We start from the raw sequence: 288,358 nt of genomic DNA on the forward strand, positions 1-288,358 counted from the left end.
CTTTGGATTTCAGCTCTACAGCACCATCTGGTTTCACATTGTGTTAATGCATTTATAACATCATAACATTGTAAGTCGACAAGTGTAGATGAGTCCCCAGTCATCTGAGCAGGGTACAAATAATAGAAGAAAAAGAAGAAGAGGAGGAGGAGGAGGAGGAGAATATGAAATGTAAGTGAAGTGTAGGTAGGTTCCCACAAGGCAAGACACAATGATAATAATAATAATAATAATAAATTTTATTTATATCCCGCCCTCCCCAGCCGAAGCCGGGCTCAGGGCGGCTAACAATAATCAAATAATCAAACAATCAAATAATCACACATTCAAAATATTCATTATAAAAATTAATTAAAATCAAATTAATGGCAACCAATTAAGTAATATTCTGTGCAGATTGCCAGAGGAGGGAGTCAGGCTGCGCCCTGACCAAAGGCCTGGTGGAACAACTCTGTCTTGCAGGCCCTGCGGAAAGATGTCAGGTCCCGCAGGGCCCTAGTCTCTTGTGACAGAGCGTTCCACCAGATTGGAGCCGCAGCCGAGAAGGCCCTGGCTCTAGTTGAGGCCAGCCTAACCTCTCTGAGGCCTGGGACCTTGAGGATGTTATTATTTGCAGACCGTAGGTTTCTCTGTGGGGCATACCAGGAGAGGCGGTCCCGTAGGTACGAGGGTCCTAGGCCGTATAGGGCTTTAAAGGTTAAAACCAGCACCTTAAACCTGATCCTGTACTCCACCGGGAGCCAGTGCAGCTGGTATAGTACTGGGTGAATGTGATCTCACAGTGAAGACCCCATAAGGAGTCTCGCCGCGGCATTTTGCACCCGCTGGAGTTTCTGGGTCAGTCTCAAGGGCAGCCCCACGTAGAGCGAGTTACAATAATCCAGTCTGGAGGTGACCGTCGCATGGATCACAGTGGCTAGGTCAGGGCGAGAGAGATAAGGGGCCAACTGCTTAGCTTGGCGGAGATGAAAAAATGCCGCCTTTGTTATAGCTGTAATCTGCGCCTCCATAGAGAGGGAGGTATCGAAGATTACACCCAAACTCTTAACGGACGGTGCTGGCACCAATTGCACCCCCGCAAGAGATGGGAGTTGCCCCCTCAATCCCATATCGTCCCGGCCCAGCCAGAGGACCTCTGTCTTCGAAGGATTTAACTTCAACCGGCTCCCACGTAACCATCCAGCCACAGCTTCCAGACATCTCGCCAGTGTGTCTGGGGCTGAGTCAGGATGGCCATCCATCAACAGATAGAGTTGGGTGTCATCAGCATACTGATGGCAGCCCAGCCCAAAACTCCGGGCAAGCTGGGCGAGGGGGCGCATAAAGATGTTAAAAAGCATCGGGGAGAGAATCGCACCCTGAGGCACTCCACACACCAAGGGGTGGCGCGATGACAATTCCCCCCCAAGCGCCACCCTCTGTCCCCGACCAGAGAGAAACGAGCGCAGCCATTGAAGGACTGTGCCCTGGATCCCCACGTCGGCAAGGCGGTGGTCCAGGAGTTCGTGATCGACCATGTCGAAGGCTGCTGACAGATCTAGAAGAATCAGCAGCCCCGACCCGCCTCGATCCAGCTGCCTGCGGAGATCATCTGTTAGGGCGACCAGAGCCGTCTCGGTCCCATGGCCAGCGCGGAAGCCGGACTGGAATGGATCCAGAGCAGATGTTTCATCCAGAAACCTACCAAGCTGTTCAGCAACCGCTCTCTCAATCACCTTACCCAGGAATGGAAGATTCGAGACCGGGCGGTAATTGGATAGATCTAAGGGATCTAATGATGTTTTCTTTAAGAGCGGACGCACCACTGCCTCCTTCAGTTCCCCTGGGAATATCCCGGTGCCAAGGGACAAATTGATGATATCTCCCAGGGGGGGGGGCCGCACCTCGTCTGGACACGCTCTAATCAGCCATGACGGGCACGGGTCAAGAGGACAGGTGGTGGGCTTTCCAGCTCGGAGGAGTCTGTCCACATCGGCTGGAGATATCCGGTCAAAGTGGTCCAATACTGGACCCAAGGACAATCGAGGGGCCTCCAGTTCCTTTATTGTATCCAAATTGGCAGGGAGGTCATGGCGGAGCAACAGGACCTTCTCCGCAAAAAAGCTCGCAAATGCCTCACAGCTGTGTGTCAAATTATTATTTAAATTTGGCTGTCCTTCAAGGGACGTTAAAGACCGAATTATACTAAATAATTGCGCCGGGCGAGAGCTAGCGGATGCAATGGAGGCCGAGAAGTAGGACTTCTTAGCGGCCTTCACTGCCATCTCATAGGTTTTCATAAAAGCCCTATAAGATGTTCTTGAGGCTCCGTCACGGGCACCCCGCCATACTCGCTCTAGCCGTCTGAGGTCCCGCTTCATTTTCCGAAGCTCCTTGGTAAACCAGGGAGCCCGGTTTCTGCGGGGTCGCAGAGGGCGCTTAGGTGCGATCTCATCGATGGCTGCCAGGAGCTGGGTATTCCAGCCCTCAACAAGCTCAGTCAATGAGTCGCCAGGGGGAGCAAGGTCCCACAAGGCTTGACGGAATCTATCAGGGTCCATCAGCCTCTGCGGGCGAGCCCAAATCGGCTCACCACCTAAGCAGGGTGGGGGTGGAAAGTCAATCCTGGCTTTCAGGGCGTAGTGATCAGACCATGGCACCTTCATCGAAGGAGACATGATCACATCTATACCAGCGCCAAAGATCAAATCCAGCATGTGGCCTGCTTGATGTGTGGGGCCCGAAACAAACTGGGAGAGCCCTAGTGTCGCCATGGAAGACACCAGGTCCAGAGCCTGTGAGGAGGGAGTGGCATCAGCATGGAAGTTGAAGTCTCCCAATACCAATAGGTTAGGGAACTCCAAGGCCCAGCCGGCCACCGCCTCCAGCAGGCTTGACAGGGTGGCTGCTGGTGCGCTAGGTGGCCGGTACACCAGCCAGACAGCCAAGCTCTCCTCGGAGCCCCACACTAGGCCAACACATTCAATGCTGGGGATCGATGGCGATGGTAGAGCCCTGAAAGAACAATCTTCCCGGATTAATAATGCCACCCCTCCCCACAGTCCGTGACTGGTGGAGGACGGAGAAACCCGGGGGGCGCCATCTCTCGTAAGGTAACAGTTACCCCTTCGCGCACCCAGGTCTCCATCAGACAAGCCAGGTCGACCCCCTGCGAGGTAAAGAAATCTCGCAGGATGGCGGTTTTGTTGCCTATAGACCTGGCATTGCACAACACCAGTGAAGGAGGTGAGTAATCCTTGCTCACCCTACCCTCGTCTCTCGGGATGGGGCGCAGATTGGAAGGGGTACGAGCATATCCGTATCTCGATCCCCTTCGCTTATAACATCTGCCCCCACCGCCATACCTCCCTCGCCCCACCACGGTAGCAATCCCAAGCCTCATAATAACCTCCATTTACAAAATAGAAAAACAAAACAACCAAAAAACAATTGTGCCCAAACAAAAACCAATCCCCACCCCACTCAATATCCCACCCCAAAACAGAACAAAATAGAACAAAACAAGAATACATAGATAAAAACCACCATTCACGGTGGTACAACAAAATAAGCAATAAAAACACGTTTAAAACACATTAAAATATATAAAACATCTTTAGCATTTGCTGCAGCAGCACCGGTGTCCTTAAAACTATCACGGAGGTGAGCCTGGGCCCCGCCCCCTAGGCCAGATGGAATTAGCCTGAGGAGGGAGAGGCCTTACACTCCAAAGACTCACGATGCAGCAGCAGCGATGTCCCTGGCCTCAATGAGGCCTCTTAAAGCCGTGGCGAAGGTGAGCCTGGGCCCCGCCCCCTAGGCCAGATGGAATTCGCCTAAGGAGGGAGAGGCCTTACACTCCAAGCACCCACGATGCAGCAGCAGCGATGTCCCTGGCCTCAATGAGGCCTCTTAAAGCCGTGGCGAAGGTGAGCCTGGGCCCCGCCCCCTAGGCCAGATGGAATTAGCCTAAGGAGGAAGAGGCCTTACACTCCAAGCACCCACGATGCAGCAGCAGCGATGTCCCTGGCCTCAATGAGGCCTCTTAAAGCCGTGGCGAAGGTGAGCCTGGGCCCCGCCCCCTAGGCCAGATGGAATTAGCCTAAGGAGGGAGAGGCCTTACACTCCAAGCACCCACGATGCAGCAGCAGCAAGAACCCTTATTGAACTAACAGAACTGGACAACAGGGGCAAAGCAACTGCTTATATACATTTCTGAAGGCCTGGGCCACTCCCACTCCCAACGTGATTGGCTAGCTAAACTTCCAAGCTGCGAATCATAACTCAGAGTTTAAGGGCCAATGGCAGAGGCCCAAATTCTGAAATGTTCTGTGATTGGATATCTTGTATCGAATCAGAACACAGCGGCTCAGAATCCTTAGTCCAGGCTCAAGCTCAGGCAAACACAGACCACTGAATACATAACAGTAAGAGTGTCGCAAGTAAACCTTTTCAGCTCATATGTACTTGCCAAACAAACCCTGAACATTTTAAACCCACCCTTTAAAGTTTTACTGGAAGACCAGCTCCCCCACCATCACCAGCCCATCCAGCATCTCATTACAAGCCGAGAGATGGCAATTTTTATTCTAAAGCAAGCATATGGTGTGTTGAGTAGAGGCTAACTTGCCTGGAACTTCCATCTCCATCTGATAACATCTACCTAATTTGCAATAATTATGTAGCCGTGCATTGAGCAATGGAGAAGCGGATTTTGTGTTATTAAAGAAAGATCCATGAATCCCTCTCCAGGCTGCACTTATGCCACTGTGCACAGAATATATTTTTGGAGAGGGGGCGATAAGTTTGATAGAGGCAGCATCAGTTTTACATTGGCGCCGCTGGCGTAAGCGAGAGGAGAACGGCTGCATAAACCATAAAAATAACAGATGGAAGGCAGATATCATAAAAACGGAAGCACGAGCAAATTATAAACCCATTTAGGCTGTTCATGCAGATAAAACAAAGAAACAGAAATACATCTGAAATTACCAGGACAGAACGTCTGCAAGGGGGAGTGGGAGTCAGGTTTTATTTTTCTAGTGTGGCAGGGGTGGGAATCTGAATGCTGTTTGCTTCTTGAGGTGTTGGTGGATTCCCTCTTGAAATAGGACTGAATCAGGATTGCCCTTCCCTAAGAAGAGGAAGACTTTTAGGGGGTTTTAAAACAGAGTTGCAGGCCAGGAACAGCAGAGAAACAGGATCCAGTCCGCTTCCGAATGTAAATGTTCAATGTAACCTAATCCACACCTTCCAAAACAATAAGTGAACCGCAGTACAGCTAAGCCTTCAAAATTTGCACTTCTCCAGATGTTGCAATGCAGTTCTGCAACAAAATAATGTGTATGCAGATGTGTACGTTAGTGGGGGGAAACTGAAATTGACAGATTGGCCCACCTGACCATCATCAGACAGCCTGTGGACAAGATAGTAAAGTGAATGAAAGGAGGAGGTGTGAGGAACCCATTTTCAGACAACTGGGTGGGGGCAGGGGGGGAGAGTATAAGACCATGGGTAGAAGACAACATCTTTGGGGGTAAGATGGGAACTTTGGAACTCTCTGCACATTAACATCAGCTTAGGCTCTTCACTATATTGAAAGAGGTTCAAGGTGTTTAATTAGCACTCATGTATAAAGACTGTGTGTCAGACTTTGCAAATGTGGTCAATATTCATGTGTGTTGGAATATGTGTATGGACCTACTTCTGAGCATCAGCAATTAGCATGTGAAGAGTTAATTCAGCTAGGTAAATGTCTTAAGTGTAAGGTAAAGGTAAAGGGACCCCTGACCATTAGGTCCAGTCATGACCGACTCTGGGGTTGCGATGCTCATCTCACTTTATTGGCCGAGGGAGCCGGCATACAGCTTCCGGGTCATGTGGCCAGCATGACTAAGCCGCTTCTGGTGAGCCAGAGCAGCACACGGAAATGCCTTTTACCTTCCCGCCGGAGCTGTACCTATTTATCTACTTGCCCTTGATGTGCTTTCGAAGTGCTAGGTTGGCAGGAGTAGGGACTAAGCAACGGGAGCTCACCCCGTTGCAGGGATTCGAACCACCGACCTTCTGATCAGCAAGTCCTAGGCTCTGTGGTTTAACCCACAATGCCACCTTTAATAATGTCAACAAGTGTTGGGGAAGTCAGGCAAACTCCTTTGTTAGGTGAAGCCTTTGTGGAATTAACCATTAATACTTCAAAGCATCGAAAGAGCTGGGTATTAGAATGCAAATGAATGAGGGGGCTTAGTTTTTAGGAACAGCAGAATTGGGAGAGATGGTACCAGGAAGCAGAGCAGGAACCATGCTTGGAGGAGCCCTGGAGACCAATAGAGACTGCAGAGCAAAAAGGATGCTGTTTATGCTGCTGCAAGGATAAACTGGTGTTTTTTGGGGTACTGCCTCTCTGCACCCCTCCATTGAAGGCTAACAGTCGTATATGTGTGTAAAATAAACCATGTATCATAAAGACACTAACCTCCATTGTGCCAAATCTCCCCAAAGGAACACAGATCCTGGTGGAGGGCTTAGACCCCCATGAATCTCGTGCACCACTAGGCAAAGATTGAGGTGGCTTATGATAATACTTACTCTTGAGGCCTTGGGGTAATCAATAAGCAATCAGTAGGTAATCAAGCCTATTGTTCCCCTCCAGTCTACCTGATGTTAAGGGAAAGTTCCAGGGTGAGAGACTACTCAACAACCCAGCTCGTGAGAAGTTCAACGTGTGAGGAGGTCTCAGCTCAAACCGCATGGCTCTAATAAGCCACTCTTGAGTTCCTATACCAATAATTTAGGAACTTTCACCACTTTGAACCTCGGGCCCCGGCAACCCATGCTATGCCACTGGGAGGAACCTGGAATTAATTGGCTCCACCGATCATTGCTTGCTAAACTGCATTCAGAAATGTGGATATTAGGGGGGAAATCACTCTGAAACACTGACAATTTTTTTATGAAGGGAAGAAAGAAATTGCAAATTTCTGTGGGAGCATGGAGAACTGGATTTAAGACTGGGAAAATGAGAAACGGGGAGAAGTGAAATGGCTAGATTTGCTCATCCCTACCAGAGACATTTAAGTCAACGGTTGGAGAGCCAACCAATCAGAGATGCTGCAGTTGCATCCTACATGGCAGATCTTGCTTGGGGGACAGGAGTTGACTTCCAAGATCCACCCCAACTCTTTGATGCTATGACTCCGAAACAGCAGATGATATAATTTAAGACTACAAAGCTAACATGGGGACATGACTATTTAAACAGCTACATCCCTGAATCTGCTTGAACTCTGGCTCACCTTTCGATATCAAAATGACAGTGCTCCAACCAACCGCTGATCCTGGGCCAAAATGTTAATGCAGAACATGCCAGCCCATCATGCTCTCTCTGTTGCAATTTGTACTTTAACTGACTTAGCACTAACGGGATCTCGGTATTAGTTAATCCCAAGGCCATCTGCCGAAAGCAGCGCATTTATTGCTGCCGAGTCTGGCTAATTTTGTTTTACTAAGCAATACACACGGCCAATCTTAATCATTTTAACTACAACACTCTATTATACATACCATGAAATTTAACAAGGTATGTCCTATACGAGGCCGTAACACTTGCAGCTGTGGAGACTAATTAGGGAGGGTTCGTTATTGTCCATTCAATTTGCGTTCACAGATGCAGCAAGCCAAGAGCCAAGCGTTCGGGAAGCATTGATTGATTGATCACCACTGCATTCATTAGGAAGCTAGCCACAGGACATTTCCTTCTACACCCCCATTTTGTGTCATTTTTTAAAATATGGGTGCTTGTGGTAACTTAGCTGAGTGATCCAGTCATGAGATTTGAAGTGTGTAATTCTGGGGGGCCGGTTCTCACTTAAAAAAAAAAAAGTCCTCAAGTACATTGAAAATTTAGGAAATGCCCTTCTGGGTCAGACCACAGGCACACCAAACATGGTAGCTCACTTGGTAGAGCACAAGACTCTTAATCTCAAGGTCATGGGTTCAAGACCTACGTTGGGCAAAAGGTTCCTGCATTGCAGGGGGTTGAACTAGATGGCCTTTATGGTTCCTTCCAACTTTACAGTTCTGTGATTCTAATCCCTGGCATCCTGTGGACTCTCCTGCAAAACTTGAATATGAAATATTCCTGCCCTGTCAACTGTGAGTCATGGGTGTGCAGTATTTGCACGTCTCTGTTAACAACCCAGTTACATTGGCCCCTTCTCTTCCCAAGGAAGCTTCTTGCTTCCTTGAAGAGAACTTGTTCAATTGATGTGTGTATGCTGTGCATAGGCATGCATTCAGAATTTCCAGTACCTCTGATCATGTCCTGGGTGCATTTCCTTCAACAGTGGCAGCCAACTGAGACGATGTTATTGTGCTTATGAAAAGATATATGGGGTTCAGCCAGAACTCAGTGCAGGCCTTGGAACCAAGTGCTTATTTTGACTTTGTTCTCATTATGTGTTTCAGCCAATGTTAGCTCTACTCACAGTAGACCCATTTAAATTAATAGGAATGACTAACTTAGGCTTGTCATTTTCAGTGGGTCCACTATGAGTATAACTTGGGTCTCATCTGCACTATACAACCCAGAGAGTGGGCTACTGTTGCAAAGAAATTGGACATATCTGCAGTGTTCAAGCTAAGTGTCCCCCCACCAAATGCAGCCCCAATGGTTTCCGATTTAGTCTCCTTCTGGGCTGGACCAGGACAGTAAACCTGGTCAGTTCATTGAACCAGTTACATTGGAGCGTTTGGTGTTTCGTGCTTGGTCACTATTGGGCCATTGCTTATCTGTTTGCAGAAGTTATTACAGTCTCTTTTCTCGACTAAGTGGGACACGGTGGCATTGCCACCAGTGATGCTCTTCTTCCAGGTCCCCATGACAAGATACTTTTCTGGTCAATGTCCTGGGTGCTCCTGGTGAGTTTCCTCCCATGGTATGGCAGGAACTTGTAATAGTAAGTGTAGACATCTCAACAACAAATGACCTCTATGAAGCCATTCTGTTGGATCATGCACTGTCATTGCTGTTGCAAAATTCCAGCCGCTGTGTCTTTCTCCTCCAACCCATGTAAAATTCCATAGGTTACTTTCAGCCTCAGTAGAATCCTCTCTTCATTTGGATGATTCCATTTGTTTAAAGCAAAGAAGTGTCATTATTTCTGCAGCTGGCATTCTGGCTCTGGTGTCAGTTAAATGAGGGATTTGCAAAAGGTGGATGACCTCATCCAGAAGTCAAACTGCTTTGTCTATGAGACAAGAAAGCTTGCAGGTCTAGTTGCTCATTGGGCAGTTCTCTATGTTGCCAAGAGGCTTGGTAGACTGAGGTTTTGAATACACCTCTGCTGCCCCCGTGCCTGGGGTGAGAAAAATGTAATTGGTTGTACTAGAGCAAGGATGGGGGGGGGACTTGTGACCCTCCAGATGTTGCTGAACCCCAACCCATCAGCCCAAATCACCATAGTCAATGGTCAGAGATTATGAGAGTTGTGGTCCTTAAAACAACTGAAGGGCCCCAGAATGTCCCTCCTTGAACTAGAGCCACAATGTTATTTAGCTCTATAACTCACTCACAAACAAGACCAAAGGCCCATCTAGTACACAATCCTCATCTCACAATGGCCAACCTGATGCCACTGGGAAGCCCCAAAAGATGACCTGAGCACAAGCGCGCTCTTCCCTCCTGTGGTTTCCAGCGACGAATCTTCAGAGACATATTGCCTTGGAGAGTGGAGGTGGAGCAGTACCTCTGCCATCTTTGGTACTTCCTTTGGTCTGTCCTGAATCTCCCCACATTCAGCTTCATGAGATGTCCCCCTAGTTCAGAGCGTTCCATACTTTTCATGTTGGTGACACACTTTTGAGACATGCATCATTTTGCGACACAGTCATTCAGTTTTACTAGCAAACCAGAGGTGAAGTTAACCCCTTTCCAGCCCCAGGAGGTTTGTGGGGAGCATTCACATGATACACCTACAAAGTTATTGTACTACTAACCTTACTGCATGCTTGTGAAGCATGGGCCACTTATAAAGACCATCTCCAACTCCTCGAAAGATTCCATCAATGGTGTCTCCAAAAAATTGTACACATCACTTGGGAAGAAAGGTGAACTAATACCCATGTACTGGAAAAAAAGCAAAGATCACCAGCGTCAAAGCAATGATACTTCGACATCAACTTCCTTGCATTGGTCATGTTGTGCGGATGCTTGATTATCATCTTCCAAAGCAACTACGGTATTCCAAACTTAAAAATGGAAAGCGTAATGCTGGTGGTAGACAAAAGAGGCTTAAAGACTCTCTCAAGGCAAATCTAAAAAAAATGTAGTATAAACACCGACAACTGGGAAACTCTGGCCTCTGAGTGCTCCAGTTGGAGAACAGCCTTACCAAAGGTGTCATGGGCTTTGAAGACGCTCGAACTCAGGACACAAGGGAGAAACGTGCTAAGAGGAAGGCATGCTTGGCAAACCCTCACCATGATCAACTCCCACCCGGAAACCTTTGTCCCCACTGTGTGGATCCAGGACGTGTGGATCCAGAATTGGCCTCCATACAGTCACTTACAGACTCACTGTTAAAACCATGTTTATGGAAGACAATCTATGAGAGATCGTCAAAGAAGTGGGGAGAATTCACATGACACACCTACACACTGCAGGTGACACACTAATGTGTCGCGACACACAGTTTGAAAAGCTCTGCCCTAGTTAGGGTGCTGTGGGAGACGTAGGAAAACTTTTCTCAAGCCACTTTCCCCACACAATACAATAATTCTACACACCTCTACCATGCTGTCTCTTTCTCTCTTGGTCTTCCATGAACTTGCCAAACCTGTCAGGGATAGCATTCTACAGCCAGGAGACAACCATTCTCATTGACGCCCACCCCAGATTATCTTAACATGCACACGACATCCACGAGGAGAAAAAGTCAGTCGTCTTTTTTTCCCCCCCAGTCACCAGATGATCGTTTTTCCACATCCAACAGTGCTGTCTTTTATCTAGACAGCTTGAAGGAAACAGCAGTTCAGTGTATTCTGCTGGTGTCATTAGCTTCTCTGGAAAGAATATTAGAGCATGGTTACTGACAGGACATCAATAACAAGGACGGGGTAGATGGTGGGAGGGAGAAGGATGAATCTTTCCAAAGCACTAATTTTCTCGGCGCCTGGAAAGCCCGCATATGCATCATCGCTCCACATCGCCAAAACGATAATGTGAAAAGGCAACCATAAACATCACGTTGCAAATCAAACAATATATTTTTCAAGGGGAAGCTGTTTTTCCAGAGGAGATTTACATTCGGTAACAGAGATGAGTTTTCAACACTTCCCAATAATAATGTCACAGGCTGATCTAATCGGGTGGTAGGCCTGGATCAGATTTTTTCTTTTTCTTTTATTCTTTTAGGGCATGAGGGAAACTGGATGCGAAATGAAAATAATAATAATAATAAAACACAGATGAGAAGCTGGTGCCATGGTGACTGCAGGTTGTTTTAAACTGTTTTTAAGGTGTTTTAATTTTTGTAACGCACCCTGGGAAGGGTGGGCAAAGAGGAATAAGAATATTGTTGTAACAATTGTTTTCTCGAAAGCTATCTTCTGTACCATGAAAATAAATAAAAGCATTATAGAAAATAAGAATAAGAATACATGTCCCGTACTTTTCCATGTATAACACGCCCCCTTGGTTTTTTTTTTTGGGGGGGGGTAAATCACTAACCCACCGATTGCAACCGCTCGCTAAAAATCACTCGCTTCTGCTACAAGCGGCTGCCCAATCGCTGACAGCGGAAGTTAATAGCAAGCACAATTGCTGCAGTGGCAGCCAATCCTCAGCAGCCCTTGAGGCAGCAACCAATCACAGACCCATTTCCCACAGCCAACACAAAGAAACCCTTGCCACAGCCACCAATCACGCTACAAATCACCAGTGACAATCTGCAGCTCGCGGCTGCAACCAATCACCCGCCACCCCTACCCACTACCCATGTATAAGACGCCCCCAGTTTTTAAACCTTATTTTTGAATAAAATACCCTAGTCTTATACATGGAAAAGTACAGTATATTTGCTCTGAGGTGAGTGCTCAAAGCCCTAATAACTTCTTTCCATGGGAAAACTAGTGCCAACTTCAGGGGGCCCTGGGTGCCTGGGCACCCACAAAAATTTCACTGGAGGTACCCAGTCTCTGTATGCCAGCACTGCTGCTGCCTGCTGCCTTACCTCTGGTTCTCTGGTGCCATGGTGGTGACTGGACCGGGACCTCTGCCATGGGAGCCAGAGAGCAGGGGTTGTTCGTGCACATAACACGTAGCAAAACAACATGATGCCATGTCACACGCTGCAGGGCACCCACAGACCGGGTCCCAAGTCTGCGCCTCTGCATGGGAGACAGCCTAGCAGTAGCAACTGAACAGATGGTATTCAATAAAGAATGTAAAACAGATAAAAAATCAAGCTCAGCTTTCTTGTTTCTTCTTATTATTTACAAATTATTTACCAGCCTTCATCCCAGCTTTGGATGTAACGAATGTAACACAATTGCCTCCCTGCGACATGTGGGGTAGCGCAGCAGCCGCTTCCCTGCGTGTCAGCTGAGCAGCCTCAACAAAGCCCTGCTGCACCTCTGACTCACAAGGAGACCCATCCTGGAACCAGAAGAGTGCATCCTCTTCAGGCTCCCGAGAGGGTATCCTCACAAGCCACCGAGCACTTCTTAGTTCCCAGTGTTGCCCATGTGCACAGTTGTGCACAAGTAAATTGCACGCAAGTGGGAGCTGTCTGTACATACAGTTCTTTCCTGCCTTTTTCATGAGTGAATCATGGGGAAACAAAGCAGGCATGTGTGGAAAGAGTCTGGGAGCAGTAATGCTGTTTAATGGCATCCATCATTTTGCCACACTACATCCACAGAAGTATCGTGTCCAGATCAAGTGAAGTAATAAAGGTAAAGGGTAAAGGGATCCCTGACCATTAGGTCCAGTCATGGCTGACTCTGGGGTTGCAGTGCTCATCTCACTTTATTGGCCAAGGTAGCCGGCGTGCAGCTACCGGGTCATGTGGCCAGCATGACTAAGCCACTTCTGGTGAACCAGAGCAGCGCACGGAAACGCCGTTTACCTTCCCACCGGAGCGGTACCTATTTATCTACTTGCACTTTGACGTGCTTTTGAACTACTAGGTTGGCAGGAGCAGGGACAGAACAACGGGAGCTCACCCCGTTGTGGGGATTCGAACCACCGGCCTTCTGAGCGGCAAGTCCTAGGCTCTGTGGTTTAACCCATAGCACCACCCACGTCCCTTCAAAGGAAGTAATAGTACTACTCTTTTCTGCCTCGGTCAGGCAACTACTGGAATGCTGTGCCCATTTCTGGGCACCACAGTTTGGGAGGGATGTTGACAAGCTGGAAGGTGTGTAGAGGAGGGCAACCAAAATGATCAAGGGCCTGGAAAGAAAGCCTTATGAGGAGTGGTTGAAGGAGCCAGTTATGTTTAGCCTGGGGGGGGGGGAGACTGATATGATAGCCATCTTCAAATACCCAAAGGACTGTCACATGGGAAATGAATCCACTAGTGTGAATGAAATTTAGCATGACATGCCGATGTATTGGTCAAAAAGTCACAGTTGCACAACGCAACAGGGACTGCGGTGTGAAAGGAATGTTAGAAGACAGGACAGAAGCACTACCATTAGAATAAGCAAAGGTAACACAATATTCCCTACATCTAAATGCACCTCACGTCTGGTTTAAAAAGAAAGAGCTGTGAGGGGAGACAAGGAAGAGCAATGAAGTTGCCTATGAACAGTTAGAACAACCTGGCCTGTCAATGGAACAGGCATGCAGTTTAGCTGCTCAGCATCCTCCCCACTAGAATGAGACGTATCAGATTTTTATTTAAATCATAGCAATTATTCCTTTGGACCTTTCTCCACTTACCATCTATAATGGAATAGTTGCTGGGTTTTTATCAGGGGGTGGATTGGCCTGCTGCCACATGTCATCGTTATTCAGATAGTATTATAAAATAACATACTTCAACACACACAAAATCCCTTTCTTCTACAGAAGTTCAGCTCTCCACATTTCCACATCAATCCGTGATTATTATTTTTAACGCTTTGTGAAAATTCATCCGTACGATAAAAGTTTTTATATGAAATCTTTGCACATTTTCCCCCAAAGCAGTGTCCCAGAACATAACACCATGCTGTAGGCTCCTTTCCCTAATATACACATTTTCATGTATGCTCCAGTATATGCGACTGCTGTACACAATTGCAAAGTTCGCTGCATTGCACAGTTCAGACAAAGTGTGGCTTTCAAAGGATGGCACTGTTTTGGTTCAAGTATTCTTCTGGAAAGTGTGAGTCAGGTAAGATTGCCTTTTGATGTGAATTGAAATGTGAACTGAATCTCCCCTGCTCATAGTTTGTGCGCAGGCACACACACACACACCTGGGCCCCACGTTGGGCGCTGGTGCTGTCCATGCCAATTCTCCGTCAGCGCCTAGCATAGCTGAGGATGTCACCACACACCTCTCTTCTGTGGCGCTTCCCCTCTGCAGTTGACAAGTTTTGCTCGAGATAAGAGAAAAGCAAACAAAACTTTTAATGAGCTGCCACCATCCTGAGAATGGAGAAGCAAAAAAGCTATTATCCGACCTGATTATCCACCAAATTGGATCCGCTGGCGTCAAGGAACAAAGACTCTGTGAAACAGCTCACGTTGTGAGTTTTGTCACCAGGCCAAATTCAACACTGCGGCAGGCTTCGTTGGCTGAAGCAGCGTTACCTCGGGGATGGGCGCCAACCTTGCCATCTTATGCCTCAGAATTCCTCAGAATCGTTTATTTTATTTTATTTTCGCCTTAACTCTCCTCCCTCTGCTGCAGATTTCCATCTGTACTACAGCTCTGCAAGCTTGCAGATTAAGCTGAAAGGGATCCTCCGTCCAGTTCTGCTGATAAGAAGGGCTTTATCAGAGGTGAGGACTTTTCAGAACTGATGGAGAAATTACTAACAGTGTAAGCAGGGCTTGTTTTCAGCCGGAACTTGCCGGAACTCACTTCTGGCACCTCTCAGGTGGGCACCATTGCCATTATAAGAGAACAAGGGAGGTGTTCATAGTGAGTTCCGGCACCTCTTTTTTCTAGAAAAAAACAGCACAGAGTGTAACAAGATCTCAGCAGCCAACAAAGCACTGGTCTCTATCATTCTGGTATAAAGCAACATTTTCCTGAATCATTTCTCCCATCTCCTCGCAAAGGACTTTGCTATTTGCATAGGAGAGAGAGAGAGAGAGAGAACGTGCTTCTGTTGTTTGTTTCCTTAGTTAATAAATGCTTGAGGGTATGTGAGAAATTTTTCACTGCAGATTCACTTTGATTTATTTTGTTTAATAAAATAAAAATAGGATGAGATTCCTCTATCTCAGAAGCCCCTTTCAAAGCACAGTGCAAGGTAGACAAATATTGGATGATCAAGTCTGAGAAGTGGGAGAACGACCTTAGATTTCTGCTTCTGTTCCAGTCTTAAGTCCAGTTGCTCAGCCACAGAAGCTCTGGTTGACCCCACTTTTGCTGTGGGAGTTTCTCCCATTAAGAAGTGGTCAGAAAGAAAGGCCAGGGATCCATCTTCACCAATTCAAAGCCTATCAAATTAATTGTTTTCTTGAAGATGACACCAGCAGAATGGAAGTTCCAAGAATATGCAATTTTCTAAGTACATTCATTAACTGATGAGGCATTTTCCTGCAGATTCCTGTTTTAATGATGTTCCTGAAGCTGTAGAGGCAGCACAAAAAAAAAAAAAAAGAGGAGAGGGGAAAGGCAATGTCATTTCTAGGAATAAAGCCAAGCTCATTAAACTAATAAAAGAAATGTAATGGTACAAGGACCATTCTTTCTGCACGACTCTGAACATAGCAGCTCATCAGTGCTGATAAAATGCCCTAATGTAGCTTATCTAAAGAGAGATGATGTTAGAACAACCCGAAACACTAGGTCTGCTTTAGATCTTACAAGGTTCAATCCTGTGTCAGGATATTCATTAGAAATGCAAGTAGGACCTGCAACAATATGTTGCAGCATATTCACGCTTTCAGCCAGCCAGTTTTTCCCTTTATCAGGATGCATAATAATAATAATAATAAATCATTTATACCCCACCAATCTGGCTAGGTTTCCCCAGCCACTCTGGGCGGCTTCCAACAAAAGATCAAAAATACATTAAAACATCAGTCATTAAAAACTTCCCTAAACAGGGCTGCCTCAGATGTCTTCTAAACGTCTGATAGTTGTTTATTTCCTTGACATCTGGTGGGAGGGCATTCCACAGGGCAGGCACCACTACCGAGAAGGCCCTCCACCTGGTTCCCTGTAACGTCACTTCTCCCAGCGAAGGAACCACCAGAAGGCCCTCAGAGCTGGTCCTCAGTGTCCGGGCTGAACAATGTGGGTGCAGACGCTATTTCAAGTATACTGGGCCGAGGCCGTTTAGGGCTTGAAAGGTCAGCACCAACACTTCGAATTGTGCTCGGAAACGTACCGGGAGCCAATGTAGGTCTTTCAGGACTGGTGTTATGTGGTCTCGGTGGCTACTCCCAGTCATCAGTCTAGCTGCTGCATTCTGGATTAGTTGGAGTTTCTGGGTCACCAATTCTTTTCCCCATTCGGTTTTGCACCCACCTTCAAATCAATCAGCATTCCTTGATCTCTGAGCACACTCAGTTCTCTGTTTGAGCCATTTTCCATTCCTTTAGGTGTTTTCCCATCCTCTTTCCTGAGATGCTTTTTGAATGTTTGGAAAGTCACACCATTTAAAAAATGGTGACCTTTGCTGCTCACTGAGCAGTTGTTGCCTAGCTAGAGAGAACACACACACCTCTTTCGTTCCTTGAAAAACTCATTTTCTTTCGGAGGTAGGGATGGAGGGGGGAAACTGAATCAAGTACACATTGAACTCATACTTTATGAAACAATATGCAAACTGAAACACAGCTATCCTTTGATAATCACACATATCCAAATTTTGTGACACAGGTCTCCAATCAATGTTTCCAGAAATGCATTTATTCTGGGAAAGTGTGCATTAAAATGAAAACATGAATCATAGAATTGTAGAATCATGGAATTGTAAGGGACCCCAAGGGTCATCTAGTCCAACCCCCTGCACAATGCAGGAATCTCTGCTAAAGCATCCATGACACATGCCCATCCAGCCTCTGAAAATAAAACATGCCAGAAGGTGCTATATTAGGGGAAATTGCTTGTAAATATTAGTCCAAAATACATATGCAGTGGTACCTCGGGTTACATACGCTTCAGGTTACATACGCTCCATGTTACAGACTCCGCTAACCCAGAAATAGTGCTTCAGGTTAAGAACTTTGCTTCAGGATGAGAACAGAAATCGTGCTCCGGCAGCATGGCGGCAGCAGGAGGCCCCATTAGCTAAATTGGTGCTTCAGGTTAAGAACAGTTTCAGGTTAAGAACGGACCTCCAGAACGAATTAAGTACTTAACCCGAGGTACCACTCTACTAAATGTGTTTTTTAGGTGGAATTCTGATTGAAATGCAGGTGAATTTACATAAGGTTAAAATAAAAAGTTATATTGCTACAATTTTATTATTATTATTATTTTAAATGTGGTGAGCCGAATTCAGACTTGAGAAACTTATTGAACTGAAATTGACAGACCTTTCCATCCCTTTTCTGAGGTTCAGAATGACTTTCAGGGTCCCTTCCAACTCTGCAATTCTGTGATCTTTTATATACTGCTTCATTTTTCTTCCTTGCATTAATTTAGTCTTGTCTGATTTCCATTGTAAACTGTTAGGTGACCTTTTCCGGTGAAAAAAGGGGTGTATAAAGACTTGAAGTCAATACAATAAATATTAAATTGTGGGTTGCGGTAGTGCAATGATAATAACAGCAGCATAAACTGCATTTCACCTCCAGTACAGAACACCCGGAGAGTATAGAAGCTTCGAACAGAATACATTGCTTGGTACTTCTAAGAACTGAGAATGGAAGCCTACCTGTGATGGTGGTTGTGGTGGCAGCAATGTTTTTCCGCCACATTTTCAATTACTGGATTAAAATCAAATCAATGGAAGTGGGGAGATTGCTCAAAGTTTGTCTCCCAGAAAGGAGTTGTGTTGCCTCCATCAAAAGAGGCAAATGTGATGTCCAAAGACTTGAATGGCTGATTCTATCTCCTGCTCCTCTCAGACATCCTTCCCTGATCAACAATCAGCCACGGTTGAAGTGGTCAGCCGAGATAAACGGAAAGGCACTTCAGGGCAATTAGATCCACCCTCACTGATTTCACAGTCCTGTGTGATTGCATTTTACCGAATGAAAGCTGTTTGACGCTTTCCTGTGAAAAGGCCTTCGCCTCTTTGATGGGTTTAGCTGGCGCCCTTGGCAGTTTAGGGACACTTCCAAAATTCTGGAGGTACTCCGTGGACTTTGGAGTTTTGAATCACCTGCTGAATGGGGACCAAGCTAGTCATATTTATCCTCATCGAAAGCAATGTGAAATGTTAGTTTCATCAATTTCAAAAGGACCAAGGTGGTCAACCATTCACTCCTGGTTAATAATAATGATAATTTATTTATACCGCGCCCATCTGGCTGAGTTTCCCCAGTCGTTCTGGGCGGCTCCCAATCAAGTGTTAAAAACAATACAGCATTAAATATTTAAAACTTCCCTAAACAGGGCTGCCTTCAGATGTCTTTTAAAAATAGATAGCTGCTTCACATCTGATGGGAGGCCATTCCACAGGGTGGGTGCCACTACCGAGAAGGCCCTCTGCCTGGTTCCCTGTAACCTCATTTCTCGCAATGAGGGAACCACCAGAAGGCCCTTGGTGCTGGATCTCAATGTCCGGGCTGGAGGATGGGGGTGGAGACGCTCCTTCAGTCCATGGGACTGTGTAGGGGGTGACTAGGGGTCAAAATGGGGTCAAAAGGGCCTAGAGATAGAAAAGAGGTTTATGAGGTATAGTTTGATAAAATATGAACCATGCTCTTCAAATTAAAGAGCATGAGCATGTACAAAGTGCACCTAAACACCTGTATTTAATAAGACAATTCCATAATAATAATAATAATAATAATAATAATAATAATAATTTATTATTTATAGCCCGCCCATCTGGCTGAAACAAAAAAAAATCCTTCCAGTAGCACCTTAAAGACCAACTAAGTTAGTTCTTGGTATGAGCTTTCGTGTGCATGCACACTTCTTCAGATACACACACCATCTGGCTGAGTTTCCCCAGCCACTCTGGGTGGCTCCCAATCGAATATTAAAAACAATGCAGCATTAAATATTAAAAACAATACATTATTCCTTATCTTTTACATTTTATGAATACTAGTGATGGTGATTGACGATTAATATGTGCTGATTATATAGTGAATATTTCTTGATTTTTCATTTGCATTCCTAAGAATTTGGGTTGGGTTTGATGGCAACTTCATAATATCACTGAGGAGTCAATGAACAGAGAGACTTGGGAAACTCTGTTTTGCGGCATCACAGTCTGAAAGAAACTGAATAGTGAGAGCTTTCTAACTAGAGCAGCAGTTAACAAGTCTGCCTAGGGAGGTCTCAAAGAAAAGGCTGGGTAGATATTTGTTGTGAGTGCTTTTCGATGAGTGACCTCTGAAAAGCCTACGATTTCATTTCTAGTTTACCGGCGCCATCTGCTGCCCAGGCCACTTATCATCCCAACTCTTGAATCTCAAGAGAGCCTGGTGATACTCCACAATACTCCAGAAATTTAAGTACCAACAGATTTTCAGGGTCCCATCGATCTTTGGTGCTGAAAGCTGTGTGTTTAAAACACCCTCGCTGTATCAAAAAATTCTAATTTTGCAGAGAATGCTCGTCAAATTTGTTTAAGGTAAAGGTAAAGGTACCCCTGCCCGTACGGGCCAGTCTTGACAGACTCTGGGGTTGTGCGCCCATCTCACTCAAGAGGCCAGGGGCCAGCGCTGTCCGGAGACACTTCCAGGTCACGTGGCCAGCGTGACATTGCTGCTCTGGCGAGCCAGAGCTGCACACGGAAACGCCGTTTACCTTCCCGCTGGTAAGCGGTCCCTATTTATCTACTTGCACCCGGAGGTGCTTTCGAACTGCTAGGTTGGCAGGCGCTGGGACCGAGCAGCGGGAGCGCACCCCGCCGCAGGGATTCGAACCGCCAACCTTTCGATCGGCAAGTCCTAGGCGCTAAGGCTTTAACCCACAGCGCCACCTGCGTCCCTAAATTTGTTTAGTGCTCAATAAATTCATACAGCTCCCGGGGATGACATTTAAGGGATGAGCAGAGTAAACGTCTTATTATTATGAAGAAGGAAAGCAGTGGAAACATAAATCTCACCATAAACCTCACAACTGCCTGTTCAATGAAATCACAGGGCCATAATTAAAGTAATTGGGGAAAGAATGTTTATTTTTCTTATCTATGTCGTACCAGGGGTGTTGTCCATGCAGAAGTGGCTGCAGGACGATTGTAATAATAATAATAATAATTTTTTATTTATACCCCGCCCTCCCCAGCCAAGGCTGGGCTCAGAGCGGCTTACAAGCAATAATAAAAACAAGATGAATGATTACAACTTAAAAACAAAAATAAAATACAACATTAAAATAATGGAACATTAAAATATTAAAATGTAGCCTCATCGCAGGAGGAGAAGGAAAAGAAAAAAGAAAGGGAGGGAGGGAGGGAATCATATTGGCTCCAAGCCAAAGGCCAGGCGGAACAACTCTGTCTTACAGGCCCTGCGGAAAGAAATCAGATCCTGCAGGGCCCTGGTCTCATGAGGCAGAGCGTTCCACCAGGCTGGAGCCAGAGTTGAAAAGGCCCTGGCTCTGGTTGAAGCCAATCTAACTTCCTTAGGGTCTGGGACCACTAGGGTGTTGTTATTTATGGACCTTGAGGCTCTCCGTGGGGCATACCAGGAGAGGCGGTCCCGTAGGTACGAGGGTCCTAGGCCGTGAAGGGCTTTAAAGGTCAAAAGCAGCACCTTAAATCTGACCCTGTACTCCACTGGGAGCCAGCGCAGCTTGAAAAGCACTGGGTGAATATGCTCCCATGGCAGAGACCCCGTGAGGAGCCTCGCTGCAGCATTCTGTACCCGCTGGAGACAGCTGGGACAGCTTCAAGGGCAGCCCCGCGTAGAGCGAATTACAGTAGTCAAGCCTGGAGATGACCGTCGCATGGATCACTGTGGCCAGGTCGGGGCAGGAAAGGTAAGGGACCAACTGCTTGATGCGGTGAAGATGGAAAAATGTCGCCTTGGCTGTTGCTGTAACTTGCGCCTCCATGGAAAGGGAGGCGTCAAGGATTACACCCAAACTCTTAACGGAAGGCAATGGCACTAATTGGGCCCCCACAAGAGAAGGGAGTTGGTCCCTCATCCCCATGCCATCGCGAGCTAGCCATAGGACCTCTGTCTTCGAAGGATTTAGTTTCAATCGGCTCCCACGAAACCATCCAGCCACAGCTTCCAAGCATCTGGTCAGTGTGTTTGGGGCCGAGTCGGTGTGGCCATCCATTAGCAGATAGAGCTGAGTGTCATCAGCATATTGGTGACAGCCCAGCCCAAAGCTCCAGATAATCTGGGCAAGGGGGCGCATAAAGATGTTAAAAAGCATCGGGGAGAGAATTGCGCTCTGCGGCACTCCACACACCAAGGAGTGGCACAACGACATTTCCCTCCCTAGTGCCACCCTCTGTCCCCAACCAGAGATAAAAGAGCACAACCAGTTACGGACTATGCCCTGTATCCCCACGTCTGCGAGGCGGTGGTCCAGAAGATCATGATCGACCATGTCAAAGGCTGCTGACAAATCTAAAAGGATCAGCAGTCCTGACTCGCCTTGATCCAGTTGTCTACGGAGATAATCTGTTAGGGCAACCAGAGCCGTCTCCATCCCAAAACGAGGACGGAAACCGGACTGAAATGGATCTAATGCCGATCTTTCCTCCAGAAACCTACCAAGCTGTTCAGCAACCGCTCTCTCAATTACCTTACCCAGGTATGGAAGATTTGAAACTGGGCGGTAATTGGATAGGTCTAAGGGATCTAATGAAGTTTTCTTTAAGAGTGGACACACCACTGCTTCCTTCAGTTCCCCTGGGAATATCCCCGTGTCAAGGAACAAATTGATAATTTCAACCAGGGGGGTCTGCACAACATCTGGACACTCCCTAATCAGCCAAGACGGGCACGGATCAAGGAGGCAGGTGGTGGGCCTACCAACTTGGAGGAATCTATCCACATCAGTAGGGAGTATCCGATCGAAATGGTCCAACACTGGACCTGAAGTCAGTCGAGGGGCCTCCAGTTCAGTCACTGTATCTAAATTGGCAGGGAGGTCACGGCGGAGCAACAGGACTTTCTCCGCAAAAAAGCTCGCGAATGTAGAGCTCGAAACATTACCATTCCAACAAATATTTCCTCTCCAACAGGTTCCTGGGGACACCACCCAAAAAAAACAACTTTGGGTTCATTGCACAAAGAAAGTTATGACTCTCTGTGTCTCTTTATCTACAACACTGTCTCTTAGACACAGCCCTCCTGACTTGTTCTCCTTCTAAGGATGATGCGACGGGGTGAGCTCCCGTTGCTCGGTCCCAGCTCCTGCCAACCTAGCAGTTTGAAAGAACATCAAAGTGCAAGTAGATAAATAGGTACCGCTCCGGCGGGAAGGGAAACGGCGTTTCCGTGTGCTGCTCTGGTTCGCCAGAAGCAGCTTAGTCCTGCTGGCCACATGACCCGGAAGCTGTATGCCGGCTCCCTCGGCCAGTAAAGTGAGATGAGCGCCGCAACCCCAGAGTCGGCCACGACTGGACCTAATGGTCAGGGGTCCCTTTACCTTTACTTTATATATGCTGTAAGCCACCCAGAGTGACTGGGGAAACCCAGCCAGATGGGTGAGGTATAAACAATATTATTATTATTATTATTATTATTATTATTATTATTATTATTATTTATACAGCCTTTGTTTCATGGCTGGATGAGCATAGATGTTTGTTTTTATGATGCCGGTCTCTGTAGAAAAGGCCCAGGAAATTAATATGTGCAGATTTCCGTGCTGATAATCATCTGACAATAAGACAGCCACTTCACATTCCCCTCTCCCAATTTCTCCCTGTAATTAACGGAGAACCTGACAGTTTCCAGGTTTCGTTCTGCTAGATGCAAGTGCTGAACTTCTTCAAACATATTTGGCTGGGTTTTGAAGTTCACCCGGTTAGGGACACTCATTAAAGGCACAAAGGGCCTTATCAGCAACTCTGATAGTGCAGCGCAATTGCTCTGCCAACATGGATAAGCTTGAAAAATTAAAATAAAACGACAGCAGTATGGGGAGGGGGGTGGCTTCTGCTGTTATTAATTAAGCAATTAATTTGATGTGCATGCTGACAACGGCAGAATCAACGATATCAATACAATGTGCTGTGGGTTCCAGATGCCATCGAACCCATGGACATTGGATAAGAGGAAAGTTTCTAGATCTGTGCCACGAATTTCCAGGGTCTTAGCATCCTCCTCAAGATCTGCTGTGTGAATATCTGAGGCCCTACAGACACCCTCCGCTCAAGATTAATTGTGCTTCTGCCGTGTTCCAGACAAAAACTCAACAAGTCCTCAAGGGGCAGAAAACTACAAGTCCCGTGATTTATGGAGCGAAAACTGACGCACTGTAAATCATATACAGCTTGAGGGAGAGGCCTTGCGGCTCAGAGTAGGCATGCTGGAGAATTTGGACAGAAACAGAAAAAAAGGAGTGGAAATTGCTCAACGTTTGCTTAATCATCCCATGTCCAGAACGGAAATCAATCCAGCGAATTCAATCGGTATTCATGATTATTGCTGTTTTGAGTGCACAAATATTATGTAATTGATCATGGTTCCCCCAGCCCCATTTGGATTATAATAATGCATTGAAAATACATTGGAATAACGTATTTTCAAATGCATGGCTGGGGTGTTCCCTTGTTTTTAACTGTGAGGAACTCTTTTGGGTGCGGCCATTTTGTATTTTACCCCCACCAGGCTGGGGCAACGTACCTGCTGTATTTGCACAGCGAAAGATGCTTTGACACCTGCTCACTTGACAAACTCCGATTCTCTGGTACTTAATCAACCGTTGGGGAGTGTCTGTGTGTGTATGTGTGCGTGTGTGAGAGAGAAAGAGACTTCCCCAAATATGACAGCTCTAATTTGTCTCTGCCTTTCCTCCTGTGAAGTGGTTTAATAAATAACCATGGCGACAGGAAAACCATTTATACATCTTGGCGGGCTTCAACAGAGATAAATAGCTAATAATTCCTATTACGGGGATGATTACACTTCACATCTTTGTTCCCCGCTGGGAAGATTAATACCTAAGGGAAGTGAGCAGGGACAGCAGCGACATCTGCGGGAATATTTGTTTTCACTTTGAGTTCCGCTGGTACAAAAGCTTCGTGTGGGTTCCTCTCCCCGCTTTGCTGTTCATAATTGGCATGCTTTGTTCTTCCGTTCCCCTTAACACATGTCACACCGCAGTGTAGAGCAAGCACACTCCATCTTCTGTTACTTCAGGCTTGGGGGGCCGGATGCAGTGCTTGTATCTGGCTCTCGGTGCTCTCACCATGTCACACTCCTTCTCCCAAGGACATCCCAATTGCTGGCCCTGGTTTGCACCACCTTAATTGCTTTTGACTGGCTAGAATATGTAGCACTCTGAAATATACTCAGAGTCGAGAGTGGATTTCATGCTCTTTATTCAGCTCATAGTGGTGAGGAGGGATGGAAGTTCCCCCAGAATGTCTGCTTTATATACATTATTTACACAATGGGCCTGTGGCGATCACACAGGGTCCCCGGATGTTTGACGGTCTATTGATCCCTGTGCCACCACTGTGTTCGCTTCCCCGCTGCCACCAACCCATTTCTCTCGGGTACACACTGAGTCCAGACAGTTGTTAACATTAAACCAAATAAACAAGTTTATTTTATAAGCATTAACAAGCTTATGGTTTCAGATCATTTTTCTTGTCAGTTTCTTAACCTTAGTTTCCTTACCAGCCTATACCTTCCTAATACCTTCTAACTGATTATCCCAACTGTTTAACTGACTCCTCTTAACAGATTCTCTCACTCTCTCACATCAAACTAGCCCAACCCACATACTTATCCTCCCTCTCCCTTCTCTAACTCCAGACTCTTTTTAACAACTCTAACTCCTCCCCTTGGGTTCCTATTGGTTAATCATTTTACACTTAGTTAACCCTTTCTTTATGACACAGTATGATGTCACACACCTAGGAGGGCAAACGCCGCAGGGCCCCAGGTGATTGGCTAATTCCGGGATTCTCCTGTAGGCCAATCAGGTTGCGGATTCACTTCCACTGGAGCTGGATTGGGTGGCTCCTGTGGACCAATCAGACCGCTGCATTCTGGGTCCTATTGTTCTAGGACCAATCAGACTGCTGCCTTTTGGATCCTATTCAACTCAGTACATAACACACCTTAGTTTTAGGAATTGGAAAGTAAAAAAATCCAACACGCCTTACTAGATAGTCATAAAGGTAAAAAAGGTAAAGGACCCCTGGACGGTTAAGTCCAGTCAAAGGCAACTATGGGGTTGCGGCGCTCATCTCGCTTTTCAGGCCAAGGGAGCCGGCGTTGGTCCACAGACAGCTTTCCTGGTCATGTGGACAGCATGACTAAGCCGCTTCTGGTGAACCAGAGCAGCACACGGAAACGCCGCTTACCTTCCCGCCGGAGCGGTACCTATTTATCTACTTGCACTGGTGTGCTTTCGAACTGCTAGGTTGGCAGGAGCTGGGACAAAGCGACTGGAGCTCACCCCATTGCAAGGATTCGAACCACCAACTTTCTGATTGGCAAGCCCAAGAGGCTCAGTGGCTTAGTCCTCAGCACCACACTCTATAGACAGTCGTAACGCATACCCTCCAACATTTCTCCGATGAAAATAGGGACGTCCCATTCCATAATGATAGTTTTACTATTATACCCCACACATGTTACTGGGTTGCCCCAGCCACTCTGGGCAGCATCCAACATATATATAAAAACATAATGAAACATTAAACATTGGGGGGGGGGACCCTCCTCTATACAGGATTGCCTTCAGATGGTTCGGGGGTCGGATAAGTCCGTACCCTCCAACATTTCTCCAATGAAAATAGGGACATCCTAAGGAAAACCAGGACATTCTGGGATCAAATCAGAAACTGGGACAGTGCCTCTAAATCAGGGATGTCCCTGGAAAATAGGGACACTTGTAGGGTCTGATAACGTGGACCTCCCTTTGAGCTACGTATTGGGGAGGTGGGCGAGGAGACTAAACACTGGTATGGTTTGCATACCCTTCCACATTCCTTAGATGAAAATAGGGAAAATCTGGGCCTTGAGGTGAGACTGTTCTCCTTCTGAGTACAAATAGGCAAGCATGGCTTCTTTGTTTCTCTATCTAAATAGGTAGCTAGGACTGCAGAACTATTTCCTACCAAGAAGAGAGCCAGTGTGGTTTAGTGGTCTGAACGCCTTTCGACTAAAGGTTAAACACGGAATCGGACCCTGTCAAGCTGGTTGGCGATGCAGATGGTGAAGGAGCAAGTGACCTGCAGGGTGCAGGATCAGATCCTCTCGGTTATCAGCTGGTATGCAAGAGGTTCTGATCTTTTTAAAATACTGTATATATAAATATTTATTTTTTATTTTTTCCTTTATAACAACCAAATAAAATTTCTTCATCACATATATCTTTGCTCAAATTGAGCTTTGACTTCCTCCTGTCCCCCTCTCCTGACTTCCCTATGTAATCACTTTTATTTTAGTATTTCTAAATCACCCTATTTACCTTATCTCCATACTTAAAAAAACTTACTTCTAATATTTATAAACAGGTAATCAAATCATAACCTAACAAAAAGGAGGTTCTGATCCTGTGCAGTGCCAGGGCATGCAGCCCAACATTTTTTTAAATCCCTGTTTTTACTTTATGTTAAAGTGGGCTTAAAACACACACACACACACACACCCCTAGCCCCATCCTGGAATTCCTTCCGGGGTGGGTGTGGGGTGGCGTGGGAGGACCCCAGGGCAGCACAAGGCTAAACTGGCCCAAACTGGGGGTCAGAGGGCTTTTGGGGCGAGGGGTCCGTGCGTGCACAGCCCTAGTAGAAACTAAAGGTAAAGGTAAAGGTACCCCTGCCCGTACGGGCCAGTCTTGACAGACTCTGGGGTTGTGCGCCCATCTCACTTAAGAGGCCAGGGGCCAGCGCTGTCCGGAGACACTTCCGGGTCACGTGGCCAGCGTGACATCGCTGCTCTGGCGAGCCAGAGCTGCACACGGAAACGCCATTTACCTTCCCGCTGGTAAGCGGTCCCTATTTATCTACTTGCACCCGGAGGTGCTTTCGAACTGCTAGGTTGGCAGGCGCTGGGACCGAGCAGCGGGAGCGCACCCCGCCGCAGGGATTCGAACCGTCAACCTTTCGATCGGCAAGTCCTAGGCACTGAGGCTTTAACCCACAGGGCCACCTGCGTAGAAACTAGCCTACTGTAAAAGATAAAATACACTTTTTTTCCTCCACCAACTGGGCTTCCCGCTAATAACAGTAGAGAAATCCTCCATTTATTTTATAACCTTCTCTTAAAACTGCATCGATACTCTGGTTCCCTGAGAACCGGGAGTTCTCTTTTGCGGGGCTCAGAAACAGTTCGCATTGGAGGAAAGGACCATTCAAAAGAATATGCAGATCCTCCAAGCCAGCAAAGTGCGCCGCCTCCAAGAACGCAGAGATAAAGTGCTAGACTGACATTCCTTCGTTGAAAGGTGGGAATTCTTCTTGGTGACGTTTGATGGTATTATTTATTTATTTTTTCCCTGCCTTAAGCTGGGGGAAAAAACACACACTAGCTATGAAACCAAATCTTATGAGAAACAGTTGAAGGAGTTGGGTAGGTTTTCGTCTGGGGAAGAGAAGACTGAGAGGAGATAGGATTGTTGTTGTTTAGTCGTGTCTGACTCTTCGTGACCCCATGGACCAGAGCACGCCAGGCACTCCTGTCTTCCACTGCCTCCCGTAGTTTGGTCAAACTCATGCTGGTAGCTTCGACTACACTGTCCAATCATCTCGTCCTCTGTCGTGCCCTCAATCTTTCCTAGCATCAGGATCTTTTCCAGGGAGTCTTCTCTTCTCATGAGGTGGCCAAAGTATTGGAGCCTCAGCTTCAGGATCTGTCCTTCCAGTGAGCACTCAGGCTGATTTCCTTCAGAATGGAGAGGTTTGATCTTTTTGCAGTCCATGGGACTCTCAAGAGTCTCCTCCAGCGCCATAATTCAAAAGCATCAATTCCTTGGCGATCAGCCTTCTTTATGGTCCAGCTCTCACTTCCATACATCACACTACTGGGAAACCCATAGCTTTAACTATACGGACCTAAAGATCTGTCAGATGGGAAGAGGGAAAAAGATTGTTTTCTCCTGCAACTCTTAAAAATCTTCAGTCTCGCGAGATCTGTTCCCCAGCATCCCTTCAACTCCTGATAGATCAACACAGTGCTTTTTCCCCCCTTAATTTTTTTTTAAAAGGGTACTCTCATTTTTCTACTCATATTGAAATGCTGCCCCGCAATGAAGCCAAACTTAGATTCACAAAGTGTTTAGGAGGTACCCCTGCGTCCCCCCAGCAAAAAAAGCACTGGATCAACAGCAAAAAATACTCTTATTAAGAAATTGTAAAGGCAGTTTAGTCTCAGGAGTAAGGGGAGAGTGCACTACTCTACCTTTCCTTCCTAAATCTATGGCTAAGGGCAGCCGCTTCTTACTGAATGGGAAGGAGGGGATCCCTCGAGCTACGTCCCCGACTCCGACTCCCAGGTGCTTCCGCGGCAAAGAATGGCTGTTTTGCAATAGCGGCAGCGGCAAGCCCGGGAAAAAAGTCATGTCCGGGCGTGACTCCGGATTGGAGGAAGCTGAAACGGCGTCTGGCTTCTCCGATCTGAGCGACTCCGAATTCCTGCAAATCGAGGAGCCAGAGGCTGGGTAAGCAGGCGCCTCCCTCCCCCTGCATTTTGTGTCTGACAACCTCCGCATCCGCAGTTCCAAAACCAGCATCCGCTCCCGCTGGGTCTCCACGAGGTTTGCTTGCGGGGTTAGTGTCATAGACTCATAAAATTGTAGGGTCGGAAGGCTCCCTGAGGATCATCTAGTCCAACCCCCTGCAAGGCAGGAATATGCAGCTGTGCCATACGGGGATCGAACCTGCAACCTTGGCATCGTCAGCACCATTCTTTAACCATCTGAGCTATGTCTAATATTACACAAGAATCAGGTAGGTAGCTGTGTTGGTCTGACGCAGTAGAAATATATATATAAAAACACTTCTTCAGTTATCGAAAAGCTCACACGAAAGCTCATACCAAGAACAAACTTAGTTGGTCTCTAAGTTGGTGGCGCTGTGGGTTAAACCACAGAGCCTAGGGCTTGCCGATCGGAAGTCGGCAGTTCGAATCCCCGCGATGGGGTGAGCTCCCGCTGTTCGGTCCCAGCTCCTGCCAACCTAGCAGTTCGAAAGCATGTCAAAGTGCAAGTAGATCAATAGGTACCGCTCCGGCGGGAAGGTAAACGGCGTTTCCGTGCGCTGCTCTGGTTCACCAGAAGCGGCTTAGTCATGCTGGCCACATGACCCGGAAGCTGTACGCCGGATCCCTCGGCCAGTAAAGCAAGATGAGTGCCGAAACCCCAGAGTCAGCCATGACTGGACCTAATAGTCAGGGGTCCCTTTACCCTTTACCCTTTACCTTTATTACTTCCCTTGATCTGGACACGATACTTCTGTGGATGGAGTGTGGCAAAATGATGGACGCCATTAAACAGCATTACTGTTCCCAGACTCTCTCCACACATGCTGACTGGACCTAATGGGTCCAGTCTGAGGTGCTAATGGACATTTCTTAATTTTATATATATATTTCTGCTGCGTCAGACCAACACGGCTACCTACCTGAATCTAGAATCATGGAAGGCACCACATTGATCCCCATGAAATGGAAGTCCATCGTATCTGAAGAAGTGACCATTACACAAGAACAATTTGATTTTACCCACAGCTGAGGGTACTTTGTAACTCTTCAAAAGGTCTATGTTTGGTAAGGCAAGCTGATACTTTTGCTTGCTGCAGCAAGACTATCAGTTGAGTTTGGAAATAGACCTTTGGTATAAAAATGCATGGAGGTTGGGTGTCACTGAGAAGATAACCCACAACGTAATGGTGCTGAAAGGAAGCGGGGGACGAATGCCTTTTATGCCATAAGGGGTCTATTTATTTTATATACTAGTGAAAAGGATTCACAAAATATGATGTCAGACACATCACTAAAACTTGGATTTTGAGACCATGCATACTTACTTTAGCTGGAGAAGATGACCTTGTTGTTGATGGATGCTTCCGCACAATGATGGCAGAATAACATAGGAGGAGCTGAATATGAATATTATAAAGACCTGCCTTGTTGCTGGCAGCTGGGGAAAATCCAGGGTGGTATAGTGGTTAGAGTTCTGGACCAAGACCTTGGGAGACCAGGGTTCAAATCCTCACTCAGCCACAAAGCTCATGGAGTGACCTTGGGCCAGTCACTGCCTCTCAGCCAAACCTTCCTTACTGCGTTGTTGTGTGGGTAAAATAGGGAGAAGTACGTACACCGCCCTGAACTCCTCAGAGGAAATGAAATAAATAGATAACGCTTGCAGGGGTGGGGACAGATACAGTGGTACCTCAGGTTAAGAACTTAATTCGTTCTGGGGGTCCGTTCTTAACCTGAAACTGTTCTTAACCTGAGGTACCACTTTAGCTAACGGGGCTTCCTGCTGCTGCCGTGCCGCCAGAGCACGATTTCTGTTCTCATCCTGAAGCAAAGTTCTTAACCCGAGGTACTATTTCTGGGTTAGCATAGTCTGTAACCTGAAGTGTATGTAACCCAAGGTACCACTGTATTATTGGTTTCCTTAGATATGTAACAAAATATAACTTGGGAAGTAAACATAGTGCAGTGGTATCTCGGGTTACAGACACTTCAGAAATCGTGCTCCGGCAGCACGGCGGCAGGAGGAGGCCGCATTAACGAATTAAGTTTTTAACCCTAGATACCACTGTAATGACTTTTTAAATAACCTTGTCTTTCATTCAACCAGGGATTCCGAAAACCCAAGTTGTTCCCTTGGCCCTCCTACAGAATCTGAGGGTGGCGATGTGGCAAAAGGGAACATGCTTGAAACAGCGAAAAGAAAGAGATCGCATGTGCCACTTGAAATCTTCCACCTGCGTTACCTTTCGGTCACGGATATATCGGCGCAGGTGTGGTGTGAACAGCAAATGGTTTACAGGCGAGAGCGTCCAGACCTGACGCCTCCTGAAAATATTGTGCTGTTGAACACAGGAAAGAGCATCCACCTCGCCAGAGGTAAGGGTGCTTTGCAGTCCATTCCCTGCTTCTTCAAAACATGTTTTTCTACAGCACCAAGTTCTGATTGAGAACTTAAAGGGAGCCTAGTGGATCAGGCCGATGGCCCATTAGTCCAGCATCCTGTTCAAACAGTGGCCAACCAGATGCTTGTGGAAAGCCTGCAAGCAGGACCCAAGGAAAATATAATTCTCCCAGCGATTGGTGTTCAGGGACATAATACATCTCACAGTGGAGGTCTTGTTGGCATCCGTCTGTCTCGAGAGACAATGGAGTACACCTCCAGGGGTGAAGTCAAACCTCATCCAGGTGACCTCCCCAGGTTGCAAGCCTGGGTGGTGTGTTAACTGGGTGTTAACTTTGGAACTGTATGCTTGATTCTGAATGAAGACCACAATGCACATTAAGAGGCTTAATTTGGACAGAATCGAGTGCACATTTCAAGAGTTAACGCTAAATACACTACTTCTGGTGAATGAGCCACTAGAGCAGTGTTTCCCAACCTTGGGTCTCCAGCAGTTTTTGGACTACAACTCCTATCATCCCTTGCTAGCAAGACCAATGGTCAGGGATGATGGGAATTGTAGTCCAACAGCAGCTGGAGGACTGTAGAAATTTGTGTCCTGGGTTTTTTAGTCTCATCTCCCCACATCCTATCTGAAACCAGAGGGGGGGCATTGGTTGCCAGAGGTGAATTCTTTTTAGCTCTCCTACCCCACTAGTAAGGAGTCTGGTGTAGTGAAAAAAGATGGAGGTTGATGGGCCAGTACTCCACTTTCCCACATGGACCAGCATCTACTGGGCTCATCTTTCTCTTCCCCTGTCCTTGTTTTCAACACAGAGCTGGAAGACCATGACCTGGTGATGGTCAGCACCACAAGTCGAGAAGATTCCTGGGCGATAAAAGTGCTGAATCTTCTGGGGATGCTTTCGGTGCTGCAGGAAGGTATGGGGGCTTCCCTTGAGTCAATGAGCCTCCCACATTACTCTGGGGCTATACTGTATATAGATATGTTGATATTGATGTTGTATTTTTGGTTTTGGGTCTTGTGATTTATATGGAGATTGTTTCCTTTTTAAAATAATCTTTATTAATTTAAATTACATACAAAGAACTTACAAAGAATTTACAATCTCATACTCCAAAAAGAAAATTAAAGAAAAAACAATTTAAAAAGAAGAAAAGAAAAAATACAGAAAAAAGAAAGAAGAAAATTAAGATTTACATGCATAAAAAAACTTAATCTTCCTAATTAAAACTTAAATAAACACTTAAATAAAAAAGACTTCTGACAAAACGAGTCTTCCAATCATTCTCATTGTACTGTTTATACTGTCGTTGTTTTTCCCCACACAGTTTTATATTCTTTAATATTGTTCCCGTCTACTCCACAAACGGTATTTGTCATGTTTACGTATCACTCAAGTTCTGCAAATATGGTGTGGTTGGTACAATATGATCTTCTATAATCCTTAAATATTCTCCATTCTCCAAATATATGGAGATTGTTTCCATTTGGTTGTGTCCTTTTTGATGAGATTTATTTATTGTTTATGATGTTATGTTTATAATTGTGTAAATCTTGTCATGTTGTGAGCCGCCTCAGGCATAGTTTCGACTATGGAGAGACGGCATAGAAATAAAATGATGATGATCTAATATATTGCATCCTCTTTCTCTGCAGGTCACCGCGTGCGAGAATTTCCAGTGTTTGGAGTCCTGGAAGACATCTTTGTGGTCGGGGTCATTGATCAGCTGGGTTATACACCCAAAGGAGAGCTGGAGCTGAATGAGCTGAAGACCCGGAACAATGCCTCCATGCCCTCAGCGGCACAGAAAAAGCGGGATCGTTTTCAGGTGAGCCAGTGAGCCCTTGGCTGCTGGAGGCATCTGCCTAGCTTGCGAGTTGCCAAGCCAGGTGTAGCTGTGCCGCGTGACTGTCCGTGGCAGAGCTCCTGCTTTGCACACAGGACATCCCAGGTTCAATCCCTGAGGAAGAGTGCTGGCTGGCACTGATTAGGACTGGTTGGGTGGAAGGAAAGGAGCCCAACAGTAGGTGGTGCCAGAGCCAACTGATGCCAGTTTTGTTGAGTTCCGCAAGGGCACAGAGACAGAGGAAGAGGAGGAGGAGGAAGGTGATAGGCAGGGCCACCCGTGGACTGGTTATTAGTGAGAAGGCAGGCAGGTGGGGTCTGGCTGAGTGCAAGCTGGGGTTTGCAGGGCAGTGTCCCATTTGGCCAATGGGCTGGCCTCCAGTACAGTGGTACCTCGGATTAAGAATGTAATTCGTTCCGGAGGTCCGTTCTTAACCTGAAACTATTCTTAACCTGAAGTACCACTTTAGCTAATGGGGCCTCCCATTGCCACCGCACCGCCGCTACGCAATTTCTGTTCTCATCCTGAAGCAAAGTTCTTAACGCGAGATACTATTTCTGGGTTAGCGGAGTCTGTAACCTGAAGCGTATGTAACCTGAGGTACCACTGTACTGGGAAAGATCCTTTCTGAGACCCTGGGGAGCTGCCACCAGTCAGGATAGTTCAGGAACACATCTACACCATACATTTAAAAGCACTATCATACCCCTTTCAACAAACATGGCTTCTCCCAGAGAATTCTGGGAGCTGTAGTTTATTTAGAGTCCTGAGAGTTAGCCCATATATAGACCGTAGATTGTAGAGCTGGGGATCATCTAGTCCTATCCCCTGCAAAGCAGGGATATGCAGCTGTCCCATATGGGGATTGAACCTGCCACCTTGGTGTTATCGGCACCACGCTCTAACCAGCTAAGCTATCCACTCGCTAGGAAGCTCCTATCCCCCTTGCAAAACTTGCAGAGTGGTTTGACAACCAATCCCTTTTCACAGGGAACTCTGAAGCAATTTTCTATTGCTATACACTGCTTTGCTGTTTTGTGAGAGGCCGGTGCAGGCAAATGCTTTTGTAAATAACGCACCCGAATTAAGTGAGTAGGCTATCGGGTGTCTGTTGTCTTAACATATGCATCGTTGGTATTATTTCCAGGTCTTTCTGTATAAGTATCTCTTTGACGCCATGGTGCGAGGGTGCCTGGCGCCGGACAGTTTCCTCCAGCGACTCGACCTGAGGCCCGAGCAGCCACTTGGCCCTCACGTCCAGGATCAGGCCCGGAAGTCGGGTTTCACGGTGATCTGCTTCCGGGACCTCCTGGAGCTGCTCTCCCTCAACCTGACACACTGTGAGATCCCCGCCATCGACCGTTTGCAAATTGAGTACGTCCACCAGGATTCCGGTGCCGCACTTGGCACGGAGGTCTTGGCCTATGACCAGGATGAGGTTGGAACCGCAGTGCGGTATTTCTTGGCCTACTGGAAAGGGCAGCGGGACTCCCGAGGGGTGGATGTTGAGGACGCCTGGAAGTGCCGCTATTGTGCCTACGCCAGCATTTGCGAATGGAGGATGGGGAAAGCCGGCAGCCCAGCAGAGCGGTGGGAAAAGTCCAAGTGACGTTGGCATGACCAAACCTTTGGGGACAAAAGACTAGGCCGCAGTCTCCAGAGATCCACAGGACCATCCCTTTGTGTGAATCAGGGTTTCCCAAACTTGGGTCTCCAGCTGTTTTTGGACTACAACTCCCATCATCCCTAGCTATTGAGACCAGCAGTCAGGGTTGATGGGAATTGTAGCCCAAAAACAGCTGGAGGCCCAGGTTTGGGATACGCTGGTCTTGATGGTACAAAGTTTTCCACCTTCACAGTTTTGCTTCACCAGTTCAGTGGGAATGAAGCATCTTTTCCCCCACCCCCACGACTGCTACTGCCCCCAGCCAGATGTTTTAATAACCGGCACTGGTCTGGGTCAGGGCTGAGGGAAACCTGTGGCCTTCCAGATGTTTTTGGACATTGGTTTCCATCAGCCCCAGGCAGCATGGACACTGGTTAGGGGTGAACTGAGCTGTAGACCATCACCTCTGGATAATATTGTTATTGGACCAATCTCTGATCCAGCCCAACACTTTACATATCCCAAGTTTATAAATGATATTGGACCACAACTTCCACAATCCCTCACCCATTGGCTGGGGCCCAACATCAGCCTCCTGTACAGGGTCATTGGGAATTTTTGGGGTTCAGAACAGGTCCCCAGTTCTTCTACATCAGCATCCAAAAAGCTCTTCCTTCTATTCAGCAGCAGCCAGCTGTGGTGGTTGACGTGCCTTAATGCAGGAAGAAGAAGAAAGGGGAAAGACAGTGTCTCAGAAGCAATAAGGTTTTAATGGCCTGGCATGCTCTAAAAATGTGCAACATGACATCCTCTACCAGGAAAACAGAACAAGGCAGCCTGCACCACTCTGGTGCAATGGGACAGCTGTAGTCCAACACATCTGGAGGGCACCAGGTTGGCTAAGGTTGGACTGAGGTCTCAGGGTGCCCCATGTTTGGTGCCCCTGTGGCAGCCATGTTCAAAAGGCCATCTTTAGTCCCATGCTCCTCTAAGACACCCATCTCCCTCTTTCACCCCTTTTCTGGTTATTGGTGCATTCCATTTTCTTTCCACTGCTTGTCGGTGCATTCATGAGCCAGACCATCATGCCAAGAAAAGAGGGGAATCTGTACTTGTGGCTGTTCCAAAGCACATTGTGTGTGTGTGTGTGTGTGGCTTGGATGTGTTGATACAAATGCTCTGTTTTTAAAAATAACTTAAACCCCGCTTTTCCAGTGAAATGAAACAATTATACAATCAGTTCCCCTGGAGAGCAGCTGGCCTTGCAAGTGGTATGGAAAATTTCCCACCCTGTTTGGAACCAATGCTTGCAGCAAGGATTCTCGATGGGGCAGATTTCTGTCTCACATGCGCCTGTTCTCTGCAAATGTGATTCTGGGCTGCAGCCAATACTACTCCTGGTAGACCTATTGAAAAGCATAGACATGATGAACTTGGGCCCATTCGTTTTAAAGGGTCTGCTGTGAGTAAAATTTAGTTGGCTACAGTGCTTTGTGTTCGCTAGGCTTCTGCAGAAGCCTGGTTAGGATTTCCAGAAGGAGCCCTGAGCAACTACATTTCACGGTGCGAGAGCAAACTTTGTCTTGTATTTACACCGAAGGGAAAAGAGAAGCACTGCACCTCGATGCCTGAAAATGACCTGATCGCACTGAACTTGTAAATGGAATTTTCTCTGCAGAATTCAGATCCTCCCCATGTTTGAGCTGAACCTTGATTGTTTACATGCAAACTGGTGCTCTGTAACCTTTCTCATATTGATCCAGCACATATTTCTTGGATATTTATATATCTATTTACTTATATGTGCATATATATATTGTATTTGTGTAACTGATATGTAGCATTTTTCCTTTAGGTTCTCCCCCCTAAAAAAAATACTCTTATATGCTATCAAGAACACTTTTCTAATTTCTCTTTAAAAATGCTATACTGGGAATAAAATTTGATTATGATTTTTTCCAGCTGTTGAAGACTCCTCCCTCTCTCTCTCAACAAAGCTGATATCTTAACAGTATTCAGTGGCTCAGAGAGTTTTCTGAAGAGGTCCCTTTTGTTGAGTTTTCAGCTGTTCCTCCTCCTTTCCCACCCCCTAATTTTGTATATATAATCATAGTCAGTGTTATGATATATAAAGCATGGGTGTGAATATTTATCATTCTGAAGCCTTTTACATAGTTCAGCAGATGTTCATATTCTTAAGCCCTGTGCCACTCCTGCTGTGTGTACACACACAAACACAATTCTGCCATCTGCGTCTGATATGAAATAAGAAGTTTCAATCTCAGAAACGGCAAATGGAAAGAGGTGTGTTTTGGCTGAACTACTTCTGGCTACACTCCCATTACTGAATGTTATACCATGCCAAACATTAGTTCCCCCCTTCCCCTTTGATCTGGCACCTAATTAGCCCAGAGCTACAGAGTCTGCTATTGTTGGCATCCATTTGTCTTGAGAAACAATGGAGTATGCCTCTGGGGGTGAAGTTAAATCGCTGGAGAATCACAGCGCCTGCTGTGGCTGCAGAGACTGGTAACTCATAACTGCTGCCTCCTACGTTGCTTCTGCTGTGTCGACAGCACCAAAGTGACCCCTCTGGGGTGCAAGTCTCTTTAAAAAAAAAAAAATATTTATTAAAATTTTAAAGGTTACAGAAAGAAAAAGTAAAAATACCACATTAAACAAAAACAAAACAACACATCACAATATAAGAAAACAGAAAAATAAAATCCATTAAACAAAAACAAAAACACAAAGAAAAATATATCAAATCTCCTCATTACTTATCTTTCATTAGCTTATTTCCTTGACCTCACACCTCCCTTTTTTGTATTCTAGGTCAATTATCCATTTCAGCAAATCCTTTTCCTCTTTTAAAGTTTTTATCCTGTAAATTATCTTAATATAATGTAACTTTACTTTTCCTCCTTTCACCAATTAACAGTCAATTATTCCCAAATCCTTTATATCATTTCTGCTAAAATCATATAATATTATTCCAACATCCTTCTAACAGTTGTTAATTTTACAATGTTTCTGTAAATAGTCCTTAAATTTCTTCCAATCTTCCTCCACCGACTCTTCTCCCTGGTCTCGGATTCTGCCAGTCATTTCCGCCATGGGATGCAAGTCTCTGCAGTATGTATGGAGGTCCTGGGCTCCTTCCAAGTATAGGAATCGCATTCCATTTTATGCAAGCTCAGGATTTAAGTCTGAAAAACGCATCGGCTGCCAGTGAGAACAAGACCTTGAGGGGCCACCAGGTGGCAGTATGAGACACTGTTGATGGAATCAAAATTGGATCGACAAACACGATTCAAACGGGAGCTTTGCGAAGATGAAATGGGAAGTGGAGAATGGGGATGGGGGAGAGAAATCTAATTCAGACTCCCCCACAGATTCAGATGCAGGATGAAATGACGGCAGCAACTCTTACTGGCTGGCAATTTTCTGGGGCTGCTGGGAGTTGGGAGCCCAAGAACATCTACAATGTAAAGTCTTTCTCCCCAGCATAAGACATTCAATGTGTGCTTTAAGCTGCCATGCAAACATGTCCAACTGGGCTGCACTCTATCATCTGTGTGTCAAACTTCATCCTAAGGACTCAGGTGGTGTGTATTTTCTTTGATTGTACCACTCATAGGAGTGTACGAGACAATGTTTTCATTCCTCTACCCCATTTCCTTTTGCTGTTAAAGTCCACATCAATATTGGCCAATCATTCGGGGGGGGGGGATTGTGTTTGTTGAATTATCCTCTTAGAATCATAGAATTGACTAGGGTCATCTAGTCCAACCCTCTGCAATGGAAGAATCACAGCTAAAGGTATCCTGACACAAGGCCCCCCCCCAACCTGTGTTTAAAAACCGTCAGTGACGAAGAATCCACCACCTTCCAATGTCATATCATGGGACCTGTTCTTTGTTGCTCTGTTGTTCTGAACACAATTCAAAGTGTTGGTGCTGACCTTTAAAGCCCTAAATGGCCTTGGCCCAGTATACCTGAAGGAGCGTCTCCACCATCATTCAGCCCGGACACTGAGGTCCAGCACCAAGGGCCTTCTGGTGGTTCCCTCACTGCAAGAAGTGAGGTTACAGGGAACCAGGCAGAGGGCCTTCTTGGTGGTGGTGCCTGCCCTGTGGAACGCCCTCCCATCAGATGTCAAGAAAATAAACAACTATCTGACTTTTAGAAGACACCTGAAGGCAGTCCTGTTTAGGGAAGTTTTTAATGTTTGATCGTGTTTTTAATATTCTGTTGGGAGCCACCCAGAGAGGCTGGGGAGGCCCAGCCAGATGGGTGGGGTATAAGTAATAATAATAATAATTACTGTTATTATTATTACTACTACTACTACTACTCCAGAAGGCAATTATTAGAAATGGATGGAAACTAGAGGGAAGCAGATATCAGCTCAACTTTGGGAGAAAGTTTCCAACAGCGGGATATGATAAATAAATAATAATTTATACATACCCCGCCCTCCCTGGCCAGGACCGGACTCAGGGCGGCTAACATCAAAATATATAATACATTGAAAACATAAAATCAAGCAATTGATTAAAATACAGCTTAAAATTAAATTAAGATCACAATAAAATCAGATGGCAACCCGCAAATTATAACTATAGGGGTTGGGAACATTAAGTGCTCACCAGGCCCCAACTCTTCCCATTTGTGTTATTTGTGCGAGTCTTAGCTATTTGTGCTGGTCTTATATGAGCCGGTGGGAAGAGTTAGGGAGACCACTTACATGCAGGGTCTTATAAAGAGAGGAGGGTCAGACTGGGACCCGACCAAAGGCCTGGCAGAACAGTTCCATCTTGCAGGCACTGCAGAAAGGTGTCATATACAGCATATATTCCACACACACAAAACAGCGACAATTTGTTGTTGGCAAAGGACAGCTGGACATACAAAGGGCCCCATTACCTTCAGTAGCTTACGGCCTCATCAAACCAAAATCTGGCCCTGAAGGGGATTTTTGTGAGATATTCCCATGTTGGCCGGAAAGTGGGGGGCGGGGGCGGGGCTTGCAGCCCATGTTGGGGGCAGGGGGTGGGGCTAAGCACTGTGACACACACCTGTTTTCCTGTTCCTTCCTCCTCCCCTCTGTGACACCTGCATGAACAAACAGCCTAAGACACCGATAGACACAAAATATTTTATTTTAATTGTGAATTTTGCAAAGACACATTTAAGCAACAAAATATACATTTCTGACCTTTCTGTAGAATTTGTTTTATACAATAACAAATACAAGAGGCTACCGTAGCAATAAATTAAATATACATTATTTACAACATACATCAGCAACCGGCTACAAAGCGTCGCCTCCTCACAAACAAAAGAGTTATATTTCATTTTGTCAGAGGCCTTTCGAAAAAGAATTCTGCTTTTCTCTCACACACTCACACTCCCTGCAACTATCATTTTTTCTTTTCATTAGGAGCCTAATTAAGAGGAAAATTTTCTTGCTCTGTTGAAATGAATGAGACCTTTTGGATAACCACAAAATCCAGCATTTTCCTTCGAGGGGGGGGGGGATCATTTTAAATACCATGCTACAACCATGAAGAAGAAAAAGAAGAAAAGTGAAATGCATGCTTTGTATGTTTTGTTTTTTCACCCAACAAAAACAAAATTATTTTAGAATTCAAGGAGAAATGGAACTGTGGAGTTTCAAGGAAGGAAAATGTGCATTTTTCTCCCTTCTTCAAAACTCTAGAATGCAGAATTGGCAAATGATATTTACCAGCAGCAGGTTCTGCGCAGACAAAAAAGGAATTCTTTGCAGCAGCACATATTTTGCTGCCAAGAAGACATGATGACAGCCACCAGCTCAGTTGACTTTCATAGGGAATCGGGATAAATTCATAGAAGGTGGAGATATCAGGCACAGTAGGTCATTGGACCTGGGGGGACACACTGGTGTGCAGGGGGGTAGAGGTACAGAAAGAAGCAACCAAAATTAACAAAGAGCTGGAGCAACACCCTTTCCTAGGAAATTTCACTGCTACAGTTTCTTCATCCCTGCCCTACAGAATTCTGGAAGCATTTCAAGGTGATTCGTGAACCATTTTGGCCCAGAGTACCATATCTTTATTTCCTTAGCCCCTACTCCACAGGCCAACTCTGACAAGTGGGCAGAACCACCCGTCTGCCAATCACCTGATGTCATAAAATTCAAACTTGCTTTCTGCCTGCCCCACCCTCAATGCCACATATGACTGTGGTTTGGGGGCAACCATCTCAGTGGCCAAATGGGGAGACTTGGTGGGCCAAATCTGGCCAGTGGGCCAGTGAAGGTTCCCTACACCTGCTTTAAGGCAATCTTCCCCAAACAGTAGTCCTCTAGCTCTTTTGGACTACAACTCCCATTGGGCCCAGTTGGCATGGCTGCCATCTTGTTGCGTTAATATGGCCCACAGGAGAAGGCAGCCTTGATGCTTCACACACACAATCAAATACAGTGGTACCTCAGGTTACAGACACTTCAGGTTACAGACTCCGCTAACCCAGAAATAGTATCTCGGGTTAAGAACTTTGCTTCAGGATGAGAACAGAAATTGTGCGGTGGTGGCATGGCGGCAGCGGGAGGCCCCATTAGCTAAAGTGGTACTTCAGGTTAAGAACAGTTTCAGGTTAAGAACGGACCTCCAGAACAAATTAAGTTCTTAACCCGAGGTACCACTGTATTCAATAGCAGCCTAGTCTCATCGGTGCAAAATTTGTAGAAGTGATGATCATGGCTTGACCACATGGGGTCTGAGCCTCTTTTAAGTCAGTCCAGAAAAAAAAAATTAGGCTCATTTAGGAGCTCAGTTGCCCTTTATAGATGTATTAGTACAGCTGAAAGGTCAAGGGAGAGAAGCAAGACAAAGAATGCTCCAATAAGTCCTCAACAGCAAAACAGGTGGAAGATAACAAGCGGTAAGTTACAACGACTGTGAAGGCAGATGAAGGCTTCAGCAGATAAGAAACTACCAGTTGTTGTGTTACTCATGCCATCGGAATAGCGCCTTACTACGAAGACTGTGCGTTGATCAGCATGCACTGACCTCCACACATAAAGCAAGGCATCTGCCAAAAACCCACTCTATGGAACTCCTAGCCACAAGATGTTCTGATGGCCATTCGCTACAATAGCTTTAGGGGGAGATTAGACAATTTCATGGGGGAGGGGAAATTTGCTGCTGGCTTTCAGCTCCAGTAGCTGAATTAGGCTCTCAGGTTCCCAGACAGGGTGCTGCCGAAGGGTGAGGACTGGGCCAGACACACCTTTGGTCCAGCAAGTCTCTTCTTATATTCTAGAACTGGGCTTGGGAAGGAAAGAGAGATAAGGACTAGAGCAGGACTTAAGTAAGGAGAAAAGATGCCATATTCTGAATTGGCTGAGGTTGTCTTCAAGGGGAAGAAGTCCCACTTGCAGAACAAATTTATTTGCATAAGAAAAAGGACATTTGACTTTAGGCCCTGGGAAGGGAAGAAATTAGCCTATCATACCACTGTGAGTGATTATTTTTTAAAAACCAAAGTAACTTTCTCAAATCATCAGGAGAGCAGCGCTCATGACCTTCAGTCAAACAGCTACAATTAAGGACAAGGAGCACACTGGTTTTGCAGATTTCAGAATACCAAACGGAAACAGGGTAAGAAGCGGGTTCAAGTATAATGTCAGCAGCAAACCCATCTCCTCTCCCCAGATGTCCTTTGGATTACGAGGGACGGAGCAGAGACAGGGGTCGGCAAGGGAAGAGAGTCCCACAACCTGTCAGGTTCATCTCCCGGGGCATCTATCCCAGCCGAGACGTGGCAAGGTAGCAGGTTCCCTCAGGGTCAGACGGGAACATCTGCCTGGGTGAAGCACATTTCATACGTGGCAGTGGCGCATAGTGTGGCAGACGGACGTTGTCAGTCGAAAAGAGCGTTTTCACGTAAGAAAAACAGGAAGGAAGGAAGAAAAACCCAAACAGAAATGCCCTGGAAAAGAAGAGGGGAAAAAATTAGATGGGGGACCTGGCTAGGCAGGGGTACACTTAATATTCACACTGAATGTATGTTTGTTTTGCTGCAGCAGGCATCATACAGCATAGCAATGGGATTTACTCCCAATCAGATGCCCACAGGGTTGGAAGCCTTAGTCCAGAGATCATCAAGCTTTAGTGGGGCAGTGGGTGCATTTGAAATGTTGAGAAAGTGAGGCGTGCACATGGCATTAAATGGCTGCCACATGATGCGTGGTACAATGGCTTCCTTGCAGGATAGGCCTAGCCACTGCGCACAGGAACTGAGTCGAGCGTATCACTGCATGATGGGGTGGGGCCTTGTTGTGCAACTGATCCTTGAACTTAATGCTGTTCAGTAATTACCTGCCAGTTACTAATACCACTTTGAGGGGGGGAGGTGGCGGGGACATTATTATTATTATTATTATTATTATTATTATTATTATTATTAGATTTGTACCCTGCCCATCTGAATGCGTTGCCCCAGTCACTCTGGGCGGCTTCCAACACACATAAAAATATAATAAAACATTAAACATTTTTTTCAAAAAATCCCCATACAGAGCTGCCTTCAAGTTGTGTAGTTCTTTATCTCCTTTACATCAGGGCTGCCTTCAGATGTCTTCTAAAAGTCAGATGTTTATTTCCTTGACATCTGATTAGAGAGTGTTCCACAGGGCGGGCGCCACTACTGAGAAGGCCCTCCGCCTGGTTCCCTGTAACCTCACTTCTCGCAGTGAGGGAACCGCCAGAAAGCCCTCAGAGCTGGACCTCAGTGTCCAGGCTGAACGATGGAGGTGGAGATGCTCCTTCAGGTATACTGGACCAAGGCTGTTTAGGGCTTTAAAGGTCAGCACCAACACTTTGAATTCTGCTCGGAAATGTACTGGGAGCCTTTAGGGCCAGTGCTACATGGTCCTGGCGACCACTCCCAGTCAACAGCCTACCTGCCACATTCTGGATTAGTTGTAGCCCTACGCAGAGCGTGTTGCAGTAGTTTGTGGTGGAACAACTGCAAGCATTCCTGGATGGTAACTGGTTATCCTGATCAAGTTCAATCTGGGTTCAGGTCTGGGTTCTGAACTGAATCAGTCTTCCCTCACCCCACACATGCTGCCTTGCCCTTGCAATTGTGGGGTCCCGGGCCACATGACGTTAGCACGCTGGGCACGCATGCCCTGTGATGTGTGCACACGCCATCAGCATGCCCCACGGCATGCGTGCACAGCTGCCACAGAACTTTGAGGGGACCTGGCCCCTTCATTTAAATTTGGGGTGGGGAAGCCCCCGCCACCCCCCTCCTCAGCACCCCTGCCTCTTACCTCCTGCTGGATGCAAAAACAGAAGGTACAGGAGGACCATCTTTGTGAGACCATGGCCCAACCGACTCACCTTTTTGGGATGTCTGTAGTCTTATCCGTCAGCTAATGTGTCTGCAAGGAAAGGAAAAGGATCGGCTGACTTCACTTCATGCCTCATTTGCAGCGATGTGTTGCCCTCCAGGTCTGTGGACTCCACCTCCCATTGGCCCCAACCCACCCCATGCATGGCCAGAAGTATGGGGTCATGGAACTTGTATTCCGCTCTCTGGTTTCCCACAGCCATCTGGTTGGCAACTGTGAGGGCAGGCCTGATCCAGCAGGGCTAGTCTTATTACGTCCTTAGAAGCATTGCCATCATGGTTAGTAGCCATTGATAGCCTTCGCCTCCAGGAATTTTAAAGCTGTCCAAGTTAGTGGCCATCATTGCCTCATGTGGCACTGAGTTCCACAGTTTAACTTTGCGCGAAACTTTCCTTTATCTTCCACAGTCTTCTTTGGATGCCTTCCGGCGTTATGAGAGACCAAGGGGTGGGGGGTGGGGACTTTTCTCTATTCAGTTTCTCCTGCCCATGCATAATTTCCTAAACTTCAATCTTGTTGCCTTTTCTCTAAACTAAAAAAAAAGTCCCAAATGTTCCTTCCTAGGCGAGTTGTTCCATTCCCTTTGATCAGTTTGGTGGCCCTTTTCTGAACCTATCCCAACTTTTCTGTATCCTAGTTGCCGGGAACTGCAGATGGGGAGATTGCTGCTTCACTCATGTCATGCTTGCGAGCCTCCCCTTGGACATACACATATGGTTGGCCTCTGAGAACAGGGCCTGGATAGCTCAATTGGATAGAGCGTAGTGCTGGTAATACCAAGGTTGCAGGTTCGATCCCTGTATGGAACAGCTGTGTATTCCTGCATTGCAAAGCTTTGGACTAGATGGTCCTCAGGGTCCCTTCTAATTCTATGACTAGACTGGCCAATGTACAGGCTCTTCTTGTATACTTATGTTGCTGAACTACAACTCCCATCAGCCCAAGCAGGCATGGCTAATGGCAGGGGATGATGGGAGTTGTAGTTCCTGTAACATCCGGAGGGCCAAAGGTTCCCCAGCTGTAGATTGACCAATGTCTTAAGTCTACGGCAGGTTGATATGTTCAAACTTACCGGGCCAGAACTTGAATGGCTAAGTTTATCAAAACGAAATTTAAGATTTGACCTCGGAGAATTCCTGCTCTTCATATCTGTTTGAAATAATAATAATAACCCAGTGAAAAAAAAACCGGTGTTTGCTTCAAATGATTGAACTCAAGAGTCGCCAATGAGGTGCTCTCTAAATGTCGCTGGATCACAACCCCTGTCATTCCTGTCTGGGAATGATAGGAGTTGGAGTCATCTAGAGGGCACCATTTTGGCTACCCCAGATTTACAGTGGTGCCTCGCAAGACGAAATTAATTCGTTCCACGAGTTGCTTCGTCTTGCAATTTTTTCGTCTTGCGGAGCGCGGATTCCCCGGGTATTAACAGCTTTAAGAAAAAGGAAGCAAACCCGCAAGACGTTTTCGTCTTGCAAAGCAAGCCCATAGGGAAATTTGTCTTGCGAAGCACCTCAAAAAACGGAAAACTCTTTCGTCTAGCGAGTTTTTCGTCTTGCGAGGCATTCGTCTTGCGGGGCACCACTGTAGTGGAATGAATCTAAACCAGACTGGAACCAGTTTAGTTTAACAGAAGGACACTGTTAAAATGAAAACAACAATGTGTTAATTTTGTGGTGGCCTGGAAATGGGAGGAGGGCCCCCCTGCTCACGTGACTTTCCCCAAGCCATCCCGTGAACTGTAGTTTACCCCTTAAAGAACTACAATTCCTAGCACCTTTAACAAACTACAGTTTCCAGGATTTGGGGGCAGGGGGAGCCATGTGCTTTAATTTTATTGTGATGTACGCAGGGTTAGAGTCTTTCATTATTTCAGAGTAGTTAAGAATTGCCCAGAAAAAGTCCCAGCAAAGGAAGAACGGATACAAAAACTTATGGAATATGCAGAAATGGCAAAACTTACCGGAAGAAGAAGAAATCAAGATAACAATTTTTTAAATAAAAGAATGGAAATGGTTTATTGAATCTTTACAGATAGATTATAAGCAGATAAAAACACTGGCCAGATTACTGTAACAACCTGCAGTTTTATAAGAGCATATATTTAAAGAAGACGAATAAATGAGCAAATTAAGCTAATTTGGATATGCAGAAGATATTGAAAACAAATTTAAGGAACCACAGAACGAGGGGGAAGGAAGTCAAGTTTTGAAATGTCAAAATGGTTGTAAAACTACTGAAATGTATAACTTGAAAAGTATAAATAAATAAAATAAAAAATAGATGATGATGATGATAATAAAGAATTGCAATAATAATAATAATAATAATAATAATAATAATAATAATAATAATGAATTGCCCAGGAAAACAGGTAATATGGCTGCAGTCTCAACCCACTTCCTTGATAGCAAGTTCCGCTCAACCTCACTGGGGCTTACTTCTAAGTAGGACTCTCCAGTGATCATCTTTTACATGTGTCAGGAGGAGAGCAACCGGAAATGAAATGCTTAACCAATTATTGAAGTTTTTGATGAAAGGAGTGGGAGGGGGGTGCAAAGAAAATGAGGGTGGGAGAGAAGGAAAGGAGACCTGGAGATCTTCCTCTTTTTCCTAGGTTGATCTATGTGACAAAACAGACCCTTTTTTTTATATATGCTGATTTCTCCACAGCGCCCCAGCCATGCAGGTGTGCTTACTAATCACCAAGAGCAATCCAAGTTGGTTAATCGAGTGAAGCAAATTTCTATTTTTGTCACTGTAAGAGCCTCATGGGGAGCTAAGGGAAACTTGTCACAGATAAGTAGGATGGTTTCAAGGCAGCCCAGCACATTCTGATCTTACGTGTGCACTGATTCTGCTTGATTTTTAAAAAATTATTATTATTACTTATTATTACTGTACATTTCATGTCAGCTTGGATTGCTCAGTTGGTTAGAGCAGTGTTTCCCAACCTCGGGCCTCCAGCTGTTTTTGAACTACAATTCCCATCATCCCTGACCACTGGTCTTGCTAGCTAGGGATGATGGGAGTTGTAGGCCAAAAACATCTGGAGGCCCAAGGTTGGGAAACACTGGGTTAGAGCGTGGTGTCCATTTGGGACAGCTACATATTCCTGCGTTGCAGCGGGTTGGACTAGATGATCCTCAGGTGCCTTCAAACTCTACAATTCTATTAGTTATAGACCACCTTTTCTCTAAATAGCTCAAGGTGGCAAAGGCCCTACTCCTTTTGGTGCACTAATGTATCATTATCCCCAGGCCATCACAACCTTGAAGGAAATTAGCCGGAGTTAATTAACTTTTACACTTGTCTTACACTTGTTGATTCCATTAGATTCGCTATGGTCAGCATCCTGCTCAGCATCCAGGGTCTGACTTAGTCACATGTTACTTTCAGGGGCTTCGAAGTGGGGCTACACAACCTATCACACACACACACAAACGTCTGACATTCCCTTTTCACACTCAAGCTCTAATTAAATTCGAACATCTATTGAACCCAGCCATTTAGCACCCACAAACCGATAACTATATAAAAAAGTACAAGTTCGAAGGTGAAGGACAGAAGGAAAAAAATTGCCACCCAATGTGTCTTACTGAGGGTGGATCTACACACGCGGGGGGGGGGGGGGAGGATGCTATAAATAAGTCAGAAACTAAATCGTTTTAACAAAAAAAAAAAAAAACCTGCTATGGAAAACCACAAATAATTTTGTTTTGCTCCCCAGCGCCATCTGGTGTTGCATGTTTACAACGCATTCAAAATGCTGGTTGTTGTTTTTTTGTTTGGCTGGTTTTTTACTAATGTAGCCGAGTCATGATACATCCACTGCCATAACCAGGGGCGGACTTTGGTAATCTTTGTTAACGTGATGCCCCGAGTGGCCCCAAAACTTGGCACCTCCAAATGGATCTTCTCAATACTGGATCTTCTCAATTTTTGCACCCCCTCAGCTCAGCACCCACACTGCCCGAAATCCAGCGCAGGCCATAACCACCACCAGGCTCCTACTAATACCATCTTGGTAACTTTTGCCCAACTCACCTGTTGGGCTCCTGCTCATTATCACCGGTGTGGCGGCAGATGCCAGAGCCGGATTCTCGTTACTTTGGGAAGGGCTGTAGACAAAGACGTCTTGCTTGAATGGTGACGCTGTGGAAGGCTGGCTGCCCTGAGGGAGATTGAGGGAAAGGGAGAGAGTTGGAGGCTTGATGGCGAAGTGCAACACACATTTTGTTCCTGGAGTATATTTGAGGAGGGGGAGCTATGTGTTTGGGGCAGGGGTCACCTACATGGTGGCTGCAAGTGCCCGTGTGCCTGCCAGTTCCTCCTACGGTATCCGCAAAAGGTCTCAGGATCTATCCCCTCAAAAACCACAACACGCAAGGGAATGTTTGTTTCTCTTAATCAGTGCCTGGCTGGTCCTCTCCTATGCAAAACTCATTACGCCAAACAAACCACGGCAGCCATTTTGGAATGTTCCACAAGCGCCATGCTGGCCATTTTGGAATTTGCCCCATGGCAGCCATTTTGTGACACGCGGCACAATTACAAAAGCACCCCTGGGCTAGGAAGGCTGGCGACCCCTGGCTTATTGGCGTGTCGGAGAGATGGATGTGGTTGCGAGACTGAGAGGCTGAAATGATATTGTGCCCAAGGAGAAGGTGGGGGCAGCTGTGTGCCTCCTGGTTTATGCAAATGTCAACCGGCTCAGGAATATTGGCCCCCTGAGAGACCAGTCAATATCGGAAAGCGAAAACTGCATTATTACCAGGCTTTCGTATTCTTCCATGTTTTCACTCTCCCCTGCCGTGCTGCTGAAGCTGCTGGTACTTGAGGATGAACGTGAGATGTTTGACCTTCCGTTTTCTTTGAGTTTAATAAATGGCCTGGAAGTCAAAGGAGAAGAAGGCAGAAAATTAAAGTTCAATGGTGGTGATGGAGCTTAGAAAAATCTCCCTCTCTGAATTCCTCCCCCAGGATTCGGGGTTCTGTAATACCCCATCTTGTTTCCAGAGCTCATCTGCCGGCCTTTTTTGTCCCCGTCCCCCTGTTCAGATTTGGGTTGTATCCACAAATTCACACCATGCAATTAAAGCACAATGATACCACTTTTAAACAGACAGAGCTTCCCTCAAACACAGATCTGAGATCTGTGGTTTGTTCAGGAGTAGCTGAGGGTTGTTAGGAGACCCCAATTCCCCTCCCAGAGCTACAGTTTTTAGAGTGGTTTAACAATCAATCTCTCTTGAATCCTGGGAACTGCAGTTTACTCTTCACAGAGCTATAGTTCCCAACACCCTTTACAAACTACAACCCCCAGGATTCTTTGGGGGAATCCATGTAGTTTCAACACATGGTATGGACGCGACTTGTGTTTACTTGCCTCTCTTTGTTGGGACAGATCTCTGGAGAGCTTGGGTTTGAAGAGGCCTCAGACCTGATTTCTTGAGAGGTGTGTCCTCCTTCAGGGGTCTTCGGTGTTCCTGAGCCACTGTCACTATGAAAACAGCAAAACACTAGAGTAGCATAACTTTCAAACAGATCTATCTTGCCTTCTCATACTGTTAACATTCTGCTCCAGCAGGTCTCAGATGTGGCTGTAAGGCTGGGTAGGAACAGCATAAATAAGTGTGTGTGTACAGAGCTGTCAGCACAGTGACTGCTCCATCACTCTTTGAACCCAGAGGTCTGTCCCTGAAGTGAGGAAGAGCAGAAGTGATGAGGTAGGAATCTCTGCCTTCCTCAGAGGAATAAATTTGTGGCTGGCAGGAAGGTGAGGAATATCTCTACTAATAATATTTTGCTAATGATGTTGTCACGCTGCAGTTCACATGGCTGCCAACAGGTGTCACTGCAAACTAGAGCATGACAACAAAGTGATCTCTCAGAGCTGTAGAGCCATAGCAGCAGTATAGGAGGGTGAGGAGAAGGGAACCAGAGGTGGAGGCAATCCAGCAAGTAAGTCATATGAATAAGCAGCCTGGTGCCCCAGGCCAGTGAGTGGAGGTATTGCAAAGTCTAAGGGAAGGGTTTTTTTTTGCGAGGTGTCAAAAGAAGAGTGGTTTGACAAAGAGTATGGGGTGAGAGGAAGAGTGGCTTTCAGGAGATGAGGGGTGGTGGTCAGGTGGAGCTGGGTGCAGCTCCTAGTAAACACATATATAAATGTAAACACGCTAGCATCCAGCACAGCTAATTACAACTACTAAAATCGTTAAGATGTCTGCCTCAACCCTCAACAATTTTCATGTTGTTCCAGGGGCAGCAGAGTTTGAAAGCTATGGCTACAACGAAAATAAAACATACAGTGGTACCTCGGGTTACAAACACCTCGGGTTACAGACTCTGCTAACCCAGAAGTAGTACCTCAGGTTAGCCCCAGGATGAGAACAGAAATCACACAACGACGGCGCAGCGGTGGCAGGCCCCATTAGCTAAAGATTAAGATTAAACCATTCAGATTAAGAATGGTTTCAGGTTAAGAACGGATCTCCGGAACGAATTAAGTTCATAACCAGAGGTACCACTGTATTGCAATGGCTCCAGAAATGCACGGCACCAGAACTATCCATCTGTTCTGAGCAAGTTACCATCGAGTCCGAGGCTCTGCCTGGCTCTCTGATCCAGTGTGCAGACGAGGGAACAGCCCTGACCGCCTCTTTATGGGACTCCTGGACTGGTTCTTGGCTGTAGCTGCTGATACTGGAGGCTGAGGAGACAGGCAAACAAAATTATAACCCTTTTACCAGGCTCACAGTTGCCTGTGAACTGCATAGCAATCTTAATTTTTTTTATTTTACATACTGGCAATGCATATAAGACTATAAAATAATCCCAAACATACCCCAAATCTTGCATAACTGCATAAGATACTGTTGTACACACAAACACACTTGGTTTATGCAATCAAGAGTACATCTCCTTTTTGGACTGGGGAATGGAATGAATGTTTTGAAACACACAGAGAAGAAGAGGTTGTGATGGCATGGCTGCCAGCCAGTCAGTGCTGTGCAGAGCCAGGTTCCGCCACAAACAAGGGATGGACACACCCTAGTTGTACTGCACTTACAGAAAAGGTGGCCTTCGTTATTTCGCCACTGTTGTGCACAATCCCTCCGCTCAAGCTACCAGGGATTCCTCCGCTCTGATGCTTCTTCTGACTCCCAACCATGGTTTCCATGGAGTGACTGCGGACCCGGATGGCTCTCTGGCAAGGGGTGACAAGAAGAAGTGGAAAGTTAAGATCTTGATCAGAAATTAGCCACAATTTACCATTTGAAATAACGTCACGATTTTGTACTATAGTATCTCAGTGGAAGGACAGATCGTGAAGCTGAGGCTCCAATACTTTGGCCACCTCATGAGAAGAGAAGACTCCCTGGAAAAGACGCTGATGTTGGGAAAGATGGAGGGCACAAGGAGAAGGGGACGACAGAGGACGAGATGGGGGAACAGTCTTCTCGAAGCTACCAGCATGAGTTTGACCAAACTGCAGGAGACAGTGGAAGACAGGAGTGCCTGGCGTTCTCTGGTCCATGGGGTCACAAAGCGTCGGACATGACTAAATAACTAAACAACAACACAACAACAACAAATCTACACATTGCAAACTGTGGGTCTTAAGTCACCCAAAAAAACAGCAACCCAAAACCACTTTATCAGTACATAAGAGGGTGGTATCGGGAGGTTTGGGGGGGTGTGGTTAATACAGGTTTGTAGCAGTACAAAAATATTTATGGGGGAAATACTAAGGAGTGAAAAGAGCAGCTGCCAAATGTAGATCATGCATGCTCAGTGGGCATGAAATACTGAATAGGAATAGAGTAGTGTGGGAGAGGGTGTGGCTGACTGGCTGGATCCCCCAAAATACAGGAGTCCTCATATTTACTGACATTCTATCAACTCTTTAAGACACACCTGTTTAGATAAGCATCCCCTGACTTGAAGCTCTTCCTTTGGCTGTTGTTTTAATAGTTAAGATGCTCTGGTGTTCTTGCTTGAGTATCTGTATTAATGAAGGGTACCTGTATTCTTTTATCATTAGTTTGATTCTTGTTATTTTTCGTTTGTGAGCTGCCTTGGAATTTCTTCATGAAATGAAAGGCAGTGTACAAATTATGTTCATAATAGGTTAACAGGAGCCATAGGCGCCAACTCCATAGGGCTGAAGTGTCTTCAGCCTCCCTTCCCCCCTAAAGAAGTCTGTCGGGATTGGGCTGAGCCCTGCCCCCACCCCAAGCTTGAGGGGCTGGGTCTCATGGCAGTGGGGGCGAGCCTCGTGGCCTCAGTGACCCTCGCTGGGCCTTGCCTCCTCCCACTATCGACTTCCTCCTGATGCGCATCATGCATTGCGCAATGCTTGAGACATCACATGTGTGTGACGCCCCCCCGCCCCGCTCCCCAATGTTGGGTGCAACTTGACTCCTCTGACAGGAGCGCTCACTGCAATAGTTAAAGAGGTTGGTTGTTTACTGTAACTAGACAGTTGGTATGGTGTTACAGAGTGCTCAAGTCCCCAGTAAGCGTATCTTTGCACAGAGCATTGTGCATATCCATCCTTTTGGTGTGGTGGTTTGCAGGAGTGCATTCTCGATATACTCATAGTATGACTGCATTGAGATTATTTGTGTGTGGTGCTTTAGCAGCACACAGGAGCACATGCTTGCCCCTGTAGGAGCCTGTCCAACCTAAGATCTGCATCAAATACCCTGACGTCTGGGCTACCAGTGACAGCTCTAAAGTGATGTGTACGGTGTACCACAGGCAAAAAAAACCAACCCGTTTCGGGTGGTGCCCTTGCACTTTGGAACTCCTTTCCTAGGGAAATGGCTCCCTCATTGCTAGTCTTCGAGAGGTCCTTAATGGGATTTTTATTCCAGTCCACATCTGGCTAACGTTACAGTGTTGTGCTTCCAAAAAAATAAAATATATAAAAGCTGGTTCCTAAGCCATTCAGTTCAGAGAGACGGTCTTGAGGCATATGGGCAACTAGTGGAAACCTTTTAGGACCCAGTGTTATGTGTTCCAGGCAGCCAAACCGCTTGATGGTCCAGCACCTGCATTTTGCACCAGCTGCAATCAGCAGACCATCCTTGAGGGCAGCCCCACAGAGAGTATTCAACAGTAATCTAACTAGGAGGCTTCCACAGGATGGGTTGTTTTTGCAAGCTCAGGAACAGCCTCAGCTAGCAATCCAGGGGGAGATGGAAACAGGCAGTGAAGCCACTTGGGCCTCAATGGTCAAAGCAGGAGACAGGAGGACCCCCAGACTATATGCCTGGTCCTTCAGGGGGAGTGCAGTTCCTGGACCCCAGATCTACCAATCCACAGCACCTCCATCTTGTCAGGATTCAGTTTCAGCTTGTTGGTCCTCAAGCACCACTAGGGGTTGGACTAGATAACCCTTGGGGTCCCTTCCAACTCTCTAAGTCTGTGATTCTCCAGACAACAGTGCTGCACCTGATCGAGATGCAAGGGGGAAGCAGAGCTAATTGTTGGCCGTGAACCGGAGACACACCATGTTCCCTCCATGAGTTGCACAGTGGCTCCCAGAGGATATTGTTGCCAATACTTTTGCTGATAGCTCAAGAAGCATTAACAGATCATTTCCTCCATTCATCTCCTGGCATAAGTTGGCAAGCATTTCATAACTTCACAGGAAGCTGTCTTAGTATAAGGCAGTCAGACCCTTGATCTATCTAGCTCAGTATTATCTCAACATTGACTGGTAGCGGCTGGAGAGCTTTCTGTGAGTATGAGAATCTCTGGGTGGATGATGGTAACCCCACACTGGCATTGGGAAAGAGTGTGCACATGTGCAAAGATACCTCTGGCCCTACTCTGCAAGCAGCATACATTGAGAATCTTACCAGGATTCCCTATGCATGATGCAACTAGGTTGATGGAACAGTCCTTGGTCATCTCTGGATCTCAAAGGGAAGACCATTAAAGGACTGTTGGTGAGCGGTCATAGAATCACAGAGGGACCCCAAGTTTCATCTAGTCCAAACCTAGCAACACAAGGATCACAGCTAAAGAATCCATAACAAGTGCCCCCCAACCTCTGTTTAAAAACATCCAATGAAGGAGAGTCCACCATCTTCCAAGATCACAGCCTTTCAAGGTCACATCATGGTAACCCCTCCTCTGTCACTCCAAAAGGCAAGGTTAGAAATGGATGGAAATTGGAAGGATGCAGATTTCAGCTCGACCTTAGGAGAAAATTTCCAACAGTAGGATCTGATTGGCAATGCAACGTGTTGCCTCAGAAGGAGGTGGGCTGTCCTTCACTGGGGGGGATTTCAGCCAAGATTGACTGTCGCTTCCTCAGCCCTATACTTCTGTGACTTCTCCCAGGTCACACCAGGTTCTGCCTCTGCCTCGTAATCCAGGTTTGCCCCTTCGTGGTGACCTCATCAGCCTGCTGAACCCAAACTTTCCTGCTCTCTTGCATCAGCTCCCTTGTCTTCTGTGGGTTTTATGAGCCCTGTGAATGATGGGCTACTTATTTCAGAATGGCTCACATCAAAATAAGAGCTAGTTGCATACATTTCATAGACACCAATACACACGTCTGATTGTTCTCGAAACAAATCAACACTGAACACAGGATCAGTTTGCGGTTTATTAGTATTCTGTACATATAACAGATAGAGAAAGGGAAATCAGTGCTTGAACACAAATACATGAGTTGGGATTCTCTGCATTTCTGGCAAGCATATATGGCTGGCCACTGTGTGCCCAGAATGCTGGACTGGGTGGGCCCGATCCAGTAGGCTTTTCTTATGTTCTTAATAGTCCTCCCCCCCCCCACCTCCCAACATTCGATGCTTTATTGTTCCTGCTCTGCCCTGAATTCCACTCTTCCTGAATACCAACTTCTCTAGAATAAAGTTTCTGAATTTCAGAACAGAAGCGTTTGCAATTGGCCAGCAACTTTCCATGTCTACAGTTGGCCACTGATGCATGATGCAATTGCAAACTGGTCTTGAAGCTTGCATGTCACAGGTAGAATTGCTGCAAGCTTCTTTTGGGGTGTGTAGGCAATGGGTTGTAGTGGCCTATGTTGAAACACACCCTTTTCCTTCCAGCCATCCAAGCATGCCTCACTAGCAGAGGCACATGGGAAGAGGCTCTCCTTCAAATACTGTGGTCCTGAGCAGTGATGGACAAATTTCAGTGGTGCCCTGTGCAATGCTAGAATCCGGCTCACCTTGCCTCTCATGCTCCATTCTACAGGATTGTTTTGGCGCCTCCTGCAGCATGGCATCCAGTTTGGTTGAACTGGTCATGCTGCCCCCAAACCACCTCTAGCTCAACCCATTAAGGGCTTTCAAGATCAAAGCATTCAATAAATATCTTCACAAAACCGTATCTATTCAATCACGCGAAGACTGCATCTTTGTAGAGTTTTATTAAAGCACAAAAGGAATTAGTAAAATGTAGTGCCCACTGAGAATCTCTATGCAGCCATGAATATCATATCAATATTACTTTTTTTAAAACCATGTTTTATATGGGCAATAGAGCAGTGGGGAAGTGCGTGGAAGAGATGTAAATGAAGGAATTGGAAACTGTTCACATGCAGATTTATTTTGGGTGGAGTGGCGGGAATCAATAAAAGAATGGAGGGTTATTAAGTTGTCGGCTCTGCTTCAGAAAACAAAATCCAGGAATCCACAAGTGAAGGCACCCCTTGACGGCCATTCAAGGAAAGAAGGTTACAAAGACTGGGAAGCGTTCCTCAATTTCCAAATCTCAAGTTCATTTCTCCACAATTCCACATCAGTTTGTGATTTATTTTTAAAGACTTTGTGAAAACTGATTCGCATTTTGGTGTGGAATTCTGCTTGTGTCCCATTTCCCCCTATGTAATGCTCTTCTGTTATTTTCACCAATATCTGCATTTTCTTACATGCACATTTTCACACTGGTATATGCATTCTTGGACATTTTTTTCTGGCTGTCCTTGCAAAATTTCAAAAAAAACAGGGTCGTTTCGGTTTGCATATTGTTTCCAAAAGCATGAATGAGGTAGATGAGCCTTTAAGGGCGAACTGAATCAAATTCCTCCCCCATTTCTAGTCTGTGGACAATCCAGTACTTCCTTGCAGCCCCTGAACAACAGCCCCTGAAGCAGGCGGGACTTACTTCTGAGTAGATCCATACAGTTTTGTGCCATTACTTCAAGCTACTTACCGCTACCTGCCTGACTTCAGAGCTAACTGGAAAGAAAAATCTGATTCTGTCAGTGTGTGAAAGTGGCAACAAAGTGAAAATGAACTTCTGTGATTCCTTGCTGCGTCCTGGAGGAGGAGGGGAGAGAGATAGCCGTCTGTTTCCCCGTCTCTCGTCCCATTACATATCTACACGGGAAACACGCTGAGAAGTAAATAAGCTATCAAGCAGACCAGCAGAGCTGTCCAGAGGTAAAAAGGCAGCTGCAAAATTATTTCGACAGTTGTTTTCCTCGCAAGCCCTGGGACACCCTGAAATGCCAAAAGAGCAAGGAAATCCAATTTCATAACAACGCGGAGAAGGCATTAGAGAGGAGTGTTAGCATGTCTCAGGCGGGGAGGGGAGGGTATCTTGTAACGAAATGGTCCTTTCAGACAAAGGTTTTGGGAGATGTTCCAAGCAGCTGTAGCTGGGGAGATAGTGTGGTGCACAGGAAAAGGCCGGGGATCTAGGAATAAAAGGATCCCACCCAATGGCCTTATTCGGAAGCTGCCTTTGTGAGTCAGATTACTAGCCCATCTAGTTCAGTATCTGGTGTAGAGTTCCACAAATTTGGGTCAAATTTGGACCACAATTCCAAACATTCTATGGTTCTCTCCTTGCTGCCAGACACCCCTCCGCCCCCTTTTTATAGCACTGGACTGCTCCAAGTGGACCCGATCCAACTACAGGCAATATGAGGCTGCCTCAATCCAATTTGGCCAAATCCGATATCAGCCTGATTTGGTTCAGGGTGTTGGATTTGGCCAGATTTGGTGCACAGTCCTAGTTTTAGCCCTTTCCCCACACCGCAGTCTAGGCCCCAGACCTGATGAAAACCGGAAATTGAGAGCAAAGCTTCTCCGTTACCTTAAACGATTCCAAGAATCCTCCGTGGGCCCCATTCTCCAGCTTGTCCTCCTCTGAGCCCAAGCCCAACATCATTTGTGTGTGAATATGGAGATCATCATGGAGGTTGTCTAAGAGGGCGGCTCGCGTCCGGTCCTGAAAGCATGTTGGAAGGCAACAATGGCTTTTAAAGGTACAACTGATCATGGGCAAAGTAGCAATGCATTGATAGGTTGGGTTTGCCTGATAATAAATGTTGGAAATGTAAAGAAAATGAAGGTACATTCTTTCACCTTTGGTGGACGTGCCCAAGGATTAAGGCTTTCTGGGAAATGATATATAATGAAATGAAAAAGGTATTTAAATATACCTTCCTGAAGAAACCAGAGGCCATTCTCCTGGGCATGGTCGGCCAATTGGTGCCAAAGAAGGATGTATGTATGCTAAAACAGCAGCAAGAATGCTCATCGCAAAGTATTGGAAGACACAAGATCTACCCACCTTGGAAGAATGGCAGATGAAGGTGATAGATTATATGGGACTGGCAGAAATGACCGGCAGAATCCGAGACCAGGGAAGAGAGACGGCGGAAGAAGATTGGAAGAAATTTAACGACTATCTTGGGAAATATTGCAAAATTAATGAATGTTAGAATGATGTTGGTTTAGAAAATTAAGGGGTTTTTCAGCTGTAATGATTAAGTAAAAAGAAAAGAAAGGTTGAAAATTAAATGAAAATTAAGGGAGAGGATTTGCTGAATTAATAATTAGAAATTGGAATACAAAAAGGGGAGGTATGAGGAGGTCGGGGAAGTAAGTTATAAGAAAATAAGGGAATGAAACTTTATTTTGTTTTTAAATAGTTTTTAGTTTTGTATTTTGTTTTTTATATTTGTTATTTTTTGTGTTTGTGTTTTGTTTTTATTACCTTTTTGGTATAATCTTTGAAATTTCAATAAATATGCTTTTTTAAAAAAAAGATAGGTTGGGTTCTCATGATGCTGTAACAGCCTCGCCAAAGATGAATCCAGAGGCTGAGGGTGGCCTCATAGCCCCTAGAGGTGGTTCCATTAGAGTGAATGGGATGGTGGCTTACTGGGAAATGATATATAATGAAATGAAAAGGATGTTTAAAATAGTGTTTGTAAAAACAGAAAAGCAAACCAGAAGTTTTTCTTTGGGGAATTATAGGGACGGAACTACCTAAACTTTGCAGAAACCTATTTATGTATGCAACTTCAGCGGCAAGAATGTTACTTGCTCAGAAATGGAAAGAAGAAGAAGTCCCAGCAAAGGAAGAACAGAGACAAAAACTTATGGAATATGCAGAAATGGCAAAACTTACTGGAACAAGAAGAAATCAAGATAACAAACTTTTTTTATAAAAGAATGGAAATGCTTTATTGAATATTTACAGATAAATTGTAAACATAAAAAAACATTGGTAGGATTTCAGTAATAACCTGCAGTTTTATAAGAGTATATATTTAGGGAAGATGAATAAATGAGCAAATTAAGTTAATTAGGAGATGCAGAAGATATTAAAAATCAGTTTAAGGAACTGCAGAAAGAGGAAATGAAGTCAAGTTTTGAAATGTGAAAATGATTTCAAAATCAGTGAAACGTATATACCTGAAAAGTATAAATATTTTTTATTTTAAAAGATTGAATGGGTTGGTGTCCCACCAGCCTCATCCTGCCTGCCTGCCTGCCTTCATACTTACAAGCATTCCAGGAGATGGTATCTCAATACCTTCCTCCTTGGTCTCTGTTTCCCTTGTAGAGCTCAGCAAGGAGGAGGATGGGGACAAAACTAGAAGGAGAAGGCAGGGAGACCACCAGTAAGTGGCAGAGAAGCAGACGACCAGCAGAGTCTGCTCATTCTAGTTTCATCCCTGTCCTCTTCCTCCCACAAGAGAAACGCTGAGATTAAGAAGGAGGAAGAAGCTGACAGCCCGTGCCAACCCCCTGGGCTGGTGGCAAGTAAGAAGTTAGGCAGGTGGGGGCTGACAGACTGGCAGATGAGTAGGTTGAGTAGGCTTCATACCTGAGGGAGCGTCTCTACCCTCATCATTCAGCCCGGACACAGAGGTCCAGCTCTGAGGACCTTCTGGAGGTTCCCTCCCTGCGAGAAGTGAGGTTGCAGGGAATCACACAGAGGGTAGTGGCACCCACCCTGAGGAACGCCCTCCCATCAGATGTCAAGGAAGTAAACAACTATCTGACTTTCAGAAGACATCTGAAGGCAGCCCTGTTTAGGGAAGTTTTCAATGTTTGATCTTTTATCGTGTTTTTTAAGTATTCTCTTGGGAGCCACCCAGAGTGGCTGGGGAAAGCCAGCCAGATGAGAAGGGTATAAATATATTATTATTATTATTATTATTATTATTATTATTATTATTATTATTATTTATAATGACTGAGCGCCCCACTGGTGGAAATTTCACCTGGGACAACTAGAGAGCAGTGAAAAAGCAAGAGCTCAGGGGGTTTCAGACTCAAGAGAAACAATCAGATTTGTTTCAGGAAACTGAGCCCTCCTGTATGCAGCTCAGCCGTTAATTGGCGATAAGTATGTAATTAATAGAGCTGCAAGCTTTAATCTGCAGATGAAGCAAGATTAATCAACTAAAGCTTTTGTGGATTAATCAGTCGGAGGTAAATTTAATCAGGGAGGGCAAAGTTTAATTGGTGGGTATACGCGTGCGCGCACACACTGCAAACCTATACACACTTCCCTGAGAAGATTGCACTCTAAGGCTCATATAACCAATATGGTAGGAATTATCTGAGCAAGTGACAACCCTAATAATGATAGGCTACATGGGGAATTTATCAATATTTCCCGTGGTTGCTGATTGCCATGGGGACTGATAGGGTAAAAGGCAAGAAGCCCAACAATATTTGAAAAAAATATCTGAGGAACTTAAAGGTATTTACTTGAAGAACAGAAAAGATCCTGTCTATTTGACTAGTTGGAAAAGATGTTCCCACACCCAGGCTGTGGATGTAAGAATGCCTCCAGACTGGCAATGTTTTTCAGGTGGGATTCAAAAGCATACTAAAACTTTAGCTCAGCTCCTTTAAGGCAAATGAAAGGGTTTAATAATAATAATAAAATTATTATTATTATTATTATTATTATTATTATTATTATTATTATTAATACCCCACCCATCTGGCTGGGTTACCTGGGTGCAAGAAATCTACTTTTTAAATAGAACCAGACTTTGTTGTGGTTTGCAAAGTGAAAAGGAAATGTTTTGAAAAGTGTGGGAAGAAGGAATGGCTAATGGGAAGATGTTCTGCAAGGGAATCAGGATGAATGCAGAACTTGTGGTCATATAACCGCCTCATAAACAAATCAGAAATGACCTGAATTTCCAAAGCAAGAACTATTTGAGGTGAAGAGGTCCTCCACCTGCTAATCTTCTCCAGGTCAACCCGACTTACCTCGAGCTTTGCAAACTTGTCTGATTTGCAACAGGCGTTCTCTGCGTTGATCAGCTTGGTGAGGAGAAACTCCCGAAATTCTGAGTTCTAGAGGAGAGAAAATAAAGGAGTGGAGGAACGGCTCAGAAAGAAAGCTGGAAACTCCACGCCCATTTCGTATTCTTTGGAGGCGATCTCCAGTGATCATGGCTACAGTTTCCAAATCCTTCTTTATTTGTGTTTCTTATTGCATTTATACCCTGGCGTTTCTCCAGAGTGCTCAAAGTGGTGTACATGTTTGCCCTCTCCTTCCATATTAGCCTCACAGCAAATCCTGTGAGGTAAAGGTTAGGCAGAGAGACATTGAGTGAGGCCCAAGATCACCCAGTCAGCTTCATGGCCAAGTAAGGAATTTTTGAACAATGGTTTCGCAGGTCCAACACTCTAACCACTACACCACACTCCCGGAGTCCCAAAGCCAAAGATTCACCACTGCAGTAATATTATTACCCCTGAGGCCAGCCTATGGAATTTTGCTGCACGAGGCAAAGGACAAGACAGCACACACACCCCATCCCTCATGCAGCAACACACTAGATTGGCAGTGAATCTTAAAAACATGCATAGTGTCAGGGCTGGAGCCGGCATGAAAGACGCAGGGCTCCATTGTCATGAATCTGGCTCTTTATTCGAGGAAGCAACGTACAACTCAACAACCTTTCCCAGCAGGTGTTGCCCCTTTGAAGCAGTTTCCAGGACTGAAGGCCCCTGCGTTCCTCCCTCTCTAAGGCTCCTCTTCCCCTGGATGTTTCCTAAACAGTCTCAAACTGTGTCTGCCCACCTCTGACCTCTGTCCTGCCCTCCTCATTACTGCGTTCTTGGAGACCAGGAAAGAGAGCGGAGCTTGTCACAGCAGGAGAAGGAGACTCCTCAGATTCTTCAGCAGCCTCTAGCCCTGCCCTCCTCTGCTTCAGCCTCGGAGTCTGAACTGCTCCCTGTCACCGGCTCTCCCTGCTCACAAAACCCCGTTGCCTCTTCAGCATCCAGCCCTTCCTCCCAATCTTCTCAGTGTCAGAAGCTTAAAGGGGGTGGGGATGTTAAGTTTCTGCCATCTTACAATGACAAACCCCATCCTGAGGGGGGAGAGATAGATTTTGCCCAGTGTGCTCCACTTCCGCCAAGTCACTGAAAATGTCCCCCTACCACTTTCATGGGAAATAAGTAGCTAAGAGCAGTCATTCCATCAGACTGCCTCAGTGGGAGACGTAGAAAGCAGAGCTCCTCCCACCAGCTTTGCTGTAAGACCAGCTCCATCAGGCACCAGCTGGTCATTATGGGATGCACCAGGTTAAAAACTTGTACCTGAGTTTGATTTTCCCCTTTCTTCTCCCCCTGTCCCTTCCCCTTGTGTGTCATGGGTTGTTGTTTTTTTTGGGGGGGGGGGATTGCAAGCCTGCAAGCAGAGACTGACTTGCTTTAATTGATTTTAAGTAAGCCACTCTGGGAGCCTTTTTGGCTGAAGAGCAGGAAACAAATTCTCTAAATCATTGTCATCAATTGTCCCTGCAGGGAAAACAAGCAGGAGGTTTATTTAGCCCGCAAACTAGTAAACGTTCCTTACTTTTTGAAATACAGAAGGGTTTGGCAGTGGAGGACCGAACGCAGGGACATCTTCTCGTGCAGTTACAGCCACCTATCCGGGATGAAGCAAAAACACATTTGAAAACCTATATGGGGGTGGGGGGATAGGAAAGCACAGGGAATAAATGCACAAAGTCAGATATAGAAAAATCAAGCACCCAGAATGCACAATGCCTTCAGCAGGGGCTGGTCCATTGGAACAAATAGTGCACTGCCCCACCAGGTGGGGCCTTGAAGTGGAATAAGAGTGCTTTAAATATATATAGAATCACAGAGTTTGAAGGGACCACGAGGGTCATCTAGTCCAACCCCCTGCAATGGTGGGATCTTTCGCCCAATGTGGGGCTCGAACCCACAACCTTGGGATTAAGAGTCTCGTGCTCTACCGACTGAGCTATCCCATATGTTTGTGGCTTAAAGGAGTGCTACGAAAATGTAAAAATTAAAATAATTGAAAAACATGCAAAAACAATCAACGTCAGAATAACAAATCAGCAGCACAGGGCAATGGAGGAGGAGGTACAATCTCCCGAAACCTAAATAAAGAGGTAAGTGAAGCTGAATGGAAGGGAAGAAAAAATAAAGAATGTAAGAAAAGGCTACTGGATCAGGCTAATGTCCCATCTAGTCCAGCTTCCTGACCTCACAGTTATCAGCCAGATGCCCCTATGGGAATCCTGAAAACAGGACCTGGGTGCGAGAGAACACTCCCCTCCTGCCGTTTCCAGAAACTGGTTTTCAGAAGTATACAGTGGTACCTCAGGTTAAGAACTTAATTCATTCTGGAGGTCCGTTCTTAACCAGAAACTGCTCTTAACCCGAGGTACCACTTTAGCTAATGGGGCCTCCCACTGCCACCATGCGATTTCTGTTCTCATCCGGAAGCAAACCCAAGGTACTATTTCTGGGTTAGTGGAGTCTGTAACCTGAAGCGTCTGTAACCCGAGATACCACTGTAATGCCTCTGAGAGTGGAGGCACAGCACAGCCATTGTGGCTGGTAGCCATCAATAGCCCTCTCCTCTCTGAATTTCTCCCATCCTCTTTTAAGGCCATCGGCCGCCATCCCTGCCTCCCGTGGGAGTGAGCTCCATAGTTTAGTTAGGCGCTTCGCGAAAGTGCCCTTGGTGTTCCACAGAGAGCCATCTTAATCCACCGGGCAAACACAGGGGGCCATAAATAACCCACGGAAGACAGAATTGATCTCTTGCTGACTGCAAATATTAACACGGCCAAAGCTGGGAGCGCAAGAAAGCGAGCGTCCTGCCGGCCACCTGCTCGGCCACCTTTGCTCGGATTGAATCCGCCCGCGCTTCAAGGACAGACACGAGAGATGTGCGCGGGCTCGGCGCGCTTAATGAATTTTGCTGCAAACTCACAGATAGGCTAATAGCTTCGCCCTCTGGAGCGGCGGCAACATGGTGAGCGCCAGCTGCCTCTCAGAGAACAAATAACCGTTTTCGAAGAGGCTTAGCAGGAACTCTTTATCTCTGGCCAAGCAGGTACACTTTACACAAGTTCCCAAAGCAGTTATTTGTCAGATCTAAAAACAGATGCACAGAGAGAGAGAGAGAGAGAGAGAGAGAGAGAGAGAGAGAGAAGAGAAACCACCCGGTCCTCTTACTTTGTAAGATGCACTGTCTGCTTCAGGGTTTTCTGCCTGCACAACAATGTAGGCATGGAGGAAATTCGAGGCAATCATGTCTGGAACAAAGGGAGTGTTTTCTTCTTGAAATATAATGGCCACAATGTCGTTGCCAATGTGTCGCTTTCTCTGAAGCTGGAAAGATTTACAAAAAGAGGAAGGGTGTACATGAGGGTCCTTAGGTGAAAACATTTTCAAATGGTGTATCTAGGTCTAGCGCCCCTTTGCAACTCTGTGGAACACTTGTTTTCCTTTCTCGGATTTCTCCTGTAGAAAACAAGCTTGCTTTGGTCTTCCACAAGACTTGTGCGAAGTTGGCCCATCAGGTCATTGGTACCCTGGTGGAAAGCAATTCTCACCTTTTCTCGAACCCCTGGGGCACTTAATGAAGGCCAAGTCTCTTTCACAGACAGAGAGAGACACAAGTTCTGCCATGGGGCTTTTAGCGCCACTTGATGTTATACCCAAAGATACAAGGCCCTGTTACCTGCTGCGTGTCTCCCTCAGTGAAAGGGAGTTTGGTAGAGACGTGAAACATAATCTCTCTGTCCCTGAACACTGTGTACACGGACTCTGTGCCCGTCTGGCCGTGAGTGACATCGAGACCACCGCGAAAGCTGGAAAGAAGTAAGAATAAAACAAACCTTTGACACCAATAATACTGATTTCATCAATGAGGGGTGGCAGGGGTGTGTGTGTGTTAGTGCAATCTTGCATGCCCAAGTCATTGACAGCTAAAAATGAGCAAATGTCTGAGATCCATGTTTGGATCTCCTGCTGTTTGGGGGAAGCTGAGGCTGGATCCAAATTTGATCCAAGAAAAAGCAGAGTGGGGGCTGGCAACTCTGTCCCTCCCCAATGCCATATCCACAGTCCAATCCCCCCCCCGCCCCCCCAAAAACACAACTACTACTATTAGCCTTTCAATGGAAAAGCATAGAGTTAGAGGTCAGGATTCATGGATTTCCCTGTTTCTTATCTGTTTCCCCATTTATTTTTACCCATTTGAGTTTACTCAGAAATAAACCCCACTGTGTGTTAAGTTGGGCTGATTCCCAAGTAGGTGTGTTTAGGGCGGCAGTCAGAAACTGAAAGAAGTTAAGATGTGGTTAAGCCAAATCACCAATTAATTCAAGTGAAGCTTTCCCCTCTAAATCATCACATTGCCATTGGGTTGACAGTACAGTTACTGCCATCTTGAATCTGTCAGTGAATGAAAAGACGTGTGTGTGTGTGTGTGTGTGTGTGTGTGTGTGTGTGTGTAGATGAATCTAGAGCTGAAACATTTTTTTATTAAAATTCAGCAATGTGTTTCACATAAAATTTGAAAAATAAATAATAATCCCCCATATGGCTGCAAAATCTTGTGGAGCAGCAGAGCCCTTGGTTCATGAGTTAGCTTCTCCAAGGAAACAATATGCAGAATCTTTTTATACCACATGTATTGTGTAAAATCCAAGGCATTCTTGCAGCCCTGAGCTACAGTTACATAGGCTGTGGCCGGGAGGAATCTAACCAAAGGTCTGAACAACAGCAGAGCAGGCATAACATGAGGTCTTTAACTACCTGGTTACCAGTTACGAACGCAATTTCCCTCAGCGCTCAGTCACAGAAAACAGAAACACGCATATACATGCAAGCAACTGTTTCTTTCTCCTACCCCTTGAAGTCCTGGAGTGTTATGGTATCTCCCAGCAAGCTCAAGAAATTCTTGAAGGCAGGGCTCTCCTCGTTGTTGCCAAACAGCTCTTCTTCCTGCGTCTGTAGAGTCAATTGGACCCAGAAAGAAACATGGTGGGAAGGCTCCTTTGTTTTTCAAGTGGGGACTCTAAGTCTAGGCCAAATTCCTCCCTCCTACACAGTTTCCAAAAATATGTTCCCTCTATAAAAATAAGGGTGGATTCCCTTTGCTTTCTAAGGGATGGTGGTGAGAAATTTCTCCGACGTTTTCTTTTCTTTTTTGAGTTTTATTTATTTATTAACGTTCTTACGTTAAATCGGTAAACATTATCATAATTATAATCATAATTATAATATAATTTTTGGCATGTATACCAAGTTTATATACCTAAAGGAAAAAAACAAAGACAAAAAACTATTCCAAAATCATATATGTAAGAACACTTTGGACTTTCCTGTCTATCCCATTGTATATTTCTTTTTTACAAATGAATGTACTCTTATTATAGTATATTTCTTTACATTTTATCTAATACATTCCTATATCAATATGTACCCTTGGTCTTATTTCTCAACTCAGTCTCTCTCCAGCGCCAATCGAATGCTAGCATAGATAGCGAACCTTTACTGTATTTTTGAACATCTCCAACGTTTTCAGGAGGGACTGTCAACACTCTTTCTTCCCAGACACTGGAAATTATTGGATGCAATAAAGAATCATAGAATTGTAGAGCTGGGAGCAGAGGCGCCATCTTGCAAGTGTGATTGGGAGGGGTGACATCATGCATGGGACGTGTGTGATGTCACATGTGCACGACATCAGGACGTTGGGAAGAACCGGGGTGGAGTCAATGTGGCAGCAGCAAGGCTTTAATAGCCGATGGCTCCTCCTTCTACTCCTCCTGTTCAACTGCGTGAGGCTCTTTGACCCTCCTTCCCCTCTACGCCAGGAGGAGGAGGGAAAGGAGCTGGCCATTGAAGCTGCACCACGATTGGCTGCGTGCTCAGTCTCCTCTGCCCCTTATTTTTAGAGAAGCTTTTAATGTTTGATGCATTACTATATTTTAATATTTTGTTGGAAGCTGCTCAGAGTGGCTGGGGAAGACCAGCCAGATGAGTAGGGTATAAATTATTATTATTATTATTGTTATTATTATTATTATTATTATTATTATTATTATTATTATTTAGGACATGGGGTGGGCAGGTCCTTCCCAAAAAATATTGGGTCCCCCGAAAGGGTTTGGCCCACTGGTTAGAAGAAACTCCATGCAGGATTTTAAACAATGTTTAAAAACACACACTCCAGTGAAAGAGAGTCTTGCCACCTTCCATTCCACTGTTGAACAGCTCTTATCATCAGAAAGTTCTTCCTAATGTTTAGTTGGAATTTGAATCGTTCACATCCTACCCTCTGGAGCAGCAGAAAACAAGCTTATGCCATCTTCAGATATTTGAAGATGGCTATCCCATCACGTCTCAGTCTTCTCTTCTCCAGGCTAAACATACCCAGCTCCCTCGGTTAGTCCCCATAAGGCTTGGTTTCCTGGGCCCTTGATCATCTTGGTCACCCTCTCTCAGTACCTAGAAATGCAGCACGCTCCTGGAACCCAGAGCAGGTGTGGCACAGCAGATAAAGGAAAGTGCTATCTAATAGGAAGTTTTTTGGTTTGAATCTTATCACTGCTATAGACACGCCCGTTGGCAAGCATGCCTTTTTCTCAGCCTCCAGTCTGCAGTATGGGGATATTCGTAGCAAAATACCTTCCAGGGTTCTTATTTGTTCATTTATATTCCACCCGTCTCCCAGTGCAGGACCTGAAGGCAGCTTACAGCACAAACTAAAACAGATGCAACTATTACACAGCTTAGCTGTGTGGAACTCAGTTGGTTAGAGCATAGCGCTGACAACACCAAGGTTGCAGGTTTGATCCCCAATATGGGGCAGCTGCATATTCCTGCATTGCAACGGGTTGCACTAGATCAGCATTTCCCAGACTTGCATCTCTAGCTGTTTTTGGACTACAGTTCCTCAGTCCTATATACCTGAAAGAACATCTCCATCCCCATCATTCAGACCAGACACTGAGGTCCAGCACCGGGGGCCTTCTGGCGGTTCCCTCGCTGTGAGAAGTGAGGTTACAGGGAACCAGGCAGAGGGCACCTGCCCCGTGGAACGCCCTCCCAGCAAATGTCAAGGCAATAAACAACTATTTTACTTTTAAAAGACAACTGAAGGCGGCCCTGTTTAGGGAAGTTTTTAATGTCTGGTGCTGTATTGTTTGTAATATTCAGTTGGAAGCTGCTCAGAGTGGCTGGGGAAACCCAGCCAGATTGGAGGGGTATAAATAAATTATTATTATTATTATTATTATTATTATTATTATTATTATTATTATCCCTGACTAGCTAGGGATGATGGGAATTGTAGTCCAAAAACAGCTGGAGACCCAAGTTTGAAAAATACTGGTCCCTTCCAACTCTACAATTCCATAATTCTATGAAAACACACACAATAAACATGTATTTTTTAAAAACAAATAATCAAATAAATATCCCTATTAGAAACAGCTCTGAAGACACTTAAAACAACCCCCCCTATAAGCATAGGAAACATTTAATTCCCCCCACTACATGCCTTACTTTATTTTATTTTATTTTTTAATATATCTTTATTAATTTAAAATAAATACATTTATGAAAAACAGACATACATACAAGAAATTTCTGCCTTATTTTAAAGCTAGAAATTTATCAGCTGGGAATCTACAGCTCTGAACATTCTAAAATGGCATCTTATGAATGCAAATGTCACCATCATTCCTTGAACCGGAATAAAATGACTGCTGGCACAACAGCATTGTCACTCACCTGCCTAAGCTTCTGGTAAATCACCCCAAATTTGAACGTGTTGTTGACCTCGTGCTCATCATAGGAGACGATCATCTGAGATGCCTGAAATAGGAGACAGGTCGTTATTTAATTATGTATATATGAAAACCAATAAATATATGACATTCTGTTCCCAAACAGAACCATCAGAAGTACTTGAGGGAGAGTCGATTTCATAGCGGCTTATGAGATAGGTAGATATAAATGGAACAGCTCGGTGCATGCTTTGCCTGCACAATGTCCCGGGTTTGATTTCCGATATCTTCTATGAAAACAGGGCTTTGAAGCCTGCAGTGCTACAGAAGTTAAGAACATAAGATCTAACCAATGGTCCATCTAGTAGTCCAACATCCTGCTTTGACAGTAGCCTGTGGGAAACCAGCAAGCAGGACCCAAGTGCGAGAGCACGCTCCTCTCCTCTCCTATCGTTTCCAGCAACTGGTATTCAGAAGCATTGCTGCCTACAAATGTGGAGGCAGAGGATAGCTATCGTGGCTAATAGGCATCTACAGCCTGCCCCTCTATAAATTTGTTCAATTCTCTTTCCATCCTTGCCTCCTGTGGGAGTGAGTTCCACAGTTTAACTGGGCGCCGAGTAAAGAAGTACCGTATTTTTTGCTCTATAAGACTCACTTTTTCCCTCCTAAAAAGTAAAGGGAAATGTGTGTGCGTCTTATGGAGCGAATGCAGGCTGCACAGCTATCCCAGAAGCCAGAACAACAAGAGGGATTGCTGCTTTCACTGTGTAGCGATCCCTCTTGCTGTTCTGACTTCTGAGATTCAGAATATTTTTTTTCTTGTTTTCCTCCTCCAAAAACTAGGTGCGTCTTGTGGTCTGGTGCATCTTATAGAGCGAAAAATACGGTACCTTCTTTTGTCTCTCCTGAATCCTCCATCCTTCTCTTTCCCCTGTCTAAGCCATTCCTCATATGGTATGGCTTTCAGACACACTCCCATCCTGGCTGCTCTTCTGTGTCCAGGGCGGCTATCTACCAGCTCCATCTGGTATGCAGGCTGAGACCCTATCTGCCTGCGGACTGTCTCGCCAGAGTGGTGCATGCTCTAGTTATCTCTCACTTGGACTACTGAAATGCGCTGTACGTGGGGCTACCTTTGAAGGTGACCTGGAAACTGCAATTAATCCAGAATGTGGCAGCTAGACTGGTGACTGGGAGTGGCCGCCGGGACCATATAACACCAGTCCTGAGAGATCTGCATTGGCTACTAGTACGTTTCCGAGCACAATTCAAAGTGTCGGTGCTGACCTTTAAAGCCCTAAACGGCCTTGGTCCAGTATACAGTGCTACCTCAGGTTAGGTATTTAATTTGTTCTGGAGGTCCATTCTTAACCTGAAACTGTTCTTAACCTGAAGCACCACTTTAGCTAATGGGGCCTCCTGCTGCTGCTATGCTGCCGGAGTACGATTTCTGTTATCATCCTGAAGCAAAGTTCTTAACCCGAGGTACTATTTCTGGGTTAGCGGAGTCTGTAACCTGAAGTGTATGTAACCTGAAGCGTATGTAACCCAAGGTACCACTGTATCTGAAGGAACGTCTCCACCCCCATCATTCTACCTGGACAATGAGGTCCAGTGCCAAGGGTCTTCTGGTGGTTCCCTTGCTGCGAGAAGTGAGGTTACAGGGAACCAGGCAGAGGGCCTTCTCGGTAGTGGCACCCACCCTGTGGAACGCCCTCCCTTCAGATGTCAAGGAAATAAGCAGCTATCCTATTTTTAAAAACATCTGAAGGCAGCCCTGTTTAGGGAAGTTTTTAATATTTAATGCTGTATTGTTTTTAACACTTGATTGGGAGCTGCCCAGAGTGGCTGGGGAAACAGCCAGATGGGCGGGGTATAAATAAAGTATTATTATTATTATTATTATTATTATTATTATTATTCCTTGGGAGAGATCAGAAGCCATGGGAACAGCCAGAAACTATTTTTGATTTGTGTGAAGGGGCCAGCTTTACCTGCCCCATGCCAAAGGCTTGCTTTGACTCTTGTGTCCTTCTGAAAATATCCAACAGCCTCTTTGAAGCACCTGCACTGAGTCAAAATACACCTTTGCATTTCAGCTTTGTTCCCTCCCCCACCCGAAGGATCCCTTAGGCTCCCTTCTGAGCAACAATCTCCAACCTGCTGAGAGTTTATTTAGTTCAAATTCTCCCCCTCTTGTTTTGAAATTGAGGTCAGAAAACAAGCTGGAAAATGAAATGCAACCCTACTTGTGTATAATTGCAAAGCTTATTCGAGGGCCCAGGGGAAGCAAACTCAACTGCTGCCCCCCCCCCCAATGACAATTCTGAAGTGCACATTGCGAATTGTTGAAAAATAATAAAGAGGTGTTATATGAAAAACAGAATCCGGTGTTGTTTTTGAACAGGCAAGAACATGGTATCAGAATTAAGAAAACTACTCTGTCTTCCACTCTGTTTTGATAACCCCACTAACAACTCCACCGCTAAATTAAAAATTGTTGATGTGCAGTGTTGTGTGGGCGGAAGAATAACGTCATGGGATAGAATCGTACGGTGGTATTCAACCAATGTGTCCCACCAGAAGAAGGATTTCAGCTTGTGCAATAGGACCATGCCCTCCCCAGATCTGTTCCAGAGAGTTGGCAAAACCCCTAGACCAGGTTAATTTGGGTGGGGGTAGGCAGAGGGGGGAAATATTCTGTTCCACAAGCTGAAATCCTGATGGAACATTTGCTTCGCATGCAACCATTAGAGGTGGAAGGGACCTCAAAGGACACCTAGCTCAACACCTGCCAATGGAGGCAATCCCCTGTTATGGCACACACCCCAATAGCTGGTCACTCAGCCCCCAACTAACATTCCAATTAAGGAGAAGTCCACCACTTTCCATGAGAGGTTTTTAAGCAAAGACTGGAAAGGACACCAGACTGGGTGAGACAAAAGCTCTGCTCCAAAGTGTGCAAGAAAGGAATGGCAGCAAGAGACTGGCTGCATAGCTGTATGTCCTCCGCCGCTGGTACTTTGAGGTAGAGTGCCTCTGAACATGAAGGTTTTACTCCTAACAATCATGGTTAAGAGCAGGGGTGGGAAACCTCCCATCAGCTGGCCAAACATGGCACACCAAAGGGGCTTAATTTGGGCCACAAGAATATCTTCCCCAAACCACCCGCCCATTTTTGATCTCGGGGTGAAATTCTGGTTGTGCACATCTGTTCGCCAAAGGAAGGAAGGACACACAGCCAAAGCAGCAGGATTAAAGAGATGAGTGTGTGTGGAGGGAGTAAATTCTGGTCATTCTGGCTGCACACGCAGCAGAATTTGAACTCCACTCATCAGTTGATAAGTAGGGGTTAAATCCTGCTCAGTTTGTCAGGATTCCATGCAAGCCTCTTCATAGTTCAGGAAAGGGTGTGTGTAGAGACCTCTGCAAAAAAGAAAGTGGGGACTTCTTTTTAGCAACACCTTCTAAGTTGCTTTGAAGTCTCAACTTTGGGACTTCAAAGCACCTTGCACTTGACACCATTGTAATGGCAGGCAATTGACAGGATGGCAGCCTCTCTCACCTGTCACATTTGGTCTTCAAAGTCAAACTTGATCAGAATCTGTTCCATGGAGCCAGAAAGATCTCCACCCCCCCACCCCCACCCATGGTTAAAAACAACAGAGCCCTGGAGGATCACTCTAGTCCAGCAACCCGTTTCTCACAATTTGCTCCTTTCAAATGGCCAAAGTGCTCCCTTAGCATATAACTTCCCTGCCTATTAATGGGGAGCAAATGTGAACCCCACTGAGATGCATTGTTGGACTCCAACTCCCATCAGCCCCAGCCAGCAAGGATGCTGGGAGTTGTAGTCTAGCAACATTTAGATGACCGCAGGCTCCCTATCCCTAGCTACAGGGAATCTCCTCTTCCAATCTGAAGGATCGTGGAAACCTATGATCAGGAAGACTGCACATTTCTGAACTCCCATTTTCACATGCACACAAGTACTGAGCACACCAGTTCTGAAACAGGCCCTCTCGAGTCCTTGCTTGGCACGTCCTTCATCTCACCTTGGGGTAGAGCACAGGGTTAAACTTCAATCCGGTCACATCATCGCAGAAAGCCTGCCCAGATAGGGAAGAGAAGTGATTGTCAGCAAAGGCCACCAATGAGTAAATGTTTCTTTCAGATAGTTGAAGGCAACTTGAAAGAGGCATTGGGTTTTGCATTGTTTTGAAGGAGGGGAAGAGTGCATTGGCTAGGGGTCTCCAACATGGTGCCCTTCTGGCAAGAAGTTGAGGTTACAGGCAACTGGGCAGAAGGCCCTCTCGGTAGTTATGCCCTCCCTGTGAAATGTCCTCCCATCAGGGGTCAAAGCGAGAAACATTACAAAGAGGCAAATAATTATACGACTTCCCAGTTGAATCCTGACAAGACAGAAGTACTGTTTTGGGGGGACAGGGGACGGGCGGGTGTGGGGGAATCCCTGGTACTGAATGGGGTAACTGTGCCCCTGAAGGACCAGGTGTGCAGCCTGGGAGTCATTTTGGACTCACAGCTGTCCATGGAGGCACAAGTTAATTCTGTGTCCAGGGTGGCTGCCTACTAGCTCCATCTGGTACGCAGGCTGAGACTCTACCTGCCCGCAGACTGTCTCATCAGAGTGGTGTATGCTCCGGTTATCTCTCACTTGGACTAACTGCAATGCGCTCTTTGTGGGGCTGCCTTTGAAGGTGACCCAGAAACTGCAAATAATCCAAAATGCGGCAGCTAGACTGGTGACAGGGAGTGGCCACCGGGACCATGAAACACCGGTCCTGAGAGATCTGCATTGTCTCCCAGTATGTTTCCGAGCACAATTCAAAGTGTTGGTGCTGACCTTTAAAGCCCTAAATGGCCTCAGTCCTGTATACCTGAAGGAGTGACTCCACCTCCGTCCTTCAGCCCAGATACTGAGATCCACCGCTGAGGGCCTTCAGTCGGTTCCCTCATTGCGAGAAGTGAGGTTACAGGGAACCAGGCAGAGGGCCTTCTCAGTAGTGGCGCCCGCCCTGTGAAATGCCCTCCCAACAGATGTCAAGGAAATAAGCAGCTATCCTATTTTTAAAAGACATCTGAAGGCAGCCCTGTTTAGGGAAGTTTTAATATTTAATGCTTTATTGTTTTTAACACTTGATTGGGAGCCACCCAGAGTGGCTGGGGAAACTCAGCCAGATGGGTGGGGTATAAATAAATTGTTGTTGTTGTTGTTGTTGTTGTTAATGTCTGAAGATAGCACTGTATTGGGATGTTTGAGGTTTTGTTTTGCTTTTTTATTTTCTGTTGGAAGCTACCCAGAGTGTCTGGGGCAACCCTATCAGATGGGCAGGGTGCCAGTAATAATCACCACCACCCTCAATATCATTTCAAAGCAACCCACCTTTGCAATCTGTGGGATGCTTGGCAGTTTGCTAAGTCCAGCTAATGGGATTCTTTCATGCAGCGTTTTTGCCTTGGACCTATGGAAAGCAAAGAGAGAGGGAGAAAGGGCATAAGTCGGAAATAAGCTGTGATGGTGTACAGATGCCTCTGGGCTTAAAACAGTAACACACACACAATATCTGCAAAATTCACAATGCAAAGCTATACCAGATGTCTGGAAATGAAACTTCACTGAACATTTGGGCAGGGGGAGGGGACTGTTGGCAGTGAACGATACAGTTGTTTAGTTTCCTGATCTTTTTAAAAATTCATGGGTTTGCCTAGGAAATAAGAGGATAAGTCAAATAGGAGCTTGTTTTCCTTGGTTTCGAGAAGGAACGGTGCTAAATATGATTGATATTTTCCAATATCCTTGCAGGGATTTTTATTTTATTTTATTTACATCTGGTTTCCTAGGGACTGGCTGCAGATCAAGCAAAATGACGTTCGTTACCAAAGTAATCTTGAAAGAACAGACTCAAAATTCAAAGTGTGTGGCGGCGGTGGGGGAGGGAGGGAGATCTATAGCAGTATGGATTCTTAGCCTGGCTTTCCGGGTTATCACCATTTCCTTCCTCTCATACAGCAAAGGTTCCCGACTCAAGAGAAGATTGACCACGCAATCTTGGTGCTGGGGGAAACTGAGGATCTTTAGGAGCCAACTCCTAGGGGCCGTGGGGGCTTAGGCCCCCACACTAAAATATTTGAGGGAGCTAAAATGATCCTCTTCTTCCTCAGTCCATCAGTCCACAAATAGCAACTAGAGGTTATGCTCCTTTAGAGTGCTCAGATGAGTAAAGAGCCCTCTGCTATATTAGCAGTTGACGATTAGGATTGGAGGATTGGAGGAGCCTGCACCACCAGTGAGAAAGGCCAAGAAGCAACAGACCTTATCATTTGCACTTAATCAAGAATGCAAAAATCTGTAATTGTGCCCCTTTCTGTACCTTGATATTAGATTCCTGGGTTGCCTCTTCTAGTGTAGAAAAGGAAGTGGGAGTGGGGGACAGGCATGGCCAAAAAAAATGAATAAAAATGAAAAAAGAGGCACGTTGGATCAAGCTGGGACCCTACAGAGCCCAGCCTCCAGCCAGAATATTCACAGGCCAGGATGTAGGGGTGGGGGTGGGGATTTGATTCAGTTTCAGTTTAAAGGAAAATCTATCTCTTTTGTGCTTTCCGAAACAAGGTGTGAACCAAAATGCGAATTTTGCAGCGGAGCTCTCCAAACAAAACAGAGTGCACAAAAACACACACACAAACGTTAATGTTTGTGCAACAATGTACATATTAGTGAAGATAACATACTAAAAGGCATTATATTAGGGGAAATCGCTTTGTGTATATCTGGAGAAATTCTCACTGATGAATTTTCATGAGGATTTTTTTTATATATACATGAAATGCAAGCGGATGTGAAAATGTGGAGGACTGAATTTAAGACTGGAAGCATAAAAAATAAAACACCCGAGAGAGTGAAATGGGTAGATTTGCCCATTCTAAGATTAAAAGTTTCCATTCCGAGGTTGCACAACCAGAATTGTACCAATACATTCTGAGGTTGCACAACCAGAATTGTACCAATAGACAGTTCCACAACACACAAAGCTTTGCTCATTTTCCGCAGGGAAATCTGCCCTGGAACTAAGACTATAGAAGGTATGGAAAGAACAAGTAGGACCTGCAGCAAAAAGTGTTCCAGCCAGCCTCTTATACATCACATCCCCTCCTACCCAAAAAAATGTTGGCTCCCCGTCAGCAATCCTAAGCCACTGAGCATGCTCACTGCTCACTGGGCTGTTTGTGGAGGAAGGATATGCCCTTAGTTTATTCCCTAACATTAGTATTAGTATGCAGGATGGTGTAGAACAATGGGATCATTCAGACTTCCATTTGCCCCACTACTTTCTTTGGGGGGAAACGCACTCTTAGATTGGAGCAAACATTAGCTGGGTTTTCCATGGAATTCATGTTTTCTCCGATTCAGCACTAAAGGTAAAGGTAAAGGACCCCTGGACTGTTAAGTCCAGTCAAAGGCGACTATGGGGTTGTGGCACTCGTCTCACTTTCAGGCCGAGGGAGCCGCCGTTTGTGCAAAGACAACTTTCCGGGTCTTGTGGCCAGCATGACTAAACCACTTCTGGAGCAATGGAACACTGTGATGGAAGCAAGAGCACACAGAAACATCATTTACCCTCTCACCACAGCAGTACCTATTTATCTACTTGCATTTCGAACAGCTAGGTTGGCAGGAGGTGGGACAGGGGAACGAGAGCTCACCCCATTGCAGGGATTCGAACCGCCAACCTTCTGATCAGCAAGCCCAAGAGGCTCAGTGGACTAGACCACAGCGCCACCCGAGTCAGAACTACAGACACGGGACAAGTGGAAGTGTGTAAGAGCCCGATGCCACGTCCCACAATTAACGAAAGGAACAGGAATGTATGTTTGCTATTAGCATATGAGATGTAGCAGAAATGACTCAAGAAATTCATGAAACAAAATTTCCGCTTACTGTACCTGAGTATAATTCTTAGGTATTCAATTCCGTCTGCCTCTTCGCATTTAATAGAAAGGATCAAATTTCCCAGGCTGCTAGCTGTGCAGTAAAAATTTAAATGATCCTAAAAATAGAAGGGAAGTGTTAACAGTGTGAGGAAGAAGCCCAGGGGAAAGCGAGGGTTTTGATCTCACCCCAGCCCCGACTGTTCCCTCAGTGTTGGGTCTTGACGCCTAGAAGGAATCACGGCTGACTCACTGCTATCTTAAGAACATCTCACAAACTTGCCCTCCTCTGGGAAACCAAAAAGCAATTATTTACACTTCACTCGTAGGTCTCAATATTTGATCCATGCCACTTGCCACTATAAGCTACCGGAGCTAGATCAACAACTCTGAGGGCAGCGTAATAGATGACCAGCACTCATGCAAAATTGTGATGGGGGAAAATCAACACTCAGAACATACCTCCATTTCCCCTCTCCCTGTATTGCACTTCCAAAGAGGTCACAATGGGTGGGAAACCTCAGGCCTGCCAAGCCCTCTCTAACTGACCCTCTGGACATCTCTCACTGGTCCTGCTTCACACCCACAATGTGTTTGCCTGGCTGGAATGTGCCCTTGAGCTCCAAAATTGCCTTTTCCTCGCATGGATGGAGAACAGAGATGTGTCTGTGAGCGCGTGCAGTGCCTAGCCTACCGAACGCTACCCTACTATGCAACTGGACAATGAGTGGGAAATCTGCATTCTTTGCTCCACCCACTTTTCCCACTGGCCCCACCCACCTCTGGCAGCAGGGGAAAATTGCACTGAAGGGGATATAGTCCTTGGGCTGCAAAAGGTGCTACCCCCCTTCCATTCGAATACATGGACCCTCCTTCAAATGCCCTCGGCCTCCTCCATCACATGCATTTTGCTGGCTATGCATGGCCATCACAAGCCAAAGTGTGGTCATTGTTAATTAATTAACAGCTAACAATTAAACTTCAATCCATTTTTATTACCAAACTCATTCATGATCAATACTCATCAGTAGACTTAGTAGTGAATTCTCTCTTTCTTTAAAAACCTCTGGCGGCCCAAGGGGTCTTAAGGCCACGCTGACAATTCCCCACTGACCTTTCCCAAGAAGTGTTTCCTATATGCTCTGGCTTCTCCTTTGCACTCCAGCTTGTAGCCATAAGCGCTGGGGCTCAGCTGCTCCTCGTCCTCTTCGCAGATGCTGCTCTCCGATGAGGTGGGTGTGCTGACGTTCTCGGGGTCTTCGATCCAGTAGCCCCCAAACTGCGGCAGGATGATGACAGGATAGGGGCCGCCTTTTTCTACAATCTGGGGAAAAGATTAAGCAGACTTCAGAGGCAGAGCTGACCACATATCTATATCAAGCCATGATGATTGACAACTTTGGAGGATTAGACAAATTCATGGAGGATAATGCTCTCAACAGCTACTAGCCATGATGGCTATGTTCTGCCTCCACTGGAGAGGCATGTTGGCATTCATCTGTCTCGAGAGTCAATGGAGGGGAGGGCAAACCACAGGAGAATCACAGCACCTGCCTTTGCTGCAGAGACCAGTAACTTGTAGCGGCTGCCTCCCATGTTGCTTTTGCTGCATTAACAGCAACAACAGTGATCTCTCTGGGGCGCAAGCCTGGGCAGAGTGTATGGAGGTCCTGGGCTGCCCAGATGACAAGGACACCCGCCTCCTGCTGCCCATCTCAGCCTCGCTGATGTGATCCAAAGGAAAGCAGAGCAATACGTTTGGCACCAGCTTGGCAACCAGAGTTGCTGGAAGGAGGCGTGCAAGGTGCCATCCAACCAACTTAGAAAGTCCACTCTGGGTTTGTGTAGGGTTTGCTCCTTAGCCTTTTCTTCTCCCTGCAAATATCCTGCAAGGCAACAGAGGTTTAGGAGCAGTTGTCCTTCTCTTAGATTGGATACCCAGTATGTTTCCGAGCACAATTCAAAGTGTGGGTGCTGACCTTTAAAGCCCTAAATAGCCTTGGCCCTGTGTACCTGAAGGAGCATCTCCACCCCCATCATTCAGCCCGGACACTCCAGGGGCCTTCTGGTGGTTCCCTCGAAGTGAGGTTACAGGGAACCAGGCAGAGGGCCTTCTCGGTAGTGGCGCCCGCCCTGTAGAATGCCCTCCCATCAGATGTCAAGGAAATAAACAACTACCTGGCTTTTAGAAAACATCTGAAGGCAGCCCTGTTTAGGGAAGCTGTTAATGTTTGATGTTTTATCGTGTTTTTAATTTTATCATGTTTTTAATATTCTATTGAGAGCCGCCCAGAGTGGCTGGGGAAACCCAGCCAGATGGGCAGGGTATAAATAATAAATTATTATAATATTATTATTTTTATACCATCCCAGGTTGACAAGCCCCACCTGCCCCTGATGTCCCTCTGCAGCACATGCAGAAACCACCTTTGTGGTCACTGGACCTAACGTTGGTCTCATCCACTCAATCTGTCTGTCTCTGCATGTAGGGGAAGTCCCTAACTCAGTGAGTTGCAGGGGTGTGTGGATTGCTGACTCTCTGTAGAGCAATTGCACTAGCATTGGCCCACACTGAATTTCCCCGATGAAGCATGGTCAGCCAAGGCAGTGCTTGTGAACCCCCACCCCATAGAATCACAGAACTAGCCCAAACCCCTGCAATTCAGGAATCACAGCTGATTGGCCTTTTATAGTGAGTATGTGTGCAAGACGCACATTCACACAGAAACATGCATGGACTAGCAGGTCTGGTGATACTCACTTCATCAATGCTGGGATATGGGATGTAGTCCTCCTGAAAAACATTGAAAGGAAAGGCTGCCATTAATTCTAACACAATTTGCAATGGGAGAAAGATTTGGGCATGAGATATCGACAATGGTTCATGTGTGGCACAAAGAAATTGGACAGAGACAAGGTTTTCCTCTCCCTCTTTCAGAACACTAGACTTCATGATCATCCAATGAAGCTGAACGTTGGAGGACAGAGAATAGTAAGTCCTTATTTCTTGGGTTTCATGATCACTGCAGGTGGTGACAGCAGTCACGAAATTAAAAGACGCCTGCTTCTTGGGAGAAAAGCAATGACAAACCTAGACAGCATCTTAAAAAGCAGAGACATCACCTTGCCGACAAAGGTCCGTATAGTAAAAGCTATGGTTTTCCCAGTAGTGATGTATGGAAGTGAGAGCTGGACCATAAAGAAGGCTGATCGCCAAAGAATTGATGCTTTTGAATTATGGTGCTGGAGGAGACTCTTTTATAAGAGGATTACTCAAATGCATAGGACAATAAGGTGGTGATGGTTGAGTCCTATCTCCATGGTCAAAGGCTTCTGAATATCAGTTGCTGGGGATCACAAGCTGTAGAGAACTAACGCCAGCTTCCCATAATAGGCTTCTGGTTGGCTGCTGTGAGAAATAGATGCTGGACTAGATGGGCCACTGGCAAAATCCATCAGGCTCTTCTTACATTCTTAAAGGTGTTTGTGGGGTGTGTGTATTTTGAAGGACTGGTCATAAATTCATCCAGGGTCCTTTTCTTCGAAAATCTTCCTGGCGGCTGAATGCGAGCAAGAACTATTGAATCCATGTTGTTTATCAGCGTGAGCTCTCCAGCATCATATTTTTTACAGGCTCAGCACAGGAAGAGGGCGGGTGAAAAACAGGATTAAAGGCTCTCCCTCCCCATAGGGTTGATCCCTGCATTTTTAATCAGAGCCTCGGTTTTCAATAATACTCAAATCCTTCTGCCTGCGCCATCACTTTTGTTCTGACTTTGAGCATCTGGATTACTGAGGGAAAAACTAATGGATGGCTGAGTTCCTTACAAAAGATCACCGGGGCTCCTTGACGGCAATAAGTCTCTCTCTCACACACAGGTGACACACTTTGGCTACTGATATGAACATAGACATATGGGCAGAGACATATTTTGCTGTAAGCTTGCAGTTGGACTCTGTCAAATGCAGAAAGAACAAGATATTCAGGCGTTGCTCAGACTGAGAAACTAAGCCTGGAACAGTAGTTAGCCTGTCATTTCTTTACGTATATACTCCTGTGGTTTAAACCACAGAGCCTAGGACTTGCTGATCAGAATGTCAGTGGTTCTAATCCCCACAACGGGGTGAGCTCCCGTTGTTCAGTCCCAGCTCCTGCCCACCTAGCAGTTCGAAAGCATGTCAAAGTGCAAGTAGATAAATAGGTACTGCTCTGGTGGGAAGGTAAACGCCGTTTCTGTGTGCTGCTCTGGTTCGCCAGAAGTGGCTTAGTCATGCTGGCCACATGACCCGGAAGCTGTACACCGGCTCCCTCGGCCAATAAAGTGAGATGAGCGCCCCAACCCCAGAGTCAGCCACAACTGGACCTAATGGTCAGGTGTCCCTTTACCTTTACCTTTATACTCCTTACATGCCAGAATGGTTACAAGCCTGACACCACTTATAAAATCCATTCATTAATAAAATGCACCATAAAACAATTGAATCAAATCATTAAAACCACACATATTTAAATGTTCAATAAAACAATCCCATTTTTTTAAATAAACAAAATAAAACCAACTAACAAGGCAGTTAAAACAGCAATTAAAAGTTGGATCAAGATGCTCACCCTAAACAGGGGCATCTTCAAGAGTTGGCGGGAGGCCAATACTGATTGGGGATGCTCGTATTTAAGCCGGAAGGACTTTCTGCACTACTGGTACCACAAGGGAACAAAGCTGCGTCATCTCAAATCAATGCACATCAAGCCATGGCAAAACTAGCTTGGTTCCGCTTGCTGATCTTAATGTGCTTAGTGGACAGTGGAGGGGAAGTTAGCTTTTCAGGTGATTTGGCCCAGAGTGGTTTAGGGTTTTATATGTAAGTAGCAGGACCTTAAAACTGGCTCAGTGTGTAACAGGCAGCCAGTGAAGATCCCTTATATGCCCAGTAAGGAGCACCACTCACACCCTGTGCATGGTACGTGTGCCATAGAGCCAGCCAGCCCCTAATTGGTTCCTTGGGTCACCTGGTCTGGTTGGGGCAATGAGCCCAATACTCTCTCTCAGCAGTTACATGGTTGGTGCTGCTGCACATCGAAAAGATCAGGCCAATTAAGTCATTCAGCCTGAAAGCTGGGAGTAAAGGCAAGCAAGTCCCTGCTGCCACAACCCCCAGTTTCAGCCATGAACACTTGTTCTGATCCAACAGGCCTCTTGAGCTCTTAGGGAGCTGAGAGATTCTAGCTGGGATTACATGGACAAGTCAGACCTCTTGAATGCTGTGGGAGGTTTTGCTTTTGGAAAGCGAGTGTGCAGTTGGTTTTTCTGTTTCCTATTTGTAAATAAACTATATAGACGCAAAAAAAGCAAAATAAGAGCTATTGCTTATATTAAAGTTTATGTAACTGAATGTTATCAAATTTACATTTGAATCAATATAGATTTCTTTTTAAATGCAGTGCGATTGCTATTATAAATTATACAACGTTTAATCTCCAGTGTTTACTCGGCCCAAGGAAACTGTTTGTGTCTACTGCTCAGAAATAAGTCTCACCGAATAAACATGAGGCTTCTTCCTAGGTGTGAATAGCAGGGGTGAGGAACCTCTGGTCCATGGGTCTAATCAGACCCAGCACAGATACAATTTTGGGCCCTGGTGCTGTTTCCCCAGAAGCACGCCCACCTGCCACACTTTGGATGCCATATTTGGGCAGCTAGGGACATGACTGCCAGCAAGCCTTAAAGTGGGCTCCTGGTTGTTCCTTGACAAGGGAGGCTTGCTGCCACTGCTGATCAGCTGATTGACTGGGGAGATGGTTGGAATCGACTGTGCTATGAAATCCCCAATCAGGAACTCCATAGTACCATTGATCCTCACCAAAATGCAGCACCAGTCAGCTCACCAAGGAAGACAGTACGCCAAAGCGCCATGTGTTCGAATCCTGCTTGGATCAGCTTGGATCCACGTTTACAGCACAGCTTGACCCCAAGCCACACTACAAAGGAAAAATGGGACACCTGATGTCATGGTGATGTCAGGTGATCAATATGCAGGCAGCACCACCTACCCATTGAAGTGGCCCACAGTGGGGCTAGGGCATGGGGAGGCAAACTAAGGACTGGGGGCTGGATCCAGCCCAATCGCCTTCTAAATCCGGCCCACGAACAGTCCGGGAATCAGCATGTTTTTACATGAGTAGAACGTGTCCTTTTATTTAAAATGCATCTCTGGGTTATTTGTGGGGAATAGGAATTATTCATTTCCCCCAAAAAAATATAGTCCAGCCCCCCACTCCCAAGTTTGCTGACCCCTGGGCTAGGATCTGCCTGTTGGATTTCATCCTGTAGAGGAACTGAGGAGAAGTGAGAAGCGCTTTACATTATGAACCACCTTGTCCGAGCAAAGATATAATCTGTTCCTAGGCATTGAAAAGGAGACCCACGTTTGGACCTTGTCCTGAAACTGACCTTATTTTTCTGGCTTCCACTTCTCTGTTCCTCTAATTTTGGCCCCTGTTTGTAGAAAAACATGACATGAAGTTTGTTTAGTTACTTTGGGATACATGCCAGAGGTCTTGAGTGCATGTTTCTGGTTAAAATTTGCAACACAGAACTTCTTACTAGTCTAGTTTATTTGGTCAAATGGGACATTGGCCCACCAAGCTCAGTCTGCCCTCAGCCAGCCCCACTTGCCTGTCTTCTTACCTAAAATCAGCCCAGAAGGTGGTGGCCTTGCCTGTCAACTTCCTCCACCTTAGTCTCAGTTTTGCCCTGGGATAACTCAGAAGAGAGGAGGAGGATGGAGACAATGCTAGAATGAGTTGGTTCTGCCTGCCATTGGCTCTGGTCCCACCTGTCTTCTGCCCCACTAGTTGCCAGTGGGCACCAGCCACCACTGTCATAGGGCCCACAGACATTTCTCAGCTCCATTCCCCACTTTCAATATTGGGATGTGGGGCAGTGGCAGAGCTGTAACAAACAGCAGCAGCATCCTCATTGCAAATGGCCCCGTGGGAACAATGGGATGCTGTGAAGCAGCTTTCATTCAAAATTATGGCTGTCTCCACTGGTCACTGAGGACAGCCATATATCTACTTTAAGTTAGCAAGGATGACCATCATTTCACCAATCTTCCTCCCCAGGAACACTTTTGGAGACCATGTCTTAGAAAAGTGGAGTCTATGTACATGCACTTTCTCCCCCCCCCCCCTCTGCTGGGGTGTGTGTGCATATCTGGGGGCAGGAGAGAGAAAAGGCTGTATGGCAGCCTTTCTCAACCTGTGGGTCCCCAGATGTTGTTGGACTACAACTCCCATCACCCCTAGCTAGCATGGCCAGAGCTCAGGGATGATGGGAGTTGTAGTCCAACAACATCTGGGGACCCACAGGTTGACAACCACTTCTCTAGGGGGTAGAGTGCCCACAGCCCTCATTCAAAAATCAAAATATGCCCATAGACCTATAAAGGTTGAGAGCCCCTGGGGTAGCATAACTCCCATTTGGTGATTCTGCTGGGTTGCTGCTTGTATTTCTTGCAGCCTGATTTATTGGCAAGGCATTTATTTTCAAGCTGAAGAAAGACAGGATGCAATCCTCTGCCACTTCATCTCTATCAGATCAACCACTGTACACATATTTTCAGAAACATGAGACATTGTTCCCAGTCACCAAAGATCACAAACATCTTTTGCACCCACACCCTGCTCCAAAGTAGCCTGCCACAATTATGTTGAAAACACGCATGCACAGTTGCAAAGAGGAACAAGTTCTGGGCAGAACTGACATGCCACATACCTGCATTTTTTCCAGCATTTCAAAGAACTCTGCAGACTGGGGGAGACAAAGAAAAGAAAGAAAGAAGTGAAGCTAAAAGTCAACACCTTATGACAACTGCAATCAGATCATTTATTGCACTCACTGCTTCCAATTCGGAGAGATTTGAATAATGAAGCCCTAAATGGCTTGGGACCTTGATGCCAGAAGGAAGATCTCCTCCTCCTGGAATTACCTGAAACTTAAGGTCATCCACAGAGGCAGATCTCTGAGTTTCCTTAGTCTCAAGCTCAGAGTGCCATGAGGGACAGGGCTTCTTCTGTGGTGGCCCCCTAGCTATTGAATACTCTGCCAGGGAAGCTCGCCTGACACCAGCCTAAGACTTAAGCCTTCTTGCTTAAATCCCTCTGGCCAGTGGTTTTAGTTACTGTATTTGGTGGTAGTGTTTAGCTCCTGAGTTTTCTCTTGCATCTTACTGTGCATTTACTTTTTTGTATTTGGGCTTTACACCAGGTTCTAAGATTCATGCTGGATTTTTACAGACATTATTCTTAGGCTTTTAACTGCAATGCATGATGCCCAGAAAACGTGTTTGTGGGGGGGGGGGCCAACAAGTAAATAGACATGCACAGAAAAGTCCAGGTTTTTATATTGATTCTCCATCGTTCATTGATTGCAAACCGAAATCCTCTGGAGGGGGCAACGCTTCTGAACACCATCTGCTGAGAACTGCAGCTGGAGAGAATGCAGCTGAACTTGTGTCCTTCTTGCAGGGTTCCCATTGGTGCATCTGGTTAGCCACTGTGAGAACAGAGCACTGGATTCCTGCATTGCAAGGGGTGGACTAGATGACCCTTGGAGTACCGTCAAATCCTTTGATTCTATGACTAGGTGGCTGATGCCCTCATTCAGGAGAACTCTTCTCATGTTCTTATGATGTTCTAGTGTTAAATGTCAACCACTACTATATACCCAGAAGTCCCCACTTCATTCTGCTGGTTCAACCCAGCTTATATCTTGATGACTCTGTGAAAACTTGCCCCTGTTTGAAAACCCATTGTTGAGCTCAAAACACTGGATGGCGAGGGAACCCTTATTGATATAACATATTGACACCCGCTTTTCTTCATTAGAGGTCCAGGCAGTTTTCAAAACAGTAAAATGATTTTTTATATATATTAAAAAAAAGCTGTATATAGAAGGAAGTAGCCAGCAATACAAGCCAGCAATAAAACAATTTAAAAGGAATGGAAGTTAGAAAAACACACAACCCAATGAAATATAATAAAAGGCACCGTGAAAAAACAGAGTCAGAAGGGTTATATACAATTATAGTTATAGCTGAGCCAAATGTTCTTAGAAGACCTTTTTTCTCAGAAAATGTCAGCCCCTTTGTTTCTTTGCAGGATTATATCACTTTGAAGCATTATACCAAAATATTACCCGGCGTTTTGGGAAGCAGTTACCATGTCTCCCCCAACACACTCAGCTGTGGAATAACCCTAGGTCTGGGGCATTCATTTAATTTCAATGTAATGTCCAGGGTTGCAGTAGGGCTGGGGCAATGGAGGCAGGGCCCAGGCCTCAGAGGAGGAGCCAGGAGGGAACCTCCATTGCAATCAACATCCTCCCCAGTCTATGGTTAGAGCCTGTGCCTCACCCTTCTGGAAAATCTGAGGAAGCACCTGGTCATCCTCCTGTACAAAAAACATGAGACAGTGAAGAGGCAGGTCTTAGAATTTAGGTAGGCTCAGTTGCAGACAACTGCCATGCAGCCCCTCCATTCCTGGAAAGGCCTTGATCCATAGCTAACTCTATCCACCTGCTGCCAAGTGAGGAATGAGACTGCAACGCCCCCTCTGTCGGCCTCCCTGATTCCAGCCGCCATTGGCTCCTCCCCGCCCAGAACTCCCCTCCCCCTGTGATGAAACAATGCTCCTCTTCTTTCCGTTCCTCCCATTGCTCTGCTCTTCTGTGTAGGACAGAAGTGGGGAGGTGAATCCACCTGGTGGGCCAGGTCATTACCTTCCACCCACGCCCCCGCACAAGCCAGGTTTGACAGGTGGGCGGGGCTACCCAGCTGCCAGTTACCTGACGTCACCATGACAGCAGCTGACATGGCGCTTTGAATTGCCTGGGCTTTGCAAGCCCCGACAACCAGCTGTTTGTCGGGGCTTGCAACGGAGCCAGGCAGGTAGCTTTCACAGTGGATCTTTGCAGGTAGTGCTGATCAGTTGACTGGTGGTAACTGCCAAACCCCCTTTGACCCTGTTAGGTTGTTTTATCTGCACCACAGCTGAAATCACATAGGGCTAGTAGGTGTGCCTTGGCAAAACATGCTCTCACAAGTCAAATGAAGAGGACTTGTGGGTTGAATAAAGCCCACAGGCCAGAAGTCATGGACCAGTTTGATGCAGGTGAATGGTGGTAGGAACCAGCTGGGGAACCACCAAGGGAAGAAAGCTCAGAGCCCGGGGAGTGGTGGTGAGACGACGATGAATGGTAAGAGGGAGCAGATTGGGAAGATGAGGTGTTGGAAGCTGAAGGGGTAATGGGACTTAGTGAGCAGCTAACCGTAACCCTAGCTCCCCTCCTCCCTGGTCTCCCAGAAGCAGAAGAGGCAGGAAGTGGGAAGAACAAAGACAGGCATTCAGGTGCCTGATTCCTTGGGGGGGGGGACCCTAGAGAGGACACATGGACTGCGGGGAGGCAGGGACCATAATTCTTGGAAACTGATCCATTGGTCAAGACCTACCAGGGCTGAGTTCCTGTGCTCACTGGGCCTAACATTAGTCTGTTCTGGCTAATAAAGAGTTAACTCCAACATGCATGGTGTGATTTACTGCTGGCTTGCTCCAGAGCTTCACCACCAGCCTTCCCTAACCTGAAATCCTGGAGAGCCACTGTCAGAGTAGAGGATACTAGGCTAGATGACCTGATAGACGCCAGTTTCCCAAGGCTTCAGATTCAACACTGGCATCTTCAACTAGGTGATGGGATTGGAGTGCACCTCTGCTTGAGGCTTTGGAGAACTGCTGCCAGTGGTGGAAACTCTGTTGCTGAACCTCAACACTCATCATGCTTGACCACTGGCTCTGCTGAGTAGTGCTGAAGAGAGCTGGAGTCCAAATAGACAATGCTGGCCTGGTGGAAGGAAGACTCCTTTCTTGTTCAGCAGCAGCTTGGGCTCAATGTCCTGGGGTAGCTCAACCGGTAGAGCATGAGACTCTTAATCTCAGGGTTGTGGGGTCAAGCCCCATGTTGGTCAAAAAATTCCTGAATTGCAGGGGGTTGGATAAGGTGACCATGCCCCCAATGACCCCTTCCAACTCTACAATTCCATGAGGTTGCACAGAGATGGGGATGAAGCTCACCTTAGCACTAAGTATCCTGCACCGGCAAAGGAAAGGCAAGCTCAGGAAGCAAAAGAGGGGTGTGGTAGCCCCCCAAAATTGTGCCCGATAACATAAAGCAAAGTGACAATCAGGCTGGAAAATAAAAGCCAGAGCAAAGGCAGATGCAGACCATTAAGTTAATTAGTGGCAAGGTTCCAGCAGAGCTCGCCCAACCAAACTCGATTACTGTATCGCTTTTTGAATTTTCCAGTCATTTGCAAGGTCATCTCCTTCGTCTAGTAACAGCCCAGTAATTCAATTGCAGGTTTATTTTCTCAGGAAACTGCCCTCCTTTAAAAAAACAAAATAAAGAGCCTATCCAGCTGCTCTGGGAGTCCTTGTCAAATATTGGGACACTCCTAATAAACAAACACGGCTTTTCTTTCCAAAGATGGTACAGAGTACCAAAGAGAAGTCTGTCTTGTCTTTCCTCATCTCCGCCCTCCTGACATCTTTTGATCAAACCTTTGTTTGCTCTCAAGAGAGATCTAAGTTCCTTTACTCCTTTAAGCCAGATAATGGAAAGTACTTCTTCACGCAGCACATAATTCAACTATGGAACTCACCGCCACAGCAGGCAGTGATGGCCACCAACTTGGAAGGCTTTAAAAGACTAATTCATGGTCTGGTTTGTCAGGGTCCTTCCTAAAATGTCAGTGCCTTCTGCATGTTCTCCCGTCTTCAGTGCTGATGCTTGCATGGACCCTGATAAACCACACTGCAATAAAGTAATCGTGATGTTAAACACTGCAATAAAGCAACCTTGATATTAAACATTGTAATAAAGCAATCTTGATGTGGTCTCATGTGCGATTGCATCAAGATTTCTTGCTCTTTGTATTATATCACTACAGTGGTACCTCGGGTTAAGAACTTAATTCGTTCTGGAGGTCTGTTCTTAACCTGAAACTGTTCTTAACCTGAAGCACCACTTTAGCTAATGGGGCCTCCTGCTGCCGCTGCGCCGCCACTGCACGATTTCTGTTCTCATCCTGAAGCAAAGTTCTTAACCCGAGGTACTATTTCTGGGTTAGTGGAGTCTGTAACCTGAAGTGTCTGTAACCTGAAGCATATGTAACCTGAAGAGTATGTAACCTGAGGTACCACTGTATTCTGGTGACAAGAAACTACAGAAACAAATTACTGTTTTCATTGTTTCATTCTGACCCTTAAATCATTGTAACCCACCCCATGACCTCCTGGCGAAGGACAGGAAACAACAACAAACGTTAAAAATCACATATTATCGGATTTCAAAATCAAGTCAGCCATTTAAAAATATACATTATAAAATTGAATTGCATCTCAAAATACATGTCAGATTTGCATATATGGGTAGGCTGCTGGGGGGGGGCTGTTCTTAGAAGGCTTTGAAAATTGTACAGCAGAGGTGCCTGCATAATATCAATAGGCAAGGAGTTCCAGAGGTGCTGTCATGGTGGAGGACTGATTCCTCAGAAGTGTGGAATGAATGGGAAACAAAGAAGACTAAGTTGTGGGATAGCTTAGTCGGTAGAGCATGCGACTTAATCTCAGGGTTGTGGGTTCAAATCCTCACATTGGGCAAAAGTTTCCTGCACTATAGGGGGTTGGACTAAATGATGCTTGTGGTCCCTTTCCAACTCTACAGTGCTAAGACTCCAATATCCACTTCCACACATGAGCTTGGCAGGCTGTGCCAGCATCCCTGAAATTACCGTATTTTTCTCTCTATAGGACGCACCCAACCATAGGACGCACCTTGTTTTTGAGGATAAGAACAAGAGAAAAAAAATCTCCCCCTCTCTGCTCAGTGCCCCTTCAGCGAAGCGGCAGGAGAAATGGAACCCCTTCCATTTCTCCTGCCGCTTCGCTGAAGGGGAGCTGCGCAGAGAGGGGGAGATTTTTTTTTCTTGTTCTCCCCCTCTAAAACAAGGTGTGTTCAAGGTGCGTTCAGTCGCCTTCAGTGAAGGCAACCCGAAGCCTCCGGAGCGCAACGGAACTTCCTGCTGTGCTCCTAAGGCTTCGGGTTCCTTTTGCTGAAGCGGGGAGAGCAAGACTCTCCTGGCTTCAGCGAAAGGAACCTGAAGCCTCCGGGACACAGTGGGAACTCGCGCTGCGCTCTGAAGGCTTCAGGTGGCTATCCCTGAAGCCTGGAGAACAAGAGGGGTCGGTGCGCACCCCTCCAGGCTTCAGCGAAAGCAACGTGAAGCCTCCGGAGCGCAGAGGTAGTGCTCCCTCTGCGCTTCGGAGGCTCCGCGTTGCTATCGCTGAAGCCAAGGACCCTGCATTCGCTCCATAGGACACACACACACTTCCCCTTAATTTTTGGAGAGCAAAAAGTGCGTCCTATAGAGCGAAAAATACGGTACTCTGCTGCAAACCTAAGATGTGACCCTTTGAGATTCCTGCTTCTGAAGTTCAGCGGTAGGGCATCAGCATGCAGAAATCTCCAGGGAGGGCCAGGAGACATTCCCTGCCCGAAACCCTGGAGAGCTGCTGCCAGTCCGTGTAGAAAACACTGAGCTAAATGGACCAATGGGTCTGACTCATTATAAGGTGGTTTCCTATGTTCCTAAGGTTCAGCTGAGACAAAAGTGTGCCTGTTAGGACTTATCAGCATGGAGCAGCTGGTGGCGTTACCACCATTTCGCAGCCAGAAAGATGCGGCAGCTTGCCAGAGCACGTGTGGCACGGCCAGTGCCTTCCAAGTTACCGTACATCCCTTGAGCCCTGCTTGAAGCCAGAAATCCCGTCCCTGATAAGCAATCTCTGCCCCTAACAGGCCAGACTGGTCTCTCTGATTAATACAAACAACAAACTAGGCAGACAACGAAAGCTGGGGAAGCTGAATCTAGCATAAGTGCCACCCTCCATTTCCATACTTGCCAGTCTCAGGGAGCCAAGTGCAACAGTACTGTAGAAACCATAGAAGCGTAGAGTTGGAAGGGACCCTGAGGATCATCTAGTCCCACCCCCTGCAATGCAGGAATATGCAGCCGTCCCATACGGGGATCGAACCTGCAACCTTGGCATTATCACATTCTAGCAAGGTGGCTCCTCCATCCATGCAGCCCTATCTTCAGGTAGGGCTGGAAGAGAACGCTTTCTGAAATCCCAGAGAACCACTTCCATCCTGGGTGGACAATACTGAGCTAGGTGGAAGAGTGGTCTGACTTAATAATAATAATAATAATAATAATAATAATAATAATAATAATAATTTTATTTGTATCCCGCCCTCCCCGGCCAAAGCCGGGCTCAGAGCGGCTAACAATAAGTAAAAATAGCATAGTGTACATAAACTCACACAGTCAATTAATTAAAATACATTCTAAAATCAATTCAGAATCAAATTAATGGCAACCATTTGGGTTAGAGTTCTATGAGGATTACAGAAGGAGAGAGGGGGTCAAACTGTGCCTTGGCCAAAGGCCTGGTGGAACAGCTCTGTCTTGCAGGCCCTGCAGGAAAGATGTCAAGTCCCGCAGGGCCCTAGTCTCTTGTGACAGAGCGTTCCACTAGATCGAGGCCATGGCCAAAAAAGCCCTGGCTCTTGTCAAGGCCAGCCTAACCTCCTTGTGGCCCGGGATCTCCAAGATGTAGTTATTTGAAGACCGAATTGATGCTTTTGAGTAATGGTGCTGGAGGAGACTCAAGAGTCCCATGGACTGCAAGAAGATCAAACCTATCCATTCTTAAGGAAATCGGCCCTGAGTGCTCACTGGAGGGACAGATCCTGAAGCTCAGGCTCCAATACTTTGGCCACCTCATGAGAAGAGAAGACTCCCTGGAAAAGACCCTGGTGTTGGGAAAGATGGAGGGCACAAGGAGAAGGGGACGACAGAGGACGAGATGGTTGGGCAGTGTTCTCAAAGCTACCAACATGAGTTTGACCAAACTGCAGGAGGCAGTGGAAGACAGGAGTGCCTGGTGTGCTCTGGTCTATTGGGTCATGAAGAGTCAGACACGACTAAATGACTAAACAACAACAAGGTCTTCCGCGGGACATACCAAGAGAGGTGGTTTCCCATGTTCCTTCTCTCCCTCTCCCTCTCCCCCACTCACATATCTAGCCAACCATTCACTCACTTTTGTTTAGAGGAACACAATGGGGAACATTGGCTCAGCATTCCTTGCAAGCTGCTCCAACAAGCTCAGCCCTTGCACACCTTGTTGCCTCCAGAGTCAACCTTCTTGATCTAAGAAATCTCACTGAAGATGACATGGGTGAGAACAATGCCAGGAGGGTGGGAGGGAGAAGAGCAGTGTAATTAAGCTGCCATGCCTGCCACTCAGACTCAGAGGAGCTGTCAGCTCTGCCTTTCTAGTCTGACAAGAGTTCCGACTTTTCGTTGTACTGCAATAGCATCTCATTACATGCCTCTGCAGGGTTATGAATGGGGTCTGCCAGCTGTTTTGTGAATGCAGCAAACTGTGTGTTACATCAGGCCAGAGTTAGGGCCATCTTGTCTATTCTGATCGGCAGTGATTCTCCAACACCTTAAGGCAGAAGGCTTTCCACCTGCTGCCTGCTTCTTTTAACTGGAGATGTCAGAAATTGAACCTGGGACCTTCTCGTTTATTTTGAAGAGTTGTACCTTCCAATCGGGGACGCGGGTGGCGCTGTGGGTTAAACCACAGAGCCTAGAACTTGCTGATCAAAAGGTCGGCAGTTCGAATCCCCACAACAGGGTGAGCTCCCATTGCTCAGTCCCTGCTCCTGCCAACCTAGCAGTTCGAAAGCATGCCAAGTGCAAGTAGATAAATAGGTACCGCTCCAGCAAGAAGGTAAACGGCATTTCGTGCGCAGCTCTGGTTCGCCAGAAGCGGCTTAGTCATGCTGCCCACATGACCCAGAAGCTGTACGCCGGCTCCCTTGGCCAATAAAGCAAGATGAGCACCTCAAACCTAGAGTCGGCCACGACTGGACCTAATGGTCAGGGGGCCCTTTACCTCCCAATCAAAGGATTCTCAAGTCAACTTATAGGCAGCAGGCAATACTACAATAGAAACCTCAACATTCTCTCTCTCTCTCTGTCTCTGTCTCTGTCTCTGTCTCTGTCTCTGTCTCTGTCTCTGTCTCTGTCTCTGTCTCTGTCTTAGAGCTTTGTTGATAGACGCAGACCCTCCAAGTGTCCCTACTTTCCAGGGACAGTCCTGAATTTACAGAAGCCATCCTTGTTTCTGATGAGTTGTCCCACTTTTCCTTAGGGCAGCCCTATTTTCATCTGAGAAATGTTGGAGGGTATGAAGCTATCCTATCCCTGAGCCAAGGAGATAACTAACCACACAACCTTTAGAAGACATATGAAGGCAGCCCTGTAGAGGGAAGTTTTTTCAAATGGGTAATGTTTTATTATGTTTATATATATGTTGGGAGCCACCCAGAATGTCTGGGACAACCCAGTTAGATGGGTGGGGAATTATTATTATTATTATTTTTATTATTATTATTATTATATCAGACGTCCCTATTCTCACTGGAGAAATGTTGGAGGGTATGTAGACAGGGCCAGAGCAGTGATGTCTGGTGCCCACTGGGACTGGTAGAGCAGAAGTCAGGGAGGTCAACAGAAAGTGGAGCCCGAGGCTATGACAGGCAGAGCCAGCTGATTCTAGTTTCGTCCCTATCCCCTTCCTCCCTGCTGAGTTCTGCAAGGGCAAGATTGAGACTAAAGAGAAAGAAGGAAGTGACAGCCAAGGGTGGCCTTCTGGACTGGTTAAAAGGCAGCAGATGGGCTTGGAGGAAATAAGACTGCTGTTGGTGGGACAGCACCCCATCTGCCCCAACGTGCCAGCTTCTGCTGGCAGGCTATACAAGAAAACGCCCAACACTCACTCACCCATTTGCATGCATGGCCCAAATGCCCTTAGATCTCCAGCTGATGGAAGGGGACAGAGCTTGCTGCCTTTTGGTCCTGCAGTCCCAGCCCAGTCAGCAGCTGGAGATGAGTCTCTGACAATGGGACAGGGGAAACCCACCCCCTAAAGCTGCTCTTTCACTGGCCAATGGAAGTGGCTGTGCTGGTTTTCCCCTTGCCATGACATTCTTCCTGGGAAGCAGAGGGCGCAACTCTCCAGCTGATGGCAAGGGCAAGAGTGTGCATCTCTAGCAGGCAAAGTATCTTTGGGTTGTTCCACCACTGAGCTATGGTTCCTCCTCAACTAGCATGCCTTGCTAGAAATGTCGCTCTCTAATGCACCCTTAAGAAGATCAAACCTATCCATTCTTAAGGAAATCAGCCCTGAGTGCTCACTGGAAAGACAGATCCTGAAGCTGAGGCTCCAATTCTTTGGCCATCTCATGAGAAGAGAAGACTCCCTGGAAAAGACCCTGATGTTGGGAAAGATGGAGGGCACAAGGAGAAGGGGACGGCAGAGGACGAGATGGTTGGACAGTGTTCTCGAAGCTACCAGCATAAGTTTATCCAAACTGCGGGAGGCAGTGGAAGACAGGAGTGCCTGGCATGCTCTGGTCCATGGGGTCACGAAGAGTCAGACACGACTAAACAACAACAATGCACCCTTCCCATGACACCAGAGGTGGTTTTTCAAGCTGCAAAACATTACGCCGGCAATTCTCATGCAGAAACTCTCTAATTACTGGAATTTCAACCCAGAATAAATGTTAGATCTTGATGACATGCCGTATTCGTCGCATTGAAAGGTATCAGTTGGGTTCTTGCGAACTCTGAAGGCTCTCAGAAGACAGGGAGGGAAAGCTTTGGAGAGTAGGCAAGGCTTAGCATGTCTTCCTGAAAATGTCAATCGGTCCCTCTAACCTTCCATCCAAACCTATCTATGTTTTAGACTCAGCATACATGGTTCTCCTAACAGTTCTTGGGTACAAGGGTATTTTCCATGCATATTGCACTCCAGGAGATAAGAGCCAGACAGTTCACAGCTCAGAAGGGATAATATAAGTGGAGATTAACAATAGAGGGAGGGAGGCATGGCAAGACTTTGCAATCCACACTATAAACTCCACCTGCCTCTGGTAAAACATTCAGAATTTTCAAGAATCTCTCGATTCTGAATATTCCTTTTTCCTGCTATTAACTTCAGTTCTCCCAACTTCCACATCAGCTGGTTATTTAAAAAGAAGAAGTTGTCATAAAAATTCATCAGCATTTGGGAGAGAACTTCTATTATATTTTATTTACTTATTATACACCTCTTATTTGTAACGAAACATTAAAGCAATAAAGCGATAAAATCATTGGGGAAAACAACAGATTAAAACATTAAAAAGTGATTGAAATCAACAATAACCTAAAAACCAGATCCAAACACGTGTCAACATACTACGTGTCTAATCTCTCTTTCTCTCTTTAGCGATCACTTGTAGCTGAGTAAGATTGTCTTCCATAAACACGGTTTTAATTTTGTATGCAGTTTTGCCTAATGTACGCATTTTCACAATGCCCTTATAGAACGTATTTTGTATGCAATTTACACAATTTAATTTTAATGCACACCTTGCCATGGCAAATGCGTCTTCTGAACATGTTACTCAGCCAGCAGAGTGCATTGCAGAATGAGCAGCAGTACAAATTTTGTACAATATGTTTTGGGGCTTGTGTATTGCTTCCAAGAGTGCAGTTTTGTAGGTTCACCTGCAATGCAAACTGAACTGAATTCCCCCCCCACACACACACACACACACATCCCAAATCAAGAATTGGAGTCTGGGTTATATAGAATCCTAGAATTGTAGAGTTGGAAGTGACCTTGAGGACTGTCAAGTCCATCCGCCTGCAAGGCAGGAATAAGCAGCTGTCCCATATGGGAATTGAACCTGTGACCTTGGCAGGTTATCAGCCCCATACTCTAACCAACTATCCAGGCTTATACTCAGTCAGACCAGTGGTCCATCTAGCTCAGTATTGTCTACGCTGACTGGCAGCAGCTCTCCAGGATTTCTGGCAGGAGTTTCTCCAAACCCCACCAGGAGATGCCAGTGGGGATCAAACCTGGGAACTTCTGCTTGCAGGGCAGACACTCTATCATTGAGCTATGGCCATTCCCCTAAGGCAGCTAGTTTTGACCTGGTGCTTTTGCCAGGATCGAAGTTATTTAGCAGAGGGTCAAGCAAGCTCACTGTGCGAGCTGATTGCACGACACCTGCGGCACAACACTCACCAAAAAACTGCTAAGGAGGTCCATCATGTTTCCAATGCTCCACCAATCCACGTTAGCGTCGCATAGATCTGAAACCACCGTGCGTCCTTCTGGAGAGCTCTCCTGAAGCCATACACCAGCCTGAACATCCATATAGGCTGTGCTTTATCCCCCCCCCCCCAACATCCCTTTGTTAATATTTCTCTAAGTGAGACATTGTGCGCTGGCTGCTTGACAGGTTAAATGGGCGTGCCAAGTCACCAGGCGAAAGCACCCAAAACAGGTTGTGCAGGAAGCACATTTTAATATTTCAAAGCAGAGAGAGAGGGGGGGTTGTGTTTCTTTTCCTCCCTCCTGCCTCACAATTTGGAACAGGATCAAAGGCGCCCTGTGACGTAACAATCCTCTAAATGTGGAAGGCAAATGTGCTAGTGTATTTGATATCGGGTAGAACAATGTGTGTGGAGTGGGGAGAGGGAAAAGAGTCGCTATTAAATGCAAGCCACAAAAAGAGCAAAAGGTTACCTCTGCTTCAGCAATCGGACTTGTGCAGAGTCTTGCTGTGCTCAGACTAGCAAAGGCAGACCAGATAGAAAAGGGGTAGGCAACTAAGGCCTGGGGGCCGGATCCAGCCCAATCACCTTCTCAATCCGACCCGCTGATGGTCTGGGAATCAGTGTGTTTTTACACGAGTAGAATGTGTCCTTTTAATTAAAATGCATCTCTGGGTTATTTGTGGGGCCTGCCTGGTGTTTTTACATGAGTAGAATGTGTCCTTTTATTTAAAAGGCATCTCTGGGTTATTTGTGGGGCATAGGAATTCGTTCATTTTTATTTTTATTTTCAAAATATAGTCCGGCCCCTCACAAGGTCTGAGGGAGAGTGGACCGGCTCCCTGCTGAAAAAGTTTGCTGACCCCTGAGCTAGAATAAGGACCAGGGAGAAAATGTCCCCATCTTCTCTGCCCTCTCCACAGTTGGGGAGTGCATACACAAGGCATACACACCAATGAGGGGCGCTCTGGGATTGTGGTACCCTCCCCCCAGGACATTCTGGGGTGACGCTCCTAAAATGTTCAGCTAACATCATTTTATGTATTCAAAACTTGAGTTTCTAGTCCCTTTACTTCATAGAATCGTAGAGCTGGAAGGGACCCCAAGGTCATCTAGTCAAACCCTCTGCAATGCAGTAATCTCAGCTAATGCATCCATGGCAGATCCATGACCAATCATTCCACCCTGCTATTCAGAAGTTCAGATATGATCTTATTGACCACAGGGGGGGGCTGTGTAGAACCCCTACAAGTAAATCGGCAGGGGAACATGCCCCACCCCCACCCCAATACTAATTATTACTTCACTATAAACTAGCTGGCATCCTAGCAACATTTCCTTATTAATCATCCTTTTTATAGCACAGACTTGTAATGCTTTCAGACCACATATGATGAGTAAACAGGAAGCCGTTCTTGGATATCTCTTCCAACGCAATGATTCTTCGGATTAATGTGCTACCTAATGGCACTTCTCCCATATCAAATTGCAATGGTAAGGGTTGGTGATTTTAAACACTGGACCTCATGGTCTTATCACATGGCACTCAACAGTTCTGAATTAAACGGGATATCCCATAATTTCAGAAGCCAATCTCGGCTACTGTTTGGATCCTGGAACATCTCATTTTTTTCATTCTGGCACTCTGGAGTGCGTCAGGTGGCTCACACCAGAGTGCCGGACCAAATGATGCTCACTTTTCAGTCTTGTGAGACCCAAAAATGAGCATCTTTTGGTCTTGCGCTCTCACGCAGGTGTGAGCATTTGGGACCAAACAAAGGAGTGTCCCGATTTTGGTTCCCAAGATGTTGCAGGGCATGCTAACAGGGAGTGATGGTTCAGATGACAATGTCTTCATTTACATCAATGTAAATGGCTTCAGTTACATCAAAATGTGGAAAGACAGCCCTGCTCATCTTCTCATTCTGTAGAGTAACACCCTGGGCAATGCCCACCACCACCAACTCCTGCTCTGATGATGCCACCATCAAAATGACTTCTATCAACTCATCTACCAAGCCTGAACTTCTGGGTACTTCTCTTGGTCCCAGTTCAAAAGCTGAACCTGCTTTGGCGATGTTGACCCGCTTGTGTCTGAAACCTCTCATTTCTGGAAGGTTGATGCGGCCCTGACGAAACACAGGCATCCTTGCATCATGCCAGCCTACAGATCCGAATGCTCCTTTGGCGCAGAGGGCTATGATCACAGTTGTGTGGAGCAATCGTTGCATGCAGACAGGTTGGTAAATTGAACATGACAGTCTCCGGGGGGCTGTTGGGCTCCTGAGATACTCCAGCCCTCTGCTGCCTGGAAATATCCCTCAACTCCCACCCACTGCAAATTGTTGGTGACAACCTGGGTTGAGGCAGCAAGCAGGCCTTTTCCCTCGCTGCCTGCTGCTTTCTCAGCAATCCACTCTCTCAGAGAGGAGCTAGAGAAGGCCCTGGGGCATGGAATCTTTTCCCACCCTGTAAAACCTTCTGAGGACCACATGCCAGCGGTGGTGGTAAAAGGTAAAGGGACCCCTGACAATTAGGTCCAGTCGTGGCCGACTCTGGGGTTGCGGCGCTCATCTCGCTTTATTGGCCAAGGGAGCCGGCGTACAGCTTCCGGGTCATGTAGCCAGCATGACTAAGCCGCTTCTGGCGAACCAGAGGAGTGCATAGAAACACTGCTTACCTTCCCTCCAGAGCGGTACCTATTTATCTACTTGCACTTTGACGTGCTTTCGAACTGCTAGGTTGGCAGGATCAGGGACCGAGCAACGGGAACTCACCCCGTTGCGGGCATTCGAACCGCACACCTTCTGATCGGCAAGTCCTAGGCTCTGTGATTTAACCCACACAAATATGAAGTTTGCCTTTGTGTTGTAGCCTAATTTCTTCACACAGTGTATCCTCCAAGTGTCCCGATTTTCCAGGGACACCTAGTTAGAAAAGGCCTCTCAAAGTCAGACTCTAGGTGCCAGCTGGCACACTTTCAGTTCATTGTTGATTATTCTTTCACTCCTTCTCCCTCCCCCCCCCCAAAAAAAAAGAAACACACATTGTGCAATGAAGGTGCTTAAAAGATTTAACAGTTTGCTGCTGCATTGCAACAAGGGGGAAGAATTTGGGGGTCTTTTCTACAAGCTGAGCATGATACAGATGAATGTAATCCCTCTTCTCCTTGCCGGAGAGCACCAGAAAGTAGTAGAAAAGCAGAGGGAAAGCAAAATTCCCTTACTTATTAGGAATGGCCTGGAGCATTGTGAGGGGAAGGTTAACTGCAGATCCAGCTAAGCTTGTTCTGAGCATGGCTGCAAGGACACACAGGTGGGGGGCCTCTTTTGCCAATTTCCAGCTGGGCAGTTAGGTAGTTTTAGACTCTGTATGCACTGGTTTAAATGCCCACCCACTTTAGATGCAAAAGGCATTGTGTTAAGTTGTGGGTGAACATATCAGACGACACGGTGATTCTTCAAACAGCTCTTGTTTATTCACAGGCCAGAACAGAACTGAACTGAAGGGTTCAGCCAGTCTGCTTATATAGAGCTCCACTACAACGCAACAGTAACCACTTTCTGTAACTATCCAATCACTGAACGTCACTTTCAATCCCTTATTTGCATATGTGGACCTGAGTGACAACTATCTACAGTATCCCCCTGCTGGCCCAGGGTGAGAACTTCAGTACATAACACATTGCTTTGCTTTCTTCAAAGGCAGATGCCAGCCCTGTTGTATTTGAGGATTCTCCCGCTCATCCTGCTGAAATTTTAGACTTTGGACTAGGGGCTCTTTCATTGGAAAGATGTGTATTTTACCACTACTTCTTCAAAATCTGGTAAGCCACGTCTTTTGCATTTGTGGACCCTCCTGCTTATACGGCTAAGCGGGGCACATCAAGAGGTTTAAGTCCTGTAGAACCATAGAATCGTAGAGTTGGAAGGGACCACAAGGGTCATCTAGTCCAACCCCCTGCAATGCAGGAATCTTTCGCCCAGTGTGGGATTCGAACCCACGACCCTGGGATTAAGAGTCTCATGTTCTACCGACTCAGCGATTGTCTTCCCTTCCTGGGCTAAAGATGTCGTGTTCTTGAGCGTGATACTGAATAGTCCTCAGTTTAGCGTAGTTTGTTTCAATACCCCACTCTTTGTACTCTCCTAACTCCGTTTTCGGTAAATGTTATTTTACTTGTATAAGGCTCACCTCCCCCACCCCTTTTTGTTATTATTTTTTTAAAAAAAATGGGGGGGGAATCTGTTTAAAAAACCATATCTGTTTTAAAAAAGACTTGAGCATCTGCCTTGAGTCTTCAAAACAGGACAAGGTGCAAATTTAAATAAGTAAATATTTATGAAAACTGCTCTTAAGGCAGTGTTCCACCGCTGCACATGTTACGGTCTTGAAATTTACGGGGAATAATAAAAAGCAGAACAGCAGCTCAGATGCACTGAGGCTATTTCAGCTCCCCCTATGGAAGGTCATTAAAATTTCAGCTTTCTATCAGAAACATCGTTAAAGCAAACGGGGAGAGGGAGGAGCAATCCACCAAGAGCGGTACATTGGGATTAATTTGTTTGTTTTGCGCTTCTAAAGAGATCGTATAATAATATGCACAGACACTCTCAATTCACCCACTGTCGACTCATAGAATTAAGAACTCATCAGGGAGGTCCTCTGAAAAAAGGATGTAATTGGATTGCAGCAACAACATAGTCTTAGGAGACTAAGCGACTTGCCACCCCCTTGCTTGCAAGTGTACACAACATCCATTGAGTGGAGGTAAAAGTTTTTTTTTCCGTTTCATGCTTTTCTGTCTCCCAAAATAAGTTATGGCAACAATAATGCACCCCGAATGTAGACTGATGGAAACGGCTCCAGTCAAATTCTCCAGAGCAACCTAGTTATGTGCCTGGGTACAAATAAATACATGAAGTGCTGGCAGTCGTTTTGCCAGATCCTTGAGGTGTGGGGGATGGTGTTTCAGAGGATGGGAAATAACTGCAAAACTAGTACAGCCAACAACCAATTTACACACGTCCAATTGATGCACAACCATGTACATGCACATTGCACCAAACCAAGAACTTACTTTAAAAATTGGAAAAAATGATGCTAGAAGAGCCTAAAAAATTAAAGGAACCCTGACAGTTAAATGCAGTCGCTGCCGACTCTGGGATTGCGGTGCTCATCTTGCTTTACTGGCCAAGGGAGCCGGCGTTTGTCCACAGACAGTTTTTCCGGGTCATGTTGCCAGCATGACTAAGCCGCTTCTGGCGCAACGGAACACCGAAACCAGAGCAGTGCACAGAAACACCATTTACCTTCCCGCTGGAGCGGTACCTATTTATCTACTTGCACTTTTTGGCGTGCTTTCAAACTGCTAGGTTGGCAGCAGCTGGGACTGAGCAATGGGAGCTCACCCCGTCAGAGGGATTTGAACTGCCAACTCTCTGATCGGCAAGCCCAAGAGGCTCAGTGGTTTAGACCACAGCACCACCCTAGAAAGGGCAAAAAAACTGAGGTTCATTTATTTTCCCAAGTCCTCATGAAAAGTTGTCAGCAGATCTCTCCTAACACGCTCATTTGTGTGCAATTTTGCCCATTGTCTACATTTTTGCAAAGCATTTTTTCCTAAAGCAGCACATTTTTAATAGAATCTAAGCTGACCTCAAATGATCTACTTCATAGAATCATAAAGTTGGATGGGACCCCTTTGGACATTTAGTTTTTTATGTGTGTTGCGTTCACCAGGATATGCATTCCCCCCCCCCATAAATGATTTACCAGCATTTCACTGCAAATCTTCCCAGATAAGCACATTTTAGCATGCAGCTTTGGTGAGTTTTAAGGCCAGGGCTCATTCAGGTGGAAAGCCAGGAGATATATATTCAATAAATAATAATGTAATAATAATAAATAATGTGATGGTACACATTTTTGCAAGCAAACCCCAAGGTTTGCAGAAGGATAAACTACTGGAGGGGAAGCCTAAGGAGGGAAAACAAAACAATACAGCCCCATGTAGACCAAGCGTCCTTTGTGGCAAATGGATGCTGGTTGGTTGTCCAGGAGGGGGTGAAAACAATAAGGGAGGAGGAATAGAATGGAGTGTCCTGAAGGAGGGCATCACCGAGTGACTGGCAGCACAGTCTGACACATGCATATCTAATCTTGAGCCCAGTGTGGCTTACTCACAGACAGTGGAATCTGAGCAATTTGGGCAAAGGGGGGGGGGGGAACCCAGCCAGATGGGCAGGGTAGAAATAATAGATGATGATGATGATGATGATGATGATGATGATGATTAACCTCTGTCTTCCCTCAGGCATCCCCACTGCCACCTGCCTCCCTTCTTGCTTACAACCAATCAGGGGGGCAGCCCTGCCTGTCAGTGGCTCTGGCGCCATCTGCTGTTAGGCTCCTGCCCCACCAGTCTCAAAAGGTACCAGCCACCACCGCTCCCAGGTAAGTGGGTACAGGATTGCCCTTTCATACACTGAACAGGAGGACTCCACATTGGTTGCTGTTCACATTGGGAAGCCTCAGTCATATTGTGTTACATCTTCTAAAAATTATATTGTATTATGTGGTAAACCACCCTGTGATCCTTGGATGAAGGCAGGATAGATGATGATGAAGATGACAACAACAGCAGCAGCAACAACAACAACAACAACAACAACAACAACAACAACAACAACAGCAACAGCAACAGCAACAGCAACAGCAACAACACCTATTTAAGCATTTCTTCAGAAGAGGTTCCACAGGCAACACCTCAAAAGTTGTTGTTTTTTAAAGAAATGTGGGGAATCTTTTGACCCCCCCCCCCAGGGGCAGACTTTGGTAATATGGCATCCTGAGTGAGGGAAAAAAATTGACTCCCCACCCTTAAATATTTGTACCAGAGAGGAATGGCAAACCAAGCTATTTGGAGTATGCCAAAATGGCCAAATTGACTGGAAAGCTCAACAACCAAGAAGATAAAAGCTTCAATAAAGAATGGGGGAAATATAATTTATTTAGGAGACCACTTTAAGCAGATGAAAACATTATCAGGATTCTAATAACACTTGTAATGGAGCAAATACCATGGATAATTTGGAGAGATATAAAACATGGATTATGAAATAATAGGCAGTTGTAAAAAGTTGTCAATAGAACCCATTGAGGGGATGGTGAGAAGTCTGGAGATTCAGATAAATCTCTAAATATGGATCTGTATTTTGAATTGTTATAATTCTACACTTGGAAAATCAAAGAAAAATTATTTTTTGAAAAATGTTTCTTTTTTTCATAATAATTCATTTTGTACAGCTGCTTTTTAGGGATCTTTTCAGTAGGTACCCATATAAGTATTATTACAGTGGTACCTCGGGTTACAGATGCTTCAGGTTACAGAAGTTTCAGGTTACAGACTCCGCTAACCAAGAAATAGTACCTCGGGTTAAGAACTCTGCTTCAGGATGAGAACAGAAATTGTGCTCCGGCGGCGCAGAAGCAGCAGGAGGCCCCATTAGATAAAGTGGTGCTTCAGGTTAAGAACACAGCCAGTGTGGTGTAGTGGTTAAGAGCAGTGGACTTGTAATCTAGTGAACTGGGTTCGATTCCCCGCTCCGCCACATGCAGCTGCTGGGTGACCTTGGGCTAGTCACACTTCTCTGAAGTCTCTCAGCCCCACTCACCTCACAGAGTGTTTGTTGTGGGGGAGGAAGGGAAAGGAGAATGTAAGCTGCTTTGAGACTCCTTCGGGTAGTGATAAAGCGGGATATCAAATCCAAATCCAAACAGTTTTCAGGTTAATCCAGAACCAATTAAGTTCTTAACCCGAGGTACCACTGTATTATCATTATGATGGTGGTGCTGCTGTTGCACACCCTTGGTCCAGCACCCTATGCAGAGGATCTGTCCACAGCACCCTAAACCCGGAGCTGACTCCTGATGCTGCTGAACTACAACTTCCATCATCCCTGGCCAGTGGCCATGCTTCATGGGAGTTCTGGTTCAGCCACATTGGCTGAGCCTAAGGTTCCCCACAGCTATTTTGAACCTTCTGTTCTCTCTGTATATTTTACTGCTCTCCTGACTCTTTTGGCTGCTCAGTCGGGCATGAGTAAACTTGGCCTCTCGTAGATATTTATCTTCCAGTAGCTGCTTAAGCACATTGGGGCAGGGGGAGGTAGCACTGGGTTCCTTCCCAACTCCTTGTGAAACTAGTTTGGCCAGTCTCTCTCCCTTCAAGTACCACTTCCGCCAGCATTCTGCTCTAGGCATGTGCAAAAGGCACTTTGTCAGCTTCCTGGGCAACTTTCTGGGGCCCACAGGCAGAACAATGAAAGTAAACTTCAGCTGAACTGTATTCTATACGTTTTGGAAAGTTGTCTGTTCGTCCATCTGTTCTCCGCATGCAGGCACCCCTGAAGATGCCATCACCAAATTTGGCATGGTGGTTCCTAATATCCAGGAGTCGGTTTGGGTCTAGGTTTTGGCAGTGCTATTTCTCAAGAAAAAGAGGTGCCAGAACTCACCATGAAGACCTCCCTTGTTCTCTTATAACTGAGTTCCAGTAAGTTTTGGCTGAAAAATAGCCCTGGGTTTCGGTACATAGCTGTCAACTTTCAGATTTGAAAATAAGGGCTCAGCAGCCTCGAAAATAAGGGATCAGCAGCCTCACCTGTCCCGGGGAAAGTCTACGGGATATCTAACAATCCGGGATAGCAGCGGAAAGCAGCGGGAAATGGCACTGGAATAAGGGAATTTCCCGCAAAAAAAGGGAAGGTTGACAGCTATGTTTCGGTACCACCAGACGCCATTTTGAATCAAAGTGGCAGTTGGAGCCTTTCAAAACAGCACTGCGAATCCAGAATGTCCCAGTAAAATTGAGGCAGTTGGAGGGTATGAGAGCCCACCACCTCTCAGCGGAATCTCTCCCAGTGTAAAGCCGCTCATTCCACCAGGAAGTTCTTGCTATCATTCATCCAAAACCTGCTTCCTTGCTTTTTCTGCCTCTTGGTCCTAGTTCTGCCTTCTGGAGCAGTGGAAAGCAAGCCTGCTCCCTCTCCCCCTCCCACAAAAAAAATTCAACATGGCATCACTTCCTGTTTTAATGAAAACAAGATCTGGGTCACTTCGATGCCCCAATCAAAGTTCTTCTCCTCAGTCAGTCTGTCTGTCTCCCTTAAATAAAGTGGTGTGGAGGGGGGCAAGGGGTGGAGCCTCTCCGTGAGACCACTACCATGGCTATGAGGGGCACCAAGAGCACATGGGGGCTGAAGAACGGCCATTGCTGGCTCTGGCTTGCTTTGTTTTGCCACTGCATCCCTGCCCCAGCCTGTGAGGAGGAGGCGCAGTAGGGGAGGTAGACAGGAAGGATGACACTAATGTAGAATATGTCCTTATTCTGATCTGAGGAATGTTGGGGGGGTCCTGCCATTTGGGCATCTGGTTGGCCCCTGCGAGAACAGAATGCTGGATTAGATGATCCATTGGCTTTCATTCTTACCTGTTTCTCCAGCACACTATCTGTGACCCCCTGTTTCACAATGGGCTCCTTACACAAGTCAGCTCCTCCCAGTCTCTTCTATGAAATGGGCATCGTCATCATCGTAGGCATAATCAGCGGCAGAGCAAGCCGATCAGGCAGTGGCGTAGCGTGGGTTGTCAGCACCCGGGGCAAGGCAAGTAATTTGCACCCCCTAACCCGTGGATTTGCGCCCCCTAACTCTAACTCCCAGATGTTGCGCCTGGTGCGGCCGGCCCCCCTGCACCCCCACGCTACGCCACTGCGATCGGGTGCTGGGGGCAGGGCGACCCGCCTGCGGGTCGGGGCTAGATGGGGCAGGGCTTCCGAGGAGTCTGCCTGCCTCCTCCCACTCAGCCGCCCTACAGCTGAGGGGGAGGCGGTGGGTGGACTGTTTGGGGCAGCGCGGAGCCTGCGGGCGCCCAAACCACCGCGTCACTCCCAGGAAAGACACGTGGCTCGGGCACGCTGCAGACCCCGTAGTGAGTGCCACCCAGCATTTTGTCATCCCCCTCAGTGGTGACATCCAGGGCGGAAGGCCCCCACTGCACCCCCTTCCTCTGCCTCTGCGCATTATCTAACTGGTTTAAAGTAGGGATCAGGGAAAATCTGTTGAGAGTTGCGTTCATGGCAGTACAGTGGTACCTTGGGTTACGAACTCAATTCATTCCGGAGGTCTGTTCTTAGCCCAAAACTGTTCTTAACCTGAGGTGCGCTTTCGCTAATGGGGGCTGTCACTGCCACCAGGCTGCCGGCGCGCAATTTTCATTCTCATCCTGGGGCAAAGATCTCAACCCGAGGTACTACTTTCGGGTTAGTGGAGTTTGTAACCCGAAGCGTTTGTAACCCGAGGTACCACTGTAGTCAGCAGAGTAAGAGCTTGAGGTGAATTGTGCCCCCTTTCTGTCCCTGTTCTCCCCTGTCTTTCCCCCTCCTGGTCACCCAAATGAAATCAGGAAGAGGGTCTCATAAAAAAAACAGGATGAGGATTGTGTGCAGGCCTGGGGGTGTAGGTTACCAGCCCCCTGATTGGAACGACGTGGGGAAACATTTGTTTACCTCTGCTAAAATGTTGGGTAGGCTTCAAGCAGAAACACAAATGAAATTGGCACAGGGCTTACCTTTCACGGGGCACAAAGTCAGCAACGAATGCCTGGAGCTGGGGGTGTTCAACACTGCAGCTGCCAGCTGAGATCCCTCCCCAAGCTCGTCAAGGCCTAGGGCCCAGACTTGGAGCCTGCAAGGAATCCACACTGAACGGGTTCATTGCATCCTGCTCTCTACACATTTCGGCCAGGCAAACAGAGCAGCCGCTCTCGAGCCGAAGGTGGGGTTCCGTGAGGAAGCCCTCCCAGGTGACGTGGACAAACCCTTTGAGCGTTTGTCCCTCTCATTACCTAGTTATCACCTCTCTGCCTTCCTCCTGCCTCTGAGATAGGGAGCCAGCAGGCTTGCTTTAAAATAAACCTCAAAAAAAAAGGTCGGCAACGTGTGATTAACTTAATGTGATAAGAAGCCCAGAGAACTCGGGAAGGAGTGATTGGCAAAAGGTGACAAACAACTCCCCGCCGGGATTAATTTACCGTTTCACGGACTGACAAGGCAGCTCATTATTACACCCAATTATTTATTCTGCCTCAGCCAGAAAGGCTCGAGGAGCGCCACGCTGGGAATAAATGGCAGGCCGCTTTCACTTGCAGGTGCAGAGCAGGAGAGAGGCACAACATTTCGGGCTGTGCTGAGATTTCCCCCCCCCCCGGCTTTATGTTTTCCAAAGACCATTTTGGGGAGAGGTGCAGGACCTTTTATAGAGAAATCGGGCTATTACTTACAGGTTTCTGTCATTTCCAGGTGGTGAAGGGGTTCAAGACAGTCTGCAGAGAACGATCATGGGCTTTGTGCTTTTTGAAGAGCAATGGGCCGTTTCGGAGTAAGGCTGCCAGGAAGGCAGGGATATTTTTGCTGCAAATTTCTGTCTTCTCCCTTGGCAGATCATTTGCCAGCTTATTATGGGAAGGCCATTTGGAGCTTCTGTGGCTGCTTTTCAGATTGCATTTTTTAAAAGGTAGAAGGTGGTTCATATACAGTGTCTGCATAAAGTGTGTTTCATCACTTCCTCCATCATTGCAAGTGAAAACAACAAGAAGCCGTGAAGCTGTGCTGTCTGGAGCCTCCAATGAAACCGAAAATCACACTAATCCCTCCTCATGCGGATTAATATAAAAGGCTTCTGTATTATCCTTGTGAGATAAGAGACAACAGCAAAGAGAGGCTGGGCCTTCTCTGTCTTTATATGTTGTGGTGCTTTCCTTGGTATAAAAGCTCCGACCCAAAAGGAAGAGGGGAAGTGGTGGCTGAGGCCTATTGGGATTGGTGGGGAGGAGGTTGGAAGGACAACTGTAGGTAGAGACAGAGCCAATGACAGGCCAAGACAACTAATTCTATTTTTGCCTCCTCCTTCCTGCTGAGTTCTACAAGGGCAACACTGAGACTAAGGCAGGGGTAGTCAACCTTTTTATACCTACCGCCCACTAATGCATTTTTCTTGATGGTGAAATTTCCTTACCGCCCACCAGTGCTCAATGGAAGGAGGATTCAGCTTGTGCCATAGAACCCCCTACCGCCCACCTAGAATCCTGAAACGCCCACTAGTGGGCGGTAGGGACCAGGTTGACATCCCCTGGACTAAGGGGTAAACTAGGAAGGAAGTTGACAGTCAGGCTCCAACCCTTTGACTGGTTGTAAGGAAGAACGAAGCCAGGTGAGGGCTGGCTGAAGTCAGCCTAAGCTTGGTGGGGCAGTGCCTTATTGGTGTAGAAGAAGAAGAAGAAGAGTTTGAATCTGATATCTCGCTTTATCACTACCCAAAGGAGTCTCAAAGCAGCTTACATTCTCCTTTCCCTTCCTCCCCCACAATAAACACTCTGTGAGGTGAGTGAGGCTGAGAGACTTCAGAGAAGTGTGACTAGCCCAAGGTCACCCAGCAGCTGCATGTGGAGGAGCGGAGACGCGAACCCAGTTCACCAGATTACGAGTCCACTGCTCTTAACCACTACACCGCACTGGCTCTCAGTGTGTAGTAACCCAGTCAGATGGGCAGGGGTACAATTATTATTATTATTATTATTATTATTATTATTATTCCTAATGCACCAGTCTCTATGGGAGGAGGAGGGAAATTCTGTTCTAACAAAGAATGATCCTTGATTCGAGAATGCAACAAGGCAGCATCCCAGGCTGTGTTCATCACAATCAGCACGTAATTTTGACGGAAGGGAAATGTCGAAAACAATGCAGAAAGCAAAGTAATTATTTACTGAATGTTTGCAGACTGAAAAAACAACAGTAGCAAAATACAAGTCCTATTTGCTTTTGCGATTTCCACTCCTGGCCTCAGACAAACATGAAAATTACTGCAAGTCATGCTCTTGTTTCTGTAAATGTTCTCTGACATCCCTGCCCGAGATGTATGTTGCTTTCTTACATCATCCAAAAAGTCATCGCATGGCATGCCCAAATTCAATTTGTACAGTGGTATCTCATGTTACGTACTTAATCCGTTCCGGAGGTCAGTTCGTAACAGGAAACCGCTCATAACATGAGGCACGCTTTATCTAATGGCGCCTTCCGCCGCTGCTGCACTGCTGGAGCGTGAATTCTGCTCGCATCCCAGGGCAAAGGTCGCAGCAAGGGGCATCTACTTCCAGGTTAGCAGAGCACGTAACCCACAGTATTCGTAAGGGGGACAATACGAAACACGAGGTACCACTGTACTGATGATCCAGCCTGAACATTATCTCATTCATTTTCCTAAGCATTTTACATATTGGAGGCTACATTCTCTAGAAGACCTACCGCTGACAGCGATAGACATTACTGATTGTACCAATTTGTAAGGGGAGGGCAGATGTCCCTCCCCAGCAGAGTTTATAGAGGGCGCCATTTGGACTGCAGGAAAGGCCTAACACCTCTCCCAAAACACCACTTCCCTCATCTTCAAAGCAGCCCCTGAGGCTGCCTCTTAGTGAAACAAATCACATTTACCTCGAATTAAGTACTTAATTCGTTCTGGAGGTCCGTTCTTAACCTGAAACTGTTCTTAACCTGAAACACCACTTTAGCTAATGGGGTCTCCTGCTGCCACTGTGCCGCCGGAGCACAATTTCTGTTCTCATCCTGAAGCAAAGTTCTTAACCCGAGGTACTATTTCTGGGTTAGCGGAGTCTGTAACCTGAAGCGTCTGTAACCTGAAGCATATGTAACCCAAGGTACCACTGTACTTTGGCCCTTACCTGGGGGGGGGGGCTGATCTAATCAACCTGCTCACCTCCCTTCCAAGCCATTCCTCGAATTTGGGCTTCTAGATCCAGACACAGCAAGTAGATCTTCAGCTCCCATATGGAGTTGGTTTTCTTTTAAAAAAAGCAAGCAGGTGGTGATCCTATTTCCAACCATTTGTGGATGGCAGTGAGTGATTCCTACAGTTGCTAGGCAACAGCAGCATCCTTTCTTCCCCCCCAGAATTGAACAAAAATGCAAACAAACAGTGGAGCTCTTTGTATAGTCTTTGAAGGAGGGAAGAACTCAAGGAATCATCTTGTGGTTGCTTAGGAACTCCAGAGCAGACTTCTGATAACATCTGGGCATCCTGGAAATATTTGATCAATGCTCCCTGCAGTTGCCAAGACCTTCCTGCTAGGCTTTTTAGCTCTCTGATCCTGCAGGAATAATTTAGCCAGTGGACTATCTAAAGCAGCCATCGGCAACCTAGTGCCTTCCAAGTGTTTTGGACCACAACTCCCATCAGCTCATGGAAACTGTGGTCCAAGGGTTCCACCCAATGGTAGCCTTACTCAGAGTGGAGCCACTGGAGTTAATGGCCACTCACTTAGGCACACAGATGTTAATGGGTCTACTCTGAGTAGGACTTAGTCGGCAACAACCCTCAACAGCTGAAGGTTGTGAAAACTGATCTCAAGTACTGGAAGTTGGTGAAAACTGTTGGTGAAAACTGATCTCAAGTACTGGAAGCAAGCAGTGCCTGATGGAAGAGGACTTCTTCATAGTGCCCCACCTCCTGCTTTGACCCCCAACTATTCAGTGGTATCTCATACCTTCCAACACGACATGCCCCAAAACCAGGAAGCCATCTTCTGGGTCTGCAAGCCTGTGCGAGTCACGTGACCCACGTTTCATCATGCCCCCCCAAGTGCTTTCTTCAAGAACAGCACCCAAAAACACGTGTTTTGGACCACTGTGCCCCCCAAAAATGCAGTCCAAAATCATGCAAGATTGTGGCGGCCATTTTGGCCACTGTCCTTTCAAAATAAAAAACAGGATGTCCCATTTTATTTCTGGGGCAGTTGACAGGTATGGTATTTGTCTCCTTGCCGAAATCTTCTCGCTCGTTGGAAAAGTCACTTGATTTCCAACACATTCTGCTGCATTTATACATGAGGTCACTAGTCTGGCAATAATGGAAGAAACAGCTTTTCCACCTCATAGATATATGATGGTCTTTACCATTGATTCCAATTTTGTGGCAACTGCAGCTTCTGCATTGTGTTCCTTCTTTCCTTATGCATACAATGTATATGTGAGGCCACATCTGCATTGGCATACCGCCAGCTCTCGAAGCCACACCTGTTTAGGTATTCCCCTGAACTTGAACTTCCTGGTACAACTGCTTGGATTGCTCTTTTAACTGTTTTTTTTTTTTTTTAATGGGCTTCTTTGATTGTATATTTTATATCCAGATATCTTTAATGTTAGAATTGTTGTATGGCGTGCTCTTATTGTGTTTGACTTTTACCATGCTTGTTAACTGCTTAGGAGTCATTGTAAATTGTATATAAATTAATGAAATTACTTATCATCATTATTATTATCATCATTAAGATTACTATTAAACATAATAATAATATGCACTTTCACATTATCTTCCCTGGGCCTTTCAAGAATGCAATGCTGGAAGGAAGCGATGCAAAGACTATATCAACTCTTAGGCTAGATGTGACTGCAACAGATAAGCCGAACCGTTCTGCTCCAATATAACTGCAAGATCCTGCAGTTGGGGCAGTGCCCAGCCATGCAAATAACACATGCGACGCACTGGCCATAATGCATCCCATAAGCCGCTTACCTTCATGCTTGGCGGAGCAGTGAGCGGTGGAGATAAGGGTCTCTCTGGAGCTGCCATATCTGTGCTGTTCAACACGTCTTGTTTCCTGTAATACAAGGAGAAATTGATCTTAACGTTTTCGTTCCTGGCCTTTTAAAGGGCGCAGAAAACCCCAAAGAGAAAAAGAAGGGGAAACTTTTGAGAATTCTAAACCCAAAAAAGTTCTCAATTCTATTATTTTTAAGAGAGAGGGAGGGGGGAGAGAATAACCCTAGTTCTTGAGAGAATTCATATTGATCCTTTGTTTTATCCAATTATTTATGGCCCCTAAAAGCAGAGAAGGTCTTTCATTGGGGCATCCAAAGTAGGGAACATCAACAGAGCCTATACCTGCTATGTAAGTTGCAGGTAAAATCCATTCCAGGTAATTTCTATTAGTGGGCTAAGCTGAGGGTTAGCTATATAGAGCTGGGTTTCTATAGCAACACTCTTGCAAAAAAAAAAATTCCCTCCCTCCCCACCCACCCCCACCCTCCGCCCCACTCTTCCTTGTCCCCAGTTTCTCCATCTGGTCTTATCTATTGACTCTGTAATGTTTGCTCATATCTTTCTCGCTCGACAGAAAGGACACGATGCACAGCAGAACAGATGCTGATCACGGTTATGCCAGATCACCGCCAGGGAATCACACAAAAAAGGAAGAAAGGAAGAAATGTGCCACTCTGAGTTTATCATGGCCTGCCCAGGCTGAACTTCAGAAGGAAAGCCTAATGAACGTGCAAAGCATGTTTTTCACTGCAACCGCTTCATGGCGTAGTATTCTTTTTTCTTTATTTTAACAAATTGGAAACAGTTCTTTAATATTGCACACACCCTTGTTCTCTGAATAATGTCAAGTTCCAGAGGCAGCCCTGCTACGCTTTGGCTATGCACACACACCATATGTTTAAAGCACATTGAAAGCATGTGACTTATCCCAAAGAATCCTGGGAACTGTGGCTTGTTAAGGGTGCCAGGATTTGTAGCTCTGTGCGCGGATAAAGTACAGTACCCAGGATTTTTGTGCATTGTGGATTTTCAAGGGGATATTTACTAAGTTTTGCAGGCATCATAGGACAAAAACTGGCAGGCGCACTGGTGCCCGAGGGCACCACATTGGAGACCTCTCATGCACAGTATAGACATAGATCCCTTCATGGATCACTGCCTTGCCATGGCGAAGGGGCTTGAATAACTCAGAGAAGCTATGAGCTATGCCGTGCAGGGCCACTCAAGATGGAAAGGTCATAGTGGAGGGTTTTGACCAAACGTGATCCACCTGGAGCAGGGACCGGCAAGCCACTCCAGTATCCCTGCCAAGAAAACTCCATGGACAAAGACAACAAGCATATAAAAGTTATGATGCTGGAAGATGAGCCCCTCAGGTCGGAAGGCGTCCAACATGCTACTGAGGAAGAGTGGAGGACAAGTACAAGTAGATTCAGAGCTGATGAAGCGGCTGGGCCAAAGCCGAAAGGACGCTCAGTTGCGGATATGCCTGGAAGCGAAAGGAAAGTCCAATGCTGTAAAGAAAAATATGTGGTCAAAAATGAGACTGCAAGAACATGAGTTTGACCAAACTGCAGGAGGTAGTGGAAGACAGGTGTGCCTGGCGTGCTCTCGTCCATGGGGTCACGAAGAGTTGGACACGACTAAACTAAACAACAACAACATAGGCATAGTTGGAAAGTAGCTGTGAAGAGTGTGGAGGGTGTCGGGACCTCCACTCCAGCCAGCAAACAGGCTACTGACCAGCATCAGCAACTCTTACTACATTTACAAGATAGTTGCACTTGACTCTTCCTGCCCGTTGCCCCTCTGCATAAATCCATACCATTTGCTTCCTAGTGAACGCACACCTAATGAAACGCTTGCGACTAAAAATGCCAAATAAATTAACCCCAGGAACTGAGGAACAGATGAATAATTGGTGGCGGACATGGGCAGAGCACCACCCACCAGCTGGCGCGGTCAGGATAATTGTGCCAGCTAATGCCGCCTGTGAGCAGAATTACGATGAGCTGGTCCCACTTAGGGACAAGTCGGAAGCCGTTATCTTTTAACCAAAAGTCGCCAAGTGCGGTTTTCCTCACTGCCGCAGAAAATGTGTGATTCTGCCTCTGTGAATGGAGAGCTATAAGGAAAGGCTCACTCAGAGGCAGTTCTGTCTATGGAGCCACAAGTGCCTTCTGAGGTACAGAGCTCCATCTTCATCTGGTGGCCCAGTTGTGGCCCTGTCAGGATGGGAAATAGCCTAACTTTGTCTGTGTTCCTCTAATCTCTAGGGTAGACTAGGTAAAGATAAAGGGAGCCCTGACCATTAGGTCCAGTCGTGACCGACTCTGGGGTTGCGGCACTCATCTCGCTTTATTGGCCGAGGGAGCCGGTGTACAGCTTCCGGGTCATGTGGCCAGCATGACTAAGCCGCTTCTGGCGAACCAGAGCAGCGCACAGAAACGCTGTTTACCTTCCCGCCAGAGCGGTACCTATTTATCTACTTGCACTTGGGTGTGCTTTCGAACTGCTAGGTTGGCAGGAGCTGGGACCGAGCAACAGGAGCTCACCCCGTCGCGGGGATTTGAACCGCCAACCTTCTGATCGGCAAGTCCTAGGCTCTGTGGTTTAACCCACAGTGCCACCCGTGTCCCCCTCTAGGTTAGACTACTCCATTGCAATGGAGCCTCCTCTGACGATAGTTGAGAACTTCAGAATTTAAGAAGAGACTGTTGGATCAGAGGTGCTAGCAGCCACTGGCTTTAAAAAAGAGGATTAAACAAATGGGTGGAGAACTCTTCCCATGACTGTTAACTACAATAGTGAATTGGAACCTTCATGTCCTGAGACACTGTGATTAGATTGGATTGTCAAAGTGGAAAATTTAATAAAAATGAATTTTAAAAATACACACACACAGGATGTGCGGAGTGTTAGGGGAGGGCCTATGGTAGGGGACACATCATACTCTTTCTGGGGTAGTTTGCCCATCTTTGGTCCCCACCCTACACTCAGTTCTCCTCTGTGCCTCCTGGAAGCTATCAGCATTGGACAGTGGCCACACCCTGGGAATGGCTTTGACTGGCTGGCTAAACCATGTGAGGGTAGCCAATGGGTCTCAAACCATCAGCGAGTTAGAGACTTCCACTGGGTGTGAAGACATGCTCTAGTGGATTGAGCAGATGATAGTGCGTCCAATGGTCAAGAAGGAGGTTTCTGCATGTGCTGTAGAGGGAAGTAAGAGGCAGATGGGGCTCATCCACCTGTGAAGGTAGCCCATCTAAGAGAAGGAAAACTCTGATCCTAAACCTCCACTGCCTATCTTCAGGAGAAGAAAAGTCCAAGGAGTAAACCCTACACAAATCCAGAGTGGAGTTCCTAAGACGGTTGGATGGCACCTTCCACACCTCTTTCTGGCAACTTCTGCAGCCAAGCTGGTGCCAAACGTATTGCTCTGCTTTCTTTTGGACCACATAGGTGAGGCCGAGAGGAGGGTCTTGTCCTCTGGGCAGCCCAGGACCTCCATGCACACTGCCCCATGAGATCACTTCAGTGCCGTTAACACAGCAGTTTGACTTCACCCCTGGAGGCACACTCCATTGTCTCTTGAGACAGACGCCAACCACAACAACTCCTGAGTCCCAGCATTCGCCACTTCTTGAGCTCAGCAGGGGAGAGGATGAGGACTAAACTAGGAGGAGCTGACTCTGGCTCTGCCTAGCATTTTGTCTCCTTCGGGGCCTTCCTACCCATGAGGTGGGGTGAAATAGCCACCTCAGGCACTGGAATCCCTTGTTGCCCACTCTGCCAGAGGCAGAGAAGTGACAATGGCGACAGTGCTGATTTCCAGCAATTTTTCACCCAAACCTCGTGAGATTTTGATGGAACCCACTGCTGCTGCACAACCTAGTTAAAGGAAGCTTTGGTGAGTCGGACACGACTAAACAATGACAACAATTGCGGTGGCAGCAGGGTAGGCTTGCCCTTGCCATTTCATCTCAAACAGCAAAATGGGATGCACTGCCACTGGTCTCCCTGCTGTCTGCCCTACCAGCCATCACTGTGTAGAAGGTCCCTGGTTCCAATCCAGGTAGGGCTGTAAAAACTCCTGTCTCCAACCCTGGAGAAGCTCTGTCAATCAGTTTTGAAGCAACAGGGAGCCAGATGAATCAGTGGTCTGACCCACTGGAAGATAAGTTTCTATCTTCCTTTAAAAAAAGAAACCCTCTCTCCTTTGTGTGTCTTGAAAAGGCATCAAGGGACCTGCCCGCCCTGTGATCGTGTTTAAAATCATTTATTGCCAGACTATTAATTTTTCATGCGCAGAGCATTAGCGTCAAGATGTTGAGGGTTCAGGGAAAGACGATCAGAGGTTTCATCCCATTTTCTTTTCTGCCTGGCACATTAATCCCTGGGTTGCACAGTCCAAACACCCGACTGTTTGTCCTTTGTTTCTATGACAACCTCCAGGATGATGGCAAAGCACGATAACACACACCATGACAGATGACTCGAATGAGAGATTGGGGGAAATCTGGGTAACAGTTGCTCTGGGGACACTGGGATTTGTTTATGGTAATTGGGAAAACTTTCTTGGAATAGATTTAGGATCTTGGCAGGGGGTTAGTGGGGCTGCAATCAGGAGGACCAAAACTTTAATAAGGAATGGGGGGAATTTATAATTTACCTTAAGAACCATTGTAAACGGTTAAAACTGTTAGTGGGATTGCAATAACACTTGAAGAACTATGGACATAATGGAGATACAGAAATTTGGATCATTACGAAAGATGCAGAAGGAAAGGACTAACAATAAGACCCACAAATCAAATAAATAAATTGTGCGGGGGGGGGGAGAGAAAGATCAAGGAAATCTGCTCAAAGATTTAAATAAGTGAAAGCTGGAGGTTAACATAGACCCTCAAAATGCAACAAGCTCCATTTTTAAAACACTTGGGCTTATTTTATTTTATTTTAGAAGTCTAGGCGTATTTCAGTTTCTCAAAGCTTCAAGTGTACAGCAGTATCCAAACCTAGATGAAAACCTGCTCCTGGATCCATCATGCAGAATTTGGATAGACTGTGAAGATTTGAAAAGCTCTGAAGCTTCGAAAGGTTCAAGTCTGCCAATTTGATGGTGCTTGGTTTCAGAGGTTTCGAGACCTTCAGGTCACACTGAATGTTCGCACATCATTCTGGGTTTCATGCTGATAGCTACTTGGGCATTCAGCACATTCCCATAAACGAAAAATGAACTGCATGACAGCCATTTGTTTCATTAATGGACACGAATGGGAATACAAATGATTGAGTTCAGAATGAAACTTCCTTTTTTTCTCATTTCTTTCAAGTGGAATCCTGCTGGAACATCACAGAAAAGGGACATAAAGGGGAGGAAGGGAAAGAGCAGCACATTCATATACCTGTGCCTTTAAAGAATAATAAAAATCCTATGAAATGAGAGCCTTTTGTCCCAACCATGTGAAATTTCAGACACCTTATCTCTTGCAGGTGTCATGGGATTTGTGAAACCAAATGGGATGGTAAACACAGAACTCACAAGCAGAAGAGGAGCAGCTCAGTCTGCCACTGAAGGAATGAAATACTTTCAGGATCAGTGCCTTTCTTTTTAAATTCTCTGTAAAGTGGGGACACTTGCCCCAATCAGTTTGAAATTTGGAAGATCTGACACCCTGCTGATGGGAAGCCTCATGCTATCTGTGCAGAAAATGCCAACCCATTGAAGTCATTGGCAAAAACGTAATGGTGGTACACAGAAACAAAGGAACCCCATTTTGTATCAGAAATGAAATGAATATAATTCTAATGACTAACGCAACAAATAAAACTTTAAATGAATGGAGTCAGAGTGGAGAGCAGATGCCCCTTTTCTTTAGTATACATGAATGTATGGACCTCATCTACATTATACACTGAAAGCACTATGGTACCATTATATCTATATCTATATCTATATCTATATCTATATCTATATCTATATCTATATCTAATCTATATCTATATCTATACATATCAATTGTATTGGGAGTTTTCAACATAAAATGCAACAAAAGCCAAACTAATCTAAAGAAGATAAATAGAAGAGAAGCAGGAATAAGCAAGAGAAGAAAACGAAGAAACAGGAAAAAAGAGAGAAGTAATGAGTGCAAGCTCCTCTATCATAATTACCATATTTTTCCGTGTATAAGACTAAGGGGTTTTTTTACCCAAAAAATAGGTTTAAAATTGGCGCTCGTCTTATACATGGGTAGTGCTGAGGGGTGTTTTCTTAATTTGGAGACACAGAAAAATACGGTAAATCTTAACCCTTACTCCACACACAGGTAAGTGAACCCTCCCAGCTCTCACCTGGGAGCTTCCCCCTCTTCCCTCAGCCTCCTACCCTGGGAGATCGTCTCTAGCCTGCCTCTCATGCAGAGCGCTCCATCTCCTGTCCATCACCTTCCTGTGTGGATCTTCATTAATCCAAGAGAGAAAACTTCAAAAAGCAACGCATAAACATATATACGGGATGATGAACAGAACAACCACTTGATAGCTCAGTTGGTTAGAGCGTGGTACCGATAACAACAAGGTTGCAGGTTCTATCTCCACATGGGGCAGCTGCATATTCTTGCATGGGAAGGGGTTGGGCCAGATGATCCTCAAGGTCCCTTCCAACTCTATGATTCTATGAAAAATTTAAAACCATGGAAAAGAAAAAAGAGGGTCTTCAGATTCTCTGTCTGCCAGTTGTATCTATAAACACTATTGAAAGTATTCAAGGTATACACTCCAAGATGACTTCTTGCTGCATTAACGTCCAGCTTTTTCACCAATCAAGTAGGTGTTATATTCTCAGTCTTCACTTCCAGGCATCTCAGATTCTCCTTTTTTCCACTCAAAATGTCCAAAAGAAGAAAAGCACTGTTGTACCACTTTGAAGAGTCGTGGCTTACCCACAAAGAAACTTGGGGACTGCGGTTTGTGAAAGGTGTGAGAGTTGTTAGGAGACCCCCCCCCCCAATTCCCCTCACTGAGCTACAATTCTAAGGGTGCTTTAAGAATCAATTCCTCTCCCCAGGGGACTCTGGGAATTGTGTGCCTCGGATTGGCATTACCCAAAATGGATCTGTTTTGAGTAGATCCACCTGAGGCCATTTGCAGTGCCAGAAAGGCAATTCATCATCCCTGTGACAGCCCTTCAAATATTTGAAGATGGCTAGATCAACAACGTACCATGGGACATTCTTTTCTTCTTCTAGTATATATTTACCAAAAGGTACAGACACTTGGCATTTCAATCAATGCAGAACAGAGTAAAGAAAAACGGCAATAACATGTAACCAGACTAGCAAAGCTTGGGCAAAAAAGTTCTTCAATTAGAAGAACGTAACAGCTCTGTTGAATCACACCACAGAACTGCCTGATCCAACATCTAGTTTGCCACAATATGCCTGTTTCCCAGCCAGATGCAAGATGCCTATAGGACGCGAGTGGCGCTGTGGGTTAAACCACAGAGCCTAGGGCTTGCTGATCAGAAGGTCGGCGGTTCGAATCTCTGCGATGGGGTGAGCTCCCGTTGCTCGGTCCCTGCTCCTGCCCAACTAACAGTTTGAAAGCATGTCAAAGTGCAAGTAGATAAATAGGTACCGCTCTGGCGGGAAGGTAAACGGTGTTTCCGTGTGCTGCTCTGGTTTGCCAGAAGCAGCTTAGTCATGCTGCCCATGTGACCCGAAAGCTGTATGCTGGCTCCCTTGGCGAATAAAGTGAGATGAGTGCTGCAACCCCAGAGTCGGCCACAACTGGACCTAATGGTCAGGAGTCCCTTTACCTTTACCGAAGGAAGGCTAAAAGGCAGAAGCCTCACCCCTGCTATTATTCCCCAACCACTGAGACTTAGAGACCTCTGAACCTGGTGCTAGTATATACAGACATCCTCCCACTTACGTGGAGGTTACGTTCCAGCCCCCCCCCCCCCCCGCGCCATAAGTGAAATCACATAAAGTGGAGAGCATGATTTCAATGCCATTTAAATGCCCTCTCTACCACTCAGCCTTCAATGCATACCAAAAATACTGTACCCCAAAATATCCACAACTAGAATTGAAGCTCTGGGGCCAGCTGGAGGCTGGAGGACACACAGCATAGTAGCTGCTGCTGCTACTGTGCTACCCCGCACATCAGCAGTTAGGCGGGGAGGCTGAGCAGTGTAAACAAAGCCCCACTGTGCCTACAGTCTCTATGGGGCTTCCTCCACCCTCGCTGATGTCTTCTTCAGGTTCTGGGAAGAATCTCATCACAAGCCACGATGACTCTCCAGCTTTCTCCTGCCATTTCCAGGTTTGAATTGAATTGTGTGTTTATTTAGCTCAGTTGGTTAGAGCATGGTGCTGACGATGCCAAGGCTGCAGGTTCGATCCCCATAAGGGACAGCTGCATATTCCTGCATTGCAGGTGGATGGACTTAGATGATCCTCAGGGTCCCTTCCAACTCTGATTCTATGAGATATGAGATATTTCTGGGCACTGTGCATACACGTGGTAATGCACAAGCCGAGGAACACCTGTTTACTGGTGGTGGCTGGTGCTCAGTGAGATCAGTGGGGTGGAAGGCAGGGAGCCCAACAGTAGGTGACGCCAGAGCCCATGACAACAGTGGTGGCTAGTTCCCATTGGGGCAGAAGGAAGGGAGCCTAACAGTAGGTGGCGCCAGAGCCCATGACAGACAAAACTAACTCATTCTAGTTTTGTCCCCATCCTCCTGGTTATCCGAAGAGTTCTACAGAAGGCAACAGACATGAGAGAAAGCTGCATTGAAATCCAATGTCCAATAAATATTTGTTGCCCGTATACATGGGCCATTGCAAATGCAGTACAAAATGCCTAGCACTGACATAAAGCATGGTTAAATATACTCTCCGCTTAAAATGCAATCAGAATTAAAATCAACCTTAAAACTTCCTGGGATCAGTCTTGGGTCTATCTTGCTCAAATTAACAAGCCACTTTTACACCCCACAGATGTTTGGCTCAAGACTCTCACTAGGATTTTCTTGGCTGCAATTGCAAAAAATTGCAAACAACTTGATAAGATATGTACTAATATTCGTGAGATAACGAGTCAATTACCATGTTCTGTATTGGCCATCCTGTACACTGCAACTCAAAGTAAGGCAACAGTTTATTTCTAGGGCTGGCATATGGTGGACAGAAGAATAAATGTGTTTGGGTGTGGCTTGACGATTTCCCACAGGAATCTGATTGGCCAATGTGAGAACAGGATGCTGGACTAGATGGGCCGCTGGCCGGATCCAACAGGGATCCTCTTATATTCTGATATAATGTACTCGTCCTCTATGGAACCATTTCCACAGATGCACAATCTCTTTCTTACTGGGCTATAACAATACCCACCATCCAAATAAGCGGGTAGGATATGTTGGAAACCGATGAGACTTTCCTCAGCACAAACACTGTTTTTTTTAATATTTTATTTAAAGATTTATGGCATTCATAACCTGCACGGAGTTGTGCTGTAATTCTGAAATTGGGGGGAAAGAGGAAAGCTTCGGCCCCAGCGAATTCATGCTACGGAATGAAATGAGGGCCCGCCAACAGCCGAAGGGACTGTTTTCTCTGACTCTGAAGAGAGCTATCCTTGAAAACGGAGAGCTTATGATGTGAGTAGGCTGAAATGAGTTCAGAATTGGGTTTTCAATTATTGGAGCCTAGAGGAAATGAATTGGCTTGACCGTGAAGCGAGCAAATGAACAGTGGGGAGAATCTGGGCTGGCAGGAATCCAGCATCTTTGTTAACAGAATTATATTGTCACTTTGCACAGGTGTGTTGAACGGCCACATATTTGGGGGGGGGGTTATAGTCCCCAAAAGGACATTTTCATTACATACAGTACCTGTTGGTGTCAAACTGGAATCAAGAGCAACTGTAACTGGTGGGCTTTTTGCATTCACCCACTGCCAGTGGTTCCTGCCAACCTAGCAGTTCGAAAGCATGTCAAAGTGCAAGTAGATAAATAGGTACCACTTCGGTGGGAAGGTAAACGGCATTTCCGTGAGCTGCTCTGGTTCGCCAGAAGCGGCTTAGTCATGCTGGACACATGACCCGGAAGCTGTACACCAGCTCCCTCGGCCAATAAAGCGAGATGAGAGCCGCAACCCCAGAGTCTGCCACGACTGGACCTAATGGTCAGGGGTCCCTTTACCTTTACCTTTACTGCCAGTGGTCTTGGAACAGTCACCTCAAATCCCAGGAGAGTACAGTCGTACCTTGGTTCTCTAACAGAATGCATTCTGGGAGTCCATTCAAAAACCAAAGTGCCGCAGAAGCCACACCAGATATTCAGCTTCCGGAACTTTATTCAGAAACCGGAACACTCACTTTTGGGTTTCGATAATTCAGGAGCCAATTTGTTCGGGAGCCGAGGGGTTCAGCTTCCAAGGTACCACTGTATTACAGCAGTGGTGGGTGGATGTGGAGGGTGGAGATTAAGTTTGTATCTGAAGGGAAAACCTACCTCAAATCAAAGCTTTATTGTTGCAGTTAGTGTGACCAGCCCCCCAACGAAACAAAATAAGAAGCAGATAAAACAAACGAAGGGAAAATACCTCACTTGCAATTTTCAAAAGAATGTGCAAACAGAAAACACAGTCGTCCTTTGAAACTGGCACTTCTCCAGATTTCGCAACATGGTTCTCCCACCAAGTAACATGTACCAAAATGCTTATGCTGTGGTAAATTGTGCATAGAAAATGCTTATATTGGCAACTACATTGAAAGACCTACATTGGCTCCCAATACGTTTCCGAGCACAATTCAAAGTGTTGGTGCTGACCTTTAAAACCCTAAACGGCCTCAGCTCAGTATACCTGAAGGAGCGTCTCCACCTCCATCGTTCAGCCTGGACACTGAGGTCCAGCACCGAGGGTCTTCTGGCAGTTCCCTCACTGCGAGAAGTGAGGTTACAGGGAACCAGGCAGAGGGCCTTCTTAGTAGTGGCGCCCGCCCTGTGGAACGCCCTCCCATCAGATGTCAAGGAAATAAACAACTATCTGACTTTTAGAAGACATCTGAAGGCAGCCCTGTTTAGGAAAGTTTTTAATTTTTGATCTTTTATTGCTTTTACTATTATTATTATTAATAATAATATTTTGTTGGGAGCCACCCAGAGTGGCTGGGGAAACACAAGCCAGATGGACGAGGTATAAATTTATTATTATCACTACTACTACTACTACTACTACTACTACTACTGTCATGCCTCATGTTATGTCCGCTTCATGTTATGTTCTTTCAGGTTACGTCCCGCGGCGACCTGGGAGTACAGGTTACTTCCGGATTTTGCTGCTCGCGCATGCGCATAAGCGCAAAATGACACCGTGTGCATGCTCAGAAGCAGCGAATTGCAATCGCGCATGTGCAGACTTGCCGCTGCGGGTTGCACTCTTTTCATATTGCGAACAGGCCTCTGGAACAGATCCCACTCGCAACCAGAGGTACCACTGTATAACATGCAGAAATTCATTATATTGGGGAGAGATTGCATTGCAGAAAGAAATTAACGCTAAAGTGCTGGTGAATTTTCACTAGGACTTCAAACAAAAATCACAGGCTGATATGGAACTGTGGAGAACAGAACCTATGATTAGAAAAATGAGAAACTGAAAGAAACCTGAGCAGAGAGATTCTCCCATGTAGTCCCACATCCTGTCCTCACAATGACTGACCAGGTGCCCCCCATGAGAAGCCCACAAACAGGGCCTGAGCATTACGGCAGCACTTTCTTCCCCTGCGGTTTCCAAAGTGGGGAGAGAACATCAGCATCAGGGTTAGTAACCACCAGAAAAAGGCAGCTGGAGCAAGAGACTGCAAGGAGGTCTGCAAGAAAGGACTACAAATAAGGCATGGTAGGGGGAAGGGTCCCACAACCTCCTCTTACCACAAAGTGAAGTCCTCACCCCACCCTGCTTTATAGGAAAACGTGTTGCAAAAAAAAATAATGGTGACCCTGCTGTGCCTCATTTGGGCCTCTGCTATCTCACCCCTTTGCAACATCAGGTTGGCTGAAAGCCAATAGAAAGGAGCAGCCTGTCTGGGAAAACACAAAGCCCTGGGTATGAAATATGAAAGGCCACAAAGTACCTCTGCCAGCCGCAAGGCACAGAAGAAGAAGAAGAAGAGTTTGGATTTGATATCCCGCCTTTCACTCCCTTTCAGGAGTCTCAAAGCGGCTAACATTCTCCTTTCCCTTCCTCCCCCACAACAAACACTCTGTGAGGTGAGTGGGGCTGAGAGACTTCACAGAAGTGTGACTGGCCCAAGGTCACCCAGCAGCTGCATGTGGAGGAGCGGAGACGCGAACCCGGTTCCCCAGATTACGAGACTACCGCTCTTAACCACTACACCACACTGGGATGTCCACCAAGGACGGTGGTTTGAATTTGTGTACTATGTAGGACTATGTAGGGGAGAAGTACCCTTCCATCAAAGGTAAAATCTGAGCCTTGAGTGGGATGGGGAGGTGAAGATTCACAGATCTGACTTCCAACCTAGTGGAACCAGTTGTGCTAAGAGTGTGCAAGTTCTCCCCTAACATCTGGATATGCAAAGTGTAGCTCCTATTTTGCAATTCTTTAGCAAAGACAGTGTCAGGCTTCTTCATGAACAACTTCCCAGAAGCTATAAAAGACGAACTTGGTTTTAAATCTAGCCTTAAAATGGGTTGCGAGTAAACATGGTATAAATGCAATATGCAATGCTAGGCTGCAATCAGAGGTGGAGCTAGCTGCTCCAGCACCTGGAGTGGCACACATGCTGTGCACCCAGGGGTGGGGCCAGGGGGGCGGGGTGAGCATCCCAGGGGGTGAGCCGCCCATGACAGGCTGCTTCCTGGGCAGAGGGCGGGGAAGGAGCCACGCCACTTTGCCAGCAGCCTTCCTCCCTTCCTTCTTCCTTTTGAAAGCTCAGGGGTGGCTCCCCCCCCCCCCAGGAAACAGCCAGGGAGTCGGGGGCAACAGCGCGCTGCCCATCCATGACTCCCAAGCCTCCTCTGAGCTGTCAAAACAAAGGGGGAAGGGCTCTGGTAACGCGGCGCAGCTCCGCCCCTTCCCCCGGCAGTTTGGGGTAGGCTTGGGATTCACGGGCAGGCGGCGCGTAAAATGTCACCCCCCTCAGTGATGACACCCGGGGCAGACAGCCCCACTGTCCCCCTTCCTCCTTCCCTGGCTGCAATCCTATACACAAAGCGCAGAGAGCCTTTTTTTGGCTGAGGGCCACATTCCTAACACCTCCTATTTCACTGTCCAACAAATCTTACTGTTAGGACAGTAATCGTACTGCCAAGCCAAAATTGGCTTCCTTTCGATTTCCACCTGTTAGTTCAACGCTACGCCCTGGGAGGTGCTGTTTTTCATCAAAAGTATCTCCTCACCCCCCTGCAGCCCACTGATCTGGTTAGGTTTGCAATCCTAGGTGCATATCCCGCGGAACTTCTTTATAAAGTTTTGATTTGGCCAAGAGACAAGGCCACAGGTGCCGTCATCACATCCATTCAAATTGCTCAAAGTTGATGGGAAGTTCATTTCAACGTTCAACCAAAAAAACTACTTCTGGGAGCGGCGCGTTTAAAAAAGAAAGCAGACAATATGTTGACTTCCCTGTCTTGATTTCCTCCCACAGACACTTCTCCTAATTGTGCTGCTTCGAAAGCTACCTGCTAATTCTGACACAACAAATGATAATGAAGGTGAGTCCATGTCTGGCAAGAGGTGGGGGAGAAATTCAGTTCCGTTCACACTAAAAGACGAACCTACCTAGTTTGCATGTCCTGAACTGTGGCAAGAACTGAAATGCAGCCATCCTTCAAAATTCACACCTCTCCAGATTAAACAATACAGTTTCCCTACTGAGTAATGTGTGAAATAATAATAATAATAATAATATGTCTGAACTGTGCATTTAAAATGCATATATAAATGAAGGTAACATACAAAAGAGGCATATGAGATAAAAATCAGGTTGCGGAATTGTGCATATCAGGCAAAATTGCAGAGGGGGGAAATCTGTAGAAATTCACCCCAAACCTGACATGGAAATGTGGAAAACTGTACTTATGTCTGTGTTCAGCTAGATTGTTCTACCTTATTCCTGCATTTCAAGCCACATTTGTAGAGTGTTGCTCACATCAGAAAGATGGCTAGGGGGCCTTCATCTAACACACGAGACCTGTTTGGTTTCCCCACCTCTGCAAAGAAACAAAACAAAACCCCGCAGCTCCTATTCATGAAGCTGTCAGCTGTATATGTGTGGTGGCTGCCTCAAATGTGCACATCATTCTGAAGAACAAAGATGAATGTGGCTTAAGTTTTCTAGTCAGGTGGAAGCTGGTTTGAGAGAGAAAAAGGTGCATCGAAAAGGCAGCATTTGTAAAGAAACTGCTGGATCAATATGGTTTGTGGCCACCATCATATGAAAGTGACTTCAAAAACTAACCGTAGTAGTGGACTGGATGCGGAATAAGCAATGATGTGAACTAACCCAAAGACTAGAAAAATGAGAAACAAGGATAAACTGAAAATGACAGGTTTGCCCGTCCCAACATGTGACATGACTTTTCATCCCATTAAAAATAAATAAATAAAAGAAATACAGTGATATAGGGGTGGTTGGCTTTTGCTGCCCAACTCCTCAAGGGACTGAGTCCCCTAAGTCCATGATCGGTCAGAGATCATAGAATCATAGAGTTGGAATAGACCACAAGGGCCATCGAGTCCAACCCCCTGCCAAGCAGGAAACACCATCAGAGCACTCCTGACATATGGTTGTCAAGCCTCTGCTTAAAGACCTCCAAAGAAGGAGACTCCACCACACTCCTTGGCAGCAAATTCCACTGTCTAACAGCTCTTACTGTCAGGAAGTTCTTCCTAATGTTTAGGTGGAATCTTCTTTCTTGTAGTTTGGATCCATTGCTCTGTGTCCGCTTCTCTGGAGCAGCAGAAAACAACCTTTCTCCCTCCTCTATATGACATCCTTTTATATATTTAGATGAATGGATGGAGGCAGGATGCAGTGGAAAGCAAGGCAGATCTTTATTTTTCTGTGGCAACAAAGTTCCCTCCCCTCCTAGCAAGAAGGCAAGAGAGACCCAGAACCAAGAAGACGCGTCTCTTTTAAGGGTTTGCATTTTGGCGTGGAGAAGGAGGACATCCGCTCTACAAAATTGCATCACACATAAAGTGGGGTTACTGTGGCTCAGGCAGGCCAAGGTGTGATATTCCTGAGGATTTAGCAAGTTTTACAAAGTTCCAGACACTGTTTACACAAAACATTAGCATTTGATAAGACAATCTGGATGCCCATCAGACATCCCTCAGTGCAGAACATCTGGGCAAACAATGGCAATTAATACCAAGGAGGTTCATACAGTAGATATAGGAGAGGAATCCCTTCAGGAACTTCCCCTGATTGCTATCTGCCTATGTGTTCTCAGGCAAGGAGGATTAAGGAAGCAGAGGAATTATTTAGAGTCTTTAGGAGAGTCAAGATGGCTTTTGGATTACTCTCCTATACTATTTTAGACATGTTGTTTATATACTTAGGTATGTGTGTTTACCTTGTGCAGTCATCAACATTTATTCTGTATTTGAGACCTTAGAATCCATATAACAACAGACTCAGTTGAGAATGCCAACAAGGGGAGGGGGCAGAACCCAGCCGAATCCTTTCCTGAACTTTGTTTGCTTCCCCATGCATAGAGGGGGAAAAGATCCAGGAATTAGAGGAAAAGCTTACCCACCCCACCCCCAGTTCCCTCCTTCTATATTTCATTATATATCAGGTTTCCCAAGTTGATACCCTCACAAATACAATAGACTCCAAATCCAGTCCGTCCCAGCCAGTGTTACCAAGGGTGATGGGATGCAAAACATATTGATGGCATCAGATGGATCAATGGGATCTACTGCCAGGGAAGTGTATAACATGGCAGACTGTGTTAGCTGCATTTAATCCCTCCACCCACAGTTCTCCAGGATGATAGAACCTCTGGGGTAAATTCAAGAGGATGGCATTGGACAGCCCACCGTTACAAAAATAGAGGCAATTTTAAGGTGGAAGAAAGGCCCACTGATGGGAAGAGGCCTTTTTGCTGTGGAGCAAAATGTCCTGGAGCAGGTCTTGGAACAAGTGTCTTTTAATGAATCAAAGTACGGTTTCAGATGAGCAATGCAGCCACCAGGGCTCCTTTTAGCATTTCCAGAGACGTCGGCTCCGTGATATATCGACTGGCAGGTCAGAAGCCTTTGTTCTCCGCCTTGCAATTAAGCACAGAACAAAAGAATCAATGAAGGCAGATTCATCTTTCTCTTTCACGAGAGCTTTGCAGCCTTTCCCTGTCTGGACCTCCTTTCTGCCGCTCACCTATTAACCTCATTACATTTAGCAACCGAGCAGGCATGGCAGGAGTGCAGAGGTCCGTGCATCGATTGGGAAGAGTCAGCCAGAGCTTTGGCAGCAGGAATTGTTACTCAGCCTGATACCCTGGCAGCCCCATCCTGCACAGGTGACCCCAGAAGTAATTTGAGCTGATTTCAGTGCAAGTAAGTGGGAGATACATCATAATCTTTCTGGAGTAGCTTGTCCACCTTTGGTCCACACCCTTCACTCAGCTCTCAGCATGCTGTTATCATGCAACAGTGGCACAGGCCAGGAAATGGCTTCAACTGGCAGGCTTAACCAGGTGAGGATAGCTGATGGGTCTCAAACCCTTGGTGAGTTATGGACCTCCCCGGCAGGCAGAGACAGGCTCCAGGAGATTGAGTGGATGAGACCAATAGTGGGTCCAATGGTCAAGGAGGCAGTTTCTGCTTGTGCCATAGAAGGAAGTGAGGGGCAGATGGGGCTCGTCCACCTGGGAGGAGAAAGAAGACTCTGGTCCTAAACCTCTGCTGCCTTGTGGGACATCTTCAGGAAAGGAAGAGCCTAAGGAGGAAACCCTACACAAATCCAGAATGGAGTCCCAAACATAGTTGGATGGCACCTTGCACACCTTCTTCCGGCAACTCCTGCAGCCAAGCTGGTGCCAAATGTATTGCTCTGCTTTCCTTTGGACCACATCGTGAGGCTGAAGATCTTGTTGTCTGGGCAGCCCAGGGCCTCCATACACACAGCATAGCTTCACGCCCCAGGTAGTTCCCTTCAGTGCTGCTATTGCAGTGGTTTGACTTCACCCCTGGAGGTGCACTCCATTGTCTCTCAAGACAAACAAATTAACTTGTAGTTTGCCACCTTGGGCTCCTTTGGGAGGAGAGGTGGGATATCAATTTACTAAATAAATAATATGCAGCCCAAATCAAATTTATCCCCCTGTATGAGTGTTAAGATGTAAAAGGTAGAGGGCTGTGAGTTGTTATTTTTTTAATGTCCAAACATCTTTCCAAGAAGCAAAATGAGGGCAGGCCAGAGGTAGGGATTCAGCAAATGCAATGACTGTAAATCAACTGATAAACAAGGATTTGTTGGAACATCTGTTGTTTGCAGAAGTTCATCTCAGGCCAGGAGCTAGGCCTCAGCGGTACCAATATTTGGGCACCTGCTAAAGATTTGGCCATGCAAAATGCAGGAAGCGATATCAGTCACTGCAGATGTGGTCCAGAAGTCCAAAGATCTCTGCCTGTCACTCATTCATCCTTGCCTACTCAGCAACCAAAGCAGTCCATTAATCACCCACAGTCCTTCAGCACTCTGAAACCTCATCTTTCAGGGAATCGTCTACAGGCCCTGCATCCTAATGCAAGCATTGCTGAGGCAGCTTTCGTTTTCACATTCCTTGCCAGATCATAAGGGCATCAGTACAGGAGAGGCTTGGACAGACCACCGCTGCAGTCCTGTGTCCAGTTCTGGGTACCATAACTTAAGAAAAATATTGACAAGCTGGAACTTGTGCAGAGGAGGGCGACCAAGATGATTAAAGATCTGGAAACCAAGCTTTATGAGGAACGGTTGAGGGAGTTGGGTATGTTTAGCCTGGAGAAGAGAAGACTGAGAGGTGATATGATAGCCATCTTTTGACATCTAAAGGGTTGTCACGTGGAAGATGAAACAAGCTTGTTTTTAGCATCAGGAAGAACTATGTCAGAAAGAAGCTCTCTGGCTCACGCCTTGGTTTAAATAGCAACACCCCCCCCCCAGCCAGCGGACTGGCTGGCTGGAACTTTGACATGGCCGGGACCTCCGGTGCTGCTCACTGCTATGGCACCCACCATGTTGCCTCGCTGGAAGTCCTCAGGCATAAATCCGGGGACATTAATTGAAATCCGGGGACGTTCTGGGGACAGATTTTGTCTGGGGACAGATTGGTGAATCCGGGGACTGTCCCCGGAAACTGGGGACATCTGGTAACCCTACTCTAGATGTCCTTCACGAGCACAAATAATTATGCATGTACAATAATAAAAATTATTTGTGCTCATGGTGATATCCAGGCAGTTATTCACAATCTCATTTTCAATACCATTTGCACCTGCAAAGCCTTTGGAGCAGCCAGCCAGATTTGTTTCCAACTGGTGCATGTCCCATAATTTCCTGCGGAAATCAAGTACCTTTTCATCATATGTGGGGTTGTTTTCTCCCACTTTTGTTGTGCTGTAGTGCAAGAGTGCTCCTCCAGCAGATGGCAATAATGCAGTGACATTGGGAAAGCCTCCCAGAACAGCAAATACAACAGAATGATGTGTGGATGCCCCAGGATGAATCCACTCCTAATGCACCATTATTGTGTCAATGACATGTTGCAAAATAGACCCATCGAAAAGAGGAAAGAAAGAAGCCAGCCAGTCTGAAGAAGCCACCATTCCTTCTTCTGAAAGAGACATAAATGGTGTTTGCCAATAGGATTGGTACCCAAACAAGACTACTGATAAGCAAGAGGGGAATATCAGCATAAGTAAAGGAATCTTGAAGTTTACAAAAATAAACACTTTTAGAGAAATGCTAACAGAGATTGGGCATGCATAGTAGCCACATGACATTCAGTGTAAGCTGTGAAAGCAAAACAGAAAAGCAAGAGGCGAAGGGAAGAGTGGAATAGTCTCCTTGCTTCTTTTGGCTTATATCAGCCGTCACCAGCCTAATGCCTTCTGCCTATTTTGGACTATAAGTCCCATGAGTTGTGACCCATCAACTGATGGGAGTTGTAGTTCTTTTTTTTAAAAAAAAAGAAGTATTTGCTTAGTATATAACAAAACAATATAAAAACAGAAAACGGAAATGGAAAATTTACCCCCTCCCTAAGAGATGAAGTCTGCATATCCAAATCTGAAGTCCACCCAAGTCCAAATCATATATCCAGATTCCAGAGGTCCACAAAGGATAACATGAAAAAAAATCACCAAATGAACCAAAAATGCCAAGTTCCAGACCTTGTTTTATCGATTCAGCAAAGAGGCTCCTTCCATATATTTCTGATACCTAGTTACAGTAAGTCCTGCTGTGAATAAGAGATACCCAATCAGCAGTTTAAAGCACACAGCTGCATTTTCCATACAGAAAATATTTAATAAAGCCAATTCTGGACACTTAACCACCCATTGTCCAGTAACTTTGCAGAGTTGTAGTTCCAGACGGTTGGAGGTCATCTAGGATTCTGAAAGAGGGCTCAGACCAGGCACAAGAGCATTACCCTCTGGGAACAAAGATACACTGCCACATTTTTGTTGTCCTGGGCCATTAACAAATCTAAAGCATGGTGATATTCGGGGAAGAGAGCTTTTGGTCTGACAACTATTTCAAGCTATATTGCCAAGTGTCAAAAGCAGATCAGTTTATTATTATTTTTTGTGGTGCTAGTGGGAGAGATAATTCTCCCTCCCAAAATGGGTAAGATTCTTCATGTTAGTTTTTTGTGGTCATTGAAATTACACAGCATGGAGTTAAAATAAAAAAAAAGGTTATTTTGGTCATGGCAGCCTGTAGGGTGAGAATCTTCTTGCAGCCAACTTGGATTCAGAAACAAGTTCCCATTTCTAAAAATACCAAGTTCTCTTGCTAAGCATTTTCCTTCCTGCCTTGTGGAAATGGGAAGTAAGAATCAGCTAAAAGACCAAAAAGGATTATATATATATATATATATTAAAGAACCTGGCTCGATGCTTTCTCAAAATAAATTATGCATTTTCAAATTAACAGCTATGCCTCTGTCTATAGACAGTAGCCTTCCCTCCGAGGCGCGATTCACAACTTCAGAAAAGGGAGGTGTAGACCTGCAAGAACCAAGGTGACATTTAACAGAAAACGGGTTGAGCTTTAATTACTTTCCTCCAAATCAAGGATAAATATTGCTCAACGCAACCCAGGGAACTTGACACAGGAACATTGTGGTTTCCACTACAAACGTGCATTTCGCATGGGCATGCAGCGTTGATAGGGAGGGAGGGGATTTGCAGTCTGAGAAGTTCGAAATATTAAATACACACACACACCAATTCAAAAAGCCTTGCCTCGTTTCAAGCTGGGCATGGGACACACACACTGAATTTGGGTCTAGCTTGGAGTAGGATCCTTCTCACTGTTGGCTTCCCCATCACTGCCTGCCAGAAGCTCTGCCTCATTCTCAACTGAGAAAACTTTACCCTTGAGGAGGAAGAAATCAGGCCGGTTTGGGCAGATCTGGGCTATGTACAGATCAGGTTGAAACAGCCTTCACTGTGGTGCTTGTGGGTGTAGAAAGACATTATTATTTTAAAAATGGGACCCTGGAGCAACACAAACTGTAGCTCTGTAAAGGGGAAAAGCCCCCCCCCCTAACAACTCCCAGCCCCCTTAACTACAGCTCCCAGGATTTTTTGGAGGGAACTATGACTATTTAAAGTGATGAAATACTGCTTTAACAGGCCCATGCAAATGGGGCCTATGACTAGACCCGGATTTAGGTTTGATGAGGCCCTAAGCTACTGAAGGTAATGGGGCCCTTTATATGTCCAGCTGTCCTTTGTCAACAACAAATTGTTGCTTTTTTGTGCTGACTATATGCTATATGGTAATTTATGGACTTAATGGGTATCTAAAGCCATACATAACAAAATATGTATTTTATCAAAGTAATTGTTGAACTTGTCTTATATTTTAGAAATGTACATCTAGGTTTTGTTCCCTTTAATTTGGGGGGGGGGGCAAGAGAGTGGGGCCCTAAGCTATAGCTTGTTTAGCTTATACGTAAATCCGGCACTGCCTATGAAATAAGTTTTTGTGAGCCCCTCCATTAGATCCATGGACCCCTTGCCAAATAATCAACAATGCATTTGCAGACAGGTGTCTGTGCTTTGTGTCTGTGCCACTACGAGACAGATCCACATTCAACAATGCCCTGTTCAGAGCACCACTGTGCTCATGGTTACTTCAACAGGCCAAGTCTCTCCCTTGTTCCTGCAGAGTGTCACTGGATATTCGCTCAGGATCAACAGTGACATCCTGGGTTGTTATTCGAATTAACAAGCCTCGTTGTGATTGATTGTTCTGGGAAAGAGCTCGGTGGGGGAGAGCTTCATCCTGGCTTGGGAGGAAAAGGAAAGCTCGCAGCAATCAATTTGCAGCATTAGATTTTGCTGGGTTGCTAATAAGGCAGCGGTGTTGACCTCCTGGAAGTCAGCATCTGTTGCCAACCTTGCTTGCCTCGCTCGCTCGCTCCCTCGCATGGGGTGACGATCAATTGCAGGTGGAGAACAAAGCCCCAAACTCAAAGATGTCACTTGCAACATCAAGACTACAGGACAGATTTCTAAAAGGTGCTTTTTCACACAGCACCCAGTTAAACTATGGAACTCACTCCTACAGGCAGCAGTGAGGACCACCAACCTGGATCACTTTAAAAGAGGATTAGGGAAATTCAGGGAGGACAAAGCTATTGATGGCTACTAACATTGATGGCTATGTTCTACACTGTCAGAGGTAGCATACCTCTGAGTACCAGTTGCAGATGGGCAGATTGCTGTTGTCCGGTCTGCAGGCTTCCCACATGCATCTAGTTGGCCACTGTAAGACCAGGAGGCTGGACATATTGACCTTTGGCTTCAGCCAACAGGTTCTTCATATGTTCTTACATCCTCCAGCCCTTGGTAGAGGAGATGCTAGTTGCAAAGTTACACATTTTTTTGCTTATGGTTGAAGGGGACGTTTTCTCCAGACTCAGAACCCCAGGAGGTCCAGTGCTGAGCTGCAAGGAAGCCTGGGAGAGAAATTTGTTTCAGTTCACAATTGAAGGCAGACTTATTTCACACTTCGCAAAACAATACTCAGAGCTAAACACAGCAGCCCTTTGAAATCCATACCGCTCAGAATTTTGCAGGGTGGCCTCCAGCCCAGTAACACACAAAAATGTGTATACCTGGACAACGTTTCCATTGCACTGCATATATTTGTGAAAACAACGCACACCAACGCATTATTTTAGGAGCAATCTGTTTGCAAAACATGTGTGTATTGGGAGACATTTGCACTGAAATGCTGGTGAATTTCCACAAGAACTTTTTGCAATAAATAAATAAATCACAGAGTGATGTGGAAATATGGAGAACAGAACTTAAAACGGAAAGAAATTCAGAAAAACAAAAACTGGCATATCCCTAGTTGCAAGTCTCCACTCTAGGGTCATTTAGGGGAGAAGGGTGAAATATAAATCAGATTTAAAAATTTAAAAATCCTCCCAGAGTACATAGAACAGGGTTGGGGAACCTATGTTCCTCTAGCTATTTTTTTAGACTACAACTTCTGTCAACCATGCTTGACCATGCTGGCTGTGGCTGATGAGAGTTCAAATGTAATAACATCTGTATGGCCACAGGTTCCCCATCCTCGACTCAAGCTATTGGTTGGCTCTAAACTGTTGCTGAAGCCATGTGTATCCATCCTGGCCTTGCCACCAACCCCAACAGTGAGCTGTCCATGGTCCTGAATAGCTGCAACCTATCATGTGCCCCTTGCCTTTGCTTGGCCATTGCAGGCAGCAGCCTGGTACAGAACATGACCGCTGTTGCCTCGTTCCTTATGGGGCCACTGCTGCCTCCCTCACCAGGCCAGCAGTTGCCGCTTTGTTAGAACTGCAGACAGGTGGGCCAAGACAGCTAAGAAAGACACAACAGCAGCTGCTCCCATGCCAGCCACAGAGGTGGGCATGGAAGGAAAAAGCCCCAAGGTGGCAACCATCCAACAGAAGTTGTGATCTGTGGCTAAAGAACTTGCCTTGTACCAACACAAAAACCACTTGTGCCACAGTAGCTTTCCAAGATTCACATCTACTGTTACTGTTATTCACATGAACTGTTACCAAGAAACTCAGTTCAGCTGGAACTCTGCATAAACCCACCTTGAATAATGTGTTCACTGGATTTGCTCTGAACCTCCAAGTAAAATGAGGCCCTCAAGCCTCTCTATTTGGCCCTCAGGACCCTCCTCAGTCCACAGCCCCTCACCAGGGCATACTCCTCACCAACCCTACTTTGAGTACTCTTTGAGTGGCTTCTCCTGGCTGGAATGAGTCCTTAAACTCTGCTAATGTCTCTCGCTTGTGTGGATGGAGGCTGTGTGAATGCATGTAGAAACCAGCCTACTATACAAAGGTCAACACTTCCATCCATTGCTCCACCTACTTTTGTATATGGCACTGTCCACCACTAGCATAAACATCCTCCTGAAGGTGGCCCAGAAGGGAATGCATCCCATCTCTGTTCTGAGCGATGATCATGGTGCTATTGCAAGGAATCAGAGAAAGCTGCAGCCATTCAAGCCAAGCATTGCCCAAAGAGGGGCAACCCTAAGGTTTCCAGCCACTCCTCCTTTCCATAGTAGCTGTACTACTCAGTATCTCCCCTGCTATAGCAGCATTGACATGAGTGCACACCTAATTAGTCTCCAGAATCTTTTTCCATATCCAATGGAAGCGTCCATCCCTATGCCTTTACACAGATAGTAATTAATTTTCAGGAAATTGCAATGGCACATCCTCCAGCAAGCATCTTCCCCTGGTAATTGAATGAAATCTAAATTTACATTTCCTAGGAAACATCTCCACCTTTCCCCACAAAGGACACGTCACCTGGCTGCACGTTCTGGTTGGCCGGGAACCCCTCATGACATCCTTGCCACTCTCCAGCAGGAAAAGGGTATTGTGATGCTCACTGACAGCTCATTACCTGTGCCCTTTGTTGGTCAATGTCCTCTCTGCCCAGCCCTGTCCTGAACGAAATCACCCTTTGTGTTAGATCGAACAGTCAGGAATCTTTCTTCCTTTAATTAGACACGTCTCTGTCTCTGCTTTGTTCGTTCCTTTGAGTAATGTGCTTGCTGGACTGCTCCCCGCCACCCTATTCCAAGCGTGTTCTGACCTCAGAGATGCCTGATGGAGTCAGACCTCTTCTTCAGCTTAGCTAGATCCTTAACCTTGCCTCCTCTCCCTGCCTTCCTGCTTCTGAGCTTTGTATATTATCTTCTCCAGATTAGACAGGACCTGTCAGGGACTGGGCAGAGGAGGAATGGTGGAGACTGCCTCCCCATCCTAACTCTTCTAGGGAGGAGAAAGAGGAAGACAGTATAGATTTACAACAGGGGTTTGAGGGAGGTCATAGCTCAGAGGCAGATGAGGGGAAAAGCTGGGAAATCGTGGTAGAGCCAGAACACCCAGCTGATACATTGTCATTAGAAAGCATTCCAGACCCTCCATCTCCCAGAACCCAGCGAGCCTTAAAAGTTGGAGAGCAAAGAGCTCAAAGACAGAGGGCGTGTAGAAGCATCCTTAGAGGAGATGATGAGGAAGTGGGAGAGATGGGGCATGGAGATGCACTTGGGATGACACCATTATCCAAGATTCTGGGTTCTATAGCCTCTCTCTGTAAAGATTGAAAATAAAAAGGACTGTAAGAAACTTTTCCTTGTCTCTATACTTTCCTGGGCAACCAGCCGGGAGCCGCTGATGGCATCCTGACAGGACCCTTGAAGGAAGCACAACCCAGGGTTGTGGCCTTGGGGTGTTGCCAACTAAGTTTTGCTCAGAGTAGGTGCACCTAAGTTACTCATGTCCATTGTTTTCAATGGGTCTCCTCTGAGCAAGACATAGTTGAATACAACCCAGTTCTGATGTTAATAATGGATGGTACTAAATGCTAGCCTTACACCTATTGATGTTAATGGGCATGACTTAGGTTCCCAACTTCAACAGGTTTAGTCTAAGTAAGGTTTATCTGAATACAGCCCAATGATGATGATAATGATAGGCTGTAGCCAACTAAGCTTTACTCAGAGTAGATCCATTGGATGATAGACCCAAGTAAGTCATGCCCATTATTTTCAACTAGCATTTCATACAACCCTTGTTCTATTTCTGAAATTACATTAGGAGCATTTCAAGTAACCCAGGGTTGTGAGCAGACTTAGCTCAAGGCAACCCCACCTTCAGCTACCACATCACCGCTTGTGCCTGCATAACTTTTTTCAGATGTTCATAGATAACAAGAAACAAGTGCCTTCTTTTCAGACACCTGGGCAGTTTTCCCCATCAAAGAATTTGTGCCTGGCCTTTGCCAGTTATCCCAGACCCAGAGGTCACAGGAAAACCCAGGAAGCCACTCCTCTTTATCCCCCCTTATTTGGAATGGGCAATTATTAGAATCTTCCTCCTCCTTTCTGCCTCTAACTTTCTCATTTCCCTAAACTCACTACCTCTGATCCCAAACCCATCATTTACATCAGCAAGCATTTCCTCCTGGTGTGTTAAGGCCTCTGCTGCATTTTGCCTGCTTCCCTAGTACCCACCTTTAATCCACGTAACACATAATCCACATAATAATCTCTCTCTCGCTCGCTGCAACAGGAATTGTGTGAGCTTAGGACCCAAGCAATGTGGGTGTTGAGCAGCCTGTGTAATGTACAAAAACTATAACCATCTTGCTGTTTTATATTTCTCCACAAGTGCTTCAAGTTGCAAAGCCACTTCTACTTACAGACACCCACGCACACAGTGGCCATTGTGACTAGTAGGGCAGAAGGCAGGGAGGTCAACAGTAGGGGGCGCCAGAGCCAGCAACAGGCAGAGCCAAGCAATGCTAGTGTTGTCCCCATCCTCCTCCTCCTCCTCCTCCCTGCTGAGTTCTACAAGAGCAACTGAGGAGGAAGCTGACAGGCAACAACACCTCCTGGATTGATTAAGGCAAGAATGGACACCCTGGCTGAGGACAGACTGAGGCTGGTGGGGTAGGCTGATTCATTGGCTCTGGCTCCATCTGCTGTTTGGACTCCAACTATTGCCTTTTACCTTACCAGACACAATGGGCACAAAGTGCTGCCGCAGATGCACTTAGTCCTCTGCTGCTAATGCATTTTAGTGGAAAGTGATTTCAGGAACAACCTTCTAGAGTTTCTCGGCCCCAATTGCACCCATATATTTTTAAGCCAAATATGCGTTGGCTGATTGTACGTTGGTCAAATACTGGTGTCAAAAGCTGCAGAACCCCAGTGGGCAGACTGTAAAAGAAAACAGGGAAAGAGAGGCAAAGAGAACTTTTCTTCCTGTCCATTTAGAAATGGTCACCCAATTCTATTAGTTGTCCCTAAGTTCCAGGCAAACAAAAGTAAGCCCTTCTTCACGCAAGAGACATAATTAACTTACGGCATTAATTGTCACAAGATGTGCTGCTGAGCACTAGCTTACATTGCTTTTGAAAAGGATTAGACAAGCACATGGGGGATAACCCTATTGATGCCTATTAGTTCAGATAACTTGAGGGAGGGAATTTCTAAGACATTCCCTGGTGGTGACTGAGTGGGAATTTGAACTTCCCTGTCCCTAGCTGAATACTCTAACCACTGTTGAACCTAACTGAACTACTCTAACCAGCTCTCTCTTGGGGAGCAGAACACGATGGTGGCAAGAAAGGCTGAACATATAAATTTTGGTTTCTCACAGTTCCATAGTTTTCCAGTCTGAAGCTCAGTTCACTTTTCCGCATCCGCTTGTGAATTATTATTTTTTTAAAATTCTTGTGAAAATTCACCAGCATTTTAGTATGAAGTTCTCCGAATATACAATGCTTCTTTGCATGTTTTCCTAATATACACATTTTTTGTATATTATTTTCACCAACATAAGGATTTTCTTGCATCCTTTACCCATGTATATGCATTTTTATACATGGTACTTGTATATGCATTTTTGCAGAGTATATGCGTTTTTGCACATAGTGCTGCAAAATTCAGAGGAGTGTGAATTTCAAAGGCTGGCTGTGTCTTGATTCTTGTATTGTTTCAGAAATGTGCAGAATTTGGCAGGTTCCTGTTTACATGCAAACTGAATCACATTTCCCTCCAGCCCTGATAGGAAGTAACTATCCTGGGCATCATTCAATGTTCTAACTTTCACAGAAACTAAAGAGTAGCAGCAACTACTGAGCTACAGATTGTCTAACAAGATAAAGGACCAAGTCATTATGAGTGGTTATTTTTTCCATTCCTAAATTGATCCCTTTAACTGATAATTGATTCTGTGCTTAAGGGAGGGCGTATACTTTGGGAAGGGGAGAGCATAAGCCTTTGCTAACAAACTAATCAACCAAAAGGTATCCTTAGGACAACTTCCAATAGAAGACCGAACTTTGTGCAAACCATTGCAGGATGGGCCAAGAAGCCCAGTAAGGACTATGGAGGGAAGGAATTCAATTCAATCTTCATTTAAAAGTGGGCCTATCTAATTAGCATTTCCAAAACAATCTGCAAACTGAAGCACAGCTATCCTTTGAAATTCTGCAAATTTTGCAACGTAGATCTCCAGCCAAATAAACTTGGAAAAAAATACATACATTAGGATACATGGTGCATAAACCAAAGAAAATAATGTTCAAAAATGCATTATATTAAAGGAAAATCCTTTGCAAAAATGTAGAGGGAAACTCATCCAAAGATGTCTATATTTGGGGGAAATTGCAGCGACAAAAAATGCTGGTGAATTTTCATGAGGACATTTCAAAACAAGTTTGCAAACTGATGTGGAAATGTGGGGAATGGAACAAAACTGGAAAAATAAGTAGCTGACAAAAATCGAAATGGAGAGAGTCACCCATCTCTAGCAATCTTACACCTACTTAATTGAGAGTGACTCCCAATGCATTGAGGACTTACTTGGCAGTAAAGTGGAGAGGATCACTTGTAACAAACTTTACTTTGACTTTGACCAAGATCTGGCTTGGTCAGATGGCATCATAATCACTGTGCCTATCCTAATGGTGCCAGAGGGATATTTGTGTTCTTAAGGCAATCTGTTTGCCTTGTTGGGGCATCGCACTGAAACAACATCAACACCCACTTCCTTCCACAAAGGCTTTGGCACAACACTTTAATCTCCATCCCTATCCTGTAACCAAGTGAATGATACATTAGCTAAAATAAATGCATACTCCTTTAACATTTTGACGGCCGCCTCCATTTCCATCTCCTGCCCCCTTCCCTGCCTTGCTTTCCTCATGTCAAATTTCAAATTGTAAGCTTCTTGGGGCAGAGGCCTACCCTCTTGTACTTTGCAAAATGTTGTGCGCAGTGGTAGTGCTATACGAACAATAGGCAACATTGAGGAGTCTCCATGCTCTGATTTTAACCTTGCTTTGTTAAATTCCCACTCAAATCCCACTCAATTATTCGTCTCCGGCTGGAATCCTGCCAAGGGGATAATTGTTTTAATGTACTTTATAATGGTCCAGTCCCGTCTCTCAGTCTCTCCCCCCCCCCATAGAAATAGCTAACCACAGCAACAACAACAAAAAACCACGACAATAATTCCCATCTATTCACACACATTGTACTGCATAGATCCAGACAGTCTTCCTTGCCAGAGAGAAAAGTTAAAAAGAGATGAACCATGCCTGAAAAATCAAAGTGCCTGAAATCAAGTCAAACATTGTTAAGTCCCAAAAATAGAGGGTGGGGGAAGGGGAAATCAAACAAAAACACCCGTCGCCATGGGGAGGAATAAGAAGTGATTGCTACACCCTGAATTGTCACTGATCGACTGTTGATCTCCAAGAGGGGAACACAACAAGGTTAACAAACTCACATTTCCTCATCTTTTGAACACAGGGCATTGCCCGTGTGCAGCTGCAACATCATAGCAGCTTCTGTTCTGCCCCACACACCCCGGGTTGGGTGGGGGTGGGTTCCTCCAATCACTCTTGCAAATCAAAATCAATCCAACCACCGCAACGGTCTTAGCTTTTGAGTTTTGCAGGCAAGGAGATGAGCCTCATACACGACTCCTCCAGCTCTTCGTCAGCACGACGTCCTGCAGACACCTTGACAAACTCCATCTCAAGTTGGGCATTACAACTCTCAGCGGCAGATTAGGGAGAAGTCCTCTCCTGCCTCCACAGGGTCTCCCTCGAGTACATCTTTTGTCACCACCGGGTCTCCTGCTCCTGTCCAGAGCTGCGCGCACCTCCGATCAGCAGAGCAACCAAGACACAAACGTTCATCATCGCCCACAAGCTGACACATCCCAACAATGGCCACACAAAGCGAGCGCTTAGCGGCTTGGCAGAACCCTCAATGGAACGCTGCTGTTCCCATGCCAAAGGCTTGCTCCTGCTTCTTGCACTTCTCCTTCCCCCCAGCCACCCTCCCTGTGTTCAAAGAGACGGAAACACAACATACAAAAGAGATAGCACATAGAGGAATTACCTTTTCTCTTTATTTTGCTTTCGGGACTTGTGTAACAACCCTATGAGGACAACAGCTGCTCGGATCCCTGCTCGTTTTGCGTGCATCCTACCAGGAGATTGTGACATAGTTAAAGTGACACTTCTGCAGGCAGGTGGTGCTGCCGATGTCGCCAGCCGCTGGCAGGAGACCTGCTTTTAAAAAGTGCACACCTCCCTCCCTCTCTTTCTCGCACACAGGCTCATTCCCCCCCCCTCTCCTTTTCTGCTTTTGCTGTGACTGCAGCCGGATAGGTAAGTCCGTTCCCGGAATCAGGTGACTTCTTCCCACTCGGACGACCTTCAAGTCACCTGAAGCCTTCCTGCTCTTTTTTGCTAGCCAAGCCCCTCTTCTGAGCTCCGCTTGTGTGCAGGGGGGTTGCCGAACTGCCAAGCCAGAGGAGCAGAGGTGGCATTCCCCAGTCAATTAAATCGCTTTCAACCATACCCAGCTGCACATGCGGCCGCCGGCTTTCTGCCAATCTGTCACGCCTGCGCTCACAAGCCGTCAGCGTCAGCTCCTGGCTCGGCCCCGAAAGGAGAAGGGAAGTTGAGGGCTCGCTTCAGAGCATTCTTGTGGCTTTGTTTGGTGCTTTGCTATTTTTTGTTTTTGCAATGTTCACTATGGTCGTTTGGAAAAAGCACTCCATCAAGGCAAGCAGGTGCAGAAGTTTAAGAGGGGCAGGTTCTCCTTGTCTTTGGGCTGCCAGGAGAAAAATCTACAAGCCGAAATGACAGGACCACTTGCCACCGGGAGACAGACGCTTCTTTGCTCTTTTAACATTGCTCTGCAGAAGATTTTCTCCAAATCCATGTGCATTTTTATACATCCATATAAAAGGGGAAGAGGGTGACGCTTCTGTGATTTGATGTTGCGGAAACGAAAGCTTTCTGTGAGGTGGGTATGATTAATTGCTTGGGCGGGATTTGCGTGCGTGGTTTGGGGGTGCATTTTTCTCTACAACAAATTGTTTCCCTTGCTTAGGGAAAATGGGTTATTCGGAGGATCATGTTTCGTATTGCAATTGTCAGTGTAACTGCAGCAGCTGCAATGAATAAATGCTTCCAACCCCCAACCTTTACTGGATGTCATTTACTGATTGCTGTTAGAGATTAGAAACATTTTAAGAGTATTAAAATGAAAGGGGCTTGATTTGGAACTGTCTGGCGGCTGCACTGCATGGGAAAGAGATCACTTCATCTGTGCATGCTGAAGGATGAGTGGAACCTGCCTGGATAGCCTGAGATCAGGTGCAGCAAACTTGGAAGTTGAGGGGCACCTTGTTCCAAAAAGTTTTCGCAGCGATGAATCATGCACACTTTCACAAAATCAGAATGAGAGCAATGAAGATCCAGAAAGCAATGTGGCCTTGCTCTCACTCTCAGTTGACTTTGTGACATCATCAAGTAAATAAAGCTGATTGGCTACAGTGTAGCAATGTCATCACATTAGCCAAGTGATCCCGCGGGGGTCACCCATGTGACAATACACAGGAAGGAAAATATTGGTTCTTTTTCAAACAAGGAGGGGGGCACTGAACTAGCATCTGACTGGAGAAGCAATGGTGCAAACAAAGTTAAAGAGGCCGCAAACAGGGTCCTGGATCCAATTTCTGACGTTGTCAAGTAGGGATGGAAAAGACAGATGTCTGAAAATCAGGAGAGATTATACCACTCAGTGCCTGGGCCGGCCCATACAAGAGGCAAGGTGAGGCAACTGCCTCAGGCGGCAGGGTCCACTGGGGCAGCAGATCCTGATGTCAGTCTTTCCCCCTACCCACCCAACAACCTGTCTCTGATGTAGATCTTCCCTGACCCCTTCTTCCCTGGCAAGGAAGAAGGGCGCCATTTGGGAGCCTGCCTCAGGTGCCAAAATGTATTGGACTTGGTCAGTGCAGAAATCACTTAGCCACGTAGAGCCAATGGCTTGGTCTAAGGCAGCTTCTTTTAGTGCTCTATGGTACAATCAGTGGAGGCTACTCCATTAGGGCACTGCCTCACCAACCTCTCAAGCCAGCCCTTTATTTGCCTGTCTCCTTAATCACAGACCAAGAAGTGGCCCTGCCTATCAGCACCGTCCTCCTTAGTCCAATGCTTGCAAAACTCAGCAAGGGGGACAAAGCCATAGCTACTTGGCTCTGCCTTTCACTGGCTCTGGCGCCACCTACTGTTGGTCTTCCTGCCTTCCACCCTAGCGGTTCCAGCAGGCACCAGTCACTTGCTGGGTACAATTCCTGCAAGGCACACAGCATCCCTGCGCAGAGACCCCTGATGCACTCCAACTCAAGAGCCTGTTCATTTTTGCTGCTACAGAGAAGGGTGGGCTGTTGTACACGATGAGCTGCAGGCTACGTACAGGAATGAATGTTGCCAGGGACAGAAACTATACAGCACATCTTGCTTCCATCCCCCTCTCCCGCCGCCAAACAAAATGCTTCCCACACTTCCTGTTCGGTGCTAAAACACAGAATCGGGAACGTGGGCTGCAACCTTCTGGCCCATGTTGCTTTTGAGGATCAAGGTAAAAGCACAGACATTTGAAGAACCAGAAGGAACATTTCTCCCCTGCTCATGACTGGCGAATCTATAGTGATCTTATTGATCACATTGCTGGTTTGAGAGAACGTTTTTATAGATTTATATTGCATTGTGATGCTGCATTAAAATTTTTAAAATCCTGTATCAGCTTTTTATGGTGTGTATTTTATTATTATTATTATTTATTGAATTTATATATTGCCCTATACCTGGGGGTCTCGGGGCAGTATTGTGCATGTTATTATAATAATATTATAATATTATTCATATTATTATTATTGTGATGCAATGGGGGAGAAGTGATCGTTGGTATTGAGTTCATCAGGGGTAGAGGAAACCTTTTTCATCCTGAGGGCCATATTCTGATCTAGGCAAGCTTCCAAGGGCCACATCCCAGTATTGGGTGGGGCCAGGGGCTAAAGCGGTTGGAGCAACAAATTTTAAAGCCATCCAAGTTAGCCATCACTGCCTCTTGTGGGAGTGAGTTCCATAGTTTAACTGCACACATTTCCATTAGTGTTCTGGTTTGCATATTGGATAACTATGTTTCGCTTCACATATTGGTTCAAGAAGTGCAAGTTAGGTGGTTTCTCACCCAAATTCAACTTCTCTCACATTCTTAGGAGGGCTTCTTGAGAGCCCTCAGCTGTGACACAATTTGACTTTCAAGATTTAGTTGCCATGGAGATCAAACATGCCCAGACGCCACCAACACCCTAATCATTTCACCCATCCACTTACCCAGACAAGCCAGTGAGACAAACATTAACCCCACAATGTCTGGGTTATGAAATTTAGGTGCTTAGAGAAAGCGGGGGGGGAGGGCAGGAATACACACAGAAACAAGGTGTGAAACTTCTCCCTGATTCACACGTGTGTGAATATCTGGCTAAAGGTGGCTTAGAGTGCTGATTGACAGGCACTGGAAAAAAAGACACCGACTGCCATCGTCTTGCTGTGTTGGATCTGCCAGAGGTTCAGGATTCCTCAAGAGGCGATTAGGGGTGAGGGGAAAATGAGATTCAGTTCGTATGTAGAGGCAAACCTACCAAATTCACAAAAGAACACATGGACCTTAGTCTGGAGAAGAGGAGACTGAGAGGAGATATGCTAGCCACCTTCCAGTATCTCAAGGGCTTTCACATGGAAGATGGAGGAAGCTTGGGTTGTTGTTTTTTCCTGCTCGGGATGGTAGGACTCGAACCCATGGCTTCAACTTACAAGAAAGGAGATTCTGACTAACATCAGGAAGAACTTTCTGAGAGCAAGAGCTGCTCAACAGTGGAACCATCTCCCTCAGAAGGTTGTGGACTCTCCTTCCTTGGAGGTTTTTAAGCAGAGGTTGGGTGGTCATCTGTCATGGATGCTTTAGCTGAGATTCCTGCATTGCAAGGGGGTTGGACTAGATGACCCTTGAGGTCTCTCTTCCAACTCTATTATTCTATGAACCAAAGCACAGCTACCCTCTGAAATCCACACGTCTCTAAATTTTGCTCCCTAGCCAAGTAAAGCTTACATAAATGTGCTCAGGAAGAGTGCTAGTGTTCTTGGGTCCTGCGTGTATGCTTCCTAACAAGCATGTGGCTAGCTATTGTGAGAACAGGATGCTGGAGGAAATGGGCCATTGGCCAGATCCTGCAGCCAGTATCTTCTGATGTTTGCTCTCTCTGCTCCGCTCATTCATTCCTGGGCAGCTTACAGCTGTGGTCCTGGGCTACCTCGTGTTAATCATTTACAAGAAACAGAGTGCTGTCTAGCAAAGTCCACAATCTGTTTTAGATAGCAAGCACAACGTTAAAAAAAAGAACAAAATCTGGATAACAGAGAGGTACAAGTCCCTGATCACTGGGGGGTGGGGTGGGGGTGTCAAAGGGGCATACAATTAGGCCTGATGGGCAACAAAAGGATGACTTTCACTGCTCGCTTCTGTCGGATACAGTGGTACCTCGGGTTAAGTACTTAATTCGTTCCGGAGGTCCGTTCTTAACCTGAAACTGTTCTTAACCTGAAGCACCACTTTAGCTAATGGGGCCTCCTGCTGCCGCCGTGCAGCCGGAGCCCGATTTCTGTTCTTATCCTGAAGCAAAGTTCTTAACCTGAAGCACTATTTCTGGGTTAGCGGAGTGTGTAACCTGAAGTGTATGTAACCTGAAGCGTATGTAACCCGAGGTACCACTGTACATCCAACCAACTGTTCAAGGGCACTTCTTCTCTGTGGAAATGTGACCCTCGGAATCAATGAAGCCCTAACTGATTTGTCTGAGTAACTGTGGGATGCACCTGACTGCCTCCCGGCAGATGTAGTTTATGGGTCCGATTTTTCAGAGGCATTCAGGGCAAAGAAGCGAAATGGCTCGTCCTTTCTGCCTCTGAAAGGGCACCACCACCCATTTGTACCAATGCCCTTTCGATGGTGCCCTTTCCCAACTCGCAAAGAGAAACCAGAGCCAGTCCTGGCCCCCGTCCGTGGACGTGTTGGTTCTCTTGCTTTCTGCCAAAGGATTTTCAGGCGTAGATTCCCATGGCATGCAATTCAGGTTACAGTCTGTCAGTGGTCGTGGCAACGGTAAAGCTATGTTTGACGTGCCCCCTGGGCTCTCATCTTGAAAAGCAGGGAAGACGTAGTCATCCACATGGTTGGCACTCCAAGCCAAGGGACTAGGCAAGCAAACAGGTACCCCCATCCAGTAGGCTGGGTTTTCTGAGTCTGTTGACAAAGGTAGAGTCAAAGGGGCCAACTCATGGTCAGATCTCACTGTAGATGGGATGGGGTTCTTGGGATGTGGGAAGCAGCTCTGGCACCACTGAGGTGTCTGATGACCTGGTAGTTTGTTCAGCCCCTCCCTAGGGTCCAAGTCATCAGCCACTAGCCTACTATGCTCCTCCCCAGAGTCTCATTCTGACAGTTCCCAGATAGACTCGTAATCTGGTGAACCGGGTTCGCGTCTCCGCTCCTCCACATGCACCTGCTGGGAGAAGGTCTAGTCACACTTCTCTGAAGTCTCTCAGCCTCACTCACCTCACAGAGTGTTTGCTGTGGGGGAGGAAGGGAAAGGAGATTGTTAGCTGCTTTGAGACTCCTTAGCATAGTGATAAAGCAGGATATCAAATCCAAACTCTTCTTCTTCTCCTCCTCCTTCTTCTTCTTCTTCCTCCCTCAGACCAGTCCTGTCAAGATGTCTCCACAGGGCTCAAGATGCAGTCATTGCCAGAGAATGCAATAAATTCCTAGAACCGTAGAATTGATTGTAGAATTGGAAGGGACCCCGAGGGTAATCTAATGTAACACCCTGCGATGCATTCTCTAGGCCAGGCATGTCTAACCAGTCGATCATGATCTACCAGTCGACCGCAGGGTGTCCCTGGTCGTTCCTGGTCAATTGTGGGTTCCTGATTGATTGCCCCCCAAACACACACACACACAAAAAAACTTTGGCTCATCCTCCCCCCAAAAAACTCAACAATTCTGAGCCCTGCCTGATCAGACTAAAGGTCCAGCATCCTGTTTTTGAACAGTGACCAACCAGGAGACTCCATGAAGGGAACAGCCCTCCCCTGCTGTCATTCGCCAACAACTGGTATTCAGAGGTGGGCTGCCTCCAAAAATGAAATGCCCTGCTCAAAACTCTGATGTTTAAGAACCTCTGAGTCCTAGAGGACCAGATCACGAGGCCCATCTAGACCACATGTTGAGGAAACCTCACCAGCCAAGGAGCCAGATCCCTATTTCCCCACCTCTGGAGGGCCAAATTTGACAGGTGAGTGGAGCAACTCACCTATCAATCCCCTGATGTCACCATGACACAAAACCACCGCCCTTTAAAGCCCTGGGTGTCCAGATTTCAAAGCACAGAATGGGGCTGTTTGGAAGCCCCTTCCCTAGCAGCCTCACGCTGCTCTTTAAACCTCCAAGTTTCGAAGGTTGAAAGAGTAGCATAGAGGCTGTTTACAATCGAAATGCAATTCTCCTTCACATTTTACACTTTTCTGAATTTTTCATTGAGGTTCCCGGGCAAGGTAATGTGCTGAAAAGAAGGCATAAACTAGGGTGAAAAGCTCCAAATGTCTAGTTTGACCCTTAAGGCTGATTCTGATGCTACATTAATGTCACATTTGCCAGGCGCTGCATCACTCACACTTCCTGTAGCTCTGCTAAAACTGTATTTTCCACATTGCCAGTTTGTAGAGCTCAGCTGAGAGAAAATCCATGACCTGAAATGAACTCCAGAGCAAAGGGATCTGGTCATAAGCTAGACCTCTCTGAGTCCACAGTTCATATGCGCTGGTTATGACCTTTCAAACCTCTCTTTAGTTTGGGACCACAATATCAAATGCACAGCCTTTGTCCACACACACACACACACACACACACACACACACTACAGATAGGACAATACTATTTAGAAATGGTAATGTTTCATCAGGCTGAAACTGAGCACCTTCCATTTGGTGCATGTTGCTGCCCCATGTGAGTTAAAAGAATAGCAGCTTGGAACATCTTCATGGCAGTGAAACATGCTCTGGGTTAGCCCTACCAACCCTGGCCTTTATTCCCTCTTGGGAAGGAAGAGGTATAGAAGACTTCCTGTTTGGTCTTTCCTGAGCAGGAAGATCTTCCTGCCTCTGGTGTTTCTTTGTGCATCACTCGGATCTGACTCTGGGCTGGTCTCTTGGCCCTGAATCCCTAGCTCAGTTCCTAGATCCCAGCTCACCTCTGCTGGTTGCCTACAGATTAGCACTGTCAAGCTGCACACTCCTAAAGGCAGCAAGCTATATGACACCTGAGATGTAACCACTGTCATCCAGAATTTCCACTTTCCTGGGTCTCCAGAGTTATGGCATTTGCTGCATGGCCTGGTCATGGGCTGGTCACCTCAGGGACCATTGTCTTTTCCCCATACAGCCATGCATGGGATTCTCAGTGCCTCCCCCTCCTGCAACGTGGGACATTGGCCGATGGCTGTCTGAATTAGCCAGTCAGGGGACTGCACAGGGCAAGGATGTGATGCTTTAAAAGGAAAGCTGCACCCAGGGGTCCCCACTCTTAGGAAATCGCCACTGGATACACCACCCACCCAGTCTGTAAGTGCCCTGCCTGAAGGTGAGTGGACAGGGTAGTGTGAGGAACTTGCTATGGTACATTTGGTCGCCATATTGGGGCCAGGGAGCAATTTGTTTCTTGCAGGCAAATTGGCTAGGTCTACAGTTTTCGCCTGCCTAATAGAAAACATCACAACTTCTGGCAGAAAAAGCATTGGGTTGGATCCTTAACTGAGCAGGTACCCCATTAAAAGGGTCCAGGAACAGGTTTTGTCTGGGAGCCCACACAGGAGCCAATGGGCCACCTTGGGAGGAAGAGCTGTCTAGCCTTTGTTCTTCCCCATTCAACCATGTGAACTCTATCAATAAGGAGGTCTAAGCTGGATGCTCCAAGCTTAGACTGTGTGGCTTAAGCAAGCCATCTTTGTGTTTCTACAAAAATAATTTAGAAACCCTCATCACATTGGAACCTACGTTTTACTGCCTGTGTTTTCTTACTGCTGTATGGAAAAGCACATGAATCTGACCTTTGAGCCTTTTGTAAGTAAAGCATTTTTAACTTACCAAACATGTGGGCTCTTTCTATGCAAAGGAAAGTGGGGCACTTTGGAAGCAACTTAGAAGGGCATATTTTAAAGGTATTACAACCTATATTTCTATACTTTACATTTGTGATTTTAAATCTCTGCTGGGGTTCTCTCATCAAAGAGTACGTCCAGGGAATTCTTCTTTTTATAACACCTAAGTATTTTTTCCTTCAGCCAAATACAAAATATACCAACAAAACCTACCTAATTCGCACTTCCTGAAAAAATACACAAATCAAAGAACATCCATCGTTCAAAACTCACACTGCTCTGAATATTGCAAGGCAGTTCTCTAGTCAAGTAATATATAAACAATGCATAGAAGAGGTTAACCTGTTCATAAAAATGCATATGTTAGCGAAAGTAACATACAGAAAGCATTATACTAAGCTAAATTGCTTGCAAACATGTGTGTTAAATGAAATCTGTATTAAACTGCTGGTGAATTTTCAAGATGAGTTTTCTTAATATATAAGAAAATTGTAAGGATGTCATCATGCTGCCTTTCACCAGATGGATCAGGCCATCTAGTCAGCCTCCTGTTCTCACAGTGGTCAACCAGATGCAAAGACCATAAGCAACAGTATTCTCTCCTCCTGCGGTTTCCAGCAACTGGCATTTAGTGGCATACTGCATCTAATAGAAGAGGAAAAGCATTGCCACTGTGGCTAGCAACTATTGATAGCCTTATTAGCCAGTCTAATCCTCTTTTAAAGCCATGCTGTTTGGTGGCCACCACTACCTCTTGTGGGAGCAAACTCCATGTTGGGCCAGGAAAGATAAATCGTCCCTTCCTACATTTGAATAAAGCTCATGCTGGGGGGATGGGAAGTCCCAGCAGCAGCCAAAAATATGCCAGGAAACTGCAAGTTCAAACTACTGGTATGTGAACACACACTTCAGTTTGCATGACCTTTAGGAAATAGAGTTCCATTAGCTATGCAGAGGGGGAAAGTCTATTAAAATTCCTTGACATTTATTCTTCAAAGAAGGGAGCTTTGCTGCTAGATAGAGAGTATAATTTCAGAAGGACAAAAAGGTCCTACACACACACAGTCAATTAGACGCCACGGTGAATATATCATTTGGGTACTCCAACGGTGGCCTATTCGTCAAGACTCCTAGTTGCCACTTTTCTAAGAAAATGAGAAATCTAGAAATGCCAACCGGTGGAAAGGTGACAGCAAACTTTGACCCTAGTTCACGAACCTCGGTTATATCAAGGGATGGGTTCAAACACATTCACATTATTAGAAAGTGTCGGTGGTAAAAACAGAAAGCGCTCAGATGTATGCCTTCTAACTGTCAAGGCCAATTAAAACACAGATCCCATTTGAAAATATCTTTGTTTAAACTGATATCACTGCAGAATTCCTGTATGCTTTGCAAGTCTACTCTGGTCTTTGGCTGCTCCATTTTTATGGCAGGCTATTCAGATGGTCCATTTTGCAAACCCGTGTAGCAACTGGTTCTGGAAAAGTGTCCATCTGTATACACACAGAATTCTTAGGAACTGGCTCTATACAAATAGAATCATGATTTAAGGCAACACTATTGATATTATACATTCAGGGCCAGAGTTAGGGGTCAGAACTGTTGGGCACCTTGCTGTCAGTCCAAAATGCCAGCTGTAAGAATCATAGAATTGTAGAATGGTAAGGGACCCTGCGGGGTTCTACCATTGTAGAATGGTAAGGGACGCGGGTGGCGTTGTGGGTTAAACCACAGAGCCTAGGACCTGCCAATCAGAAGGTCGGCAGTTCGAATCCCCACAATGGGGTGAGCTCCCGTTGCTCGGTCCCTGCTCCTGCCAACCTAGCAGTTCGAAAGCACTTCAAAGTACAAGTAGATAAATTTGTAGCAGGAAGGTAAACGGGGTTTCCGTGCGCTGCTCTGGTTCGCCAGAAGCGGCTTAGTCATGCTGGCCACATGACCCGGAAGCTGTACGCCGGCTCCCTTGACCAATAAAGTGAGATGAGCACCGCAACCCCAGAGTCGGTCGCAACTGGACCTAATGGTCAGGGGTCCCTTTACCTTTACCTTAAGGGACCCTGCAGATCATCTAGTCCAGGAATGTGCAGCTGCACACCTTGGGATTGAACCTGCAACCTTGGGATTACCAGCACCATGCTCTAACGAACTGAGCTCCATGTTGAACATGGAAAGATGCCTTTAACTGAGCCAGATCCTTGGTCCGCCCAGCTCAGTATTGTCTTCATCGATGGGCACTGTCTCCCTGGAGTTTCATACAGGGAGTCTCTCCCAGTCCTGCCTGGAGACGGGGGCGGTGGGGGCGGTCCACCCCGGGTGTCACCAGTGAGGGGGGTGACAAAAAGCCAGGTGCACTCACCGCAGGGCCTGCAGCATGCCCGAGCCACGCGTCTTTCCTGGGAGTGACACAGTGGCTTCAGCATCCGCAGGCTCCATGCTGCCCCAAATGGTCCGCCCACTGCCTCCCCCCCCCCCAGCTGTAGGGCGGCTGAGTGGGAGGAGGCAGGCAGACTCCTCGGAGGCCCTGTGGAGTTTCCTGCCCTGGCTCGCCCCACCTTGTGGGTGACTGGCCCCGCCCCTGGGCACAGGGCGTGCACGCTGCCCCAGGCGTCCAATCGGCTTGCTCCACCGCTGCCTGGAGATGCCACTAGGAACCTGGGACCATCTGCATATGAAGGAGGTCCTCTGAAGCTGAGCTATGGTCTCTTTTTGCAAAGGGAGTCTGGGAAATTGCTTTGGACCTAGTCCAGGCAGCTGTTTGGCCCTCCGGTTGTTTTGGGACTACAGTTCCCATCATCCCTGACCACTGGTCCTGTTAGCTAGGGGTGATGGGAGTTGCAGTCCCAAAACAGCTGAAAAGCTAAGTTTGGCCATGCCTGGACTAGTCAAACCAATGGAGCATCTAGCTTAGTACTAGCTCTCCAGGGCTCTCAGCCCTCCTTGGAGATGCTAGGCACTGAATCTGGAGCCTTCTGAATGCAGTGCAGATGCTTGCGCACTGAGCTACAGCCAGTCAGTGTGTAGACAGTGGTGAGCTAAATGGACCAATGGTCTGGCCTGCTATAAGACAAGCTACTGTATTTTTTGCTCTATAAGACTCACTTTTTCCCTCCTAAAAAGTAAGGGGAAATGTGTGTGCGTCTTATGGAGCGAATGCAGGCTGCGCAGCTATCCCAGAAGCCAGAACAGCAAGACGGATTGCTGCTTTCACTGCACAGCGATCCCTCTTGCTGTTCTGGCTTCTGAGATTCAGATTTTTTTCCCCCTTGTTTTCCTCCTCCAAAAACTAGGTGCGTCTTGTGGTCTGGTGCATCTTATAGAGCGAAAAATACAGTATATGGTTCTATGTTTCAAAGCTGCTTGCTACATCCTTTTCTTTTCTTCTTTTTAGTCTCTGACTTTGTACACCTCCCTGAGAACTTGCCTGAACCTGGGCAAAGTGAAAACCGCAAAAATACACCATATATATATATATATATATATATATATATATGCAGGTTTTGGTGTCCTCGGGTGTCTTCCCGTGTAAAAGTTGGGGTGTCTAGGCGACGTTTCGACGAGGTCTCACTCGTCATCTTCAGGCTGGTGCTTTCGGCTTCTTGTTACTGGAACAGAGCGGGATCTCAATGTTTGAGTTCCTATAAATACTGTAGAGGGGGTGTGGTGTCTAGCCTCCAATGTTCTGGGCAGAGAGGAAGTTCCCAGGCTAGTGTGCCTTTTCTTCTTTTGTTCCTTAACATTAATTAAGGAACAAAAGAAGAAAAGGCACACTAGCCTGGGAACTTCCTCTCTGCCCAGAACATTGGAGGCTAGACACCACACCCCCTCTACAGTATTTATAGGAACTCAAACATTGAGATCCCGCTCTGTTCCAGTAACAAGAAGCCGAAAGCACCAGCCTGAAGATGACGAGTGAGACCTCGTCGAAACGTCGCCTAGACACCCCAACTTTTACACGGGAAGACACCCGAGGACACCAAAACCTGCATTCCTGTACCCGTGAAAATCTACGAAAGCATATATATATATATATATATAATCTCAAACTTTAAAAAAGAAATCAGGTATCACCATCAATGGACTCAACCTTTTCCCTAGCTAATTATTAACAATGGTATATGTCAAGCCATTCTTGTATTTAGCCATTAACTAAATAATTTGTGTTCCTACAATGCTCTGAGAAAAGGGAACATGCTTTTCCAGGATAACAAAGGCCTGCTAAATAAATCTTAAGGTATCTAATATAAGGACTGCCTGTAAACATTTAGACAAGACTGGGCCACAATCTGCCCTTGCAAACTACTTGACTTTGCAGAGCCCATTCAGAGTGAGGGCAGCACTTTTTTGTCATTACTCTAAATAGGAGGATATTTTTGCCCCATTTCACAGCTCCACCATTCCCCCCCACACACACACACACAAAATTGCAAAAAGCAAAGAATACCATAGATTTCACCTGTCCCTTCAATTCTGCTCAGCCCTACTTGATATTTTGAGCATTTTCTGATCTTGGCTGCAAATTGTGACCTCGTTTGAAAATGATGCAGATTCCAAGAGCTCAGCGTTAAATGGAAATAAATTCACCAAGTGGAGGAAATAAGACATTGTGATACAGACGTTCTGCTCCATTTTGCTAGTGAATTGGGTGATTTAAACATACTCATTTTGCCATTAAAGACAGTAGAATGTTAGGCCTGATAGTTTTCTGAGAAGGAACTATTATGCCCAATAATTTATTTAGTCTCCATTCTTACATAGATTTGCTATACACAGAAGTAATATGCTTTCTAAAATGAATGCTGAGATGTCGACTCATGCAATAAATTTGGGCCCCATCTGCACTGTTACACGTAAAGCAGTATCATTCCACCTTAAACAGCCATGTTGTTGTTGTTGTTTCATCGTTTAGTCGTGTCTGACTCTTCGTGACCGCATGGACCAGAGCACACCAGGCACTCCTGTCTTCCACTGCCTCCCGCAGTTTGGTCAAACTCATGCTGGTAGCTTCGAGAACACTATCCAACCATCTCATCCTCTGTCGTCCCCTTCTCCTTGTGCCCTCCATCTTTCCCAACATCAGGGTCTTTTCCAGGGAGTCTTCTCTTCTCATGAGGTGGCCAAAGTTTTGGAGCCTCAGCTTTACGATCTGTCCTTCCAGTGAGCACTCAGGGCTGATTTCCTTCAGAATGGATAGGTTTGATCTTCTTGCAGTCCATGGGACTCTCAAGAGTCTCCTCCAGCACCATTATTCAAAAGCATCAATTCTTTGGCGATCAGCCGTCTTTATGGTCCAACTCTCACTTCCATACATCACTACTGGGAAAACCATAGCTTTAACTATACGGACCTTTGTTGGCAAGGTGATGTCTCTGTGGCTTCTTGCAAATAATCCTGGGGACTGTGGTTTGTTAAGGAGACCTTTATTAATTCACAGAGCTTCAGCTCCCAGAGTTCCCTGGGAAGAGGGGTAGATTGTTAAACCACTTTATATGTATTGAACAGATGGGGCCTTTGCGAAGCCAAAATCCCCCACCAAACTTTGCCACACTTTTCACTGGCTCCAGGGATGGTCCCCCTTTCAGTATTCCCCCCCCCAAAAAAAAGGTTCACTCTCCCTACTCTCCTGGGTGCAAAGAGAGATATTGCTCTCACTCAAATTTACCCTCACTCAGATTTGGCTTTAAATAATGTAGTCAGAAGTCAAACAAAGGTGTTTCCTGCCTTCACTGTGGTGTCTTGTGGGTAAAAAGCAATTCTTATTATTATTTTTAAAAAAGCACTCTGATGAAAACACAAAAAGTGGTGGGGAAGGAGGTGGGTGTTCTGAAACCATTTTCCTCTCCCTTCCCAAATCCCTCGCTGTTTTATTATCAGTATTTTAACTTTTGTATGTTTAAAAGTATTGTTGTAGTTTTCTCTTGGTTTTAATTGTTTCCTCTTTTTGTAAACTCCTTTGAGGGTTTGTTTTCATATTTACAACCAAGTGGTGTATAAATTTTATGAAATAAATAAATGAAAATAAGTACATTGATGGTGACTTGTGCCTTCCACTCACAGTAACATAGCAAGAGGAGGCGGGTTAGGGGCAGGTGGGAGAAACTGCCTCCTTGCTTAAAAGAGGGATTTCGCTTCTTTGAAGGCTGCATTAATGCAACTAGGCCATAACCTTTAACTGAAGCAAATAATGACTTCCGCCTGTCACATGTGTAGGTGGAAGCTCACGATCACAAACATGGCATTTGTTGCGGTTGTTAACCTTTTGCTCTTTCAAGGAAAGCATCAGCCCCAATTCTGTTGCAAAACCACAGCTCTACTCTAACAATATTGCTTGCCGCCCCTTTGTGTCACATAGTATTCATCTCCTCTTCAAAGAAAGAGCGTCTCCACCTACATCGTTCAGCCCAGACACTGAGGTCCAACTCCGAGGGCCTTCTAACGGCTCCCTCCCTGCGAGAAGTGAAGTTACAGGGAACTAGGCAGAACTAGGCCTTCTGGGTAGTGGCACCCGCCCCGTGGAATGCTCTCCCATCAGATGTCAAGGAAATAAACAACTATCTGACTTTTAGAAGACATCTGAAGGCAACCCTGTTTAAGTAAGTTTTTAATGTTTGATGTTTTATCGTGTTTTTAATATTCTGTTAGGAACTGCCCAGAGTGGCTGGGGAAACCCAGCCAGATGGGCAGGATATAAATAAACAAATTATTATTATTATTATTATTATTATTATTATTATTATTATTATCACCATCATCATCATCATCATCATTATTCAAAGTGACTGACATCCAAGTGATTTTAAATACCCCCACTCAGCATGATGAGAATGGAAATCGTGTTCCGGCAGCACAGTGGCAGCAAGAGGCCCCATTAGCGAAAGCACGCCTCTAGTTAAGAACAGTTTCAGGTTAAGAACAGACCTCCAGAACGAATTAAGTTCGTAACTAGAGGTACCACTGTAGATGTTGAACAGCATAGAGGATGAAAATGAACCCTGGGGGATTCCATATGGAAGGTTCTTCAGGGCCCAGGAGCATCACCATTAACGGACCACCCAACTAGGAATGCCACCCACACCTAACTCGGACAGCGTCTCCAGAAAGGTATCGTAGTTGGTGGTATCCATGAGGGCCATGAATTGTGTGGCATTCCAGATGTTGTACAACAGGGGTATCCAATGTGATATCCTCCAGATGTTGTTGAACCACTACTTCCATAATCCCGGGTCCATGCTGGGTGGATCTCATGGGAGTTGTAGCCCAACAACATCTAGACTGTCGAATGTTTCCCATCTCTGATGCTGAAGGCTGCTGCCTTAATATCTACTTAAAAAGAGGTGAGAAGAATTTGGCAGATTTCCCAAGGCTGTAACTGTGGATCTTCATGTGAATTTCTCCTGGATGCATGCCTGATATATATAATCTGCGACTTGAAACAGGGTTCTGTTGAGCAGTCCTGATCAACAGCCTTCAAACGGATCTAGCAGTCTGTTTATGCACCAAGATATCAAACCACAGCACAGCAGAGAGGCAATTAGGAGACTCCACGTTGCTTGAGACACCACTGTGGGTTCTTACACAATGTGCTTGAAGTTTGCTGCTCTGAAGTGTTGAGATGTTTGAAATACGTTGTTTTGATGGCAGGGTGCTAAAACCAAGATGTAATGCCGAGCAAAAATCCTACAGATTTGCATCTCAATTATGTGTTAGCACACTGGGAGATCTGGATCAGAAATCATATTCCTATACTGTTTTGTTAAACGCAAGCTTTAATTTTTTATCTAATTTGGGCCCCTCTGTTTGACCTGCTTGTTGGGTATCGATCCTTTGCTCGCACAAAGCTCACATGAAGGTTAGATTACATCCAGCTTTTATTGTTCTGGCTTGTTTATAGAACAGTTATACAGCAATACACCTGATTTGCTTGAAGGGTGTTTATACATCTTCCCATGAACCATTCGTTCATCACACACTTTTCAATGTTTCCCCCATCACTTGAATTTAATAAGCAATAAAACAAAAACAAAAACAATTGCAGTGCTGAGCAGAACTGGTAATGAGCTAGCTGAGGTTTCCTTCAGAGAGGGGCATTTGGCTCAACTAATTATTGGTATGGGTATTCCTACCTAGAGAAGTTTGGTTTCCGGATGCACATTATCCTGCTATCACCACCCATTCCATCTTCAGCTCCCCATAGAACATAAATCGGTAGTCTTTTGGCCTTTGGGGGGAGAGGTGGGTTATGGTCAACAGTGATTCTGCCAGTGTGGGTTTTACCCTAGCAGAAGCGAGTCAGGGTTGTGTTCTGAAGGAGTGAATAACGGGGTTGTTGTTTTGTTTTGTTGCTGAGGCCTCATAATAAACTCCCGTTCCCAGATTTCAACGAGAAAGCTCCATCTTGTTCTGCTAGGGATGTTTGTTTTGTAAGGCTCAGCTAAAAGCAGTAATCTGCTTAGTTAAAAAAAAAAAATCCTCCTCAAAACTAAGAGACCTGGGAGTGAAAATCCATAACCCATATGGTATCTTTTCTCACAGGCCATTAAACGGCAGGGGCTGAAGGAGGCAATCAACTAATATTTACTTTCAATAGGTTGTTCTGCAAGCCACTTCCCATTTAGCCACCAGCAAATAACACTTTCTTTAGTGAGCCTCAAAGGAGAGGGAGAGTTGACTTCTTCTAAGACAGAGCTTGAGATAGACAGAGAGATAGACAGACAGACAGATAGGCAGATGCAGATATATCTTTGTAGGCCTCCCATACAGATGTAACTGTGAACTAATCCATCTTTAAATACATCCAAGCTGGCTTGATAATTGTGCTACATTCCCAGCATATGGAATTTGCGAACAGCATGTGTTCCTGGCAGATTGACTGCGTTTTCTGTGTTGTTTTTTGAAATGGCCATCTGCATTATCAGAATCTGATGTGTAATTTATTTATTTTTTTAGCAGAGAAGTATTGGGGCTTGAAGACCACCCAGAAGCCCTATTCTCTCATGCCAGATGTTGATTCTGAGCAATCTAGAATATATTCTTTACAGGTTGCACAATGGGTCATAACTAGGGATGGAGGAGAAATTAGATGAGGTTCGCATTTAAAGGTGAACCTGCTTATTTTCACTTTGCAAAATGATTTGCAAACTGAAACGGAGCCACCCTTCCAAATTTGTGCTTCTCTGAAATATGCAGTAAAGAGTAACGGGCACAAAAATGCACATACTGGTGTGAGGGAATGGCTATATTAATGAAAATAACATGCAGAAAATGTGTATTAGGGTCAATTGCTTTGCAAAAGAAATGTGTAGATTAGGGGAAATAACATACAGAATGTTCTTATCAGGAGGAATGAATTTTTGGCAGGGTTTTACTTTGTCTTTTAAATGCAAGCTGTTGTAGAAATGCAGAGAACTGAACCTAAGGATGGAAAAATGAGAAGCTGAAATTCTCAGACTTGCCCCTCTCTAGACAAAGCTCAGCAGTAGAGCATGTGCTTTGTCTACAAAATGTCCCAGGTTCAGCTCTGGGCATTTGTAGTTTGAAAAAGTTCAGATGATGGGGACAACCTCTGTCCAAGGACCCTAGAAGGTTGTTGCCAGTCAGAGTTGACCATACTTGGCTAGACAGACAGTCTGACCTGGGATAAGACAGCTGACTTGCAATAAGACAGCTGACAGGGTTCCAAACTCATGAACTGGAGTTTTACAAGACAGGGCTGAACCTTGTTGGACCAGGACCTGGGAGACTGGCGTTCAAATCCCCACTCAGCCAAGAAGCTCGCTGGGCGACCTTGGAGTCACTCCCTCACTCTCAGGCTTGACTACCTCACAGGGTTGTTGTGGGGGTGACAAGGGGAGGAGAAGAGCTATGCACACCACCTTGAGCTCCTTGGAAGAAAGGTGGCATAGAAGTGAAATAAATAAACAAACAAGACCTTGGCATATTACAGTAGCATGGGGGTACAGCTGTGCTTATTCAGCACTGAGAAGCAAAGCACTCTGCACATGCCCAATGGCACTCAGCAGTTCCAGAATCCTCCCTTCACTGATCTTATTCACTGAAACCAACCGGGCAAAGCTCTGAAATGCTATGATTCTAGAATCTTACCGCAAAAAATGTCTGTAGTAGGCTTCCATCAAGGAAATGGAGCAAGCGCTGAGCACGAAAGGTCCTGCCAGGTCTTTCACTCCTTGGCTGGAATGGCAGGGCCTGATAAGTGTGAATCTATCGATTCTGCTTCTGGCAGGTTGGGTTTTCTGAATGGTATGACGGCAACTTCCGAGGAAGAAATGTCCTGGTGGTGTGCACCACATGGAGCTTAGAGATAAGGGAAGGAGATGCGCTTGTCTAAAACACATCAGAAGGCTGGGTGAGTTTGGAACAGAGAGAGACTTGAAGAAGAAGAAGAAGAAGAAGAAGAAGAAGAAGAAGAAGAAGAAGAAGAAGAAGAAGAGGAGGAGGAGGAGGAGGAGGAGGAGGAGGAGGAGGAGGAGGAAGAGGAGTTTGGATTTGATATCCCGCCTTTCACTCCCTTTAAGGAGTCTCAAAGTGGCTAACATTCTCCTTTCCCTTCCTCCCCCACAACAAACACTCTGTGTGGTGAGTGGGGCTGAGAGACTTCAGAGAAGTGTGACTAGCCCAAGGTCACCCAGCAGATGCATATGGAAGAGCCGAGACACGAACCCGGTTCACTAGATTACGAGACTACCGCTCTTAACCACTACACCACAGTGGCTCTCTTGGAAGCTTATGCACTGGATACCATCTGAACAAGGCTCTATGGCCACATTTAAAGCACTTTGACAGCCTTTATGTCTGTCAAATAATCCTGCGGGTTGTAGTTTAAGGGTGCTGAGAGTTATTGGGATAACCCCCTATTCCCCTCACAGAGCTACAGTTAGCACAGTTCCTTGGGAAGATGGGCTGATTGTTAAACCACTCTGGGAATTGTGGGCCTGTGAGAGGCATCACCCTTAACAAACCATGGTTCCCAGGATTCTTTGGGGGGGACACCATGACTGTCAAAAGCAGTAGGGTACCGTTTTAACTGAGACTCCACATTCAGAGGCAGTGCACCTCTAAATACCTCCAGCAACTGATATGCAGAGTTACAGCATCTCTGAACATTGAGGTCCTGTATAGTCTTCACCTCGCTGACACTGCAATGCCAGTTCCGGAGAGCAGTTACAGCAATATTTCCTACGCTCAGAGACACCAGCTACTGTATAAGGTGGTGGTTAAAGTGTTGGACTAGGAGCAGAGAGACTCAGGTTCAAATCCTCACTCAGCCTATAAAACTCGCTGGGTAACCTGGGGCCAGTCGCTATATCTCAGCCTAACTTGTCTCCCAAGGTTGTTGTAAATGTGAAATGGAAGAGGAGTACTCTGTACACAACCCAATATAAATGTAATAATAATAGCAGGTAAAAAGGTAAAGGTAAAGGACGCCTGGATGGTTAAGTCCAGTCAAAGGTGACTATGGGGTGCAGCGCTCATCTCACTTTCAGGCTGAGGGAGCTGGCGTTTGTCTACAGGCAGCTTTCTGGGTCATGTGGCCAGCATGACTAAACAGCTTCTGACGCAACGGGACACCGTGACGGAAACCAGAGCACACGGAAATGCCATTTATCTTCCCGCTGCAGTAATAATTGGGGGGCTAAAGTGGTCACAGATATCCTTCATGGTCATCCTCATGGAACCAAAATCCAAATACTTGGTTCGCTGTTTGGTTGGACTCAACTGCTGGTCCAACCGTCAAAAAAAGTGAGCCTTTGCTTGCAAACACCAATGGGTCAATAGCTGAAGAAGTGGTTCCTTTTGCCTTTTGCAGTAGCAAAACTAGGTTGGGCTTCTCTTCTCTAGAAACTGAGAATTTCACTGTGTGTTTTCCTTTATGATTGTTTATTTTTATTGATGCTTCTTAATCGATCCAGTGCAGTCTGTAGCCTGCAATTTGCCAGCCTAGCTTTGTTTTGGAAACATTTGTATTATATAATTTGCAGACAAAATTGCAGAACTATTTTGCTCACTCTTCAAAAGCTTTTTTTTAAAAAAATATGAATCGGCAGATATACAGAGAATGGTTCTTGCAACAGCTATTAGCAATGACAATTAAAAATAGAACCTATGTATTCATAAGCAGTATATCTTGGATTACATAACTGCTGTAAGCAAACAAGGAGACATATTATGCCATCCAGCCATGCCTATGGAAGTCCAGCAGGCATCTACCTGAACCAGGTGAAATCATAGGATACCTGCAGGGCAACAAGTCCCCTTAAGCTGAATGGGATTTACTTCTGAGTAAACATGCTTAGGATGCCAATGCACACAGCCCTTTGGTCTCAGTCAGCACAGCAGTTCTTAGGATTTGGTCACAGTTTGAGTGGGCCCTGGCAGATGCCCAGCACACACAGAGACAAAGGCTCATATGTGTAAGGAAGATAGAGATCATTATGCTAGCATGTAATGGTATGGGTTTGGCAGCAGACACAGAGCTCAGAAGGCATGACTCAAGAGTTCAAGCAAAGTGTCCACAGCTGAACAGAAGCAACTAAGACGTCCCAACGGTTTCCATGCCCTACCCACCAAGCTTTCAGAGTCTCGCTTATTATGTGAGGTCAAGATTGCAAACATGAAATCCTCTGAGACTGGTGGGTCTTCTCCCATCTGCAGAGGTGGCACCAGGCTCTAGGGGACAATATAGTGCCCTTCTGTCCCAGCCCCAGATCAGATGTAGCTGCCACCACCTCCGCCTGTATCCAGGCTTGCCAACCTAGTCCTGACATGAGTCCCTGTGGAGCTCATGACAATGTGCATTATTTTATTAAAACCACCCCAGAGAAACTTCTGTGCTGAGAGCATGGGAATGGAGTAGAAATGAAATAATTAAATCTAGACAGCATTGGAAGCTATGTTACGACTTTGTATGAAGTAATATCCTTGAGAAACAGAGTGATGGTAGCATATTTTTCAGGTCATTTTTTCCTTCTCTACAGGAGCAATTGAGTAGTTATTACAAGTGTCTCTTTTTTTCAAAACCAGTATTATTTCTCTCTCTAAAACACACACAACCACCACAATGACAGTCACAAATGTGTTTTCCTTTTGTTCCACATCACTCCATTTCTGTGCACACAAACACACATCACATCACCTCATCCCACTCTTCAGATGACTTCATTCTCTCTGAGATAAATATATTTACTGGGGATGGATGAGCCACAGAAAAGAGGAACAGATGGAGAGAGCCTGTTATGTTCCACTAACATTGTAACCCTGAAAGGAGGAGGGGGAATTCTCCGGATGGATTTGTCTCCTGCAAAATCCCCTCTATTTGTCTTATTTACTTCACCTATGAAGGTCTGTCACCTTCAGGGTAATCACAGACAGCGACCAAAAGTCAGAAGCCATCTATTTATTACTTTTCCCTTTCCATTTTGTAACAGGCAGCAAAAACTCCGGCAGCCTCTCAGACTCAGGCAGCTGGAGGTTGGACTATAGGCACAGGACCACACAGCTAAAAATAAGACAGTAGAAACAGACCCATTGGATCAAGAAAAAGACCTATCTAGTCCAATTATGTCACCCTAAAAACATCTGCATGGAGAGCCAGTATGGACCACTTGCAGTCTTACACACACAAACATGAATCTCAAAGATAGTTCATGTTCTAGTTTTTGCTTCCTAACAACGTTGGGCATTTGACTGAAGCCCAGCTGCTGAAAAGAGGTTTGTTATTAACTTCAGACTAGAGGGGGGGGGAGAGGGAGAGGTGTGGGTAAACCACTTTATCTTCTCAAAGCTAATCACTGGAGTTGCTGTGAAGAAACAATGTTATCTCCGTTGCTGGGCCAACGAACCCATGAACTCCCCCTGACTTATTTCTAGCAGAAAAGATGAAAGCCAAATTTCCCAGTGATGCTTGACCCCTTTGGGGACAGGTGAGTTCATTTTTGCATCAGGAGATGCCCAATGTACACATCTCAAACCCCTTAAATCCATGGATTTAAGGTTTCGCACCATTAAGATAAGGTTACCAGATGTCCCCGTTTCCCACGTACAGTCCCCGGATTTACAAATCGGTCCCCATACAAAATCCATTGAAGTTGAAAAGTGTCCCCAGATTCATTGAAAAAAATCTGGTAACCTTACATTAAGAAGGACCACTTGATGCTGCCTTATATTGAGACAGGCCATAGTTCCCTCTAGCCCAGGGATGAGGAACTTAATGCCCCTCCAGATGATGCTTAATTACAGCTACCTGTAGTAGGTCACTTTCACTGGGTAGCCTTTGCTTCTACTCGGGAAACTATCCAGCACCCAAGGGAGAACCAGCTAGAGAACTCAGAAGCTCCAAATGCTGTAACCTTCCCTCCATCCCCTTTGCCGTTTTGTGTAGATTAGGAGAAATTTGCACTGAAACCCTGTTGAATTTTCATGAGGTACAAAAATAATCACAGACTGATGTGGAAATCAGAAAGGAGAGAAACGGAAATTGACAGAATTGCCCACCCCTAGTCCCAGGGTCCCAGAACCTTCCAAACTTAGACTTCCCTTCCTTCTTGCTCTCCTTGTCAGACCAGAGAAGTCCTGCTCACCATGGAGAGAATAGACAAAGTCACTTAATGGCCAAAACCCACCCCCAAACTCTCCTTGCAGAACCAGCCTTTGCTTTACTCATCCTCAGGGCTTTTTTCCAGCCAGAACTCACTGGAACACGGTTCTAGACCCTCTTAGGTGGGTTCCCGCACCTGTCAGGTGGGAGCCATTGCCATCCTAAGAGAGAGAAGGAGGTTTTTCGTGGTGAGTTCTGGCACCTCTTTTTCTAGAAAAAATAGCACTGTTCCACCTTCTTCTTTCCTTTCCCCCTTTCCCTGGCTCCCTCTGAGGCTCAGAGGCTGTTAGTCCCAGTCTGAAATTTTTCAGCCTCTCATCTGCCCCACTGTTAATTCACCTGCAGTCCCATCCTGTCTGATTCCTGGTTGGGCTTCTCGTGAGCAAGCAGCCACATCCTGCTCACTGAACTCTTTAAATGTGCACCAAAGTTCCCTCTCTTTCTCCCCGCCTCCCTCCAGGCCACATTAGGGTTTTAAACACCAATTAAACACTGTGCAAGCCCCCCAAATTGGTCTGAGGGTCCTGATCTGGGTTGTGCTGGCCCTGGTCATGTCAGGTCGCATCAGGTGTTGCTCCAAAGCACCAAATTAGGTTGTGTGCACAGCCCTAGTCTCTAGCTCCTGACTCAGCCCTTTCCCAACAATTGTTCAATTAAAACACAGACAATGAATCAACTAAGATTTCTTTAATCAGGTGACAGTCCTAACATGGCCACACACAAATGCTTGCCAACCATTTTATAGCCAATGGCTCAATGCAGTTTTGTGTTTTGATAGCACCATCTGGTGGCCAAATCAATTTTTAAAACATTGCAATGTTCACTTTGGGAAAAGATGCATTTGACCCGGGCAGGGATGAAGGCCCTGCGCCCTCTGTTTGTCATTGGACACCACTTCCAATCAGACTCAGCCAGCATGGAAAGCTGTCCAATGGGAACTATAATCTAGAGAGCCACAGGCTCCCCACTTTTGATCTACACCAGTGGTTCCCGAGTAGCTAAGTACCATAGACTCCCTGTTTTTCACAAAGCCAAGTCACTGACCCCTTCATAGCTGTCAACTTACAGATTTGAAAATAAGGGACCAGCAGCCTCAAAAATAAGGGATCAGCAGCCCAAAGAAGGGATTTTGCTTAGCTTATGAGTTCCATTGGCCCTTCCCCACCCAAGAGGGAGAGAAAGAGACTCTTGCCCACGCCGCCCGCGAGCTTGGCATGAGGTGGTTGCGGCGCCGCCACAGCTGCTAAAGTGCTGCCCTTCTGCGTCCCTCCTATCCCCTCCTCTTCCTCCTCCCTCAGGCCGCCTCCTCAGCCGCTGCTTCCTCCGGCTTCCCCTGGCAGCACAGCAGATGTCTCGCAAGAGAGGGGCTGCCTGCCCACCCACCACCACCTGTCTCCTCACGACGGGCCCCTGAGGGGGGAAAGGGAGAGACGGAGACGCAGCAGCTCGTGTGCGCTCTCTCTTGAGGTAGAGGACCTCCAACTGCTGCTTCCCTCCTGAGCCGGGCGAGCATGAAACCTGGGAAATTTAAGGGATATCATCAATCCGGGACAGCAGCGGGACACAGTGCTGGGATAAGGGAGTTTCCTGCCAAATAAGGGACGGTTGACAGCTATGGACCCCTTACCTTTGAAAATCATGATATCTCTGTGGTAGCTTTTGTTATTTGAATGGTGCCACAGAGCCCCCTGGATGGGTTATGCAGACCCACAGGGGTTTGCAAACCACCAGTTGAGAACCACTGATCTACACTATTTAGCAATGCTCCTGGGGGACAAAGAGTGATTTGTTCCTCAAAATATTATGAGCAATTCATTCACAGATTTAAACCGGAGGAGTCGAGATAGCAGCCATCAGAAGACTTGAATTATTACTGAAACAAATTAAGCAGATATTCTCTTGTGAATCACTAATTCCTTTCCACATCTGAATCATCCTCAACCCTTGCAGACTTTTCAGTCTCTGTTCTCTCCTTACCTTCATTCACCCCCTCACTCTCCTGGCAAACTTTGATCATAGCCTCTGTTTGCTCCCCTTCAAACACCTCCAGTAAAGGAGAGCTCACCAACCCTTCTAAACAACTGGCTACAATGCTGAACGGCTGCTGTCATCAAGAGGTTTCGCTTAATGGAGCAATTGAAATGGAGCCTCCTATAACCTACAGCCTTCAGATCTGGTCAGTGGGTCATATGCAGTGCTCTCAGTCCACTTCACAAGGACTCAAAGGAATCCAGCACAACAGTTGCACTAGAGCAGCCTTTCTCAACCTGTGGGTCCCCAGATGTTGTTGGACTACAACTCCCATCACCCCTAGCTAGCAAGGTCAGAGCTCAGGGATGTGGGAGTTGTAGTCCAACAACATCTGGGGACCCACAGGTTGAGAACTGCTGCACTAGAGGATGCTTGTGCAACAGCTGGTTCTTGCTATGCTGTCTGTTTCACAGCAGTCTTCCATTTTGCAGGTCCGCTCTCCCTTGCACAAAAAGCATCCCGGCTGTGAAAGCTAAATGACTTCAACTTAGTGCTATGTTGGATAGGGCCTTCTGCCCTTCAGGGATCTGAAGAAGGTTCTCAGTCCCAACTTCCTCCCAATATACCAGTACAACTTGCCTGGGGAAACTGCAGGAGGTGTGGTTTGTAATTTCGTGTATGTCTGTCTCAAAATCATGGATTTTTGGCATGTATTATTACTGGCACTGTTGTCTTTGTCCATGAAGTTTTCTTGGCAGGGATACTGGAGTGGCTTGCCGGTTCCTCCTCCAGATCAAACCTATCCATTCTGAAGGAAATCAGCCCTGAAGGACAGATCCTGAAGCTGAGGCTCCAATACTTTGGCCACCTCATGAGAAGAGAAGACTCCCTGGAAAAGACCCTGATGTTGGGAAAGATGGAGGGCACAAGGAGAAGGGGACGACAGAGGACGAGATGGACAGTGTTCTCAAAGCTACCAGCATGAGTTTGACCAAACTGTGGGAGGCAGTGGAAGACAGAAGTGCCTGGCATGCTCTGGTCCATAGGGTCACAAAGAGTCGGACATGACTAAACGACTAAACAACAGCAAATCACTGGCACAGGATTTGAAATGGTCATTCCTTTAAAGCAGGGGTGGAGAAACTATGGCACAGCAGAAGTTGGACCACAGTTCCCATCATTTGCAACCATTGGCTGTGCTGGCTGTGGCTGATGGTAAGACACCAGGTTAGCCAGCCCTCATTTGAAACACAAATTGAGTGGTATTGGCTTTGCCCCCAAAGAATTCTGGGAAATGAAGTTTCCTTGACACAGAGCTACAGTTCCCAGCATCCTTAGCAAGCTACCATTCCCAGGATTCTTTGGGGCAAGTCATGTGCTTTAGATGCGCATTGAATGTGCATTAAATGTGGATCAGTCCTCGGTGTTGCCCTTGTAGAACTCAGTAGGTAGGAGGATGGGATGAAAACTAGAATTACAGTAGTACCTCGGATTAAGTACTTAATTTGTTCCAGAGGTCTGTTCTTAACCTGAAACTGTTCTTAACCTGAAGCACCACTTTAGCTAATGGGGCCTCCTGCTGCCGCCTCGCCGCCGGAGCACGATTTCTGTTCTTATCCTGAAGCAAAGTTCTTAACCTGAAGCACTATTTCTGGGTTAGCGGAGTCTGTAACCTAAAGCGTATGTGTCAGGGGCTCAGGAGCAGAGGCACAGGAGAGGGAGGAAATGGAGAGCGAGGGGGAGGAATCCGAAGGGAGCGTAGGCGGTGACAGTGATCAGAGGGATTCCATGAGCCTCTCCAGCGAATCGGAAGATTCACAGAAGGGAGCACCGATGGCCAGGGCAAGGGGGGTGCCAAGGGGGAAACCCCAGAAGGAAGGGGCCAGCGGGGACTCCCAGAGCAGCAGTTGGAAATCAGGACCAGCTTCCCCACCAGAGCGCAGTGGGGGGGAGGAGTCCCAGGCATCGGGACCAGTGTTTTCACCACCAGCGAGAGGAGATGAGTCAGGATTGGCCACGCCTCCATCGGAGAGCGGGGAAATGGTCAAGAGGAAAGTTACCGGCTGGGCGCGCGCGCCAAGTTCAAATGTACAGGCAAGTGGCACAGCAGGTAGCCCGGATAGGGAGCCAGGTCCTAAAGCCCGCCGGAAGGAGGGGCAAGACTCAGGGGGGTCAGCGTCAGAAGAGTCCAGAAAGGAGGAAACCCCAGGGGGCAGAAGGACCCAGAGGAGGAAAGAACAACGGAAGAGGTGGAGTAAGGCTAGAGTCTTAAACTGGTGTCTAGGAGGCGGAGACTCAGATGGAGCTTCGCCGGTCTAGGTTCTAAGACGTAGAGTTGCACGCTGCGGTTTGGAAATGGAAACTAATCTTCAATAAAGACTTTTATACGTTATTACTGACTAGCGTTGGTCCTCTGTGAGCTGGGACCTGGAGGCAACTCTGACAGTATGTAACCTGAAGCGTATGTAACCCGAGGTATCACTGTAGTTGGTTCTGCCTGTCATTAGCTATGGTGCCACTATGGGTGGACTCCCAGCCTTCTGCTTTATCTGTCCCAATGGGCAGCAGGCACCAATGATCCAATACTACTTAGATCTATAGATAGATAGATAGATAGATAGATAGATAGATAGATAGATAGATAGATAGATAGATGATATAGATAGATAGATAGATAGATAGATAGATAGATAGATAGATAGATAGATAGATAGATAGATGATAGAGATAGATAGATAGATAGATAGATAGATAGATAGATAGATAGATAGACAGACAGACAGACAGATGATGATAGATAGATAGATAGATAGATAGATAGATAGATAGATAGATAGATAGATAGATATAGATAGATGATAGATAGATAGATAGATGATAGATAGATAGATAGATAGATAGATAGATAGATAGATAGATGATAGATAGATAGATAGATAGATAGATGATAGATAGATATAGATAGATAGATAGATGATAGATAGATAGATAGATAGATAGATAGATAGATAGATAGATAGATAAGGATAGATAGATAGATAGATAGATAGATAGATAGATAGATGATAGATAGATATAGATGATAGATAGAAGATAGATAGATAGATAGATAGATAGATGATATAGATATTAGATAGATAGATAGATAGATAGATAGATAGATAGATAGATAGATAGATAGATAGATAGATGATAGAGAGATAGATAGATAGATCTTTGGCCTTTAAAGGCCACATTCCTAGACCTAATTTCCTGAGAGTAAGCCCCATTGAACTCAGCTAACTTAATTTTCACTAGACATGTAGAGAATTGCACTGTAAAAACAGTATTTGAGCGCAGAAACAATACACAACTTCACTTTTTGAAGTTTTGCAAAGCTTTTTTTGCCAAAACGCGCCCTCTTGTGGACTCTGAAGGTACTGTATCTAACAAGCTTTAAGCAAGTGAGCAGATTCTATTGTTTTTGCTGCAAAGGACTTGTAGCAGCTACCTTCTGTGGCAGCCATTATTTCTCAACAAACATGCCCTGGATTATGCTGTAAGGCAGCCTTCACCAATCTGGTGCCCTCTAGATGTTTTGGACTACAACATCCATTGGCTGTGCTAGCAGGGGCTAATGGGAACTGTAGTCCAAAACTGTCTGGAGGGCACCCTGTTGGCGAAAGCTGCTTTAAGGCATGCTTTGATTTCAGGGCTGTGGAACCTGTGGCCCTGCATATGTGCTAGGACTCCAAATCCCATCATCCCTGACTATTGGCCATGCTGTATGTGGATGATGGGAGTTTCACATCTGGAGTGTGGGAAATAATCTCGCAGCCTAAATAAAATTTCAAGTATTGCTAGATAAGCAAAGGGTTAAGGCACATGGAGTTCCCCTGTAAATTCCTAGAGAGGACACTCTGTGAGGTCATATCCCCTACTCCGCCTGAGGGAAAAGGTAAGGAAAATAATCCTTACTCCTTCCTCTCTCCTCAGAGCTCAGTCTCTTTTTCGCCATGCTTCTGAGGCAGGCAGACACCTGCCTGGTCTCTGCTTCAAGTGGAGACTTCATTTTGAACTGAAATATGCATTTCGTAATCTAGAATTTGCCTGCCTTGCTTTCATCACTGTTACTGTTTGTATCAAGTGTGAGACTTTATCTAAGCAAACACCATTTTTATGCTTAATTTGCAGTCTGATTCTTTTAATTAATAACCTGGATAAATTGCCATAAGGCTACACAGCCTCATCCCAAAGTTTCCACTTTAATGCTGCAAGGGATGGTATTTAAAACTCTGCTAATTGTTTTAAGTTTAAATGTTCTGCTCACATACTTGAGTCATAGGGAGGATAAATTGTAAAATATATCCTATCCTGCCTATAAAATCCACCTAACATGGAGGTTGACAGGTTGCCCAGCCTTCCACTATTTAAAAATATTTATATTTCAGCCCTGGGTGAAACTGTTTCTCAGATGAGAAGGAGGAACCATCCTGTGGTACAGAACTTCTGTTACAGGAAATGCAACACTAGATCTACCGGTAATTTTATACAAAATTATTTCCCAACAAAGGAAGTTATGGGATCCAAAACACCACTCTTTACAGTCCAACTTACCTTTGCCACCCAGTACGATGGAGGGCAGAATATTATTAATAAGCCAGTTTGTCTCCCCACCATCTGAGATCAAGTGGCCGGTGACCAGTCAGAGAAGGGGTAAGGAACCTTTTCTGGCTAGCAGGCCAGATCCTTATCTTCCTCCAATGGAGGACCAAGTTTAACAGGTGGGACCACCCCGCTGTCAACTGCCTGACATCACAGTGACATCAGATGATGCTGTGCTTTGAAGCCCCAACTGCTGGGACTTCCAAGGGTGGTGTTATTTAAAAGCCCTTTTGCAAACAGCCCCACACTGCATTTTGGCTGCATGTGCCTGTTTAACACAGACCCTCAAAGTGTCCCTATTTTCCAGGGACAGTCCCAGATTTGCAGAATCCACCCCAGTTTCTGATTTGATCCTGGAATGTTCCGCTTTTCCTTAGGACGTCCCTATTTCTATCAGAGAAATGTTGGAGGGTATGGATGTTGGAGGGTATGCAACCCCCAAGCCAAGGAGATAAGTAACTATATAACCTTTAGAAGACATCAGGAGGCAGCCCTGTATAGGAAAAGGTTTTATTTAATGTTTGATGTTTTATTATGTTTTTATATCTGTTGGAAGCCGCCCATAGTGGCTGGGGCAACTCAGTCAGATGGATGGGGCATAAATAATAAAATTATTGTTATTATGGAATAGAACGTCCCTATTTTCATCGGAGGGATATTGGAGGGCATGCTTAAACCCCACTCATCAGCTGATGATGAAGGGTTTAATCCTTCTCCTTGCCCTAGTGTGCAGAGCCAATGCCGACTTAAGCTCCGTCACACCCCAGTTGGAGTGTTGCCCGCTGATTGTCAGGTAGTTGTGGTTCTGGATCACGCAGGCCAAATTTCACCCCATGGTGGGCCAGGATTGGTCTCTGGGCCAGATATCCCCCAGCACTGGAGCAGCACTTGCTTGCCTGGGTGGAGAAATGTTTGTGCAGAAACCTCTGGCTTTTGCATGGCTGGAATTCAGCCTACAGGTAAGAATCAAATCTATTTCTGCCTCTGGCTTAGTCCACCACTAATGTTGTCCCCAGAAAGTTGCCTCTGTGGCAATTCAGCCCCCAAGCCAAAAAGAAAATGTGTCGCATCCTTGTTTCACAGGAAGGCGCAGCTGCTTTGAAAGCAGGCCTCCTGTCGCTGAACACCCTGGGTGTGACTTCTCTTTTCACCTGGAGAATAAGTGCTGCGACTTTCTAAACTGAGAGCAGGAAGGGGGCTTGCTGAGAAGCTGCCCCATCCCGCTGAACAGCCTCTGGCCCCCAGCCAGCTGGGGCTTGTGGTCTCTGTGGTTGAAATCCAGCCCATGTCAAAAGCAGCTCCTCCAACTGAGGTCAAAAGTGTGAAATGCTGGTTAGCCGTTCCCTTTTGATGGTTTCGGTTCCTGTGCTTTTCTTTCGTTTTCTTTCCTTCTTTGACTCATCAAGCTGTTTCCAGCTCCTCATCCACCTCGGCCATGGACCTGGTCCTCATGGACCGATCTGCCTCTGAGGTGGGCCACCTGGGCTCCATCACACAGTTTTGGAGGGGATTTTGTACAAACTGTGATCAAACAGCCCCACCCCTTGGAAAAGCCACCAAGAATTCCTTCTATCAAAACAAAACTGGACAAACTGCAGCCCTCCAGATGTGGATGGACCCCAACTTGGTGAATTACTGTGGTACCTCGGCTTAAGAACTTAATTCGTTCTGGAGGTCCGTTCTTAACCTGAAACTGTTCTTAATCTGAGGTACCACTTTAGCTAATGGGGCCTCCTGCTGCCACTGTGCTGCCACCGTGCGATTTCTGTTCTCATCCTGAAGCAAAGTTCTTAACTGAGGTACTATTTCTGGCTTAGTGGAGTCTGTAACCTGAAACATCTGTAACCTGAGGTACCACTGTATTGGGGTGGTGGGGACTGTGGTTCAAGAACCTCAGGAAGACCACAGGACCCCTATCCCTGCCCTAGGAACTAGGGCTGGGACATGACCTTTTCCCTACGCAAATATCACCAAGAGAAAGGGCGGCTTCCCATAAGGTTGCAAAAACGCTGTCAATTTCACTTCCTCAGTGCAGAGGTTTCCGAGACTTGAGTCTCACCAGTTCCGTGCTTTTTGCCTGGGATTGTGGGCGAGTGCTGCTGCATAATGCTCAAAGAATTGCATGCAGAAGCAGCAAAGAGGAGCCATGAAACGCCACACACACACACACACACACACACACACTCTTCCACAGCAATTATGGAGAAGTCCACCTGCTGCAGAGGTGAATCACATAGCTCCCTTACTCCAAGAGTGGCAGTTCGGATTGCCATCTGTCCTGTATAATAGAGTGGTACCTTGGTTCTCAAACTTAATCCGTTCCAGAAGTCCATTCCAAAACCAAAGCGTTCCAAAACCAAGGCTCGCTTACCCATCAAAAGTAATGCAAAATGGATTAATCCATTCCAGATTTTTAAAAGCAACCCCCAAAACAGCAATTTAACATGAATTTTGCTATCTAACGAGACCACTGATCCATAAAATGAAAGCAATAAACAATGTACTGCAGTCACTCACACAATCAATCAATCAGTAGCTGAACTGGGTTCCAAACAGTCGCAAAAACAAAACAAAAAGAGCCGCAAAAGCAGCAACGCAAAATAAATAGCAAAAACAGACAGACCTCAACGTAACACTCAAAACGGAAATATGGCACTCAAATTGGAAGTGTAACACTCAAAATGGAGCATGCTCAGCTTCTGAAAAAAGTTCATAAACCAGAACACTTACTTCCGGGTTTGCTGTGTTTGGGTTTCAAGTTGTTTGAGTACCAAGGCATTTGAGCACCAAGGTACCACTGTACAAGTTTGTCCTGTATTTCAATGTAAAATGCTTTGTCCATTATTGATACAGTTCTGTCCTGTATTTCAGATCTTCCTTCCTTCCCTCCCTCCCTCTCTCTCTCTCTCTCTCTCTCTCTCTCTCTCTCTCTGTGTGTGTGTGTGTGTGTGCGCCAAGTTAGGGATCCTCTCCAACTTCATGTGCTTGAAAGGGTGTGTGAAAGGTCATGTATTTAAGCTCTGGGTAGCCAAGCACAGACAGATATATAGATTTGTGTATATGTGTGCATGTGTGACAAATTCCAGGCCATCCTGGCCATCCTGTTAGGCTGCAAGAGATTGTAATGGATCGCTTTGAAGTCACTTCAGCAGCAGATTGGAGGGGGAATTGCCCCCCAACCGCCCCGCCCTGCCCTATCATTAATTTTGCCAGAACAAAGGTGGCAACCCTACAGTTTCACAGACACAAGTCATCCAATACAGGGGACTGGGCCTGGAATCTTCTTCCTGCAAAGCCATGCAGGAGAGAGAGAGAGAGAGAGAGAGAGAGAGAGAGAGAGAGAGAGAGATTTGAGAACTTCTCCTCCAATTTGAAGTGAGATCAGAGGGCTTGTTAGTGACACATCTGCCCTCTGCCTCCTTTTTAAAATTAGTTTCTATTAAACATTGTCATGTTGCAAAACAAGCAAATAAATAAGGGAAAGTACATATAGTGTCTCTTCTTTCTTTCTTTCTTTCTTTCTTTCTTTCTTTCTTTCTCTAAACCCTTATTGGGCATTACAGAAATAGACGATCTTAAGGCATCCATATACAGTCATAACTCGGGTTACTTCCAGGCTTCGGCGCTTGCGCATATGCAGAAGCACTAAATCGCATGAATGAATAAATAACAGAAAGATGAGTAAACACCCCACAAGCAAATCAGGATGAATGTTCATAGACATATAACTGCCCCGTGAACAAATCAGAATGAATGCACAACGAAGGCCAGATATCATCTAACCTCTGCGTAAGCTTTGTGGAAGCAAATGAGGACAAACACTCAGTAAACAGAAGAGGTCTATGGTGTGTGACACTCTACCCACTAGTCGACGCTACCTCTTCCAGCATTCCTGGCACCACACTTGTTGACCAGTGGACTCTTTTGCCACACAAGGAAGCAAAATAGGAAATGGTGCCTAAATATTCAGCAGCGCTTTGTCTTAATGCTTAGGGAGACCCACTTAAGACACAGACAGGAGGGGCGATGGAATAAAATGAAATAGACTTACCAGAGTTCCTTCTGCGATTTTTGAACAATTGAAACAGGGAAACAGAAGAGTTTCTCTCTCTATCAGAAGGCTCCTAGCAGGTAGCAAGAGTCAAGCTATCAGGACTTTCTCGCATGGCACTCCCTGGCTAATTGCGACGAGAAGGATATATTTCCCTAAACATTTCCCCCCTTTCTTTAATTATTATTTTATTTATATATATATCAGTCCAGGCAAACTATTCAAGCAGGACTATCTCTCTGTTGCTTTCTCCTATCACGCTCCGTATTGTTGTGCTCTTTTGCTCTTAATTTCAAAACCCTCCACAGATGCATTCATGGTTACCATAGGAACTAATGAAAACCAAATTAAACTGTAAAGGGGTGTGTGAAGAGACAGACAAATAAAAATAATCAGACCTCCCAGCTGTGAGTGAATCAACCGAAGAAGCAAAAAAAGGTGATAATTTGCTTGCAGCAGGGCAGGGAGGGAAAGATGGAGAGAGAGAGAGTAGATATATTATTGGTTATATAGTTCTGTTTTAGGTAGGGCTCTGTCTGGGGAAGTTTGTGTCCCAGTTGTGACTGTGGAATTGACATACCTTCCAAGTGCCCTGGCGGGGGGGGGGGGAACGACACGGGACATCCAATTTTTTTTCTTGCAAGATCTCAGCGGCCATCTTGGGCGCCTCAAACTTTGGCGCTCTCACCCCCCAAAAAGTGCTTTTTCTGAGCTGCGATCTCATGCAGTGCGTTTTTGGGTTCTGCAAGAGATCTCCCTTCCCCCCCCCCCAAAAAAAGTGCTTTTTCAGGAGGAGAGCAAAGCGCAGGCCTTGTGACTTGCCTGGGAGAACGTCCCAGTTTGGCACTGGAAAAAGTTGGATGGTATGAGTTTATGGCCCCCATTTCCATTCCACCCACAGATTTAGGGTGGCTGAAATATACTCGGAGTTTCATGCTCTTTATTCAACTCATAGTGGTGAGGAGGAATGGAAGTTCCCCCAGAATGTCTGCTTTATATACATTATTTACACAATGGGCCCCATGTGATTGGCTAATTCTGGGATTCACCTGTAGGCCAATCAGGTTGCGGATTCACTTCCACCTGGAGCTGGATTGGGTGGCTCCTGTGGACCAATCAGACTGCTCTAGAACCAATTAGACTGCTGCCTTTTGGATCCTGTTCAACTCAGTACATAACAGTGGCTAAGATCAGCAATTGTTAGATTAGTTGTGCAATAGCCTTCTCTGTCTACAATTCTCGGAGCGGTTTCGCAATGAATTCCTCTTCCCACGGAACTCTGGGAATTGTAGTTTTTGGAGGGGAATAGGTGTCTCCTGACAACTCTCAGCACCCTCCCATGATTTATGAGGGGGGAGATGACTGTTTAAAGTGGTATTATAGTGCTTTAAACCTGTGGTGCAGATGCAATCTATTTTTGCCTAATAATGTCTCCAGTCCAGTTGCCCACACGAAACAACAAAACATTCCTAAGAAGCTGCTGTTAAACTTGTAGTCCCAGGATGGAGAACATCAGATATTTTTGGACTACAACTCCCAGCAGCCACACACTGTATAGGTCAATGGGCAAGGATGATGGGAGTTATGGTCCAGCAAAACCATGAGGCCCACCAGTTCTCTACCTCCTTTATGATAGAGGTTTTTGAATTGAGCATGGGGGCAGAATTGAGACATTTCCCTGTCTCATGATTCTACAGATTGCAGTTGCCCCGTGAAATAGATTTACTTTCCCTGCTCTCATGATTCTAGATCTGCCATCACCCATTGAAATGGAAAGTTGCCTTATAATAGAATAGCCAACATGAAATAGGAACTCCTTTAAAGAAAAGAAAAGTCGTACCTAGCCTCTGCTTGGTTATTTTCCTCAGTACCTGACTGCATCTGTGCTAATCTACCAGACAATAGTAAAGTTGAACACATCACCTAGGAAACATAGGCAGGTGTCTTATACCATTGGCCCATCTACTTTAGTATTGACCCAGGTTTGGGGCAAACAGGAAATCTCTCCCAGCCCTGCCTGGAGATGCTGAGAGTTGAACCTGGAACCTGCAAAGGAGATGCTGTGCTACTGAGCTACACCCCTTCCCCACAGTAGATTTAGGACAGGCTCTGTAGTAGGACAGAAAAAAGAAAGAACTTCATCACTGTCACAAGATTGGCCTGTAGGTTCAGGACAATCTAGGCACCATGTTAATTGCATCAATAGCTCTTGAAAAGCAGCCAGATGAATTTCAAGCTCCAGTTTGCTGGCATCTCTAGTTAAAAAAACCAGGTATTTAGAAGAGAAGAAGAAGAGTTTGGATTTGATATCCCGCCTTTCACTCCCTTTAAGGAGTCTCAAAGTGGCTAACATTCTCCTTTCCCTTCCTCCCCCACAACAAACACTCTGTGAGGTGAGTGGGGCTGAGAGACTTCAGAGAAGTATGACTAGCCCAAGGTCACCCAGCAGCTGTACGTGGAGGAGCAGGGAAGCGAACCCAGTTCACCAGATTACGAGTCCACCGCTCTTAACCACTACACCACACTGGCTCTTTAGGTGAAGCCAGTCAGAGGAAAACAACACTGAGATAGATTGCAAAATAGCTTGACTTAGCAGAAAGCATCTCTCAAACACATCCTTCCCTGCTCCGACCATAAATACAAGTAAAGCCGTCATCTGCGGGGGTGGCAGATGGAAATTGTTTTCAAATTCAAATGGCCCAAGAGAACAACATACTGTAGCTCTTTAAAGAAAAAAGAAAGTAAGGGCTGTGATTGAGAGGGACGGCACGGAGCAATAGCCCCAAGCCAGGAATGTTATTGCTTTTTTGTTCATTGACTCATCCAGGATGTGACGAAACCAATCTCGACGCAGGAATCGCAGGAGGCATCAGACAGCGTTGCCAGCCTGTGCGTCAGCTTAATGAGGAAGAGCTGACAGTCTGTCAAACTGTCACACAGAGGGCAAATATTGTTCTTGGAGAACCAAAGCGTCAAGCACTGTGCGGGGAGATCATAAAGAAACGGTTGACAGAACATCGATGGCAATCGACTAGATGGTGGAGGGGAAAGATGTAGCTCTGCGGATGTTGCTGGACTCATTCCCATCATCTCTGAACGTTTGGCCATAGCTGTAGCCCAACAAGATCCGGAGGCTCACAGATCCATCACTGAATGGAGAACAGGCATGGGAAGCAAGCAGGCGGAGGTTCTGACTTGTGCCCAACAGCATGTGTTGTTGTTTTATTAGAAGAATTTCATTTATAGAAAGATAGAGCGGCAAAAGAAAAAGAGTGAGTGAGAATGAAAAAGAGGGGGGAAATACTGTTACACTTCCATACATTAGTAAACAGATATGCATAAGTTTATTATCCTAATACACACATGTGATGTCATGTGCGCATTGCGCACTGTGCGCAAGACGTCACATCGTTGGGAGGATGTTGAGCACAGAACCCATGGCTTCAATGACCAGCGGCTCCTCCTCTCTTGCACTCAGAAGGAGACAGCCACTGAAGCCATGCTGCACTCGGCTCCTCCATCCCAGCAACACTGAGGGGGCCCAAGACGCCTTCACCCTATAGAGTTGGTGCCAGTGCAATCAGCCCAGGTACTGACAGCTGGGGATATTTGGGCATCGCAGAACCAGACAAAGTCAAACTCAACCTTCCACAACCCAAAGAGCTCCAGATATCCTTGGACTACAGCTCCCATCATCCCTGCGCAACGACCATTGTGGCTGTAGCTCATGGGAGTTTGAGTCTTAACAAAGTCAGGAAGGGACCTGGTTGGGAAAGGGTGGTCTGCCTTGGTGCAGAAATCAATGAAACAAATTGCTACAACAGGGGGTTGGGAAATGCTCTCTAGGTGTGTTCTGCTTTGCAGAGGACAGTCCTCTTTGTGAAAGGTCAAACTCCACCATCACACACACACCCAGAGCACTTGAGAATTGCTGAGAGCCCTGGAGTACCGATCAATGATTTTTCTGCTGGTTGCTTGGCAATTCTAATACGCTATGCTAGATGTCGTGGTCCTGAATGAAGCTGTTCCACGGACCAGGCTTTCGGAACCTCTGTTTGAGAGTGTTCCTTTCTTGTTCCTACAAAGCGAAAACTGTATGATTCCTACAGTCTACTGCCCAAGCCTCACTTCAAACAGAAAAGGGCTGAATTGGATATAATTGTTCAGAACATGAATCACCTCGGCCTTCGGAAGGGGGCTGCAGGAGGTGGAGGGTGGAGAGAGAAATAACCAGGCGTACCGAGATTAAAAATAGTGCAGCGGCAGAAATGAAAACAAAACAGGGGCAGAAGGCAGCATTCCGGTTTCCCCTTCCCCGCTTGGAGTTGCCAGGAGCTGGCAGCTTCTATGGCTACAAGGAGAAGATGCATTTGGTCCATGGCAAAAGCAATTTCTCCTTCCCAGGTCTACATAGGAAGCTGCCTTATACCGAGTCAGTCTCAGCGGTCCATCTAACTCGTTATTGTTAATACTGATTGGCAGTGATTGTGCACGGTTTCCAGATAGGGAGTCTTTCCCAGCCCTACCTTGTGATGCGACCAGGGATTGAACCTGGGACCCTCTGCATGCAAAGCAGGTGCTCTAACCACTAAGCTACACCACCCTTCCCATCCAGACTCATGTTCCCTGGCCTCAATCCTCCCTGTGGCTCAGAGGAAGCATCATCTGGAGAGGGGTTGTTTCCTATTTCAAGACCTTCCAGACCAAAGGATGGAGCTTTACCCAACTCATCAGACAACAAGGGCAGCCCAGGATGCAATCCTCACCACCCCAAAGCCATAGAAGTCAACGGATGCAAAATCAAGCAATAGCCGAACGAGAGCTCCTCAGGATGGAGGCATGTTAACAGCAGGTCCAGACCAGCCAGATTTCAGTAGACATCTCCCGGAATGAGTTCCAGTCATCACCTGTGCTGATGAACTGTCCAGGGTCCTGAAAGACCATGTGTTTTGCCTTCACTGATCCTAATCAGCCTGCTACCTTGACCCTGCCCTATCAGAAGTGACTCTGCCATAAGAACGCCAGAAGAGCTCTGCTGGATCAGGCCAGAGGCCCATCTAGTCCAAGACTCTGCTCTCACAGTGGCCAACCAGAAATGAAACTGGAGAGGGGAAAGACTGCAAGCAGGTCCTGTGCACAGCAACACTCTTCTCACTTGCAGATCCAGAACCTCGCTGCCTCTGACAGTGGGAAGGAAAAAATTGCCATTGTGGCTACTGGCCATTATTGTCCATGAACTTGCATTTCTAAACCCTCTTTTAAAACCAGCCAAGCCATCTTGAACACTGCTGCTCTGAGGTCCTCTTTGTGGGTTTCCCAGAGGGCATCTGGTTGGACGCTGTGAGAATAGGATGCTGGACCTTTAGCCTGATACTTAAAGGGGATTTGGCCATCACACACACATGCAAAATGGCTCTAAGGAAAATCATGCTCCCAAATTCCACCCTTGGAGCTAGGAACCTTGTTTGCCAATGGTTTTCCATTGTTTCAGACAAGGGACCTTCCCACCTCCCCTTGGAGATGTAGGACGTTGCCCCTGGGACCTTCTGCATACAAAGGAGATGTTTTATCCCTGAGCTATAGCCCTTTCCCTGAGCTACTTTGTGTCTATCAAGGACATTGTTGAAAGCACTAGTGGCAGTTCACTTCCTTGGGCAAATAGCAGGTAGAGATGTCTGAGAATTCCAGTGAAAATGGAAAATGGAACAGAAATTGCTGCCTTTCGCGTGTGAATCTGTGGTCAGAAATGAAAACCAGTGTTGTTGTTTTCCCATTGTTCTGACATTTCCTTCACATCGAAATGAACTTAAGTAACGTAAATAGTTAACTCTTCAACTTGTGTTGAAGAGCAGGTAAGATAAAGGTAAAGGTACCCCTGCCCGTACGGGCCAGTCTTGCCAGACTCTAGGGTTGTGCGCTCATCTCACTCTATAGGCCGGGAGCCAGCGCTGTCCGCAGACACTTCCGGGTCACGTGGCCAGCGTGACGAAGCTGCATCTGGTGAGCCAGCGCAGCACACGGAACGCTGTTTACCTTCCTGCTGGTAAGCGGTCCCTATTTATCTACTTGCACTTTGACGTGCTTTTGAACTGCTAGGTTGGCAGGCGCTGGGACCGAACGATGGGAGCACACCCCGCCGTGGGGATTTGAACCGCCGGCCATGCGATCGGCAAGTCCTAGGCGCTGAGGTTTTACCCACAGCGCCACCCGCGTCCCTGTTGAAGAGGAGACAGCTAGGCAAATAACATAGTATTTGGTAGACACTGAACTGGAATGGATGGAGCAGCGATTGTAAGGAATACAGGTTGGAATGGAAAGAGCTGCCTCCTTACAACTGTCCCGCCCCCTCCAATTTCATTTCGGTTGGTTTTTATATATAGACAAAGACAAAAGAAAGTAAGGCACAACCGACCGAGTAACAACCAGCCAGCTATTTCACTGGGACCACTTATATAATGCTTCCATCATGTCCAAGAACATAAGATCACCCGCTGTTATCCAGCTTTGCAAGCATATCGAAGAAGAAAGAGAAGCATGCCTTATAGGAAAGAGGCCATCATAAGCCTCCCAGAAAACTTATTATCACATGGGATGCCAACCAAGCAGTGTAAAGAATGAATTAGATAAAATAATCAATTACTCACTTGATCTTCAGGCTTGCAAGCATGGTTTTGTCAATCCTGGAAAAGATGAGGGGTGGGAGGGAGAGAATGTTAAGCAGATTGTTCTTCTTGTTACTTTTATTGGTAAGATACCCCTCATTTCCTGCATTTTTGGCCGAAAAGCAGGCCCTGTGGTGTGTATTCCGACACCACACCTACAAGGGCAGGAAATGGGGATGGGTCCTCAATTCATCATCCTAAAAATAAAAATAAAATCAAGATTTGAGGGTTGTTTTAAGATCCAGTTTCTAGTTCATAGAAGCAATGGGATATGAATGAAAAATATGGGAAGAACTGAAAGCAACCATCTCGCAAGCTTGATATTCGGAAGCAATGGATAGGATTTCCGAGGGTGCAGAAAGCAAGGCTTTAATGCCCTAGACAGTCTTTTTTTCCCCACCTACTCATGACTACAGGAGTGAACATTAACGATGCCCCAAAGGTAGGGTGGCCACCCAGTTTTCAAAAATCTTAAATCAATAGGGGTGAAATCCTGCCTGGGTGTAAATCTCATTTAAATTCTGTGCTTACTTCAAAGGAAGCATCTATAGGATTGCATTGTTGCAGAGTGCCCCCTATAGTTGTTTACTCAGAAAGCTATCCCATAATATTCAGTCGAGTCAACTCCCAGTGGCTCTGTGTGTGTGTGTGTAGGTGTAGGACTGCAGTCTTAAATTAGTTAACACAGAGTATAGGGATGCGGGTGGCGCTGTGGGTTAAACCACAGAGCCTAGGACTTGCCGATCAGAAGGTCGGTGGTTCGAATCCCCACGATGGGGTGAGCTCCCATTGCTCGGTCCCTGCTCCTGCCAACCTAGCAGTTTGAAAGCACATCAAAGTGCAAGTAGATAAATAGGTACCACTCCGGTGGGAAGGTAGACGGCGTTTCCGTGCGCTGCTCTGGTTCGCCAGAAGCAGCTTAGTCCTGCTGGCCACATGACCCGGAAGCTGTACGCCGGCTCCCTCGGCCAATAAAGCGAGATGAGCGCCCCAACCCCAGAGTCGGCCACGACTGGACCTAATGGTCAGAGGTCCCTTTACCTTTACCTTTACAGGTGAATAGAAAGAAAACATTCTGGGGCAACCCAGTCAGGTGGGCAAGTTATAATTGTTGTTGTTGTTGTTGTTGTTGTTGCTGCTGCTGCTGCTGCTAGGGTAAGGAAACCTGTGGCCCTCCAAATGTTGCTGGACTCAATCCCATCATCATTGACCATTGGCTTTGCTGGCTGGGGATGATGGGAGTTGGAATCCAGTAACCTCTGCTAAGCCACAGGTAGCGTTGAGGGAGAAATTCAGTCCAGTTCACATTTCAAGCCAAAACTACCAAATCTGCACTTTCCAAACAGCTGTCCTTCAAACTTCGCACTTCTCTGAATTTTACAATGCCATTCTCCAGCCAAGTAACGCATACAAAACATGCATATACTGGGGTATAAAGTGTGCCTATAAATGCACATTCTGTATAGCAGGGAACACTGCTTTGCCCAAAACAAAAGTGTATATTAGGCAAAATGGAATACCTGCATGTGTTGATTAGTAGCAATGTGCACTAGAGTATTGATGATTTTTCATGAGGACTTCTTTTTAAGGGGGGCACAGACTGGTGTGGAAATGTGAAGAAGTAGACTTAAGGTTGGAGAGAACAGTAATAGATAGATTTCCTCATCCAGCCCAGTTTCTCCAGCCCATTTTAGATATTGTGTTGCATGTCTCCTAGCAGCGAGATATGAGAGGCCTTTGCTTTCCTATGTGAGAAATAAAGCAGAAGGCCTCTGAGGTTTTTTGTGTTTTTTTAGAAAAAACCATACCTGTGGGTGGGTGGCTCTGAGTCCTTGTATTAAAATAGTTTTTTAAAAAAATCTGCTCCTCCAATAAATTGGCAGCACCTTTTACTCAAAGCTGTTGTTTTTTTACACAAACACATAAACACAAAAATAAAAATGATCTAACCAGGCTGCAATGATGTTCCTGTCTCCTTTGAGACCCATTTAAGATGGACACCTTCCCTACATTTTGTTGTAACATATTGCATTATTTCGCTACGCACCGTTGCTGGTTTTCCTGGTTTTTAAAATGGCTTTCGAGACTGTGTGTGTCTGTGTGTGCATGGTGAGAGAATCCTTGTTGGATGAGCCTTTTTATAGATGAAAATGAGCTCAGGGAGTTGTAGAGAGAACAAGGCTGTTGCCCTCCTTATGAAACGAAGAAGCAAATGAAAGATTTATCGTGCAAAATTACAGTTTAGATTTCACAGCAGTGGACCTGTGAGTTGGCGGGTGGGGATATCTGCTACCAGTTGCCGTTTCTTCACCCGAGAAAACCTAGATCACCCACAGGAAGCCAGAGTTTCACTCTGACCAAGCTGATGGGAAGGGAGGGGTTGTTTTTCAACAACAGCCCTGACGGAGGTGGCCTGCAAATGCACAGTCTTTTGCAAGTGGCCTAGAAGAGTCACACTAAGGCCATACATTTAAAGCCACTTTAAACAGCCATGGCTTCCCCACCAAAGAATTATGGGAACTGCCACCTGTTATAGGTGCTAAGGGTTGTGAGGAGGCCCCCATCATTCAGCGCCAAGGTCCAGCGCCGAGGGCCTTCTGGTGGTTCCCTCATTGCGAGAAGTGAGGTTGCAGGGAACCAGACAGAGGACCTTCTTGGTAGTGGCGCCCACCCTGTGGAACACCCTCCCTTCAGATGTGAAGGAAATAAGCAGCTATCCTATCTTTAAAAGACACCTGAAGGCAGCCCTTCAGTTTTTAATATTTAATGCTGTACTGTTTTTAACATTTGATTGGGAGCCGCCCAAAGTGGCTGGGGAGACTCAGCCAGATGGGCGGGGTATAAATAATAATAAATTATTATTATTATTATTATTATTATTATTATTATTATTATTATTATTCCTGCCACAGAGCTATACAATTCCCAGAGTTCCCTAGGAAGAGGTTAAACCGCTCTGAGAATTGTAGCTTGGGAGGATGGCAAAGGACAGCTGAATGCTATTTTCCGTATTGGTTCAAGAAGTGCAGATCAAGTAGTTTCTCATAAAAATACAAGCAAAACTGAATCTTTCTCCAATGAGGCTGAATGCAGGAAGATCCCAGAGTGTGAAGTCACTTCGTCATAACTTAAACTAAGGAATTTGCTGCACTACCACAAGATGCAGCAATGGGCACTGACATGGATAGCTTTAAAAGGGGAGTCAGCAAATGCATGGGTGATAAGACTATCTATGGCTGCTTGCCACAATGGCTATGTAGTAGCTCCACTACCAGAGACAGCATGTCTTCAAGCACCAATTTCTGGGGGGCATGGATTGGGAGCGGGGTTACTCACCCGGAGTCTTCTCCCAGATATCTATTTGTGGGAAAACGATGCTGGATTGTATCTAGCAGGGCTTTTGATCTGACCCGGAAGAACTCTTGGAATTGTCCTTATGGGGGCTACGTAGACCAAAGAGCCAACTCTAGTGTATGGGCCAGTGGGCTTCATCACTGGTGGCTGGTTCTCATTGGGATTGGTAGGTTGGAAGGCAGGGAGGCCAACAGTAGGTGGCGCCAGAGCCAATAGCAAGCACAGCCAACTCATTGTCCCCACCCTCCTCCTCCCTGCTGGGTTTTACAAAGGCAACACTGAGACTTAAGGAGGAGAGAAATGACTGTCGGCTGGTTGGAAGTAAGGAGGTGGGCAGATAGGGGTAGCTAAGCACCTCCACTGCCTTGTGCATTCCCTGTCCTGTGCAGGCCCAGAAATCAATGCTAAAAGCACCGAATTTCTCACGGTAATGGGTGTGACCAACCACTCCACCCAGACAAAAGCACATTTAGCAAGATAGCCAAGATAAGAGCTGTTCTGCCAACCGCTTCCTTTTCAGTAAACATACAGAGACAGACTTTCCTGTACTTGAACTCAGCACTCGAGAATACTGTGCATTTGCAGCCAACCCGCTGATTCATAGGTCTGAGCTACTCTGGCGCAAGCTCCCATGCTGATGGTTGCTTTTTTTTCACTCCTCCCCTTCCCTTAGTTTAGTGACTGTTCGTTTTATATATTTCTAGGTCATCTATTAATGCAAAAGCATTCTCAAGGCAGCTTACATGCAAAAGATAAAATACAAGATAAAGGACTGCAGTTGTGGAGTGGTCTTTTTTCTTCTTTTTTTAAGTGCAGGGACTCATCATGACTACTAAACAGCCAGCCTGAAATACGAACCTCTTCAAAGAAAAGGAAAGACGTATCCAGACCCGGCTTGATCATTTTCCTCATTCCCTAACTTCCTCTGTGCTAATCTCTCAGACAATTGTAAAACTCAGACACATCACCTAGGAGACACAGACAACTGCCTTCTCCTGAGTCAGATCATTGGTCCATGGAGCTCAGTACTGTCTACACTGACTGGTAGCAGCTCTGCAGAATTTCTGACAGGCTCTTCTCACAGCTCTAGATAGCAACTCCAGAGATTGAACTTTTGCATGCAAAGAAATTGATGGCGTGGTTTGTAGCCAACATGCAAGGAAGTAGTGGTGACCTTGTCATGTTCATTGGCAAATGGGTGGGCCGGGTCCAATGGTGGAAGGGGCTTAAGTCACTGTGAGCAAGACCCTTTCTGTCTCTTTCTCTGTGTCCCTATAGTTCCTTCTCCTTTTTCCCCAACACGAAATTTTAGGCACATGGAATCAGGCTCTTTCCTTTTTAATAGCATTACAAGATGGAGGCATGACAGGCCATGGGTTGTAACCAATGCTAGTCCTACTCATTGAAGCAGATGGGCATGGCCAACTTGACTCCATTAATTTCACTTGGTCTACTCTGAGTAAAACTTCATTGGATACGACCCTAGGCCTGTTGTCCAAAGACAAGCACACCAAAAGCACAGTGGCTTGAGGTGTATCTGTGATCAAAACTTGCAAGTTTTGCATTTAAAAATGGTCAGTGCCCAAGAAATGTAACTCAGGCTCCTGGGCATTTTGTTTCCTTGGGCAATGAAATGTCTCGTCTCTGTGGCAGAGCATGTCCCTTAGGGGGAAATGTTCAATTAGGGACAGGCAAATCTTCCAGTTTTGGGATTTCTCCATTACACATTTTCACAACCGTATGTTCATTTCATCAAAGCTCCATATCAGTTTGTGAATTATTATTATTATTATTATTATTATTATTATTATTATTTATTATTATTATTATTATTTCAAGTCCTCATGGAAACCCATCAGCATTTGAGAGCAAATCCCTCCTAAAACAACACATTTCTGTCTGCTGTTTTGCCTAACGTGCACTTTTTTTGCAAAGCAGATTTCCCTAACAGAATGCCTTCTTTGTGTGTTATTTTCATGAACACCTCCATTGCACTGCACTTCCCCCTGGTGTATGCATTCACTTGGGCCGAGAAATGCACTGCAAAATTCAGAGAAGTGAGAATGTCGAAGGGCAGGTGTGTTTCCGGTATTGTTCTGGAATGTGAGAATCAGGCAGGTTCGCTTTTAAAAGCGAGCAGAATCAAATTCCTTACCCATCCCCAAGTTCATTTCCCAACATCTCCAGGCAGAGCTGGAGAAAGGACTCCCCACGGAGGACCTTAAGGCCCACAAATAACAACACTTTGGAGGTCCTGAGCCGGAAGGTAGTTAGACTGGTCTCACCTACGGTCAGGGCATTTTCAGTCCTGGCCCCCACTTGGTGGAACACTCTCTCACAAGAGATCAGGGCCCTGCAGGATTTGACATCTTTCCACAGGGCCTGCAAGATGGAGCTGATCTGCCTGGCCTTTGGCTTGGACTCAGTCTGACCCTTCTGTTTCCCTCCCCTTAAAATGAGACTGCATTTTAAATTGTATTTTAACCCATATTTTAACCCGTATTTTAATTAACTTTTTTCTATTATGTTTTATTGTAATTTTATTGGTGTTAGCCGCCCTGAGCTCGGTTCTGGCTGGGGAGTGCAGGGTATAAAAATTATTATTATTATTATTATTATTATTATTATTATTACTACTACTACTACTACTACTACTACTACTATTATTGCCTAGGTTCCTGGAGTGTCCATGTAAAATCTCCATGCATGGTCATTATTGTGGAACTGTTTCGTCACCCATGAGATTTGGGGTGGGAGGAGACATAGGAATCAGACCATTGGTCAATCTACTTTAGTACTGTCCACACTGGCTGGCAGCAGCTCTCCAAGGTTTCAGGCTTGAATCCCAGCCCTACCTGGAGGTGCCAAGGATCAAACCTGGGACCTCCTGTGTGAGAGGCAGACACTTTGCCACTGAACTATGTGACTATGTGAATATTGCTGGGCGTGACAGGAAGTGGTGGCGATCCTTCTTCTGTTCTTCGGTGATTAAGAAAGAAGGGGGGAAACCCCTTGGTTATCTTTAAAAAGAGAAGCCAAACAAACATCTGAAAAGTTCCCCCCACTGCCCAATATTTGGCTGAGGCTCATCCCTAGTGCAGACAGCAATGTGCAAGATGAGGCAAAGCCCAGTTTTGAAATGAGGAAGCTTCTTCTGTTCCTTCTTAAGAAAAACAATGGGGAAGAGGCAGAGGTCAGTGGTAGATCACTGCTTTGAATGTAGCCCTTCTCAGGGTCAGTCCCCAGCAGCTCCAGGTGGCATGGGGGGGCAGCAGTGGCCGCGGACCCGAGTGCAAATTCTGAAGGGTGCAACTAGACCGCAGCAATCCCAAAGGTGCTGGGAGAGAGGGAGGTTGCTCCCTTTTTTGGCCCAACAATGCATGGCACAGTTGTCTCCTGGGCAGCCAGGTGGACTGCAAGTGGAGAAAGGATGCAGCCAGCCAGGCCTTCCCCTGCTAGAGTGGAGCCCCCTCTCAATGCCTGCCCCAGCGTGCTTCTAAAGGCCACTTGTAAGAAACTGCAGGATGGGCAAGTTGCAGTTGCGTGTCAAGACCCCGACACCACCCCTTCGTTGAAGAATAACACACACAAGGACACAGATATTAGGTTAATGTTATTGGGCTAATTTTGGCCACAACTTTACTGATTGCAGAATGTGAGCGGTATTGGCTTAGGCATTGAATGAACCCAACTATATCTGACTCCTGCCCGTTGTGCAGTAGTCTGGTAAGGGTAAACCACCAGAAGGGGGGAGCCCCATCAATGCAGACCAACTCAAGCTCCCCCGGGTGTTCCCATCAGGGTCGTGTCATGGCCCTAGCCCCACCCCAGGCTTCGGACAAGATCCACACCCCTGGATTCCTTTAACGGAATACCTTTAAGTTTGGAGGGGCAGGTATGGCCACACCTCCCACCAGCTAGCGGATTGGCTGGCCAGTCGCTGATATGGCCAGGATCCCAGGCAACGTGGGACTTCGTCCCACACCCCCAGAGGAGAGTGCATGGCCACGTGGTCCACCACAACTCCTCCCCACGGTGAAGTGGAGCGGACTTGTGCTGCCCATAACTAACTACCTTGGCACAGGTAGGCAATGTGGTGCCTTCACAATGTGCTTGGACTCTGGTTCCCATCCGACCTAGTCAACATGGCAAGCTGACAGGGATGGTATTAGTTGGAGGTGTGACATTAACATATGAGAGTGCTGGAGGTGAAATAGTTAAACAGGTTACCCAATCAGAACCCAGGGGTGGAGTCAGAGGGACTATAAAACCAGCTCTGGGAGGGGCAAAGGGGAGAGTTTGGTGGGAGTTGGGTGGTTGGTTGGAGTGGGAGAGAATTGGGATAGATTCTGTGGGTAGGGTGAGTTAGTGTAGCGAAATAAGCTGAGTCAGGAACAGTTAGGGGCTAGGAAGACAAGTAAATATCTGAGAGGTGGTTTAGTGAGTGAGAGCAGGTAGCAGAAGTTATAGGTCTGGATAGGCACCCCATGATTGTAATTGACCAATACTGTTTATGAAACCACACGCTTGTTAAATTGCAATAAATAAACAGAAGTCTATGTTCCAATTTAACCCTGACTGGACTCAATATTGTACCAGGTAGGGCAGTACCTGGGTGGTGGCAGCGAGAAATAAAGTGGTGGCACAGGGATCAATATACGGTGAAACATCTGGGGACCCTGTGTGATCACCACAGGAGAGCATCATGTTGGCTTAGGGTCTTCCCATAGAGAGATCTGGTTGGCTGCTGTGAGAAGAATATACCAAACTAGATGGGCCACTGGCCTGATCCAGTATTAGGGGGGTCAACAGAATTTTGATGGGTCAAGCCTTCCGTAAAAAATCTAAGGATTCGCCCTCCACCCTTTGTTGAAAGAGGTGGGCAGAGTAGCAACCAAAAGCCTTTGCATCACAAAGGCTATCTCTCTCTCTCTCTCTCTCTCTCTCTCTCTCTCTGTGTGTGTGTGTGTGTGTGTGTGTGTGTGTGCGTGTGTGTATGTGTGCTCAAAGATCAGGGGCTCCTTCCTCTTCCTTCCATCTTCCCTCTTCCAGCGCCAAAGATAAACACTCACAAACGTACGCAGAAAAACCTTTTGACATCATACAGATTAGGGTAATGTGTGCACATTTGGGCCACATGGTGTTAAGTCCTCTTGAATGTGAGGATGCATTTCAGATGTGGGTGTGTGTGGGTGTGTGATTGTGCTGGATTTCCTGAGTACAATGCTAGCGCTTCTACCCTGGAGTCCAACCATCTTTGTCACACTGCATTCATTGCCTGTTGCGTTTTGGAACGGTGGCTTTTAGATCAGTATATCAGCACATGACACTAAATTTTAAAGAATGGGAAAGAACTGTGTGCTTGAAAACCAGCACAAATTTCATCCCGGGGAAATTGGCGACGCAAAACTCCCACATTTGTCTGGAGCAACAAGGTTGCAAACAGATTTTGTCTGGAAGCAAATAACATGGAAATGAGTGCCATGCTCCCACTAGATTCCACTGGTTTTCTGTGCCATGTGAAAGATAACTTAAAGCATTGAAATTACTGGGCACAGAAACATTAGGAAAATGGCATAAAGTGCTGTCTGAAAGCTTCTCCGTAATGGGGATATTTGTGAACAGAAATGCAGACAGATTCCCCACCCCCACCCACCAGCACCGAAACCTCTGGTACAGACAACACAAACTAAATACTTTGTCAAAACATACTTTGTTGAGGTTGCGCTTAAGAGCCCCTTTCTGAAATTCTAAACAAATCGTAGAATTATAGACTTGGAAGGGATCCTGAGGATCATCTAGTCCAGCCCCTGCAATGCAGGAATATGCAGCTGTCCCATACAGGGATTGAACCTGCAACCTTGGCGTTATCAGCACCACGCTCTAACCCACTGAGCTATCCAGGCTCGAATGGGTCAGAAAGACGCCAGGAAGATCTCCCTCGGCAACCCCAGCTCTGCAAAGTAAATGAAGACAGACCCACCATCCGTAGCCTCCAAAGGAGACGCTCCGCTTCCTCTGAAACATGGTGGCCGCTGCTTCTGGCTCCTGGCACTGTGACCTGCTCTTATTCCTCGGGAGGGCTGCTCGCTCTCTGGCTCACTCACACCGAGGTCGAACAACCGGGGAGACACATATTTCAAAGGGTGTTTCTTAAACTGCAGCTACATGTTGTATCCTTCTGGCACGTGAAGGAAACCGCTGTGACCACTTCCTGCCCCGAACGCCTCTGCGATTCTCGATTAAGGAGGTGCGGTCCCTCCTCTCTGGGAAATAGTGTGCCCAGTTATTTATTTATTTTCTTTTAAGTGCCATAAAACTTTCTCTTTCTTTCTTTCTTTCTTTCTTTTTTGTCCTCCATCTACTACTCATTCCTTTAACACAGTGGTTTTCAAGCAGTGTGGCGTGGCACCCTGGGGTGCCCTGAATGATGGTCAGGGGTGCCTCAGGCAACACAGGCCTCTGCCCCTCTTTCCTTCCCTCCCTCCTCCGATGCCCTCTCACATTTCTGCCTCCCAAAGGCTTGCACAGCTGTTTATTGCAGCACCCTGGCTATAAGCTCTGCAGGTGTGCCTCTTGGAAACCCCTCTCTTTGGGGTGGGGGGCAGCTTAGAGACCGGGGGGCAGAAGCAGCTGCTTCTCAGAGGACTCCCAAGTAGAGAGGGGAGAGGAGAGGAGGCTGAGGGAACACTCAATGAGGGAGGGTGTTCGAAAAAGGGTGAGAGGCTGCCAACTCTGCAGGCAGGGGGTGACATAACTGGGCTCCTCAGCCCAATGGGGTTGTTCCATTTTAAACCCATGACTAATGCACAATTATTACACCAACACTGTTGTAGAATACACCCACGGGAGGGGAGGGGAATACAAAAGTCTGGAGGGGTCCGTTATGAATGTGAAAAATGCTCTGATGTCTGCTGTCCCCATAAGCTTCGGACTCCCAACTTTTGCCAGGGAGTTGGACAAGGAGGCTGGGCTCTGTGCTTCAACATCTGGAGATCCAAGGGTTTTCCACACCTGCCTAAGGCAGCCCTCCCCCCCCCCCCCGACGCCATGAGAACTCACACCCCTCTTTGAATGGTTCCATTTCCTGGAAGAAAATTAGTCGACTCCATGCAAGTAGACTGACCTGACTTCAAAACCCCATTTAAATGTAAATCTTGACCTTCAGCTTTCTCATGAAAGTCTTTTAAATTACTAGCTGCGAGCTGAACAAGATTTCTTTTCTTCTAAGTGCTAAGTTGGTGCCCCTTCCAAGCATCACACATTCCACTTTTTCCATTCCTGCTGCTCATTTTGGCTGCGTGAAGTGCAGCAATATGCACTCTGGCCTCTTCCTTGAAGGACGCTCTGTAGTGGGGGTGACAGGCTGTTTCATAAGATAAAGGCATCTTCAAAACTCATTTCCATATGAAGCAAGAATTGGCTGAATTTATCCCCATCGAGTGTCCACTGCCTTGTGTCTCAGCTATGAAATGTACCCGGATGACAGAGCAATACCAGATTGAGTGGGCAAGAGCAATAGAGACTTCAGTGGTCAAGAAGGCAGTTTCTGCACTTGCTGTAGAAAGAAGTGAGATGGGGCTCATTGGCCTGACTTCACCCCTGGAGGCACACTCCATTGTCTCTTGGGACAGACGGATGCCACGGGAAGTTTGCAAGAGAAGAAATGAGAACTTTGGAACACTGCAGGTGCTCCAAGCCTGGGAATTAATGTGAAGAGTTAACTTAGTTAAATGGGAATTTAACTGGACCTTTGTCCAGAACCGAGCCATCATCCAACAGCAGATAATGGTCTTCAGTAAATTGCAAAGTACAAACAAACAGATGCCGTCTCCTATGACTTAAAGTGACAGCTATCCATCAAACCCCAAGGATACTGGGCGAAAACTGCTTCCTGGATGTTAAGAGCCCTGGAACATCACGGCAGCCGGACCAGCAGCGTCAAGCTTTAATGAAGGGAATAAACATGAATATCTCAAAGGCAAAAGCGGCAGTAGATTTGCTGCTGCCCAGTGTCAGGGCTCCGCAAGGCAGCTTTGTGTCCCCGTCCTTGCCCTCTTAAATCCCTGGCAGAACGGAATGACCTCAGCACAAACCATCTGGGTAACATTTACAGAAAAGATTCTGCCAAGATCGTGGCGGAGGCATCCTCGGTTACAAGAAGCAATGGCCTTTGTGGCTTAGAAGCGTCGCCTTCGAAGGCAAATGACAGACAGCTGTGCCAAACTTTGGGGAATAAGTGGCATGCAAATCTGTGGTGGCTGCTGCCCATTGGGACTGGTAGGTTGGGAGGGAGGGAGCCCAACAGTAGGTGACGCCAGAGCCAAGTTAGAATCATAGAGTTGGAAGGGACGCCAGGGTCATCTAGCCCAACCCCCTTGCAATGCAGGGATCTCAGCTAAAGCATCCATGACAGATGGCCATCCAACGTCTCCTTAAAAACCTCCAAGGAAGGAGAGGCCACAACCTTAGAAGGGAGACCATTCCACTGCCAAACAGCTCTTACTGTCAGATGTAGGCACCAACTCCTAGAGGCCAAGGCAGTTCTAGTTTGGCCCCTATCCTCTCTGTTGAGTTCTGCAAGGGGCAACAATAAGCTCTAAGGAGGAGGAGGCTGGCAATCAGAGCCGCCCTCTGGGCTGGATGCAAGGAAGAAGACAGACAGTCCCAATGGACCAGCCTCTCTAATACAAGCAGTTGAAATAAATAATAATCGATAAGTTGTAACGAACAGCTGTGCTCAACTCCCCACACACATACACATTTTAAAAATTATTTTCTCTGCCTTTCTTCCATTATGAAACCCACAGGGATGTGCATGGGCCTTCTCGGTAGTGGCACCCGCCCTGTGGAATGCCCTCCCACCAGCTGTCAAAGAGAAAAACAACTACCAGACCTTTAGAAGACATCTGAAGGCAGCCCTGTTTAGGGAAGCTTTTAATGTTTGACAAACTAGTTTTAATGTTTTAATATTCTGTTGGAAGCTGCCCAGAGTGGCTGGAGAAACCCAGCCAGATGGGCGGGGTATAAATAATATATTATTATTATTATTATTATTATTATTATTATTATTATTATTATTATTAAGTCCATACATGGTCATCCCCCTAGGCATTCACCATTGGGTCCATCTAGCTCAGTATTGCCTTCTCAGACTGGCAGCAGCTCTCCAGAGCTTCAGGCAGGGAGCATCTCCCAGCCCTGCCTGGAGATGCCAGGGATCAAACCCAGGACCTTCTGTGCACAAGAAAGCTGAGCTACAGCTCTGCCTAGGATGCAAGCAAATCACCAGAAGCAAAGCAGCTTCGAGGCACAGGCAGCACCAGTGCACCTTATGGGCAAATCACATCCCGTTAAGCAGGTTACATAAGATGGCTTATGAAAGAAACAGGTCGCCTGTGAGAGCTAATCTGCCACAGCCTGGCCAGTGCTAATCGAAAGCACCCACAAGTCATAGAATCGTAGGATTGTAGGGGCGGAAGGAAACCCAGGGGTCATCCAGCCTGACCCCCTGCAATGTCCCCGCCACAGAAGACAGTGCAGAGATTCAGAAAGAGAGGTTTGCACAATTCTCTTTATTGCTAGTGGAGTCAAAGGGTGGGAAGAAGAGTTTGGATTTGGATTTGATATCCCGCTTTATCACTACCCTAAGGAGTCTCAAAGTGGCTAACATTCTCCTTTTCCCTTCCTCCCCCACAACAAACACTCTGTGAGGTCAGTGGGGCTGAGAGACTTCAGAGAAGTGTGACTGGCCCAAGGTCACCCAGCGGCTGCATGTGGAGGAGCGGAGACGTGAACCCAGTTCACCAGATTACGAGTCTACCCCTCTTAACCACTACACCACAATGGGAACGGCCATGCCTTAGAATTCAGTGGTAGGATAGCTCTTTGAGTTGGCAGGGAGGTGTTGTGACTCTGCATGCAGAAGTTAAACCGGGGCCAAAATTGACACACACACCCCAAGTTTCCACAACCGTCCTCCTGTGGAAAGAGGGAGGGGCAATCCTTTGCTGCTTTCTCCAGAGCGGAAGATTCAGAGATTAAAGAATTCTCACCCCCTTTGCCACATGAGGCGAGGTGGGAATTGCCAGCTGCTGCCCTACCCCACCAGAAGACAAGCAGCAGCACAGCACGCCACAATGCCTCTCTCTCAGTCGGTTAGAGCACTGTGCTGATAACGCCAAGGCTACAGGTTCGATCCCCGTACGGGACAAATTCCTGCATTGCAGGGGGTTGGATGAGATGATCCTCAGGATCCCTTCCAACAATTCTAGGATTCTAGGATTCTCTCAGAGAATTGGCAGAAGTGGTGGAGTGAGTGGAGCGCTGCCTCTTGCACTAGGCCAATGCTCTGAGCTCAGGGGTAAGGAACGTCAGAGCTAGGGGCTGAATGTGGCTCTTCAGGCCTTTGTCTCTGGCCCTCGGGAGTCTCCCCGGAATAGACTCCCTCTTGACTCTGCTCCATGCCTTCTTCCAGTTCCTTTGCCTGGGGGGAAACACAGTCCTGAATTGCAATTATGTGTGGACGGAGAGATGCGCAGAAGGAAACGTCTGGCTTTGGCATGGCTAGACTGCAGCCTACAGCACAAGGTTTCATCCACTACTGGTTCTGCCTTTGGGGTGATAAAAAATGCTCTGATCCCTGCCTGAGCAGAACAAATCAACAATAATAATAACAACAACAACAACAACAACAACAACAACAGACGTTCTGCAATTTGGAGAGTGAAGGGGAAATATGTTGAAAATTGCAGGGCGAGCGAATCATTAATGGGAAGAAGTGTACATCGGGATGAATGTTCAATGAAGACCAGATATAATCTAACCCTGTGTAAGGTTCTTGCAAAGCAAATCAGAATGAGTTCCCCAATAAACAGAGACCATACACCTCTCTACCCTTCCTAACCTATTTTTCCTGTTCTCATTTCAAGGGCAGTTTTTCTGTTGTTGTTGGGGTTTTTTTAAAAAAAAAATGTTATATGCCAGAAATGAAACCCAAAGGGAACTGCTCTAATTAACCTGTTAAAGAGGATTCAGCCCCTCAAGAGCAAAGGCAATAAGAGAGTCGGCGTTCCCAAGCCGTCATTTGCAAGCCCTCACCCATCTCCACCACCTGGAAGTCACATAAAATTGTTCGCCGTGAGCCGGTGCCAAACCTAGGTCGATATGAACTAGATCTCTGTGTTGGGCAAAGTCAGATCTCTCCATGCTGTTTGGGCACAGCTGGTGCGTAAATAACGAAGCTTCACGCCACAGCTGGCAAATCTCCATTTGGCTAATTAATGTGTCACTGGTTGGCAGATGAGATGCACAGAAATACGCCTCCTGCTGGCTGAGCTCATAGCAGCTACTTGTCCTGACTTCCCCTTGTTCTAAAGCGGGGGGGGGGCAACTCCCACCAAGAGACTGCGATCTACTCACAGACTTAAAAACTGGCAGTGATCTACCCCCTTTCGGGGGGTTCAGGTCAAAGTTGTTGAGCTCTTTTTTTTATCCCAGCCAGGCCAGGAACTCCCTGTCAGGCATTCAGGCCCCAAAAACTTAGATTAAGTTATGATAGAGGACTAACATACCGCCAACATTTCTCTGGTGAAAACAGGGACGTCCCATTCCATAAGAATTATTTTATTATTTATAACCCACACACACACACACACTGGGGTTGCCCCAGCCACTCTGGGCAGCTTCCAATATATATAAACACATAATAAAAATTAAACATTTTAAAAATCCCACTTCCCTATACAGGGCTGCCTTCAGACGGCTCAGGGTTGCATAATTCCATACCCTCCAACATTTCTCAAATGAAAATAGGGACGTCCTAAGGAAAAGCAGGACATTTTGGGATCAAATCAGAAACCAAGCTGGCTTCTCTAGATCAGGGACGTCCCTGGAAAATAGGGATGGTCTGGGCTAGTTAGAAGACCAACAATAACACTGACTGGTGCCAGATTCAGAACAGGAAGTGGGGGGGGGGAGAAAACACTTCTTTGCAATATTCATCATAGAATTGAAATTTACCTCAAAAGCCATCTATTATTATTTTATTATTAATCACACTTTACACAATTGTCTCAAGTCAATGTCCAGTCAAAACAGCTGTAGATTTTGTTAGAAAAGAAAAGAAAAAGGCAGGTCAGTTTAACGGAAAACTAGAACAATAGCAAAGACCTATTTATCCAGCTGGGAAAACCAGTTCGAACAAAATGTCTTCAGTTTCTTCTTGGAAGTACAAAGCCCTTGTTTATATCTTGATGGGCACGCTATTCCACAGACAGGGGCAGCCACACTAAAAGCTCTGCTCTGACTTATTGGGCTTCTGGGATCTGTAACTTGCAGGAGAGAGACTCTGCTACAGACTGCAGGAGAAGGTGGCCTCTCAGGTAACCGGATCCTGAACTGTATTTGTGCCAGCACCTTGAACCTGGCACCCAGTGCAAATCTCGCAAGCAGGGTATCTGCTGTTGACTCTCAAATGCTGGGATTGTTGAAAAATACATACAACAACAAAAATAATCAATTTGAGTCAAGCGACTCAAATTGGATCGACTAGACCCATTTTTAAGAAAGGAAATATTGACTAAAGTCGCTTCCATGGCCCCTCCAGGATTAGGGGCCCTGATCTTAAGCTTCATTTATTTCAGAGTCTATCTGTAATACTGTGCTTTACAATCAGGAAAAGACATTAACCGAAAACAAAAGTTTTGTGTGAACTGAAGAGCATTCCAGAGACAAGGGTTAAGAGCTGCTTTTGAGAGAGGATGCTGTATTTCCTTTTATCTTTCTCTCTCTGTTTTTACAGTATTTAGATTGGTTTCATTTGTCTTATTGTATTGTGAAAAAGCTTTAATAAGATCTTATTTTTTAAAAAAGAATGCACACTTTTTGAGAGATGGGGCTTCCTTTTACATTTCTGGAACGACAAAGTAAATGATGATGTTTCTCCCTTTATTTTTTTTCATAGTATTCTAGAGGTTCTGTTATGTTGCCTCTCTCCCTTGGTTAGTGAGAAGTCGCCTGTATATTATTCAATAACAACAGACTATAAACTACTCTTAGACCCATCAACTGTACTGTTCTCTTCTACAAAGGACTTAGCTTCATCTGAGGATAAATGGATGATAGTACATCTTCTAATGGCTGTCCAGATTATTATTTGTGTATACTGGGTTGGGGGAAGAACTCCAACAGTCGAGGACAGGATCGTAAAACTTTGGGACATAGTGTACATGGTCAAAATACTCAACACAGTCAAGGTTAGAAAGCAATGGCAACAGAGAGACTTTTTATAGCAAAATGTACCAGAGTAATAAAGCTCAAGGAAACATATCACTGTTGGGGTCACCATAACGCATTCATGCTCATATATATTTTACTCTTATTACATAGACAAAACAGCCATTAATTGGGGAAATATATGAGGAATAGAGAGAACATCCTTCACAAAGCCAGTGCCTCCCATGTAGATATCTTTACGCCTCAGTTTTTGCCTGGAAATAGTTTAGAAATGGTTTACAGCAACGAAGATTTCTATTGCTAAAGATAACTATCTCTAAAGTGTCAGAGAAAAGCTGGGCACCCTCAATTCTAGACTGGCTGGAAAACATCTGGCATATAGGAATACTAAGAAAACTTGCATATCATATTAGAGAAAGAGACAAGAGAGCAAGCAGACAAATTCATAGAACTCAATCTTTCTTGCGTTTTGTAATGATTAGGGTCAGTTCAACATAGATCAATATAATTTTTATTGACCTATATGAAATATTGTAACATGATTTTAGTTATGTTTGTTTGCATCATTTCCTTTTTTCTGTATTATCCGTTATTTTTCTGCATTCTCTATTACTATTATTATTAACTTTTATTGTTAATATAGTGTATGAACATCAGAAGTGTGGCTTGTAACCACGAGCCAAAGCTTGCCTTCAGGGATCATACTGTGCATAGCTGTCAACTTTCAAATTTGAAAATAAGGGATCAGCAGCCTAAAAATAAGGCATCAGCAGCCTCACCTGTCCCGGGGACAGTCTATGGGATATCTAACAATCCATGATAGCAGCGGGAAACAGCGTTGGAACAAGGGAATTTCCCCCCCCCCAAAAAAAAGGGAAGGTTGACAGCTATGACTGAATGTGAGTAAACCTCTTGTTACATTAAAGGAAAGACTGTTGTGTCTTTATTCTTTTGAGAGGGATCAAAGGAAATTTACCAGGAATGAATCCAATCTGGGCAAGCCAGACTGGATTGCTTAACTAAAGAGATTCAAGAATGCACACTTATTGAGAGGTGGACTCTTAATGTAATTTTGTACTCTTAATGTAATTTTGCCGTCTGCTGGCTCTGAGCCAGCAGCACATGAGTTCAGTCGCCCTATGAGATGAGCTCACAGTTTATTGTGTAACTATCAAGTAAAGCCTGCCTTTCAGGGATCATATCGAGAACTGAAATGTGAGTAAACTTGTTGTTACTTTACTCAGAAAGACTCTCGTGTCTTTATTCTTTTAGGAGGGATAAAAGGGGACACCAGGAAATAATCTTAACTAAGAGGGATGTGGGTGGCACTGTAGGTTAAACCACAGAGCCTAGGGCTTGCCGATCAGAAGGTCAGCAGTTTGAATCCCCACGACGTTGTGAGTTCCCGTTGCTCAGTCCCTGCTCCTGCCAACCTAGCAGTTCAAAAGCACTTCAAAGTGCAAGTAGCTAAATAGGTACCGCTCCGGCGGGAAGGTAAACGGCGTTTCCGTGCACTGCTCTGGTTCGCCAGAAGTGGCTTATTCACGCTGGCCACATGACCCGGAAGCTGTACGCCGGCTCCCTCGGCCAATAAAGCGAGATGAGCGCCACAACCCCAGAGTCGTCCGCAACTGGACCTAACGGTCGGGGGTTCCTTTACCTTTACCTTTAAGAGATTCAAACAAATCTACAAACTAGCTTCCTTTTATATAAGGGGAATGGATACTTGACTCACTAGCATGAGTTAGGAAGGATAATATTTGCTTTGAAGGTGACCCGGAAATTGCAACTACGGTAATCCAGAATGCGGCAGCTAGACTGGTGACTGAGTGGCTGCTGGAGCCACATAACACCGGTCCTGAGAGATCTGCATTGGCTCCCAGTACGTTTTCAAACACAATTCAAAGTGTTGGTGCTGACCTTTAAAGCCCTAAATGGCCTCGGCCCAGCATACCTGAAAGAGTGTCTCCACCCCTATCATTCAGTGAGATCCAGCGCCGAGGACCTTCTGGTGGTTCCCTCACTGCAAGAAGTGAGGTTACAGGGAACCAGGCAGAGGGCCTTCTCGGTAGTGGCACCCACCCTGTGGAACGGCCTCCCATCAGATGTCAAGGAAAGAAGCAGCTATCTTATCTTTAAAAGACATCTGAAGGCAGCCCTGTTCAGGGAAGTTTTTAATATTTAATGCTGTATTGTTTTTAACACTCGATTGGGAGCCGCCCAGAGTGGCTGGGGAAACTCAGCCAGATGGGTGGGGTATAAATAAATTATTATTATTATTATTATTATTATTATTATTATTATTATTATTATTATTATTATTTCCTCTCCTATAGTCCACAACATTCCCACAAGAAGAGCCTGCTGGATCAGGCCAGTGGCCCATCTCGTCCAGCATCCTGTTCTCGCAGTGACCAATCAGATGCCCCAAAACGAAGCCCCAAAAACGGTACCTGAGGCACAACACAACTCTCCCCACCTGCAGTTTCCAGTAACTAATATTCAGAAGTGGTTTTGCCTCTGACCATGGAGGCAGAGCATAGCCATCTTGCCTAATAGCCATCGATTGTCTTTTCTTCCATGAATTTGCCCAGTCTTTTTTTAATGCCACCCAAGTTTGGCCACAATTCAGGAGAATCGAAAGGCAGCTAACCAGGAAAATCTTTACAATTTAGTATATTCAGCAGCTAGCCCTGGGGATTATCTAATTGATTTTTTATTTTTGTATTTTATTGTTGTTCATGTTTTTATGCTGTGTTTTATGCTGCTTTTATAATTAAGTGTTTTAAAGTGTTTTAAATTTGTTGTTAGCCGCCCTGAGCCCCATTTTTGAACCAGGAAGGGCGGAGTATAAATATATTATTATTATTATTATTATTATTATTATTATTATTTTCTTCTTCATACTAATTGGGGAGGTGGGGGAGAAAGTTGACAAGGTTCTGAAATTATGCCTAGGAAGGACGAAATAATTCTCTCCTTTGCAACCTTGCGCCATGAAAGATTGATTGTGCCATTAATACTTCACGCAGCGGTGGGGCAATTCATCTATTTATGATGATGGTGCGCAGAGATATGAAGGGCCGGGAGGTTGCAACACAGACAATGGCATTAGATAAAAATGCAAGGCATGTGCTTTTAGCATTATCGACCAGCCTCCGCAGGGAATGCGGACAAAGTCTGTAAGCGAGCCTCGCCTGCTGTCTTCTCCTACCCCCCAGATTTCATGTTACTTCTAGACTCAAAGCCAGTTTGGCAACTCTCCAGAAGCAGAAAAGCAAGCCACGGTGATTATTTTCGATGTCTAAAATGTCATCTTGTAAAAAAAAAGGAGGAGGTAGGGAAGGATGCATTATTTAGATGAAAGCCCAGCCCACGGATTCTGAAATGTTGCTCTCTGGGAGAGTACAGCCTCTAGTTCTGGGTTACTGGTATCTTACATAACAAAAATGATCACATAAGCATAGGCTGTGGGTAAGCACCATAATTTAAAGCACAATTGGAAGCAGGTGGCTTCCCTCAAAGAATCCTGGGGGCTGCAGTTTGTAAAGAGTGCTGGGAGTTATAGAGTTATAAGGGTATACTACAGGTCCCCAGGTGCCGCTGTGGGTTGAACCACAGGGCCTAGGACTTGCCAATCAGAAGGTCGGCAGTTCGAATCCCCGCGACGGGGTGAGCTCCCGTTGCCCGGTCCCTGTTCCTGTCAACCTAGCAGTTTGAAAGGACGTCAAAGTGCAAGTAGATAAATAGGTACCGATCCGGCAGGAAGGTAAACGGCGTTTCCGTGCACTGCTCTGGTTCGCCAGAAGCGGCTTAGTCATGCTGGCCACATGACCCGGAAGCTGTACGCTAGCTCCCTCGGCCAGTAAAGCAAGATGAGTGCCGCAACCCCAGAATCAGGGGTCCCTTTACCTTACAGGTCCCCAGAGTTCTCTGGTGCATACACAGCCTTCCTCTCTGCAGACTTTGGACCAATAGTACCATGGGAAAGAGAGAAGTGGGGTTTTTGAAGGGTTAAGAAGAAGTGCCTGATTTTGGAAGAGTTCCCCTTCCGATCACACTACTGAGTTAGGAGGCTTTCCTCCTAGTCCAGTGCTGTGATTTGGAAAATAAACCAAGCTTTCCAAGGGTTTTCAATCTGAGCCAAGTGGAGACAAGCTCATCCATCTCTGTCCAAAACCAGTGATGCGGTGGTTTAACTTGTAAAGCACAATGACCTTTAATAATAGATCTGCAGCCTGCTGAAAGGCTTTATGTTGCAAAGCCAAACTTGCAAACAAGCATTGCTATTTAAACTGCTAGCCTGAAATAAGAAGCCCATGGAAGAAAAGGGAAGTCGTTCCCAGCCTCTGTTTGGCTGTTTCCTTCGGTCTCTAACTTAGCTGTGCTAAGCTGTTGCAAAATAATAGTGCAACTCAAAAGCCTCATTCTTGCTTCACTCGCTGTCCAGAGCAAGAACAGCCCATCAATTCCTCTGGTGCTCCAGTCAATGACATCATTACTCCTGCTCCAGAGGAGTCCCAAAGTTGGGCTCCCACCCACTCCACTTGTGAGAGAAATTCCAGGGAGCACTGGAGCGGTCGCTGGATATCAAGGCCATTAATCATAACTCAAGGGCCGGCCTATATTTTAAGGGGGGAAAGAAACAATGGCCACGTTACGCAACTGAAGAGCCTGTTTGCAAGGTGGCCCTGACTGCATCTCTTAGTCCCACAAACAAAATCTTGCAGACTTGAGCTGAGTCCCAGTGAGGAAGCAAAGAAAGGAACCATTTTTAGAAGCCAGGTGACCTTGAGATCAAAGCCATCTGTATATCCAAATAGGATGGTTGGTTGGTTTGTTTTGAGCAGCACACAGACAAGACCAGTGTTGCCCTGGATTTACTCCAGAATCATTAAAAGCAGCGAGAGGCTCACTTCTGTGTAGCGTTTCCAGATATGGATTTGTCCTGGAGGACTGGAAACTCTGGCAGTCACACCCCTTTCGAAACACACAAATCGGCACGCTTGCACACGCATGCACACGCACACAACATGGGAGAGGTATCTCTGGGGTTGTGGTTTATTTTTTCCTCTACCACTATATAAAATCTCTACAAAAACAAACCAATATAAATTCTGTTGGCTGCCAACAGGGAAGAGAAGCAGCTCCAAAAACGCTCATCCATCTGTTTGGGACTGGATCAGGCAAGCGAGGAATGCAACAGCAAGGGTGTTGAGAAATGTAATTTGGGTATATAAAGGATGAACAAATGGGTCGCTGTCCAGAAACCATGAAAAAACACCGATTCTAATATATTAGAGCCTAACATTTAGGGGAGACAGGTGGGCATAAGCACGTGTTTTTCAGGGGTTGTAGCTGTTCTGGTTCGCCAGAAGCGGCTTAGTCATGCTGGCCACATGACCCAGAAGCTGTATGCCGGCTTCTTCAGCCACTAAAGCGAGATGAGCGCCGCAACCCCAGAGTCGGTCATGACTGGACCTAATGGTCAGGGGTCCCTTTACCTTTATTCCATCAACGCAAATCTATCAGGGACCACATGATATTGGTTGATGGGGCTCCTGTAAGATGGGGGGCATCCCTTTCTCTCTTTCTTCCACTCACTTGGCTCATCCTAACTTTCCCCATCCAGTGGGCTGTGGGGAAAGAGGCAGATTGGCCCCATACCAACTTGAGGTTGCCCTCTCCCAGTTTAGGGAAGCAGCCCTCAGCCACATCTGCAGCGTGCATTTAAGGAACTAGGATACCACTTCAAACAGCGATGGATTCTCCCAAAGACTTCTGGGAGCTGTAGTTTGTTAGGGGTGCTGAGAGGCATCTACTCCCCTCGCAGTGTCACAATTCCAAGAGTAGTTTAGCCATCAACCCCTCTTCAGGGAAGTTTTTAATGTGTGACATTTTAGTGTATTTTTGGTCTTTGTTGGAAGCCACCCAGAGTGGCTGGGGAAACCCAGCCAGATGGGCAGGGTACAAATAAATTGTTGTTGTTGTTATTGTTGTTGTTGTTGTTGTTGTTGTTGTTGTTGTTGTTATCTTTATTCCGCCAATATGGAAACATGAAGAACTGAACTTGAGATGGAAAAGAATGAGAAACCCAAAACTGGTCGATTCAACCATCCCTCACCCAAGCATTTTGAAATCTCGTTGTGGTAAGATATCTAAGAATAGTTAACAAGAATAGTTTTGAGTGGGGGTGGGTGGCAGAGCGAGAGAGACCTGCAAAACTGTTATACTATGGGAAAATATTCCCCAGGAGTCGAGATCAAACACCTGCTCAAAGGAAAACACAATGCAGAACGTTAACAGCTCCCACAGACATTATTGTATGGATGTTCTGAATACGACTCATTCCAACCTCCAGTCACCATGGTTACGTAGTTTGGAGTACCCTTTTCCAACAGCAGCACTGAGTTCCACAGAGGGAATTGAAAGCAAAACCATCAGTGTCACAACGGTGTTATACCAATCTACTGTTGCTGGGAGTATTGTGTAGAGTTCTGGTCACCTCACTTAAAAAAGGATATTGCAGACTTGGGAAAGGTTCAGAAAGGGGCAGCCAAAAGGGCAGGGGTCAGCATACTTTTTCAGCAGGGGCCGGTCCACTGTCCCTCAGACCTTGTGGGGGGCCAGACTATATTGAGGGGGGGATGAACGAATTCCTATGCTGCACAAATAACCCAGAGGTGCATTTTAAATAAAAGGACACATTCTACTCTTGTAAAAACACACTGATTCCCAGACCATCCGCGGGCCGAATTTAGAAGCGATTGGGCAAGATCCGGCCCCCGGGCCTTAGTTTGCCTACCCATGATCAAGGGGGTGGAGTGGCTCCCTTATGAGGAAAAAATGCAGTATCTGGATTTTTTTAGTTTAGAGAAAAGATGTAGCATGGTAAAATGATGCATGACAAGGAGAAAGTGAATCGAGGAAAGTTTTTCTTCCTTTCTCATAACGCTGGAACTGAAGGGCACCCAATGAAGCTGAAGATTCAGGACAAGGAAAGTAATTCTTCATGCAGCGCACAGTTAAACTAAATAGAAGAAGAGTTTGGATTTGATATCCCACCTTTCACTCCCTTTAAGGAATCTCAAAGCGGCTAACGTTCTCCTTTTCCCTTCCTCCCCCACAACAAACACTCTGTGAGGTGAGTGGGGCTGAGAGACTTCAAAGAAGTGTGACTAGCCCAAGGTCACCCAGCAGCTGCATGTGGAGGAGTGGGGAATCGAACCCAGTTCACCAGATTATGAGCCTACCGCTCTTAACCACTACACCACACTGGCTCTCGAATAGAATTGGGCAGACTCACAGGGGATGAGGTTATCAGTGGCTAGAAGCCATAATGTCTACACTCTACTTCCACAGATGGAGGCAATCGTGCTTCTGAATGCCAGTTGCTGGAAACCCAAGGAGTGCAGAGGGCTTTTGTGCTCAGATCCTACTTCCCATGAAGGGATCTTGTTGACCCCTGCGAGAGCAGGGTGATGGACCAGATGGGCCATTGGCATGATCCGGCTGGCTCGTCTTATGTTCTTACGTGTAAATATATCCATTCCAGTTTCTCTCCGTTTCTCATTTTCCCATCTTTAAATTCAGTTCTCCACATTTCTATGTCACTTTGTGAATTCTGCTTTTTTAAAAAGAAGTCCTTGTGAAAATTCATCAGCATTCTCATGTGAATTCCTTCTGCTATGCGCATTTTTATATGCAATTTTGCCTAATGTCCACATTTCTCCAAGGCATAAAGTAATGCATTTCCATACATTCTTTGCACTAACGTTCGCATTCCTGGGCACACTTTACCCTAGTATATGCAGTGCTATTTTTCGAGATAGTGATGTATGGAAGTGAGAGCAGGACAATAAAGAAGGCTGATCGCTGAAGAATTGATGCTTTTGAATTATGGTGCTGGAGGAGACTCTTGAGAGTCCCATGGACTGCAAGAAGGTCAAACCTACCCATTCTGAAGGAAATTAGCCCTAAGTGCTCACTGGAAGGAAAGATTGTGAAGCTGAGGCTCCAATACTTTGGCCACCTCATGAGAAGAGAAGAGTCCCTGGAAAAGACCCTGATGTTGGGAAAGATGGAGGGCACAAGGAGAAGGGGACGACAGAGGATGAGATGGATGGACAGTGTTCTCGAAGATACCAACATGAGTTTGACCAAACTGCGGGAGGCAGTGGAAGACAGGAGTGCCTGGCGTGCTCTGGTCCATGGGGTCACAAAGAGTCGGACACGACTAAACAACAACAATTTTTTCAAGAAAAAGAGGTCCCAGAACTCACCATGAATGCCTCCCTTGTTCTCTTATAATGGCAATGCCCACCTGAGAGGAGCCGGAACTGAGTTCTGGCGAGTTCTGGCTGGGGAAAAAGCCTTGAGTCTACGCATCACTGAACACATTAGTTGTCTGGAGAACCACATTGCAGAATTCACAGAGTTGTCAGTTTCAAAGAATGGGGATGTTTCAGTTTACAACATTGTGGATTCGGACAAGTTTCCCTTTAAATGCAGATGGAAGTGAATTTCTCCCCGAAGCCTACTTCCAAGCCACTCACAACAATAACAAGGCATTAAAAACACACACAAGCACATTTCCGCCAATATAATCAACACAGTGGTGCATCGAGAAAGCAAAAACAAGCAATGCAATTAAGAATCAATGTTGCTCAATAGAGAGGTCGCAATAATTCAAAAATACCATTATCAGAAACGGCTGCTGGGTGCCAGTGGAGAAATCCTTCTGGGAAGGGGCTTGGTTACCCAGTGCAGCAAATTGCCCATTTACTCTTTTGTAGGGTTGCAGCTTCAATCCCAGCAGCATCCCTAGGTGTGGCTGAGAAAGACTTCCTGCCTGAAACTCTGGAGCGCTGCTGCCAGTCAGTGTAGAACAGAGGTAGGGACCCTCTGCCCATGGGCCTAATGCAGCTGACTAGGCTTCTCTATGGGACGCAGGTGGCGCTGTGGGTTAAACCACAAAGCCTAGGGCTTGCTGATCAGAAGGTCGGCAGTTCGAATCCCCACAACGGGGTGAGCTCCCGTTGCTTGGTCCCTGCTCCTGCCAACCTAGCAGTTCGAAAGCACGTCAAAGTGCAAGTAGATAAATAGGTACCGCTCTGGTGGGAAGGTAAACAGTGTTTCAGTGCGCTGCTCTGGTTCGCCAGAAGCAGCTTAGTCATGCTGGCCACATGACCCGGAAGCTGTACGCCGGCTCCCTCGGCTAATAAAGCGAGATGAGTGCCGCAACCCCAGAGTCGGCCACGACTGGACCTAATGGTCAGGGGTCCCTTTACCTTTACCTTTACCTTTACCTAGACTTCTCTATCTGGTCCAGGTCACACCCCACCAGACCTGCTCCACCCACACCTTGGGGTGTTTTTGTGTAGCAAGGAGCATGTCCTTTCTGAACCACACAATAAGGTGGGAAATGTGGATTGGGCCAGTTCTCCCTGATTGTGTGGCATGAATTAAATTCCTCAAGCATCCTGCCTTCATCAAGTTCTAACATGCAAAATAAAGAAAAACACGTACCACACATGCCACACATCAGGGCCAGCCAGGGACGGATTTAGGTTTGATGAGGCCTTAAGCCAGGCACAGGCAAACTCAGCCCTCCAGATGTTTTGGGACTACAATTCCCATCAACCCTGACCACTGGTCCTGTTAGCTAGGGGTGACGGGAGTTGTAGTCCCAAAACATCTGGAGGGCCAAGTTTGTGTATGCCTGCCCTAAGCTACTGAAGGTAATGGGGCCCTTTATATGTCCAGCTGTCCTTTATCAACAACAAACTGTCACTGTTTTTTGTGTTGAATATATGCTATATGGTAATTTATGGTCCTAATAGGTATCTAAAGCCATTTGCACATAACAAATAGGAGCCTACACAACACAAAACACTGTTGCTGTCTGTAGGTTTGATTTTATTTGCTTTTTATCTTATATTTTGGAAATGTACATCCAGGTCTTATATCCTTTAAATTTGGGGGGAAGGGCAAGAGAGTGGGGCCCTAAGCTATAGCATGTTTAGCTTATACATAAATCTGGCACTGGGGCCGGCCCATTCATGAGTCAAGGTGAGACAACTGCCTCAGGCGGCAGAATGGCTGCCCTCTGGGGTCTCCACTTGCTCAGGAGTGGGACCCTCCTCACTTTGCCTTTGATTTCCACTTCAACCATCCGGTAAGGTTGATTTGATTCCCCTCCTTATAGCTCTTTATTTCCCCCTTGTTCCCAACGTAGATCTTCATTCACCCCTTCGGCAAGGGAGGACCCCATTTTATAATTCACCTCAGGTGCCAAAATGTCTTGGGCCAGCCACAAATGTGCAGCCTTCAGGGTTTTCATTTTCTCTGCAGTTGGAAAAGGTGCCACCAGAGTTTCACACAAATATTCTCAGGGTAGCTCTGCTATATACCGTATCTGTAAGAACATAAGGAGAGACCTGCTGGAGCTAGGCTTGCCTGCTTCACCTGTCATTGTCTCCTGTTCCACCTCCTGGTGGGCTTCCATCCAACCAGTCTCAATAGGTACTGGCTGTCATGGACCAGCCCTATCCCAACATCATGTCTTCTGCTACCAGTTCAGTCTCCTGGCCTACCAGCTGCCCAAGGGAAGTCCAGAAGCAGGGCCCTAATGCAGCAGTGACACTCCCCACAACCAGTATTCAGAGGTATCCTGCCTCTGGCAGTGAAGATATAGGCATCATTTCACCCCAGTGCTAAGGACATTCCACCCATTTCACAGTTAGTGTGGCATAGCTCCACATCTGTCAATGCATAGATGAAGGTGCTTAGATAGTCAACAGATGTTTGAAAGAATGACACGTTTAGGAGACAGGCTAGATGTTTAGGTGCCATCTAGGAATCTGCCTTAGGCTCGACTGGGATTGAAGATTGAGGAAGCAGTGCCCAGCAGATTGACTAACAGCTGGACATTGCCCTGGAGCAAATGTTTTGGATACTTTGAATAATCTGAAAAATGGGCAGATGGAGAATGAGAAGCCCACTCTACTTCTTTCCTTTATCTTTCTTTTTCTCTTTCTATTTTATGCTATCTGAAATTATTTTTAATGACATTTAGCTTTTGTCTGTTTTGTTGCTGTTTGTGGGGGGGAGGTTGTTTAAGTTGCATTTAGTTTTTTGATGTCCTCTATGTTGGGTTGCGGGATGCGGGTGGCGCTGTGGGTTAAACCACAGAGCCTAGGACTTGCTGATCAGAAGGTCGGCGGTTCGAATCCCCGCGACAGGGTGAGCTCCTGTTGCTCGGTCCCAGCTCCTGCCCACCTAGCAGTTCGAAAGCATGTCAAAGTGCAAGTAGATAAATAGGTACCACTCCGGCGGGAAGGTAAACGGCGTTTCCGTGCGCTGCTCTGGTTTGCCAGAAGTGGCTTAGTCATGCTGGCCAGCTGTACACCGGCTCCCTCGGCCAGTAAAGCGAGATGAGTGCCGCAACCCCAGAGTCGGCCACGACTGGACTTAATGGTCAGGGATCCCTTTACCTATGTTGCGTTGAGGAGGATACTCACAAGAAGGTGATGGGTGACCAAAGAAGAACCCTGCGTGGGAAGCAGGGAAGGGAAGAACTCCCAGGTAGGAGGCTGGAAGAAGAAATGGAAGCTCCCAGCTGAGAACTGGGAAGCTCCACTCCCTTTTGTGTGAAATAAGGGTTAAGATCTGTCCTTGAAAGAGGGCTTTGTATGTTATTTTTTCTCTCTCTCTTTCTTTACCCTCCTATTTCCTCTCATTGTTTTCATTCTTTCTTTCTTGGTCCCCCCCCCCCCTTCTCTATTCTTATTTAGTTTGTTTTTTATTGTATTCTATGTTGAAAACTTCCAGTAAATAATCAGATTTTTTAAAAAAAAGAATCTGCCTTAGGATGAGTCAGACCATTAGCCCACCCAGTATAGTATTGTCTGCACTGACTGGCAGCAGCTCTCCAGGGTTTCGGGCAGGGGAGAGTCCTACCAAGAGATAATGAAGATTGAACAAATGCTCTATCGCTGAGCAGCAGGTCTTCTCTACAGGGGTTTGGGGGGCGGGCTCATTCTCTCTAGCAGTGTCTCAGGTGGGTGTGTGCCAGTAAATAAGATTTTAAAGAAAAAGAAAGAGCAGAGAAATGGGACGATGAGGGGGTGGTTCATCAAGCTCCTTTGAAGCCCATTGGGCTCAAAACTGTTGGTGGCAAAGGTATAACAGTTAAAGTGTTGGATTGTGATCTGGGTTCGAGACATCATTCAGCCATGAAGCTCACTGGGTAAACTTGGACCTGTCGTTGACTCTCAGCCTGATCTACCTTGCAGGTAAAATGGGGAGAGCGGAACCAGGTCCACCACCTTGAGCTCCTTGGAGGAAAGGATGGAGGTGTAAATGAAATGTACTACATAAACCAAGCCAGGGCTGGTGCAAGATGCTCCCAAAGGAAGCCATCGAACCTCTCCCCTCCCCAGGGCAAGCCATTGCTCCTCTCCCCTCATCTTTGCAAGGTAGTGAGCAGGGAAAGCAAAAGCCCACCCTTCCCTGCTGCCCTGACTGCCATGGCAGTGCTGATACGAGCAGCTGCCCCCACAGCTTTTAGAGATGCCTCCAACAGCAGCCAGCCACATCCCTTGCTGCCACAGCAACCCATGCATCCTGCACTGCGGACAGCAGCCACAGCTCACAGGAGTGGCCAGGTAGCTGCTGACCACCTCCGCTGGACAGCATCCCAGAAAAACAAGGTGGGAAAGAAGAGTCATGGTGCTCAGGCGAAACAAGAAAGCAGGGCCCACGGGAGTGCTTGTCCATCACCTCCATCTCCTGTCATCTGAGGCCATTGCTTCATTTTGTCTAATGGATGGACCGGCACCGAGTTGAACCCATAATCTTTCCATTGAGAAGAGGGGGAGGAAGCAAAGTATGGGGAAACCTGTGGCCTTCTTGGAGTCCATCTCCCATCATTCGTGGTCGTTGGCCAAGCTAGCTATGCCTAAGGGGAATAAGAGGTCAGGCACCTTGGGAGGGCTCCAGGTTCTGCATTCTTGGTTCACAGAAACCAGAAGTCAAGCAGACAGTTGCCCTGCCCAGGAGCGTCATTTGCCACGCAGTTAATACCACATGGAGGGAAAGAGAGGGAGGGTGCTGGCTCATGTGCAGAAGCCCCAGTGAAGGCTGGGCCATGAGGGTGAATGAGGCACTGCCCCACCAACCTCACTGTGCCCTCAGCCAGACGCCAGCTGCCTGCCTTCTTACTTACAACCAGTCCAGCTTCCATAGGCTCAACGCTGCCCTTGTAGAGCTCATCCAGGAAGACGATGGGGGAGAAACTGGAATTGGCCCTGGTGCCACCAACTGTTTGGCTCCCGTCCCCCCAGTCTCAATGGGCACCAGCTGCCACTAATCTTAATGGAGCTACTGGACTGAATCTCTTCACTAGTTTTACAGAGTGAGACGGTGGGAAGACGGGTCCCAGGTTCATTCCCTAGCACGTTCAGTTTAAAGACAGCGAGTGATGGGAAAGCCTTGTGGGTACGTGCACATGGGTCTGTCTGTCTGTCTGTCTCTCCCCAAGTCCCTGGAGTATTCTGAGCTAGATGAACAAAACATAATCGTAGAATCATAAAATTGGAAGAGCCATCTAGTCCAACCCCCTGCAATGCAGGAATCTTTTGCCCAACATGGGGCTTGAACCCATGACTCTCATGCTCTACCAACTGAGCTCTCTGACCTGGCATAGGACAGCTTCCCAGGTCCACCGCCACCCCACCTAGATGTGGGTTACAGAGTGGCGCAGTGGAAGCAGACATCCCTCCACAACAGGTCAGTCCAAATGAAGACTTCATATCATACCCAGCAGCAGTGGAGGCTGGATCATCAGGTGGGTCACTGCCCCACCAACCTCCATCTCAGTTCCTCAAGCCCATCTCCCTTCTTACTTGCCACCAGACCAGGAGGTGGCTCTGGTTGTCAGCTTCTTAGTATCAGCATTGCCCTTGCAGATCTCAGCAAAGAGGAGGAGGAGGACAAAATTAGAAGGAGTTAGTTCTGCCTCTCGCTGGTTCTGGCTCCACTTTCTGCTGGTCTTCCTGACTTCCACCCCACCAGTCCCAGTGAGCACCACCACACAGCAGGTTGCTGTAGACAACCGTTTTTAACCATCTGCATGCCAGGAAGCCTCTGTATAGAAAGTGCCCAGGGACCTAGCCCTTGTGGTTCTTGGAGGGTCGATGACAATATTTGCAGTTTTCTGCCCCTCGACACAGACCAGACCACTTTACAAACCATATATCCTGTTGCACCCTTGTGTTGCTCTTTCAGCTTCCATATGGGGCTAAACAATTTCAACCTTTTGCAATGCAGTTATTGGGAAAGGGTAAAAAAAGGGGGGGGAAGATGATTGCCACTCTTGCTAGCAGTAATCTCACTCTGGTCATTTAACAGTGGAGGTCAAAAACATTCTGCCAAATCGTTCTCTTGCTGCTGCATTGGTTTAGTTTATAAACAGGGAGCCTCACTTGCACAACACGGTGTGACCTATAGATGAATGCATCCCCCCCCCCCCCCAAGCAAGCAAGACATCCATAGTTGCAGGAGCAAAGCAGGGCTTTCGTGAAAGATATGGGAAGGGGATCTCCCTCTCTTGGCACAATATTGATCCTGCATTTTCTCCTTCCGACAAGTTAGCAAATTAAGGCTTGCACGCCTAGACAATCTGGAGGGTGCCCCCTTTCGTCTTTGACATATTCAAACAGGAACCCTTGTCCCAAGTTGCTGCCACCTCCTCAGACCCTCGCAATTGCCCCACAGACGCCCAAGGCTTGTTCAGCCTCCTCAAAACGATTTTCCGTACCCCCAACCCTGTAGCATCAGCAGACAACACAACCTCCTGTAAAGCTCCTTTCCTTTCCTAAGGCTACACATGCCTCTACGGTTCTGCGGTAGTAATAGTAGAAAAAGCAAAGATGTTGAAATGGTTATTGCTTGAGAAGCTTGAAAGGCACCCGGTCCCCATTGATGCAAAATATACAGAAGCACAAACAGACAGACTTTGTGCATAAGAGCATCTCTGCCGTTCCGGAGTGCAAATTCTCTTGACGCATCATGCTCTGGCACATGTTATATGAGCATTGTTTTACGTTCAGATTATGGCTCAGCCGAGATAAGAATCGGATCCTTACCTTAAAACTGCCTTGCTGCTTCACTTGCTGATGCTCACAGTCAACATCAAGGCAAGGTTTATTTATTTCAAAGACAAGGAAGGAGGGCATGCAGTTATGGAGCCAGCCGCTCAGTGTTCCCTCGCAAAGGAGCAGCTTCTATGGCATTGTTGATTTGGAGTAGATGATGTGTCTGCATTTGCTAACCTGCTGTTTTAATGCTCTACGGTCTCTTGGCAAGAAACCAGCAGCATTCCCAGCCACAAGGGGGCGTTTGGTGTTTTCATGAGCCACCGCACATCTCGCAAACCTTCCACGCTTCTTGCAAGAAACACAAAAGAATTGGTTCGGCAGCATTCAGGCTACTATACATGGGGGAGAAACAAAGAAAAACAGAGGGAGAGACCCCACAGGGCTTTGGGAGGAACCCATCTTCCATTCTGCACTTCAGCCAGTGCAGTGATGCTGCCACTATTGTTAGATGTCCACCAAGGAGACTTTGGTTCAAACCCCCAGCCAGCTGTGAAGCCGACCTCATAACTGCCTATGCTTGTTCGTTTATTTATTTTTAAGAAATACTGTATTTATATCCTGCCTTTATAATCCAAGCAGCACAAGTTAGCTTGCATGGTTCCCTCCACCCAGCATTCTATCTATCCATGAGGTGGGATAGTTTAAGAAGTGGCCCGCGATCAATTAGCTAAGCATCCCAGTTTGAGTGGGGAATCAGACCCTTCTCTGCTACACTGCGCAGCGTTCTAGCTGATCAGATCATGTCATTCATTTGTCCATCGAGCTCAGCATCGTCAACTCTGGCTGGCAACAGCTCTCTGGGGTCGCAAGCGAAAGCCTCTCTCATCATCTGCTATTTCCTTCTCAACTGGAATTGTCACAGGTTGAATCGGGGAACTATCTGCCTGGAAAACATGTGCCCTATCGCAGAGCATGCTCTCTTGCTTGCTCTACACACAGAGAGAGAGAGACAAACACAATTGGTCCATCTAGCCCTGTTCATCCCAATCTGATAGCAGTGACTCTTCTCAGTTATTATCATGAATTCAAAGTGTTGGTGTTGATCTTTAAAGCCCTAAATGGCCTCAGCCCAGTAGACCTGAAGGAGCGTCTCCACCCCCATCATCCAGCCCGGACCCTGAGGTCCAGCGCCGAGTGCCTTCTGGTGGTCCCCTCACTGCAAGAAGCCAAGTTACAGGGAACCAGGCAGAGGGCCTTCTCGGTAGTGGCACCAGCCCTGTGGAACGCCCTCCCACCAGATGTCAAAGAGATAAACAACTATCTGCAGGCAGCCCTGTTCAGGGAAGTTTTTAATGTGTGACATTTTAAAGTAAGGTAAAGGTACCCCTGCCCGTACGGGCCAGTCTTGACAGACTCTGGGGTTGTACGCCCATCTCACTTAAGAGGCCAGGGGCCAGCGCTGTCCGGAGACACTTCCGGGTCACATGGCCAGCGTGACATCGCTACTCTGGCGAGCCAGAGCCGCACACGGAAACGCCGTTTACCTTCCCGCTGGTAAGCGGTCCCTATTTATCTACTTGCACCCGGAGGTGCTTTCGAACTGCTAGGTTGGCAGGCGCTGGGACCGAGCAGCGGGAGCGCACCCCACCGCAGGGATTCGAACCGCCGACCTTTCGATTGGCAAGTCCTAGGCGCTGAGGCTTTAACCCACAGCGCCACCTGCGTCCCTGTGTGACATTTTAATGTATTTTAAATCTTTGTTGGAAGCCACCCAGAGTGGCTAGGGAAACCCAGCCAGATGGGCGGGGTACAAATAATAAATTATGAAAATATGCACTGGAGCAAATGGGGCACTACCCTGCCAGCCTTCCCAAAGCCAGTTGCACCTTGACGACCTTCTTATTTAAAAGACATGGGGCAGGGCACAGCGTCTCAGCTTCCTCGCCTTCAGTTTCAGTGATACCCTTGCAGAACTCAGCAAGGAGGAGGATGGGGACAACACTAGAAATAGTTGGCTCCTCTAGTCATTGGCTCTGGCTCTGACTCTGCCTGCCGTGCACTCTGGCTCCCCCTACTGTTGGGCTCCCCGCTTTCTGCCCTACTAGTCCCAATGGGCACCAGCAATTGCTGAACATTTGTGTCTGCCCTATACAGTGTCGGACACTACTGCTACCTACTACAACCAGCTGCGGCTCTCCACGGTCTTATTCCACACTGCCAGGCACTCTTCCAACAATCACGCTATCTCCCTCCGCACCCCTTTCCTCCATCTCTCAAAGTGCATGTCTTCCCCAAATGAATTATTTGCAGTTTCCTGTTTCAGCGCCATGCCCCCAGGAGATGGCTCACACACTTTCGCAAAAAGAGGTGTAACTTGTGGGCAAAGTAACGCATGTATTTTTGCTCCAGTAAAGTTGCCTTGTTGGAAGGAATGGTTATTCTAGTGTTGATTAAGAAGACCTGCTGGATCAGGCCAAATGTCCTTCTAGTCCAGCTGAACACCGGGTGTCAGTGAACTTACCGTATTTTTTGCTCTATAAGACTCACTTTTTCCCTCCTAAAAAGTAAGGGGAAATGTGTGTGCGTCTTATGGAGCGAATGCAGGCTGCGCAGCTATCCCAGTAGCCAGAACAGCAAGAGGGATTGCTGCTTTCACTGCACAGCGATTCCTCTTGCTGTTCTGGCTTCTGAGATTCAGAATATTTTTCTTCTTGTTTTCCTTCTCCAAAAACTAGGTGTGTCTTGTGGTCTGGTGCATCTTATAGAGCGAAAAATACGGTAACTCTATTCAAAGAACCCAGAAACAGTGCAGACCTAGTGATCACAGCAACTCTTCCCAGTAGATCTTGCCTGAGTGAGGCAGTTGTGAGGACTGAAGGTCCCTGCCTTCCTACAGTTCTCTAAGGATCCTCACCTGGTTCCTTCCCCTGTAGCCAAAGCCTCTATCATCTTGTCTCTCTCTTTGGTCCACCCTCTTCAATTCTCTGCATGTTCTGGGGAAAGGAGGGGAGGGGAGCTGGTCACAGCAGGAGGGAGAGACTTACTGGGGTCTGCAGCAGCTTCCTCATCTCTGTCTCCTGGCCCCACTCCTCTCCTGCCTCTGATTCTGGGCTGCTCTCTGCCTCAGGCTCTTCCTGCTCACTAAACCCTGTTCCCTCTTCAGATTCCGACTTCGACTCCTTCCAGTCTGCCCTCTCTGCTCCCTCTGATCACTTACTGTCACCCCACCACCAATCCGCAGGCTTCTTCCCCTGGGGTTCCTTTGGAGTGGTTCTCCAGCCAGTGCCTCCCACCACTCCTCTGCATCCAGCCAGCCCATAATAGCTCTGCATGAGGATGGACTTTCCTTTCATTCCAGGTCCCACTTCTTGTCTTAATCCCGGTATCAAATGGTACAGTAATTATAAAAATGAGTTTTCAGGTTGGCAAGGATAAATCTGCAGGCTCCAAGAGATCCCATGGACACATTCATTTGCCACAGGGGGTGGGGGGGAGGGAATTGCCCTTACAGCGCAGAGGCCTACATTTACTCGGGGAATTTGGAAAACAGAGTACGAGGGCTTAATGGCTCTAAAAGCTTCCGAGGTCCACCAAAGTCAGAGAATCAAACTCAGAGAGTGCAGGAGTATCGATTTCCTTGCCATTAGCCTCTTCTCCGAGGCGTAGAACACATTCAACACAGAGGTTTCAGAGGGGACAGATCTGGAAAGCTTGTTTCTCTTAGAATTGCTTCCAGCTACAAATTCAGCAGAAAGCTATTTATCTCTCAGATTTGTGATCCATCCCTGGGCACGCATAAGGTATAATTAGATTCTACCCTCACGAAACTCATGGTGCAAGGAGAGAAAAGGCTAAGCAATAGCATACCCTCCAAGATTTTCAGTGGTGGAAAGAGGAGCAGGTTTGTAAGAGGGGGCTAATACACAGTCCCCCTGAAAATGGGGGGGGGAGCATACAAGGGGAATTGTGGGTCACGACGCAAGGAGGGAGCAGCTTCCACACTGCCTTGTATTCATCACAATCAGCATTGTTTCCATTCCACTGCAGTTCGGCTTCCACTAAAATGTACATTATTCGTCTCGCTATTCACTACTGGTGAAACTAACATAACTAATGACGTAATCAATTTCTTTGCATTTCAGCGCAAGGGTTTGGGAAGGCTCTGGCAGGGTCCTAGAGTCTTCCTTCTCCTTCCCAAAACTGTGCAAGCACTAACTGGGCCTTGGGAAAGAAAGAGGGGGACTCTAGGACCCTATCAGACCCTCGTGTCTCTTTCCCAAAGCAAATGCTTACCAGGCTTTGGGAAGGAGGCAAGAAGGTGCCCTCTCAACTCGGCACCTATGCAGGGGAACCAGTTGTGCTGCCCTAAATCCACCGTTGGGGTGGCACAACTATCCATCTTCCTCCTCCTTGGTCTCAGTGCTGCCCTTGTAGAACTCAGCATGGAGGAGGATTAGAATTAGTTGACTCTACCTCTCATGAGCTCTGGCTATTCTACTGTTGAGCTCCCTGCCTTCTACTGGAAAAATCCCAATGGGTACCATCCACCACTGTCCAGAATTGGACACATTTGTATTTCTGAACCATCAACAACCCCAGAAGGAAGGCACTATCCATAGGTTCCCATCTCTGCCTGGAACTTCACAGGCCCCCCGCCCAAACCACATGTCCCACAGGCTCCTTCAGGGATCACAGCCCACTCTTTGAAGACCACACAAGGTTTCTGGCTCACCGGCTCGGGACTTCCAGGTCTGCTCTGCTGACGATGCGATGCTGCTGCGGAGAGTAGAGCCACTGGAATGCTGTCAGGGTCCTCTCCTCGATCCGGAAGCGACCTTCCCTCACGTACCTGAGGAGCAGGGAGCACAGCATGGGAACGTTTGTCAGGACAAGAAGGTGGAACAGCAGCTGAGAAACAAGGTGCCGTGGAGCAAAGGAGGCCATGGAGCAGGGGCAGGGATCCTTACTCAGCCGCAGGGCCATGTTCCCTCGCAGAGAACCTTCCAGGGGCCCTGTGCCAATGGTGGGAGGGGCCAGAGACAGAAGTGGGTGGAGCTATGGGAGTGACTCTTCCCTTTGTACAACAGGCTATGTTCCAGCCATGGAAAAGTCAGCGGTTTCCACACACATGTCGATCAAAGCAAGCAAGAGACATTCTCAGAGTTCAAGGACACATTCCAGCTGGGCAAAAATACTCAAGGAGGCTGTGGAACAATACTGTGCTTCCATTGGGGTAGCACCCTAGAACAACTAATCCAGTGGAAAGATGTGCAGACAGTATGGACCCACCTCTTACCCCTGAACAGTTTCTTATACCAACTGGTCATTTTAAGAATGAATATTTCATAACTGGTGCTTTTTTTCCTCTTCCCTCCCTGCCCCTTTCCCCTTGTTTGTCATGCTTATTTATTTGTTTATTGCATTTATTCCTCCAAGGAGCTCAAGGTGGTCTCCATGGTTCTCCCTTCCTCATTTTATCCCCTCTGCAACCCTATGAGTGTCAGGGACTCGACTGAGGAGGAATGGTGAAGCCCGCCTCCCCCTCCTCCTGAACCTTCCAGAGAGGAGGAAGACAGTATAGATTTACAACAGCGGTTTGCAGAAGGTCACGGCTCAGAGGGGCAAAGCTGGGAAATAAGGGGAGAAGAAAAGGGGGAAGCAGAGCCAGAGCAGCTGGCTGACACATTATCACTAGAAAACATTCCAGACCCCTCTCCCAGAACCCAGCGAGCATTGAAAGTAGGAGAACAAAAAGCTAAGAGGCAAATGGCCCTAAGCAGCCACCGTAAGGGGGGGGGGTGCTGTTTACAAGTGAGAAGGGGAGGGGGTGGAGTTTACTCGGAGCAACACCATTACTCCAAGAGGAAGCATTTCTAAGCCTCTCTCTGTGAATATTGAATAAAAGACTTTGGTAAGAGCTTTTCGTGTTATCTATCCCTGGCAGCCTGCCTTGGGGAGAGGGAATCGAATTCCCTGATGCCTGATAGTGTGGTAGGTTAGGCTGAGAGGCAGTGACTGGCCCCCATAGGTCCTCCAGGGAGTTTCATCTTCTTATATCTCTATCCTGACTTTCTTCTGCTATGGAACCCCCAGTGATGTGCATGGAGTTGCCAGGTGGTCACCCACACAGGCCTGACCATAGGAAGCTCTCTTATACTGAGACAGGCCCTCAGGCCACCTAGCTAATCACAGCCTGCACCAGGTATCTTCAACCTGTTCAGACCCAGGAGGACCCACCTTTAGTCCAAACATTTGGAGACCCATTACTTTTGCCATGTATTTGCACTCATGGTAGCACTCCTTTTGTGACCCACTTTGGTTCAAGCCACAAACCGCTAGTGAGTCCCAACCCACCAGTTGTAGACCAGTAGTCTACACTGACTGACGGAAGCTTTCCAGGGGTTTGAGGAAGGGACTTGGTGGGACTTGGTCCTTTGGGGGCCCTACCCTTTAAGTCACTCGAAGTAAAAGTCACTAAAGGCATGCAACATCCCTACTCTAAACCACTTCTTTAATTTGGCATAAATGGTAACCACAGCTTTCGTCATTCTGCTCTCCTTTAACTCCAACACAAACCTACCTGGGTTTGGTGTGTCAGTCATTTAAAATATGCAAAGGGTGCCGGGGTGCAAAGAAAGATGTATTTTATATTAAAGAATTTTTAAGTGAACAAGAGCCTGGTAACCTTAGAGCAGCTTCATGTGGCATTGGGAGACTTGACTCCCTAACCGGTTTCATAAACATCAGCTTGTGAAATTTATCAGGGACCACATTGTTCAATCTCATGCAAGTGAACCTTTGATTGAATTTGAACAAACATTATTAGCAGTGGGAAAGGGACAGTGTCTGTGACTTAATAGGAATTCAAAGAGGACAGAAGGAAAACTGGAAATAGGACTTGAATATAGCAACAGCAGACCCTGTCTGGGTGAGTCAGTGAACCAAAAAAAATTAAAACCGCAGCAGCCGGTATTCGTGAAATTCCAATGAAAACAATGTACTGCTGGCACAGAACACTGCCACAGCTGGCGCATATAACAACTGCATGTAGCCCCAACTTCTGAGGCAGTGATATTAAAGGCACTTTGGGTGGTATTCAGCCTTTCTAGACGGTGGTCCAAGAGGAAATCTCTGTGGTAATTAAGGAGCAGGTTGTTTGTGTGCCTGAGTTGTTTTTATCATCAGCAGTGGAGATAGAGCATAGCCATCACACAGAGATTGTACAGAGAGATCTTAGGGTCATACTCAATTAAGTTTCAATCAGAGCAGACCCACCGAAATCAATGGCCCTAAGTTAGTCATGTCCATTCCTTTTGGTGCGTGTACTCTGGGCATGACTAACACCAGATAAAACCCATAATATGTGAAGCTGCTCTTCCAAGGAACCTCACACAGCGCCTGGTGTTTCATGGACTCTTGAATTTACAGTATTTTCCTTCTCAAAGGGCAGAGCAATCTCCCTGGATTTTACGAAGATGTTGCGAAGTATGAATCACCATTTTTAAATCACCCAGGGTGCTAGACTAACAAGGTATCCACAGCTAAACATGGCTGCCATTTCTCCGGTGATGCTTTAAAATTGTTTTGAAATCTCCATGGAAGGAGAAATGTAGGGCAGGGAGAGACCAGAATCTCTTCTTGGCATTAAGAGAAAATGTTCTTTCTGGATAGGCCATCTCTGAACAGAAGACAGAGAATCAGAGTGGTACAGCTGCAAGGGTACAAAAGGGGTCATCTAGTCCAACCCCTTGCAAAGCAGGAATCATGGCTAAAGGTGTGGCAAGCAGCCCTTTAAAAAAAATCAAGATGAGGTCAGGGTTTTAAATCAGCAAGGGTGATGAGCCAGAGCTTGTGATGTCGGTGTTGCCCTCTTGCCTCTCAAAAGCAGGTCTTGAGCCAAATGGCTATTAAAGTCTACATAATGGAGGTAGCACACAAGGTTTCAATTCCCATGTTCTGGCCCAGTGCTGGATCCAATGGGGAAAGTGGTGCAAGAAGGCTGATTCAAGGTTACAGCACCACGGACAGCTCCACACAAGCAACTTGCTCCAACAAAGGCTGGGGGCAGACTGAGGCCTTTTCAGCCTCTGTCTCCGGGCTACCTCCTCCAGGCTCCACCCCCTTGTGGGAACCCCAGAGCCTCAGAAGACCAACCCTCTGGCCTGCACTGCTGAGTTGATGGTGTGCAATAAAAGGCACCTGGCTCTTCACAGACCCTCCAATTGCCCCTATTTCCCAGGGACGTCCCTGATTTAGAGAAGCCATCCCAGTTTCTGATTTGATCCTGGAATGTCCCACTTTCCCTTAGGATGTCCTTATTTTCATTGGAGAAATGTTGCAGGGTATGACGTTATCCGACTCCCGAGCCATCTGAAGGCAATCCTGAATAGGGAAGTTTTTGTGTTTAATGCTTTATTATGTTTTTATATATATTGGAATCTGCCCAAAGTGGCTGGAGCAATCCAGTAAGATGTGTGGGGTATAAATAGTAAAATTATCATTATGGAATGGGACATCCCTATTTTCATCAGAGAAATGTTGGAGGGCGCCGTATTTTTCCATCTATTTGGAGGAGACTTAGATTTAAGAAAAAGGGGGGAGATGGCCCCATGTATAAGATGCCCCTTAATTTTTGACATTATTTTTTTGTGGGGGGGGACCTAGTCTTCTACACAGAAAAATACAGTATGTCTTCAGGGGAAGATTAGAATCCAGGCTCTGGTCTTAAAGGGCCTGGTAGTTTGGGATGTTCCTCTGGGGACTCCTGTCCATCAGCCTTGGGTGTAGGTGTCTCCCTCTTCCTTCGGGAGTCTGGTCTGAGCCCTGACCCTGACCTGCCTCTCCATCTGGTGACCCTGCAGCCTCCAACCCTCCCAAAGAAGACTGGAAAGATCAGGTGTCAGAAGCTGAAAAGGTAACAGGACTTAGTGAGTGGAGAGAGTTGTTGGCAGAGAGAAGTCCAGAATCAGAGGCAGAAGCTGGAGCAGGAGAGCAAGGAGGTCAAGAGGCAGAGATGAGTCAGGCCGGTCCTCCCCCCCCCCCCCCCGGTCTCCCAGTACCAGGAGAGGCATGAAGAGGGCAAAGGAGAAGCCAGCTTCATGCAGGCACAGTCTAAGATTGCTTGGGGAAAACCTTGGAGAGGAGGGGACTTAGGCTGCCATGGGGAGGCAGGGACCTTCAGTCTCAGCAACTGCTTCATGGAGGGCAAAACATACCAGAAATGAGTTGTTTGCACTCCACCAACTCTGGGCCAATTGTGTTTTTGCCAGGGAAGAGTTCGCTCCAACTTGCAAGATCTGATTTACTGCTGGCTCGCTTCCGATACCATATGAACTGGGGTCAAAGTACAGTGGTACCTTCAGGTACAGATGCTTCAGGTTACAGACGCTTCAGGTTACAGACTCCGCTAACCCAGAAATTGTACCTTGGGTTAAGAACTTTGCTTCAGGATGAGAACAGAAATTGTGCTCCGGCAGCACGGCGGAAGCAGGAGGCCCCATTAGCTAAAGTGGTGCTTCACGTTAAGAACAGTTTCAGGTTAAGAACGGACCTCCAAAATGAATTAAGTTCTTAACCCAAGGTACCACTTTAAATCCTGAAGGCTCGTAATAACAGCCAATCTAACACCAGCCTGAGGCTTGTTGCACTAACTAGAAGCTGTGTTTGAGCACTCAGCACCCAGTGTTAAAGCCACTTAAGGATTCAGTCACCCATCACTGCCATACTCTGAAATTTCCTACATCACAGAAGTTTGCACTGGCTGTCTCCCAGACAGAAAAAAAATGGATCACAGCTCCTAGTAGACCTAGCATTGACCTTTATTTGTAAAGGCTTGCCATTTCATTCCTATGATTGCCTTGACAAAACCACACAGCGAGGCCTTTCTTCAGTTGTGGATTATTTCAGAAGGTGCCAGAGCAATGCCCCTCGAATCTTGTTCTGAATGTCACGGCAGATGCCGGCGCTTATTAAGCAACGTTAAGTTGAATCAAGGCTTGTTATGCCAATTAAGGGCTGCTTCTCCGCCTATGTGCAAGCAAAAATATCTGTAATTACAACTGTTCCTTTGCTTTAGAGAAGGAACAAAGGCATGTTCCACGACTTCCACTTGGCAATCAGGAACATTCGTTAGTACCAACTCATTTGCATATGAAATGTTTACGGGCAAGTGATTCCTTGTTAAAGAATAATTATACTTGTCTCTCTCTCTCTCTCTCTTTCTTTCTCTCTCTCTCTTTGTCTTTCGGCGCACGCACCCCATTCCTTCTGGAGAAGAAAAAGCAGAAATCAAAACCAAATCTAATTGGAAAGATGGCATATGCTGCATTAGAGGGGGAAATGGAGACTACAGCTGGCAAGGCAGTGATATGGGGGTCAAAGGTCAGGATCAGAGGTCAAAGCAAGCCTGGTTTTTTTTTACATTTTTCATTTTTAGTTACTGGTTCCAAGGTTAGATTATCACATTCCTTTTGCATACATATTATAGAAGCAACTACATTTTGAAAATGCAGGGGGGAATAGTAATCAGTTTTTATTATTATTATTATTATTATTATTATTATTATTATTATTATTATTATTATCATTATGGGGACAGGGAATATGTGTACCCAAGCAGTGGAGTCTGAACTGATTTGTTGGTTGGATTCACTGGCTGCTGCCAAGTCTAGGAGCTGGGGAGAAGAGCGGAAGGGGGTCAGTAAATAGGATCAGACTCAAAGATTGGAGGTTCTCCTAAATCTAGCTTTGTCGCTGGACCCCTTGCATCAGCCTTCTGCACCAGCTGGGACCCTCTCCTGAACAGGAGTCACCCAGCCACAGTTACTCATGTCATCTTCACAGAACATTGGAATCAGAATGTGAAGGAACCTCAAAGAACATCTAACCCAACCCTTCCACCCAGTGCAGGAAAAATCCTCTGTGACAGCTGCACGGTGTGTGGTAGCCTCTGCCTTAAATACTCTAATCGAAGAGAGTCCAAAACTTCTGCTTAGAGACAGTATCCATTTTCTGATTCAGTAAGTAATGTAAAGGTCAAGGTAAAGGTACCCCTGACCATTAGGTCCAGTCGTGACCGACTCTGGGGTTGTGGCACTCATCTCGCTTTATTGGCACTAAAGCCAATTGACTAAGCCGCTTCTGGCGAACCAGAGCAGCACATGGAAACTCCGTTTACCTTCCCTCCAGAGCGGTACCTATTTATCTACTTGCACTTTGACGTGCTTTCGAACTGCTAGGTTGGCAGGAGCTGGGACTGAGCAATGGGAGCTCACCCCGTCGCGGGGATTCGAAGCGCTGACCTTCTGATCAGCAAGTCCTAGGCTCTGTGGTTTAACCCACAGTGCCACCCAGGTGCAAGTAACCGATGTACATTGTGCTAAATAATAAGCATGCTATCCGTTGGCCTTGCTTTTCTCCAGCTTTTTCAGTGAATGCAGGTGGGAGCAGGAAGGAAGGCAGGCAGGCAGACTACATAGACCAGGGATTACCAATATTCATGGACCTGCAGGCACATTTTGAATTTTGAAAATGGTCCTTCGGCACCAGTCACAAAATGGCTATTGGGGCAGGGCCAAAGCACAAAAAGGCTGCCAGGGGCTTGTGGCATAGACCAATCGTAGCTTATGCATACATATATATTCAGTGCTGCAAACTCTGCCCACCACTGGAGTCTTCAGCAGGTGACCGCAAAGGGAACACAATTTGAAGTAGAACAGCACTCTCTGGCTCTGTCTTGTGTTGTTGTGTTCTCATTTGGCATTTTTGCCTTGTGAACTGTCCTGTGACCTTCAGATGAAGGGTGATATACAAATTTAATAAATAATAATAATAATATTGTTTGAAATTGCAGGTGGCTGCCGCGCTTGCCCTCATTTTTTTTAATGGCTCCTATATAATAACAATCATAGTGCAACAAAATCCCCTGCCAAATGCCAAGGGGCAGCGAGTTCCACAAAGTATTTATATACTGTTCGACAGGAAGGAACCCTCATAAGCAGCTTACTCTATCTGTCTGTCTAATGCCACATTAAAATTATCAACAACAAATAAAGATGGTGAGAGTAATATTCTCCCTCTATGATACTGTTTGCTCTTCGCAAAATGCAATCTGCAGAAATGAATTGTTTTGCAAACAGGAGCTGATTTCCTGAAATTGCTTGAAATCCCCCCCCCCCCCGCCGCCGCCGCCGCCAAATGACTTGTTTTGATTCAATCCTAATTCCTAGCCCCGCCGTAGGCAGCAGAGGGCGCTGAGTGAGCAGCTGAAAAGCATTCCTTTTTAGGAGCCTCTTTTTCAGATGTGAAGCGGGGGGGGGGGGAGTGCCTGTTAGGTGTGATTCAACCCCCTTCAAGAACCTCATTGGTTTAAGGCTCCCTTCCTTTGTATTGGTGGAGCCGTGTTTCATTCAAACGCATGAGACGCCGACAGAACGTCATTCTGCTGCGAGCAGCTTGAATCAGGCAATTCAGCCCATTCATCACGTCACGCCTGCCGTTGTTTGGGAGGAGGCGTCAAGGACACTTGGTCTCAGGATGCTCTCTACCTGAGTATTGAGAGGGAAGCATGAAGCAAGAGCAACAGAGCAAACAGGGTGATATGTGGTTCCCGTAAACAGAAAAATATGGGGCCGAGAGCTTTAGCAACAGAGAATCCTGTCCGGGGGTTGGGCAGCTTCCTTTGTTCCTAAAGCTGGAGGCGTGTGCCATTCTTAGGCATCGAAATATTGCTTTATAAGGCAGGGAGCTGGCAATGGTTTAGAGATGCAGACTGCATCTGCACAACATGCAGGAAGCCCGTCCTTAAACCATGAGTTCGCTGTTAATGTATATAGGATTTTTAAATGTTCTATAAGGATCTGCAACTGGAAGCAACCAGACCTGAGATTTCCCCAATCCAGAGTCACGGTGTGAAATGAGCAGTGAGTGTGATTATGGCATATAAGGAAATGAAAAGGGCAGCCTTGGTCCAAGCCGACCTACGGGGCTGGTTGCTGTCCAAGGTGCTGAAATATTTGCCGTGCTGTCAGTTTGGGCTCTGACCCTATTAAACGGCTTTAAACTTACCGAATTCATCAATCTGAAGAAATGTCCACATGCCTAAAACAATTGCTTAGAAGAAGGAAGACAGGCATATTTCATGAGCCAAGTTCTAACTCTTCAGCCATACAGCCTACACACCCATGCCTTCCTGTACCACTATTTTTCTTTAAGAAAACTAAGCATACAAGTTCCTAGCAGCGGGTATGCACTCTGCACATGCCTCAGAGGCCCTCTTCCTTGCACTTTACATGTGCCAGCGCAGTGGTCAGTGCAATTGCAGTCGTTTGGGTCCTGCCTTCCCAAGTCTTCCTGCCTACGATTCAAAGGTGGAAGCACATTCAGCCAAAACCGGGCTGGCCTTCAAGGCTTACATAATTTTCTAAAAGCTGCAGCCCAGAAAAATAACAACATCTCATCACCTTGTCACAGGGCAGCAAGGTGAGATATCAAACCAGTGAGAACAAAAAAAACACACCCTAAACTAAACTAAAAGTAGTTAGCCTATTTTTGGCCTGTAGGCCAAAGTTTGTGCATGCATTAGCACACTGTACAGAAAAAGAGAGGGGCAAGCAGAGAAAGAGGGGGGTTAAGAAGACCCACCCACAGCCCCACTGTTCTTTCACTGAGCCATCTGGTCAGCAAAAGTGCAAAGTGCAGGGGGGCATTATTCCTCCCAGTTGCACTGCTGCACTGGAAGAAAAGGAGCTCACCACTATTGAACTGATCCGTTTTTCAGATGCTATAGAAATGCTGTGCATTTAATCCTGGGTCTACCCAGTCCTAGTCAAAAACTCTAAACAACACACCAACAGCATCATTGTTGTTGTTGTTTAGTCGTTTAGTCGTGTCCGACTCTTCGTGACCCCATGGACCAGAGCACGCCAGGCACTTCTGTCTTCCACTGCCTCCCGCATCATTATATGTCTCCAATAGAGAAACTCGCTGCCTCTATGGTCTGGAAGGGCTCTATAGCTAAGTGGTTAGGGCACCCACATTGCATGCAGAGGGTCCCGGGTTCAATCCCTGGCATCTCCTGGTAAGGCTGGGAAAGATTCCCTGCCTGAAACCCCTGATAGCTGCTGCCAGTCAGTGTAGACAACATGGAGCTAGATGGACCAATGGTCTCAACTCAGTATAAGGCAGCATCCTATGCTCCTTCTTTTAAAAGTAGATGAATTTCTGACTTCAGGTAGCAATCCCTCTCCAACATTACAGATAAATCTCCTTCCTCTAGAGCAGTGGTTCTCAACCTGTGGGTCCCCAGATGTTGTTGGACTACAACTCCCATCATCCCTGAGCTCTGGCCTTGCTAGCTAGGGGTGATGGGAATTGTAGCCCAGCAACATCTGGGGACCCACAGATTGAGAAAGGCTGCTCTAGAGTGTCCCAGGTGGGATCCTGCTGCCCGCCCCACCCCCTCTCTCTTTAAGACCTTAAAACCTGCTCCTTTTGGACAGGAACTCTCAAGCTTTACAGAGGTGCTTCTGCTTCCTCTAAAAAATCGCCCCTCTCCTTGCCTCATGCTCATGACAGAAAGGGATTATTTGTCAAATAGGAAGGTTCCTTACACCAAGTCAGACTACTCATCTAGCTCATTTTTGCCCTTAACCCCCCCCCCCAAAAATGGGGGGGCATTGCTCCCTTGGTTCCATAAACTTATCCCTAGTGTTTCCCATCTCCTAAAAAGCATTATTCACAGTTAGCCCTTCCATTTCCAGTTGGAAATGCAAGGAGAAAGAAGGTACTTTTTACCATATGTGGTGGTCATGCAATAAGGTAAAGGCTTTTTGGGAGATGATTTATAATGCATTGAAGAAAATGTTTAAAAATACATTTGTTAAAAAACCAGAGGCCTTTCTGTTAGGTATAGTAGGTGAAGCGATACCTAGAGAAGATAAACGCCTATTTATGTATGCAACAACAGCAGTGAGAGTATTGCTAGCCCAGAATTGGAAACAAGAAGAAGTACCACCGAAAGAAGAATGGCAGACAAAATCGATGGACTATGTAGAGATGGCGAAATTGACAAGGAAGATCCAAAACCAGGGAGATCAAGCATTTGAAAAAGACTGGAATAAATTTTTCCATTACTTAAAGGACTACTGTAAACATGTAAAATCACTGGCAGGAATGTGGAGATGCTTGTAATGTGACATTCTTATCATATGCTTTTTTCCTAATGGGAAAATTAGCAATTGAGTAATTTAAAAGTATGCAGATAACTTTGTATTATAGAAAGGACCCAGGGAGGGAGGGAGGGAGGGAGGGAGGGAAGTCCGGTAGGTTCTAAGGAATCTTTTAAATTTTTTTTGGATGTGTGAAATGGTTAATGTCAATATATACAAAAATGTGGAAACTAATTAAAAAAATTATAATAAATAAATTCACAGTTAGCCCAGCTCACAGTCACACAATATAATCCAAAACAGTCGCAATTCATTGCACATCTACTCAAAACCAACTATTTAAATTCATCAAAATGGATCAAATCAGTCCAGCAATACCAGCTTCTCAAATTGTGAGGGTCATTTGCACTTCCAGCAAACACACACACACACACACACATGCTTCTTAGCACACACCCCAAGGAAATCCCACTGCCCCCAGATGGTGGTCCTGAATTACTGGTCCACAGTGATTGGCTGCGTCTCCCCAGAGATTCAAGTGAAGGGTCTTTCCTCATCTCTACCTGGAGATGTTGGGGTTTGAACCTGGGACCTCCTGTCTGAAGAGCAGGTGTCCTAAAACTGAGCCTGTCCTTCGTGGATCCTGCACACGCACACACACACACACACACACAGAGTACTGCAGCCTGGACCCTCCCCTTCCTGGCACGAGTTTGCAGAGGCACTGCTCTCCTCACCAGCCGGCATCGTTCCTGCATCACTTTGTCTCCTTGTTTCTCACTCACCATCGCACCAGCTCCCATTTCTTCTCCCCCGGCCCTTTCTTCTTTGTAGCCATGGTTCCTCCTCCTCCTCCTCTCAAGATCTTGGGGAAAAGGGACCGGCTCTAACCTAGCCCAAGGATGCTCTGCCTTCAGCCAGGGACAAATAGAGGGTGTTTTTGCAGCAGCAGGAGCAGCAGCAGCTACTCAGCAGCCAAACCAGGTACTCAGTTGGTGCATCGAGAAGCAGCAAAACTGCTGAGGGAGCCTGCCTTAACCTCCCAGTCCTGGCCTCAAGCACGCAAGCCAGGTCCCAGTGGAAGTCAGGGAAGGTAAAGCTCAGAGATTTTTGCCTTCTCTAGAGGTTCAGGCTGGATGCATTCTGGAAGGTTGACTTTGGAGCTCTAGCCCACAAGCCAGGGCACCCCCAGTGATCACTCAGAAAGGAGCAGGTTATGGGGCATAGGGATCATAGATTTACAGAGTCCCAGAACTGTAGAGTTGTAAGGGATCCCAGGGGCATCTAGTCCAACCCCCTGTAATGCAGGAATCTACCTTATGCTGGGTTGCCTCCAACTCATTTTTACTCAGAAATCAATGGACCCAAGTTAGCCATGCCTATTATTTTCAGCGAGTCCGAGGAGGACTAGCCCTGGAGACAACCCAATGAGTCAGTCTATTGCTCCACAATTGTAGCCCCATGTTGTCTACACTGGCTGGCAGCAGCTCTCCAAGATTGGAGACTGGTCCTCTAGGGCAGTGTTTCCCAACCTTTGGTCTCCAGCTATTTATGGAGTACAATTCCCATCATCCCTGACCACTGGGTCTTGCTCGCTAGGGATGATGGGAGTTGTAGTCCAAAAACAGCTGGAGGCCAAAGGTTGGGAAACACTGCTCTAGGGCAAATGGGGCAATGCCCCACCAACCTCAGTCTGCCTTCAGCTTGCATATCGCTGAGTAACAGTGCAATCCTAACCATGTTTACTCAGAAGCAAGTCTTATTGAATTCAATAGGGCTTGCTCTGAAGCAAGCAGAGTTAAACCTGCAGCCAAAATCCACTTTGCACGGGCCAGCAAAAACAAGATCCATTTTATTCCTGCAGTCACGATGGGACTAGGATTTAAAAGCTTTCCTTAAATGCAAACCTGCACATGTTCAGAGTATGTCTTTGACCAAGGCTGAGAAACTGGGTTTTGCTTTTTGCTTTAACAGTTCGGGGGGGGAGGGGGGAGGACACAGAAGTGAGGAGCTTTTCTCATTCCACATTCATCCATTCTGGGCAACCTTCCAATGGCCACAGGTGGGTGTGGCCTGTGCAAAAGTGGGCGGAGCAATAATGTGAACGTTGCCTTTGTGCAGGGGCTAGTATCTACACACACTCACAAGCCTGCCTATCTTCCACCCAGGCAAGGAAGTAGCATTATTACAGTCCAAGGACAACTTCCATCCAGGCAAAAACACCTGAAGAAGGGGCAAAGCAGGACCAGTGACATATATAGCCTGGGGGAAATGGGAGTGGCCTGGGAAAAGCCAGGAGGGTCCAATAGAGAGGGCTGGAGAACCCAACGCCACCCCACCCAGCTCTGAGGTCCTCCATTCCTCCTTTATCTTGTCAGGGATGTAGAAACCATTGCAATGCATTGAACACTGGGAGGAAGCAGAGAGAGGAATGTTAATGGTGTGCTTCACAGGTGAAATGTTAATGGTGTGCTTTCCAGGAGAAGTAATCCACATGGTTCTCCAAAGCAAGTGCCAGCGAGACAATGTTGAGTCCAGAGTCCAAAATGACCTGGCTGTAACCATTGATTCAGGCAGGAATCTGGCTCTTGCAAGTTTCAGTGAGCTTTGCTCATGAATGCAGAGGATGCCAGTGTTCAAAGGTGACCAGAAGTTGTTCCCTCCAAGTGGGAAGCCTCTCAAGACAGCTGGAAGCTCTGGAAGAGAGGCATTATCACTGATTTCTGCTGCCTCTTTTAATTTGTGCTTTGCTGCTTTAATGCTACCTGATATTTCAAAGTGTGTTTTTATTGTTATTAGATTTTATTTTCATGTAAGCCACTTCTAACATTGTTTGAAAAGTGGGATAAACACACACACACACCCCTGAAAGATACCGTGGTACCTCAGGTTACATACGCATCAGGTTACAGACTCCGCTAACCCAGAAATATTACCTCGGGTTAAGAACTTTGCTTCAGGATGAGAACAGAAATTGTGCTCCACCGGCACAGCAGCAGGAGGAGGCCCCATTAGCTAAAGTGGTGCTTCAGGTTAAGAACAGTTTCAGGTTAAGAACAGACCTCCAGAACAAATTAAGTTCTTAACCCAAGGGACCACTGTATATCTATGGTAGGTTTAACTACATCAAGGATTTGAAAAGTGAAGTTTGTAATTCCCTTCTATGTCACCAGAGGTCAGTATCGCATAAAGAAAACAGTTTTAATGTACAACACCAATCAGTGATGAGTCCAGGGATATTATATATCGTCAGCAAACCCTTAAAATATGTATTATTCAAACTCAGGGAAAATTTCTATGCACTCTTTGTACCTCTGAACCAACAGCCAAAGAGCCAAAGAAGTTTTACACTGTGTCCTCCTCACAGGCAGAAGAAAATATACAGTAAAGGATTTTCTTCTTTGTTGCAGAGTTCCCGCCCAAAGGAGGCAAAGGAAATGACCACACAGAGAAGGAACTCTCTGCATACTAGCCCTGTGCTTGTCTAGCAAAACATGCATTTGTGGTTTGGGCTGCAAACCCCACACTGAGGGCAGCAGGCTAGCTTAGTGTGCTGGTCCCGGGGTAAGGTACCGTGGGCGTAAGCAGAGTCCACACAAAGAGGGGCGAGGTCCGAGGCGGAGAGCCGGGCGGGGAACAGGAACGCTGGAACAGGAGGCTGAGCAGGGAACAGGAACACCGGATGGTCAGGAACAGGAGGCCGAGCAGGGAACAGGAGCACCGGATGGTCAGGAACAGGAGGCCGAGCAGGGATCAGGAACACAGGAAGGTCCGAAGCCAACAACGACGCTGCTCCCGCAACCTGGGGCCGGGCTGACTGGGCTTTTATCCTCTTCTAAGGCCAGGGGCGGTCCCGGCCCCCAGGAGCCCCGCCTCCTCTGGCCTTAAGGCGAGCACTCCTCCTGGGAGCAACCAGTACCCTTCACCTCTCTGCCCTAAGCCTCTGCAGATCAGGAGAGGCCGAAGGGTTACTGGGCCCTGGAGGAGGCTCACCTGTAGCCACTGAGTCCTCAAGCCCCTCTGGGGCCAGAAGGGTTTCACCTGGGGCCAGCTCCTGGTGCTCTGCCACAGGTGCCGGCTCTTCAGCATCTAGGCCTTGCCCCAGTTCAGCCGGCCCTGGAGGCGGGGACTCCTGTGCAGGCCGGGATTCCTCTGGTTCGTCCTCTGAATCGGAATCCCAGGCCATCACACTTAGTGAGCCCAGGGCAAAGCCGAACAGCACATGCACAGCTCTGTCCTACTTGCAAGGAGAAAGACCATCAACTTAGATAGTGGAGGCCCATCTATTAGGGTGAATAAAACTCAGCCCCACTGACCCCACTGACCTTCAGCCAATCCGTATCTTCCGACCTTCTTATTTACAACCAGTCTGGGGTGGGGAGATTGGCAGTGTCTCCTTCAACCTCCTTAGCCCTAATGTTGCCTTCTGTTGAACTCACAGGCAGGTGGCTTCACCTGTCATTGACTCTGGCGCCATCTACTGTTGACCTCCCAGCCTTCTGTCCTACCAGTTCCAAAGGGCACCAGCTACCACTAGGCTAAGTAGAAATGGCCAGAAGGAGGGGAGTTGCCACCACTACTCTCCCCACACACACGCACACAAACACATTCCCCAGTACCTGCCACCTGAACTGGCTGCCTTGCTTTTGCCAGGTTACTTGTTGAATTCATATTACAGTGGTACCTCGGGTTAAGAACTTAATTCATTCTGGAGGTCCGTTCTTAACCTGAAACTGTTCTTAACCTGAGGTACCACTTTAGCTAATGGGGCCTCCCATTGCCACTGCACAATTTCTGTTCTCATTCTGAAGCAAAGTTCTTAACCTAAGGTACTATTTCTTGGTTATTGGAGTCTGTAACCTGAAGCGTCTGTAACCCGAGGTACCACTGTATAGCCTTCAACACACCAGGATCCCGCAAAGTATTGATAGGGATCTCTCTGAATGGGCAACTTAGCACAGCTTTGGCTTCCCTGATTCTGTGGCATGAGTTCTGCCAGCTAAAGTGGAAGGTTTTGAAACAAGAACACAAAACGCTGCAGGAATTATCCCCAGCTCAGATGACAATGGCCAGCTTCTCATTCACCTTTAGCTGGAGGAGTGGCAGGACTGTGATGCAATGGCTCCTCCTCCCTCTTCTCTCCCCTCCCCCACCCTCACCCCATCCACTCTCTTCTCTCTGATTGTATCCTGGAGCGATGACCTCATTTAAGAAGACAGCCGTCTGTCCCTGAATATCTGACCTTGATCTTTCTGCAACCCTGTCTCGTTGTTGCATCGAGGGCTGTGTGTGTTTCAGGCAATAGGAAATCAATGAAGAAAGCCGAAAGGGCTATGCACTGCAGAAACGATGCCCCTTTTTGATCAGGACCACTCGCTTCCATTCACACAAATGTATAGTTTCCTAGAATAAGAAGGAAGTAGCTAGGGCATTGCCAGGGGTGGGGGTGAAGGGGCTGGAGGCAGAAAGAGCAGGCAGCATAACAGGCGAGGCACATAATAAGCTAAGAATAGACACCCTCAAAGTCTGGATGGTTAAATATTGATTTGTGCGTATGGGTTGTGGCACTGGAGAAAGAGGGTGTTTATCTGCAATAGAGATGGTGGCCCTGGTGGAGCAGGGCTTCCAGGCAGTAGACAGAGGTCCCACTCTGCAGAAGGAGTTGAGAAGCCACCACCATCAGCTCCCCACCCCCAAATGTAGCTAGCTTTCTATATTGTGTTGTAAGCTAAATAAATACACGCTGTCATCTGGAGATAGGGAGGCTGTAAGCCCATTAAGTCTGGAGTCTAAAGTTCCCTAATGCACCTTTGATTAGAGACTCTCTGTAAGCAGAAGACAGTGGATGTTTTCCAGGTTCATCTTGAAAGGGCAGCTCTTACCAGTCCTGCTCACATGCATCTATACACTCGGGATGCTATATCTTGCAGACATACTCACAGGCTTATCATTTTTGAGGTCTTTACTGGAAATGATGATGGCTCACTGAGGTTATTGCATGGGGATCCATTGATTTAAGGCAGGCAAGCATGGCAGCTGCAGTTCAGCAAAGTGCCAAAGACCTTATGCCAGTGATGCGTGTGGCCAAAGCAGGCCTAGGCTTTCTCATGCATGCTCTTCCATGTGCATACACATTCCCCAAAAACATATACAGTGGTACTTCGGGTTACAGACGCTTCAGGTTACAGACTCCGCTAACCCAGAAATAGTACCTCAGGTTAAGAACTTTGCTTCAGGATGAGAACAGAAATTGTGCGGTGGCACAGCAGCAGCGGGAGGCCCCATTAGCTAAAGCAGTACCTCATATTAAGAACAGTTTCAAGTTAAGAACAGACCTCCAGAACGAATTAAGTTCTTAACCCGAGGTACTACTGTAGTAGAAAACAGCTGTGATGGGAAACCTGTGGGCTCTCCAATTGTTACTGGACTACAACTCCCATCATCCCTGACCACTGGCCATGCTGGGTGGGGCTGATGGGAGTTAGGAGTCTGTCAACAACCGAAGGGCTGAAGATTCCCCACTCCTGCTCCAGAGGAAAGAGCTGTTCGAGAAACATAAATCCATCGCCACAGAGGCACATGGAGGCGCAGATGTTTGGGTTCACACAACTAGTCATGCATTTCTAGCTAAATGTTGAGTTCAGAAATGTAAGGTGCTCTTTTCACAACCCACACAAATGTGGCAAATCTGAAGTTGCAGCAGCAAGGTGCATGTGTTTCTCTGCTTCTCCACGCAAGCGATTTCAGAAACAGTTGGCATTTTAAAGCCTTCACCAGGCAGTTGAGAATATTCCAGCAACAACCTCTTTCTTCTAACCTGCCATACTATCTTAATAGGGGTCTAGCAGAAATGGCTCTTAAGCTTTAAATAGAGCCGGTTGAATTATTCATTGTCAATAAGAAGCTTATGTGAAATAAATTATTCAAAAAAATCATATGTCCCTTGTCCGACTAGCTCTGCTGAAATATAATTTCGGAGGCTTTCACAAAGAGGAGCTGAGAGACACCTCCTAAGAACACAGAGCTTCAGCTATTCATAATCTGTGCCAGAAGAAGTTCAAATTTCATGCCACATAAACATGACTTCTGGTGATGCTTTTCGTTCTTTCCTTCTTTTCAACCAAATGCAAACTGAAGGCAGTCAAAGCATGATCATTAACATTCCACTTGTATTGACACACTACTAGCGACAGGCAAATCCTTCACCTTCATTTGCAATTGCCTCCGTATCTGTTAGCTTTCTCAGATAACTCTTTGAAATGAAATAAAAAGGCCTAATACTTTTCAGAATATTCTTCTCTAGTTTCTAACATTGGCCCTAGAAGACAATCGAAGCCCTAGAAGGAGTAAGCCCTACACAAATCCAGAGTAGAGTCCCTAAGATGGTTGGATGACATCTTTGTATGCCTCCTTTTGGCAACTCCTGCAGCCAAGCTGGTGCCAAATGTATTGGCCTGGTTTCCTTTGGACCACATCAGTGAGGCCAAGAGGGGAGTCTTATCGCCTGGGAGGCCCAGGACCTCCATACACACTACCCAGGCTTGCACCCTGGTGAGTGTTGTTAATGCAGTGATTTGACTTTACCCCCAGAGGCACACACCATTGTCTCTCAAGACAGATGGATGCCAACAACTGAGAGTAGACCCAATTAAATTAATGAACGTAAGTTAGGAATGAGAAGAGCCTGCTGGATCAGGCCAATGGCCCACCTAGTCCAGCATCCTGTTCTCAAAGGGCCCACCCAGATGCCTGTGGGAAACCTATAAGAAGGACCAGAGCAGACATGTCTAATAGTCATGCCTATTCACTTAAGTGGGTCTGCTCTGAGTAGGGCTAACATTGAATGCCACCCATTGGGTTGTGTCCAATACTGGGTTGTTTCCCATTGAAAATCATGAGTATGACTAACTTGGTTCCATTAATTTCAATGGGTCTATTCTGAGTAGAACTTAGCTGGACACAACCCTATGATGGGGCCATATGCATGCAACATCTTTGGCCATATCTCTGCATCTTATCTACTGGTCCTCTAGAACTGCCTGTTCCCATGTGAACATGAGAACGCAGGAAATGCCTTATACCTAGTCAGATTATTGGTCCATCTAGCTCAGTTTTGTTGACACTGATTAGCAGGGCTTAGGACATCTCTGCCTGGATTTGCCAGGGACTGAACCTGGGACCTTCTGCAAGCAAAGCAGGTGCTCTGCTACCAAGGCTACAGCCCTCCTTTTTTGTGTGGAGTTGGGGGAAATGATAAAGTAAAAACCATCCCTGCTGTTACATTTTTGACCCCAGCCTGTGCCAACACCAAGCCCTACCTGGTGCATGCATTTGATATACTGTGTGGTACCCACAAAGTAGCTGGATAGCTGGGCTCCACAGTTACCATCCACTCACTCAACATCCAAAAAACCAAAGTGCTGCACAAACAAGTACAAAATAACCCCTCTGCAGCTCCACGAATCCAACTCAATGGTGTAATGTTGGAAAATGTCGATCACTTCTCCTACCTGGGCAGTTATCTTTCCACAAGGGCCGACATTGATGTGGAAATCCAGCATCACCTGAGCTCTGCAAGTGCAGCTTTCTCCCAATTGAAGTACAGAGTGCTTGAGAACTGGGACATTCACAGAGAAACCAAAATGCTTCTTTACAAAGCTATTGTACTACCAACCTTACTGTATGCTTGTGAAACATGGACCACTTATAAACACCATCTCCAACTCCTCAAAAGATTCCATCAACAGTGTCTCTGAAAAATTTTACACATCACTTGGGAAGACAGGCAAACTAATACCAGTGTACTGGAAGAAGCAAAGATCACCAGTGTCGAAGCAATGATTCTTCAACATCAACTTCGTTGGACTGGTCATGTTTTGCGGGTGCCTGATGATCGTCTTCCAAAGCAACTACTCTATTCCGAACTTTAAAATGGAAAGCATAATGCTGGTGGTCAACCAAAGAGGTTTAAAGACTCTCTCAAGGCAAATCTTTTTAAAACTTAGTATAAACACCAACAATTAGGAAACACTTGCCTGCGAGTGCTCCAATTGGAGAACAGCCTTTACCAAAGGTGTTGTGGGCTTTAAAGACACTCGAACTCAGGACGCATGGGAGAAACATGCTAAGAGGGAGGCACACTTGGCAAATCTACACCATGATCAACTCCTGCCCAGAAACCAATGTCCCCACTGTGGAAGGACATGTGGATCCAGAATTGGCCTCCACAGTCACTTACAGACTCATTGTTAAAACTGTGTTTATGGAAGACAATCTTACTTGGCTACGAGTGATCGAGAAAGAAAGAAAGAAAGAAAGAAAGAAAGAAAGAAAGAAAGAAAGAAAGAAAGTTACCATCCAGTCCAGAAGTTAATACTGTTTATTCTAAGCAAGATTTAGACCTTGGACTACTAAATGCAATTTACATATGGAAGAGGGAAGCAATGAGCAATGGTTGTGTTTATGAGCAACCATGCTTTGCTAAGGTCTGACAGTGTGGGGAGAAGGATGGGGTACTGCGTTTTCTGGAGTTCAGCACCATGGTCAGCTCCTTCCCAGTGAGATTACTCTGCTAGCCTGATTAAGTGGACAGCCTAGCCTGTGAAAGCTTCTGCTGCTATAAATCTGTTGGCCTTTGAAGCACCACACCACACTCAGAGCAATGCATGTGATCCTCGCTTCCAACCAGATGCTGTCAGATCACAACTCCCATCATCCTTGACCACTGGCGATGCTTGCTGGGGCTGGTGGGAGTTACAGTCCAATGACATTGGGAGGGTGCTAGGTTGGCAAAGGCTGGCCTAAGCCCTACACCACGGTGGGCTTCTGCATATAAACATTGACAAAGCTATCATTTGGAATTCTCTTTTATATTTCTACAGATACAGCTGTATATTAGGGAGGGAGGGAGGGAGGGAGGGAGGGAGGGAGGGAGAGAGAGAGAGAGAGAGAGAGAGAGAGAGAGAGAGAGAGAATAGTTGCTTATGATGTAAGCTTTCATGTCCCAGAGCTTTCTCCATTTCTGTGCAACTCAAAATCTTACTCTTTCTGGGCACCTTGTGCCCAGTAAACATTAAAAGAGAAGTGGGGCACTTAAATGCCAACATATTATATCTTGTTTCTTAGTTTCAGGCTTCGGTGCCAAACCAACTTTTTTGGCAAAATGGATAGCTCAGTTGGTTAGAGCGTGGTGCTGATAACGCCAAGGCTGCAGGGGGTTGGACTAGATGATCCTCAGGGTCCCTTCCAACACTATGATTCCATGATTCTATGGAACTAAGCTTAAAGCATCTCAGTTTGGCTGCATCTTTGGACCCAGTGACAAAATACAAGTCACCTTTGCTTGGAACTTTCAAACAGTGCCAACTTGGAATAAAATATGGGGGAGCAGGCAAGCCTCACCCTGCGTAATCGATCACAAGATGCAGCACGCACACACCATTTGAACGACAATGTTCATCAACATTGGGGGTGCTCCCCAAAATATTTTATTGGGGGGCCAATGGGACCTTAGCCCTTAGGAGTAGGCTCCTATGATTTCAGGTAACTCATTTATAAACAGCTGTAGCCCTGCTTTGTGCAGAACAGCCTGCCTGGCCGAAGGTGGAACCTCCATGTAGAAGAGCAGCATATCTCTGAATGTCAGCCACTTGGAGGCCTGCTATCTATATAGATCTTAGGCTATTACCTTCAATTCCTGCCTGTGAGCTTCCTCTAAGTACTCGATTGGCGGATTGGGTGCTCCGCTTCCTGCTCTGGGATCTCAGAGAGCTGCAGGGAAAAGCAAGGAGGGGGGAAAAAAGAGGAGGAGGCTCTGGCTTAAAATAGATGTCTCCGCCTCTGTTCCCCAGGTGGGTCTCTGCCACCACCGCCCCAGTCTCCATCCACTCTCCCCTGGCTCTGTGCTGAATCAGCAGCCTCCAATGCCATGGCCGAGTCCCCAGGGGGAGGCACAGAGAGGTGATTTCATCGGCTGGATGTTGTCAAGTGGAGCCATCCTCCTCTTCCCTCCTCCTCCTCCTCTCCCTGCTGCTCCTGCTGCTGTACAAGCCAACCCAGACTGATCTCACCAGTTCCGGTCACGTTATTCTGTGTTTACGCCTTCGCTCGCTCCCTCGCTCGCCTCTGCTTCTCCTCTAACCTGCCAGGGCCTGCTGCAAACCACCTCCGGAGCCCACCATTTCCATCACCTCCCCAGCTTTGCCAAGAGGACGCAGGAGGAGGACGGGGACGGGGACCGGGGAGACGGGGGAGAAGCAACCGAGAGAGCCACCATGGAGTCCGCAACTTTGGGACGGGTGCCCTTGTGTGTCCACTGCGCCAGGAGGCTTTGAAGGAGATCCAGGAGGAAGAGGAGGAGAAAACCCAGTAAGGGGGCGCCAAGGGTGGCGGGAGGGGATCTTCCCCCACCATTCCCTCCCGCCTCCCTCCTTAATACCTTCCCCTCCCCGCCACCCGCCGGGTGTTTGTGGCTGACACGGAGGAGGGGAGCGTTTGGATAACCCTCCAGGGGGGACTAGGACCCAACCTGTTCGCCCTTCCTTGCCTTGGCATCTCCTTCCATTGATGACACCGAGTCGTGGCCACCAGTTCCTGCTGTCGCCTCCTCATTTTGCCCAGGTAAGGAAAGCGAGGCGGCGGGAAGCGGGGGAGACGGAGAGGGAAAGATGTGCATATTGAGATCTGTTTTGGAGGAGAGAGAGAGAGAGAGAGAGAGAGAGAGAGAGAGAGGGAGAGGATTTTCCTAGGAAACCTGAATACAGAGCAGCTGCCGCTTTCTGGAGATGGTGATCCCACTGGCTCCCTGCTAAATAATAGAAGTTTGTGGATTGGCTGGTTGTTGTTTTTTAAAAGGGTCGAGCTGCTTTGCAGTCCTAGAATCAGAGAGGTGGAAGGGGTCCCCCAGAGGTCATTTAGTCCAACCCCCTGCTGGTGCCAGGAATCCATGGCACAGACTCAACTCATCCACATCTGGTTAATTTCAGGGGAAGGGGGCCATATAGGTCAGTGTTCAGAACATGCAGAAGAGCATCCAGAGTTCAGTCCCTGGCATTTCCAGGTAGGTCTGGGAACAGCCCCTACCTGAAACCATGGAGAGAGGCTGCCAGACAGTGTTGGCAATCCTGAGCTGAATGGACCAATAATTTGGCTCGGTATAAGACACTTCCTCTGTTCCTAAATTCAACAAAGGGAGGTGTTGAGATTCGGGGCAGCAGAAGTGGGGACTCCTCAGGCTTGGAAAGTGCCTTTTTAAGCCCAGATTGGAGTGGGTGGGAGGGATCAGAAAATGCACTCTGCTTATGCTCAAAGGCAGTTGCCCTAGGCAGAAACAAGCGAGCAGCAATTGAGCTTCCCTTAGTGCAAACACCAGAGTGTAAGCCTCTCCAGCTGCAAAGAAGAATAAGAGTCAGCGCCCAAGGTCTTTGAACTATTTTTTTAAAAAAGAAAGCAGATAAAGCGGTGGCTCAGAGGTCAAATACCCAGCGGAAGCTGGTCCATTTGGGCAAAGGGGGCTTTGCCCCACCAACCTGAGTGTCTTCCCTCAGCCAGCCCCCACCTGCCTGCCTCCTTACTTACTCTCAGCCCAGGGGGTGGCGCTGCCTGTCAGCTTCTTCGTCCCCCTTAAAGCGTTGCCTTCATATCACTTGAGCACTCAGTCTGGTCCTTCTGCTCTTCTGACCTGCAATGATGGGTGGAGGTTCAGCTAGAAGACCTCCCAAGGTCCTTTCCAACTCTATGAGTTGGGCAAACATCTGGAGAAGAGGTCATAACCACAGGGAAGAGCCATAGGTCAGGGGTTCAGCATCTGCTGTGCGTGCAGACGGCCCCAGCTTCTGTCCAGGTAGGGCAGGGAATATCTCCTGCCTGAAACCATGGAAAGCCAGTCTGGGAATTTATTTATTTGTTGCCTGTATTTATACCCCACTTTTTTCTCTGAGGAGCTCAAAGTGGGATACATGGCTCTCTTCCTCCCTGCTTTATCCAAACAACAACCCTGAGAGGTAGAGCTTAGGCTGGGAGATGGTGACTGACCCAAGGTCACCCAGGAAGTTTCATGGCTGAGTGGGGATTTGAACCCTGGTCTCCCAGCTTCTAGTCCAACACTCTCACCACTACACCACACTGGCTGCAGACAACACTGAGCTGATGATCCCACTCAGCTTCCTATGTCCCGTTGGGTCACTTCCGGGTGGGCAACCTGTATCTTAGAACTCAGTGGGTTGATTGTGCTCTAGACTGCTGTGTATTCACAGGAGGAGGGGTTACGCTTTGCCTCTGGCAATGTGGGCTGTGACCCCACACATGCCAGTGACGCCACCATCAACCTCTTCCTTTTAAAAGTTTCGTTAGACTCAACGGCTGGACTTTGCTGCGACACACAAACCGAGGCTTCCTCTCTGGAGTTTGTCTGTCTAGTAAAAACGCCACCAGCAGCGATGTCTCTTGAGTTGGAAGATACCAAGGAAAACTGCATTGCCCAGGAACTGGAAACACTTCCCATATAAGGGAGCTGCTTTATATACCAAGTCAGATCATTGGTCCACGCACACCAATAGCCGCCTCTGCTCTGGCAGGCAACTCAGCCTGCCTGTGTAATCCTAAAACAACCAAAAGTCCCGAGAAGATGAATCTCCAGAGCAAATGTTGTGCTTCTGTGGTACAGCTGTGGAATTGCAGATCTGTCCTATGGTAAGGGTTGTAGATCAATGGAAGAGCATCTGCTTTGCATCCAGACAGATGCAGGTTCAATCTCCTGGCAACTCCAGGTAGGGTTCCCACTGGGGGTCAAGGGGAACCCTGTCTGAAACTCTGGAGGTCAACTGCCAGTCAGTGTAGACAGTATGGGGCTAGCTGGGCCAGTGGTCTGACTCAGTGTATGGCAACTTCCTATGCACCTTGTTTCCTCTTTTCCACAATCACTTTCCCTCTGACCCACACACCTTTTTTCTCTTGAAAGGGCCCCCTTCTTTCCTACGAACCTGGTTGAAATATTATAATCAGAAGCCCTGGTTTGGTTCCCAAGTGCCCATTGGGACTGATAGGGCAGAAGGCAGGGAGCTGAACAGTAGGTGGTGCCAGAGGCAATGGCAGCCAGAGCAAACGGCTTCTAGTTTGGGCCCCATCCTCCTCCCTGCTGAGTTCTGCAGGAGCAACAGAGCAGAAAGCTGACAGGCAGGGCCACCTTCTGGACTGGTTGCATGTGAGAAGGCAGGCAGTTGGGGGATGGCTGAGGGCAGACTGAGGCTGGTGGGCAGCACCCTTGGGTGCCCTTATGGACAAGCCTCCACTGGTTGGAGGTTAGCTGGGCAGATCAAGAGCAGAACCTCCCCATTCCAATGCTAATACTAATAATAAACATTCTTGCTGGAGATGTTTACTTGGCACGTCCCTTGATATTAGTTAAGTACCCAGAGAACATCACTGTAGTCTCTTGGGTGTACAGTCTCAATGCTCCTTAATGCATTTGTACCTACTTTGCAATTGCCTTCTTGTATTTCCAGATTTTAGGTCTGCGGTTATACAGAAACCCACAAGGGAAAAGCACCTGAGTTTGCTCATTGTTTGTTCATTTATTGTTTAGTTTATAAATCTTTCCTTGAAAAACAGTAAGCCACTTTTAATAGCACCAGCGGAAAAGCAAGATCTCAATGTCTGAAGGGTGCAGTTCGAGAAAATGTAACCAACTCCCATTGTACTCAACGGGGCTTACTTTTGAGTAGGCATATAACATTCCACTGCTCCCTCTCTTATGAATTGGTGTCCTTTATGAGGTTCCCAGGTGCGGATCTTTTCCTGGGGAGATTATTCTGCCTCATTGATTTATTTTATTTGCATTAGGCGGACAGACAGAGAAATATCTGCCAGAGGTTGGTTGGTTGGTTGTTATCTTGAAATAGCTCAGAGGCTCAGTGATAATATAATAATAATAATAATAATAATAATAATAATAATAATAATAATAATAATAATAATAATAATAATAATAATTTATTATTTATACCCCGCCCATCTGGCGCCTCCCCAGCCACTCTGGGCGGCTTCCATAAAAACCAAAAATACAGTAAAAAAAAACCAAAAATACAGTAAAAACATGTATGAAATACAGATAAACCATGTATGAAAGCAAAAGGTCTCGAGATCAATCCTCAGCTAAGGTTGGGGAAGACTTCCTGCCTGGAACCCTGGAGAGAGATGCTGTCAGTCAGTGGCAGCATTACTGATCTAAATGGACTGCTAGTTTGACTCTGTTTAAGGCAGCTAGCTCTCTGTGTTTCTGTGCTCCTGGGCCATCTTTTAGGCTGGTGGCTGACAACTTTAAAAACCACATAAAACTACATAATCATATTCTAATAAAAATCTAGTCATTTGAAATAGGTGTTTTAAAAGTTTCACATGGCAGCAGGGCACACGTGTAACATTAACTGAAACAGTGAAATGGTTTAACACCTGCAACACTATCATTAAATTGTTTCTAGATTCAGACCGGTATCTCAGCTGGAAACCAAAAGAGATGGATTTTTAAGGCCTGTTAAAAAACCCTTGTTGATGGGGCCAAATGTATCTCTCTTGGGAAGGGGTTCCACAAACATGGAGCCACCACCAAAGAAGCCCTGTGTCTCACGCCCTCCAATCCCGAGGATCTTAAATGTGGGTCTGTAAGCAAGCCCTTCAGAAGTCGAACTCGAAGGCAGGTTCAGATAGGATACCATGTATTAAATTCAGCTAAGTGCCTAGAAGAAGGAGTTGCATAAATAAGCTTTGACACCACTTTGCAATTCTGTGAGTGCATATCTGAGTGTAAGCCCAGCTGAAAATGGGACTTGCTTCAACAGAATCGTGTTGAAAATCACCTAACCTACAATTCTGTGAATAATCTTGATTTCTCATTCAGTATCTAATTAAACACCATATTTGGAATTTTTTAAAAAAGCTGTTTTATTTTTATTTTTTGCATTTATAAACCACCTTTAACTTCTAAGGAGCACAAGGTGGTCACGTGGTTCATCTCCTCCCCATTCCATCCTCAGAGCAATCCTGCGAGGTAGGCTAGGCTAAGAGATGGTGACTGGCCCAAGGTCACCCAGTGAACTTCATGGCTGAGTTGGGATTCAAACCTTGGTCTCCCAGGTCAGAGTTTTCAGTTGGCAGAGCGTGAGACTGTTAATCTCAGGGTTGTGGGTTCGAGACCCATGTTGGGCAAAAGATTCCTGCATCACAGGGGGTTGGACTAGATGACCCTGTGGCCTCTTCCAACCCTGCGATTCTGTGGTTCTGCTCTGTGCAAGAACAGCAGCCTGTTTGATTTGTTTTTATTCAGACAGGTGGAACGTGCAAATATATTCAAATATATCAATTGCTTGATGTGTTTAAAGCCAATGTCTTTCAGTACATCAGCCTACAGGACTCACTTGAGAGAGGGTAGCAGGAGAGGAGAAGCAGCTCCCTCTTCCCGCAAGCCACTATTGCCGTGAGAGCAACTCATGAATCCACGTCTAATTCCCTCTAGGCTCTGACGGTTGACAACTGTGTTGCGATGGAGACCCTGTCCCTGGAGCACCATATCCAAAGTGTGCAAAGACACATCGCCTTCTTGAAGAAGGAGCAGATGGAACTCCTCCACGATTTGCACCTGGAGATCCTCCACTTACAGAAGCACTGCACAGGTGAGCTGAGTGAGTTGCGGTGGCCTTCCAAGTCTTGTGAGGCTCCCTGACCCCACAGACCATGCAGGTTGGGTCTGGTGAGAGTTGTGGGCTTCCAGAAGTTACACGTGTCCTGTCTCTCACTGGAGGGAGATCTTGAATTCCAACCTCTGCATACTATCCTTTGCTTTTTCCTGTAGGACTAATTGCAGTCTTTAACAGTTGTCAACAAGTTTACCATACCCATTGTCAATCACCCATCTCCTACCACCCTTCTGAGAAAAACCCCACCCTCTCACTATATATAAGGGTCTGGTGACTTCTCTTTCAGTGTATCTGAAGAAGTGTGCATGCACACCAAAGCTTATACCCAGAACAAACTTAGTTGGTCTCTAAGATACTACTGGACATTTTTTTAATTTATTAATTTATTTCCAATGTCTGCTTCTGCCCAAATCGTTCAGACTTTGTTCGCTATGGTGCATCGGCAAGACAAAGGTTCAAAGGCACTGCAGGGGAATTGCATGACTTAGGGGCAAGCTAAGAAGTGGATGCAACCAGCAGCTTCCTTTAGAAGAACGGGCCAGGTACAGTCTGTTTACACAGCAAGCAAGAGGACTCTTGGGACTGGACAAGGCACAGCTCCGAAGGCTCATCCACAACTTCCACTTATCCTACCATTTTCCCCTGAGAAAAACTTCCACTTTGCCATTGAATTGGGTCAAACGTCAAATCGGGTTTTCTGCGAGTTGATATGTGCTCCGATTCAGTGGTAAGGAGTGGGTTTTCCCAGGGAAAGTGGTGGGTCAAATATAGAACCTCTCAGACCCGTGGTTTCTAGGCATGGGGCAAGCAGAAGTGTGTACAAGCCCTGAGTTGGTTGATGTTCTCGCTGAAATTTCCAGGACCTAGGAAGGGGAGTCAATGCCAACTCAACATCCAACTTGTCTCTTCCAAGGGAGAAATCTTACTATTAGAGGAGGCTCTGGGGGGAACTGGCTAGGGTGGTAACACAGGGGAAAGGTCTTTCCCTGACAACAGGCTTGAACCCTCTCCTGAACTGAAGCTCCTTGCATTCCTGTCCACCCAGTGGCATAGCATGGGGCGGTTGCCCGGGTCCCCCAAAAAATTGGGGACACAAAATTTCAACACCTGGTGCTGCTTCAATACAGGTGCTTCCTTCTGTCACTGGGCTCCGTTGAAAATGACTTCTCCATGCAAACCACGAAGTGGCCTCTCCAGACAATGCAATGACTCTTCTTTTCTTATCTCTACGGCTGCAATCTCCTGGGTGATGCAGATAGGCAGTTGAATGCACATGTGTACTCTGTCCCTTTCCCTCCCTCCCATCCTGCTCCGCATGGCCCCAGACTCTGGCAACCCACGCTATGCTACTGTGCCCACCAACTCCCAAGTTTCTTGGGGCTCCAGCATTGCTTTTTGGACTCCACTGGGACCGTCCCTGGGGTCATCTGGTTCTAACTCTCCAGACTCCTCCCATCCCTCTTCCTGATCTGACCGTTCCCTCCACGCCACCTCCAAGGGACTCCAGCTCCCATCCGGACCAGCCAGCATGGCCAGTGGTCAGAGGCAATGGAATTTGGAGTCCAACAACATCTGGACAAAGAACATCAGTATGTACACACAGCCAGAAGTTTCTGCTCGTAGAAGTTTCTGAGAAAGACCTGTAAGAGTCAGATGGCAACATTGGTGTTGGGAGATTCTGTAATCTGCTACCTGGAAAGATTTCAAGGATGCCAGAGTATGGCCACATTCACACCCTATACCTAAAGCACTACGGCACCACTTTAACCAGCCATGACTTCCCCCAAAGAATTCTGGGAGCTGTAGTTTGGTGCTGGGAGTTGTTAGGAGAACCCCTATTCTTCTCCCAGAGCTACAGTTCCCAGAATGATCTAACAGTCAATCCCTCTTCCCTCTTCTGAATTTTGTAGCTCTGTAAGGAAAACAGGGGTCTCCTAGCAAATCTCAGCCTCCTTATCAAACTGCTGCTCCTAGAATCATTTGGGTGAAGCCATGACAGATCAAAGTGACACCACAGTGCTTCAAATGTATGGTGCAAGTGTGGCTTACGTTAGTAATCAGTTCTCTAATTGGTTTTCTTCTGGGAATACATGTTGAATGAAAGAGAGAGGTTTTTCTACCACATTCTCTCTCTGTCTGTCTTTTAGGAAACGCAGTTGGAATTGTAATTAGGATGGTTGGGCTAAATTTGATTTCAATGCAATCCAGTTTAAGACGTTCCTTTCTGTTAGGGCGGACGACTAAACCGTGTTTTGAGTTACAATAGACAAAAGCCTGGGAGGGGAACATATGAGTGTGAGCATTTTGTTAATCCAGCAGTCCTTTGCCTGATCCAAGATTGTGGGAGGGAGCCACTGTGGGGGAGGGGCAAAGTACATTGTGTGTTACAAAGCCATCATTAAACCCCCTGTGTCTCCTCCTCTTCAAAGAGGATTAATTTCAGCCCTGTGCCATGTGCATCAGTGTTAAGTGATCTCATTTGTAGCGGTTTTGGCGCATGGGTGGGGGACGGGCGGGCAATCGCGCATCCAGCCATATTGCAGAAGTCTCTTCTGAAGAGACAAAGGAAGCTGTGGATCCAGTATTTAGATTCCTCAGTTGCTGCTCAAGTTTCAGAAGTGTTACCCGGAAGGAAATTCCAGAAGCAAAAGGTTGCCAACAGAGAATGAGGAGATTAACTTGGCTTTGGGTTAAGTCATTCTTCCTTGCGCTTGACCCAGAAAGTGCAGCTGGCACAGAATGCTGCAGCCAGGTTGCTGACAGGTGTGAAGCCCCCATCAGCATATATAACACCTGTTCTCAAAGATCTGCACCGGCGGCCCATTTGCTACTGGGCCAAGTTTAAGGTGTTAGAATATAAAGCTTTAACAATCTGGGGACCAGTTTATGTGCAGGGTCACCTTAGCAACATATGCCCACTCAACCTTCTTCCATCTGTGGAACTGGCACGATGGCGGGTTCCCCATAATATTTGTTCTGCAACTGTAAGAGAATCAATCTTTTAGTAGGTGGTGCTGTGGGTTAAACCACAGAGCCTAGGACTTGCCAATCTGAAGGTCGGCGGTTCGAATTCCCACAACAGGGTGAGCTCCCGTTGCTCGGTCCCTGCTCCTGCCAACCTAGCAGTTCGAAAGGACCTCAAAGTGCAAGTAGATAAATAGGTACCACTCCGGCAGGAAGGTAAACGGTGTTTCCATGCGCTGCTCTGGTTTGCCAGAAGCGGCTAAGTCAAGCTGGTCCCATGACCCGGAAGCTGTACGCCGGCTCCCTCGGCCAATAAAGCGAGATGAGCGCCACAACCCCAGAGTTGGTCATGACTGGACCTAATGGTCAGGGGTCCCTTTACCTCTACCTTACACTTTGAAACTCCCTGTGCATTGAACTCACTCGATTTCAATAGGGGAAGGATGAGAGGGGCAGGGCCCGGCAAACACCAGAGAAGACTTCTGTCCCATGGGCACCGTATTAGCAAATCATGATCTTGGAGTGCTCCTGAGGTAGAAACATATTTATGGTTGACTTCTCTATGACCTGCTGGACAACAGTGTATGTATGACTTCCAATGGAGCTCTCCGAAGTCCTGAAGAGGCTTAACCTGCTGACTACAGTACTTAGAACTGCTGCTCTAGATAGTAGGCAGGGTGAGCCACTTCAGGACTTAGGAGAGCTCCTAGGGAGGACATATATTACTGTCCAGCGGTAGGTAGCTTCGGGTCCTAGGAGACCTCCCAAGGAAAGGTGGGTGATGTTGCTTCAGCAGTTTTTGGCTGAGCCACAAGTGGGCATTTGCTCTCTTGTTAGTGGTAAAGGAATATTGGGGGATAATTAAGGAAAACAACTAAGCCTGGAAGACTTAAGCATACACTTACTCCTCACTGCTCAAAATTGTAACCTTCAATCAGAGCTTTGTTACATATTGTATAGGAGGACTAAGCCAAAACAGGAGTGGATGCTTCCCCTCTACCATCCGCTCTCCTCTGCTCCAGTTTCATTAGAAAACCTTAAATTGACTCGCTCCCCCCCCCCAAAAAAAGAGGCAAGAGATGTATCACTTTGACTACACTTCAGAATAAAGTCGCTCTGTTTTCCCCTTACTTCAGGAGTCTTGCCCACCTGCATTTTCTTTTTATGGAACCGCCAAATGAAATATTTGTTTTACAGTGACACAATCATACCAACAAAGCAGACTGAACTTACTTAATGCCTTCCTTCTGCCTCAAATGCATTAACCTGTTAGGATAGGGGTTGGATTAGTGACCCATGGTTACAGCAAATGTGCTACCCCCAGCCCACTTACTTCTGCTTGCCTTGCTGCTCTGCAAGTTGTGCATGGTCTTTTAGGTGCAGGAAACGGGCAGACAGCTCCCTGGTGGCATAGAGATCAGTTAGGAGATCCTGCTTGCCCTCCTCTTCCATTGAGGAGACCCGCCCCCCAGGTTCAAAAGCTAAGCAAGGCTGTAAGCCTTATTCTACATCAGGGGTGGGGAACCCATTTTTTTAAGCCAGACGGCCACACCTCATTTCCGGCATCCTTCCGGGCCCACATGCCAGTGGTGGGCAAGACCAGGAGCAAATGTGGGTGGAGCCACATATGCTAATTTACTCAGACAACACCCTCTGTCCTCTACCCATTATCAGAATGCAAGGATGCATCGTAGTGAAGCAAAAGGTGAGGTGTAGGGTCTGTAGAGAAGGGGTGCAGCTAGAAAACTGCTAGCACATCTGCAAAGCTAAGCAGGGTCCAGTATGGTTTCAAATTGGGCGGGGGACTGTGTGTTGAGATTGCAGGGGGTTGGACTCAATGACCCTCAAGATCCCTTCCAGTTCTACAATTCTACAGTTCTATGGTATGGCTGGGGAGGGCGGCTTAGGGAGGACCACCCCACCCCCCGTGAGTCAGATAGAGAGGCCTGGATGGCTGCGGTCAGCCTCTAAGCCCATCCTGCTCCTGTGTGTGAGTCATTTCCGAAACACAATTGTGTTCCCTGAGTAGCAACCAGAAAGAAAAAGGGCCAAACTCTCCAGTCCTTTGTAATCCCCACATTTCCAGTATCAGGTCTTGTGGGAAGATAAATGCTGTTAACAATACTGGAATGAGTCATTTCTTGGAATGAGCCTGACATACGAAAGGCCCAACCTGGCCCTCCTCCCATCCTGCCTAAACTTAGGCAGAAAATGTATGCTTCCAGTTCTCCTCACCCCATTCTTTCTGTAGTCCTGGGAAGGTAAAATGGGAACCTTAATTAGCATTGCCATGAACAAAAAAGAAGTGGACGTCTCACACAAAGGGATCATGAGGATGTGTTTCTTTAGACACTAATCATCAAAACACTCAGCTGAAACGTTCAGTTTTGTTTCTGAAGCAATAATGAAACGCCAGAATTGGGCAACGGATTTGGCCAACTGAGAGAAATAAAAGTACCGCTCATTCTGCCTTGGTCTGACCACACCTGGAATACTGTGTCCTGTTCTGGGCACCACAGTTTAAGAAGGATATTGACAAGCTGGAACGTATACAGAGGAGGGCACCCAAGATGGGTCTGGAAACCAAGTCTGATGAAGAACGGTTGAGGGAGTTGGGTTATGTTTAGTCTGGTAAAGAAGAGACTGAGAGGAGATATAATAGCCATCCTCAAATATCTAAAGGGCTGTCGCATAGAGGATAGAGCAAGCTTGTTTTCTCCTGCTCTGGAGGGTAAGACTCGAACCAACAGCTTCAAGTTGCAAAGAGATTCTGACTAAACAGGAAGAACTGTTTGACAGTGGAATGTTGGTGGACCCTCCTTCTTTGGTGGTTTTCAAGCAGAGGTTGGATTGTCGTCTGTCATGGGTGCTTTGAGATAGTGGAGATTCCTGCATCACAGGGGGTTCGACTAGATGACCCTTGGGGTCCCTCCAAACTACAATTCTATGAGTTTCAAAAAATCTGCACGTTAGTTAAAATTGCATACAAAACTGTCTGTGCTGAGAAAGAGTCAAACTGAAATGGTAGTGGATTTTCATGAGGACTTTCTGTTTTCTTGGAAAAACACAAACTGATGTGGAAATGGGGAGAGCTGAACATAACGGTGGGAAAAAATTGAGAAACTGGAATCGGCAGATTCGCCCATCTCTGCCAGAGAGGTGCTGCGGAGTTTTACAATAGCTGCAGGAACGAGGCAGGAGGAGGTGGGCATAAGGCTGCCCGTATTGATTTGCAATAGGATAGCAGGAGAGATCTGAATAGCTTACCAGAAATTGCTGTGCCTAGTCCATTACTTGAATGTTTCCGCCACTGATCTCATTCTCAGAGGATCCGGAGGGAAGGGGGAGGGGAGGGGGAGGAAGTGAAGGTTCAGCGCTGTTGATCACTGTCTCAAAGTCACAGCAATGACTAGCACAAAGGTGGAGGACCTGTGGCCCTCCAGATGTTGTTGGACCTCCATCAGCCCCAGCTTGCATGGCCAATGGCCAGGGGTGTTGGGGTTTGTTTTCCAGCAACATTGATCCACCACAATGCTCAAGCAAGGAAGGTTAGAGTCAATATGAAAACTATTTTATTTTTAAGAAAGACAATGATTAACTATTACAGTTCTTGTTCTTTTTTCCTAAGTGCTTTCCCTCCCCTCCCAATTTTGTTCCACCATTGTTCTTAATTTCATGGCAGTCCATTAATTATTTTGGAGGCATCAAATAAGGCCTGGGATAGCTCAGTTGGTGGAGCATGAGACTCCTAACCTCAGGGTTGTGGTCTTCAGCCCCACGTTGGGTCAAAGATTCCTGCATTGCAGGGGGTTGGACTAGATGACCCTCGTGGCCCCTTCCAACTCCACCATTCTAGGGTTCTATCAGGCTCAGTTATTAGAAAAGAAAGACTAGGGAACAAAAATAGACGTGGCACCACGGGAGATCCAGGATTTGGACTCACCTGTGGTTCTTGCTTTTGCTTCAAAACACTTCTGTGCATCCAAGCTAAGGGGAAGAAATTCCATTCAGTTGACATTTAAAGGCACAAACCAAAACGCAGCTGTCCTTTGATGTTCTCACTTCCCCAAATTTTGCAACGAAGTTCTCCAACCAAACAATGTTTACAAAAGTTCTCCAATAGAAGTTCTGCAATAAAACAATGTTTACAAAAATGCATATACTAAGGAAAGTGTGCATGAATGCATATATTAGTGAGGTCATGAGGTCCTCATTTTTAAACAACAACAACAACACAGAGAGAAATTGGACAGAAAGGGGGAGAACCGAACATAAGGCTGGAAAAATGAGGATGTGAAATAAATTGAAATTGAATTGAATTGAATAACACACACCCCATCCTTAGGCCAGACGTGGTGGAGTTGAGCTCACAAGGGCTGGAGTGAGGAAGGATGGCTCCAGAGTTTCGGCTGAACTCCAGCTCCTATCACCTCCAAACAGTGGCCAGTTTCGCTGGGGCTGATGGAAGTTGAAATCCAAGCACATCTGGAGGGCCACAGTTTAGCCATGCCAATTTAGACTTAAATCTAGAAGAGCTTCCTGGTGGTGCAAGCTGTTCAGTGCCTTGAATGTGGTGGACTCTCCTTCGTAATCAGAGCCCAAATGGCCACCTATCAGAGATGCCAGAGCAAAGGGTTTCTGGTAACAGCATCCCTGATAGGTGAACCTTTGAGGCAGCTCCAGCTCTGTGATTCCAAGGTTCTCCACCCCAGGGACCACAGAGCAGGCAGGAAACTCCGTGGTGACTTTTGCAACTCACGTTGATGCAGTTTGAAGAAGGTACCCATCCGCTCTTTCCCCAATGGGGACCAAACAGGCACAACTACCTATGTTAGGTAAAAGAAAATTGGAACAAACCCCTGTTAACAGAGGCAGTTGGGACATGTGGTTTCAACTAAACGATTTGCAGGAGCCCGTGTTTCATTTCAGGTTTTTTGCAGCTCTGTGATCGGCAACAGAAGAAAAGAGACAGGCTAAAGAAGACGCAATTGTGCTTGAACTGCAACTTTAATTTGCAAAGCTTGCATGAGTCGTACAAGTCAAAGAATGCAGTGCTTTTTTAGGGGCTGGCTTCAGAATGCTCATTCTGTTCTTTGTTTAGAACACTGGATATGAATAGCAGCCTGATGTCACAGGCTCTGAGTGGAGCAGGAGCTGGCCAGGCCAGGACAGGACAGAGGAGACAAGTGGCCAACAGATGACCATTGAGAAGGATCCAGTGGGCTGGGAAGGTCTCTACCTGGGTCAGGAGAGCCCAAGGAAGAGGATCCTGTGGAAAGACCTAATGGGGTGAATTTCCCTTGCCTTGTCACCCCACCAGTCCCCACAGTGCAAGGCGCAGGCCCCATCTCTAGCTGTCAAACAGCTCTTACCAGAAAGTACCAGTAAGTACTTACCAGTACTTACCAGAAAGTACCTCCTGGTGTTCAGTAGGAATCTCCTTTCTTGCAACTTGAAGCCTATGGTGCCACCAACTTTGCCTCCAGGAATGTCATAAACCATGATCTTCACTAAGGCAGGAATGTCCAGCTGCACAAATATAAGATAATAATAATAAATAATATTTTTTTATTTATACCCCACCCTTCCCGGTTCGGAAAATCGGACTCAGGGTGGCTAACAACAAATTTAAAGCACTTAATTGTAAAAGCAGCATAAAATACAGTATAAAAACATAAATAACAATAAAATTCAAAATTCAATAAAATTCAAAGAAATCAATTTGGGGAAAACCCATCTAATAAGCATTAGATAGTCACCAGGGCTAGCTGGCTGAATTAGTCCTGCTTGGGCCAGCGAGGAGGTCAGGGTAGAATTAGCTGTGGGGTCTCAGACCGGATGAACTTCATAAAAGGGGAGGGGGAGGGAAGGGAAGGGAAAGAAAAGATCAGGCTGAATTCAAATTAAAGGCCAGGCGGAATAGCTCTGTCTTACAGGCCCGATGGAAGGAGGTTAAATCCTGAAGGGCCCTAGTCTCATGGGACAGAGCATTCCACCAGGTCGCAGCCATCACTGAAAAGGCCCTGGCCCTGGTGGAGGATATAAAATGTGGGGCTTCTGGCTTACTAGCAGTACATGTGAAAAAGATCTAGGGGTATTAGTGGACCACAAGCTTAACATGAGTCAACAGTGTGATGCAGCAGCAAAAAAAGGCTAATGCTATTCTAGGCAGCATCAACAGAAGTCTAGTATGCAGGTCAAGGGAAGTCATAAAGGTAAAGGTAAAGGTACCCCTGCCCGTACGGGCCAGTCTTGACAGACTCTAGGGTTGTGTGCTCATCTCACTCTAGAGGCCGGGAGCCAGCGCTGTCCACAGACACTTCCGGGTCACGTGGCCAGCGTGACGAAGCTACTCCAGCAAACCGGCACCAGAGCTGCACACAGAAACGCCGTTTACCTTCCCGCTATAAAGCGGTACCTATTTATCTACTTGCACTTAAGGGTGCTTTCGAACTGCTAGGTGGGCAGCAGCTGGGACCGAACGACGGGAGCTCACCCCACCGCGGGGATTCGAACCGCTTACCATGCGATCGGCAAATTCCTAGGCGCTGAGGTTTTACCCAGAGCGCCACCCGCGTCCCTTAAGGGAAGTCATAATACTGGTCTATTCTGCTTCGGCCAAACCACACCCAGAGTACAGTAGTACCTCGGTTTAAGAACAGTCCAGTTTAAGAACGATTTGGTTTACAAACTCTGCAAAACCGGAAATAGTGTCTTGGTTTGAGAAATTTACCTCGGTCTAAGAATGGAATCCGAATGGTGGAAGGGCACTGGTGGCAGGAGGCCTCATTAGAGAAAGCACGCCTTGGTTTAAGAACAGTTTTGGTTTAACAACAGACTCTGGAATGGATTATGTTTGTAAACCATTGGACCCTTCCAACTCTACAGTTCTATGAATCTATGTCCAGTCCCACCTGTTTGTTACACCACCTGTCCTGTCCACCTATGAGAAGGCAGTAATGCCTCCTCCGTCCCCCAGGTCACTGAGATGTCAGTGCAGGCGTGAATAGACACTGGTCTACACTGGCTGGCAGCAGCTGTCCAGGGATTCATGCAAGGCTCTTGCTTGGTCCCACTTGAACATGCTGGGGGTTGAACATGCCACCTTCTGCGTCCCCTTTCCCGATGAACATACAATGTCTTCTACTGAGTCTGGAGAAAAGGCCCTGGCTCAGTAGCAGAGCCTCAGCTTTGCATGCAGACAGTCCCACGTTTAATCCCTGGCACCTCCAGGATAGGCCTGGGAGAGACTTCCTACCTGAAATCCTAGAAGAGCTGCTGCCAGTCAGAGTGGACACCACTGAGCAAGATGGGCCAATGGGCCAATTTGGAGGAAGGCAGCTCCCTGCGTTCTAAATAATAATAATAATAATAATAATAATAATAATAAATTTATTCTTTATACCCCGCCCATCTAGCTGGACTTCCCCAGCCACTCTGGGTGGCTTCCAACAAAATATTAAAGTACCGTAATGCATCAAACATTAAAAGTTTCCCTAAACAGGGCTGCCTTCAGGTGTCTTCTAAAAGTCTGGTAATGTTTACCTCTTTGACATCTGATGGGAGGGTGTTCCACAGGGCGGGTGTCACTACCAAGAAGGCCCTCTGCCTGGTTCCCTGTAGCTTTGCTTCTCGCAGCGAGGGAACCGCCAGAAGGCCCTCGGCGCTGGACCTCAGTGTCCAGGTAGAACAATGGAGGTGGAGACGCTCATTCAGATATACTGGACCAGGGCCGTTTAGGGCTTGAAAGGTCAGCACCAACATTTTGAATTGTACTTGGAAATGAACTGGGAGCCAATATAGGTCTTTCAAGACTGGTGTTATGTGGTCTCAGCGGCCGCCCCCAGTCACCAGTCTATCTGCTGCATTCTGGATTAGTTGTAGTTTCCGGGTCACCTTCAAAGTTAGCCCCATATAGAGCGCATTGCAGTAGTCCAAACGAGAGATAACCAGAGCATGCAGCACTCTGGTGAGACAGTCCAAGGGCAGGTATGGTCTCAGCCTGCATACCAGATGGAGATGGTAGATATCAAGACCATTAGTTGTCTTCTTTTTGTCGGGAGCCAGTGTGGTGTAGTGGTTAAGAGCGGTAGTCACGTAATCTGGGGAACCGGGTTCGCGTCTCCGCTCCTCCACATGCAGCTGCTGGGTGACCTTGGGCCAGTCACACTTCTGTGAAGTCTCTCAGCCCCACTCACCTCACAGAGTGTTTGTTGTGGGGGAGGAAGGGAAAGGAGAATGTTAGCCACTTTGAGACTCCTTAAAGGGAGTGAAAGGCGGGATATCAAATCCAAACTCTTCTTCTTCTTCTTCTTTTCAATAGGGCATTCCTACCACTCAGTTGAGGGGCTTGCTCCTGGTGGCAAATGAAGGTGTCAGGGATTGGACTCAAGAGGGGGCGAGAGAGAGGAGGAGGAATGGTGGGGATCATGCCCCCTGCTTCTGTGAAGAGAATCAGAACTTACAGGGTTAAGCAGTTCTGAGTGACGTCTCACATTCTGAGGCGTGGCTATGTTCCCAGAAGGGAGTGTTTTCTCTGTGTCTTTGTTCTTTTCGCTTTTGCGGTGAGGCAGCAAGATGTGTGCTCTCTCGCCGGGTGATTTATGAGTCGTTTCTACACGATTAAAGACTGTAAGAGATAAGCCGGATCGCTTGAGTGCAGTCTGATTTATTACACACACGCACAGCAACAGTTTCTACGCTGCGGAAACTCTGCTACAGGGAGTCCACGGAGAGCTATCCCCGGGGTCCAGTGGGGAGCAGAGCACCAGGGAAGCGTCTGGACTCTATCCAAAGGCCACAGGTTATGGGAGGTCAGCAAAGCTTTGAAGCTGTTGCCAAGTTGTGCCGGTGTGTGTGGAAACCAGCTGAGAGGAGGCTGGAGCCAGCTGGACTCCTGCCTAACGTTTGAAGGCAGAGGAGCTCGCTGGGAGAAATCGGATCTCCAAGGACCAGGTGCCGGAGGAGCTGTTTATGTGAGTACGCTCAGCCCCGGGGGAGAGATGGCTCAGTCCCAAGACTTTGGCTTTGGGCTTAAGCTGCCATGTGAGAAGCTGAGTAGCCAAAGTTGGTTGGAGTGGAGCTTTCAAGTAGAGCTTCTTCTAGTCAGGGCACAGCTGTGGGACGTAGTCCAGCCACCACAGAAGGCAGCTGGGAAAGCAGAGGCTCAAAGGGCTGCAGAGCAAAGTGCAGCAGAGAAGCGTGTGCTTGTTTTTTTTGGCAGAGAATGTGAATGCTCATCTGAGGCCAGTTGTCCTGGATGCTAAAAGGCCTGAGGCTGCTTGGCTGGCACTCCGTGAGGCTTGTGAAGCTGGGGTGGGAAGCAAGGGCCAAGATGTGGCTGCATCCGAAGGGGAGAGGCAAGATGGCGCTGGGCACATTCTTGAGAGCCGACACACAGCTGGGAGGAGCTGGGAGCCCCCACGGGGGAACGAAGGGACTGTTGCTGCTGGTGAGCCTGGCAGCTGTATGGATGCTGCAACGTGCCTGTGTGAGGAGCCAGGAGAGAGGCCAAGAGTTGGGAGCCCTTTACCCACCAGAGGGGGTGCAGGAAAACGTCCTGGGAGCCCTGGGAGCAGTGGGGGGGGCAGTGAGCGGTGAAAGCTCAGAGAAGCCTCATTTTCCAAAGGCAGCCAAGAGTTGTTTTCGTCGTGAGTCGGAGCCTGGGAAGCTGAAAAGAGCTAAAGGCTTCAAGGCCAGCCATCTGCGGCGAGTACAGATAAGAGCTACAGAGCTGTGTGGGAACGTGGAGACAAGTCCGGTCTCCAAGGCAACTGGAAAAGTTGCATCTACGGAAGCTGTGAAGGTTGTGGGCAAGTCTTCCTGCCGGGGGGAGTCTGTTGCCGTGACAACCAGAGAGGACATCTGCAGAGGCCCCAAGGACGGGAGCAGCGAGACGTTTGTTGCTATGGCAATGCTTAAGGACAACTCCAGTGAGGAGAGAGTGATGCGCTGGGTAATCGACAGTGGAGCCAGCCATCACCTGATAACAGCGACACCTAGTGTCGAGATGTGGAACTGCAGCTGTTCCAGCTGGGAATACAGTTGTATTTGCTGATGGGTCACAAAAGCCTTTATCTAATGTGGCAAGTGTTTATGTGTCTTTCTTGCAGGCGGAGTTGGAAGTGTATATTGCGCCTGGGATGAAACAATGTCTTTTGTCTGTTCCTTGTCTCTTGAAGCAGGGGTACAAGGTTTGCTTTGAAAATAATGTCTGTTCTATTTCCAGGAATAGAAGACAACTCGTCAGTGTTGAATGCCAAAACAATCTCTTCGTTTTAGAGGCACCTCTGGAGGGTGAGAGGAATGCTGAGGGAGCACAAGCAAAGTGTGCAAACGTTCCCACTCATGATTCATGTGCCTGCTTGTGGCACAAAAAAATGTCACATGGCTCTTGGAAAGGTATCCAAAGGTTACCACAGTACACAGTAGGGTGCAGGATAAGACCATGTGACCAATCCCTAGATTGTAGGGCATGCAGAAAGGCAAAGGTAAAAGGGTGCAGTTATCCCAGGGTGGAGAGGGTAACCACAAAACCTTTTGACCTTGTGCACACAGACCTTTTTGGGCCCATGCCAAAGCCAAGTCTGGGCGGGGCCAGGTATGTGCTGACACTGACAGATGATTTTAGCCAGAATGGCTGGTCCTTCTCGCTGAGAATGAAAAGCGAGGCAGCACAACTGATCAAAGATTGGGTTGTGGAAGTGGAACTACGGTTCTCCACCAAAGTGCAGGGGTTCAAGAGTGAACGAGGTGCAGGGTTTACTGGGTCTGCTCTGCACAGTTTCTTCTGTCAGAAGGGGATACGTCACAAGGTGACGGCTCCTCAGGAGAGGGGCGTGGCAGAGCTCAGAAGTGAAGCTCTGGCTCAAGCTACAGAGGTTTTACTGTGTGACTCCGGTTTGCCTCAGAGTTTTTGGAGTGAAGCTTGGAGGGCGGCCAATTTCAAAATGAACAGGTCCTACAATTCAGTGGTAGGTGACACCCCATTTTTCATGCTCCACGGAGAGAAGCCTAAGCTGCATTTCTTCCGTGTGTTCGGGTCACAGGCCTGGGTGCCTGTGCCAAAGGCTCAACGAAAGCAAGGTGGCCCGAGGTTCCAGAAAATGATCTTCTGTGGGTATGAACCTGCGACAAAGGGGTGGAGGTTTGCATATCCAGAAGGTGATCAGACCAAGCTTCTGATCAGTAAATGTGCTGAGTTCTGTGAGCAGAATGGTTGGTCAGGGATCCATGCTAGTCCTGACGTTCTCTCAGAATGTCTGTCTGATTCTGAGGAGGAAGGAGAGCCAGAGGCTGAACCTGTTGCTGAGGACCAAGTCTCTGAACAGGGTCAAGAACAGGGTTGGGCATCTCCACAGGTTGTTAAAAGAGAGCCCAAGAGTGAGCCTTCGTCTCCTGTTAGCATAGTACAGAAGGCCCGAAGACGCACTAGGTCAGAGGGGGAGTCTTCTGATGTAGAGGACACACTTGCTGGCCCCAGTGGGTCAGAAGGAGCACCTGAGTTTGTGCTCAGACGGTCCACTCGCACCACGAAGGGAGTTCCACCTGAGAGGTTTCAGATCACCAGTGCGTGGATTGGTTTCGCACAGTGCGAACCTGGGAGTTTTGAGGAGGTTCAACAATTGCCTGAGAAAAATGCCAGGAAGGGGCGAAAGGCAATGGAAGGGGGGTTGAACTCTCAGAGATCTGTAAATGTGTGTTCACAGTTTCCCTCTGAATGTGAGACGAGAGGGGGTGTGAAGAGAATCAGAGCTTACAGGGTTAAGCAGTTCTGAGTGACGTCTCACATTCTGAGGCATGGCTATGTTCCCAGAAGGGAGTGTTTTCTCTTTGTCTTTGTTCCTTTCGCTTTTGCGGGGAGGCAGCAAGATGTGTGCTCTCTCGCCGGGTGATTTATGAGTCGTTTCTACACGATTAAAGACTGTAAGAGATAAGCCGGATCGCTTGAGTGCAGTCTGATTTATTACACACACTCACAGCAACAGTTTCTACGCTGCGGATGCCATCCGGCGGAGAGCGCTGGCTTTTTCCTTTGAAAATTTGGACCTAAAAGAACAACCCGTAAGTAATTGGAATCTGGACTAAAAAGAGGGACAAAATTTTAAAAATTTCGGAGCGAGCGGGGGAGGCGCAAAAAAGGAAGTCAGCCACCCCCTCCATTGTAGAAGGGTCAAAACAAAGGATTTGATAACTAAGATCGGAATAACATCATTTTGGCAAGTTTGGAACCTCACGAGTGAAGAATATGAGATTGAGCTGGAGGAGGAAAGTAGAATTTGGACTTAAAAACACCCCCCCCCCTGGAACCCCGGGAGCGATCGATGACGGTGTTTGGAGAGGAGAAAGGCAAGTTTTGACAGCTGTCAAAGAGCTGTCAAAGCAGAAAAACAAGATAGAGACTATGTCACAAGGACTTTGCAGGTTATATTTGTTATAAATTGGACACAAATTGCTTTAAATAAGGATTACAAAGTTACTAGGGCTAATGGATGTGATCTGGAAGAGAACTCAGTTTTTGCAATCCACCTAGAGGAGCCGAGGGATATCACAAGTGGTTTTAGTTGGAAATTTGAACAGAATTTTTTATCTCCTGGGAAACTGCAGAAATGGAACATTATTATGACTACAGAGGCCAGTATACCGAAGAAGACAATGGAATCATCCGTTGTGGAATGAAAGGAACTTGACGTAATGTTTTGTTTCTGAGCAACAAGCCTCTGCAAAGGAACTAACTTTTGGAATTAGGACATTTGTGCAGGAAAACAGGGACAGAAAGAAATAGAAAGAGGAGTGTGGCCAATAAGAACAACAAAACAACAAGAATTGGACTAAGTCGAAAGTGGGGACATTTGGGACATCCAGATTTGACAAGCTTAAGGATTATAATTTGGAGTTTTTCACTCCTGGATATAAAAATCTGGATGGAAAAAATGGGCCTTTCTTTGAGACAGAATCCTTTCATGATTGGACATGCGAAACTAAAGAGGACTGGCAAAGGACTATGACTTAGAGAGACGTGGAAATATCGGACATTGAGGAATATTGGGAACGCAACCGGGAAAAGGGGGGGTGGGAAATGTGGAACCCAAAGGGCGTAAACTATGTTTTATTTAGGCTATATACATCTACATGGTATTCTAAAGTGGGGAACTCGTGGAGGGACTAAGCCGATTTTAGGGGAATGGAAAATAATTTTTTTTATAAAAAAAAAAAAAAATTTTGGGTTAAGGATAACAAGTTTGAAGTGAGGAGAAGAACTTGTTGAGATTATCTGCTTATTTGAGAGATTTGGAATACAAGGGGGGGAGGGAAGGGGAAGTCCTGAAAGGATGTAATTGGAAAAAGATTTGAAATTGGATGTTTTATTAATTTGTAATTAATTGGAAAACTTTAATAAATATTATTTAAAAAAAAAAAAAAAGTTTCTACGCTGCGGAAACTCTGCTACAGGGAGTCCACGGAGAGCTATCCCCGGGGTCCAGTGGGGAGCAGAGCACCAGGGAAGTGTCTGGACTCCATCCAAAGGCCACTGACACTGCTGAAGGAGAGGAATGCAGTCTTGAATTACAGCAGGGCTTTGAGGAGTTTGAGGGAAGCCACAGCTCAGAGACAGGCGAACGGAAGAATTGGGAAGTGTTAGAAGAAGGGGGGAGATGTGGAAGGGGAACCAGCTGACACATTGTCACTGGAGAGCATTTCTGATCCCCCTTCCCCCAGAACTCGGCGTTCATTAAAGGTGCAGGAACAACGGAATCAGAGACATTTGACTTCAGGTGGCCACCATAAGGGAAAGTGCTGTTACTACGAAGGAGGGAGGAGGAACCCAGTCTGGAGCAACGCCATTGTTAAGGCTTGTTGCGTTCTTTTGTCTCTCGCTATTAGCATTGGATAAAACTCATTAAAAAGGACTATACCTTGTTTTCTCTGCTCTTGTTGCAACCAGGGGAGGAATAGCTTTCCCATAGCCTTGACAGAGCCTTGACAGAAGGCTGATATCTGATATGCACTTTGTTGTTGTTGTTGTTTAGTCGTTTAGTCATGTCCGACTCTTCGTGACCCCATGGACCAGAGCACACCAGGCACTCCTGTCTTCCACTGCCTCCCGCAGTTTGGTCAAACTCATGCTGGTAGCTTCGAGAACACTATCCAACCATCTCATCCTCTGTCATTCCCTTCTCCTTGTGCTCTCCATCTTTCCCAGCATCAGGGACTTTTCCAGGGAGTCTTCTCTTCTCATGAGGTGGCCAAAGTATTGGAGCCTCAGCTTCAGGATCTGTCCTTCCAGTGAGCACTCAGGGCTGATTTCCTTAAGAATGGATAGGTTTGATCTTCTTGCAGTCCATGGGACTCTCAAGATAGGCACTTACAGGTGTTTAAATCTCATTGACCTGTTCCTGCGCCCTATTCATGTCTCTACATAGGATTGTGCCATTAAGGTCCAATCAAAGGGCGCAAAACCATGTTTAATTGAACGCTGTTGGCCGCACTACCAGAACAGAGCGCCATTTGGAATTTCCCTGGAAATTTAACTGGGTTTGTTGCATCGCACAGAGAAACCGGCATCCGAAAAAGGATTGGTTTCCAAGTCTGGCGTGGAGTGCACTGGGATTCATGCTTTGCTGCCAAGCAAAGTGCTGTTTGCCCTTCTAATGCAACCACCTCTGGGGCTGGCCTGGTTTTACAAGAGAGGAAGCAGATAGACTGAGTGTTCTCCCAGCATACATTTCTGCCCCACTTCTGGACCTGCCTCAGCTTCTCAGAGTTAATCAGGCTGAAACGGCCTTCAAATTGCACAGCCGGCATTTGAGTTTGATTTGGAATCTGGCATCATGAAATCCAAGGCACTCAGGGCGCAGGAGCAGATCTGGAAGGGCGATCCCTTTGGTCTCGCCACCTCAGCTTGGACCTTGCTATTTGGCAGTGTGGTATAGTGGTTAGAGCAGTGGTTCTCAATGAGTGCAGCGCTGGTGTGGCAGGAGAGGACGGCAAATGTGGCAGGAAAATTCAAGGGGAAATCAAAGAAACATTTAAACATTTTAACGTCAATTGACATTGGAGAGAAATGGAGTTGAGAAATAAGATTAAGGGTACATATTGATATGGGAATGCATTAGATAAAATGTAAAGAAATATACAATAATAAGAGTATATTCATTTGTAAAAAAGGAATATACAACGGGATTGACAGAAAGTCTGTAGTGTTGTTGCATATATGATTTTGGAATAGCTTTTTGTCTTTGTTGTTTCTTTTTTTCTTACTTTTTTCTTTCTTTAGGTATATAAATTTTGTATATAAACTTTGTATACATGTTGGAAATTATATTATAATAAGCCCTGTAATGTAATATGACAATGTATGCATATGTAACTGTGATGGTTCTAGGCGTTGCTCGTGCGTAAATCAGCACCACACCTGGCTGGGTTACCTGGGTGAACTCTTTCTGTCCGGACAGCCACTCACCCGTGGCTGTCTCAATCGCTGGCAGAATCCGTCAGTGGGCGTTTCTTGAACTTCTTCCAGCAAAGAAGCTCTTTGACGCCTAGTCTCCGCCTAGTCTCCCTGCGCGGAAGCCTTCTGCGCAGGGAAGGTGTGGGCACCGGAGGACCTGTGCTCTCCCCGCTGGTCCCCGGCAAGGAGTCCTGGAGCCACCTCGCCGATTCCCCCATCTGCCCCCCTTCTCCACTGGTGGTACGCTGATTTCCTTCCCCAGAAGATGGGCTGCTTCTCTCCCTCCCGGGACGCTCTCCGGAATCCCCCTGGAGCCCTCCCTCTCCCTCTGGCTCCGATGGCAGTTCCCTGGCAGTAACATAAGAACATTAATAAATAAATAAAATGGGGAGGAAAGAAGAAGAAGAAGAAGAAGAAGAAGAAGAAGAAGAAGAAGAAGAAGAAACATTTCAAGAGCATTGGCTATTCTTCTGCAGTTCCCCACAACACCTTGTTTGTGAACAGGGATTTTCAAAACAAAAAAAATTCCTTCCAGTAGCACCTTAAAAACCAACTAAGTCAGTTCTTGGTATGAGCTTTCGTGTGCATGCACACTTCTTCAGATACACTGAAACAGAAGTTTCCAGACCCTTCTATATAGTGAGAAGGTGGGGAGGGGTATTACTCAGAAGGCTGGTGGGAATGGGTGATTGGCAGATAGCTGTGATGAGCCTGTTGACGACTCTTAACGACTGCAATAGGTCTTACAGGGAGAAGCAAGGGGTGAAAAGGTGAAAAATGGCTTTGTCATGTATAATGAGATAAGAATCCAAGGTCTTTGTTCAGGCCAGGTTTCTCCATGGTTTTAAGTTTGGTGATAAGTTGTAATTCAGCAGCTTCTCTTTCCAGTCTATTTCTGAAATTCCTTTGTAGTAAAACAGTTACTTTTCAGTGTATCTGAAGAAGTGTGCATGCACACGAAAGCTCATACCAAGAACTGACTTAGTTGGTCTTTAAGGTGCTACTGGAAGGAATTTTTTTTGTTTTGACTATGGCAGACCAACACGGCTACCTATCTGTAACAGGGATTTTCAACTCAGACAAATGTGAAAGATCAGAGAAGAGAAAGGCCTCTTTGTGTTGATGCGGAGATGAGAGTTTGCTAGGCTCAAATTAGACCTAAAATACCGTATTTTTCGCCCCATAGGGCGCACCGCCCCATAAGACGCACCTAGTTTTTTGGGAGAGCTGATGCCTCTTGCTCTCCAGGCTGAGTCCAAACCAAAGGCCAGGCGGAACAGCTCTGTCTTGCAGGCCCTGCGGAAAGATGTCAAGTCCCGCAGGGCCCTAGTCTCTTGTGACAGAGCGTTCCACCAGGGCGGGGCCAGTATTGAAAATAATAATAATAATAATAATAATAATAATAATAATAATAATAGAATTTATATACTGCCTTATACCCAGAGGTCTCAGAGTGGTTCACAGAAAAGACCAACATAAAAACCACAATGTATATATGATCAAAATAAAAACAAGAACCCAATAACACACACACCCGTGCCCAAAAGAAAGACTTTCTGGATGTCCCATGATCATATTATAAAGTGGTTGCATTCTATGTTTTAAAGCAAGCACTGTTGTTTCTTTCTGTTTTCCAATGTATTTCTTCATTTTTAAAAAAAAATTAAAATATTTTGTGTGTTTCTTCACACACAAATTAAATTAATATTTTGTTGGGAGCCACCCAGTGTGGTTACATCACAAAACATGGGCGTGGGTTTTGTTTTGTTTTTTGCTGCAAACGCTGCAAAACAACTGCAAAACTTTGGCACGAAGTTGGAGGGGATCCCAGATTTCGGGGTTCGTAGTTCACGAATCCCATCTGGTTGGCCGCTGTGAGAACGGGGTGCTACACTAGACAGGTTATTGAACTGAGCCATCAGGCTTCTCTTACGTTTCTATGTTCTTATGATCTCTTTTCTTCTTCTAGAATTGACTCATGATCTTGAAACAAAGGAACTGGAAGCCAGTCAGCAAGGTAAGAGGAAGCCCCCTTTGTGGGTGAGATGTTGTTAAAAGCATGAGAATCTTCATCTATGATTCAAAAAGCAGGCGAGGGATTTGTATAGCTCAGGGGCAGAGCCCCTGCTTTGTCCCGGGTTCAAAACCTGGACTCTCCAGTTAAAAGGGTTTGGTAGCAGGAGGTGAGAAAAGATGCCTCTCTGCCTGACTCCCTCAAAAGCCACTGCCCCTCAAAGGCCATGGTGCTAATTCTTAAATATATATATATATATATTAACTTTAATAATGTGTTTTAACCTTCTACAGGAGACCAGGCTGGCCTCATCCCTGTTTTCCTTCCACCACCAGACAAAGCCTTTTTTGTACCAATAAGCCTTTGGCCCCCTGTTGTGTTTTTTGTGTGTATGCTTTTAAATGTTGTTAAGTGTTTCCAGTGCAGTTTTTGATAGGGCTACAGTCATACCTCGGAAGTCGAACAGAATCCATTTGACTTCCGAAACTTTTAGAAACCTGAGCGCAGCTTCCAATTGGCTGCAGGAAGCTTCTGCAGCCAATCAGAAGCCGTGGAAGGCCCGTCAGACATTTGGGTTCCAAAGAACATCCCTAAACCGGAACACTCACTTCCGGGTTTGTGGTGTTCAGGAGCCAAACGTTTGACTCGCAAGGCATTCGACTTCCGAGATACAACTGTACTTATTTGCTATTTTTTAAACATCTATATTTATTGCATGTTCTTTGTTGTATCTGTTTCATGCTAAGATCCACTTTGCATCCCGCACTGGGAGAAAAGTGAGATATAAATAAAATAAAAAATCCCTTTCAATGAGCCTGCTCTGAGTAGGACAAAAAGGTAAAGGGACCCCTGACCATTAGGTCCAGTTGTGGCCGACTCTGGGGTTGCGGCGCTCATCTCGCTTTATTGGCCGAGGGAGCCGGCGTACAGCTTCCAGGTCATGTGGCCAGCATGACTAAGCTGCTTCTGGTGAACCAGAGCAGCGCATGGAAACGCCGTTTACCTTCCTGCCGGAGTGGTACCTATTTATCTACTTGCACTTTGGCGCACTTTCAAACTGCTAGGTTGGCAGGAGCTGGCACCAAGCAACTGGAGCTCACCCCGTCGTGGGGATTCGAACCACCAACCTTCTGATTGGCAAGTCCTAGGCTCTGTGGTTTAATCCACAGCGCCAACCGCGTCCCTCCTGAGTAGGACTAGCTTTTGCTAAAACCAGTGCTATTTTTTTCTAGAAAAAGAGGTGCCAGAACCCACTGTGAACTTCTCCCCTGTTCTCTTATAATGGCAATAGCACCCACATGAGAGGTGCCGGAACTGAGTTCCAGCTTGGGGGGGGGGGGAGCCCTGGCTAAAACCCAAGGCCTTGAAAATAGTTTCATTTCCCCAGCTCTCCCAGGCGTGAATGCTTTTCAACCCAGTCCTAATTCTTAGCGACAGTGCAGCCAGCAGAGGGTGCTGAGTGAGCATGTGATTGGCGTTCGCTTCTAGGCTTGGAACAGTTCCCAAGGATTCCACTATTATTCTGCTTTGCCGTCTCGGTTTCTGGTCTGGCCTAGTTTCGCTCTTTACCAATGATGTTTACGGGTATTGTTTGAAAGTCTTCAGACTGAACAAGCTGGCATCAGGTTCTCAGAAGCCTTCTTTCCTCACCGCTTCCCACTGCGTGGGTTCATAGGAAAAAGAAGTCAAGATGTTTGGATCAGTGGTCCAGACTGGATTCCATGACATTCATTATTTGCACTTTGCCCATATTTCTTGCCCAGGATCGGTATGATCGTTAGAGTATCCGACTCTCTCTCTCTCTCTCTCTCTCTCTCTCTCTCTCTCTCTCTCTCTCTTACATCTGTATAGCTATCTGCAAATATCTAACAAGCTGTCACATGGGAAATGGTGCCTCCTTGTTTTCTCCTGCTCTGGAGGGTAGGATCTGAACCAATGACTTACAAGTTACAAGAAAGGAGAACATCTGGAAGAACTTTCTTACAGCAAGAGGTGCCAGCTTCTCTAGAGGATATTGGGGGGGGCAACATCCTCTGAATATTGAGGGGGCCCAGCCCCCTCCAGAAAAATATTCAGGGGGCTGAAACTGCATCAGCCCCTGAGAGTTGGCACCTATGTCTGACAGTAAGAGCTGTTTGACTCCCTTGGGAGATTGGGAGATTCCTTAGAGGTTTTAAGGCAGAGTTTGGATGGCCATCTGCCATGGATGCTTTAGCTGAGATTCCTGTATTTCAGGGGGTTGGACTAGATGACCTTCAGCAGGTCCCAACTCCACGATTCTATGATTTTGTGATTGCTGAAACCCCAAACCAGCAGTGGCCTTCGTGGTCAAGTGACAAAGCCACCAATAGGAGGACAGGAAGCTGCTTTATATCCGACAGTAGTTCTATCTAGCTCAGTATCGTGTTTCCCAAAGTTGGGTCTCCAGCTGTTTTTGGACTACAACTCCCATCATCCGTAGCTAGCAGGACCAGTGGTCAGGGATGATGGGGATTGTAGTCCTGCAGAGGAGAGAGAAAAGGTCCCAAGATCTTTATCGCCAGGAGCAGCTCTTTTATCACAGCGAGGTGGTGCTGCAGAGCGTCTGGAGGCCTCGCCCCGGCCCCGGAGGCAAAAGGCGAGGCTGCAAGTGGCACAACAAAGGCGTTTGAGGCGTAGACGGCAGCAGGAAGTCTCAGGCGAATGGAATGCTGGTGGAAGGCAGACGCAGAGAAGCGAGTGGCCGATTCCAAAAAAAGCCTCTCCTCTTTCCTTGCCACACCCTGGAGGAGGAAACAGCACCGCAGCGAAACGTATCCGGTGCGCCTTAATGTCCTCAGCTGCCCTTTGTAGGTTCAGATAAAGCAGAAGTCAGCCCGTTAGGGGTCATCAAGGGCAGCCCCACCAACCTCAGCCAGCCCTCCGAAACCAGCCTTTGATAACTGCCTTTCTTGAAAAGATGTCCCAGTCACTAAAAGCATCCAAAGAGCAGAGCTTGAATGACTGTTTCTTTGCGATAGGGCACGATTTTATTTATTTCCTTTGGAAGAGCATGGGACTCTTAAACTTAGGGTTGTGGGTTTGAGCCCCACATTGGGCAAAAGAGTCCTGCCCTGCAGAGGGTTGGACTAGAGGACACCCACCCCCATCCCCTTCCAACTCTACAAATCTATGATTCTAGGCAAATATGGAGGTTGTTCGGTCCCACCAGCGCATGCAAATGTCTGGCTCATTTAAAACTCTGCAGAAGAGTTTTTTGGATTTGATATCCCGCTTTATCGGAGACACGGGTGGCGCTGTGGGTTAAACCACAGACTTGCCGATCAGACTTGCTGAGCAGAAGGTTGGCGGTTCGAATCCCCACGACGGGATGAGCTCCCGTTGCTCGGTCCCTGCTCCTGCCAACCTAGCAGTTTGAAAGCACGTCAAAGTGCAAGTAGATAAATAGGTACCACTCTGGCGGGAAGGTAAACGGCATTTCCGTACACTGCTCTGGTTCGCCAGAAGCGGCTTAGTCATGCTGGCCACATGACCTGGAAGCTGTATGCCGGCTCCCTCAGCCAATAAAGCGAGATGAGCGCCACAACCCCAGAGTCGGTCACGACTGGACCTAGTAGTCAGGGGTCCCTTTACCCTTTACCTTTATATCGGATGTATCACCAGATGTTGCTGGATTCTCCCATATCCAGCAGCCCCAGCATGGTGACAGGAGCGAGCCAGCAGGAAACCACACTGAGCCAGTTGGCGTTAACTCTTTATTAGCAAAAGCAAGATCTGCACAGGTGTGTCGGTCCTAATGAACACAGCAACATATGTCCGGCAGGTCTTTTCCCCATGAAGCAGTTGCTGAGACTGAAGGTCTCTGGTTCCCCACAGCTGCCTAAGTCCCTTCCTCTCCAAGGTTTTCCCCAAGCAATCTTAGACTGCGCCTACATGGAGCTAATTTCTCCTCTGCCCTCTTCATGTCTCTCCTGGTACTGGGAGACCAGCGGGGAGGGGAGCTTGTTGCAGCAGCAGGACGGGGAGACACCCATGCCTCTTCACCAGCCAGACTCATCTCTGCCTCTTGGCCTCCTTCCTCTCCTGCTTCAGCTTCTGCCTCTTGACTTCTCTCTGTCACCAATTCTCCTCGCTCACTGAGCCCTGCTACCTCTTCAGCTTCTGACACCTCCTGTTCCCAGTCTTCTCCTTCTGACCACTCACTGTTGTCCCACTACCGCTCCCCAGGCTCTGAGCCTTCTTCTCTTGGGGGTCCCCCAGCTGACTGTTCCCACCATTCCTCTGCATCCAACCACTCTGTGGCATCTAGCCAATGGTCAGCAGGAGGGTGGGATGGCAGCTGTAGCCCCAGAACCTTCTGGAGGACCACAGATCCCCATCCCTGGGCTAGGTGAGGACTGTGCATGACAACATGGGATATCGGAATGACTCATTGCTCTCTAAACTCCTAACTAGAAGAGGGCAATTGAGGTGATAGGGGAAGAGCAGGGCAAGAGGAGCAAATTCATTTCCTCCTCAACATCCTTGGATCTGCAAGCAACTGACTCACGAGCCACCCTATTCCACGCAAGAGCCCGCCTCCCATCCTGTGGATTCTTTGCCTATGTCAGCTTTCGCTATCCCAACATCTTATAGGGCAATCAGTTGATGATGAGTCAAATCATTGCTTCCCCCTTGTCACCTTGTATACATCCACGTCTCTCAAAGAGCTCCTTGTAAGCCTCTGAAGAGGCATTGCTGGGAAGCAATTGCATGTAGGAGAAGGGTTGAAATAATAATAATAATATTAATAATAATAATGAAAGGAATCCACAAACTGGAACGCCCTCTGGACAGGTTTTTGCATGGCTAATCCTTTGGCGAAGATGTCTTTGCATTACAGTGTCTGAGAGGTGTGTTAGCAGGCATTTACAAAGAAAGCTGGAAGTGGAAGCAAAGTGACTTCTTCTTCTTCTTCTTCTGGGGAGACTGGATATCATCATGCAGGCATACCAGATGTGTGCGCTCCAGCTGTCCTTTGCCTGGGCCAGTCCTGGTTTTTCGGTCTGGCAAGCCAAAACAGGTCCATGGCAAAGATCAACAAGAACACTACCTACCAGGCACTGAGCTGGTGGAGCTATCTGCAGGGAGTCGTTCCTCCAAAAACTGTGTCATCGGGCAGTGAAAAGGGTGGTAGAGCACATGCTTTGCAGCCTACATTGACAGAAAACCCATTCTGTGTCCAGGGCGGCTGTCGACCAGCTCTGTTTGGTAGGCCGGCTGAGACCCTACCTGCCTGACCATTGTCTTGCCAGAGTGGTACACGCTCTGGCTATCTTCTGCTTGGACTACTGCAATGCTACCTTTGAAGGTGACTCGGAAACTGCAACTAATCCAGAATGCGGCAGCTGGACTGATGACTGGGTCGGCCACCGGGACCATAGAACACAAGTCCTAAAGGATCTGCACTGGCTCCCAGTACATTTCAAAGCAGAATTCAAAGTGTTGGTGATGATTTTTAAAGCCCTAAATGGCCTCTGCCTTGTAAACCTTAAAGGGGTGGCTCCAACTCCATTGTTAAGCCGCTGTTGTTTGGACTGTTGTCCATTGTTCGGACACTGAAGTTCCACCTTCAAGGGCCTTCTGGTGGTTCCCTTACTGCAAGAAGTGAGGTTACAAGGAACCAGGCAGAGGGCCTTTTTCGCAGTGTTGCCATCCCTGTGGAACGCCCTCCCATCGAATGCCAAGGAGATAAACAACTATCTGACGTTTAGAACACATCTGAAGGCAGCACTGTATAGGAAAGCTTTTAATGTTTGAGGTTTTATTATGCTTTTATATTTGTTGGAAGCCTCCCAGAGTGAATGGGGCAACCAAGTTAGATGGGGTGTTGTTGTTGTTGTTGTTGTTGTTGTTGTTGTTATTATTAATCTTCAATGTTCTAGAATCTTCAGTGTTCAGTCTTCTAGAATCCTTGAGTTGGAGGACAACTTGAGAGAACATCTATTCCAACCTCAACCCCATCCATGGTTCTTACATTTTCATCCCGCATTGGAAAATACCTGCATTGCAGGGGGCTGGGCTAAGCACTCTTGGGGTCCCTGCAATACTATGGTTTCCCCTGAGGACATCTTGAAGGGTCTCAGGACTCATCCACACTTCCCCTTGTCCGTCTGCTTCCCCCTGGCTAAAACTGCTCTTTACAGTGATCAAATGGAGCAAATGGAGCAAAATGTGTTTTCTCCTGGTGGATGTTTACTCTGATTCCACACTAAAGATCATCCTTTCCCAGGGAAAGGAGTGGGGCAAGGGGAAACTCCTTGGACCCATATCTAGAAAGTGTGGTTCAAGCAGAAAATCGCTCAGCCCCATGCTTTTTAAAGTGAAAGTGTGGGTGAGCCCTCATTAGACTATTATTTGTTTTCATTTCACTTAAAAATATTTCTATAGCCCAAAAATAAAGCCTCAGCGCCTAGGGCTTGCCGATCGAAAGGTCGGCGGTTCGAATCCCTGCGGCGGGGTGCGCTCCCGCTGCTCGGTCCCAGCGCCTGCCCACCTAGCAGTTCGAAAGCACCCTCGGGTGCAAGTAGATAAATAGGGACCGCTTACCAGCGGGAAGGTAAACGGCGTTTCCGTGTGCAGCTCTGGCTCGCCAGAGCAGCGATGTCACACTGGCCACGTGACCCGGAAGTGTCTCCGGACAGCGCTGGCCCCTGGCCTCTTGAGTGAGATGGGCGCACAACCCCAGAGTCTGTCAAGACTGGCCCGTACGGGCAGGGGTACCTTTACCTTTACCTTTACCTCAAAGGGCTCAGCCCTCAGGAGCTGCCCCTTCCCTGTTCATGATTGTTTGGGTTTTCTGTTTCTTCTGTGCATCACAAGTAGCACGGGGACTAAGTTCACAGTTACATCTTCTGCATCTCGTTTGCAATTGTTTTTGTCCACTTGAAAAATCTCAGTTAAGAAAAAGAAAGCCAAAAAGCCTCTCTCTTTCTCTTGGATGTAGAGCTTTTTCTTTTTTTCTTTTGAAAAATTTTTTTGTTCAGTTTTACACTATACATTTAAATTCAAACATTAAACATCATCACCAGCATTTGTGATTCCCTGAATCCCCTCCATGGTTTCCATTTTCAATCTTTTCCTACTGCATCACATATTTTCTCCATTTTTCTTAAAGAATCCATTTTTACCTTAGTTTTTAGTACATTACAAGCGTTACTCAAATCCTGCCAAAGTTTTTAGTTGCTTACAATGTTCTCTTAAGCAAATTGTAATTTCCTCCCATTCCTTATTAAAGTTCCTCTCTTCCTGGTTTCTGATTTTCCCACCCAGTCATTTTTGCCATTTCACCGTAGTCCATCATCTTCATTAGCCATTCGTCTCTGGTCGGGACTTTGTCTTCTTTCCATTTCTGGGCCAGTAGTAGCCACGCTGCTGTTGCTGCATGCATAAACAATCATTTCTGCTCCTTTGGTATCTCTGCACCTAAAATTCCTAGTCAAAAAGCCTCTGGTTTTCCCCAGAAATGTTATTTTAAACTTTTTTCTCCAACTCGTTATATATACAGTGGTACCTCGGATTACAGATACTTTAGGTTACAGATTCCGCTAACCCAGAAATAGTACCTCAGGTAAAGAACTTTGCTTCAGGATGAGAACAGAAATCGTGCTCTGGCGGCACGGCGGCAGCAGGAGGCCCCATTAGCTAAAGTGGTACCTCAAGTTAAGAACAGTTTCAGGTTAAGAACAGACCTCCAGAACGAATTAAGTTCTTAACCCTAGGTACCACTGTATATATATCATTTCCCAGAATGCTTTTGTTGTCTTGCACATCCACCACGTGTGGTAGAACGTGTCTTCCTTCTCCTTGCACTTCCTTTTGGCTAAGATCAAGTGTAGTATCTGTTCTTCTCAGTTTAATATCTTGATATGTTCTCTATTTGAATGTAGACATCATTGACCAGGAGCTGGAGGAGAAGTGCAAGATCATGGAAGCCCAGCTGCAGGAGAAGGAGATGAACAACGTGGAGCTGCGCAAGGAGCTGAGGCACAAGGAGAGCTTGGTGGCTGCCCTCCGCTCCAACCTGAGGAACAAAGAGAGGAAATTCCTGGAGGAACTGAAGAGAAGGAGCCACCGGGTGACCATCCTCAACACAGAGCTGCAGAAGCAGACGGAAGCGGCTGCCTACCTTTCCTTCCAGCTCCACGCCACCAAACAGAAGCTCCACAGTTCCCGGCAGAGCGGGAAGGCCCTGCCTGAGATGCCCCCTGAGAAACCTTTCCTCCCTCCGCCCTGCGGCGAGGCAAGGCCCAAGAAACGGACGCAGAAGTCCCACTCTCGCCGGCAGGCTTCCAGCAACTTCCACAGCAGGGGGGCCTTCAAGGAGCCTCCGCCTCGCGACCGGCTGAGCAGCTTCGAAGACGTCGAGCCCATGCCTGACCCGGCGCTTTTCCTGTACATGAAACGGCACCACACGCCGCCTCACCGCCAGAGAGCGGAGCAACACAAAGCCTCGGTCTTGTCCGCCAAGGCGGGCGCCGACCAAAGTGACCCCAAAGGCAGCCGGCTGAGGTCATCCGCCCGGCAGGCCTCCTCGGAGCCAACGGAAGCTTCCGGAGGCGCCAGGACTTTGGGCAAGCCACGGCCATCTTCCAAGGGGGAGCAGCGCAAGCGAAGTGGCCCCAGCCCCCAAACTTCGAAAGATGTTGACTAAAAGAGGGGAGGCAAGCGAGAGAGATATGATAGAAAAGGGGAGAAACACACACAGCCATTTTGAAATCGCTTTTCTTAAGAGGTCACACTGGGGGCAGGGGGGGCGATCTTTTCAAGTACATCCCTAAATTAGAGGTAGTCTCCAGGGGAAGTGCTGTGGGGCCTCGTAGGTGCCGCCATTTTGTCTACCAAGTTGGGAACGGCGTCCACAACAGCGGAACTGCCAAGGCTGGAGTGGTTTTGAACGTTGCGGCCGGAGCCGCAGTGAATGTAGCAAGCTGTTTGCCGCCACGCCACTCAACAAGCACTGCACAACGTCTCGGCAAAGTGGATCGAGGAACTGAACCGTGCCTTCAGATTAACAGCTTTTTGCGTTTATTTGCTTTTTTAGTTTTCCCGTTTCGAATTCTGACATCAGCTTCGAAAGCCTGCTGTCCAAAATCTCGGCGTCAGCGGCAAAAACTGATGCTTCGGTGCTGGCAGCTGGGTTTTTGACTCTTCTGAATGTGTACGATTCATCCCATCTTAAATGGGTGTGATTTTCTTTTCCGTTTCAGCACTAGTTGCGATACCTTTGGCTCAAAGAGAAGGTGGCCTCAGAGGCTGGTTATGGGAGAGTGTTTGGGGAGGGGGATTTGATGGGATGTGATGGGGAGGGAGTAGGTTTTGGGGGAGTATCTAGAGCAGGGTATTCTTTTAAGAAAGTAGCATTCAATCCACCTCCTTTGGGGGGTCGCACGGCGAGGGGTTGGACAACAAAGTGCAACTCTAGAAAACATAAACATGAATGGTGACCATTGTTCTGCTTAGGTATAGGAGAACAGTATAATACCAGAGTTGAAATCCTGGAAAGTATTTGTGATGGATACCCAGGCTTAAATTACAGGGCTGCCAGAGAGATTTTAGCCCATTGGTCTTCTGTGACTGCCTCCTTGGCTATTTTTTGGAGGCTACAGGGGAGGCCTTGTCTAAAATTGTGAGGGGTGTTCTGCCCAAGGGGGTTATGCCCTCTATCTCCCTGCCTCCCATAATGCAAATACCAATGGGCATAGTGTGGTACAGGATGCGATAGCAGGCATCCATCCTCAGAGGTATTTGGGGAGGGATTTAACTAAGACTGGGTCTACACTGATCTGGAAAACACTATAAAAAAACGCTGTTGAAAATATAGCTCCCAATGCAATTTCCCATTGGCGAACGTTCGCTGCTCTATGGCGCCCTCTGGTGTCACATTTTTATAACACATTTTTAATGTTATAACTCACCAGTGTAGATTAGTCCTAAGTCTTAAGTTTCTCCTGCAAGGCTGAGAACCCTGTGTCCCTCCAGATGTTGCTGCACTACCACTCCCTGATCATCAACCAGGCTGGCTGGGGATTATAGGAGCTGAACATCTGGACGGCCACCGGTTCCCCATCTGTGGTCTTCCTCTTTTTCTCTCTTTGCTTTTGCACTCGGCAGGCAGGGAAGATGCTTCCAATTCCTAGGCACACCCAGTGTTAAATGGGGAGATTCTGAAAGTGAAATCTGAATTTCAAGCCAAACTTAAATTCTGGGTTTAGGGTTCTTTTTCCCCCTTTTTTTTCTTTTTTGGCCAAGTTTTGAATTTGGACAAATGTTTGTCTTGGGCAAAAGCTGAATCATAAACAAAGGGGTATGTATCTATGCATTCCAGTTCCTAGGTTCTAACATCACAATACTAAGAGCTCAAGTTAAAGTATCTACTCAGCACTCATATGATAGAGGGGCCTTTGGTGACTATTTCTAGATGACCAGAAGAGGACCATGATTCGGGTAAAACTGAGGGGGAACCAGCAGGAGCATCCAACATTAGTCATACTCAGAGCAGATCCATTGGAATGAATGGGTGTAATTAACTTTAAATTTGTTAATTGCAATGGCTCTATTCCGAGTAGAATTTAGTTGACTGCGGAGCTGGTGCATTCCTGTCTCCCGCTCCAATAATTTGAGTACTGACCTGCCCAAGAAGAATAATTCAGGTTTTTGGTTTTTGTCTTTTAAAAATATGTTTGGGGACCCAAATCATGAAGGACTGGGGATTTCTCCAGCCTTGGTTGGCCTCCAAGTTAGGGTGCTGAAAGCCTATCCAGCATAATGTTGAGGGGGGTGTTGGATATGCACGCATAGAATCATAGAACTGTAGAGTTGGGACCCCCAAGGGCCATCTAGTCCAACCTCCTGCAATGCAGCCATGTATAGGAAGAGGGGGGGGAATTGCACAGCAATTGCTCAGTCTAGGCTAGACCTCCGCCATCTTCATGGAGTTCTGAGACTGATAGGTTTGGTTCCAAATTCTCGTCGACAGGTCGCTTTACTTTTTGAGGCAGAAGACGAGCTGCTGAATGACAATCAAGACGGTTGAAAGGGTATGGCTTGGAATTCAGGAATTCAGGAGTTCTGGGAAAGCCACCGAGGTCTAAAAATACTCATCCGTCCGTGTCCATGCTCATGTGCTTTGCTGTATACACACCATGCACTGAAATCACATTTGCTCTCTGCAAAGAATCCTCGGAACCGTAGTTCACACCTCGCAAAGCTACAACTCCCAGCGCCCTTAGCAAACCACAGTTCCCAGGATTCTTAGGGTGTGTGGGGAGGTGCTTAACATGTATGGTGTGTAAGTTTAGCTTACAAGTTTTTGCTTACAAGTTTTGCCCATCTGCTTCCATAGTGACGTTGTGCTTATTCAAGGCAGTGATCCAAAGTGCTCTTACGATGTACCCGCAGAGCAAATGTGGGGGAGAGAGGTCATGAATGAATGAAATACTATGAACGCAAGTGGGGCCTGCAGCAAAATGCTGCAGTAGGGAGCGATCTTCTTTTTAGGATTCCAGCCATTCAGCAATGCCTTTTTCCAGGATACTCCATCCCGTTATTTTCCTCCCCTGCCATCGAGAATCAGCTGCACGATATGCCGTATTTTTCCATGTATTAGACGAGGGTTTTTGACTCAAAAAGCAGGTAAAAAAACTGGGGTCGTCCAATACACGGATAGTGGCATGGGGGGGGGAGAGAAGCGGTGCACCCGCCAGCCAGCCGGTTGGCGGGAGCGCAACTTCCCCCGATGCCGCTGCGTGCAGGAAATGATGTAGGGAGTGTTTCCTGCCCACAGCTGCGTGGGAGGAGAAGCTCAAGAACTTTGGGCCATCTCCTCTCATTTTCTTAAAATTGAATCCCCAAAAACAGAGGGGGGGGTCTTATACATGGGGGCGTCTGATAGACGGAAAAATACAGTACATTTAAAGCAGTATCGTACCACTTCCCCCCAAAATTCCTAGGAATAAGGTAAGGGTAAGGGGACCCTGACCATTAGGTCCAGTCGTGGCCGACTCTGGGGTTGCGGGGCTCATCTCGCTTTATTGGCCAAGGGAGCCAGCATACAGCTTCCGGGTCATGTGGCCAGCATGACTAAGCCGCTTCTGGCGAACCAGAGCAGTGCACGGAAACACCGTTTACCTTCCCACTGGAGTGGTACCTATTTATCTACTTGCACTTTGACGTGCTTTCTAACTGCTAGGTTGGCAGGAGCAGGGACCGAGCAACGGGAGCTCACCCCATCGCAGGGATTCGAACCGCCGACCTTCTGATCGGCAAGTCCTAGGCTCTGTGGTTTAACCCACAGTGCCACCCGCATCCCTTCCTAGGAATAGTAGCCTGTTAAGCATGCTGAGAAATGCTTGGAGGTCACCCCATTCCGCTCAAACAACTACAGTTTCCAGAACGATTTAACAATCAACTCCTCTTCCTAAGGGAGCTCTGAAAATTATAGCTCTGTGAGGGACATAAGGGTCTTCTAGCAGTCCTTTGGGAGCATCTGTGACTGTTTACAGGGGTGTAAAACTGCTTTAAATGTGTAGTGCGGATGGGGGCCCTGACAGATTTCCATGCCCACTGGCATGCTCAGTCTCCATTAGACTCTACTTGGGAGGGGGTTGACCCCTTAGTTTGTTTTGCTACATATTCTGCATGTGTGAACTTCACATGCCTTTGGGTTTCCACTTGTCCCTTCTAGGCACTGATCCAAGTGGTTTTGCCCTTGTCCTGCCATTTTCCCTGAAGAATAAATCAGTGCAAACAACAATCCAGCGAAACCCCGATTGAAGTTGGCTCCGATTCAGCTGTAAAGATCGGGTGCAAGGGCAAGTTTGGGTGAGCCCTAAGCTTCCGAAGACTAAAATCTATTCAAGAGCAGATTACTAAGCCTGGGGTACACAAATCAAATCTAGATCTGGTCCATTTCATTTTGCATGTGTGCATAAATCCATCCGATCCCATTTCCACATTAATCTGTTGTTGTTTTTTTAACTGCACAAAAATTCACATTGAAATAGGTATTTTCATACACATTTTAGAAATGTGTTTTGATGCATTTCGCGAGCCAACAGAAGATTCAGGAAACACAAAAGCCAGTAATAACTTACAGCACTTACTCAGAAGTAAGCCCTCTTGATTTCAGTAGGTTATATTCAACGTGGCTCTAAAGTGAAAGTCACTTAGCGGTATATTTGCTTTGTGGACAAAATGTTTTGCACCAGAGGAACGTGGTTGCACAAGGGAATGCATCAGGTGGTTGTACGATAGTTTTTGCAATCAGCAATCAGTGCAGAGAGTTTCTGCTTCTGCAACTGTTGTGTTGGAGTCTTCTGTTGCTCAACATTAAGACTCACCTGTCTGCTAGCACAAGAGAATGTTGGATGCAGCCCACGGGAGCTTACTCCCAGATAACTGTGATTAGGAGTGCAGATGTAAGAGGTCTTCCAGTCTATTTGATACCCCTTCCACCTGTGTGGCATATCAAGAGATGAAACCCCCGAACTTCTGGGTCAAACCCAGAACCCGATAACTCTGTGTACTACATTCAGCAGGATGGATCCAGACAAGTAAGCGGAAATTGGGTCCTGCAGAAACCAATTGGGCAAGTTAACTTGGAGAAGGACCGCAGTGGTAGTGGTAGAACACCTGTTTGGCATGCAGAAGGTCCCAGATTCTTCAGGTCAGACTGCGAGAGACTCTCTCTCTGAATGCCTGGAAATTCGCTGCCAGTCAAAATAGACAATACCAAGATAGATGGACTTGGTATAAGACAGCTTGCTATGGGTGGTGTACAACTAGGTTTTACTCAAGAGTTAAAATTAATGGACCTAACTTAGTCATGTTCGTTAATTTCAACGGGTTTACTCTTAGCAAAACTTATTGGGATAGCTTCCTGCGTTCCTACTTTATTTCCCATTGAAATCATGAGGAACTAAGTTTCAACTGACATAGTCTGGATCCTATCTAATGAATGAAGCCGTTCAGAGGTACTAACTTGGCACTCTTTGGAATGAAGCTTTTGAATGACCTGCGGGGTCCACAGAAAAAGGCTCTGCTTATTTACAGCTAGTCTTTCTTAGTCCTGTGTCTCCTTTTCCTCTTGTGTAGGAAGGAGCAAATCCATGCAGTTGCATAGTGCAAAAAGATACAAGGTGCACAGTAACATAATTATTTTTTAGTTGGGCAATCAAACGTTCCAATCATCAGGAGTTTTGTTTCCACGAGGGTCGCATTATGCTGTGCAGTTGGGAAATCGTATAGATCTGGGCTGAAAAACCAGTCACCTTCCAGAAGTTGGTGAACTCCAACTCCTATCAAGTGTGGCCAATAGTCGGGGGTGATGGGAGTTGTAGTCCAGCAACATCTCAAGGGCCACAGGTTCCCCACCTTTGGAATAAACACAAATGGGTTGTTGGCAATCACATGAATGGTAGTGGCTCATGCCTATTGGCGACTAGTAGGGCAGAAGGTGGGGAGCCCAACAGTAGGTGGCGCCAGAGCCAATGACAATTCATTCTAGCTTTGTCCTCCTCCTCCCCCCTACTGAGTTCTAAGAGGCCAATACTGAGACCAAGGAGGAAGAGGAAGCTGACCGCCAGGGCTCTGCTCTGGACTGGGTGTAAGTAAGAAGGCAGACAGATGGGCGCTGACTGGTGGCAGACTGAGGTTGGTGGGGCAGAGCCTCATTCGTCCTAAGGGAACAACCTCCACTGCTTATATATGCAGCTACAGAAATCAGCGCCTGCAAACAGGCTACATCACACATAAACAAAAGCCATTTTCTACTGAATTGGTAAACCAGTTTCTGTGCCGCACTAGGGATGAGCAGATCTGTCAGTTTCGGTTTCTTATTTTTCTAGTCTTAAGTTTTCCCGTGTTTTCACATCAGTTTGCGAATCTTATTTAAAGTCCTCGTGGAGATTCATCAGCCTCTTCGGGCAAACGTCTCCTAACATAAGCATCTTCCTATGCCCTTTCCAGTACTGAAACCCCCTCATTTCTTTTTGCAAAACAGCTTCCCCTCAAATAACACATTCTTGTCTGCTCTTTTCCACCCCCACATGTGGGCAATTCCACTCCATTCTTGCTTCTTCAGAGGCTGTTTCGCTGCAGCCCGAAGCTCCGCGTGCTTCTGAGATGGGAATGAAGCTCTGGCTCGCCTGAGGCTGCTTTGCCCAGCGCTGTGCATGCGCGACGAAGATTTCCCCATTGCATGCGCAGAGAAAAGCTCAGAACAGAGCCCGCTTTCGCACGCATGTAGCGCTACGTAAGCGTTGCGGTTTCTGGGTATGCAATGCGGCTTTGCTCATTCGGAGCAACTACTGTACATTCAAAAAGATTTGGGTTTCTTTTTTAAATAATAATAACAATAACAAAAAAAACCTTTGTATTTCTATAAACACAATCAGAAATATATAAATATATATATATATATATTACCAGTGTTTTTACATTTTTAAACAAGGAGTCCCTGCGTCTGAAGGAATAACTCGCAAAAGCACACACCTGATGAAATGCAGAATCTTTTCTAACAGCTGTGGATGGGTGTATGTGGTTGTACAGACTGCCTTGTATAAATTATACACTGAACAAGAGATTTTTACGATGTTCTTTCTCCATCTTCTGTTATAGGCTTCCTGCGAGAGGATTATAAATAGCTGAAATGGCACATTTTACCTGTGTACTTTTACCTGTGCGCAAGTCCCACTGAACTAGGTGGAACTTAACTTCTGGAACTGACAACTGGTTGCGCGTTTGTTGTGTATATTGGCCTCCTTCAACCTGGCTCCCTCCAGATGTTTGGAACGGCAACACCCATCACCTGTGACTGACAAGGGTTGCCTGGGGCCGATGGGACCCAACATCTGAAGGGCGCCAGCTTTGGGAAAGGTGTCGCAAATGTAAATATCTGAAGTATTTACATTTATCTGTGAGCGTACCAAATGAAATTGGCCCGCTTTGTACGATGAGGACCAACATTCAAATGTTTTGTTAACTTGTACAGCTTCACAACGAGACTTTGGGAAGGCTGAGGCATAGCAATAACTCATTGTAGTTATGTAAACAGTACGTCTTGTTATATTCACATGGGCTAAAGATGCCTTCGGTTTTGCTTAACAATCACTTGGGCTATGGTTTCCTGATTTTGCATCCGTCTCCTCCATTCTGGAATTGTCCAGCTGGCTGAACATCTCTTTTTGTCTTATTTCGTTGCACGTTCTCCTTCCAAATGAAAATGTTGCCTCCCCACCACAATGTGTGTGTCTAGCTTTTAAGCGCTCTGAGAATTGTGTCCGCTTAAAGTGAAACTTTGGGGCGGGGAGGAATATATGAATACTGCTCTCATGGGAGTTGTTGTGCAGCAACCTTTGGAAGACCAAAGCTTGCCCACACCAGTGTAAGATGTTGGATCTGGCAATGACAGTGTAAGGCCATCTTCTCACAACCGCTAGATGAGGTGGTAAATTCAGATCTCTGGACTGTGCCACTAGAGACCGTAGGCGCAGACTCACGTCACTGAATGTTACTTGGCTGAAATAGCGTTCATAAAATCTTTGCTCTTCCCATCAATAAATTGATCCAAATGTTCCATACCCTCCAACATTTATCTGATGAAAATAGGAATGTCCTATTCCATCATCATTCTACTATTTATACCCCACCCATCTGACTGGATTGCTGGATTGCTCCAATATATATAAAACATAATAAATCATTAAACATTAAAAAAAAATCCCTATACAGGGTTGCCTTCAGATGGCTCGGGGGTTGGATAACTCCATTACACACACACACCCCCACACACACATTTCTCTGATGAAAATAGGGACGTCCCAAGGAAAAGAGGGACATTCCGGGATCAAATCAGAAATTGGGATGGCTTCTGTAAATCCATAAAGTTAGGCAAGGCTACAAGACCCCTTTGGGGGGTGTATGAATGGCATATCTTCCAACATTTCTCTGATGAAATAGGGACATCCCATTCCATAATGATAATTTTATTCTGTTTATACCCAACACATCATACTGGGTTGCCCCAGCCACTCTGGGCAGCTTCCAACATATAAATTATAATAATAAAAAAACATTTTTTAAAAAACAAAGTGCTCTTCAGGGCAACAGCACTTTGAATAAGACTAGCAGGTCTCCACACAATCTTCTCCAAGCTAAATACTGTATAACCAGTCCCTCACTGCTTTCCTCATAGGACGTAGCCCTGGCCATGTTTGACAACCTCATTCTAACCTCTTCCAATCAACATACATCTTCCAGCTCCTTTACACCCCTCGTTCTTAAGATGCGGTGCCCAGACCTGGAGACAGGACTCCAGATGAGGTCAGACTGAAGTAGCACTTCAGATTGAAGTAGCTCTTGCAGAATAAAGTAGCACTCTGGTGGTGGCGGCGGCTAGGAAACTCGATGGCTCTATTATTCAGTAGCCTTTTTTCTTTTTCTCAGTCACATCACACTGCTGATTTGTGCTCAGCTTGCTGTCAGCTACAATTCTTGAGATCTTGTTGATTCATTCATTCATTATATTTCTTAGCTGCTCTTCAGCGTGAGGCGCCAGGGCAGGTTGCAGCAGATAGCACACAATGCCATTAAAGCCTACCGTGAAATAACAAAAACCTGGCTCATGACCCCCAGACAATGTTGCTGCTGCCAAGACAGGGACCCCTTATTCTATACCTGTGCATTTGGTTTTTTAAATATATATATATATTGCTTTCCTCAGTACAAAACGTTGCATATGTCTCTGCATGTAGAAACCTCAATGTCAGAGGAAGGGTCCGAGTGCAGCCTTCTCTCTGACATGCTAGCTTTCAACATGTAAGGATTCTTTTTTGTAGAGGACAATTCCATCCTTTGAACTGCCACAGCCACAAACCCAGAGTCTGAAGTGGTACAGTCCAGACAGCAGCTTTAACAAGCTGTGGTTTACCAGGATTTTTTCGGGGAAATAAAGTGTTTCACCTGTGATTTGAAAGCGCAGTGTGGATAAGCTTACCGCTTCATTTCTGTTTCTGAGAGTTGGGCCTAACACAGACTGCAGGTGTACACAATGGTTTCTTCTGGGGTGCTTTTTTTTTTTTGTTTCGTTTTGCTTTCCTGAGGATGTTGGAAACGTCTTTCCCGGTCAGCGCAAACCATTTCAATTAAAAGCCATATTCTCCAAACTAGTCCATTGTTACTGATGGATACCTACGTTGAACCAATTTCCGATCTGTCAACACCCAGCACTACTGAACAAAAGCTGGGAGTTCTAGCAGGGTCCACAGGGACTGGTGCCTTGCATGCTACTCCAAAAACCTCTTCTGGGATAGCTAGCTCTGCATTGCATGACGGGGTATAAAAACGGCTTCCTCCTAGCTAATTCTAGCCCCACAGCCAACTAAGTTGGGATGGATCTGGACACGGGGGGGGGGGGAGTCATAAATAAGTCAGAAATTAGATCTTTTCAACAACAACAACAAATCTCTACGGAAAATCGCATTTTAAAATTCCCTGCTCTCTGGCACCATCTTGTGCTGCATGTTTATAGCGCATTCAAATCGCTGTTTCTTTACTAATGTAGCTGAGTCCCTAGCTAGCTAGTTCACCATCCCAGGACTGGAGGTGGCAGGCAGTGGCTGCAACAGCAGTCGTGCCAACACAGCAGGGGGAGCGACCCGCAATGCACTGCAAAGTGGTTGGGGATTGGGGCCAATCACTGGGAGGTGTCGGTGCAGGGAGTGTGTGTGTCCAGTTTCAATATATTGAGGACTCGCCATATCCTGAATAGCAAAATATTATTATCGAGCTGGCTATATAGCGTATCAACTTTCAAGAGTACTGGTAGTGCGTATGTGTTGCTATTTATCACACACACCACTTCTTACCCCGAGGCGGCATGCCTGATTCTCCCTCTCTCCGTGTTATCCTCAAAACAACCCTGTGAGGTAGGAGAGGACGAAAGAGTTGGCGACTTACCCAAGGTCACCCAGCGAGATTCGGGGCTGTTATCTGTATCCCAATGCTTCTTCCTTGCTCATCCTTGAACCACTGCTTCAGGTCATATTTCGATTTAATATAGATTACAAGCTCTCTCTTTTTATAGTTTTATCTGATGTTAAAAAGCCCACACCCAATCTTTTATTTATCAAGACTCTTCTATGTCACTTTGCAACATGAGTTTCTGGAAGGCAAATCCCATCTACCGTACTTTTCCATGTATTAGACGCCCTCATGTATAAGACACCCCCTGTTTTGGGGGACTCAAATTTAAGAAAATGAGGGAAGATGGCACAGAGCTATTGAGCATTTATTTTTATTTTTATTTATTTTTTGCAGAGGATTGCCCCAAAGTTGTTGAGCTGATTTTGGGGGGGATTACGCAGGGTTGCTGAGCTTTTTTTAGGGGGGATTGCCGAAAATCACTCACCCGCACGTGTCCCAAAATCCGCCTCTCATCCATCCCCTCGCTGGCAGAAGCTGCCAATCGCCCGCCCAACGGCCGCAGCGTCAGCCAATCAACACCATCCGTTGACGCAGCAACCAAGAACACGCCCACAAACCGCTGACAGCCGCAGCAACAACCAATCAAACGTCCACCCTATTCATTATCCATGTATAAGATGACCCCCCACATTTAAGCATAATTTTTAAAGAAACAAACCTAGTCTTATACATGGAAAAGTGCGGTAATTTTTTTCTTTTGTAACGCATGTCCTATCTTATTTATCTTTATTACTGAGTCCAAGTTTTTTTAAAAAATAGATCTATCTCAGAAAAAAAAAATTAAAATTATTAGATTTATCCTAGTGCAACACTCTAACCACTACACTGCTCTCTTTTTTTACTGTTTCCACATTTCCTGTCCTTCGCAGAATGGTCTCGGGGCAGATTACACTGGAGAGAGGTGTAAGAGGCCTTGCTGTTATTTGTGTGTGTGTGTGATTTTGTGCGCACACACTCCTGTTGAGTCACCCGTGTGAGGAATATGCCTGTGCTTGCTGCTGAATGGGGAGAGCTCTTGTTTTCTCCCTTCCCCTGCCAAGTTTATACTGTAAACCTGGCAACTTTTCAGAAAGGATGACTCAGCAAAAGTCGAATCAATTGACCATCCGTTGGAGCCCGGGGTAAAAGGCATCCATTGCTCCATTCTCCTCCTCCCTTTCCAAGAAACTGGGTCCATTTAGCTACTAGATTCCTCGCAACATACCGTATTTTTCCATGTATAAGACTAGGGGTTTTTTCTAACCAAAAAATTAGGTTTAAAATTGGGGCTCGTCTTATACATGGATAGTGCTGAGGGGTGTTTCCTTAATTTGGAGTCCCCAAAAATAGTCTTATACATGGGGGCGTCTTAGACACGGAAAAATACAGTAGTTGTGGGAATTTCATATATTTGAAAAGGCAAAGGAAACTGCCTTTTACAACAATTGAAGCCAGTGAGACCTCTTTAAATGAGAGAGGACTAAAAGTAATCCTTCAAATGCTCTCAATGACCGGGGGATTTAAGTGCTACCATACCCTCCAACATTTCTCTGCTGAAAATAGGGATTTCCCATTCCATAATGATAATTTTACTATTTATACCCCACACATCTTACTGGGTTGCCCCAGCCACTCTGGGCAGCTTACAATATATATAAAAACATAATAAAACATTTTAAAAAAAATTATTATTATTTTTTAACTTCCCTATTTGCCTTCAGATGGCTTGGGCGTCAGATAACTCCATACTGTCCAACATTTCTCCAATGGAAACAGCGACATCTTAAGGAAAAGCGGGACGTTCGGGGATCAAATCAGAAACCAGGACGGCTTCTCTAAATCAGGGACGTCCCTGGAAAATAGGGGCGCTTGAAGGGTCTGTGAAACCTGGACCTGTTACAAGGAAATCTTGTCCTAGTGTTTCCCATGCCTGCTTTGCTCAGGGGAGAAGGAAGGCTGGCTTAACCTTTACTCAAGGCTTAATCTATGTCAGCAACACCCCCCTGCCCCTGAATTTGTTTGAAATGCCAGGGACGGCTGAATCTAAGAATAGGCACAGTAATGATCTGTGGTGCGGTATTCAATTAAGTTTTACAAAATAGATGCATTGAAATGACCTAACATAGGCCCCCGGATACTTAAAGCAGTATTAAAACACTTTAAACAGTCATGGCTCCCTTCCCACCCAAAATAAAAATAATAAAAATCCTGGGAACTGTAGGTTGTAAAGGGTGCTAAGAGTTGTGAAGAGACCACAGTTCCCTTCACAGAGCTCCAGTTCTCTGAGTAGCTTAACAACCAAGCCTTCTTCCCAAGGAATGCTGGGAATTCCAGCTCTGTTGGCGGATAGGAGTCTCCTATCAACTCTCAGCACATTTAACAAACTACAGTTTCCAGGATTCTTCGGAGGGGGGAGCCATGGCTGTTAAAGCAGACCCGCTGAAATGAACAGACGGGACTAATTTTCGTCCATTAAAGAGTAGGATTTGGTTGGCTTGCAGACTATCATGTCTTAGCACACATTCAGCCTTTATACAGCCTTGTTTTGTATTTAACTTACATCAAAATGTGGTAAATCCTGGGTCCCTTCCTTCTCCTTCTGCTGGGAAGGGCCCCAAACAAAAGTCCTGCCTTGATAGCAACTCTACGAATAATAAAGCGAATTGCCTTTTTTTTAGCACAGTTATTTGACTGTTTTTTTAAAAAAAAAACTGCTGGACTTCAACTGTTTTAACTACAGTGGTACCACGGGTTACATACGCTTCAGGTTACAGACTCCGCTGACCCAGAAATAGTGCTTCAAACAAAAAGTTAGGTTTCCAGGTGGAAAAATAGAAGTTAGAAACAGAACTGTTAGAGCCTAAGACTAAGATACTCTCAAGAATGTATAACTTGCTGTTAAAATGGAACACACAAGATGAGACGGTTAAATCGGCCATGATAAAGTGGGCACAGGACATTGGGTATAATATTATGTTTGAGGACTGGGAAAAGTTGTGGACTACTGGACTGAATTTCACTGCATGTAACGCTTTGAAAGAAAATGTAATGAAAATATAGATGGTACATGACCCCAGTCAAACTTGCAAAAATATACCACTTGTCTGATAACAAATGTTGGAAATGTAAGGAAAATGAAGGAACGTTCTTTCACCTTTGGTGGACTTGCCCTAGAGTGAAGGCTTTCTGGGAAATGATATATAATGAGCTGAAAAAGGTATTTAAGTATACCTTTCTTAAGAAACCAGAGGCCTTCCTTATGGGCATTGTCGGCCAAGGGGTGTTAAAGAAGGACCGGACATTTTTTATGTACGCAACAACAGCAGCAAGGATACTCGTCGCTAAGCATTGGAAAACTCAAGATTTACCCACTCTGGAAGAATGGCAGATGCAACTGATAGACTACATGGAATTGGCCGAGATGACTGGCAGAATCCGAGACCTGGGAGAGGAGATGGTAGAAGAAGATTGGAAAAAATTCAAGATTTATTTGCAAAAGTATTGTAAAATGTATGAATGTTAAGCAGGATGCTTGATCAGAAACAATTTGGCATCATCAAAATAGATGAAGTGAATTATGAAAAGAAGGCAAATTTAAAGAAAACAAATTTTTAGATAATAATTAGGTTAAGTTCAAATTTTTAAGAGGTGGAATAAGTGTATCTAAAATTTGAGTTATGATATTGAAAATTAGAAAGTAAGGATGGAGATAAGGTGATAAATAGCTGGTTAAATTTTCTATAATCTGGAACGCAGGAGCGGGAGATGTGAGGAAGTCCAAAGGAGATAAGAAAATATGTCATGATATGTAATATTTTTGTTTGTTTATTCATATTGTAATTAAAAAACCCTTAATAATAATAAAAAAGAAATAGTGCTTCAGGTTAAGAACTTTGCTTCAGGATAAGAACAGAAATCATGCTCCGGC

General features: G+C 46.4%; 3 protein-coding genes and 2 long non-coding RNA genes across 15 annotated transcripts; 3 read left to right on the forward strand and 2 right to left on the reverse strand.

Annotated features, from left to right (window-relative positions):
- Positions 1-28,837: 28,837 nt before the first annotated feature.
- Positions 28,838-36,935, forward strand: EXO5 (exonuclease 5; the record flags this gene model as incomplete). Its single annotated transcript, XM_083714219.1, has 5 exons — positions 28,838-29,079; positions 31,228-31,496; positions 32,338-32,442; positions 33,182-33,354; positions 34,520-36,935. 5 exons carry the CDS (start codon positions 28,838-28,840, stop codon positions 34,979-34,981), a joined length of 1,251 nt encoding a protein of 416 aa, XP_083570345.1. The 3' UTR covers positions 34,982-36,935.
- Positions 36,936-40,125: 3,190 nt separating this feature from the next.
- On the reverse strand, positions 40,126-229,218 carry RAP1GAP2 (RAP1 GTPase activating protein 2). Of its 11 annotated transcripts, XM_083714485.1 has the most exons (26): positions 229,118-229,218; positions 217,898-218,014; positions 181,457-181,492; positions 111,630-111,714; positions 84,447-84,482; positions 83,121-83,165; positions 79,433-79,465; positions 77,786-77,995; positions 76,687-76,790; positions 74,126-74,204; positions 72,777-72,830; positions 68,723-68,806; positions 65,832-65,932; positions 64,659-64,788; positions 64,151-64,306; positions 62,508-62,579; positions 60,908-60,994; positions 57,477-57,611; positions 51,460-51,597; positions 50,981-51,099; positions 49,777-49,890; positions 49,162-49,279; positions 48,435-48,561; positions 45,460-45,536; positions 44,377-44,417; positions 40,126-42,958 (listed from the first exon to the last, which is right to left on the reverse strand). In XM_083714485.1, exons 1-25 carry the CDS (start codon positions 229,168-229,170, stop codon positions 44,409-44,411), a joined length of 2,319 nt encoding a protein of 772 aa, XP_083570611.1. In that variant the 5' UTR covers positions 229,171-229,218; the 3' UTR covers positions 40,126-42,958; positions 44,377-44,408. The 11 variants fall into 11 exon arrangements, with proteins under 11 accessions (XP_083570611.1, XP_083570617.1, XP_083570613.1 ...); XM_083714491.1 differs by lacking the exons at positions 217,898-218,014; positions 229,118-229,218 and adding an exon at positions 213,214-213,483; XM_083714487.1 differs by lacking the exons at positions 217,898-218,014; positions 229,118-229,218 and adding an exon at positions 190,812-190,885.
- On the forward strand, positions 49,897-59,468 carry LOC310832729. The gene is made up of 3 exons (XR_014558377.1): positions 49,897-50,116; positions 51,696-57,687; positions 58,439-59,468. It is a non-coding gene; the product is annotated as an uncharacterized lncRNA (long non-coding RNA).
- On the reverse strand, positions 104,307-105,316 carry LOC310832787. The gene is made up of 2 exons (XR_014558440.1): positions 104,771-105,316; positions 104,307-104,575 (listed from the first exon to the last, which is right to left on the reverse strand). It is a non-coding gene; the product is annotated as an uncharacterized lncRNA (long non-coding RNA).
- Positions 229,219-239,143: 9,925 nt separating the features above from the next.
- On the forward strand, positions 239,144-276,339 carry CCDC92B (coiled-coil domain containing 92B). Its single transcript, XM_083714779.1, has 4 exons — positions 239,144-239,951; positions 244,840-244,996; positions 265,405-265,452; positions 273,357-276,339. Exons 1-4 carry the CDS (start codon positions 239,898-239,900, stop codon positions 274,118-274,120), a joined length of 1,023 nt encoding a protein of 340 aa, XP_083570905.1. The 5' UTR covers positions 239,144-239,897; the 3' UTR covers positions 274,121-276,339.
- The last annotated feature ends 12,019 nt before the right edge of the window (positions 276,340-288,358 follow it).

This window comes from Podarcis gaigeae, assembly GCF_964106915.1.
Source record: "Podarcis gaigeae genome assembly, chromosome: 15".
Taxonomy (NCBI): domain Eukaryota; kingdom Metazoa; phylum Chordata; class Lepidosauria; order Squamata; family Lacertidae; genus Podarcis; species Podarcis gaigeae.

Bases quoted from the DNA above. Each gene is read 5' to 3' on its own strand.
- RAP1GAP2 (XM_083714485.1), bottom strand. From the start codon at position 229,170: ATGGCTACAAAGAAGAAAGGGCCGGGGGAGAAGAAATGGGAGCTGGTG. The intron at 60,995-62,507 runs GTAAGGAACGTT...TCTCTCCTCTAG, and splicing joins ACCCTTCTGTATTTCAAAAA to AACTCAGAATTTCGGGAGTT. The intron at 51,100-51,459 runs GTAAGTGCAGTA...CTGTCTCCTCAG, and splicing joins TAACGAAGGCCACCTTTTCT to CCTCCAGTATCAGCAGCTAC.
- CCDC92B (XM_083714779.1), top strand. From the start codon at position 239,898: ATGACACCGAGTCGTGGCCACCAGTTCCTGCTGTCGCCTCCTCATTTT. The intron at 244,997-265,404 runs GTGAGCTGAGTG...TTCTTCTTCTAG, and splicing joins CTTACAGAAGCACTGCACAG to AATTGACTCATGATCTTGAA. The intron at 265,453-273,356 runs GTAAGAGGAAGC...ATTTGAATGTAG, and splicing joins ACTGGAAGCCAGTCAGCAAG to ACATCATTGACCAGGAGCTG.